Source organism: Onychomys torridus, chromosome 14 (genome assembly GCF_903995425.1).
Source record: "Onychomys torridus chromosome 14, mOncTor1.1, whole genome shotgun sequence".
Classification (NCBI taxonomy): domain Eukaryota; kingdom Metazoa; phylum Chordata; class Mammalia; order Rodentia; family Cricetidae; genus Onychomys; species Onychomys torridus.
In genome coordinates, this window is record NC_050456.1 from 52,234,849 (window position 1) to 52,493,064 (window position 258,216).

A 258,216-nucleotide genomic window follows, 5' to 3' on the forward strand; every position below is an offset into this window, starting at 1 on the left:
ACTTTTTAGATTGATGTGGATGAATACTTTGCAGGAATGCTGCTTGCAGAGATCAGAAGGGGACATTAGATCCTCTGGAACTGCAGATATAAGATTGTGAGCCAACGTGTAGGTGCTGGGAACTGAACCTGGTTCCTGAGCAAGAACAAGTGTTCTTAACTGCTGAGCTGTATCTCCAGCTACTACAACCATTTGTTTGTTTATGATTTTCAAGACAAGACTTTTCTCTGTAGCCCTGGCTGTTATGAAACTTGCTCTACAGACCAGGCTGGCCTCAAACTCAGAGATCCACTTGCCTCTGCCTTCCAAGTACTGGGATCAAGATGTGTGCTACTATATCCCAGGTTATTTATTTTTTGGTTATTATTATTTACATTTATTTATTGTTTATGTGCACATGTGAGTGTACTTGAGTGTATCACATAGTGTTCAGCTTGTAGGAATTTGGTCTCGTTTTCTACCAGTTGAGTTCAAGATTGTCATGGATAGCAGGCACCTTTATCTGCTGAGCCATCTCACTGGTCCCTAAGAATTTATTTTGCAAGTGATATTATACAAGTAGTGGAGAAATAGCTTGATTAAAGGCACTTGCTGTTTTGCAGAAGACCCCGGTTCAATTTCAAGTCCACAAGATGGCTCATAACCATCTGTGACTCCAGTTCCAAGGGATATGATGTCCTCTTCTGTCCTATGGTGGCACCAGGAATGCATGTGGTACATAGACATATATGTAGTCAAACTCATACACATAAAATAAAATCTTCTTTTACTTTTTAAGGGATGTGTAAGCTGGTTGATGGTGATGTACATCTTTAATCCCAGCACTTGGGAGGCAGAGGCAGGCATGCATCTGTGAGTTCGAGGCCAGCCTAGTCTACATATCGAGTTCCAGGACAGCCAGGACACAGAGAAACCCTTACTCAAACAAACAAACACCCCCTCCAACCCCCCCAAAAAGGATACACAGTAATTTGAGATTTCTGTGTTTATACTTGAGGTTGTAAAAACAAAAACAAACATTTATTTAAAAAATATAAATAGCATTTAATGAGCATTTTATTGTAGGAAATGCCTTCACATTAGTTAATTTAATACTTGTAATAGCCTTTGGAAGTAGGTATTGTTGCTTTTTTTTTTCCTTTTGGTTTTTTGAGACAGGGTTTCTCTGTGTAGCTTTGCGCTTTTCCTGGAACTCGCTCTGTAGCCCAGGCTAGCCTCGACCTCAGAGATCCGCCTGGCTCTGCCTCCCGAGTGCTGGGATTAAAGGCGTGCACTACCACCGCCCGGCCTTGTTGCTCTTTTTATAAGGAACCTAGTAAATAGAAATATATGTGAACATAAAATTTACAGGTGGTAACAGTGTCATAAACTTTCCTATTTCTACTGTCCTTGCATTTTCTTGGTACCTATCATATGACAATTTCCTTTAAAAAAAAAAATTTACTTTATTTTATGTGCATTGGTGTAAAGGTATTAGATGCCCTGGAACTGGAGTTACAGACAGTTGTGAGCTGCCATGTGGGCGCTGGGAATTTAACCCAGGTCCTCTGAAAGAGCAGCCAGTGCTCCTAAGCCCTGAGCCATCTCTCCAGCCCCGACAATTTCCTTTTTGTTGTTTTGTTTTTTGTTTTTTCCCTCAAGACAGGGTTTCTCTGTGTAGTTTTGGTGCCTGTTGCTGGCCTCGAACTCACAGAGATCCGCTCTGCCTCTGGAGTGCTGGGATTAAAGGCGCATGCCACCGCTGCCCAGATGTTGCTTTGTTTTTTTGAGACAGGGTCTCTTTATGTAGCCATTTCTGGGAGTCCTGGAACCAAAGAGGCTAGCTTTGAATTCAGAGAATTGGCCTGCCTCAGCCTCCCAGAGTGCTGGAACTCAATACATGTGCTACATCACACCCACCTGAAAATCATTTCTTTGGTTTTTCAAGCCAGGGTTTCTTTGTGAAACAGCTCTGTCTATCCTGGAATTTACTTTGTAAAACAGGCTGGCCTCGAACTCACGGAGATATACCTGTCTCTGCTTCCCAAGTGTTGGGACTAAAGGCATGCGCCAACATGGCTTGCCTAATTTTTTTGTTTTGTTTTGTTTTGTTTTTTGTTTTTCGAGACAGGATTTCTCTGTGTAGCTTTGCGCCTTTCCTGGAACTCACTTTGGTAGTAGTCCAGGCTGGCTTCAAACTCACAGAGATCCGCCTGGCTCTGCCTCCCGAGTGCTGGGATTAAAGGCGTGCCGCCTGGCTAATTATTTCTTTATTCAACAAATACTGAGTACTTGCTAAATACCAATCACTGTTCCATGCACTGGAGCTACAGGAGATAAAAAGATCTATGCTCTCTTTATGTTTACATTCTAGTGTGGAAGGAGATGGTGGACCATAAAATGAGACATTAGTATGCCAGATGGTGATATATACTAGAATAAAACTATGAGATTTGGGTGTGGTGGCATATGCACTTAATCCCAACACTTGGGAAGAGGCAGGCGGATCTCCGAGAGTCCAGCCTGGTCTATGCAGACTGTCTTAAACAACTAGCTAAGAAAAACAACAGACAGGGAGTATGAATGATAAAGTGTTCAGGGTTTGCCACTTGTTACTCCGGGGCTCCAGTTCTCCCAGGACAGGAATAAACCCCTACTTTTTGACTCCTTGGCATACCACCAGGCACCTTATGAACAAATTATAAGCCTTCTGAGGAGCAAGAAACAAAGCAGTAGATACTGCTTATAAACTCCATAAGTTGAATAACCCAGTAATTTGTGAGTATTCACTTTTTCATTATTTTCATATCCTTTTTATCATTCGCCCACTACAGAAAGTTCTATTAAATATTTTTACAGGCTTTTGAAGCTATAAAGCATCTAGTTACCTCTTGGATCCTATTACCTCACCTAAGTTGTAGTGCGTGTTCGCACAAAAAGTCCCAAAAAACACTCCAAAAAACAAAACAAAACAAAAAAACCCAACGTAGCCGTTGCCAGTTATTTCTCGATGTGACCAGTTGTTTTCGAAGGACAAATGACATTTGGGCTTTCTATTGAGGTTCTCGGGTCCCGCCCAGGTTTCAATTCATCGAACCTCAAAGAACCAGGAGACCAAGGTTCTAATTCCTGGAAAAACGAATTACCAAAGAAGTGAGAAATCCTCTAACAAACCCGGCTCGGGTAACCAGCCGGAACCTTGACCTCAAGATGGCGTCGTGCAGTCATAAGATTCAATCGGCTCCAATCAAAAATGGCAGGGTGGGTCGGAATTTACAGCTTGAGCCTCTCTAGGACCCACTAGGCGCTCCTTCTCTATGTTCATTCTTCTGAGCGTAGTGAGTCGGAGGCCACAGTGGGGACTATCTAGTACAAGCTTCTCTATGGTTTCCCCCCTCGCCACGCCCCCTGGCGCAGTGCACGCCGGGCAAGAGGAAGACCTCCAGAAGCTCCCCGCGCTGCGCGGCTGTGTTTGCGGCCTATGCGAGTAGGTGCTTCGGAACCAGTCTCTCCGTCCCGGCGGCGCGCAGGAACCTCGAACCGGTGGAGCCCACTCCTAACCTGACGCCCAAGAGGCCGCGAAGACAGTACCGTTTTCTCAGCGGCGGGTGAGTTCACGCTTCCGAACGCGTGAGGAAACCGGTCGACCGGGTACCCCAGCTGCCGGAGGAGGAGGAGGAAGAGGAGGAGAAGCCAGGGTGGCTGCGGAGGGCCGGGTGGGGTGGGGGTGAGGGGGTGGGGGGGGGGAGGGGACGGGCACGAGGCTTGGGGCTTCTGCGCCCCTCCGAGGCCTCGGAAAACCAGTGGGACCGGGAGCCCGTGGAGGCCGGGCCCACGACCTGAGCGTGCCTCGGCGGATGTTTGTCGCCCACTTTCTCGGTTGCTTCACCTTCTGTCTGGGAGTGAACGGCCTCGGCTCTGACGGGGCTCCGTGTTAGGCACGGATAGGATCGGCCGGCCTGGAGGCCGGGTCCTGGAGCCCTTTTTCTTATCATCCGGCCTCCAGATCCTCCCCTCGGTAGAGTTCCGGGGCCAAGGACTCCCGGGCCTCAAGGCTGCTGCGCCTTCACACCAGCCTGCGCCCACTCTTCCAGCGAGGAGCTGGCCACCAACGAATTTCTACCTCTCTCCGGCCGTCTGATTGCCGCCGCCCAAAGAAGGGGCCCCACCCCTCCTTGAATTTCACGAGTGCCCACTTTTTTTCTTTGCTTTTTGAATACCCTTCCGGCTTGCTGAAGACGGTGATGAGTTTTACCGTCTTGTCCCCTTTCCGTTTGGAAGGAGGCCGTGTCTCCATTCATTCTAGGCGGCACCAACCTTCCTATTTAAAATGTATTGCCACCCTTTTGTTTTCAGGATTGATTTTTAAACACGCTTTTCGAAATAGAGTATGAAGGTTATCCTGAAGTTATGTAATAGTAGATTAATATCGACGTGGAAATGCCGTTTTTTGCTACGGGGCAGAGTAAAGCAGACCAAAAGGAAAAAGCATTGGGTTTCTCTTGCTTTAGAATTGAAAAGTGTAGCAGGTAGCTGGCAATATTGTATAAACTTTTTTTTTTTTTTTTTTTGTATTGTGAGCACCCTTTCTTTCAGTTTAAAAATCTCTTGATTTTTGAGTACATTTTAGACCTAAAGACTGTCACAAGTAAGGTCTCTGTGTACCATTGATGCTTGTAAGCCTGTATATAGAACTAGGGACGGTTAGGACAGCTTCCCGGTGCATCTGCACACCACGAATGTAGTTTTTTGAGAAGTTTTTTTAAAAGGGTATTCCAAAGGCATTGAGGGGTCTCAAAAGGCGTTCCGTTGCTTAGTTCTTGTAATTCAAGCAGTGTGCTCTTATTAAACTTTAAGTCTTGATTTTTTTTTCATCATCAGTAAAGTGAGAGTTATATTACGATCCACTTCGCAGAAATGTATGTAAAATGCTCGCTAAAATATTCCTATAACATGATATTGGTTTATATTGATAAATGTTACTTAAGAACTAGAGTGAGAAGTTTCAGAGACTTTTCCATGTCTTCCTGAGTTCTTGGAGTAGACTTCAATAGTGCTATTGATTCTTAAATTCCTTTCTTTCTTATTAGTATGTTAGGGCATTGAGACCTTGTAGTAGAGTGAAAGCAGCCTTTGAATTGGTAATTTCAGGATAGTGGGGAGCCTTGGAGTCTCCACCTTCTTACCGGGTTCCCCTGACCAAATTAGCTCCTTTATCTGTAAAGGCAGTAACAATTGTACAAGTAATTCAGGAGATTAAAAAGGATATTGAAGCCAGGCAGTGGTGGCATACACCTTCAATCCCAGCACTCAGGAGGCAGAGGCAGGCAGATTTCCTGTGAATTCAAAGCCACCCTGGTCCAGAACAGCCTGTCTCAAAACTGCCCCCCCCCCAATAAAAAAGAAAGATATTGAGGACTTCTGCAAATAAATATAAATAAAAATGTTATATCGTTTTGGGATTACCTTTTTTCTGTGTGTGAGGAAGGTGTCACAAAAGTATTTTCCTTGAATTTTTTAAAAAATTTATGTGTGTGGGTGTTTTAGCCTCCATGTATGTTTGTGCACCACGTTGATTCCTGGTGTGGCCAGAGGCTAGAAAAGGATCCCCTATAACTGGAATTAAAAATTTCTGTGAAACACCATATGGATGTTGGGAATCAAACCCAGGTCCTTTGGAAGAGCAACAGACGCTCTTAACTGCTCAGCCATCCTACTCCTTTTGGTAGGTACCAAAGACTGCTAGGAAAACTTGTTTTATTGTCTTGTGTTTAGCCATCATGTATTAATAGTTTTGGTTAAATATTTTTATTCTGTGGTTATGTTTTATTGTAGTATTGAGTCTATATGTTAATGTGGAGTAACGAGTTGGCCAAGGATTTTTCAAATTATTATTATTATTATTATTATTTTGGTTATTTGAGACAGGGTTCTCTGTTATCCCTGGCTGTCCTGGAACTCTATAGGTCAGGTTAGCCTGAAACTAACAGAGATCCACCTGCCTTCTGCCTCCAGAGTGCTGGGGTTATAGGCATGTATCTAAGCTTGGCTTCTTTTTGTACTTAAAAAAACTTTTTTAAAAGTATTTGGAAAAAATACTACTAAGAATTATTAGTATTGTTGTTTTTCCTTTATCTTTTCTTAAGATTTTGAGACCCGGTCTCATACTCCAGCCCAGGCTGGTTCAAACACATTATGTAGTACAAGCTGACCTAGAACTCAGGACAGTTCTTTTACTTGGACATAATTTAAGATTTACCCAAAGTTAACAAAATAGTACATGAGTTCTCAGCCATCCTAATTCTGAGATTCCTTAGCATCTGCCTCTCTTGTGCTGGGATTACAGGCATGCTAGATCTTAACATTTGATCTTGTTCTTTTCTCCATAGTTTCCTTTTGACATATTTGCTAGTAAGTGGTAGATGTGATGCTCCTAAACCCACAAATACTATAGAGTAGTTCATGAAAGCTTCAGGACATTTTTTAAAAATTTATTTAACTTTATTTTATGTTCATTGGTGTCAGATCCCCTGGAACTGGAGTTAGACAATTGTGAGCTGCCATGTGGGTGCTGGGAATTGAACCCAGGTCCTCTGGAAGAGCAGCCAGTGTTCTTAACCATCTCTCCAGTTTTTTTTTTTTTTTTTTTAATCATTAAAAAAATACCACAGTGATCACAATGAGGAAATTAAAACGTTGGTACAGTATTGTTTAATCTTCAGGCCTTAGCTTTTGGTAGTTGTCCTGAATTGATAACTGCTCTTGAAAATAATAGCTGTGGAAAGCTCTGATTTTTTTTTTTTTTTTTTTTTTAAATAAATGAGCAGAGTGTATAACCACTACCCAAAAAAAGTACCCCTCTGCCCTCTTTGGGAAGCACTGTATATTCTAAACCTTAGTTTGTGGCAATCATTGATGTGTCTGTATAGGCAATGCTGCCTTTTTCTCTTTGAAGATATTGAAAACTTTTGAGGAAAAGATCTGTTTAGTTTTTGGTTTTTTGTTTGTTTTTTTGAGACAGGGTTTCTCTGTAGCTTTGCGCCTTTCCTGGAACTCACTTTGTATAGCCCAGGCTGGCCTCGAACTCAGAGATCCGTCTGGCTCTGCCTCCCGAGTGCTGGGATTAAAGGCGTGCGCCACCACCGCCCTACTCTGTTTAGTTTTTGGAGATTCAAAACACTAGTATTCTCTTCCCTGTTTCTTGCCATCCAGTGTTTCTGTGTATTGTTGACAGGGCCTTGACTGTGTTAGTATGTACGAGCTCTATGTCTGAGTTATGTCCCCAAATCTGTGAAAAGTTTTGCTATAAAAGTTTTAACATTTTCATTATTTGGGCACAGATTTTTTTTTCTTTCCTTTGCTGAAAGCATTGCAGTCATCAGTCTCTAGTAATATGCAGGCTATAAGCAAGACAGGAGACAGTGTTAAATTAATAGTCATATTCCTTGTGGAGCCACTGGACTAGTTGTAAAGGTTCTTAAAGTCTCACCCTTTCATAACTAATACAAATGGCTCCTAGAGGAGCTTGCAACATAATTGGAGCTAGGTACTTAAGAGTGTTTGTAGAGGGAAATCTATTAGTTCATTCTTAACCATTTCAGAAATTTGGTATATACTATCCCATGAGAGCTAAGGTGCCACTCTCTTCCTGGTAACATTTGTTTTTGTCTGGGTAAGTATGCAGTGGAGGATTGCTTAAAAGTAGTATTGGTTATATTTTGTATACCTGTGGTAGTCCTAGGAATAAAGAAAAAAAAGAATGGGCTGAAAAAGAAAAAAGTGAGAGAGAAGTAGAGTCCGTGCATATGTTGAACAGTATAAATATATTTTATGTCTATTTTCTTTTTTAGACTAAATACACACGTAAATTATACATAATAAAATTAGTACATTTTTGTTTCCAATGAGTCTCAACAAAATTGTGTGGCCACCATAACAGTAGATAGAGATTGGGAACACATGTCACAAATACTTGTTACTTTGGGAAATAAAGCTTCATATTTAATAAATAAAAATATTTTGAGCCTTCTAAAAGTTAAATGTTTTAGGCCAGGCATGGTAGCACACACCTTGAATCCTAGGAGCTAGGAGGTAGAGGCAGAAGGATCATTTAGGCCAATCTGCTCTATGTAGTGAGTTTCATGACAGCCAGAACAACATAGAAGAGACCCAGTCGGGGCTGGGGATTTAGCTCAGTGGTAGAGTGCTTGCTTAGCAAGTGCAAGGCCCTGGGTTCGGTCCTCAGCTCTGGGAAGAAAAGAGAGAGAGACAGAGAGACCCAGTCTGAAAATAAAAAACAACCTCCTCAGACTCTAAAAACAAAACAAAAACACATACAAAAACCACTTTTAGCCGGGCAGTGGTGGCACGTGTCTTTAATCCCAGCACTTGGGAGGCAGAGGCAGGGGATCTCTGTGAGTTCCAGGCCAGTCTGGTCTACAGAGTGAGTGCCAGGACAGAGTAACAGAGAAACCCTGTCTCGAAAAACCAAACAACAACAAAACAAAAACAAAAGAACCACCACCACAACAAAAACTATTTTTATAATTAGTATTAAAATAATTTCAGTACTAATATCTGCATCTCATATTCAACATAGCCCTCAGGAAATCTTTTTGGCTATCTTTAAAATAGGTCTAGAACTCAGCAACTTGTTAACTACTACTTTGACCACTCCTACCTCCTTCAGGGCACAATCTCTTGTTTGTGTTATTGCCTCAGTTTCCTGCTTCCACCCCAGTCCCTTCGTGGTTTAACAGGGTGACAGTGATTACGTTCAGTCAGAAAACTTTCCAAATGTGTTCTAGCTCACTTACAGTAGCAGCCCAGATCTTTACAGTACACTACTACAAAGCCTTATCCTCTTGATCATCCCTTCCTCCCCAGTTAATGGTTAGTTTTTACCTGACTCGGTGTTTATTCTCCTCTGACATAGAGTTGATAGTGCTGGTTGTGTTTCCTTTGCTTAGAAGGCTCTTCCCTCTTAGATGAATAGGGCTTCCTGCCTCAGCCTATTTCAAATCTTTATTTAGTGAGGCCTGATCACTGGAACTGAAAGTAAACCATTCCCTAGCTCTTTTCCTTGCATTTTTTTTCTATAAAACGTACCAACTTCTAAGTCCCTAAAACTTAAAAAAAAGTATATTTTTTAAATTTAAATTTACTTTAAAAATAAAATTTGGTATACTTTGCTGTGGTTGTATTTTCATTTCATAAACATAAAGTGTCTAAAGAGAACATTTATATTGTCAAAGGCATCAGGAATGTCTGTTTTTTGAATTTCCCAAGGAGGGGGCCATTATCTCAAAGGAAAAGGGGACTGTTCATAAATGTTGGCTGTTGACCAACCTTTTTTTACCCTGAAGTCCAGCCCATGCTAAGTTTTGAGCAGCTTTAAATAAAAGGGAAGTAATTTATAGAAAAATTAGAAATGTATGCAATAATTGTATTGATGAAACTAAAATGTATCTGGTTAATTAATTTTTAGTATTAAAAACCATAAAATATAGCTTAACCCTTAAGAATATAGTTTTACTTTAAAAATGCTGTTTATATCTAATATTGGTTGGAGAGAAGTGGTTGTAAAAGTGAATCTATGGCCCAAGTTTCTACCATTGTGAAAGTAGGCACTGGACTGTTGCTGATCTGTAGTAGCTGTTTAATTTGTCAATGAGTCCTCAGGCATTGTTTACTGTTCATTAATTAATTTATTTATTCAACAGGTACTATACCAACTGCCTTCCTAAGAAAGTGCTGAGATAGAGTATTATTATAATACAAGAGCTTCTGTAAGTAGGACAGTAGCCTTCTGTTTTAACAGACACACCTTCCTGCTCCTTTCCATGCAGAACATTTGTAATACAGATTATTAAAAAAAACTCAGTGGGGAAGGGGAACAAACGAGAACATAGTATATAATAACATATGTATGACGATATATAATTGAAACCCATTACTTAATGTGGTAATTTAAAAGGTAATAACTACAAAAAAGAAAGGAAAAAGCAATCAACACATGGAAATTGAATGTATAGTCCTATAAACTTATATCATTCCTTTGTAAGATATGCTAATGATTACCTAAGTTTTTAAAAGCTTTTCTAGCACCTTTTTCTAATATAGGAGTCATTCTGACAACTTTTAATTGTGAATAGGATCACTTTTTTGAAACTAAAGCTTAAATTTTACAGTTGTTTTTTTTGTTTTTGTTTTTTTAATTTTTTTTTTTTTTTTTTTTTTGAGACAGGGTTGCTCTGGCTTTCCCGGAACTCGCTCTGTAGACCAGGCTAGTCTCAAACTCAGAGATCTGCATGGCTCTGCCTCCTGAGTGCAGGGATTAAAGGCGTGCGCCACTATTGCCTGGCAAAGTATTTTAAAAATATTTTTAAAGTTACATTTCTATTTACTTGTTTTGGGGCATGTGTTCAATGGCACATGTGTAGAGGACAATTTGAGGGCGTCAGTTCTGTACCTTGTGGGTCTCAGGTATGAAATTTAGACTGTCAGTCTTGGTGGCAATGGCCTTTAGCTGCTTATCCATCTCACCAGCCCTTAGAGACTATTTAAGAAGTCAGAGGAACAGTGTAAGAATGAACAGCTGTGAATGCTGTACATGCTTTTTCTATTTCAAAGAAATGCTTATTAACAGGTAGAAATAGTCAACATTAGGGATTGAGGAACTAAACTGAAATAGCTTGTTCTGTTTTGATTCTCTTAAGTTAGATACACTGGTGATAGAATATAAGTATACACATTAGTTTGGAGGGAATGATTTAGTACTAGAGTTTGGATGCAAACAGTGGTAATCTGTATTGGAGAATTATTTGTGGGCTTACAAAATGGCTCAGTAAAGGTGTGCTTGCTGCTACACCTGACCAAGCTCAATTACAAGACCCAGATGATAGGAGAGAGTTGACTCCTGTGGCTTCTTCTCTGACTTCATACATGTCACATATACAGAACCAAACACACATAAACCTACACAAATGAATAAATGTAATTTTTAAAATCCTAATGTTTACAAAAATAAAATTAAATGTCCAAGAATCTTCGGTGTTTTAAAGGATTGAGGCAACTGGTATTTCTGTATTCTATATAATTTACTGTATTATAAAGACAGGAACTGATGTGAAGAGATGTCAGTGACACAAGGAGAAATGCAGGTAACAGTGTAGTATGAATACATTATTACAAAGCACAAATTATTAAATATTTGTATATAAAAAGGTATGTCAAAGACATAACAGCAAACTGGTGGGATTTGGTGGGTAAGAGATGTAGAAGACACCACTTAAAAAGAAGCCAGGTATTGAAAGGCTAAGGATGTTGGGTTCAGGCCAGCTTGGGAAATGTCTTAAACTGGAAAAACAAACAAACAAACAAAAAACCACATGCACACATACACTCAACGCACTGAAAATAAAAATAAAACAATATGCTTTTGAGACAGGGTCTCATGCCGTCCAGGTAGGTCTCAAACAGTCTGGCCTTGAAATGATCCTCCTGCCTCTACCTCCCAACTCCAGTGATTACAGTCATGTACCATCGTGCCCTGCTTGAAAAATATGTTTAACAGTTCTAGGCTTTCTCAGTTACAGAGTATGGGGTTTTCTGTTAATAGGTAGAAAAATTTTTGCTAGCTGTTTGACAGAAATAACTGCTGCTCAGTAAAGAACAAAACAAAACAAAAAACTAATTCTGTGGGAATCAATGACCAACTCATTTCAGCTTCATATTTTCTTTTTTCTTTTTTTTGAGACAGGGTCTCCCCATGTAGCCCTGGTTGGCTTGACTATGTAGACAATGTGGTCTGTTTCCCCAATGGTGGGAATAAAGATATATGCCCCTTTGCCCAGCCCAGCCCTTGAAGTTTTGAGATAAATCCTAGCATACTCAGGATTCTTCTGCTTCCATCTCTGGGATTGGGATTACAAGCTTATGTCACCAGGCCTGACTAGAAGTTTGCTTTCAGAAAAATGTCTTAAACTGGATATGGTGGTGTACACCTGTAATCTCAGTACTTGAGGTAATGGAGGCAGGAGGGTCAAGTGTTCATAGTTATCATCAGTTATAGTGTTCAAGGCCAGCGTTGACTACTTGAGATCCTTGTCTCCAAAAAGAAAAAAAAACAAAAAACAAAAACAACTGTTACCGTATTACAAATTGTGGGCTCTTTATATGTTGGAGCAGTTACTATATGTGACCTGATAGTAGGAGTGCCCTCTTCCTCTCATTTTGTAATTTAATAACACATTTGTCTTTAAGAACTAGGTAACACTGAATTGTTAGTTGAGTTTTCAGAGAATCATTGTGTTAAAAATGAATGTATTAGAACACTTAGAAAGTTAGCTACCCTCCTGGATTCTGAGTTTGTTTTAAAAGATTCGTTGATGTTTGGCATTTAATTTTTTGATATTAACTGAACCTCAAAATTTTTTTCTTCCTTTATATGTATTCCCACATGATTGTAGGAGTCTATCCTGAACTTAGTTCGTGTACATTTTGGGAACTTATTTTAGAAAAGATCTAAGTTTTAAAAAATTCTCAATGGACAGACAGAGAAAAGAGGGTCTTTGCCAACTCCTTTGGGTAAGAAACTTTAGAATTTTGCAGATACTCTAAAAATGAAGGTCAACAATATAGGCATATCAAATTGGAGAGTTTTCAAATCAAATGATTTGTCATTTCTTTGTTTAGACTGGTGCAGTCAGAATGTCTTTCCCCCCTCATTTGAACCGCCCTCCCATGGGGATCCCAGCACTCCCTCCAGGGATCCCACCCCCACAGTTTCCTGGCTTTCCTCCACCTGTACCTCCAGGTAAGTTTGATCACATTTTTCTAATTTTTAAATCTGAGTCTTTGTCATTGTGGTATTACTTTTGGAACATGATACATACATGATTTATTAGTAAAGATAAGATAGGTTTACGGTGAAAATGAATGTCTGATTTCTCTGTGGCATTAAGTTGTTTGAGGACAGCATCTGTGGTGGTGCCCCGGGTGTACCGTCACCTCCCAGCAGTTCTTCATGCTCCTGAATGCTAGGATTACAGTTAGTTGTGAGTCCCTATACCCGATTTCACCAGTAGATTTGTATTTGTGGCTGAGTTTAGGACTCACCTTGGAAATGCCTTAAAAATGATGTATATTTAAAGATGCTCTATTCATAAGGTTCAAGAATTTAAGAAATAGAAAAAATTAGCAGTGAAACTTCCCTCATGTAGCTACATCAACTAACATCAGTGTTGTTACTAGCCTGTTACTGCTAAAGGAAAACAAAATGGTAGTTGATTTATCTTTCTAGATATTTTTTGATGCATGGCATAAAATAATTAAAGTTTACATTTTTATCTTTTTGTGTGTATTTTTTTGTTTTGTTTTGTTTTGAGACAGCATTTCTTTGTGTGGCTCTGGCTGTCCTGGAACTCCCTCTGTAGACCATGCTGGCCTCTAACTGACAGAGATCCACCTGCCTCTGCCTCCTGAGTGTTAGGATTACAGGTGTGGGGCCCCCCCCCCCCCCCCAGCTTTTTGTTTGTTTGTTTTAAGACAAAGTTATTGCCCTGTATCCTGAGCTGGTTTGGAACTGTGTAGCCCAGGCTAGTCTTGAACTCATGGTTATCATCTTGCCTCAGCCTTACAGGTTATTGTCACACATCCCAAATTTTACCTCTTATTTTTACACACGTATACTTTGGGGACTTGGAGGGGTTGGGGCAGGCTTTCAGGTGGCCTAGGATGGTCTGGAACTTGCTGGGTAACCAACCAAGCATGGTTGTTGTAATTCTGATCTTCCTGCTATGTTTCCTAAGTGAGGGATTTCATGTGTTCACCAGCATGCCTAGCTCTGAATATTTTATTGTAAATACTTTTCTTTGTAGCTATGGTGTGTCTTTGTAGCTAAGGATGGGCCATGGTGTAGGTATGGAGTCAAATGACAGCTAGAAGCAGTTAGCTCTCTTTCCCCACCATAAGGTTACCAGGGACTGAACTGAGCTTGTCTGTCTAGGCAGCAGGTACTTTTAGCTACTGAACTATATTTCTAGCTCTCTCTAATAATTGATGAAGGATATTTCTCTGGAACTGGGGCTCCTGTTTAGGCAAGGGTGTCTGACCACTGGTCCCTGGGTATCCACCTGTCTCTATGTTGTCTCCTTGTTGGGATTATAAGCCCTGGTCCCTATGCCTGCCTGCCTGCCTGCCTTCCTCCCTCCCTCTTCCTCCCTCCCTCCCTCCCTCCCTCCCTCTCTCTCTCTCTCTCCTTTCTTTTCTTTTTTCTCCTTGGAGACAGGGTTTCTCTGTAGCTTTTTGCACCTTTACTGTAACTCACTCTGTAGCTCAGGCTGGCCTCCAACTCACAGAGAACCACCAACCTTTCTTTTCATATGGGTGCTGGGATTGAACTTAGTCCTCATGCTTGTGAAACAAATACCTTATGTGCAAGACATTTCTCCAGCCCTGGTTATTTTTAATTGTATTTTTAAAATCTGTTACCTTTTTTTCCCCTTAGGGACACCAATGATTCCTGTACCGATGAGTATTATGGCTCCTGCTCCAACTGTAAGTATAGTGGGTTTTTGTTCGTTTGTTTTTTGAGATAAGGTCTCATCTTCTGGCTAGTCTAGTCGTGGATTCACTGTGTAGTTGAGGATGACCTTGAACTTTGATCCTCTGTAACTTTTTTTTTTCAAGACAGGATTTGTCTGTGTAGTTTTGGTACCTGTCCTGGATCTCACTCTGTAGAACAGGCCGGCTTCAAACTCACAGATCCACCTGGCTCTGCCTCCCGAGTGCTGGGATTAAAACATGCACCACTGCCTCCCATCTTGTTTTTACCTCTTAAATGCTGGTATTACAGGCATTCACTTAACTATGCCTGTTATGTATTGAGGATTGAACCTAAGGCCTCATGTTTTATAGAGAAGTACTCTACCCAGTTGAATACTCTACCATTGACACTGTAAATATGAAGGGAAAATGTAGATTAGGATAAACTAGTACTTTTTGAAATGTAAAACTTTGATTAGCTTAGATAACTTAAAAAATATTTGTATATATGAATGTGTCCTACTTGTCACTGTGTGCAGCATTTGCATGCAGTGCTGGTGGCTAGAAGCTATTGTGAGCTACCTGATGTACTTGTTTTGAACTGAATCTGGCTCCTCTGTAAGAGCAGTGTATTGGTTACTTTTACATTGCTGTGACAGGGTAAACCTATTAAAAGAAGGAAGGGTTGACTGACTTAGGCTTACTGTTCAAGAAGGACTAGGTAGGGTCCATATTGCAGGAAGTGTGGTACAGGTGGAAATGACAGGAAGAGCTGAGAGCCCCAGTCTAAAACTAACGGCAGAAAGAAGAGCGGAAACTCAGAGTGGTGGGGATCTTGAACTGTCAAAGCCCACCTCTGGTGACACACTTCCTAAACCTCCCAGGTAGTTGGGCTGTTTTTTGTTTAATTGCATTTGTTTTTTGGGACAGTGTCTTACTTTTTGGTCCTAACTAGCCTGGAACTCATTATGTAAACCAGGTTCTTCTTGAACTCAGTGGGGAGCCACATGCCTCTTGTCTCCTTGGTGTGTACCCCCATACTTGGCCTACTTGGTTTTTTTGAGAAGTCTCCAAATGACACTTCCTTTGTGTGATAGAATAGGGAAAGGGGGAATTGGGGTTTGGAGGGACTCCACCAGTTCCCAGTTTACTCTGGGCCTACTGAGTTTGTAATGAATTCATTACATTAGATTTCTGCCATTGTATGTGGGGAAATTGAGAGTTTAAAGTGAAAATAAGCTAATAACACAAGGACCTTATAAAAAGCAAAATTGTAGATAGTGTTGCAATGTTTCAGTGTTTCAATATTGTGCTACAAGATTAGCAGGGATACACAAAAACCCTGTCTAGAAAAATGGAAAAACAAACAAACAAAAAGATTGGCAGGAATAGTGAATTTGCTTTCATCTTGGTACTTAGTATAATTGTGATGAAATTTTTTTTTTTTTTTTGAGACAGGGTTTCTCTGGGTAGCTTTGCGCCTTTCCTGGAACTCCCTCTGTAGTCCAGGCTGGCCTCGAACTCACAGAGATCTGCCTGACTCTACCTCCCGAGTGCTGGGATTAAAGGCGTGTGCCACCACTGCCTGGCCCTAAATTTTTTAAAATAATCTTATGGTTTCTGTTTTAAACATAAGAATTTGTAAACATAAAAGTTTGACATTTTGTTTCCTTTCTAAAGGTAATTGACAATGGAAATTTGTGAAAAATAAGTTACTATTAATGAAACCTACTACATGCTTTAGGAGTTTTAGATTAATTATGTAGGTCCTTTAATAATATGCTATACATTTATACTTTAAAGTTGGAATTTTTAGCATAATGTCATAATTGCCAGATCAAATTTATTTATTTTTCTTTACCATAGGTCCTAGTACCTACTGTGTCCATGGTTGGAAAGCATTTGGGAGCAAGAAAGGATCATCCAGGCTTAAAATTGAAAGAAAATGATGAAAATTGTGGGCCTACTACTACAGTTTTTGTTGGCAACATTTCTGAGAAAGCCTCAGACATGCTTATACGACAGCTCTTAGCTGTAAGTTAAACTGTTTTTCTTTTTCTTTTTTTTTTTTTTTAACTTACAAATTTCAAATTTACAGAAAAAGAAAAAAGACTGTAGTTTGTTTTTGGTGACAGGCTAGCCTCAAACCTGGAAACTTCCTGCTTCTACCTCCCAGATAGTTGGAGCTAAGGCCTGTGCCCTCTTGCCTAGCTTCTCAATCATTTTTTTTTTCCCCTGACCATTTTATTATGAAAATATTTCAGGGTTGGGGATTTAGCTCAGTGGTAGAGCGCTTTGGGTTTGATCCTCAGCTCAAAAAGAAAATATGGGGTTGGGGATTTAGCTCAGTGGTAGAGCACTTGCCTAGCAAGCGCAAGGCCCTGGGTTCGATCCTCAGCTCTTAAAAAAAAAAAAAAGAAAAGAAAAGAAAAAGAAAATATTTCATATCTGAAGAAAAAAGGCACAGAATAGTAAGCATACTTGTATTCTTTGATGCACATTCATCATTGAACTTAGTATTTTTTGTTTTATTTGTTTTTTGAGCAGGATCTCACTGTGTTGTAGCTCTGGCTGTACTGGAACTTTCTGTAGACCAGGCTGGCCTCGAACTCACAGAGATCCACCTGCCTCTGCTCCCTGAGTACTGGAATTAAAGGTGTGCACCATCCCATCTTTTAAGTCACAGTTCTTTTTCTTTTTTTGGGGGGGGGGATTTGTGGGGACTAGGGATAGGATATAATTTTTTTTTTTGTTTTGTTTTGTTTTGGTTTGGTTTTTCAAGACAGGGTTTCCCTGTGTAGTAGCTTTGTGCCTTTCCTGGAACTTACTGTGTAGACCAGGCTGGCCTCAAACTCAGAGATCTGCCTGTCTCTGCCTCCCAAGTGCTGGGATTAAAGGTGTGCGCCACCACCGCCTGGCGGATATAAATTTTTTTAATGGAGACTGGGGATAAAGATTCAGTACAGGGGAAGTAGTGCGTTGTCCAAGGGGACCATGATCAGCCATATACAATCCTATAGCACGTAAAACAAGCCATAGAATAAATGAAAAAAAAAAAATACTCCCCCCCTGTTTCCTTCTGCTAGGAGTCAGCAAGGCTCCTTTTTCACTTTTCTTAAAGCTTCATGGGTTTTCTTTTGCTTTTTTGAGACAGGGTTTCTCTGTATAGTCCTGGCTGCCCTGGAACTCATTCTGTAGACCACCAGGCTGGTCTCAAACTTAAGAGATCCACCTGTCCCTGCCTCCTGAGTACTAGGATTAAAGTGTGACACCACTGCCTGCCTAAGGCTTTATGTTTTTGTTTAAGCAGTTTGTTACCATGTCTCATGTTTATTGGAGATTTATTATTTATTTATTTTTGGGGGTTGAGGATCATGCTAGGCAAGCATTGTACCGCTGAGCTAAATCCCCTTACTAATTTATTTTAACAAGTTTAGTTGTTGGCGTGATCTTGCTAAGCTGTTTTGTCCGTCCCCACCCCACCCCGATTGATGGTGGTATTATTTTGAAACTGAGTTTCACATTGTGACCCAGGCAGCCCTCAAACTTGTTCTGCCTCGACCTCCTGGATTACAGGTGTGAGTTACTTTACTCTGTGTAGCCTTTAATTGATCTTGTGATCTTGTCTTGAAGCTATTTCATTTTGTTAAGTGATAAATTCTTAAATTTCTTTTTAAGAAATGTGGTTTGGTGTTGAGCTGGAAGAGAGTACAAGGTGCCTCTGGAAAACTTCAAGGTATACATATTTCCTTATTTGTTGCCACCACTTCAGCCTATTTGCAGAAGTTCCTTTACATGTTTTACTTTAATTTTCTTACTAGGATGTATTAAAGACAATTGAGAGGGTTTTGGCTGAGATTTGGGGTTAGAATCAAAAATTGAAAGAGGAGGTGGAAGAGGAAATAATTAGATTTACTCAATAGTTCCCCCCCCCATCCCTTTTTAATATACTAAACGGAACAAACCCAGTGGTTTAGTTTTTTAAAAGATTTTATTAACTGCCTGTAAGTTTTGTTTCGGTTTTTGCTTGGGTTTAGAATTAGAGCTGGTTTCCAGCTGCCTGACAGGGGGTCCTGGGAATCTGCCTTCTTTTCTAAGTGTAGTATGTGTTCTTAATTGCTGTATTCTCTGTCCAGCTCTCCCATTAGTTTCTCACATGTCTAAGGTCCTTTTTGTCTGACCAGGCTGTCTGGTCCAGGTGGAACGGTTAGAGCTTAGGAAGAGAGCAAAGATAAGCACATGGCCTCCCATTGATTGACTGATTGAGATTTATTTATTTTTACTTTGTGTATATGAGTGTGTGCCTACATGTATGCTTTGCACCTCCTGTTTCCTGTGAGGGAGTCAGATTTCTTGGAACAGCTGTTCCAGATGATTATGAGCTGCCATGGGTGTGGTGGGAATGGAACCCTGGTCCCCTGCAATAACAAGTGCTCTTAAATGTGAAGCTATCTCTAGCTGCTTTTCTTTTTCTTTCTTCTGTATATCTAGGCATGGTTGGTTTGTTTTTCATGTCTTAATTGCTTTCCAGTTTAGTTAGAGTCTCCTGCTGAACTTGGAGCTTGTAGATGCTAACAAACTTGGTCAGGAGGATTTCCCCATGTTTGCCTCTGGAGGGCTGGGATTACTAGAGGTTGTCATGTGACTTCTGCTCTTATGTGGGTATTAGGTATCCTAACTCTGGTCCTCACACTTCTATGGCAAGTGCTTCCTGGCCACAGAGAGCATAATTTGAGTTTAAAGTGCTTTACATTCTAGACAGAAACACTGTTTTGTCCCCTGCCACTCTTCTCTTGTTGCTGTGGACGAAGTTTAATGCTTCACGTGTGCAGTCAGTCACTAGTGTCTCAAGTTATGCCTCCTAGTTTTGATTTAGAAATAGCTTTATGGGCGTGGCACGGTGGTGCACGCCTGTAGTCCCAGCACTCGGGAGGCAGAGCCAGGTGGATCTCTGAGTTCGAGGCCAGTCTGGACTACAGAGTGAGTTCCAGGAAAGGCGCAAAGGTACAGAGAGAAACCCTGTCTCGAAAAACCAACAAAAAAAACCCCACAACAAATCTTTATGGATAAATTTATCCACATATAAAATTGAGATGGTGTGACTACTCCAAGGTTATTATCACACAGCTTTAATAATTACCAGTTTGAGGTCAGTGCCCCCCTTCACTTTCTCTCTCTGTGCCTCTGTCTGTCTCTGTGTAGCCCTGGCTGTCCAGGAATTCACTCTGTAGCCTGGTCTCAAACTCAGGATCCACCTCTTCCTCCAGGTGGTGGGTCAAAGGTGTGTTCCACAGTGTCCAGCCTTTTCTCCTTCTATATTTGAGTACATATTCTGAAACATTTAAAAAATTGTTTTGCTCTTTTTTATTGGTGGGAAAAAGAAGGGCTTTAGGAAAAATACTCAAAATAGAATCATAGCACCTAAAAATACTGGCTGTTTTTTCTAGTATGTTGTCTGGTTAATATTCAAAAGCTTGGCTACTTTTCTCTAATGTCAAGTTTTAAATGTTTATTAAATTAAATCATTCAGGATATATGTGAGCTTTCTATATTAAAATTTATTGGGAATTAGAATAATTCTTTTGATAATTAAAAGCTATTCTAGTCCTCATTTGCTTCTGCCTCTTGAGTACATAGCTTTTTTCTACCATACCTAGCAACAGTCTGTATATCTTCAGTCCTTAGACTGTTTTTCTTTTAATTTCTTAAATTTTATTATTATTATTTAGCTCTTAGTAAATAATGATTTATTTGATTTTAATTTTTTTTCTTCCTTTCCATTGGTCTTTTTATTTACACATACACATACACACACACACACATACCCTTACACACCCCTCCATCCCTCCTTCCCTCCCTTCCTCCTTCCCTCCCTCTTTGGTTTCCAGATGCTGTAAGTGAAATGGTTATTAGAGGATTAAAGAACAGGATTGAAGTGAGGACTGCAGTACCATCATAAGTAATGTCTTCAATCAGTTTACTTTGCTGTGTTTTTCACTTTTCATAACATTTCACAAATTTTTGTTTGCTAGCTTTTGGATTTTGTGAGTATAAAGAGCCTGAGTCTACCCTGCGTGCTCTCAGATTATTGCATGACCTTCAGATTGGAGAGAAGAAACTACTTGTTAAAGTTGATGCAAAGACAAAGGCACAGTTGGATGAATGGAAAGCAAAGAAGAAAGCTTCCAATGGGGTATGCGATCTCTTTTCTAGTCCGGGTGTGCTAGTTCAGTGTGAATGCTTCATCTTGTAATAAATCTAACATGGGGACTCACAAGATCACTATTGTAATGTGTGCTTATGGCTTATGCAGGAGTGTATTTTTATCATTTGTAGATAAGTGTTTTATCTACCCACAGTGGGTGGATGACTGTTGGTTTGCTTGTTCCAGGTTGGGATGAAGGTAGTAAGGGAGGCTGGACAAGGTTAACTTGCCAGAGAAAACACTTGTACAGACTATTCCAATCAGAGCTAATTCATTAAGGCAGCTTTGTAAGTAAGTATAAAATATATTTCAACCTACACAATGTTTATTAGTTACCCTCTCTTTTAGACGCACACAGATTGGATTCTAAAGTGACTGAAAATAAGTCGTACTACTTAATGTATTGGGGTGACTTTATTTAGGCCATTTTTATTTTTCATTTTAATGAGGAGAAAAGAGGTTTTAGTGTCTTGTGTGATAATGTATCTATTGTCTTTTTCACAAAACAAAACAAATCTTAAGCCTGAGTATATATTGTGTCCATATTTTTCTTTTATCTTCCTTTCCACCTCCTCCCAAAAAAACAAAACCACCTTTGCTCTCATCAAACTTCCATTATTTTTCAAGATAGATCTAGTCTTCGTGTTCCCCTTTATAAGAAGCTTTGTGTTTTACATTTTTCTTTAAAGAAATTTTTTTAAAACTCAAATTTAAGCTAAGCATAAAAGGATGTAGACCTTTTGGTCTTGTGTTCTTGAAGACATTTTCATTTGTGTGACTGAATTTAGTGTTCTGTTCACTCTTTGTTTTTTTTCTTTCAGTGCTGAGGGTAGAGCCCAGGGCTCCTGTTTGACAGGCAAGCACTCTACCACTGAGCTACATCCACATCCCATGAGTGTAGCTTTAATTAGAATATTTTTATTTCATAAAAGCATGATTAAAGCCAGCTGTGATGGTGCAATCCCAGCAATTGAGAGGTGGAGGCAGTTGGGTTAGGAGTTCAAACTCATCAGTTATACAGGGAATTTGAGTCCAGTCTGGGTAACATGAGACTATCACATCAAAAAGGATTATTTTATAAGCACCTTTCCTCCCTACCTAATTCTGGTTTTCTTTGGACTTGTAGTACTTAAATAATTTCACTGACTCACTCTGCATCTATTTATGCGGTAAAATTACTGTTGCTTGTTCATCAGACCCAATCTTGGTTTGGATTTCCTTAGAGTAAAGCCTGTATTTGCATAATATTGAGGTATTGTTGCGTATCTCTTGCTTTTTGTTTTGTTTTTAGAAATTTATTTTTATGTGTGGGGGAGTGACTGCGTGTATCTATGTGTACCACTTGCATGTATTTCCCGCGGAAACCAGAAGAGGTTAACTTAAATAGTTTCCTAGAACTGGAGTTATAAACAGTTGTGAGCCACCATGTGTATGCTGGTTACTGAACTGAGAGGTCTTCAAGAGCAGCGAGTGCTTTTAACTGCTGGGTTCTCTCTCCAGCTGCTGTTTTGACCCTCTTCCCCCCAGAGGGTTTCTCTGTGGTGTTTTGGTGCCTGTCCTGGGTCTTGCTCTATAGACCACACTGGCCTCGAACTCAGATCTGCCTGGCTCTGCCTCCCGAGTGCTGGGATTAAAGGCATGAGCCACCACTACCCAGTGGTGGCTCATGCCTTTGGCTTTTCTTTGAAATAGGCTTTTATGTAGCCCAGGGTGGCTTCTTAATCTCTGTGTAGTATGACCTTGAACTCTACCTCCCCGTGTGCTGGGATATTATAGTCAGATGTTATTATGCTATTTATTAGATTTATAAAAAATTGATTGTATTATGTGTATAGTATAATTATCTGTGTAGATGTGAATGTGTACATGTGGAAGTCAGAGGACAACTCATGGAAGTGGGTACCAGGGATCAAACTGAGGTCATAAACCTTTGTGGCGGTTCCCTTCACACAGACTTTTTTGTTGTTGTAGTTGTTACTAGATGTTTTTGGTCTTTATTGCCCATTCAAGCACCTTGTTCAAATTTGGTCCATCAAGTTATAATTAACATGTCCTTTGTTTCATATAGCTATTGTGTGCTAAAACTTTCCTGGAGATACACAACACACACACACCTACGTACTCGAGATAGGAAACCCTCAACATACCAAATATGAATTCTATTGAAGTTCAAGTTGGTGAACCACTGAGTTTTTTGGTTATTTACAGGCAGCCAGTCTGGTCTGTTTTTTGTTGGTTGGTTGGTTGTTTTTGTAGCTTTTCTCCTCTGAGAGACTTCTTGCAGCTCAGCTTTGTTTATTCTGGCAGGGGAATCTGATGAGTTTCAGGGACTTCATGCAGCTATCTTCAGCTGTTAACCTTCCTGCTGAAGGAACTCTGCAGGATAGAATGTTTCAATTCGGAAAAACTTTCGCACAATAACCTTTATCATTTTTTATTGTCTTATCTTTAAATCCTGTCTTCTCATACTCTGCCCCTACACAGATGTGGTCTCTAGTATTTATTGTCTAGTCTCTCACAGCCCATCACACCCTATCTGATTGTCACATTCTGTACTCTTTTCCATATCCCTGATTTTCAGCAAAAGGGGAAATAATTTCACTAACTTTGCTCTAGGAAAATGTCTTCTAAATTAATAATGGAATGAATGAATGTTTATTTAATTTCCCTGACTCTGAGATGAAAGAAGGATCAAAAAGTAGTTTTTTTGTTTTGTTTTATTTGAGACAGGGTTTCTCTGTGTAGCTTTGCACCTTTCCTGGATCTCTCTTTGTAGCCCAGGCTGGCCCCGAACTCACAGAGATCCACCTGGCTCTGCTTCCCAAGTGCTGGGATTAAAGGTGTGCGCCACCATCGCCCGGCTCAAAAAGTAGTTTTAATGAGTCAAAGAGAAACATGAAATTGTATGGAAGGAGTGAAATATTTTTCCTGATTTTAAGAAAATGTTCCTTGTCAACTAACTTGGTTGAAAATACTTAAGTCTGTAGATTAGTTTTTTTTCCTTCCATTTTTTAAAAAAGTAGTGTTTAAGTAAAATTGTGTTTCATTCCAGATAACCAGTCTGATCTGTCTAGTCTAGTCCATGCCCTACTTGCTGCTGTCTGCTCAGTAGTAAGTCTGTAGAGATAGATAAACATGCTTGACTGTATTTGTTAACCATGCATTCAAGAATAAACTGATGGGTTATAGAGAGAGATGGCTTAAGGGTAACTAACACTGGCAACTTTTGCAGAGAACCCAGGTTTGATTCCCAGAACACACATGGCAGCTCACAAACTGCCTGTAACTCCAGTTCCAGGGAATCTGGCACCATCTTCTGGCTTCCCCTTCACAGCACCAGGCATGCAAGTGGTACACATATTTGCAGCCAAAACATCCGTATACATACATAAAAGAAGAATGAATGGGTGAGCTGGGCATGCTTGTTGAATGCCTCTAATCCTAGCATTTGGGAGAGAAAGACTGGTTGATGAGGTCAGCATGGTCTGCTTATTAAGTCAGGTCCTCCAGGACTAGTACCTATTTTAGAAAGCAAATCAAAACAAAATAATGAGAATGAACTGGTGAATGTTGGAGTAGAGATAATCTCTGGAAGCCATGTATATTACATACTGTCAGATAAAGGTGCTCCAAGTGAACATCTTCACATAATTGCTTCCAAATTCATCTTGTTCATGTTTATTGAAAGAACTGTGCATTTGTTAGGTTCCCCTCAAAGGGCTTGTTTCATTTTATAGAAGTTAATCTTGAGAATGTCTCTAGGGCCCCGGGGTGGTGTGGCTCATGCCTTTAATCCCAGCACTTGGGAGTTCTTAGGCCAGCCTGGGCTACAGAGCAAGATCCATGATAGGCTCCAAAGCTACACAGAGAAACCCTGTCTAGAAAAACTAAAAACAAAACAAACAAACAAAAAAAAATCTTAAAAAAAAAAAATTGAAAAAAAAAAAAAAAGAATGTCTCTAGAAGATTTGTTACCCTTCGTTAATATTAGTGTGCATTTTGGACTTAGGGGTAGAAGTTTAAGTTGGTAACTCAGCCAGAGCTTGGATCAGATTTGTCAACCTGTCTGTCTAATGACTTTCTAACCCAAATTCACTTCTCTTTCCATATTCTTTCAACATATTTTTGTTTTAATGGTAATTAGCAGTCTGCTAAGAGACCTTTCCTTTCCTTGCTTTCTTTCTAAAGATGTAGATTGAGAGGCAGTCGGCCATTTGAAAGGTCGAGTTGAATTAGTTCATTATCAATCCTTCATGGTTAAAATTCTGGCAAACAGCTGTATTGATCCTTAAACTTTCAGTTTGTTGGGATGGTATTTCAGAGTCTGAGTTCCTTTTATATTAGTAGGCCTTTGAATTTACATCTCCACTCCTATTCCTATGGTCAGAAACCCATAGAGAATATTCTGAGCAAAAAAAATCAGTGTAGGAAATGTCACATAGATTTTATTATTGTTTTTCTTCTTCTTTTTTTTTTTTTAAAGCTGAGGGTCGAACCCAGGGCCTTGTGGTTGCTAGGCGAGTATTCTACCACTGAGCTAAATCCCCAACCCCCTGTTTTTTTTGTTTTTTTTTATGGACTGTTTCACTGTAGCCCTGATCGGCATAGAACTCACAGAGATCCACCTGCCTCTGCCTCCCAAATGCTGGGATTAACGGCCTTCAGCACCACACATGGCCCAACAGCATGCTTTCTAATGAATATTTTGATAGGCCAAGTTTCAGGCAGTTGGATTTGGTGGCTCATAGATATAATCTCAGTATTTAGGAGGCTGAGACAGTATAGCAAGTCCCAGGCCACCTTGGGCTGCACCTTGGCGTTGTGTAACAAAGGTGTAACAAATAACCGTAACAAAACACTCCAAACATGGACTTTGAGTGTAAATGTTACCAGAGCATTCTCTCTCATATAAAACTTTCAGGAAGGCATAGTATATATCATTAAGGATTTTAGTGACAGGTGTATAAATTTGAAGACCTTATTGTCCTTATTTTACCAACTTAAAATAAGCAGTCACCACAATTAACAGTTTACTATATATTGTTGATAAATAATTTTAATAGTTTAATTACAGTCCTGTGTAAAGCATCTTGTCTTTATCTAAGATGCCAAGTAGAAAATTGGCTACAAGAAGATTGGATGAAGAGGCAGGTTTGAGAAAGTAAGAAACTCTTAATAGAATGGGTTTTATCTTTGACATAATTCCTTATATTATCTGTCATAATCTTCTATTCCTTACTGTATGTTCGTAATGTTTGTGAGCAAAATTCTGAGTTAAATATTTGTGTTTTATACTTTCTAAGTGTCAGTGTGTTCTGAATAAGAATTTGTTTAAATTAAATGTTGATTAATAGAAAGTGTATTGACTATGTATATAAATATATTTCTAATGGTAGAGACAACTTAATGGTTGTTATGAAATAACTGGTAAGTTATGATTACTTAAGTAACCACAAAGCATGAAGTTCAACTTCAGTAAAGTTGAAATGTGCTGTGACCCAGAGCCTGGCATTTAGGTAAAAGGTTATAGTTCTTCTTCTATTGACATGTTGATGGTTGAATTCAGAATGACATGTTAGACAAGTCCTGTATCACTGAGCTGTAGTCCAGGCTCCACAAGCATGTGTTTTTTTTTTTAACCTACATATGAAAGTATATATTGGTCAAGTAAAATTGCTATTTTAGAATATGTATGTATATAATTTAGTTCAGAAAAATGCCTTTGTATATGCAGTTTTTCATGCATTTTCCTTCTGTTCTTATTTTTCCCCATATTTTGAGTAAGAAGTTGAGTTGAAAGTGAGAGAAAATCAAAAACTTTTAGGTCATAGTATAAATTCTATTTTTAGTTTTAACTAAATTAACTTTATTCTGGGGGGCTTGAAAGCATGACTAAAAGCAACAAGGTGTTAGAAGATTTTTTTTGCCAGACTGATTTTCTTTTTGAGATACGGTCCCTTTATGTTAGAGAAGTTGGCCTGGTAGTTATATCCTGCCTGATTTTGTTACCACTCAGCTTTGAGTGAAGGTTAAAATCTTAACCTTTAACTTGTGGCCTTTTTACAGATTCTTCCTAACTGTTCTTTGAGGCTTTTGTGTCCAGTTGGAAGGGAAGATAAGGTCTCATGTAATCTCCACTGTGCACAAATTCCACACCCTATCTCTGTCTCCCTAATGCGGCAAATACAGGCATCAATCATCATTGGCCAATCAGAAATTTACTCTGAAATGGTTATTATTAGAGTCTAACTAATTTTTTTTTTTGAAACATTAAACAAGTCGTATGTGTATGGTTGTGATTGATTGTTTTTGTTCAGTTTTTTTGAGACAGGGTTTCTTTGTGTAGCCAGGCTGTCCTGGGACTGGATCTGTAGACAAGGCTGTCTTTTTGCCTCTGCCTCCTGAGTGCTGGGGTTAAAGGTGTGCGCACCATTCCTGGCTAGGTTTTGATTGATGTGCATGTGCGACTCAGAGAGAGAAGTAAGTAACGGCATATAGAGCATGTGGAGACAGGGTTGCACTCTGGAGCTCTGGTGTCCTGAACCTAGACACATACAAGTCTGGCTTTGAACTCACAGAGATCTACTATCCTCTACATCCTGGGTACTGGGATTAAAAGGTGTGCACCTTCATTCCTGGCCAGGTTTATGTTTTTGCTGCACCATTGGAATTGTAGCAGCTGGGCTGGTGAGGTTGCTGATAAAGAAGCTTTGCTGCTAGGCCTAACCACCCAAGTTTGATTCCTGAGACCCATGTGATGGAAGTAGAGAGCCAACGTCCAACGTGGTTCTCTTGACTTCCACATGTATGCCATAGCCCACACACATACATACACATAGAAAAAGATTTTTTTAAAAGCGATTAGACAATATGAAGAAGCAAATGTGGGGAAAGAAGCCATCATTTTAAACCTATCACCTTTCTGATGTTTACATTTTGTAGATAAAGCTATCTAGTATTTTTTCTTTGTTTAGCCTATTCATATTCTTTGGAGTAATTTTTTTTCCTTTCTCTCCAAATTTGTCTTGGTTTTTTAAGAATGCCAGACCAGAAACTGTCACTAATGATGATGAAGAAGCCTTAGATGAAGAAACAAAGAGAAGAGACCAGATGATTAAAGGGGCTATTGAAGTTTTAATACGTGAATACTCCAGTGAGCTAAATGCCCCCTCACAGGAGTCTGACTCTCACCCCAGGAAGAAAAAGAAGGAAAAGAAGGAGGACGTATGTGTCTGACAGCATAGTCTAATATTTCTAATATTTCCTCTGTGAAAAAGTACAGTGTTCCTTTAGAAACTCAGGGATTGTGACATTATAAAAATGCTGTAAAATGAATATATTGGTTATTAAGGGATAGTGAAAAGTTATCTCTTGGGTTTCAGCGGTTTTTTTTGCGGGGGGGGGCATATTTTAAGTTTTAATCTTTGGCTAGGTACAGTTGTATTACCATTTATTTTTCCTTTGGTCCTAAAAGTGGGTCTATTTGGTGTTTTGTGTGTATTGGGAATAATAGCAGAAATTTTTTCTTCCTCCATTGATTTGGAAGGAGCAAAAGAACTAATTGACAATTATAGGAAGGATAAATTATAGAAATACTTTCCTTTGGCAAGAATTATAGGCAGAGCTTTTTATATGATAGACTAATTTTATTTTGTGCATTCAAATACATATCAAATGGTGAATGTTAAGTATGTTTTTGTTCTTTATATCTTAGAGATGTAGAAACAGTCCCCCCCCCCATTTTTTGAAAACAGGTTTCTCTGTATAACAGCTCTGGCTGTCCTGTAACTTGCTTTGTAGATAAGGCTGTTGGCCTCAACTCACAGAGATCTGCCTGCCTCTGCCTCCCAAGTGCTGAGATTACAGGCATGCACCACCACCACCTCGCCAGTCCTATTACTTTTTTTTTTTCTTCATTTTTCCTATTACCCTATTACTCTTAAGACCTTTTCCCTGTCCACTCCAGTATTTGGGTTATTGGAAAGAGGATGTGTTGGATAATAGAAGGATTTAAAGATAAGGAAATAATTTTTACTATAATTTGAAATCAAGAAAATATCACAAGTAATGTATTGTTTCCAGTGTAAATATGGAGTCAGTTGAATTATAGCATAATGTGAACTGTTTTTTAAAAATCTTTGTCGGTTTCTCTGCAGATTTTTCGTAGATTTCCAGTGGCCCCATTGATCCCTTACCCACTCATCACCAAGGTTCGTTTGAAATGTAGACTTCGATTTTTTTCGTGTGTTTGTTACTAATTACCAGATTTGTGATTTTTATTATTATCATATACTTTTAATTAGATTGTACTGCCAAGTTTGTTGTTTTTACTTAGTTGTATTTGTAATATTTACACAAAATACTGAATCATGACATTTTGTGTTTATGTATATAAAAATCTATTCATTTTCTGTTTCCTTATTTTTAGGAGGATATAAATGCTATAGAAATGGAAGAAGACAAAAGAGACTTGATATCCCGAGAGATCAGCAAATTCAGAGACACACACAAGGTAGTATTCTTGTATTTTCACTTGATACCAATCTAGACTTTTTACAGAATCCAAAGCAAACAGACAAGAAAATCAACTTTACGTTAGAGTGTTATTTAATGCCTTTTATAGGCTTAGTTGTTACTGAGGTAGATACAGAAGAAGACTAAGTACCATATTTAAAAGTGGTCATTGCTTAATTTTTTTCAGTCACTGACTACAGGCATCTCACTTTAATATGAACAGAAATTAATTCATAGATTTCAACATAGACATCAAAGTCAGATTAAACTATATTTAGGGGGCAGCAGAATAACATACATATAGTTTATTTTTGTGGGCAGTTCTTTAATCTTAGGAAAACTTTTTTTTTTAAAAGAGAGCTGAGATTAAAATTTAAGATTTATATTTGTGTGGATTTAAGTTTGAGTGGGGGAGATTTTTAAAAGTAGGTCAGTGATTACCAGACTTACCAAATTATAGATGCATGGAAGAACTGTAAATTCCCATAAAGCTAATCTATTCATTGACCCCCACCATTATGATAGAGATCATATGGTGACTAATGCAAGATGAAACTCAGCTTGGAAAGTAACAAGGAATAGGATGTAAGTATGAGCTTCTGTTTTTTATTATATTTATGGATGCCCCCTCAGAAAAATATGCAAAGGGGCAACTGGCTTGGAAGTTTCTATTTGTGTCTAGTAAATCCCACTCACGAGTTTTGCCTATTTAAAGCTTCTCTCAGTGACAGTGCATTTGTGAATGTTCGCTGGTATTGGAGGTGGTGCTTTCAGATGGTGAAATGCAAAATGCATGAGTTGTATTTTGATGTTACAGGTAATAAAACAATATTGGTTCTGACTAGATTGATAGATATATAATATAACTCAGTGGTGTTAAGTGTTCATTTCCTCTGTATTGGGTCTTTCTTGTTGCTTTCAAAATCCCAAGTTGAAAATTAATGCTGATGAGTAAATACTACTGAACACTTAATGTCCAGATTCCCAACCATAGCTCACATCCAGTGCTTTTTTAGGAATTAACTGTGTCTAAAAGCACAAATGTAACTCCCAGAGTTTTTGAGAGTTAAAATGGTGGTCTGCAGATTGTCATTGTAGAATATTTCTTTGTATGTTCAGTATTCCAATTCAATGCCGAGTAAGCTTAAAAATGGTATACAGTTGTGTGTGTGGTTTACCATCCTTCTGTTTTTATTTATTTTGAACCCTGTCATGTTATTTGTAAATTATAAGGAAATGAAGTTCACACAAAAAATTTAATTCAGAAGATATTATTTCAGCATTTTACGGGTCTGCCAGGCATTTCACTGCCTTAATATTATTGTACTGAGGGGAATGCTTTGAAAAATTAAACAAAACAAAAAACCAGTTCTCTTTGGGTGGTGTTGGTTAAGGGGGGAACATTTGAATTCTTAGCAATAAAAAATGAGCTCAGTGAACCTTTGCATGTTTTGGTATGAGTTTATTAAATAACCACAGACTGTCAGGGTATCAGCGTGGCAGGGGGCGTCCATTTACAGCACGGATGAGTCTGAAGAGAGAAAAAGGTAAGATTTTTTTATTTCTTTTCTTTTTCTTTTTTTTATTAACCTCTTTCCTTCTCTCATTACTTAGTTACTTTTTAATGAACCACTACATTTCTTTCTTTAATCTTTCTTAAAATATATGCATATGCTATATATCTACTTATTGTGTACATACACATATTGCATATATAAATAACATAGCATTATTATGGACTAGATTTTCTCACTTGCTTACATAGAACAATTAAGATTTCAAAATGAGTTCTGACAGAAATTATTTTTACATCAGAGATAAGGTAGCATAGCAAACAGCTGGAGGAAAAAATTGAGGACTTGTACAAAAGAAATTAAAAATCTGTAAGTATATATTATCTCCGAAATAAATTTCATAAGTGCATGACACTGAGGTAAGTTTTATGCAGTCTAAAGTCATTTTAAATTATAAGTTTTAAATTCCGTTAGGAATGTTCAGAAATTAGGTTTCCCTGTAGTAGTTTTCTGTTTCTGACCTCTCTCTCTCTTCATGTCTCCTGTGCTCCCTTTTCTAATTTCAATGTATTCAGTATTGGCTCTGCCTGTATGCTAACTTAGTTCAGCAGCTGAATATATTGATAGCTCACACACTAGCTTTTCTTCCATAATCCTCTATCAGTTCCTTGGGCCATGAGCAAGAGAAAAAGTAACAGGTAAGACTGCTTTTTAAAGTTTTAAATGCTTTACATGACTGAGAAAAAGAAAAATGCACATTTTATTGTTGCAGTTTAAATTTCATTTCCGTGAAATTAAACGTGGAACTTCAGGGATAAATGTGTTTTGTTTACTTGATTGGGGTTTTGTTGTGTTTTCTTTCTTTCCCTTCTTAGTTTGTGTAGAAATCTGTGGTACACTGGTAATCTTTCAGGATACATACTTGGTCTGACTGTTCATTTGGTTTATTTGTGAACCGTGTACTTGCTCTTCCTCCCAGAAACATAGCTTGTAGGCAAGGTTAATCCAGTGTTGGCGATCCATGTCCTAGCACAACATCTGTAAGTTAACATCAGATCCTTGCAAGGGTGCATTTATCATTGTAAATATATTTTTATTGTCTTACAGGCATAATGGTGGGCATAACTATATTGCTTTTAACTTTTAAATTTAAATGTTGCAATTATGTATTCGCTTAAAGTGAGTGGTTTTTCAAAGTTTCTGTATTTGATGGAGTCTCCATTTTGTAATGATGGGAATACATATTTCCGTAGTTTAGAAAAAAAATCCTGACTGAACTCAGCTTCTGCTTCTTGTGGTGGGTGGGCACAAGATGGTTATATCGTGAGTTGACTAATTTCCACCTCTCATTTAAAACCCTCATCTAGTAAACTTCAAGTATGAGACATTTAGGGTTGTAAATAGTATCACTGTTCCTGCTGACTTAAAGATATTCATAATGGGCAAAGTTAAGCTTTAGCCGATTATCTTTCTAGAAATTATTCAGAATCACCACATTCTTTGTGGTTATTTTAGATATTACGTAGTCAGTGCTCAACCACTCATAACACATTTTCCCAACCCAAGAGATTCCTGGTTTGTGTAGAGTATATGGTCTTGCACAAAATCTAGCCTCCTGATTCAGTTTAATTTGTCAAAAAAAAGGCACGAGTATTTAAAGCCTTGGTGGTTTGATGCTTTCTTACCAGTCTTGGGCATTGCTCCAGGGAAAGTGAACACTAAACCCACAGAACTAACTCTAAAAGTACTTTTATTGGTTTCTAGAAACTGGAAGAAGAGAAAGGCAAAAAAGAAAAAGAAAGACAGGAAATTGAGAAAGAACGGAGAGAAAGAGAGAGGGAACGTGAAAGGGAACGAGAAAGGCGAGAACGGGAACGAGAAAGGGAAAGAGAACGTGAACGAGAAAAAGAAAAAGAACGGGAGCGGGAACGAGAACGGGATAGGGACCGTGACCGCACAAAAGAGAGAGACCGAGATCGAGAGAGAGATCGCGACCGTGATCGAGAACGGAGCTCAGATCGAAATAAGGACCGGAGTCGATCAAGGTGAGAAGACTTCATAGAATTGATTGTTTCTGATAGCTTCATTGAATCACAAGATTGCCAATGGAACCATTTGCCTTCACGTGATGAGTTTTACATAGCCTGCCTATTTTGTATACACAGTAATATTATTGGTGAAAATAACAATGTTGTTTTGGGAAAGGGTCTCTCTGTGTAGCCCCAGTTGGTGTGTGTGTGTGTTCGTCCCTGTGTACATCTATCTAGTAATTTCACCTTTTCTTTTCTTTTTCTTTCTTTTTTTTTTTTTTTTAAGCTCAGGATTGAACCTAGGGCCTTGCACTTGCTAGGCAAGCGCTCTCTACCACTGAGCATATAGTTAGTCAGAATTAGTACTTTTTCAATCTTTTATGGTTTCTTTGTTTGTTTGTTTGTTTGTTTTTAAAGACTTGGTTTCTCTGTGTAGCTTTGGCGCCTATTCTGGATCTTGCTCTGTAGACCAGGCTGGCCTCGAACTCACGGAGATCTGCCTGGCTCTGCCTCCCGGGTGCTGGGATTAAAGGCGTGCGCTGCCGCCGCCCGGCATTTCTGACTTTGTATATTGGTTTATAATATATATTACAGCTTCCCTTGGTCCATAAAGAAAAGGAATGGAATGATATACAATATGTGATATATTTAATGTTTTATTTTCCTAGAGAAAAAAGCAGAGATCGTGAACGGGAACGGGAGAGGGAGAGAGAGCGAGAACGGGAACGAGAAAGAGAACGGGAGCGAGAGAGAGAAAGAGAAAGAGAACGGGAGCGCGAACGGGAGAAAGACAAGAAGCGAGACAGGGAAGAGGATGAAGAAGATGCATATGAACGAAGGAAACTGGAACGAAAACTGCGAGAGAAAGAGGCTGCTTATCAAGAGGTAAACTGAGGAAACACTTTTCCTCGGAAAGTGTGTTATAGTCACAGAGGCCGGTGAACCATGTTTTGCAGAATTTTGTATGAAATTTTAAAGTTTTGAAACTTTTTTTATTTTAGCGCCTTAAGAATTGGGAAATCCGAGAACGAAAGAAAACAAGGGAATATGAGAAAGAGGCTGAAAGAGAAGAAGAAAGAAGAAGAGAAATGGTGAGATTTTAGGTTTAAGAAAAGGTGTTTTGTCAAGTCAAAACCATTATTCAATTTTACTGTCTTGCAGAAAACCTTATAAAAATACATGACAGCACCGGGCGGTGGTGGTGCAGGCCTTTAATCCTAGCACTTGGGAGGCAGAGGCAGGTGGATCCAGGACAGGAACCAAAACTACACAGAGAAACCCTGTCTTGAAAAATCAAGGTGGGGGGGGGGGTACATGATAGCTTCTTAGTTAATAATTTTTTCCCCTTGTTTTTGGTTTTTAATAGTCTCACTATGTAGCTCTGGCTGTCCTGGAGTCCATGATGTAGATCAGGCTGGCCTTGAACTCATTTCAACCAACTTTGAGATAGACTCAGTACACATCTCTTCCCACTTTTCAAAATTTTGCTGCCCATTAATGAATATTTGATGTCAATCTACCCTACTGAGTTACAGAAACTTACAATTAATGTGATGTCCTTTGGTTAAGATTTGAAAAACTTGTTGACCTGGCAAGATGCCCCACCTGTAAGAGTTGGCTGCCACTACCACCCTAAAGTTCACTCCCCAGCAATAATTTGGTTGAGAGAGAAAACTGATGCCCTCAAATTGTACACCGACCTCCATATGTGTGTTGTGACATCCATAGGCAAACATGCAAAAAATAAGTGCCATAAAATTTTTCTTTCAAGCAGTTTTGAAATTGTTGAATTAGTCAGTGCAGTTATGTGGTTTATTGGGAGTGGGTTTACTTTGTTTTCTTATGATTTATTTATTTTCATTTTAATTTCACTGGTGTTTTAACTGCATGTATGTACTTCTGAGGGTGTCAGATCCCCTAGAACTGGAATTGTGAGCTTCTATGTGGGTGCTGGGAATTGAACTTGGGTTCTCTAGAAGAGCAGCCAGTGCTCTTCACTGATAAGCCATCTCTCGGTGTTTTAAGCAGAAGTATATTTAGCATTTCTCGAGTAGTTTTCTCATGCTACCATATTCTCTTTTGTATGGTCGTATATTTAGGTTTTTGTTGCACTTACACTGATAACTGATAAGTATAAACCACTTGGCATATTTGTTAAATATGGTGATAACAATTGCTTCGAAAGTATGTTCTATGTGTTGTGGATAGCTAGGTGTGGTGGTATACACCTTTAATCCCAGACAGGTAGATCTCTGAGTTCTAGGACAGGCAGGACTATACTCAGAGAAACCCTGTCTATTTAAAAAAAAAAAAAAGATGAGAGATAGAATTAGGTGAAGAAACAATGTTGTGCTTGCTGTGAGAAAATCTGACACGTTTCTATAGAGAAATATTTTCTTTACAAAAAGCTTCTTGTTACATAAGCATTTTCTCATGTTTAAGTAACAGATATATTCAGTATAAGTGAAAGCTTCCCAATGTAGAGAATTTCATTTGAGTTCCTGTGTACTTTATAACCTGTCCTGTATAGCTATACTTTGAATATTGAAAATACATAAGAATACTGTTATTTGGGCCGGGGAAATGGATCATTGGTTAGCACTGGCTGCTCTTCCAGAGGACCTGGGTTCAATTTCCAGTACCCACATGGTAGTTTACAGCTGTCTGTGACTCTAGTTCCAGGGGACCTGATGCCCTTACACAGACATACATTTCATATGTGAAATAAATGAGAAGTATTAATATTTTAAGTGCTATAAATAAGGAAAAGAATATTTTTCTAAGAAAAGGGAAGGATGTAGTCTAATTCTTAACCTGAGTTTTATGTATTTTGTCCTTCATTTTTGCAAAGGCTAAAGAGGCCAAACGACTAAAAGAATTCCTAGAAGATTATGATGATGATAGAGATGATCCCAAGTACTATAGGTAAGCAAGTGTAAACTGATGGGCTGTATGTGAATTAAGAGGATAGCAGATGTGCTTAGGTTTAGAATCAATAATCCCAAATGTCTTGATAGGGGAACCTATAATGGTAATTTTTTAAAACTATTTAGTTTCAGAAATTTGTCTTCAGTGTTTTCCAAAGTGTCCCGTCTGATCCCCACCTTACCATTTCCATATTGATACATGACTGTGAAGTTATGAATTGAACCACTTTGTCTTAACTGGATGACCCATTTTGGCTGTGTAGTCCAGGCTGGCCTTGAATTCACAACTTCCTGCCTTGGCATACAGATTGGTGCAATTAAAGTTATATACATCATGCATATTCATTTTGGTGGGACAGTGAACCTCCCACATGTTATGCATTCACTCAGTATTGTCTGAGTTATTCCCTCATCCCCAAAAGGCTTAGCAGTTATTGTATTATCTTCACCTAAAAAAATACAAATTAAGTGTTGGGGATTCACTGGAATAGCCACAAAAAAGCTGTCTTCCCCTTGAAAGTCAACCTTTTGTCTTTTAGGCATGTGAGAGTGATTTTTGAGAATAAAATGACAACTTGATGCTTACTTGTTACACGCTGATGTAGAGAGCATACTGTCTTGGGTGTGGTATCGATAGATGGAGAACCACTTGAGTCTTAGCATTGAGGGATTCGGTTTCTAGTATTGAGAAAAGCACTGTTGAGGCAATGATCTGATGATTAAATGAGTCCTTTTAACTTGTGCAGGGGAAGTGCTCTTCAGAAACGGTTGCGTGATCGGGAAAAAGAAATGGAAGCTGATGAACGTGATAGGAAGAGAGAGAAGGAAGAACTTGAGGAAATCAGGCAACGCTTACTGGCGGAAGGGCATCCAGATCCGGATGCAGAGCTCCAGAGGGTGAGATACTACAACATCTGAAATTGTTTGGTTTTAAATCACTATATTACTTTAAAGTCAGCTAAATTTTTGTCTGTCGATTATTTGGTAGGTTATTAGTTAGTACTTCTGTTATTTTTAGAGCATCAGTCATGCTGATTGAATTCACACCTTAGTGGATGTGTGTGTTGAGGGACAGTTTAGGGGCGGTGTGCATGTGTACGCTAGAAGTCAGTCTCAGGTATCATTTCATGGAGTAATCTCCTTGGTTTATTTGAGACAGGTCTGTCATTGTTAGGCTCGCCACAGGCCAGGGATTTGCCTGTGTTCCTTCCAGTGTTGTCATTACAGGTGCAGGTGCTTGCTTTGGGTGTTGTAGGTACTAGAAATCACTCATGCTTGCACAGCAGTCACGGATCCAACAGAGCTGCTTCCCAGGCTCTTGAATTCAAATTTTCTTTGTAAAATGCCTACTCATCATCATTGCCGGGCGGTGGTAGCGCACGCCTTTAATCCCAGCATTCGGGAGGCAGAGCCAGGTGGATCTTTGTGAGTTCAAGGCCAGCCTGAGCTACTGAGTGAGTTCCAGGAAAGGCACAAAGCTACACAGAGAAACCCTGTCTCGAAACCCACCCCCCCCCCCAAAAAAAGCCTACTCATCAATTAAGTCTTCCATTACCGCTGACCAATTTTTAATAAAATTTGGATAGGAAGCTGTCCCTACAATTTCCTTCGGCTTGGAATGACTATAGTTTGAAGTGTTTTCTTGCTAAAAAATATTTTTAGTTCATAATGTACCTTTTTTTTTTTTTTTTTTTAAGATGTAGTTATTTTCATTTTATGTGTTTGGGCTTGTTTACATATAGATATGTGTATCACATTCTTGCCTGGTACCCTCAAAGGCTAGATTCCCTGAAACTGGAGTGGTGATGATTGGGAGCCAGCATGTGGATTCTGAGAACTGTACCTGGGTCCTCTTCCTGAACAGCAGATGCTCCTCATTACTGAGCTGTTGCTTTATCCCAGCAGTCTACTTTTAAACAGAACAGACTGTTAGCAGATGTACCATGCTCTACTTCTACAACTAAGAACTGTCGGTTTAAAAATACTTTCCAGTTCTTCTATCAAGTTACGTGCTTCAACAAAATCCCATCTTTTCATGTTCCTTTGTTTTTTGTTGTTTACTGGGTGTTGGATCCCTTGGGACTGGAGTCACAGACAGTTGTGAGCTGCCATATGGGTTCTGGGAATGGAACCCAAGTCCTGGAAGAGCAACCAGTATTTTTAACCTCTGAGCCATCTCTCCTGCCCCTAGTGCTCAGTTCTTCATCTTAATTAGGGTTGAGCTCACTAGTCAAGTAAATCTTTTCATCAACTGTTTTATAGTAGTAGTCTTTTCTAAAGTTAATCAGGCAGATTTTTTTTTTTTTGGTCGTAGATGGAGCAAGAGGCTGAGAGGCGCAGACAGCCTCAAATAAAGCAAGAGCCAGAATCAGAGGAGGAGGAAGAAGAAAAGCAAGAAAAAGAAGAAAAACGAGAAGAGCCTATGGAAGAGGAAGAAGAACCAGAGCAAAAGCCTTGTCTCAAACCCACTCTGAGACCCATCAGCTCGGCCCCATCTGTGTCCTCTGCCAGTGGCAATGCAACACCCAACACTCCTGGGGATGAGTCTCCTTGTGGTATTATTATTCCTCATGAAAACTCACCAGATCAACAGCAGCCTGAGGAACATAGGCCAAAAATAGGACTAAGTCTTAAACTGGGTATGTTAGAGTTGCCTTCCTTTTCTCACCTTTCCTCCAGCGTCCCAATAACCTTCACTGTAAGGACAACGACAGTTCATACACATAGAGAGCTCCTGGTAGCTAGATAGCAAAGTGCTCAGCAATGCCTTCCTAGCTCACGATTGTTTTCGTAGTTCTAATAGTGCTCCTATATCTCCAGCTGCCTCAAGTTCTGAGAAGAAGTGAAAAGTTAAATTTTCTAGCACTTGTGAGTAGAGAGTTTTGTGTGTGTGTGTGTTTTTAACAGTTGGGATCTTTGAGAATTGTGGAAGTACATTTATTTGCACTTTAGGAGGGATGGTGGGTTGTCAACTTTAGCATATGAAAATGATGTTTTCATACTAATATAGTGTTTTTAACTATAGGTGCTTCCAATAGTCCTGGCCAACCTAATTCTGTGAAGAGAAAGAAACTACCTGTAGATAGTGTCTTTAACAAATTTGAGGATGAAGACAGTGATGATGTGCCCCGAAAAAGGAAATTGGTTCCCTTGGATTATGGTGAAGATGATAAAAATGCCACCAAAGGCACTGTAAACACTGAAGAAAAGCGCAAGCACATTAAAAGTCTGATTGAGAAAATTCCCACAGCCAAACCTGAACTCTTTGCTTATCCTCTGGATTGGTCTATTGTGGATTCTGTGAGTAATACATTATATATCACCATATTTGGGCTGGTTTTCAACGTGAGTGACATACAATCTTACTTGATTTTAGTCTAACAAATAAGTTGGAATAATCTCTTGCATGGTGAATTGCCAATAAATAGATCCTATGGTAGAGGTTTTTGTATCTCCTTCATAAAATCACATCAGACAACTAGATTAAGAGATAGCCACTCAGTCCAGGCAGTGGTGGCCTGTACTTTTAATCCCAACACTTAGGAGACAGAGGCAGGCATCTGTGAGTTAGAAGCCAGCCTGGTATATATAGAGTGAGTTTCAGGACAAACAGGGCTACAAAAAAAAGCCACTTAATAAATTTATAGACAGACGTTATTCTGAAGCCATGGAGTTTTGCTTAGGGTTTTATGCTTTCAATGTCAGTTTACATTTTTTATGTACTTATCCATCACACACAGAATAATAAAAACAAAAACACATTTAGTTGAAAAAGTTTTATATCCCTCCTCTTTGAGTTTCTTATCTTTTTTCTGCATTCTGCCCTTCAGTACCTAATATTACAATTTTAAAAAATTCATCTATTTATTTTTTATAACAGTTGCTAAACAACACATAGGGGATTTTTTTTCTTTCTGAGTTTAAGTGACGACACTTACTGTTTTATGCCTAAATTCATCCATTTTCCTGCAAATTTCATGATTTTATTTTTCATTATACAGATTTTTTTGTGTGTGTGCCAGATATTCATTATCCATTAATCTGTTGATGAATGTCTTGATTGGTTCATTGTTTTTTCTGTAGTAAACAGAGCTGGGTCATATAGTAATTACATTTGTTTATTTTTGAGCCAGTGTCTCACCATGAACTTGAATTTTCTTTTTCTTTTTTTCTTTTTGTTTTGTTTTGTTTTCGAGACAGGGTTTTACCTTTCCTGGAACTCACTCAGTAGCCCAGGCTGGCCTTGAACTCTCAGAGATCCACCTGCCTCTGCCACCCGAGTGTAAAAGGCTTGTGCCACCACTGCCCTGCAAACTTGGATTTTGTAGTCTTTTGTCCCTTGAGTTCCAGATTTAACATCTGTACCCCTACAGTTGACTTACTTTAGTCCTGAAAATTGTGCATTTTGTGTGGCTGTAAGAACAAGTTGTAGTTCTTTAGTTCCTCAACCTAGCTTTATTTTGCAGATACTCATGGAACGAAGAATCCGGCCATGGATCAATAAGAAAATTATAGAATACATAGGGGAAGAAGAAGCTACATTAGTTGATTTTGTTTGTTCTAAGGTTCGTTTTTTTTTTCCCTTTCTACATCCCTCCCTAATACGTCTTTTAGACGCTTTCTAAAATTAAAATCCTGCAGAGTACATCATAATTCAGTTCTAACGAAGTGACCTGTTACTTAAAGGAAACTTCTGCCTGCAGACCCATCACACACACCTTTGGTCTGAGTCAGGGAGGACAGAGTTGGTGTCTCTCTTCAATTACACTTTCTATGTTCTACTGCCAGTGCCCTGCCCACCCTTTTGTCAGAGATAGCCAGTAGTTTGTTTCCTCAGTTTTTTGAGTCACCCATCTTTGTAATAGTCCTGTCACTAATAGTGTTTAAGATGTAGAGACAGATTAGAGTTCTTAGCAGACACAGTGCTGTGTTTTATGGAGCTTTTTCTTATTTTTCTATTACCTTAGGGTAATAGTCACAGGGTATACAAGTCTCAAATGTTATCCTTACCATATTTATTCATGAAGAAATTGAGCTTTATGGAAACGTTGTGTCTTGGCCATTTTTTATGCAGTGTTTAACATTTAAAATCCTATAGGCTTTTTGTTTTGGAGACAGTTTCTTGTAGCCCATACCGACTTTTGACTTGCCTCTATTTCCTTAGTGCTAGAATTAATGGCAGGCACCAGTAAACCCAACCATTATCCAACAAAACTTTTTCTGTTGTGGGTCCTCACATCATAGTTTCATTTAATGAGGTGGTTGTTATAGTGGGAGCACCCTGTTCTTGTAATGGCATAAACATGTCTGTCATTCTTCTGCCAGTGTCACTCTTTAATATTTTGAATAATAAACATAAGACTGTCTTCTCTGCTTATTATAGAATTAATACTTACATAGCCAAGTATGACAGATTTCTGTAATCTTAGCACTTGGGAGGCTGAAGCAAAGAATCACAAATTTGAAGGCACCCTAGGTTGCATAGCATGAGGGGAAGGGGGAAGAAACTTGTTAAGAAGGATAGAACTGTCTTTTGACTAGGATCCCAGGATAAAAAGCTTAGCCAGACGGTAGTGGCACATGCCTTTAACCCCCAGCACTCAGGAGGCAGAGGCAGGGTGATCTCTTAAGTGTAAGTTCCAAGCCTTCCAGAGCTATACAGTGAGACCCTGCCTCAACGCAGAGCAAACTCCATCAGGTACAAGAAATTTTTTTTTACCACTTAGAGATTATGTACAACTTTATAACAGCAGATATTTGTTTCTTTTAGGTTATGGCACATAGTTCACCTCAGAGCATTTTAGATGATGTTGCCATGGTAAGTTAGAAAAATACTGTTATGTTAATATTTCTCTGAACAGTCTGCTTTATAAATTTTATACTGAAAAATCAAATTCCTAATTGCATTTGATTTTTGTATTATTGTCAGTGGTTATTTCTATTGAACACTGTGATTTTATAAGCAGAGGGAGGGAAGCGGTTTGCATTTTAAATGAGAAAAGTGCTGCATTAAATATGAGGGCCTGTTATGAAGAGAAGAAACCAATTTGAGTAGAATTGGTAGTTTGAGTGAATTAAGGACTGGTAGGCCAATGCAGTTGTGGAAGATTAGTTAGAATTAAGCAACTGGGAGAAGGTCACTATCAGAGAATGAGATAGTGAGAAAGTAGAGCTGGGAATGGCATTGCACTCTTTTAATCCCAGGACTTCGGAGACAGAGGCAGGTGAATCAAGCTCAGCCTGGTCCTCTTAGACTCTGTCTCATGAAAATAAAACAAGAAGAAAATTAGTATATTAGTCCAAATGATGGCAATTGCATATCATATATCCTTCGGAATTCCTAAGATCACTGAGACATGGATTAGAGAAAAATACTGGAGCTAGGTTTCAGTACCATGGCATGTGTGTTCTTACCCCAAACAAATAAATGTACAAGTAATTTTAACAATTGCTATTTTAAAAAAGCTATCATGGGTTGGCAGCCACGTGTGGGTATGACCTCTTACTGTCAAGTATGATGCTTTGCAAGCAAAATAGTGGAACTGTGCTTGTGCAGGAACACCCACTTAGTACACCAAACACACACACATAAAAATGGAACTGTAGAAAATGGAACTGTAGAAATTAACTGTTCTCGGGGCTGGAGAGATGGCTCAGCGGTTAAGAGTACTGGCTGCTCTTCCAAAGGTCCTGAGTTCAATACCCAGCAACCACACGGTGGCTCACAACCACCTGTAATGAGATCTGGTGCCCTCTTCTGGCCTGCAGCCACATATGCAGGCAGAACACTGTATACATAATAAATCTTTTAAAAAATTACCATTCTCGTGCAGATAGGTAGATAGCTCAAAGTGCTTTCTGCTTAAGCATAAGTTCTGTACCCAAAATCTACTTAAAATGCTGAGTGTGGTGTTATGCCCTACTGACCGGAGCACTGGGAGTGGAGACAGCGGATGACTGGAGCTTGTCCACCCTTTCCTATTTCGTAAGTCCCGTGTCCTAGTGAGAGAGCTTGTCCGGAAAAACAAGGGGACCTCTCCTTGGATGACACCCCAGGTTGACTTCTGCTTTCCATGAACTTGCACTCCTTCACCTCCCACACCAAAATACCAGAATACAAGCTGGAGAGATGGATAATCGGTAAAAACACTTAATGCTTGGTTTTGAGAACCATGTTGTAAGTCAGGTACCCTGCACAAATACTTGTAACTCCAGCAGACACATACTCACACAAGCAAATGAATTTACAAATGATTTTTTTAAGTTCAAGGGCCCTGTAAATGCTTCTTACGTATTTAAGATGTTTTTTTAGCTCAAGTAGTACTTTATTCCTGTTTTTAAAATGTGGTGTTTTTACATAACAAGATTTTATTGCATATTTTGTGATTTGTGTTACAAGATCCTTCTCAAGCTGTGGTGAAATAATGGCCCAGAAATTTAAAGGTGTTTAAAAGGAGCTTGAAGAGGCTTCTAAGGGTTGGGGATTTAGCTCAGTAGTAGAGTGCTTACCTAGCACTGGGTTCAATCCTCAACTCAAAAAAGGGGGTGGGGGCTTCTAGCAGCTTTTGAGCATTTGCTGATCACCATGTAACAAGTAATCACTTGCAGTTATTAATTTTGATTCCCACAGTAGTGCTACTGGTATGATGTAGCAAAATGTCTTACATTTTATATGTAAGGGAACCAAGGCTTAGTGAGCTTAAAGTGATTCAGCCAAGGACACTTGTAATAGATGGTAAAAATGTGAACCTGGTTTTACTAGGAGGAGTTGCCTTCCACTCAAGAAGTGATAGCCTAGAGTGTCCCCTGGTGCCTTTGAGGAAGTAAGGCCTTCCGTTACTGTTAACGGCAGCCCTGGGGCAGAGCCTTTGTCTGTAGGCTAAACATTATGTAGTAATTAAATCCTAAGTAGATAGGAAAATAGCCTGCTTTCTTCATTTAACAGTAGGAAAAGATAGCCAGTATTCTTGTATCAGGTGGCATCTGTAGTCACTTAATCCTGTTTACTGCATTCTAGAGACCGTAGTAAATTCTCATGCAATGCTTAATTCAATGTCACATAATAAGCACTTGCTAAATGTTAGGTAAGATGATAAGTCTGGTTTGGGATACATAAAATTACTCTATTAAGATACATAATTGTGCCAGGCGGTGGTGGCACACGCCTGTAATCCCAGCACTCAGGAGGCAGAGCCAGGCAGATCTCTGTGAGTTCGAGGCCAGCCTGGGCTACCAAGTGAGTTCCAGGAAAGTCGCAAAGCTAACAGAGAAACCCTGCCTCGAAAAACCAAAAAAAAAAAGGAAAAAAAAAAAAAGCCATAATTGTATATTTAAGTTCTTCATAAATTATTCTTTATGGCAACCTTTTGCTTTACTTAAGAAGTAGTTTGGCCAGACATATATCAATGTATTGTCTATAAAATTAACATCGAAATAAAAGTTGTATCCAAAAAGTTTTTCTTTTTTTTTTTTTTTTTTTTAAAGACTTAGTTATTTGTTATGTATACAATGTTCTGCCTGTATGTATGCCTGCACGCCAGAAGAGTGCACCAGATCTCATTACAGATGGTTGTTAGCCACCATGTGGTTGCTGGGAATTGAACTCAGGACCTCTGGAAGAACAGCCAGTGCTCTTAACCTCTGAGCCATCTCCCCAGTCCATAATTTTTTTTTTTTGAAGCTGAGGATCGAACCCAGGGCCTTGCGCTTGCTAGGCAAGTGCTCTACCACTGAACTAAATCCCCAACCCCTAAAAAGTTTTATTGAAGGCAAGAGTGGTGCCATATGGCTGTAATCCCAACACTTGGAAAATGTGGAAACAGAAGCTCAACCTTGTTTTCATTGAAGTTTAGGTCTAGCCTGGGCTTTGTGTCTCAAAATTAAACCAGTAAACAAAAGTACAATAGAATTACTATTTATTAAGTCATGGGATTTGGCTGAATCATCTTTCTTTTGGTAACTTAATTTTTAAATTATTTTTCATACTGGACAATTTTTCTTTAGGTCATTATGTTGATTGATGGTTAAGAATTTTTTTGTATGTTACTGTCAATTTGACATACCACTAATTATTTTTATATGTGTTACTGTCTTTTGTCTTCTAGGTACTAGATGAAGAAGCAGAAGTTTTTATAGTCAAAATGTGGAGATTATTGATATATGAAACAGAAGCCAAGAAAATTGGTCTTGTGAAGTAAAACTCTTTTTACATTCAGAGTTACATTTCAGATTTCTTCTTTCACACCCTTCAAAGAACTTTGAATTTTCTGTGTCTTCAAAGACATTTGTGAGATCTGTAATTTTTTTTTTTTAATGTAGAAAATGTGAATTCTTTTGTCCTCTAAGTTGTTGGTGCCCTGTGTACGCACTTGGTTGTAAAGTCCTCTAAATCCCTGGTTCTCTTTATACTCACCAGGTACAAATTGCTGGTGTTTTATAAGCTGCAGCTACTGTACACAGCCTATCTCATGTAATCTTGTTCTGCTGATTTGTTCCTTGTAAATATTGAAATGACTCCCTAATTCTTTTGCAGGATTCCACCTAATATTAAAACTGTACTGTATAGGCACCAACATGAATAATTTTAATACTAGTCATACCAATTACCATCTCATCTCACTCCCCTGATCAGAAATGGCAAGCCCTTGTAAAGGCATGGAGTTTAAAATTAGAGTGCAAAAACTAGCAGACAGTCATTCCTAATGTATCTCTGTGTTGATGTGTCCATGTGAATGTCTGTGTAGAAGTCTTTTTAAATTTCCTTTGGTGGGCTCCCTTAAACATTTTGTAATTCACCAAGGACTCATAAAGGAAAAGTGGTATTGTGCCAACCCAAGTAACTAGTAAAATTACGGTGGGAGTTTCCCAGAGCGTGGTATTCTGCAGTGAGCAACAGTCTGATAAACCAGATTTGTGTTTCTCTGATGATCTCTGTGAGTAGGAAGATGCATCATAGTCTTATCTCTTCCTCCAACTTGATGGCTCAGAATTGAAGCAGATTCTTAAATTCTGGAGCATTTACTCAATACTTACTTGTCTTCGTTTAATTTGAGTGTATTCCTTTTAATATAACAAAATTAATTCCAAAAGTATAAGGGAGGGGAGGAGCCCACCTTCTTTAAAACAAATGACCAGGGGTACCTCAGTGGGAGAGCGTACTATGCTTAGTATGAAAGAGGGCCTGGGTTCTGTCCCTAGCACCAATAAATAAGTAAATAAGGTAAGTTTACAAAAGAGATTTTGACAAAACAAAATAGTAATTCACCATGGTAGTTAACTGTTTACATCTTTTCTTCCAAAGATACATCCATCATTCATGGCAGTTTCTTGCCCATAAATTTTTATTACTGGTCATCATACTTTAAATATATTGATGACATGTTTAGAGAAATCCTTGGAATATATTAGTAATTCAGAAGATCGCCAGGGGACAAAATTTATTTGAAAATACCAAGTTCTAAACAGTTCTTGTAACAAATAAGGTGCAGCTGTTGCCATGTTTGTTTATTAAAAGGTAAAAACTGACTTGTTAGGATAATGTAACTGTGAGCTTGAGTTACTAAGTTTTTATTTTCTTTTTCTTTTTTTTTTTTTTTTAACATCTTGAGGACATCCAAAACATTGTTAATGTTGAACCTTGACATGGCTTCATTATGTAAATATTTCAGTTATTAAAAATGTATATATTTGATCTTGGAGATGCTTTCTTTGAGTCTTATAAATAAATGGCATTATGTTACAATTGTGTAGTGCATATACTAGAAAAAAACCTGTAACTGAGCTGAAGTTTTTAAATGAATGTTTATGGTATCAGAAGATCAAAGAGACAGTATTTACCTTATTTTGGATGAAGCTATCCTCCATGGATATCTCTACATAGTTTTGAATATATTTTAATTTTGGTTTCTCAAGGGAAAGCTCATACAGATCACCCTTCCAATTAGAAATTTATTAGCATTTTATCATATTTATCCCATGACCAGCCCAAGGCATTGTTTAGGTAGTTTATTTTGTTTCTCTGTCTTCTAAACACATTGAACATTTGTTTTGACCTTATGTTAGGTTTTTGTTTCGCTAATGTTACCATGAAGTTTTATTCAAGTAGATGACTTTACCTAGTCTCTCAGCTACCTGTAAAACTAGACATGTTTACCTGAAGCATTTAGGAATATATACCTATACTGCATAGCACCTCACTGTCAAATCATACATTTCAGTAGAGCTGGGATGATCATGCGGGTGGCATAAAAACAAAAAAGGTGGTTAAATTAATAGTTTAATATACTTTAAGTCAAGTTTTGCCATTATAGCTTGTTTTAAATCATTCAGACTTATACATTCGTGTTAATGTTTTATGCTGGTTGGCATTGCTCATTCAAGTTACAAAATACATGAAGGTCTTAAAACTAAAATTCTTTTTCCTCATTTGACCCCAAAATAAAATTTAAATGTATTAGGAAAAAGAGTACTTAAAATGTTTGAGACTAATTTTTCTCACATTTTCAGGGGCACCTTTGTCTTATCTGTGAAAATGCCTATGTAGTAGGGTAGATAATGTAATTTTATAATTCCCAGGTGATACTAGCCAATTGATCCATGGGTTACACTTAATGGAATAAGACTTTTCAGACATTTGTACATTGTTTTATCCTGACAGAGGCAACATATTTTTCTTTAAAGGAGCTTTTAAAGAGAATAGCCATTTTGTTATGTTTTTTGAGATGGATAGCTTCCCAATCTAGTTCAGGCTGTCATAGAAGTTACTGTCTCCCAGGCTGCTTCCTTCCATTGCAATCCAAAGGGCTGGGTTACAAGTGTATAAGTATGGTGATATTTGAGAAAAATAATTAGCTATGTAAAATATGTTCTAGTAAACATCACACTAACCTTTCAAAATAGTGCCCTAGGACAGTGCAGACATTCTAGGCTCTACCCCAGCCCGACCCTGAGGATGAATGTTCTTTAAAAAGTTTGTCATGCTGGGCGGTGGTGGCTCACACCTTTAATCCCAGCAGAGCCAGGCAGATCTCTGTGAGTTCGAGGCCAGCCTGGGCTACCAAGTGAGTTCCAGGAAAGGCGCAAAGCTACACAGAGAAACCCTGCCTCAAAAAACAGTAGGCCCTGGATTCGATCCTCAATTCCAAAAAATAATCCAATGTTTGAGAGGCTTGTTTTTGACAAACATTCTGTATGAATGTCTTGACTACAGAATGAAGGTTTTTATGTCAGTGACTTTGCAGTTTTCTGCTTTTGGTTTATAACATAAAATTTTAATATCTTTTGCATTTGAGAGCATGCCTTTAAGTGTTTGTTTTTGTTTTCTGTTTTTTTTTTTTTTTTTTTTTTTTTTTTCTGTCTTTTGTTCATTGCTCTTATTTTTGAGACAGGGTCTCACTAACCTTGGCTAGCCTGGAGCTCATTATGTAGATGCCTGGCCCTATTTGAGGTGTTTTTTTTTTTTTTTTTAAGATAAGTTTCTCTGGGTTGTCCTGGAACTCTCTCCCTTTGTAGACCAGGTTGGCCTTGAACTGGTGCTGGGATTAAAAGTGTGTACCTCTGCCTAGCTCCCTGAGTCTTTTTGTTTTAGTTTCCTAGAATGGGTTTCCCTGTATAGATAGCCCCGTAGACCAGGCTATCCCCGAACTCTACGAGATCTGCCTGCCTCTGCCTCTCAGTGTTGGGATTGAAGGTGTGCACCACTGCCTAGCTCCCTACTTGAGTCTTAAAGTGACCAAATTAGGAATGGGTGTAAATACCCACAGGAAGAAAAAAATAATTTAAAAAAAGTTCAGCTACTACACAGTTCAATAGAAAAATCATCAATCCAACTAATAAATAGTGTGTCATTTTTTTCATCGTTGCAACTAATAAATAGTGTGTCATTTTTTCATTATTGCACTATTTTCCGCATTCTTCCCATATAAATGAACAGTGGGGGGGGGACTACCTAAGGGTAAGAAGTTTATTGTATGAGGTATGTATAGTATGTCTCATCCCAGCTGTCTTCTGCTGGTGGGAAAGATGACTTAAATAAAAAATATTGCATGAAATGTGTATTGAAGCATGGTTGAGATTGTAGGGAGAAAATGGACATGGATGCTCTAGTATTAGAACTAGGCATTCTGGGAAATAGGAAAAGGTAATTTGACCCTGTGTAGCCCAGTTTGTTCTGTAATTTGTTAAGAAGTCAGTATTAACTCACTGACCTGGCCTATCTCCTGAGTATTAATTAGTATTACAGACATAACTGTTGTACATAAAGCAAATCAAAATAGGAGACATTTTCTGCTCATCATATGCTCGCATCTTGGAAGACTTTCAGATTTGGAGCCTAGAATATTGCAGAAGTTTCTCAGGTTCCTTTCACCCAATCGCTTTGATTTACGAGGGCACAAACAGTAAATTATGTCCATGTTGAGGAACTGCACAAATCCTGTGAAGAAATAGGAAGTGTTCGGTTTTAAGTGTCATCACAAAATGGGGCATAGAGGTTTCCAAGACCATCTTTGTCTACATGGTATGTTTGACACAGTCAGGGAACACACGAATCTCAGTCTCAACCAAGAAACAAGGGGAAAATGTCATCGCTTGTAGCCTGGGAGAACACTAGACCCTCCTCAAGCCACACAGATGCCTCAGGTCGCATGCCGCCTTAGACCACCAGCACTGTAGCTACAAAATAGCAAGGCCAGCTGCAGCCCCCAACCCTCACGGTCTGCGCCGTCTGCCGGAAGCTCCGTCCCCTTCCGGGGTTCGTGGCCAACGTTGCGGAGGCCGGAAGTTACGACACCGATGAGGCCTCTAGGGCGGGGCCTCGGACGACCTGCTCTGTGGCCCGTGAGTTCTCGTCGGAAACAAAACAGCGGCGGCTGAGGCGAAACCTGGGCAGCGAGCCGGCCGCTCGGGCGCAGAGAGAGAAGGTGCGTGCCGGGGATGTGAGGGACAGACGGGGTCCCTGCCAGCTGCGTCCGCTGGCCCCTGCCGGGTGCCGGGGCCTGAGTCCCTGCGGGCCGCGCAGCGGGCGTCCTCGAGGATGAGGGGCGGGGTCCCGAGGGCGGACACCGAGGAACCCCGCATGGGAAACGGGGGCGGCCGGTTTCTCGGGGCCCGGTCGGTGCGGTCAGGCTGAAAGTGACTCCCTCCGAGCTTTGGTCCGGAAGTGCTGGCTTTCCCCGGCGGCCCCGAGCAGGTGGCTGCCGTCGGGGGTGGCCCTCTGGACGGGAGTGGAGCCGGAGATAGAGGAAGCGCCCTAGGCTGGGTCCGCTTGAGCAACTGGTGAAACTCCGCGTCTTCTGCCCCGAGTGTGTCCTAGTCCAGAAGTGAGTGGCACTCAGCGCTAGCTTCTCAGTGTCTCCATTGCCAGGCAGAGAGCCGTATGGCGCTTGTTCCTTCACCAGAACTGTCACGATGCTTGTGTATGCCCCACACTTGCAGGCGCCTTTAGTGCTGGCTTTTTCTTACCTTGCACGTTTTCAAATGCGGTACTGCCGTGGACAGAGGTTTGCTTCAGGCCCATCCGTCTGGTAGTGAGGTTGGAGCGCCTAAGAGAGTGAGGTAACTTTTATATAATTGGGAAAAACGAGTGTTGTAGTAACAGCAAGACAGGAGATCAGTTCAGCTCAAGCGCAAGGCTGACTGAGTTCAGGTTTGGAGAACGAGAGAGAAATAAGGAAGTAAGGAAGTTAGGAAGTGGTTTGAAAATACCACTTTTGAAGTGTCAGCGGTTGAAGATGGCCTGAGGTCAGAAATGTAAATTGTAAATATGGGTCACTTAAGTAGATTTACTGCTTGATGTTGGAGGAGCGAACTGGGTGAACCTTAGGAGCTCCCCAGGAGCCTGGTGGAAGGCAAAGGACGAGGAGGCAGCTGAGGATGAGTGTAGAGCCACAGTAAGGCAGGGAGCTTTCAGGGAGGGAGAGTATTGTCAGCCACTTGGAATGAAAGGCCTGGTGGTGTAGAAGAATCTGAAAATTTGGAGCAGCATTGTATCGAAAAAGGAACGTGAACCACACATATTAAATTTAAATGTTCCAACAGACACCTTTTTAAAGGTTACAAGAAACAGGTGAAATTAGTTTTAATGATTTATTAATCCAGAATAGCTAACCGTTTTATTTTAACATGTAATCAGTGTAAAAATTAACTTGTCTTCCTCTCTAGATAGGAGGCTCTTGAGTGAACAGAAGCAATATATGATTCTACATTATCCCAGGCACATGTCACAGTGTTTCATTGTGTAAAAGAAACCCAGTTCCTCTTTGATGCTGGAAGAATTCTTGTTTGGTTTTCTTAATGCCTTGTCCAGTTCCTTGTTTAAGTTGAGAAAAGCAGAAGAATTTAGGCAATGATAAATATCACAAGCTTACAAGTTAATTAGATGTAAGTATTCATTTTAAATTAAAAATTAGTTGTATTCTATCCATTTCCATAGAGGGTTGAGACGGTGACTCACAATGATCATAACTTCATTACAGGGTTATTAAAATTAAAATGACATTGAGGGAAAGAGTCTGTAGTTGTCAGGTATGTCAGGTGGCATGCATTTGGAGTCCCAGCTATTTGGAAGCCAGCCTTGATGACAGAGACAGAGTGAATAAATGAGATGAGATTAGTCTGATCTGATCTGAACCTATTATAGTCTATAGTTTATTTATAGGCTGTGTAGGTAGATAGGACATACAGTGCCTACTGTGTGTGTATAAAGACGATGTAGGGTCTTATTGTGTGGGCCTGTGTATGCGTTCACTTGTGTACTTTATATGTGAAACTACAGTCTTTGTCTATCTAAGTGGCTGCATGCATGGAAATGAGAGGCCAGAGAAGGATACTGGATGTTTTTCTCTATTACTTAAACCTTATTTAAAAATGTGTGTGTGTGTGTGTGTGTGTGTGTGTGTGTGTGTTATTCTGTGTGCAGGGTTAGGGGGTGGTGGTGGTGCCATGGTGCATGTGTGGAAGTCTGAAGTGAGTTCTCTCCTTCTACCTTTATGTTGGTACTGGGGATTGAACAGAGGTCTCCAGGCTTGTGGGGCAAGTACCTTTATATCCTGAGCTGTCTCAATAGCCCCCCCCCTTTTTTTTTAAACTTAATTGTTTGTTTTGTTTTTTTGAGGCAGGATCTTTCTTTCTATATAGCTCTGGCTAACCTGGGACTCATTATGTAGACCAGGCTAGCCTCAAGCTCACAGAGATCTGCCAGAACTAAAGAAATGCTCCACCACACCCACACCCAGCTTTAATTTTTAAAAATGTAATTATGTGTGTGTTTGCACATATTTGGGATCATGTGTGCGGTGATACAAACAATTATACAAAGCCTAACTTTGTGGAATCATTCTTGTCTACATTTATACGGGTTCTGAGGATGGAATTAAGATTGTCAAATGTGTAGAGCAAATGCTCATCGGCCCTATACCTTATCTTTTAAGCCAAGTTTTATTTTATTGAACCTGAAGCTATTTCAGCTAGATGGTCTAACCATCCATCTCCTGGGATCCTGGGCTCTGCCCTACAGTGTTGGGATTATAGGCACAGTAGCTATGCCTGCCTTTTTTTTTTTTTTTTTTAAAAAGATGTATTTATTTATTACGTATACAGAAGAGGGCATCAGATCTCATTACAGATGGTTGTGAGCCACCATGTGGTTGCTGGGAATTGAACTCAGGACCTCTGGAAGAGCAGTCGGTGCTCTTAACCTCTGAACTATCTCTCCAGCCCCGCTGTGCATGCTTTTATGTGGTGCTGGGAATTTGAGCTCTGGTCCGTTTACCTTCACAGTGTTTTTACCCACCAGGCCTCTTCCCAGAGCCTGCATACTGTTTTAATATACTGTGACATTGTTGGTCTGTTTCACAATAGACCTCGATGTATTTAACTTTTGTGATTCCAAGGCTCTTAGAAGTACTGTCAAGCATATATATTTGCATCACATTGCCTTTACAAAATCTAGAAAAGATCTACATTCTAAAACGTTTACTCCTGAAGATTTGAGATAAGAAATCCTCAGCTGATTTTAGCTCATCTTCATCGCGTCCTCTGAGCCACCCAGCATTACCATTGTTTAAAAACAAGTTGCAACAGTACGTCTCCATAGCAGACCTCCTCCTAAGCACGCAGCTCAGAGCAGGTAGAGCTCATCAAGGCTCTGCTTCAAGGTGGAAATGTGTGAGGCGGTTGGGACCATTTTGATTTGAGCATCTTTGTATGGTGTCCAGGTTGGGGGGCAAGGACTAGCAGTCCATGCTAGTGTCTTATACGATGCCAGATGTAGAAGCAGACAAGGCCAACTGCAGAAGCATAGTTCACATATCTATCTGCCGGTATCAATCAGCTAAGAGTGCATTGGCAAAGGCACTTTATAGGATCTCACCTAAAGGCTTAGAGTAGATAATGAACTTCCCCAATTTTGAGGCCAAAATTCAAGGAGGCTCCAGTCCTTACATAAAATGGTAGAGTATTTGGGGCTGAGAATGTAATCATGTACAGAGACCTGCACTTGATCCTGAGTACTGTAGAAAAAATTCTAAACAAAAATATATTTATTACTTATAATCTGTACACAAATCCTCTTTTATACTTTAAATCATCTCTCCATTAGACTATCCAATAATGTAAATACTGTGTACATCATTGTTACACTGGGTTGATTAAGGAAGAACAAGGAAAACTACATGCCAAATATTTTCAGTCTTTGTTGGTTAAATCCAAGGATCCTGAACCAGAAGATATGAAGGCTAACCATTCTTCCCTTGGAGGGTACTGGGGGGAGGAGAGAATATTTACTGAATAATAATTTTATCTACCACAGATGGCTTGTAGAGGTGGAGTGGGATGAAAAGAGGGGGGGAACCACCCTTAATAAGATGCATCACCACCCTTGCTCTTTTTAGTTCCATCACTTTCAAAAGAGCTCTTGTAGGGCTGGGGAAATGATTTACTCTTTATACCTTAAAAAATCAGGACTCTATCTTGGCTATTCCTAAGTTAAGTGATTTTTTTTTTCAGTTATAGAATATGGTTTAGAGTTTGTTTACATTTATTATTGAATGTGAGCCTTTAGAAACCAAAGCAGAACCAGGATTGGTGGTAAACACTTGTAATCCTAGCACATGGGAGTCGGAAGCAGGAGAACCTCAGGTTCCAGCATAGTAAGACCCTGTTCGGATAAATACATAAATACCAGGGCACACTTTTAATCCCAGCACTCAGGAGGCAGAAGCAAGAGGATCTCTGTCAGTTTGAGGCCAGCCTGATCTACATAGCAGAATCCAGGCCAGCCAGGCTACATTGTGAGACCCTGTCTCAAACAAACAAACAAATAAGTAACCAAGGAGAGAGCTGGAACACTTGCCACCAACCAAAATAAATAAATCAAAACTAATCAAAATTTGGGCTGCCTATCAAGGAGCAGCTGTCAAAATGACAAGTAGAAGATAGATATGAGTGGAAAAAAGTGTGTGTGTGTGTGTGTGTGTGTGTGTGTGTGTGTGTCCCTGTGTCCCAAAATCCGCCTAAGTGCCCTATCCCTGTTTGTGCAGGCCGTTGGTCAGTTGTGAGACCCTGGCCCCAACTTTCATGAGAAAGCTTTAGTTTTCTTGACAGGCAACTTTGAGCTGGGACCTTCAGCAGTCTCTAAAAGGAGGTAGATTTGTGGTAACAACAGCAACAACAAGATGGATTTTGATAATTCTTGTTCCCTTAGGGTCAGAATGTCTCTTTATGAGGTTAAAAAGGCCCACCTTACTGTGAATATGCCAACCACCTCATAAATATTCATCACAAAACCTCTAAAATCAGTAGCTCAGAACCCACTGTTCTGCTCCTCCTGCCTTTCTTTGTAGCCATTCAGGTCTCTCCTTGGAATATGTACATTGCTAAATAAACTTTGGCTTATACTGTGTGTGTGTGTGTGTGTGTGTGTGTGTGTGTGTACTGATTCCCACCCCCCTTAAGAAATAAGACCCTCACTTCAGGCCATGGCAACATTACCCACTTTTGTAGGAATATAAATTAGGAGGTCTTTGACCCTTGAAAACTTTTTGCTTATTTATTTATTTCCCCACACCTTGAAAGCCTTTTAGCAGTACAGTGCATTTATGACTAGCAGAAATAATTTAGTGTTTCCAAAGTGAAAGAAGCTGGACAGGTGGTTCAGGGACAGTAAGCCACACGCCCTGTGGTGTTCAGGTCATGACTATGTATCATGAAGATGTTTTAGTAGTGTGCCAGTTTTGTTTACATTTATCTCAAGAATTAGGAAATGAGCTCAAAGGTTTAGTTGTTACCTTTGAATACAGTGAGAGGGGAGACAGTACTTTTCATATTTTTTCCTTTAAAAAATTTTAAATTTTAATTAAGGTCTCTTGTAGCTCAGGCTGGTTTCATACTCACTATGTAGCCAAGGATGACCCTGAACTTCTAATTCTTCTGCCTACAATTCTTCTAAGTGTTGGAATTACGAATGTTCAATCCCGTACTGGTTTATGTGTATGGAGATTGAACCCAGAGATTGGTGTGTGCTAGGCAAGTACTCTATGAACAAGCTACCTCCCCAACCCTGTGGATGCTTCCTTGAATGGGATTTTCTTCTAGGAACCTATTCTGAAACTTTAAACATTGCTTCTGCTATGTTTTTGAAGTTTTAATGTATAGAGAAGGTTTCTAGTTAGATAGACCTTTTTATTTCTTTCCTCACGTGGTTTGTGTACGTGGGTGCATGCCTGTTTTGTTGTGTGCCTAGGCTGATTTCTGGTCTCTTTCTAGATCACTCTCTACCTTATTCACTGAGGTATGGTCTCGAACAAACCCAGAGCTCACTGATATAGCTAGTCTGGCTATCGAGCTTGCTTTGGGGATACCTAGTCTCTGCTTTCTGTGTTCTGAAATTAGAGACAAGCTGCTAGACCCACCCAGTATTTAAGTGGGTTCTGAAGAATCTGATCTCCAGTCCTCACATTGCACAGCAATCACTTTAACCACTGAGACCCTGCATAGACTTTTCTGTGGAGCATGTCTAAGCTTAGAGATTATTCGGAGTTTTGGGACCCTTTTTTCCCCTTTGTATATCTATCTGCCTGTTTTCCCTAGTACTAGGGGTGGACCAGGGTCTGCACAAACTAGGCAAGCAGTCTGCCACAGAGCTGCATCCCACTTGTTAGTGTCTTTGTCTGATAGAAATTGTAGTTGCTCATCAGAACAATGATTTCTTTTTCCTTTGTCTGACTGCCCAAGTTGTTGTGCTAGGAACAAGCCCAAAGCGGAGGGTAAAAGTGTTTACCAGATTAGAATTGATATGGAAGTTTAGTAAAGAAAATATACTGTGGGCAGAAACACGGGGTGTCCCTGGAAGGGAATGTGGGCCTTTTATAGTAGCCAAGGACAGCCAGGCCTTACCTTCTGAGCCGTTTGTATGGGGTCCAATTTGAGGAGGTGAGGGGAAGCCTACTGTCTTCAGTTGTAGATACACAGACTGACCATGTCAAGTAAGGCACTCTGGTAATCTGATTAGTCTCAGTTGTATATAGAAGGTCAGAAGCACAGGCTCCGTAGTTAGGGTCTGACTATCAGTGAGGGATTTTGCTTTTATTCTGGCCTCTGTCTCCACACAGTGTCTGAGAGAAAGGAAGTAGGTGGCAGTAAAGTGCTGCAGTGTGTCTGTCTTCCGCAGGTGTCCAGAGTGGAAAGCACCAAGATCTGCATGCCTTCTCTCCTCCTCCTGCAATGCAGGGCACTTCCCAGCTACTGGCTTTTGTTGTTCACATCACTCAGCTGAGAATGTTATCAAATTGCAAGTGTCTTCTGCCATGCTGCCTGAACAGTGGGCTCACTGACCTTTTCCATCACTGTTTCCAGCTGTTCCTGGATCAAAATCAACTCTGTTTTAGCCTACCCTTTCTTTGTACCAGCAGTGTGTGTCTGTTCTCCTGACCTGGCATGCCTGCTTCTGCTTCTGGACTCCCTCTGAGGATAGTTCTGTCAATGCACTGTGATTTCCCCAGGTGACCAGGAGAGTCCTGGGTTGAGCATCCTGACCCCTGGGCTTGGATTGGTTGTGTTACTTCTTAACCTTGCATGGGCAGATCCATTTGCCTTCGGCTGAGGTGCTTATTGTTTGTGACATGAAAATGCAGAGTCTTTGTGAGGTTTTTTTTTTTTTTGGGGGGGGGAGGCGGAGAAGGGCAAGTAAGGGAGATTTGTTGAAAGGTAGAGAAAGAGCTCCCTGGAATAGGGAGTGGGAGTGGAGGATTCAAAAGAGAGTTGGCCCTCCAAGAGAATTCTTACTGTTTTTAGAAATTTTTGTAGATTTATGTGTGTAAGTGTTTTGCCTGTATGTAAATATGTGTACATCTGTGTGCCTGGAGCCTGTGGAGGTCAGAATGCACCAGATAGTCTGAAACAGGAGTTATGAATGGTCATGAGCCACCATGTGGGAGCTGGGAAGCAAACCTGGGTCCTCTGCAAGATCAGCCCTTTAAATGCAGAGCCAACTCTGCAGCCCCCTTGGGAACTTTTTTGTTTTTTAAATGTGCATTGGTGTTTTGCCTGCATGTATGTGTGAGTGTGTTGGGTCCCCTGGAACTCCAGTTACAGACAGTTGTGAGCTGCTATGTGGGCTCTGGGAATTGAACCCAGGTCCTCTGGAAGAGCAGTAAGGGCTCTTAACCACTGAGCCATCTCTCCAGCCCTCCATGGGAACTTTTAGAGAGTCAAATGGAATAATGATTATGGAAAGAACTTTGAAAAATAGCATTGGGAATATGCTGAAGTGATGGCTGTGTCATTGCGGTTCTTACAAGATTATCTGAGAGAGCTCTAGTATGATTTCTTCTAATGGCTAAACATGAGCATTAAAAAAAAAAAAAAAGTTAAAATGACAGAGTTCCATCATAGCTTGTCCTTTTAAAAAATAAATTCTAGGACTGTCTGTGGAAAATACTTTAGACATCTCAGGTTTCACTTTATACTGAAAGCAGTTATTGATGTTAAAGATCTTGTTTACTTTAAGCAATAGCTTTGCTAGTAGTAAAAATGAGCTTAGTAAGCCTTGAGGTGGTGGCACACACTTTAATCTCAGTTCTCGGGAGGCAGAGGCAGGTGGATATCTGTGAGTTCAAAGCTGCTTTGGTTTATAGATTGAGTTCCAGGATAGTCAGAGCTGTATATAGTGAGACCTTCTCTCAACCTCCTACCTCCCAAAAAAGTGTTTACTGTAACCTAGTCTGAATTGCTATAAAAGCCTTAGGCAGGGACTGTGTACTGTTTGTGGGTTTGGATTCCTTTGTTTACCAGATATGACCTTGGTCAAAATAGTTGACTTCTTTGTGGTTTCTGTTTTTCAGACAGGGTCTCATTATGCAGGCAAGGCTGGCATCAAACTCTTGAGAGATTTGCCTACTAAGTGTTGGGATTACAAGTCATGTGTCACCACACCCAGCCCTTGATTTTATTGAAAATGAGTGGATAAAGTGAACATAATAAACTAATTAAATGTTCTTACTTCCTGTTTAAAATTTGCATGAAAGGAAGAAGAAAGATGAACATAAAAGAAAGCCTAAAGTGGTTAGAAGTTTGCCATGAGAAGGCTGAGATGTGGGTTGGTAGAGGGCTAGTCTAACATGAGTGAGGCCTCGTGCTGCATTCCCAGGAAACACCTCTCTTGGAATAGCAGTTTGTCATGGTTTTCATTGTCTGAGTATAGTTAAGTAAGGATTAATTTGAACCCGATACTTTTACTAAAGGAGAAAGCTGCTTATGTATTTTTTTTCTAGGAGAAAAAGATGGAGTATGTATTTTTGTTGTTGTTCTTGTTTTTTTGAGATAGGATCTCTCTGATGTATGTATTCCTGGTTGTCTGGCTATGTAGACCGGGCAGGCTGGCCTTGAACTCACTGACATCCTTCTGCTTCTTTCCTAGTGCTGAGATTAAAGGTATGTGTCACCTAGCCTGGCCTGGAATATATATTTTAGAAGGTAGATAACCCTGAAGTTAAAAGTGAACCTGACAGCTAGGCGTGGTCTCTACGACTTTAATTCCCGTGCTCAGGCAGGCTGATCGTTCGAGGCCAGCCTGGTCTACAGAGTGAGTTCCAGGACAGCCAAGGCTACACAGAGAAACCCTGTCTCAAAAACAAAAACAAACAAAACAAAGAAAGTTGACCATGAAACAGGATATTGAAAAAAATGTCGATTATGCATATTTAGTTTTTATTTTTGATTTTTACTGTGCTGGGTTTGAACCTATGGCCTAGCAAGTGCTCTGCTATTGAGCTGTATAACCTCACCCCCTATGATGATATTTAGATACTTTTTTTTTTCTTTTCTTCTGGAGCTAAGGAAGCGCTCTACCACTGAGCTAAATCCCCAACCCTAGATGCTTTTTTTTTTTTTTTTAGATTTATTTATTTATTTATTATGTATACAGTGTTCTGCCTGCATGGCAGAAAGTGGCACCAGGTCTCGTTATAGATGGCCGTGAGCCACTTTGTGGGCACTGGGAATTGAACTCAGGACCTCTGAAAGAACAGCCAGTGTTCTTAACCTCTGAGCCATCTCTCCAGCCCCAATACTATTTTTTGATACTATATCTTGGTAAGATTATTGCTTAGTTATACAAGAGATCTTTTCTATATTTCTAAAGACTTTCTATAAAAGGAACTGTCAATCTGAAAGGATTAGCTGATAAAGTAAATGGGAATATGAAGGGTGTCTGCCTGTAGGATGGATACACTGCTGTTCTATGTTGGAGTGGTTTGTTGTTACTGTTTTTGAGACAAGGTCTCACTGTGTAGCCCTGGCTGGGCTAGAATCTCTGAGATCATCTGCCTTTGCCTCCTAAGTGTGTTCTTAAGCAAGACACAGAATTCTGGATCTGCTGCTTCTGTCCCCACCTCCGCCCCCACCCTTAGGGATTGAATCCAGAGCCTCAAACATGGCAGTCAGGCACTGTACCACTAAGTCAGCACCCACCCTTCTCTTTTTTTCTTCTTTTAAAATTTTATTTATTTATTATGTATACAGAAGAGGGCGCCAGATCTCATTACAGATGGTTGTGAGCCACCATGTAGTTGCTGCGAATTGAACTCGGGACCTCTGGAAAGAGCAGCTAGTGCTCTTAACCTCTGAGCCATCTCTCCGGCCCCAACCCCCTCTTTCTTCTGCTTTTATAAATGATAAGCCGTTAGTGGTGGGACAATCAGGTAGTGTGAAATGCTAGAGGATTGTGAGGTGAAAGCACTAGACAAGATGTTTTTGTTTGTTTGTTTTGTTTTTTAAGATTTATTTATTTATCTATCTATCTATCTATCTATCTATCTATTTATTTATTATGTATTCAGAAGAGGGCACCAGATCCCATTACAGATGGTTGTGAGCCACCATGTGGTTGGTGGGAATTGAACTTAGGACCTCTGGAAGAGCAGCCAGTGCTCTTAACCTCTGAGCCATCTCTCCAGCCCCAACAAGAGATGTTATGGAGATGCAATAATTAATTTAGAGTTGTCAGCCCAGAAAAAGAAGTTTGAGCCGGGGCTGGTGCATACCTTTAATCCCAGCACTCAAGAAAGCCTCAGAGGCAGGTGGATTTCTCTGAGTTTGAGACCAGCCTGGTCTACAGAGCAAGTTCCAGGACAGCCAGGATTACACAGAGAAATTCTGTCTCGAAAACAAAACAAATAACAACAAAAGAAATTTGAGACCTTCTCCTAAAATCATGTGACACCTGGTTCTGAAGTTAAAGTATCGCGGTGTCTGAGGTCTTGTTGCTATACCCCAACGCAGTAACTCTGTCAGCCAAAGTCATACGTGGTGAGTTAACACAGTTCTTCTGGCTTGCCAATGTGTGAGTGGATTGGACTAATTATGAGTGGTTTGGTAAAATCTTATTTCATACTTAATCCAGGAGCCATCACGTGACGGCAACCCTTCGAGGTCCTTAGGCAGCTCGGCCTGGAGGAGAACACATGAGAGAAAGGTTTGTTTTTACAGAATGTAATTCATGAGAGTGTTTAAAAATAAGAAATCTTAAAGCTTGAAGTTCTGTTTTGTTTTTTCCCTTTTCAGAATTCCAAGCGGCTCTGTTTTCTTTGAAAGGGTATTTCTGTACAGTTGCTCCAATGACAGAGATACCTGCACCCTTGTCCTACTTCCAGAATGCTCAGATGTCTGAGGACAGCCACTCCAGCAGCACCGTCCGTAGCCAGGTACAGTGTCGGCTTCTGAAGCTTTTCCATCCTCCCCACGCACCTCTGAAAGGTGCTGAGGCTGGGGCAGCTTTGTTCTACTTGGCTGACATCTTTATCTGCTGAACACTAAGCCTTAGTGTTGGGGACTTGTCCCACCGGCCTGTTTGATCCTAGTGTACTGAGCTTCTCCCCCAGCCCATGAGGCTGTGACCACATGAGTGTTGATGCAGGTCTGACCTGTATCACACCACCTCAGATGAAGCTTTGTCCAGCTTCCTGAGGTGTAAGGACCTCTGGTCCACATTTGTCTTGATCCTACTCTTCTATAGGAAGAGGTGTGTACATTTTATTCCTTGTTCTAGTCTCTGGGTCAGTTTCTGACAGTGTTCAGTATTAGTGACAGTGATTATGGAATACAAGGTAAAGCATCAAAGTTCTGAGTTCAGGATAGATAGGGTGTGATACTTGGTACAGTACATAAACTCTTCCCAGAATACAGACACACACAGAAGTCTGTCTGTTGTAGCTCCTGTTAGCTAGCCATTGCTGATCAAGTGCAGACTCCACAGTGGCCTGTGAAGTGACGAGGGAATTGTAGGATTTCCTGAGGCATGACCAGGATGGAGGAAAACCATGACAAGGCCAATCTGCGTTCTGCAAGGCTGGCCTTCGGGACTGGGGTGTACTTGTCACTAAAAGTTGCCATTAAAGGCAAGTCACAAATGACTACTAGGGACTTGGAGAGATGGCTTAGGGGTTCAGAGCAATTCCTACTCTTCAGAGGACCCAAGGTTTCTTGCATCTACATGAGGTGGCTCACGACTGCCTGTTAACTCCAGCTCCAGCATGCACATACACAATCTCCAGGTTTTCTTTGTGCTCTTTGTGACCCTGTTAGCTAATGGAGTGCAGACTCCACAATAGGCCTAAAGATTTAGATTCCTCACTTTCCTACCGGTAAAGTTAGATGATTTACTAAATAGTCTGTTATCTTCTAACTTAAATGTTTTGGTAGTATAAGGATTTGGGGTAGCCTGATACTAGAAAGTAGGACTTCTACTTTTAAAACTGTATAATCCTGAACAAATAGGTTCAAGATTGAACTGGTTACTCTTACCACAAGTATAATAAATTGAAGTAATTTTGGAAAGACTAGCCAAGTCTTACTCAGATAGTTGACAGTCTTGTGTAAGTTTAAGCACCATTATATATAATGTAATCGTAATGTAAATATCTAATATGCAGGATATCTGATACTTGACCCCAAAAGGGTTGTGACCCACAGGTTGAGAACTGCTGATCAAACAAGTAACCAACTTTATTGAAATTAAAGGCTGCCTTATTTGGCATATATTCCATATTTGTAAAGGCCATTTTCATTTAGATTTTCTGTTTCTGTGTCTCTTAAAAACAACAACACATTTTCTGTGATGTGGCAGTTCAGACCCAGATATTGTACATGGTAGTTATGCTACATACACCCTCTCCCCTGTTTCTGTTTATTGATCCTAAACTCAATGAAGTCATAACCAAATAAATGAAATCTCTACATTTAATTTGGAAAGAAAAACTGGCTTTATGACAACAACAAACAACACAGAAAAGCTTGAAGGGCCTCCTCCCCATCCCCTTCTTTTCTTAGGAGTTACTTTTCTACATTTGACCCTTAACATGTTTACTGTGGATATGCAGCAAAGACAGACTTTTGGAACTGTGTGTATTGCCAGCCTTAGCTCCTGTCTCCTGTGTTCTCTTTTGTGAACATAAAATCCCAGCACTCAGGAGTCAGAGGCAGGTGGATCTCTGTGAGTTTAAGGCCAGCCTGGGCTACAGAGTGAGATCCAGGACAGCCAGGGCTATTGTTACACAGAGAAACCCTGTCTTGGGGTAAAAAAACACCAACTTTTGTTTACAAATGTGTGGTAGTTTCCAGTTTCTCAGCACACTGAGCAGATCTGTTGCCTGTGGTGGAGGCTTGAGAGGTCTCAGAGACAGAGACCAGATTGAGATCTCTGCCCACCCAGTGGTGCTGAGATGAGACAGTAGGGAACTGAAAGGAAGTGTTACTCTAGAGCAGAAGTATACTCAGCATGTGCAGGCTTCTCAGGGGAGAATTGTGGATAGTTTAGTTTAGTTCATAGGTGAGCCTTAATGTCCAGATAGGAATCCAAGTAGGTTGGGTTCCCTCCTCTGTAGGGTTTCTTACCATTTTTTTGTCCTTACAAAGTTTTTGTGTGTCATGGCTTAGATGCATGATGGGAACAGCCAGTTTTGCAAGGCTAAATGAATGGAAATCCATTTGAAAAAAGCAGAGTATGGGTTGACCATGCTGGTCCCAGTCAGTTTGAGCAGTGATGTGATAGATAAAACACAGCTCTGTGGTTGCATTAGGCTGTCCTTTTTTCCTATGCCCGTGTAGCCTATCTCAGATCTGCCATTTTTAGTAGCACAACTTGCATGACCTGTCTGTTTAGTAGAACAACTGGCATGACTTGTCTGTCACAAGAGGTCCGTGGAGGTTTTATGGTTTCCCCACCACCCATCTACTCACCCACACACACCCTACTTTATTGCCTTCCATCAGCTTCCGCACTGCCTCCGTGTGGGCATGGCTTTCATGTTTTTTGAGGCTGTTGATTGGCTGTATGTGTATGGACTGTAGACTAGAAGATGGTCTAATTGAGTAATGGTTCACCATTTCTGAAAAAAAAAAAAAAAAGAACAAGGTTTCAAATCTACAAATAACTAAAAAGTCTTTGCATTCTAAACTATCATATAAATCAGGTATTCAGGGAGCTCTAATAAAAGCACTGGGTATTTGGCTGTAGTTTGGAGAAACAGTTGGTAATTACCTTGTTGTTCTTTGAGGTACAGTCCTGTGATGTAGTCCAGGCTGGCTGTAGCCTTGCCATTCTGCTGCTGCTACTGCAGCCTCTAAATGCAGGATTTTAGATATTCATCACCATACCTGACTCTTTTTTACTTTTTGTTCTTAAGTTTTTGTTGTTGGCAGCGGGAGGAGGAAAGAGAGGGGGAGTCTGTGGTTGGTATGTAAAATGAATAAATTTCTTAATAAAGAAAAAAGATACACTTTAAAAAAAGGGTTTTGTTGTTTTGGTTTTTGAGACAGTTTTCCTGTGTATCCCTGGCTGTCATGAAGCTCTATAGCCCAGGCTGGCCTCCAACTCACAGAGATCCGCCTGGCTCTACCTCCCGAGTGCTGGGATTAAAGGCATGCACCAGGCTGGGGGGTGTGTTTTAAGACAGGGTTTCTCTATGTAACAGCTCTGGCCATCTGGAACTCACTTTGTGACCAGGCTAGCCTCAAACTCAGAGATCCGCCTACCTCTCGTCCCCAAGTGCTGGGATTAAAGGCGTGTGCCACCGCTGCCTGGAAAAAGTTAAACAGTGTCAGAAATATATAATAAGAGAGCCCTAAGTGAAATGTACTTAAGTTTCAATAATTACCAATATGTAAATAATCTTGTTTTATCTTTTCTGGGTCTATGTCTAATCATTTAAGTAGTTAACAAGATTCTTAATTTTGGGAACCCCTAAGTATTTTTAGTATCATCTCCTCATTTTAACAATTTTGAAAGCTGTTTTGTTTTTTTTTTCCTTCTGAGATAAAATCTCTTTATGTAGCTCTGGCTATACTGGAACTCAAAGTATATTTTAAAATCCCTTTAAAATGCTTAAATTGTATTTCATTTACTTTAAAAGAATCAGTCTTACTGTGTAATTTAGACTGGACTCACAAGTCTTCTGCCTTAGTTTCCCAAATGTGGGATTACAGGAGAGCGCCATTATGCTGGGTTTGTTTTGATGGGGCCTTGCTGTGTTGCCAAGACTGGCCTCAGCATCGTGTATAAGCATGTGCCATTGTACCTGGCTGACAGTCTTTAAGAATGGCTTTATTGAGGGTTGGAGATTTAGCTCAGTGGTAGAGCACTTGCCTAGCAAGCACAAGGCCCTGGGTTCGGTCCTCAGCTCAAAAAAAAGAATGGCTTTATTGTGGTATAATTGGCATAGAGTGTTCCATGTGCTGACTTTAACACGTATAAATACTCCTAAAGTTCCACCATAGTCAAGATAATGTCCAGACCACATCACTCCCAAGTTGCCCCAAGTTCCTTTTATGTTCTTGCTCTACCACACCGCAGCAACAACCAACCAAATCTTTGTCACTGCACTCTGGTTCACTCAGCTAAAAGTCTATATAAATAGAATCCTGCTGGGCTGGAGAGAAGACTAAGCTCATAATCAAAAATAAATAGAATCATACAGACTTTTGTCTGGCTTCTTCCGTCATTAGCATATTGAAATTGTTGGGTGTTTTGTCAGTAGTCTCCTTTCTGTTACTGAGTTGGATGGATCCCACTGTCTGCTTACATAGCTCTTTGGGCATTTACTCGCTTCAGTATTGGGGGGATTTTCAGTTTGACATAGTACTAATTAGGTGTTGGGGATCTTCAGTTACAAAACTTTAAATGGACATGCATTCGTTTATCTTGGGTAAAGGCCTCAGGGTAGAACATAACCCAGCATTGCAGGTTGTACTGAGTTACTCCCAGTTCAAAATTCGTTCCTGTCAGTGTCTGCAAGTCCCAGTTCATCCCATCCCTGTCAGCACCTAAGGCAGTCCTAAGCTCTGCAGTCCTTTTAAAAGGTATGTGGTAGTATTTCCTTGAGGCTTGAATCTGCCTGTCTCTAATGAGCAATGGCGTTGACTGTTTTTACGTTTGTCACACTGGTACTTCTTTCTCTGTGAAATGTCATAATTTGTTGCCTATTTTTAAATTGTTTGTTTGGGTGGTTGGTTTTTGGTTTTTCAAGTAAATTGTTTTCTTACTACCAAGTTGTGAAAACTCTTTATATTCTGGGTCTGTAAGTTATAATATATATACCTTGAAGGTATTTTTCCTTATTTTGGCCTTCTCTTTTTAGTAATGGAGCTTTTTGCACAGCAATTTTGAATATTGAAGAAATACTTTTTGTCTTTAGAGTGTGTGTGTGTGTGTGTGTGTGTGTGTGTGTGTGTGTGTATGAGTTTTTGTGTGTGTGTGTGTTATTAGCTAAGAATTTTTACCCTGTCCCAAGTTTTTGTCCACATTTTTTTTCTTTATAGTTTTATGTTTTACATTTATCTGTTTTTGGGTATCATGGCACACACTTGTAATCCCAGCTACTTATTTGGGAAGCTGAGGCAGGAGAATCACTTGAGGCAAGCCTAGACAACCCAGGCTCAAAGACAGACTTCATTTTTATCTGTGGTACAGTTTAAGTTAGCTTTGTATATGGTAACAGAGTATGGGATCAGAGTTCCATCTTTCTGCATGTGAATGTTCAGTTGTATCAGCACTATGTTTTGAAGAAGACTGTTGTTTGCAGTAAAGTGTCTTTGTACCCTAACACACATCCCTTCATAGATTCTGGCCTCTGTTCTGTCCCATTGGTCATTTGTCTCTGCACCAGTGGTACATTTCCACTATTACTGTAATTGTATATAAGTTTTGATGTCACTACTTAACAAACTGCTTGTTATTTTGGTTTTGGTTTGAATCAGCTGGGTCTGATGATGCACACCTTTAAATCCCAACATGAAGGAGACAGAGGTAGCAGATCTCTGAGTTCAAGGCCAGCTGGTCTATTTTGTTTATTTTAAGTTCTTAGTGTTTTTTTTCCTATCAGTTTTCCTATCCTTTCTTTTAAAAGGTCAACTGGCAGTTTGAATTGCATTGAATCCATTCATATGTTTTATAGAGGATTTGTGGAATTGATGTCTTCATAATACTAGTCTCCATTGTATGAGTAGTATATTTTAATTTTTTTAGGTCTTTTAATTAAAATTTTCAATTGTGGTAAATAGTACACGGTTTAAATTTATAATCTTAACTATTTTTTACTCATAGTTTAATATTAAGCACATTTACATTGTGTTCTAGAGCCTTTTCATCTTGCAAAACCTAAGTATCCATTGAACTGTCTCCCCACCTGCACAATGGCGATTATATTTTCTGTTTCTCAGTGTGACTACTTTTTTTTTTTTTTTTTTTTTTTTTGGTGGAGCTGAGGATCGAACCCAGGGCCTTGCACTTGCTAGGCAAGCACTCTACCACTGAGCTAAATCCCCAACCCCCAGTGTGACTACTTTAACGGTTGTCTTCTTGTGACTTGCTGATTTCACTTAGCATAGTGTTCTCAAGGCTCATCCACAGTATAGAACGGAAGGGTTTTCTTGTTTATTGTTTATGTTTTCCTTCCTACCTCCTCCTCTCCTTTCCAGTGTAGCCAGGACTACAGCTGTGCACCACCTTGTCTGGTTAAGATTTCTTTAAGGCCATGAAATGCTCTGTTGCATGTTTCGATTGTGTGAGTGTTTTTTGTTTTTTTTTAATTTGGTAACCAGTTGTCAGTGGTCATTTGGGCCGTGAGACTTCTGCCTCCTGTCTCTAGAGGATAATGTGCTTCTGGGGGTATGGGTGTATATCTCCTAAGATCCTGTTTTCAACTTAGTAATTTAGTATATATATCCAAATGGAGTCATTAGAATATAGATTATCATTGGTAATAGAAGGAAGCACATCAGGCAGGCCAGAGTACACTTGATGAGATTCCAGTGGATTGATGCAGACAGTGATTAATTCTCCTGGCTACAGCATACGACAAGGCACTTGGACTATTTTCAACCAGGGAAACAAACTCTAGTGTCCAGGGTTTTTGTTGGCAACGGTACATACAAACATGACTGCCTTAGTTCTTATCCCCTTTCAGAGGCCAAGCTGACACTGTCCTCAGCATAGATAACAGTCTACTGCAGACGAATTTCAAATGGTCATATTAAATTTAAAAAAAAGGAGCCAAATATAGGGGTGAAAGCCTTAGAGGGATCAGGGAAATAGGGGAAGCCACCAGCCAACCTTACCTCACCAACTCTGCAGCTTCCAAATGCCAGTTACTTCCTGTCTACCCACTCCTTTATTGCCTTGCTGTTCTGCCCTCTCATTGGCTCTTAGCCCAGCTATCTCACTTTCTTGTCACTGTCTGTCTGTACAGATCTCCAGGTCTCTATGGTTGGCACTGGAATTAAAGGCATGTGTCACCACGCTTGGCTATATGTTCCCTAGTATGGGTTGAACACACAGAGACCTTGCCTGATAAGTGATCGGATTAAGGGTGTGTGTTAGCTGACTACTTGTTTACCGAAAATGGCTGGCCTTTTCCCCTTAATCTCCAGGCAAGCTTTATTAAAGCACAAATAAAATATCACCACAGTCTACATTGCTGGTGTGTCCCACAGCTTTTCATAAACAGTTCTAATAGGATATTCCAAGGGTTTACAGATATCTGCTAGCACCTGGGTGGGCCAGAATCTTCTTGGCAGATGCAAGGTTTAGAAAACCTTGGTAGCTTTCCTGTTCAACAGACCCTTAAATCTTTTCATCCACCTGGATTGGCTTTTTGGTGTCAATGCTGCCGCAAAGTAATCACATCTCAGGCTTCTTTACTCCCTGTTTCTTCTTTGCAGGATGATCCCAGACTAGCAGTCGTGTTTATTTGTGTCCTTGTATCAGAGTAGTTCAGGACAACAGGACCCGGCTGTCTGGTTTCACTGCTTTCTTCCTGCTACCAGTGTCCTGTCTGCACATGGCTTAGATTTTCTCTTTCCCCCACTGTGACAAAGGTAGTAATTAATACTTAGAAACCGAAACAAATTTATGTAATAGAAAAATGGTAAAAGACATGAATACAATTTATTTATTTTTTTAAGATTGTTTTGTATTTGGGGTTTGTTTTGATTTTGGTTTTGTTTTGTTTTGGTTTGGTTTTGGTTTTTTGAGACAGGGTTTCTCTGTAGCTTTGGAGCCTGTCCTGGAACTCTTATTGTAGACTAGGCTGGCCTCGAACTCACAGAGATCCACCTGCCTCTGCCTCCCAAGTGCTGGGATTACAGGCATGCGCCACCACCGCCTGGCATGTTTTTTGTTTTTTTTTTTCAGGCTTTCTTTGTGTAACTTTGGCTGTCCTGGAACTCACTCTGTAGCCCAAGCTGGATTTTAACTCATAGAGGTCTGTAGTTGGACTTTTCTTTGGGCCGCCAACCATCTGCTGAATAAAGACATGGAAACTTATTATTAATTATTAGCTTAGGCTTGTCCCACTAGCTCTTTTACTTAATTTAACCTGTTTCTATTCATCTGCGTTTTGCCTCGGGGCTCTTTACCTTTATTTCATTGTGTGTCCTGTTTTCCTGCTTCTACCGTGTCTGGCTGGCTGGCCGGCCCCTGACATCTCTCTGTCATCTCTTTTCTTTCTCTTCCAAGCCTAAATTCCTCCTCCTGCTTATTCTCCCTGCCTAAAAGTTCCGCCTATACCTTCTCCCTTACTATTGGCTATTCAGCTTTTTGTTTGTTTGTTTTTGCTGCCTGTCCTGGATCTTGCTCTGTAGACCAGAGTGCTGGCATTAAAGGCGTGCACCACCACCACCACCTGGCTTCTTTTCTTTCTTAAGCACCTAAGTCTGGAGTACCCAGGGGTCCCAGGGTTTAGCTACGTCTGGTGTAGGATATCTGAAGGGAAGAAAAAAAAAATCTATGTACACTATGTTCTTATGTCTGTTAACTTTGTGCCTCTAAGACAAAATTCTATCAGTTCAGCTATAGCTCCACCAGGCATTCAAGGCAGGAACTCTAGATATACCAAGCTCTATATCTGTGAACCTTATTTCTCTGGGATGAAATCCTGTCTCCATAACTACGGTTCCATCCAGTTCCCCAGTTTATAGTCCTGCTAACGACTAACTCCTATGCTTCCAGCCTCCTCTTCGTCCTCTGTATCCTCTTTCTCCATCTCTGCTGCTCTACTCCTGGCACTCAGAGAACTCTACTGGAGATCTGCCTACCCTCTATGGAACCTCTGTCACCCTCTCTTCTCTCTTGCCATGCCATTCTGTCTGTTTCCACAGAAAATGCCTGCCCTTTCTTTCCCTGGGCATGGGGTTCTCTGCCTTCCCAGGAATGTTATTCTACCTCTCACCTTGATATGTAAAAACCTCTTTTGTTCTCAGTCAGTTGCTCTGGAGAGCAGCTAGGCCTTGGGTCAGGGGGACGGTCTGAGCTTCATTAGCACAGGAAACAAAGCTATGCATCTCTGCCAGCTTGTCTTTGCTTATGTGGCCTTACCCAGGTACTGGCTCCAGCAGGAAGTTACCTAGAAGTTCAGCATGTCTGAAAATATTTGAGAATGCTTGAATTTCATAGTAGAAGACAGCTGGAATATTAAAGGCTGGATAGCACCAAATATTCATAATAAATGGCTTGCCTCTTGACAAGACCCTTGGCCAGTCAAGGTATAGCTTTAATACACACTGAATCTCTATAACATATTCTTGCGGCCTGCAAGATCTATGTACACTGTAACCCGTTTAAAATGTTTTTTTCAGTCTGGACCTGTTTTACTGTGCACTGTGCTGTTCTCGGGCCTCTGCCCTGTGTTGGGCTCTGCCCGCTTCTCAGCCTTAAGCCTGTGGGCCTGGTTGAATGTTTAACTGGGAGCTGCATCCAGCTGCCTCAACTCTAGAAAGTTGGTGTCCTCACTGTGGCAGGAATTTTTACTTAGTGTGCTGTTCTTCCTTAGAGGCTGGCTGCTCAGGTGCTCTGCTGCACAAGAGCGCCTCTCAGAGGAGCCCCGTCCATTTTGTTGGTGGTGTTTCCAGCTTCCTCAGGCCCTATGTGGAAATTTGGGTGCCACATTGGGTGCCAGAGATCTGCCTGTCTCTGCCTCCTGAGTGCTGGGATTAAAGATATGTGTCACCACTGACTGGTGGGAGACCTTAATCTTAAAGAAAATGAGAAACTGGTTGTACACTTTTTCATATTTTCTTACTTTAAAACCATTTAACCTTTAAAATACATTGCACCTCTCTAAAAGTTGAAAACACAAAGACCAGGGGCTCATAGAAAGAGTGTGTGTGGGGGTGGGCAGGACAATTATTCACTGCTAAGTTAAACCACACCCTCTTAGACCATCTTAAGCTTGAAACAGGGCAGGGTTGGGTCATGCTCTTCCTCAATCAGAATATCCAGTGCAGGAGTGAGTTCTTGGTCTCTTTCATGCCATCTTTAGCTTAATTAAATTGTTCATGCAGAATGATGCCAGCTAGGGCTGTGGTGCCAAGAAAGTCACACCTGTTTCAGTTCATGGTACACATTAACCCATCAGGTTGGGTAGAATTGTATTGCTAAACACAGACATCATAGTTTTAGTGATGGCTTGATGACTTCCTTCTCTGGGAAAATGGAAGCCTAGTTTTATCTGTGTGTATTTTCTAAGTTTATTATTCTGCATGTGCTTTAGTCTTTATGACTTTGTATTGCTCACAGGATAAAGTCTCAAGTCTGATAGGGCAAATAAAGTTTTTTTGTTTTTTGTTTTTTTTTTAAGCCAGGGTTTCTCTGTGTAGCTTTGCGCCTGTCCTGGAACTCACTTGGTAGCCCAGGCTGGCCTCGAACTCACAGAGATTCGCCTGGCTCTGCCTCCCGAGTGCTGGGATTAAAGGCGTGTGCCACCACCGTCTGGCTTTTTTTTTTTTTTTTTTTTTCTGGAGTTTAGGACTGAACCCAGGGCCTTGCACTTGCTAGGCAAGTGCTCTACCACTGAGCTAAATCCCCAACCCAAAATAAAGTTTTCTTAAGACCTGTCCCTCTGGGTGTTGGTGGCACACGCCTTTAATCCCAACACCCAAGAGGCAGAGCCAGGCAGATCTCTGTGAGTTCAAGGCCAGCCTGGTCTACAAAGCAAGTTCCAGGAAAGATGCAAAGCTACACAGAGAAACCCTGCCTTGAAAAACCAAAAAAAAAAAAAAAAAAAAAAAAACCAAAAAAAAAAAAAAAACAAAAACTGTCCCTACAGTCAGCAGGAACTTTTTAAAGAGCAGAGGGTCTAGAGCCAGGGCCCTCTTTGTGGTACGGGGTTTAGAGCCCAAGGCCTTGCTCATGATAGGTGAATGCTTTACCACTGAGCTGCATTACCTTTTTAAAATTTTATTTTGAGACTAGGGCTTGCCACATTGCCTTCAGACTTGCATTTCTCCTGCCTCAGCTTCCTGAGTAATTAGAATTGTGGGTGTGCCCCCACACCCAGCTCAGAGTCCAGCGCTTACTGATTTCAATGTTGCCACACGAGTCTCCTGATATATACTTATGGAATGGTATATTAGCTACTTTTCTGCTCCTATGATAAAACACCATGATCATGGCAAATTATAGAAGAAAGGGTTTATTTGGGTTTATGCTTCCAGAGGGTTAGAGTCTGTCAGCATCACGGCAGGGAAGCCTGGTAGCAGACAGACTTGGTGACTGGAGCTGGAAGCAGAGAGCGTTCAGTGGAAATGGAGAGGCTTTTAAAAACTCAACCCCCCCCCCCTATTTCCAGTAAGGATACACCTCGTAAATCTCCCAAACAGCACCATTAGTTGGGGACCAAGTATTCAAACATCTGAGCCTGTGGGGGACGTTTTCATTCACACCACCACAGATGGGTATGCTCAAGTGAAATAAAAGAACCTGAGCCTACAGATCTTCCAAGCTCCCATGCTGGCTCTCAGATGGTAGATTAGGAGAACTTTTTTTTGGTTTTTTGAGACAGCGTTTCTCTGTGTAGCTTTGGAGCCTTTCCCGGAACTCACTCTGTAGCCTAGGCTGGCCTTGAAATCACGGAGATCTGCCTGCCTCTGCCTCTCCAGTGCTGGGATTAAAGGCGTGAGCCACCACTGCCTAGCAATGGGGAACTTTTTTCTGGTGGCACACTGACCTGGGTTGAGACCCTCTGACACTCACTGGCTGTCGTCTATTTCCTCAGCTCTGAAGTGATGGTAATACATAGAGTGACTGGAAATTAAAGGTTTGCACAGGTCATAGTTCTTGTTTCAAAGGAATAGTTGGATGTTGCTACTCAAGGTGGGATGTATTATTATTACTCTGTGCTGTGTGTGAACATTCGTGGCGTGGCATGGCATGCATGTGGAAGTCAGAGGACAGTGTTGTAGATTTGGTTCTTCCTCCACCTTTCCATGAGTTCCAGGGATGAAAGTCAACTTGTCAGGCTTGCTTCATTGGGTGGCAGGGGCCCATGGAATGTGTTTTTAATGAATGGTTGAAATACTTCACAGTAATGCACACTCTGTAGTTGGAACTGAGATTTGAGGATAGCTTGTTTTCAAAACATCTTCCTGAGAGAAGTTGGCTTAATCAATCTTCATTTACCAACAGTGACTATATTAACAGTGGGAGTTGGCTCTTCCCTTCCATCATGTAGTCTCAGGGAATTGAATTTAGATTGTCAGGTTTGCCAACAAGTGCCTTTGCCCACTGAGCCATCTTGCCCGCTCTGTTAATGCTCTTTTCAGTCATTTTACCATTGACAAAATTTAAGTTTTAGCAAATGAGCAGTAAATACCAAAATAAAAGTAAAACTTGAAAATTAAGAAAATAAAACCAGGAGTCAATGAGATGGATCATTGAATAAGAGCACATGCCTCCAGGTATGATGACCCACGTTTGTAGATGTACATACACAGACACACAGGCAAACACACACATGCATGCATGTGCACACATGTACACACAGAATTACAGTAAAGCCAGGAGTTGAGACTGTGGCGTGGTGATGGCAGAGCACCAGCTGAGCATGTCTGAGGTATGAGGCCCTGGGTTCAGTCTCCAGCATCACAGACAAAAGAAAGAGGGGCTGTTAACCCTAAGCACAGACTAGAAATGAACGTAACAAGATGACCTCTGCCTGGGTTTAAGTAAGGACAGTGGGATCTTAGAAGATTGTAAACTCATTGTCCTTTCATCTAGTGGCCGTGTTTTCTCTGCTGGATTAGGCTCAGTGAGGGTTGGGAAGGCCCTGACATGGAATGTCAGAATTGTGTAAGACCATTCACTGTCTTAAGAGACTGCTTGATTATTGGTTTTGTTTTTGAGTCAGAGTTCCTCTATGTAATGCTGGCTGGCCTGGAACTCCCTGCATAGAATAGGCCAGCATGAACTCTCAAGTGCCAGGATTAAAGGCATGAGCCATTAGGAGAATTTATTTCAACTGAATATTTTTAAATGATTTTAGTCTTATGTGGCAGTATTAGAAAGGATACAGAGAGATATCTTGAACAAAACTATGTATAATTTAAAGTCTTGTTAATCCAAGCGCTTGGGAGGCAGAGGTAGACAGATTTCTGTGAGTTCAAGGCTAACCTGGTCTATAGAAGCAGTTCCAGAACAACCAAGATTGTACTGTACGGAGAAACCCTAGAAAAAACAGTACACTGTCTGTGTGCTAGCCTACTGATGGGCCATTACTACACAGAACGCCCTGGCTGTGCTGAGAGTCTGCTTTACTGAATGGTTTTCCTGTGCTTTCAGAGTGACAGTCAGGAGCGGCAGCAGCACCATGACAGGCGGAGACTTGACAACCCTGAGCCGGTATCCAACGGTCGACCCCAGAGTCATTCACGGCAGGTGGTGGAACAAGATGAGGAAGAAGATGAAGAGCTGACATTGAAATATGGAGCCAAGCATGTCATCATGCTCTTTGTCCCTGTGACCCTCTGTATGGTGGTAGTTGTCGCCACCATCAAGTCAGTCAGCTTCTATACCCGCAAAGATGGACAGCTGTATGTATAGTGTTTCATTCTCAGGGCCAGTGTGGCATTTCTACACCGTAGCATGTTGTTGTCCTCTTGAGACCTCTGTGGTCATAGAGCACGGTAGATCCATATTTCCTGATGGCTGGGCTAGTGGAGATGGTGGTAATTGAGTGCTTGATCCTGAAGTGACCAGAAGAAGGCTGTGGAGTTATTCCCAGGATGCAATCATGGGTAGGGTTGAGTTGATGTGGGACTGAACAGGCTGGCAGGACTCTTTCCTGTCTCAGGACCACTGGGATGCAGGAGCCTTTTGTTGTGGCGCTATTTTGAATTGAATGCTTACTTTTCAGCCAGTCATGGTGGCATGCGCCTGAAGTCCTAACACTTGGGAAATGGCTCATGGGAGTTTAGAAATTGAGGAAGCCCGGATGTGGGGGATCAGCATGTGGTGTTTGAGACACAAGCATGGTGGCCTGTAATCTTAGCACTTGGAGGTGGAGAAGGAAGAGTCAGTAACTCAAAGCCATCTTTTGCTTTATGCAGATTCCAGGCCAGCCTGTCTGAAAACAACAAAATTCTTACTGTCCTTCTCCTCTTGGCTTGTCTGTTCAATCTTTAACGCTAACTACCTTCATCTTCTTCTAGAACTAGATCCTTCCTAGTTGTTTTCACTGTATCTCAGGCTGGTCTGGAATTCACTGTGTAGTCTTGGCTAGCCGCACATTTCTGATCCTCTGAGTGCTAGGATTCCAAGTGTGTGCCACCACACCAGCTTTTGAGCCTGTTACAGAAACTCAGATGATAGACTTCTTTCTTTTTCCCACAGGGTAGAGCAGGGGAGGCAGTCCAGAGGGGTCTACTGGTCTTTTATTCATGGAGCACCTTGCCTCCATTCTTCCACTTCTGTCCTCTAGGTTCCCTGGGGTCCAGACTTAGAGCCTCAGCCCTCAATCAGACAGCAAGAGGGAGCTGAGAAGGACAGCCATCCCTTAGCAGAGGGCACTCCTTTCAAGCACTTCCTTGTAACTCGTATTCAAAGTTCCTTGGCCATTATTTAGTCTCATGACATCACCTGCTATATGGGCCTAAGGAAAGCCTTTGGCACCAGGAATAAAGGTATTTTATGTAAATGAAAAACAAGGAGAAGATAGCTCCAATTGTAATCACTCTACAGATATAAGACAATAGTTCCAACCCTGTCACCTCCCTCTGAGGATGTTGTTCAGCCTGTGTAGTTCATGTGCAAATCCTGGTTATTTAACAGATTCTAATGAGCTCTGGAGAAAACATTGGGTGAGATTACAGTGTCAATACAAATCATCCACTAGATGGAGCAAGTGCCTGTCTCATGTGTGAGTCATCTCTCCAGAGCCTATTTCCTTTTACTTTGAAGCAGTTATTTTAGAGGATAGCTGTTTTTCTTAGGTCAAACATTCTTAGCTAGAGGTATGGAGAGATGGCACAGCAGTTAAGAGGGTGTACTACTCTTGTGACGTCCTGCGTTTGATTCATAACACCCACATCAGGCAGCTCATAACTGCCTTTAATTACAGCTCCAGGGGCTTGGATGCCTCTGCCCTTCATAGACCTCTGTACACATGTGTGCAGGCACACACATGCACATACAATTTAAAGTAATAGTATATATGTGTGTATTTTTAAAAATTATTAGTTAGAGCCAGGGTAGGACAGCGCTATAATACCCACACTTGGAAAGCAAAGGGCAGGAAGGTCACATGTTCCAGTACAGCCTGGGTTGCATGGTGAGTTCCAGGCTGGCTTGGGGTTACATACTAGATTCTGTCTCAAAAAACTAATCAAACAAAAAGGATTCTTAGTTGACTAACTGCGAAGGTACATTCTAAGGCACTCAGTAAATAGAAGACCTCACCATTAAGTACAGTTTTAAAGGGAGCATGAGGTTTGAGATATCCATTAACACGGTTAATGTTTCTTGTACTGTTTTTTTCTCTCTTCCCTGCCTCCCACCCTCCCTCTAGAATCTATACCCCATTCACAGAAGACACTGAAACTGTAGGCCAAAGAGCCCTGCATTCGATTCTGAATGCTGCCATCATGATCAGTGTCATCGTAGTTATGACTATCCTCCTGGTGGTTCTTTATAAATACAGGTGCTACAAGGTGAGTGTGAGAGGACACTTGTGTTCTGCCTTGACCTGCTTATCCATTGTCTCTTCTTTTTCCAGACGTAGTTGTTGTTATGTATGTGAGGAGAAGAGAGAGGTGGGGGGAGAGAGAGAGAGAACAAGAGCAGGCCTGTGCTTGCCAGAGTCTACATGCAGTTGAGAGGACAACTTATTTTCTCCATCTTTTCTTGGGTTCTAGATATCCAGTCCTCAGGGTTGTAAACACTTGCCTCACGAGCTGCCCCACAGCCTTCTTGTCTTGTTATGTACTTGACTTGGTCTAGTAAAGAAAAAAGTGCCTTCTATTTGGATCTAAGTTTTGGCTATTTTCCTTTCATTCTGGAGCATGTTTAAAGTACCAGAAGACATAACTGAGAAACAAATGTTTTCATGTAAGATCATGTAGCACAGCAGTGGTGGCACATGCCTGTAATCCCAGCTCAGGAGGCAGAGGCAGAGGCAGGGACAGGCAGCTCTCTGTGAGTTTGAGGTCAGCCTGATCTACAGAGTGAGTTCCAGGACAGCTAGGGCTATAAAGAGAAACTCTTGTCTCAAAAAAAAAAAAAAAAGAACAAAACAAAACAAAAAAGATGAAATGGTTTCAGTATTTCCATTTATATTGTGCCTGTGGCATTCCAAAGGGATGTGCCCCAAGGCTTTTGTGTATATTCTTATTGATAAGTAGCACTATAGGATTTAAGTGTCACATAAAGCCACCTTCAAATGCTGTTGCTGAACTCAGCAGTGACTGGCCAGCTCATCTGAGAACTGTCAGCATTATTTATGTGATTAGTCTCTTGCCTTGGCCACTGGGCACAGGGAGAAGGCACAGCAGTGATGTGGTCCAGCCTCCAGCCTCTCCTCCCTCCTTCCTTTTCTCTCTCCCTCTGAGTGACTGCCATCATGTAAAAATCCTCTCCAATCTAATCCTCGATTCCTAAAAACTGTGCCTTCTCTTTCTGTGCCTCGTGGAAACTTCCCATGCTTGACAGCATTTCCTGGTTACATCTGCTGCCTCTTTAGAACTTAATTTTTCTGGACCTTCTTGCCATTGGCTTCTATTCTCTTACTGTGCTTTCTCACTTTTGTTATGTTCCTTCGCAGTCCCCTAAAACTCATCAACACCAGTTCCAGGCACTGGAATTCCTCCTTTCCCTTGATTCTTAGAAAGTCCTAGTAGGGCTGGAGAAATGGTTCATCAGTAGAAACACTGGCTGCTCTCTCAGAGGACGTGAGTTTAGTTCCCTGCACCTACATTGCAGCTCATAGTTGTCCTTAACTCCAGTTCCAGGGGACCCAACAACCTCTTCTGGCTCCTGGGGCACCAGACACAAATGCACTTACTGCATACATATACACATGCAGGGAGAGCATGCTTACACATAAAGTGAAGATAAATCTTTAAAAAAGAAAATCATTTGCCAGGCAGTGGTGGCGCACGCCTTTAATCCCAGCACTCGAGAGGCAGATGCAGGTAGATTCTCTGTGAGTTCGAGGCCAGCCTGGGTCTACAAAGCGAGTTCCAGGACAGCCTCCAAAGCTACAGAGAAACCCTGTCTCAAAAAACAAAACAAAACAAAACTTTTAATGCTCCCTCTCATTACCCTCTTTCAGAGGTTAGGAAGGATAGTGATAGCTAATAAACAGGAATCTGTTGGTTATATTTGAATTGTCTCTTTTCTAGGTCATCCATGCCTGGCTTATTGTTTCGTCTCTGCTGTTGCTGTTCTTTTTCTCATTCATATATTTAGGGTAAGTAATACAGTTTTTGGTTTCTTTTCATTCACCCTGGCATCCATCACTACCCTTAGAGCTGTGCACCTTGTTGATGAATTATTCTTTAATTAACCATTTTTTTTCATATAATATGCCTTAACTGGAATATAAACAATGAGTTGGGGTGCTGGAGAGATGGCTCAGAGGTTAAGAGCACTGGCTGCTCTTCCAGAGGACCTGGGTTCAATTTGCAGCACCCACATGGCAGCTCACCACTATCTGTAACTCCAGTTCCAGGCCTTCTGACACCTTCACGGAGACAAATGCACATAAAAATAAATAAGTCTTTTTTTTTTTTTTTTTTTTTTTTTTTGGTTTCTTTGAGACAGGGTTTCTCTGTGTAGCTTTGCGCCTTTCCTGCAACTCACTCAGTAGCCCAGGCTGTCCTCGAACTCACAGAGATCTGCCTGGCTCTGCCTCCCGAGTGCTGGGATTAAAGGCGTGCACCACCACCGCCCAGCATAAGTCATTTTTTAAAATGAGTTGATTAATAGGGATATCTTCAAAAAAAAAAAAAAAGAACAAATTATTATTTGTATATACATGAGTGCAAGCACCCGTATGAAGGCCAGAGGACAGCTTTTAGGAGTCATTTTCTCCTTCCACCCCGGCCAGAGTCTGTGGATCAGACTGAAGGTAGTCAGGCTTGCCTTCACCCCCTGAGCCATTGTGCTGGCCAAGTAGTAAGGTCGGAACCTCGTGCTCCAGTGTATGTGGTAGTCTGAGGACAACTTGTGGGGGCTAGTCCTCTGCTTCCACTGATTAGGTCATATCTGCCTAGTTATCTCAGCAGCCCTTCAGTGGGATTGTCCTGGTCTTTGTTTGCAGTAAGGAGACTCACAGCTGGGGCTGGAGAGCTGTCTCAGCAGTCAGTAGCACTGGCTCTTCTGCAGAGGACCCAGGTTTGGTTCTCAGCATCCCCGTGGTGGCTCACAGCCATCTGTAACACAGTTCCTGGGACCCACCATCCCCTTCCAACTTCCTCAGGCACCAGGTCCACATACATACATGCAGACAAAATACTCATACACATAAATTTCAATAATTTTTTAGAGAAAAACCCTTGTCATAGAACTGTGTGTACTAGACTGTGTTTATATCTAATACATAATGCATGTGTGTGTTTGGGGCTGGAGAAGTAGCTCAGTTGTTAGAATGCTTGCTCAGTATGCATAAAGCCGTGGGTTCCATCCCTACCACCACATGACCCTGGTGTACAGCAGGAGGATCAGAAGTTCCGGGGCCCATCTTCAACCCTGTGTGAAAATGAAAAAGTATATAGTAGACAGACTGGGGAAGGATAACATAAAGTAGATACCACTGCAGTGTTTTCCCTGGAGAGCAGAACTGTAGGACAGAAGGGATGGAGACTTGTTATACATCTTTATATTCATTTATGCATCCCTCCCTAAGAGGTTAGTTTGATTTTAGTATACTTGAAATGTTTAGTATAATAAACAATGCAACCTCATTCAGAAATTTCAACATTTTACTTTATTTTAGAATTTCAAAATAGGAGAAAAATCATCTTCCTGGATAGTCCTCTTGGCCCACAGTTTGTGCTTAAATATATTCTTTCTCTATAGCTACTTAGGACATTTCCTGTGGTTACAGTCTCTTTAGATGATAGATTTTGTTCTCCAGAAGTTAAAATGGTAGTTTTCTTTATCTAAAAATGTTAAGCAGGGTCTGGGTAGTTGGTTCATATGGCAGTGTGTGGGGGTCAAGCATGAGGGCCTGGGTTTGGATACCCAGAACCCACATAGAAGCCAGGGTACAGTGGCAAGCTCCTGTAACCCCAGCAGTGGGAGACAGAAAGAGACAGATCCCATGGACTTGCTGGGCAGTCAGGCTAGCCAAAACAACAAGCACCAAGTTCAATGAGAGACATTGTCTCAAAAAATAAGGTGAATGTCAGCTCCTGGCCTCTACGTATGCCCTTATAGGCAAGCTCACCTACATACACCACACACGGAGTGCTAAGCATTCTTTTTATCAAAGTGGGCTAGGAGTATAAACCAGTAGTGGGGCACATACTTAGTATGCATGAGGCCTTACATTTCATCCTGGCACCACATAGACACTCTATTATATTTTTTACTAATTTTGTTATTATTTTACATACAACAGTTTCCCTTCCCTCCTCTCCTCCCATTCTCTCCCCTACCTCCCTTCTACTTCCCCCACCGCCCACCCACTCTTCCTGTCTCCATTCAGAAAGGGCAGGTCTCCCATGGGAGTCAACACAGCATGGCACATCAAGTTGAGGCAGGACCAAGCTCCTCCCCCTGCATCAAGTTGGGTGAGGCAACCAGCATGGGGACTAGGTTCCCACTGCTAGGAGTTCCACAAACAGACCAAGTTATCCAACTGTCACACACATGCAGAGGGCCTAGGTCAGTCCCTTGTCAACCCAGAGTGGATGAGCTTCCTCGAGCTCACAGAGACACTAAATAAAAGGCATTTTATAAGAACAAAGGTAATCTGTGTGTGATGATGGCACATGCCTATAACCCCAGCACTTGGGAGGCAGAGGCAGACTGTGAGTTTGAGGACAGCATGGGCTCCACAAAGAAACCTTGTCTCGAAAAACCAAAATAAATGAATGAATGAATGAGAGTCCAGTCATCCTTCTAGAGATTCATAGATAAACCTCCAGCTCTATTCTCTTTTTGTTGGCTTGTTTTGTTTTTTTGTTTGCATGTGCCACCACTGCCCGGCTTCTAGACACGATTCTCATCAGTGGGATTGGGGTTTGTTTCTTTGTTTCTGTAGCAACAGTGTGTCAAACTATTCTGTGCATTGTATATGTATAAAAATTATGTTTTGTAATGGATACCTTAAGTTTCGTTATGAAAATATTTATGTTTTCTGCTATAAAGCTATTGGTCCATTTTTTTTTCTAGCTTTAGATACTTTAAACTGGGATTTCATACAATATTGTATGATATTGTAGGTGATATAATTTACTTCTGTTAGCTTTTTTTCTTATTTTTACAGGTACAGGTATAACCTGTAAAAATTCATTCATTAATGTGGATAATGTAGTATGTGTTAAAATAAGTTCTGCTTGAGGAAAATGTGATTAAAAAAAAAAGATGTTGCATAAATAACTGTAGAGCATAGGCATAGTAAAAATATAAACATGGGGTTTGAATAGTTAATGTTTCAGAATCTTAGTTCTAAACAGTATGTACATGAGAATTATTGCACATAAGTCCCTTCAAATCCTTGGTTAATTTTTTTCCAGGGAAGTATTTAAGACCTACAACGTTGCTGTGGACTACATTACAGTTGCACTCCTGATCTGGAATTTTGGTGTAGTGGGGATGATCGCCATTCACTGGAAAGGCCCACTTCGACTGCAGCAGGCGTATCTTATTATGATCAGTGCCCTGATGGCCCTGGTCTTTATCAAGTACCTCCCTGAGTGGACCGCATGGCTCATCTTGGCTGTGATTTCAGTATATGGTAAAACTCAAGACTGACACTTTGTTCATCACAGAAATACATACTGGTGTGTTTTCCTTCCTCTTCTAGTTCTCTTGATTTAAGGAAACTCTTACTGGTTATTTCTCATAGCTCTTTAGTGCTTTTCCTTTTGCAATGCTGAGGACTGTACCTGGAATCAGTTGGTGCTAGGCCAGTACTGTGCCATGAGCCCATCTCCAGCCCTGAGAGTGAGAACTTGCAAAATGTTTATTACAACTTCCAGGGTTTTTTTTGTTTTTTGTTTTTGTTTTTCAAGACAGGGTTTCTCTGTGTTGCTTTGTGCCTTTCCTGGATCTCGCTCGGTAGCCCAGGCTGGCCTCGACCTCAAAAAGATCCGCCTGCTTCTGCCTCTCAAGTGCTGGGATTAAAGGCATGTGCCACCACCACCTGGCTACAACTCCTAGTTTTAACTCAGCACTGGATTGGTGGGAGGAGCCATAGTTTGCTGCTGGTCAGAAGACTTAGATTCAACTCTTTCTCTTAGCATATGTGAGGCCTGGCTTTAGTCTCCAGACCACAGTTAACAAAACAGAAAAATAACATCTATCATCAATAGTTTTATTGAGTTTTGATTTCCTGTAAATGGAGAACAAGTGTGCAGGGTTGTAAGAGTGAATTGAATATCTACTGAGACATGCTAGCAGAGCACCTGACACATGTAGAACGTTCAGTTTATTTAAAAATTTGTATAATATTTTTTGGGGCAGGGCGTGTGTCATGGCGTGAGTGTAGAGGTCAGAGTACTACTTCCAGAGTCAATGGTCTCCTTCCTTCATGTAGGTGCTGGGGATTGTCCAGCTTGGTGGCAGATACCTTAACTGAGCTGTCTCACTGCCCTCAATTCATTTTTTTTTCTTTCAGATTTTTATTTTATGTGTATGAGTGTTTTGCCTGTAAGTATGTCTATGTACCACATGCGTGTCTTGTGCCTGCAGAGGCTAGAAGAGGGTGTCGTATCCTCTGGAACTGGATTTACATCCAGTTGTGAGCTGTTGTGTGGGTCCTGAGAATTGAACCCAGGTATTCTAGAAGAGCAGCCAGTGTTCTTAACCCCTGAGCCAACTTTCAGCCCTTCCTCAAATCATTTTTTAAAATAATTTATTTTTATTTTATATACATTGGTATTTTGCCTCATGCATATCTGAGTGAAGGTGTTGGGTCTCCTAGAACTGAAGTTACAGACAGTTGTGAACTGCCATGTGGAATACTTGGGAATTGAACCCAGGTCCTCTGGAAGAGCAGTCAATGCTCTTAACACTAAATTATCTCTCCAGCCCCTGCTCAATTCATTTTGTAAGATCAAAATTATTCAGCAACTTTAGTGGCATCATCCCTTTAAAGGTTAAATTTTTCCTGATGACTGGTGTGCACACCTGTGATTTCAGCACTTGTGGGGCAGAGGTAAGAGGGCCAGCAGCTTCAAGGTTATCCATAGCCAATGTACTAAGTTTAAAACCAACCTGGGGTACTTTAAACCCTTTTTCAAAAACAAACAGAACAAAATCTGAGAATGGGGTTTACATTTGTTTATTTTATTTGAAGTTTTAAGTCCACGGAAAGGCCTGTGGATAGATCCCGTAACTTGAGGGGTCCTTGCAGGTGTCGTTCACGGAAGCAAACCACAAAGAGATGAGAATGAAAACCCGCTGCAGATTGACTTCATCAACCTGGATCAGTCTTCAAGGAGTCTAATGTCATTTTATTTAGAACATGGTACACTTTAGGAAAAGGTGTCCAGGCAGCAATCAGTCTAATTCCAGGTGTCCAATAAAGCTTAAGGTGTGATTACATAGAGACTTTTACACAGTACATGTGACCATGAGGGTGGGTTCTAGCTAAAAGGCCTGGAATCTAGTGTGGCCTCTGATAGTATAGAGGTCAGCAGGCCATAAAGTACTTGGGACATCTCTGCTAGTAATGTGTGATGGTCTAAGGAGGGAAGAGTCTGGAATGATCATTCTGGGGAATGGGGAACTAGGGTGTGGTCTGCCACCACAGATAAAGGTCATTAGATCATTAACAAATCCACACTCTTGGCTTTCTGGACGGAATTGCAGGCATTTGATTTTTTTTTTTTTTTTTTTATCTCCTCCATTGAGTAGACACCCTTGTGTGAATTAACATTCCTGGTTCTCTTAGTGCTTCTCTGTGAGTACAAGGTTCTCTGTGCCCCCAACAATAACTTGCATAAAAGTTCTCAATAAAAACCTATCATTTTACAGCCTGATGTGGTGGCGCAGGAGGCAGAGGCAGGCAGGCAGATCTCTGAATTTGAGGCAATCCTGGTCTCCAGAGGGAGTTCAGGACAGCCAGGGCTACATAGAGAAACCCCATCTCAAAAAACAAAACAAACAAGAACTCTATAATTTCAATAATAAAAGCAAACCTTTGGGCCTAGAGAGATGGCTCAGTAGTGAAGGGTGCATATTTCTCCTGCACAGAATGAGAGCTCAGTTCACAACACCCACATGCAAGCAGCGTATAGATACACATAATTAAAATTTAAATTTAAAAATTGTAAACATGTTTTTGGAAAACCAGATTCCAATTCGTTAACTACTGCTGTGACATGGGTCCTGGAAAAGTCACAATAATTACTCTAGTCACGAGTAACAGGGGCACTGGCTTTATCCTGCAGCTCTTGCCCCACATGAAAGCCAAAAAGAGATCCCTTCTCAGAAGTTACTCAGTGGTCACCATTCTAAAGAGCATGCAAGTATGTAGTGACCTGTAACTGGAAACTGTCATCCTCTCTTAATTGATGGAGAAAGCCTGTGGGAATAGAACTCAGCTGGTTCTGTCATATACTTCAGCACCCAGTCAGATTTGAAAGTCACATACTCTGCCTCACTCCCATGGTAACATCATCTTATTAATGTTTGGTAAATCTGCCATCTGTCCCTGCATAGCTGAGATTAGGAAGGCCAGGTTTGAGCTAGTGAGATGGCTCTCCTGTGAAGGCACTTACCACCAAGCCTGAACCTGAGTTCAGTCTCCAGAAGCCACGTGGTGATAGGAGAGAATCAATTCCTGCACAGATTGTACACTCGTGCAGGGTAGCATGGTAAACAGTGTAATTTAAAATACCATCCTGAGAAGTCAGCAGTGTAGTTACCACGGGTTTGTTTTTTAATTGCTAAGCAGCTTGAAGGTTACAGAGGTAAAATATTTGCCCGATCTCATGTGGCTTGACCTAGACTCTGAATTCTAAGCCCGTATTATTCTCTCTATGATCCTCAACCCTCTGCTCATAGCACAGGTGAGACCTCCTCAGAGCTTTGAGTCTTCTGAAGGTGGAAAAGCTGTGTACCCAGTGTTCAGATAGTGATTCTCTTCAAGATGTTTTGTCAGAAGTGCTCTGCAAACTTTTAAGTACATTAATTTTCATTCATTTCAATTGCCCTAAAAATAACTGAATCTATTCATTTCAAAATTCTATAAGGGGAAACATGTCATAAAACCAAAATAGTGGCAGGATGTGGTGGCTGTCAGCCAGCTGACATCTCAGTAGTTGCAAGTACAGGACCTTTCCCTTTACTCACCTGACCAGATCTAAGTGGAGAAGTGGGAGAGAGCTGCTGCTGGGCTGTTCCTACTATTGTACAGAGACGTGACCGAGATGTCAGCTGCCAAGATTGTCTCCTTACAATCTTAGCTCCCCCTGTTTGATGTCTTTAAATGACTCAGAAAATAAGAAAGATTGTAGTTCGTGGAAGAAAATGGTGTCAGAATCAGATGTAATTTAGGTATATGCTTCCTCTCTGAGCTGCTATTTTTGTGAAATAGGTCAGCTTTTAGCACTATGTATGTTCTGATACCTAAATATTTGTGAACTTAGTACTCTGTTTGACTGGAAACTGAAAAAATTGAAACTTTGTCATGCAAAGAAGCTATCGTTTGATTTAAATGTGTTGCCCTCTTATTTCAAGTTCCTTCATTATGTGTACTTGCTTTGTGGAGCTGGGGACTGAGTGCAGGCTCCCCAGGCCGTGCAAGTGTGCCACCACAGCACCCCCATCTCACTGTCTCCACCCTGCTCTCGATAGGTCGAGTCAAGTGTCCATTTGTCATTCATAGGTGGGATTATTTGAAAAGAACTCCCTCCCATTCTGCTTATCACAGATTGAGAACTACTCTAAAATAGTTCTGTCTTGCTCTTCCTGCCTCTTTCCTTCCAACTAAGAGGAGTCGTGTCTAGACCCCAGTAATCACACATCATAGACTGAGCACACAGCAGGAAGGCCAAAGTGTAATTTGCACAAGTCTTCTGTGGATTCTGTTTTATTTTGTTTAGGTTGCTCTTTTTCTTAGTTGCTTAAACTGCAAGTATTTCCATATTTTCCCAGCATCCTTGTGTAGAAATACATTAAGTCCTCCCCAGCATGTACTCATTTACATATCTCAGTCAATATATTTTATTGGGTGTCTTTTTTATTTTTCTCTTTCTAGATTTGGTGGCCGTTTTGTGCCCCAAAGGTCCACTTCGTATGCTGGTTGAAACAGCTCAGGAAAGAAATGAAACTCTCTTCCCAGCCCTTATCTATTCCTGTAAGTATGCTGGAGCAATACTGTGTTAGTGCGTTCAGTTTTAAGGTGCCCTTGGAGGTCAGAAGTCAGAAGAGCGCATTGGATCCCAGGAACTGGATTTATGGATGGTTTTGAGCCATCGTGTGGGTGCTGGGAATCGAACCCAGGTCCTCTGCAAGAGAAGCCAGTGCATTCAGTTTTATATTTGTTTCTTTTTTTTTTTCTCGGAGCTGAGGACTGAACCCAGGGCTCTACCACTAAGGTAAATCCCCAACCCCTATATTTGTTTCTTAACCTGCAGTCTTTTATCTTTTTTTAATCTTCATTTATTTCTGATGATTTTAGCATATGAAGTGACATCACAAAGACCAGTGGTTTCAAGCTGTAGAGAAATAATGGCCTTTTGCTTGCTAGCACAGTGTCCTGGGCTTGGAGAACTGACCTTCAGCTTTGTCTTTCTCAACAGCAACAATGGTGTGGTTGGTGAATATGGCGGAAGGAGACCCGGAAGCCCAAAGAAGGGTACCCAAAAACCCCAAGTATAGTACACAACGTAGGTGATTCATTTGGAAATGTCTTAGCTTTACAATCTCTCCTTCTTCCCCACCCTCCAAATAGATAAAAATGAGACCCTTAACCGGGTGGAGTCAGAATGTCTGTAATCTCAGCCCTAGAGGCAGAGGCAAGAGGATTGTGAGTTCAAGCCAACCTTGACTGTATAGAGAGAGCCTGTTACCGAAGGGGGGCAGGGTCTGGACTCTTGTCCTGCATGTCTGATGAGAAGTGTGGTGATGCTTGCACTAAGAAGGTCAAGTACTCAGTGGACTGGATGATGGTGATGATCAAGGATTGTAGGTACTACGGAAGACACTAAGGAGAATCAGTTAGAAGCTGTGTCAGAAAGAATTGAAGGATAGGAGCTGGAGAGATGGCTCAGTGGTTAGGAGCACTGACTGCTCCTCCACAGGACCTGGGTTCAACTCCCAGCACCTAAATGGCAACTTAACAACTGTCCGCAACTCCAAAACTCTAACACCCTCAGACAGACAGACATGCAGGCAAAACACCAATACAAATAAAATAAATAATTAAAAAAAGAGCTGAAGAATAGTGTGGTGTAAGAGTAAAGCAGAAAGGAAATTCCTTAGAAGACAAAGGGCTAGCCTTAGGAAGTTGAAAGAGAAAGAAGAAATGACAGTTAAGAGAGAACAGTGGGCCTTGGCTGCATTGCTGTTTAGTTACAGAGGCAGAAGAGCTGATCTAGGTGGCTGTAAGAGGAGACTTGATGCTGGGGACTCAGATCTGAGGCTTCCTCAGAGTGAGGCAGCAGAACAAGGTGCCATTTGACCAATAACAGCTCAAAGACAAGAGGGCAAGTTTCAGAAATGGTTGTTAAAAGCCTAACTTTAAAATGTATGTAGTATATTTAAATATATATATATATATAATTTTATGTGTTTGAGTATTTGGCCTGCATGTATGTATGTGCACATGCATGCTTGGTACCCATGGAGGTCAGCAGAGGGCGTCAGATTCCATGGAATTATGGATGGTTGTGAGCCACCATGTGGGTGCTGGGAGCCAAACCCAAGTCCTTTGGAAGAGCCATCTCTCCAGCCCCAAGTCTGGGTATCATAGTGAGCTAGAGGAAAAAGTTGTGACTGTGTGTCTTAGTCAGGGTTTCTTTTTTTTGGTGGAGCTTAGGATTGAACCCAGGGCCTTGCACTTGCTAGGCAAGCACTCTACCACTGAGCTAAATCCCCAACCCCTTAGTCAGGGTTTCTATTGCTGTGAAGAGACACCATGACCAAAGTAACTTGGCATGGAAAGGGTTTATCCAGCTTACACTCACACATCAAGACAGAAACTCAAACAGGGCAGGCACCTGCAGGCATGAGCTGATGCAGAGGCCTTGGAGGGGTGCTGCTTACTGGCTTGTTCCTTGTGGCTTGCTCAGCCTGCTTTCCTATAGAAACCGGGTCCACCTACCCAAGCATGGCTTCACCTACATGGGCTGGGCTCTCTCCCATTGATCACTAATTAAGAAAATGCCCTACAGGCTTGCCTACAACCTGATCTTATGGAGGCATTTTCGAAAGTTGAGGCTCTGTCCTCTCTCATGACTAACTTGTGACAAGTTGACATAAACCCATTCAGCACACTGTATGTTATATGACTTTGAGCATATTTTTGGTATGATTTTATTCTTTCAACAAATGCTGACTGATCACTAGGTGCTTTCCTAACTTGTGGGGATAGTGTACTGAACGAGACATTCTCTGTTGGTGTTCACAAGGGAGTAGGTTCTTTACCATTTCCTGTTCGCCACCTTTGACATACTCCGCTTTCATCTCCTTGTGATCATGACAGTTGCAGTACTGGGCCTTAGATCCAGACTGCATGTAGGGAAGATGGAAACTATTCCTTCCTTCCTTAAAAAGAAGAAAGAAAGGGGAAAATGTCACCACTCATAGACAGTACTAAGTCACAGTTCCTCAGTTGTAGAACTTCAATTGAGAGAAAGGATGGAAGAATTGCTATGCTTGTCTTAACCAAGACTGCCCTCTAGGATATGGAGGAAATGGCTCCAAGTATTAGAGCTCTAACTGCCTTCTCTCTTAAAGGAGCAGAAAGTGAGACACAGGACACTGGTACTGGGGACGATGATGGTGGCTTCAGTGAGGAATGGGAAGCCCAAAGGGACAGTCACCTGGGGCCTCATAGGTCCACTCCCGAGTCAAGGGCTGCTGTCCAGGAACTTTCCGGCAGTATCCTCACTAGTGAAGACCCGGAGGAAAGTACGTGAGTCATCTCTGGAGGCAGAGGCAGGGGGATCTCTGTGAGTTCCAGGACAGCCAGAACTACAGAGTTGAGACTATGTCTCAAAAAAAAGGGGGGGGGGGTTTGGGTTGGGGGGCAGTGGTGCCTTACGGCATGGTCCAGTGTGGATTGTGATGACAGTCATTCACTCTGAGCTTCCTCGGTCACTGAGTCACGTCCTTAGAGGAGGGTTTCATGGGTTGGACCTCAGTCAGGTGCATATGAGGTCCTGTAAGGATTCAGTGGTACACATTCTGGGTGTAAACTCGGCATTAAGTAGAAGTCAGTTATGTTATTGTTAATTAAGTTTTTGTGATTACTGAGATGGAACAGCAGCATTTCTTGGGACTACAGTCACCAAGAATCTAAAACTCCTGGTGTAGAAAAAACAGAGAGAAATCTTTCTGAAGCCTGAATTATGTATATAGTTTACTGACTTCTCAGTTAGTGTGGGACTGTGTTTTTGATTCATTTGGCTTTTGAGACAAAGTCTCACCATGTGAGGCAGGCCTCAAGCTCCTGGTCTTAAGCCATCCCACTCAGCCCCATAAGAGCTCAGAGTGCAGGTGCATGTCACCATGCCCAACTTGGGGCAATGCATTTGAATTATGAAATCACAGCAATTGGGTGTAGAGGCACATACTCATAGTCCTGGGGCTTGAGTGGCAGAGGCAGGAGGTTCACAAGTTCAAGGCCAGCCTGGGTGACATAACACACCCTGTCTGAAAAAAGAAAGGCCTAGGAAAGAATGACAGACTTCCTAACATCTTTGCTCTTTCTCATTTTAGGGGGTGTGAAACTGGGATTGGGAGACTTCATTTTCTACAGTGTTCTGGTTGGTAAAGCCTCAGCAACCGCCAGTGGAGACTGGAACACCACCATAGCCTGCTTTGTAGCCATACTGATCGTAAGTACTCTGCAAAAGAGGGCAGAGCACTGAATTCTGCACACATGCACTGCAGCAAGTGCAGGACAGAACAGCGTTCAGGAGCTGGGTCCTTCTTTCCACCTGAGGCAAGGGCTCGCTAGCGTTTGCCACCGACCCCTTCCATCTCTCCATGGGAGTTCAGGGGCTGCAGGTATACCCACCACATCCAGCTTTTCACATAGCTTCCAGGGATCAAACTCAGCTTGTCAGGCTCTCGTGGCAAGTGCTTATACCTGCTGAGCCATCTTCCTGGCCCTACAATTTTCTTTGGACTCCAGATAGACTGAGAATTCCAAACCCTTGAGAAGCTTTTTGAAAATGAGTAATTAGACCCTACCTGAGTAGTTCTCCACTCGGGCCACACATTAAAATCTCTGGATGCTTCCAGCCTAGCTCTATGCCTTGTCTGAGTCTGATGAGCTGAGGCCTCCTGCACTTGCAGTGTGTTCTTCCTGCACTAGCTTTTGATACTAGTCCTGTGCTCCTCTTTGTCCTCCTGAGATAGAATAGCTACTTTGTTTTCAGTAGTTCTTAAAGATTCTGCAGGAAATTGTACTTCTCTTAGATACCACATGGAGAGCCCAGCAGCGTAGGGTCAACAGGACTCTCTTGAGTGGAGTTCAGTGCTTTTCCACTGATGCTCAGTCTGCAGCAGGCCTGCTTTGGGCAGCAGGTGTGGAGCAAGAGAGGCTAGCCCAGTGCATGATCCCATCGTGCTTATAATGCCTGTGGCTTTCAAAACAGAAAGCTGGGTGTGTTGCTATACACCTTTAATCCTGATATTCTGGAGGCAAAGACGGGTGGATCTCTGCCTAGTAAAATTCTAGGTTACATAGTGAGATCCTGTCCCCAAAACAAAATCTGACTTACTAATAATGAAAAAATATTTCTTACTGCTTAGAGTTGAGATGTATAGTTAAGTTGCTAGAGTGCCTGTCTAGCATATACAGTGCCCTGCACTCAGTCCCTGATCACATAAAACAGGCATGATGGCACATTCCAGCACTGTGGAGACAGAAGGAGAAGGACCAGAAGTTCAAGGTTATTCTTAGCTGTATGGGAATTTGAGCTCCACCCCTCACCCTCAGCATACATATGATGGTCTAAAAAAGAAATTCTATTTAATTCAGGTATTGTGCACACTTATGGCCTGGCACTTAGGAGGCTGAGGCAGGAGGATATACAGTTTGAGGCCAGTCTGGGGTGTGTATATAAATGAACAAAAAAAGCAGCAACTGCATTTTCATAGAGGGCTACATCTCCAGCACAGACTGGTCCCTTCCACCCCCTCCCACCCCCTCCCATTTCCCCTTTCCTCCCTTTTTCTTGAACCAATGTTCACTGTGTTGCCTAGGCTGGTCTCAAGCTTCTGGGCTCAGGTAATCCTGCCTCAGCCTCCTCAGTAGCTGCCATGTGCTATCAGGTCCAGTTCCAGAAGCTACATTTTTCTTTCATGACTCTAGATTTCATGAAACGTCTGTTGTAAAAGTTAAGCCTGAGAGAGTGCATGTGTGCTCAACAGCTCTGTGTGACATGCTGACGGTCCTGGGTGCACCCTCCGTCCCCACAGGGCCTGTGCCTTACGTTACTACTACTCGCCATCTTCAAGAAGGCGCTGCCAGCTCTTCCCATCTCCATCACCTTCGGGCTGGTTTTCTACTTCGCCACAGATTATCTTGTGCAGCCCTTCATGGACCAGCTTGCATTCCATCAATTTTATATCTAGCACATCTACAGTTAGAACCCATGGATGTTTCCTCTTTGATGATTAAATACCTGAGGAGGACAGAAGTGACTTCTCCATGTCCTCTCTAATGACGTCAGGACTCCAGTGGACTTAGGCAGCTTCCTTCCAAGTTTCCCTGGCCAGCTGCACTGTTGGACTTTGGAAGGAGGTGTCTACAGAAAACGGTTTTCAACATTCATCATTAGGTGGACAGATGTCCCTCAGTGCAGCAATACCAGATTTGAGGGACAAGGACCAGAAAACGCACTGCGCCAAGAAGTTGTACTCTGCCAGCAGCATGACCCTGGGGCACGAGATTCTACCAATCCTGGGAATTCTCGGGAGGCCAAACAGAACTTCCGTCATCACACCATGTTGGAAATAAAACATGTATTAGCTGAACCCTGCACTCACTGTCCAGGAGGTTCTGTGAGGAGGTGGCACCGGGTCTAGGCCTCACTCTGAGGCTCTTTGCTGCCTGCTTGTAAGTTTTAAGTATGGACACCACCCCAAAAGCCCCCATTTCTGTCACATGAGTGGCTTTGGCCATTTCTGTCTCAAGCACTGACACTCATGATTGTCTGTGGTTATCATTTCTTCCCAAGGCCAGTCTGGATGTGTTTGAGGTTGCTTTATCCTGAGAATCATAACCCCGGGTTCCAAAGTTTATAATTTCTAGAAATGATGGAACTTGTTCAACAGTCCCCTGTCATCCTTAAGTCAATTCTGGATTTTCCACAGTTTCCACGTTTTCAGACATACTTGCAAGCTTACTTTTGCTCCGGATGCTTCCTCTCCCTTCCCCTCCCTTGTCCCCACAGCAGTTCTCTTTGACAGCAGACAAGGCAGCTCTGGGGGGCAGCAAGTGACCCTGATAACCCAGAGTCACATCCTCATCTGATGCAAATAATACATTTTGGAATCAGTGCCACAGCCTGCCTGTCGTGACTCCTCAGGTGGCAAATAGGATGTGTGCCCAAAGAATTAAAGCGTAAAGTGGCTGGTGAAATGCTCTGTCCTGGCTTTTCTTTCATCACTGCAGCCCACTGTCAGGGTCAGAACTTAAACCAGGGGCTGGTGTATAACTCAGTGATAGAAGTTTGTCTAACAAGACCCTGGGTTCAATCCCCAGCATGGGGGAAAAAATAAAACTAGAGTTTGAATTATTGTCCAATGCTGGTAGCTTGTCAGTTCATGAACCATTTGTGTCTGTACCAAAGCAAGAATCTGGAGAAGAGCTGGTTCTTGGCTAGCTATGGGAGACCCTGGAGTCACCTGGAGCTGCCCAGAGCAGGGCCTCCCACAGCCGTGGGGCAGTGTGCTGACCACACAGGCCGGTGTGAAGGGCCAGGTGTGCTCTCAGGAACCTCAGGAGCGACCGTTGTGTGAAGTGGGCAGTGGCCGTGCTGCGGAGGTTACAGGTGAGCTCGGGTGCTGTGGGTCGGTCGGTCGGTCAGGCGGCATGCACAGACTGAGTAGGAGTTCCCAGTGCATGTGGCAGCTGCCTCAGCCAGGAAACGGGCTGGGAAACGTCAGAAACCTTGATGTGGCTCAAGAAAGGAGGCCGGCTGGCTCTCTCCCACCCAGACTAGCCTATGAACCAGTCTGGGCTTCTCTTTAGAGATTTGGGGCCACACAATAGTACTGGGTGTGTGTGTGTGTGTGTGTGTGTGTGTGTGTGTGTGTGTGTGTGTGTGTGTGTAAGAAAGAGAAGAGAGAGAGACAGAGGCAGACACAGACTGTTGAACAAACCTGGGGTTTGGGGCGTGCTAGCAAGTGCTCCACTAATGAGCTACACTTCACTGGGTCCGGGATAATCCTAGGAAGAATTTGACTCCAGGAGTCAGGCCTAATAACCCCTCACTGCTGAGGTGGAGATAGGTGGCTCCCTGGGCTTGCTGGCCAGCTAGCCCAGCCTCATGAGGTCTAGGCAATGAAAGACCCTGTGTCAGAAGGCAAGGTGACACTCCTGAGGAGCAGTAACCATACATATTCACACGGAATAGAGGAGCTGAGGGCGTAGCTCTTTGGTAAAGCATGATGCCCTCAGCATCCTCGGGGACCTGGGTTCAGTTCCCTGCCGTATTTAAAGACTATAAGCCCAGACAGGCTCATCTCAGCTGGTGAAGAGCAGGGAAATAAGCCACATAGGGAAGGGGGCTTGTGGTGGAAGGTTCTGTCCTTTTTGTTACTGTGCACTCATGCCATGGCCCACATGTGGAGGTCAGAGATGAGACCTGTGTTGTCAGCTCTCTCCACATTTACATGGATCCTGAGGGTCAACTCGGGTCACCAAGGGCACTCTAGACAAGAACCCCTAACCTGCCCAACCATCTCACTAGCCCCGAGTACAGAATGGAAGTTATCACGCCTTCTGATTCAGAGCACTTTTGCAAGCTCTGGACTAGAGCAGTTTCTGTAAGGGTCCCAAGTGTGTGGTGTCTTTCATGACGAGGGTACAGGCTGCGTTTGTGTGCGAGGCCACAAGCCAAGCCACACCTGGGATAAAGCCACTGAACCCAGCCTGCTCGCTTAGTGGGAAAATAGTGGGAATAGTAGCTGCAGAGCTAGGGTCTGATGCCTGCAGGACACAGGGCATTTATGAGCAGAGTGTCAGCTGCAGGTGCGAGCCAGCTAGGAGTTGCCTGGAGAGGAAGGGCTCTTTCCTGTTTTGATCCTGCTGTGTTAGATAGAGGAGTCCTAGGGGTAGAGCTTTTGCTGTCAGTGACTAAATTTCTCCAAGGGGGGCAGGGGAGACAGAGCAAAGGACAACAGCCAAAAGCAGTCTATTGGGCTTGCTCATGCTCCTGAGGTCAAAGGTTCTCTCCTCCCACCAGAGGGGTTTCAGGAATTGAACTCAGATCCTCAGGCTTGGAGGCACGTGTTTTTACCCACTGAGCCATCTGGCTGGCCCTGTGTACATTCTTGATCCTCTTTGTTGAACTGCCAAATGAAGTCTTCCAAGGTCAGGCTTCTAAAGGAAGTCTCTGCCTCTGACCCCCAGAGCCAGGCTTTGCAGTTGTGACCGTTTGTGTCCTAACCCCCCCGAAGAAAAGCTGAGAGACCGGCATTGTTCAATCTCCTGTGTGCCTGGCATGGTGCGGGAGGCTAAGGCTGCAAAGAGGAGCAGAGTCCTGCTTGCCCTCTTTCCTCCCTCCACTTTGCCCCCATTTCCTGTTCCTTCCTTTTCCCCTTTCTGCAAGAAAACCCCAGACTATCCTCAGACTCTTTTATGTAGCTGAGGACCATCTGCTCCCACCTCCCTAGAGCTGGGATCACCCACATGCACCACTGCGCCCAGTTGACTGTGCTGGGGATCGAACCTGGGCTGTCTGTGTGCATGCTAGGCAAGCACTCTACCAATTGAGCTTTATCCTCAGACCCCGTACAACGTTTTGACTTCTCTTAACTACTTTGGTCGGTGACCATGAGGTTTTCAAAAGGAATGTTAGAAGATTACTTCATTCCTTCAAAAACAAAACAAAACAAAACAAAAAACATCCTTTCAGTGAGACACCCACACACACACACACACACACATACACACACTCCCATCTCTCCTCACTCCCAGTGGGTCCTTAATGCTGAATTTGAGGATAGCTTGGAAACTGGATATTTGCTTGCACCCTTAGGATGGAAATAATGTCATAATTTGATGAGAAGTTAGAGTCCAAAAGCAATCCTGAGGTCTTCTCATGTCCTTAGATTATTCAGGCATGGGCAGTTTAAGAAAAAGAAAAAGAGACACTGCTTTCCATTCTCCCATCCCTCGTTGATAGTGGGCTAGATACCCACAGGCTGCCACTTCTCAGGGTCTCTGCACCTCCTCAGTCTCCTCATCTGAGAGGAAACCCCAATTTGCATATTGCAAAGCACATCTGGTGCTGACATTCCTTGATCGTCAAAGCCATTTCCAGGATTTTGGGGTAGCGACTATGCCTCTCCTTAGATGCAGGGGCTCCTCTGGCCCTGCAGTGTAGCCTTAGCACTTGCACAGCAGGAAGGCTTTCTCTGGAAGCACTTCTAGTCAAATGCAGAGTAGCAGGTGTCATTTACTCTCACTGCCTAGCTTCTGCTACTATGGGTATTACTTCGTACATAACTGACGGTGCATGTCCAGCGTTTTAAATAAACATCTTTCAAAATCTTGGTAAGATACAATTTTGATAGATGGTTGCAGACTTCCTTCCTGTATCTGTCAAGTGAATAAAGAATGCAAGAGCCTGGTGGTGCTAGTTTTCTTCTGGGAACATTGATGTGGAAGCCTGTGCACTGGGTCATAGACACCAAGACACTTGGGAACATCTGCTCTCCCATCTGTTTCTAACTGCTGTTCATGGTTCTGTATTATGAATCTGTGGTTCAATCACAGACCAAATATTTGAAAAAGGAAATGGCATTTGTACCAAACACACAGAATCCTTCCTCTTGTCATCTAACTGAAACCACATTTATTTTCAGTCTGTATTCCAAATAACCCAAAGCTGGCCATGGTACACACCTGTACACTCAGCACTCAGGAAGTTGAGCAAGAGGATCGCTATGGGTTCAAGGCCAGGCTACATAATGAGACATTGCCTAACGGAAAAAAAAGAAGTAACACACCTGGTAGTTGTGGTACACGCCTTTAACCCAGCACTTGGGAGGAAGAGGCAGGAGGATCTCTGAGTTCAAGGCCAGCCTGATCTACAGAGTGAGTTCCAGGACAGCCAGTGCTACACAGAGAACCCTGTCTTGAAAAACCAAAATAACAAAAAATAACTCCATTAGATCATTAGAGATGATCTAAAGTGTGTACAGGAGGATCTCTATGAGTTCCCGGCCAGCCTGGTCTACATCGTGAGTTCCAGGCCAGCCAAGGATATGTAGTGTAGTGAGACTGTTGAGAAGCGGGGAGGGGAATTGCTACGCAGCTAAACTAATGGGAAATGTACTGTTGCTTTCACTAGGCGGTAGCGCACCCTACTTCTCTCTCTGTCCTGAAACTAAAACATTTCCATTTCCAAGCTATGAGTAAATAGATGATGGGGGCCTGGTACTGTGGCTCAGTAGGTGAAGGTGCAAACCTGACGAATTTGGTTTCTGGAACCCACTTGGGCACCTGTGGTCACACCCATAAATAAATAACAATATGTCATTAGTTCCAGGGTAGGAACAGCCACAGCTTGCCATTGTCTTCAAAAGGAACAGCTAAGAGGTAGAGCCAGGTGTGATAGTGCACACTGTAATGCCAACATTAAGGAGACAGAGGCAGGAGGGTCAACTTAAGTTCAAGGCCAGCTAGACTACACACATACATAGCAAGAACCTGTCTCAAAAAACAATAGGTGAACGGCCAGTCATGCCAACAGCCCGAAGCATCTGGAATCTGAACATTCACTCCTGTGAGAAATGGAGTGTTTTAGTTAGAGTTCCTATTGCTATGAAGAGACACCATGACTACAACAACTCTTAGAAAGAAAATATTTAATTGGGGCAGCTTCCAGTTTCAGAGGTTTAGTCCATTATCACCATGGTGGGACATGGCGGCATGCAGGCAGACATGGTGCTGGAGGAGCTGAGACTCCTACATCTTGATATGCAGGCAACAGGAAGTGGTCAGTGTCACTGGTTATAGCTTTAGCATAGGAGACCCCAAAACCCACCCCCACAGTGGCACACTTCCTCCAACAAGGCCACACCTCCTAATAGTGCCACTCCCTTTGGGGGCCATTTTCTTTCAAACCACCACATGGAGGCATCATTTGTGTTCATGAATCTTAGAGGTGGCGTTTCTGTATTCTGCTCGAGGCTCCTGGCTTGTGTGCCTCAGCTGGAAGCAGTTTCTGAATGTTAGGAGCCCTGCGTGGGTGCTCAGAGCAGTGAGAAGGTGGATGGAGCCAAGCTGATCACAAGCCTGCATTTCCCCCGTCACTGTTCTGTCAGCCAACCCCACACCCTATCTTGACTCAGGATCTGGCTATAAGGAAAGGTTTCTCCAGACCTCTGCACACGCACTGTGGTGCACAAAGACATTACTCAACAATACTACAGATTTAAATACGAAAGAAACAAAGTGGCCGGGGCAGGATGGCTCTGGCTAAGAGCTCACAAAGCTCTTGGAACAGGTCTGAGTTTGGTTCCCAGCACCCACATGGTAGCTCAAATCATCTGTCACTTCCATTCCAGGGACTCCTGACCTCGGCATCAGGTATGTACGTCATACACAGACATACATCAGGCAAAACACTCGTATACATAAATCTAAAGAAGTTTTTTAGATACACATTTATGGAGAGAGCAAGCAAGAGAGTTACTGTTTTTTCTTTCTTTTTGAGAAAGGAGCTTAGTATATGGACCTGACTGATTTGAAACTCACTTTGTAGACCAGACTCACAGAGATCTGCTTTCATCTGCCTCCTAAATGCTGGGATTAAAAGCATGTGCCACCAGGCCCAACACACATACATATGTATGTGTGTATGTGTGTGTATGTATGTATGTGTGTATGTATGTGTATGTATGTATGTGTGTATGTATGTATGTGTGTATGTATGTGTGTGTGTATGTATGTGTACACACACACACATTTAATTTAAGGAACTGGTGGGGAGCAGCACAGTGTTGGCTTACGTAAATTAGGCAGAAATCCAGGAGGGAGGGATCCACAAAAGATGAGGTTTAAAAATTTGTTTTACCAGATATGGCACACACTTTTTATCTCAGCAGAGCCAAAGACAGGCAGATCTCTGTGAGTTTGAGTCAGCTTGGTCTACATAGTGAGTTCTAGGCCAGACTGTTATGTAGTGAGGCCTTGTCATAAAAAATATTTATTAGATTTATACACGTGTGGTGTGTGTGTGTGTGTGTGTGTGTACTGGTGCTCTTGGTCATGAGCCATCTCATCTCCAGCTCTGGTCTTGGCTTTTGAGACATGGCTTTACTATGTAGCCCAGGCTGGCCTCATAAGCAGTGGGATAACAGACATGAATAACTATGCCTGGCATGTTTTTGAGTTTAGGCTTGATGTGATGGTAAAGGAGCCTACCACTAAACTTGGCAGCATCCTGAGTTTGGTCTGTATGGTGGAGGAGACCATTTGACTCCAGCAAATGGTCCTCTGACTGCCTCACGCTGAGATTCTGCATCCCCCACTCCCCACAGAATAAATTTTAAAAATGGTACTGGAGAGCTTTCCCAGTGGTTAAGAGCACTTGTTGCTCTTCCAGAACACCTGAGTTTGGTTCTCAGCACCCACACGGCAGCTCACAAGCAGCTGTAACTCCAGTCCTAGGGAATCCAGTGCCCTCTTTCGGCCTCTGTGGGCACCAGTCACCCAAGTAGTATACAGACATGTATGCAGGCAGGTAAAACAGTCGTGCACGTGAAAAGTAAATGAAGCAGTAAGAAATTATTTAGGAGAAGACCACAGGCCAGGCATGGGCATGCACACCTTTAATCCCAGCACTTAAGGAGGCAGAGGTAGGCAGATCTCTTGAGTTTAAAGCCACCCTGGTTCACAGCGAGAGTTCCAGGCTAGCCAGGGCTACACAGAGACAGGATACCCTGTCTAAAAAAAAAAAAAAAATCTGAAAAGGTTGCCATGAACAGAGATTCAATGAACATGGCTATGTCTGTGGCATACAATACCTTAACCTAGTAAGAATTACAACAGACTAAACAATTTTAAAGATTCTATACAGCTTTGGAACATTCATCTCATCACACTCCATTAACTTAAGGGAAAGATCGAAGGGCTGGGGAGATGGCTTTGAAGTTAAGAACACTTGCTGTGCAAGCTTGATGTCATGAGTTCAAATCCCCAGAACCCACATACAAATCCAGACATGGACACATGCTCCTGGAATGCCATCAATGGGGAGGAGGGGCAAAGGGCGGACAGACAAGTGTGCTGATCACCAGCCTAGCCCCTATTCCATGAAAGACCCTGCTCCAAGGGAACAAGGTAGAGGGTGGCAGAGTGGGACACCTGACGTCCTCCCCACACGTGCCCAGTGTATTAGGATGGCTGGCCAGTGAGCTCCTGGGGCCTGTGTCTTCAGCCTCCAGCACTGGGCTTAGCAGCACACGCCACACACAGTACTTTGCCTACTGAGCCATCCCCCCACCCCCCAACCCTAGTTCAGTATTTTTCCTTTACAAACTTTAGAGAACATGAGGAGGGGAGCTTGAGTAGCAATCTCAAGGTTATCTCAAGGTCATAAAGACTGAATTTAGAGCCGGGTGGTAGTGGCACATGCCTGTAATCCCAGCACTCAGGGAGGCAGAGGCAGGCAGATCTCTGTGAGTTCAAGGCCAGCCTGGTCTACAGAGCTAGTCCAGGACAGGCTCCAAAGCTACAGAGAAACCCTGTCTCGAAAAACAAAACAAAACAAAACAAACAAACAAACGCCAAACAAAAACCAAAACTGCAGCAGCTAGGCTCGGTAAAGGAGTGAGTAGGGAGGCCTCCAATTATGGTATGTAAAGAGGTGGTTTTGTTTGTTTGTTTTCAAGACAGGGTTTCTCTGTGTAGCTCTGGCTGTGCTGGAGCTCACTCTGTAGACCAGGCTGGCCTCGAACTCACAGAGATCCACCTGCCTCTGCCTCCCAAGTGCTGGGATTAAAGGCCACCATGCTTGACATAGAAAAAGTTTTAAGAATTGAGTAGAGGCTGGAGAAGTTTGGTGTGGGGGGGAGGGGGGCGGGGAGGGGGAGGGGCGGTTGTAAATTCAAAATGATGGAAAGTGATGGAGAAAGCTCTCTCTCTCTCTCTCTCTCTCTCTCTCTCTCTCTCTCTCTCTCTCTGTGTGTGTGTGTGTGTGTGTGTGTGTAAACTGTTTGTAGCCGAAGTATGGAATTCAGAAGGCGGCTGAACATTCAGGTGTGTCAGTATGGGGCAGGTGTAGTGAAGGAGGGGTTTTGGCAAAGATCTGGAGGGCTTGGGCAAGGGGAAGTGGGACTGAAAGGTGGCTGGCACAGACCCAAGGCCCGGAGCCCACAGAGTTGAGAATAAGCAAAGCCTTGGCAGGAACCCAAGAAGAGGAAGCGCGGGGCAATCCTGGGTACCCGGGGCCTCTCGGTAGGGGCACTGTGCTCCTTCAGGGATTGGAGGTGGGTGTCAGCAGATTGGGTGGGGGAAGATGGGGCGGGGAGGAAACCAGCCAGCAGCTGGGAGATAAAGTCCAACCTCCCCTGGCTTTCGTTGGTCGGTCCCGGAGAGGTTGACCCAGTCTGGGCACCGAGGAGGCGGCTCCCGGGCTCCGCGAGACAGGTAGGAAGGCAAGCGGGTGTCTTGGGCAGGCCACGCTCCGGGCATCTGGTAGGCATCTGCCCCTCCTGGCTCGGGTAGGTCGCGGTGGCGTGGAAGCCCCCTTCTCCGGCTGTGCGGTGGACGAGGGGTTCCACGGAGGAGGATCTCAGCTCCCCGCCGCGTCGGGCCGGGTGCTCAGGTTCCCCCTGCCCACGCTTTCGGACTGCTCATGTCCTGGAACAGCAGACCCCCTGTCCCCGTGCACAGTCCAGGCCAAGCCTGCAGACCCAGCGCACCCCCTGGGGACCTGCGGCAGAGACCAGCCACAGCCAGCACCTGCCAGGCACCCAGGCCTCCCCCCACCCGGGATCCGCCCCTCAGTGCCTCTGGGGGCCACACAGCGCCACCCCGGGGCGGGGACGCCAGGTTTGGAGAGTCCGTCCTGCAGGACTCAGGCAGAAGTGGCTTTGATTTGAGAGAAGGAAAAATTGTTAAGTTCTCGGTGACTTTGGAATCAGGCACCGGTCACAGGCTTGGGAAGCGCCTGCAGTGAGTGGAACTCTCTCTGGCCAAGCTCACCCAAGCTAGTCCGACGGGGAAGCCTCACTCACCTCCCCGCCCACTCACCAGCCCTGGATCACAGCTGCACCCACATCCCCTCTTCTGTGCACTTGAACCACCCAGGAATCTCTGCTGATAAGAATGACTGACTTGCTGTTTGTGCCAAATTAACCGGGGCTTGCTTCCATACATGTCCTGGGGTGAACTGCTGAACGTGGCTTTTGTATGCTGTACTTCATCCCTATAAAATGACCGCAAGTCGTTTTATTCTAAAAGAATTCAGAACACCGGGAATAACAGATTTTTAATAATATTAAACATACCTGCCAGCGCTTGTTCAGTGTTCTGTACTGAACTGCACGTTGCTTACGTGTCTCTGATACAGAGACATGTGCACACATGTACGCACTCCCCGCCCTGCGCACGCACCTAGTTCACACATGCTCATACTACTACCATGAATGCACAAGTGCACACCCTGCCACAACTCTAAGTTCGCGGGTGCACACACTCATTATGAAGACTGGGAAGGAAGCCCTCCTGTGCAAGACAAGGATTGGCTGGTGTTTAAAACAGGAAATGTGTGTGTGTGTGTGTGTGTGTGTGTGTGTGTGTGTGTAAGAAAGAGAGAGAACAAGAGACAAGAGAATATGGCAGAAGGGGGTGCTAGGGATCTGAATCAGGGTCTCAGCATCGTTAAGTGTGAGCTACATCCCAAGACCTGCACTTAAATTTTATTTTTTTATTTATTTATTTTAGCTGAGGATCGAACCCAGGGCCTTGTGCTTGCTAGGCAAGCGCTCTACCACTGAGCTAAATCCCCAACGCTGCACTTAAATTTTAAAAGCAGTTGAATTTGGAGTGGGTCTTTTTGCCTAGACTGGCCTTGAACTGCTGGACTCTAGTGGTATTCTTGCCTCAGCCTCCCAGTAGTCGGGGCTACAAGGTACACACTCTACACCACACCTGGATAAGCAATTGAATTATTATTATTATTTTGGTTGGTTCTTTTCCAGACAGGGTTTCTCTGTGTAGCCCGAGCCGTTCTGGATCTAACTCAGTAGACCACCGCCCGGCACAATTGAATTTTTAAACTATCCCCAGACACGATTTTCCCCGGATGTTTTCTTTCTGGTGAGCCTGGGAGGATGGCCCTGTCAGTGAAAAGCAACACTTGCTCTACAAGCATGCAGACCCGAAGCCAGATCCCTAGAACTCAGGTGAAGTTGCTGCTGCAGCACGCTCTGTAACCTCAGCCCTGGGGGGATGGGAGCGGAGGTGGATCCCTCCAGCCCATTGGCCAGTCAGCCTAGCAGAAAAAGCTGAACTGAGTTGAGAGAGACATTGTCTCAAAGAATACCCTGGAGAGCAGCTGAGGAAGACAGCCACGATCAACCCTCTGGTCTTCACACGCCTGCATATACGCATGAAAGCGCACACATATGTTCTTACACACCCTTATTTTGGGTGATGAAAACTGACAGCAAATCATTTTTTATTAGTTGTTTTTAAATGGGATAAAATTGGCCTTTTAATTTCTTACTCAGTTTAAAGGTCTGGTTACTTTGATTCCCTGCTCACTCCGTTCTTCAACAATATTTTAAACCCTTCTTTCCCCCTCTGGAACCCCACAAGAAGTTGTTCCTCTGCTTCTGCCTGCTGCGGACCAAGCCTTCTTTCGCGTGAGTTGTGCGACATGTCTAGTGAGCACCGTGGTGCTCCCAGCAGACCCGGTCTCCCTGGGAGGACCATCCCACCCACATAGCAGGAGCCACCACTCTGGACAGCTGTGGTGGCCCTTCTGGCTCTAACCCATGGTTTCTCCTGCAGGCAGAGATGCGGCTGTTCCTTCTCATGGTCCTGCTGCTGGCCTCCACTCCGGGGTCTTGGGTGAGTGCAACCCCCATCGGGCCCCGGGAGGCTCCTTTGGGAGAGGTGGGGGAGGGGCCAGAGGTGAGCAGTCAGTGCTGGGAAGACTGCAGCTCTCCAGCTCATTCACAAGCCAGGGCACCGTGGAGGTCCGCCTGGGGTGCTTAGCTTCCTAGCGGAGCCATCTGAAGGCATGGCAAGAATGGGTACAGTCCACTGGGCCTGGCTAATGCCACAAAACACTTACCATGGCTCCTCCCTTTTAAAGAGAGAAGACCCATAGGTGTACTGCTCTTGGACCAGCCCACCAAACTCCTGCCTGAAGGAGATGGCTAGAATGTTCCCTAATGTGATTAAATCGCTAGCCACCCACAGAATCAGCTTAATGGTCCAAGGAATTTATTTGGGAGTTAATTCACAACCATGGGAGATTTATCGGAGGGTCCAGAAAAGCTGAGCTATGACCCACACTGAACGGCTTGGTCCAAGATTTCAGCATCCAAACTACGAGGTAGCCAAGAGAGAGCTGCATACGTGCATCCCAGGTCTTAAGTATCCCCCGCCCAAAGCCACATCCCAGGGCCATGTACCTCAAGGTCATAGGGAGATGTAACTGTTACTGGGGCTTGAGGGCATGGCTCAAACAGCTGTCCACTACAGTTCCCCCTCTCTTTCTGAGGTTCAGTCGGCAGCTACGAGGTCCATGGGTCTATTGCGCACTTGAAATGTGGCTAGCACACCTCAGGAGCTTTTGATGTTGGTCTGAGCTTAATTTGAACTACAGGTGCCTGTGGCTATCAGGTCAGTACAAATCTAGAGGGAGGGTTCTGGAAGCTGAGTGGTGATCAGGTAGCTGTTTCATGAGGGAGCTTAAGGGACATGACTTCTTGGAGTCCTAAGAGGGTGGAGGCAGAGGGTCTGCAGAGGTGGGTGTTGAGCGGAACAGAGAGCACAGAGGCAGCCAGGTCCCATTCTACCCTGAAATCTCTGCACCAGGAAGACCAGAGCCCTGCCCACCCCCAAGAAGACCCAAATGAGAGAGGAAGGGGCTAGGATGGCTGCCCTGGGAAGGAAACGGGGCGGTGCCGCCTCTGTGGTAATATGGGTGGAGAGTGAGGAATGCAGGCAAGGGTGGGTGTCAGTGGTAGGCACTGGGCAGCCCCCCAAAGCTCATTCTCTGACACACAGGCATACCCTTCCTCAGTTCCTTTTCACATGCCACCTGGGCCAGCCCTTGCTCCCTAGATTCCGCTCTGAGGTTCTCTAGCACATGCTGGTGACTTATAGCTGCAGGCAGGTGAAGGCCTGGGTGGAGGGGTTTCCATGACTGCTCAAAACCCCAGGGTGAAATCCCACTCCATAACAACTGCTTAACTTCAGCCTGATCTCCAAGCCATAGCTAGACCAGCCAAATCCCAGGGATCTATGTCCACACCTCGCCACGCCACACCACACCACACCACACCATACCACAGATTGCCACACAATGAGTCAATGATTACAAAGTACACTGGATCCTATAAGGTCCCTTCTTCCATGTAGGGAACCTGAGTGGCCCTCTGCCTCCTCCCCAGCACGAAAGACCCAGCCAGATGAGGTCAGGGTCTTTCCCTGTCTTCTGTGTGGTAGAGAGGCTCACAGCTTAGCTCCCTCTATGGTGGCAGGATCCACCATGGTGTCCTGATCACTCCAGGGTCAAGGTCAGGGCTGACTAGTCGGCTTGACAGAATGACCAGAGGAATAATTAAAGGTGTGGCTGTGAGTCCCTTCACCTGGCCTATCGTCCATGTCCCACACATTCTGGTGCACAGTGGGGCACCCTTGGAAACAGGCAGGAAAGGGGGCTCATGAGCTGGGAGCTGGAGGAAGAGGGTGGAGTGCTGAGAACAGCAGTTTAGGACGGGCGGGAACAGGCCCAGAGAGGGTTGGGCCACACCAGCTCTTGGCTTCATACCACCACACAGCTTGGGGTTTAGATAATTATGGAGAACAAACTGTGCTCACTCGTGCTACTCATGACCCGATGTGTGTGGAAAGGTACAGGGAGCGTGGCTCAGTATCATACAGACTAGGGTTTACCCACGCACCAGCAGGAGGCTTTACCTACAGGTGCTGGTCCCAGGAAGCAAGGAATGTCTGTAAAAGGCCCCTGCCAGGAGTGTGGTCTCTAGAGAGTTCAGACCACTCCTGTCAGACATCCTAGAAGGACTCCATGGCCAGAGCAAGCCCTACTGCTGTGGACATATGAGTTGTCCCTACCCAGAAGAGCTGGATTGTCGGGGGCTTTTGCACCAAGGGAACTAGACAAGCATCCAAACAGACCCTGGGAAAGGTCGACACTAGCCAGACACGTGAGGGCAGTAGGCCTCCAAGGGCCACATCCTAGTACTTAGCACGTGACAGCAAAGCTTGGGTCACATGGGCCAAAAGCCCAGCCTGGAAAGTTACCCCAATACCTACCACACAAAAAGTAACTCTCTCCTTCAAAACAGAAACTCAAGCCGACTAAAACCAGTTTACATTTTGTTGCCAGAATACCTGAGCATTTTGGTTCACTGGTTTGGAAAGCCTGGAGGTTCTGTTCTGGCTAGAACTGGAGGTGGTTGGCGGTGGGGGCGATGAATTACAGTGAGAGGCAAGCCCTTTGGTCTGGCTGGCCTGTGCTTGGCATTGTGTGTGGTGAGCAAGTCTAGTGCGGTTCGCTCTGCTTCCAAACTGTGGTCTATAAAAACAGGAGTAACGAGATACTTGGTGTCAGACATCAGCAAACTTCCCTGCTCACCTCAGGCTGGCTAACTGAGAGGGCTCCACATTGGGGAAGGGCTTGTTTTCCTTTGTTCACACTTGACCTCTTTTTAAATAATGGGAGTTATATTCCCGAAAGGTTCTACCTCAAAATAAAGTCCCCTCTCCGCACATGGACGTGTTTACCTCTCTGCACTCTGGTCTAGCTCCTTAGGATCCAGTGTCTCATTTGGCTGCCTGCTCCCCAGGCAGGCAGAGGCACAGCCCTAGCATGGGTGCCTGGGCCTGTAGTGTACGGTGCCTCGCCCTTTTCGGCTAGTCCCTCTGCGTCACTTTTCTTGGGAGCCACTGGGCTCTGAGGATGAGATGAGAGAATATGTGTACCATGTGGCCGTGGGATGCTGGCTGCAAGGCGTCCCATCCACAATGAATTTCCATTGTGTAATTTCACCAAGGCAGATTAGGTCTAACTCTCTACCTCTCACATAAACAGTCGGGTCAGAAGTTCAGGGCTGTTACATTTCAAGAAGTCCTCACCCTCACCGTTTGAGGTCTTTCTTCGGAAGTCACTTGCCAGTCCAAAAGGATGTGCCTGCTCTAGCCATTACATCAGGTTTTCCAGCAGAAGAGAGTGTGGGAGGAAGAGGAAGACCATGCCCATTCGCACTGTCTCTCTGAGTACTAGAGACAGCTGCCCGACACTCGTATTTATGTGTCATTGATGAGAACTTAGGGATGGGACCAGTAAGCCACAGGAGACTTCTAAGAGTGCTGAGCAAGAAGCCAACTTTTCAGATTCTCTTATAAGGGCCAGGGGAAATAATAATGGGGTACCCTTGGGAGTCTCTGCCACAGATTAACCAGAATAGTGCAGTAACCCCCCCAAAAAACCCCCCCAAAACAAAAAAGCACACACACACTAAGTTCTAGTTTAATAGGCCAGAAGTATAGAATTTCTGGAAGTGAGCTCACATCCAGAGCAGAAGAGGTACGTCTAGGTAAGACCAGCTTGGGGTGGCTTTTCTCCAGGGGATCCTACTGAGGTTCTGTCCCGTCTCGGTTACATTTCCTGAATAGATAGAGGTCCACCTACCTGAGTACCAGCCGTGATCTCTCCCATCCCATGTAGGTCTCTCTTGAAAAGGGTGCGTCCGCTGATCCACAGGCTCCATTCAGGGGACATCAAGCCAAGCTCGGCACTTGCCACAGCCTAGCATAGTCAGGGGAGGCAGCCTCTTCCCGGCCACGCCTTTCTGGCCACGCCCTCCCCGGGAGGACCCCCTAGAACTTATGGCTACCTTGCTGGATGAGAGTACTGCCCAAAGCAATGCGCCTAGGTACCCCCGGCCTAGATTCCTTCCCCTCTTCCTTCAGGGTCCCTTCTTCCACAGTAGAGTCGATCCACAAATGCCTGCACTGGCTGCAGGGCCCTTCCTCCAGGGTCCCGGGAACTGCAGACTCTTCCCAGCTGGCTGAGCCCCGTCACACCTAGGCTGGCTCTCCCACTCCTTAAGACAGTGGGTTAAGTTTGCAATGAACACTTTGGAGTACCGGGTTGCGCTTCTGTGTCCTAAACCGGCCGTACTGGCAGCTCCCAGGCTCTTAGAATTGGTCGCGGAGAATCTCTGCAGGGCTCCGGGTTCAAGACCCAAGTGTGTGTGTGGGGGGGGAGGCGGGGGTGTGTGTGATGTGAGTCACAGCCTGAGTATGTCTTTCACAGGCTCGAAACGTGAGGCGCCAGAGTGACACCTGGGGCGCCTGGGGCGAGTGGAGCCCCTGCAGCCGGACCTGTGGAGGAGGCATCAGCTTCCGGGAGCGCCCCTGCTACTCCCAGAGGTAGGGAGGTGAAGTCTAGAACCTGCCAGCCACTTAAAAGAGGGCAAGTGAGGAATGGCTGCAAGATAGGAGCCTGTCGTCAGGGTCATTATGTGACAGATTCACTGTGGAAAGGTGATGGAGCGTATAGGAAAACAGATTTCCCACATACTCACCTCGGTCGGATTCCAACCCTCAGCCTAGATTGAGAGGAGCTGGGCCGTCTACTTCCTCTACCCTAAGCCTGTGGCGCCTGGCACAAGGGGGTGGAGTGGGGTGGGGCTTCATTTGCAGAGTTTAAAAAAAATGCCTTGTGGCTTTCGAGTCCAGTGGGAGAAACCAAGATTTAGACTCAATTCAGATTTAGATTAGATGAATTTATTCTTACTGCTGGCAGAAGGCGACAGCCTTAGAGCCAATACAGCACGCCATGGGGGTGGGGGCGCTTAAGGTGGAGGTTTTAAGACGGACATCAGAGAGATGCGCATTCCATGGAATCCACAGCTGGGCAGGAACATTGTTTTACTTCCTCTCCCATTATATATAGTAATAAAAAGACCACCCCATCCCTTTCCCATAGAGATAGCAGGGTTTTTTGTTTGTTTTTGTTTTTTAAGATTTATTTATTGACTATGTATACACTGTTTTGCCTGCATATATGCCTACACATCAGAAGAGGGCGCCAGACATCATTACAGATGGTTGTGAGTCACCACATAGGTGCTGGGAATTGAACTCAGGACCTCTGGAAGAGCAGCCAGAGCTCTTAACCTCTGAGCCATCTCTCCAACTCGTGATAGTGGGTTTTACAGAGGCAAAGGCAGCTGTTAATACCTCACAGCCCATGATCCTATACTTCTCTCACCCGCAGGCCACTAGGCTCTACAGGCACTGCAGAGCAAGAGGTCAACAGCCCTTCAGGGATGCCTGGCTCCATATTACGTCTCTTTAGTCATCACAGGGGACCTGTGTAAATTATTACTCAGGTCTGAGCACTCTAGTGACTGGGATAGAGCAGTTCACTTCCGGGCTAGGGCTGGCTGTCACATCCCCACCACAGAGCGTCAGTCCGCAGTTCCTAGCTGCTGGGGTTTCTTTGCCCTCAGCTGCTTTGTCAAGGGCAGAGGACACCCCGCCCCCAAGTGACTTTAGAATTTACTAGGTGCCCTGCTTTATGAGGGACTTTGATGGGGGAATCGGGTACGAAGGAAACGTAATGAGGCGCCTCCTACTGGTGGGTTTGTGAACCGTTTCCTGAGAACCTGGGGGAGTATAGAGCGCTGTAATCTTAGCCCGAGGAAAGTGGAGGCAGGGTGATCAGAAGTTCAAGGTCATCCTTAGCTACAGAGTCAACCTGGGACTTTGTCTTACAAAACAAAAACAAAAAACCCAAATCCCAAACATCCTGGAGTATTTATTACCCACAGGCAGGGGTATAGTATGTGAAGTTCCAGGGCTTTATGGCCAGGAGTCAGTTCAAGGGTGGGGCAGTCACCTAAGAACAGTACAGGTCTGGTTACACCCACCCAAGGGGTTTGGTTCCGAGTGACCCCCTCCTCACCTTGCTTCGGGCTCTGGTCCAGCCTTGCCAATCAGGGCACCCCGTAGAGGCCAAGAGAGCCTAGGAACGGGTAGGGACGTTGGGGTCTTCCTGATGTTCTCGCCCTGCAGGAGAGATGGAGGCACCAGCTGCGTGGGCCCCGCGCGCAGCCACCGCACCTGCCACACGGAGGTAAAGCCTGCAGGGCCCCTGCTCCCCACGGCCCCGCCCTATTCCTCAGGCCCCGCCCCTCCTCACGGCCACACCCCACTCCCCATGGCCACGCCCCTCCCCACAGCCCCCGCCCCCTCCTCACGACCCCGCCCCACTCCTCACGGCCCCGCCCCCTCCTCACGGCCCCACCCCCTCCTCACGGCCCCGCCCTGTTCCTCACGGCCCCGCCCTATTCCTCACGGCCCCGCCCCACTCCTCACGGCCCCGCCCCCTCCTCACGGCCCCACCCCACTCCCCAAGCTCCGCCCCACTCCCCAGGCCACGCCCCACTCCCCCACGACCACGCCCCACCCCTCACGGCCACGCCCCACTCCCCCGCAGCCTGCCTCCAAGCCGCATCCTCAGCCTGCTCCAGGGACCTGCGAGCTAGTGGCCCCTCCTGGGACGGGGTGGGTGGGGTGGGGTGGGTGGGTGAGACAGAGGTGCAGGACCCCAGGGCTCCAGGACACTGAGGGTGGACAGGGCAGGATGGCAGCCTCCCCAGCGCCCACACTGGCACCCACGTTCCCACGCAGAGCTGCCCAGACGGCGTGCGGGACTTCCGGGCCGAGCAGTGCGCGGAGTTCGACGGCACCGACTTCCAGGGCCGGCGCTACCGGTGGCTGCCCTACTACGCGGGTAAGCGTGCCATCCTGCTCTGCTCTTGCCCACCCAGCCCCTAACAGATGTTCAGGCGGTAGTTATTTTTCGTGGCTGTCTGGTTGATCGTATTTCAACCACGCACAAAAAGAACTCGGAAGTGCAGCCAGGCTCTAAGCTTTCAAAGCCCGCCCCCAGTGATGTACCTCCTCAAAGTTTCACAACCTCCCTGAACAGCAGTGCTCTCCGGGGACCAGGGGCTCAAATACAGGAGCCTATGGGGGACACTTTTCATTCAAACCACACTTTAGTGTCAAGATGTCAGCTTTCTCCTTTTGCCTACCCAGCCCCAAACAAGTGTGAACTGAACTGCATTCCCAAGGGGGAGAATTTCTACTACAAACACAGGGAGGCCGTGGTGGACGGGACACGCTGCGAGCCTGGCAAACGGGACATCTGTGTGGACGGCACCTGCCGAGTGAGTCACGCCCCTGCCCGGCCTCCAAGCTGGCTGGGGATTATTATGGCTGGTGTCTTCTAGCACCAGCAGGACCAAGTGGCTGCCAGGAGCTTGGTGGCTTAAGTCACTAGCTCCCAGAATGCAATGCAGTCATGTTCTCTGACCGCCCTCAACTTTGCCCTGGAGAATACTAACCTCATGAAAGAAACCCTCTGGATGGATGACGCTGACCCCAACCAAACGTGAAGGGATGGCTGTAGGCGATGGAAAGATGCTAGAAATTTCTCTGTCTTGCTTTCTCCTCTGCGTCAGCTTCAGGCTCATGCAAGGCTCTTCTCATGAGCCTGAACCAAGATGGTAGCTCCAAGCCTCTACCACACCAGCCTGTCAGCACCCAGGAGTCCCAGCTCTCTGACCTGTTAGCCTGGGCTCACCTGAGCCATTCTCTGAGGAAAGGAGGAAACCACGTTCCTCTGGCATGCCCAAACCCACATTTGTGGAGTTCCATCCAAACAGGGAGAGCCATGACCTCCAGAGGGAAGCTGGGAGTGGTTAGCCGGAGCTAGGGGACGGACCTGAGCAGACAGATGAGTGGATGTCAGTCCCTGGGTTCCCGCTGTCCTGCCCGGGGCATTTGGAACTATGTCCCTGTCTCTCCCTGCAGGTTGTTGGCTGTGATCACAAGTTAGACTCGACCAAGCAGGAGGACACATGTCTGCAGTGTGGGGGTGATGGCTCTTCCTGCTACCCTGTCACAGGAACCTTTGACGCCAACGATCTCAGCAGAGGTGGGGTGCCACAGGGGGCTCTGAAGGGGTCTGTTGACTGCCTTGGCTGATCTGTCACCTTCTCTGACCAAGGCTTGAGGCCACACCATCCTCATGGCACTCAGTCGGTCTGGCTCAGGTCATGTGACTGCAAGGCAGAGGCTGTACCCCTCACAGGACTCTCCTTATGTGCCCACCTTGGTTGGGACCCTCACACACTTGTGTAGTCTAATCTCACGATGCCAACACTGGATGCCTGCCCTCGTGCCTTGTCCTTGTCCCCAGGCTGTGTCTTTTTCCTCCTAAGATGTCAGGGCCTTGAGCCTACTCCCACCCCACCCCGTATCTGTAAAGCTAGTTCCTCTGCCAAAAACCCTCTCCCCGAGAAGTCTCTCCAGGAACAAACCAGCACCCCCTACCCAAATCTTGTTCCATTCAGGCTACAACCAAATCTTCATCATTCCTGCCGGGGCTACCAGTATTCGCATCGAGGAAGCTGCAGCTAGCAGGAATTTCCTGGGTGAGAGATGGTTTGGAGCTGGGCAGCCTGGGACTCAGAGAGGCAACTGGCTGTCCCACATCCCCTGACAGGCTGGGTTCTCTACAGCCGTGAAGAGCGTTGGGGGAGAGTACTACCTCAATGGGCACTGGACCATTGAGGCAGCCCAGGCTCTGCCGGTGGCCAGCACGGTCCTACAGTATGAAAGGGGTGTGGAGGGGGACCTGGCCCCTGAGCGGCTCCAGGCACGGGGCCCTACCTCAGAGCCCCTGGTCATTGAGGTGAGTGGGCCACAGAGGGAGGTGACCCTGGACAGGTGGGCTGCCCAGGCTACCATGGGCCAGGCAGAGGGACTTCAGCTAACCCTCTCTGCAGCTCATCAGCCAGGAACCCAACCCCGGCGTGCACTATGAGTACTACCTGCCATTGAATGAGCCCGGCCAAGGCTTCAGCTGGAGCCACGGGTCCTGGAGTGACTGCAGCGTCGAGTGTGGTGGAGGTGAATACTGGGGCCTGGCGGGTTACAGTCCTGTCACAGCGCTACCGGGGAGGGATACCTCTATGTATGGAAAAAGTTAGACGTCCCCATGAAGGGCTGTGACCCTTGCAAGGATCAGAGAGATCCCCTAGGAGGAGCTGCCCACTGCAGTTGGAGGCTAGGCCTGGAGCTCATGACCAAGGTCTGTCACTACCACCCAAGACTCCTGGAGCCCCCCTTTACTCCTCTGTAAGTTGGTTATGGTGGTGGCACAGAAGGACACGTGGGACTTAATCAGCATGAGCTGTGGGTCCAGTCGGGAAGGGTGCCTGGCTAGCGAGTTCATTTGAAGAGCACTGGCCTACCAACAGCTCTGTGTGGCTCTCCTCCCGACAGGTCACCAGACTCGCCTGGTATTCTGCACTATTGACAATGAGGCCTACCCAGACCATCTGTGCCAACACCAGCCTCGGCCAGCCCACCGACGTTCCTGCAATCTTCACCCTTGCCCAAAGACCAAGCGGTGAGGCCTTGCCAGCCCCTTCCACCTATGGTGGAGCCCAAGAACTTGGGTGGGAAGGGATGAGAGTCCCTAAACTGTTTTAGGCGTAGGCCGAAGAGGTTGGGGGGGGGCAGGGCTCTTCACATCAGGTGGCAGCTGAGGTGAATGGGCCTGAGCGGGACACACAGGACAGTTCTCTCTGTTCATGGGTCTTCAGAACGCTTAGACTGGGGACAGGAGGATTGGGGACAGTGCCAGAGGGTCCCTGTCTGAGGCAACAGAGGGCTCAAACATGACTAGGGGTGAGGCAGGAACCTGGCCAAAGGGTCAGTAGACCTTGGCCAATGGCTTTGTTCGTGCACAAAGGATCTCTTTCCTGCACCGGCCGGGAGCGTGGCGCCATTCTGGGGCCCAGCATGTGTGTGGGAACAGGTAATCTGTGGGCCAGGGGGTTCCTGGAGGGCTGGCTGGTGTTGGTACCCTCACCCTCCTGGCCTGGTGAGACGGTGGTGGGCTTGGCTTTGCATGGTGTGTTTGGGGCTTCCCCTTCCTTAGGTCCTTGTACCCCCAGCCAGGCAGGGCTTCTCCACATACAAGGAGCAGAGCTTTTCTGGAGATGCCCCGACACAGGATGGCAAGGGATGGCGTCTGACTGGGATGCCAGGACCCAGTGAGAAGGAGAAAGGGAGAGCTGGGGCACGGAAATGAAAGCCGAGGGGCAGCAGCTGTCAGGCTGTCTGTGTGTGATAAAGACCCTTCAGGGGCCACTGAGCCATAGGGGATGCCTAGGAGGGCCTGGCTGGTGGTCTCTATGGGTGGGGTGGGCCCTCAGTGCGCTCTGCGTTGGGGAGCTGCAGCCTCCTATGCCAGTCTTATCTGTTTCTTTTCTTTTTTTTTTTTGTCAGCTGGAAGGCAGGACCGTGGACACCCTGCTCAGTCTCCTGTGGGGGTGGATTCCAGTCTCGCTCTGTCTATTGCATATCTTCAGATGGGGCTGGTGGCCAGGAAGCTGCTGAGGAGACCCAGTGTGCTGGTCTACCTGGGAAGCCCCCTACCACACAGGCTTGCAACCTGCAGCGCTGTGCATCCTGGAGCGTGGAGCCGTGGGGAGAGGTGAGGCCCTGCCCAGGACTAGGACTGTGTTTTGGGCCTGGGTAGCAGCAGGTCTTGCCTTCCACTGTGGAAGGCAGCTAAGGTCCTCAGAGGGTAAGGGACTCAGCCGGTCATCTTGGAAGATGTGGCCAAAGCTGAGATGAGATGTCACTTGTAGCCGGGCGGTGGTGGCGCACGCCTGTAATCCCAGCACTCGGGAGGCAGAGCCAGGAGGATCTTTGTGAGTTCGAGGCCAGCTTGGTCTACAGGAAAGGTGCAAAGCTACACAGAGAAACCCTGTCTCAAAAAAACAGAGAGAGAGAGAGAGAGAGAGAGAGAGAGAGAGAGAGAGAGAGAGATGTAACTTGTAGACTCTGGCCCATGGTTCTCCTGACTTTAGCATCCCAGGGCTGGATGGGAAAGGGTTTGTCTTGGTGAGAAGACAGAGCTAGATGTGTTTGGGGGTGAGGGAAGCCTTGTCTCCTGTGTCCAAGTTGCAAATACAAGGCATGGAGGCTACAGAGACAGCCCAGCAGTGGTTAAGAATGCTTATTGCTCTTCCAGAAGGACCTGAATTTGATACCTGGTACCTGGGTCGGGTTTTTCACAATGGCCTACAACTCCAGCTCCAGGAGATACAACTCCCTCTTCTGGTCTCACAGACACCCCCACACAGGTGGCATACACACAGAGAGACACACAGATATACATAAATGAAAATACAATACAGGAGTGTGGAAAACACCTTTTCGGCCTGTGTGACTTCAGAGCAGTGATTCGGCCTCTCTGGGCTGAGGAGTGAGATAAGGACAGTGGGGTGCCATCTGCCCTCTAAGCCAGGCTGGTTGGGCTCCCCTGGGGGACGATTTTGCTGATAGCCTGTCCTTACAGTGTTCTGTCACCTGTGGAGCTGGCATCAGGAAGAGGAGTGTCACCTGCCGGGGGGATCAGGAGTCTCTGGTCCATGTCACAGCATGCTCCTTGAAAGACCAGCCAAGCCCCACTGAGCCCTGTGTGCAAGAGGCCTGTCCTGTGCTCCGTGGCCAGGCCTGGCACGTGGGCGCGTGGAGTCTGGTGAGTGTCTGTCCCCTCCCGATGCCTGCTGTCCAGGCCTGGTCCCTGGAGTCCTGGAAGGTTCTGCAAACGCACCTGTGAAGAGCACTGCCCCCCACTTCTTCAAGGGTGTGCCTGGCCTCAGGGTTGTCCTTTCTCTCCACCCCCACCCCGGGTTATCAGTGTTCTAAGAGCTGCGGTTTGGGTACTCGGAGGCGACACGTCACCTGCGCCATTGGGCCACCTGGTCACTGTAGGGACCTGCAGTCATCCAAGCCCGCTGAGGTGGAGCCCTGCAACAGACAGCCCTGCCATCTTCATGGTGAGGACAGGGAAGGGAGGGTGCACCCTCCCGCCCCCCTGTCCCCCCACCCCACTCCACCCCCACCCCGCTGCCTGTTTAGTGCACACCTCCTGCCTGGGACCTTTCCCTAGCTGCTTTCCCGCATCTCAGGCCACTTCCGCCTCTGCTGCTGCCAGATCCATCTACAGCACCATATGAGCCTCCAACTCCCCCAGCCTGTTGTCTTCCACGTCACCTTTCCCTTAGTTTTCTTGCACTGCATGGGTCCCATATGGCTTCCCAAGAGCTAGGTCCATGGCTTCCCGTTCCTCTCTATATCTCCCCCAGTGTACCGCGCACTGGACCACATGTACCCCAGTGTCTAGTAGCTAAACTCAACTGTTGTTGCACGGATGAATGGAGAAAGCAAACTGCTCCTACCGGTCTGCTCCCTGCTATGCCCCTTCACCCCCATTCCTCTGGGGCTTCTCAGGCATGCAGACTACAGAGGGAAGACTTGGTGTGTGGACTTGAGAAAGTCAGGGGCGTGGCTGGGAGGGAGGGAGGGCAGGTAGCCTCTGATATTGAGAAAAGTAGGTTCGTCCTTGGAGAGCTGGTTTGTGGGGACTCTGAGCTATGGGCACTCCAGCTGGGACAGCAGGATTCCAATGGAGGTGTGTGGCAGGCTCTCAGGGGAACGGGGGACTTGAAGCATCAGCATGGTGGCTACAGTGTGGCCCTGGGCAAGTGTGGTTCCTCTCTCCCAGACAAGGGCACCAAGGGTAACTGTCCCGCCTGTGGCTGTCTTGGGGCACTGTGTCTGAGCCGATGGGAGTCCTTGGGGGTGCTGAGCCAATCATGATTCTGAAGGGAGGGAGAGGCGGATTTGGCCCACACCCAGGGGCAGTCTGAAGTACAGACAAGATGTAAGAACCCCAGGAAGGAGAAGGCAGGAATCCGTGAGCTAAAAGGGCAGAGGTACCTAGTGTGTGATGCCCAGGGCACTGGAAAAGGGCGACATGATGATGCTTTATTATCATCATTGTTGGGTTATTGAGACAGGGTATAATGTAGCCTAGCCTGGCCTCAAACATTATGTAGCTAAGGATGACTTTGAACTCCTGATCACTTTGGTCTCCACTCAAGTGCTAGGATTACAGGTGTGCACCACCATACCAGATCTAGAAATGTCTTTTAAAAATTGTATTTAAATTTTTATTTTATGTGTGTGGTATTTTGCTTCCATGTACCTCTATGTGCCTTGTGTACACATGGTACTGACAGAGCCAGAAAGCATTGGATCCCCTGGAACTGGAGTTTCAGATGGTTGTGAGCCACCATGTGGGACTCAAACCGGGTTCGAGTCCTCTGGAAGAGCAGCTGCTGCTCTTAACTACTCAGCCATCTTTCCAGCCTCCCCACAATCATATTTTAATTATCTTTCTTAAGGCTGATTCTCACCATGTAGCCCTGGCTGGCCTGGAACTCTGAGGTCACTTTTTGTGGTTCTGGGACTCTAGCCCTCACACCTGCATGGCGCACACTTTCTCTGCTAACCCGCATCTCACTGTAGTGTTCTTCAGTTGTTGATGTTAATTATCCCGTCAAGCTAAGTTTATTGTGGAAGAGCAGGAAAGCCCCCCCCCCCATTAAGAAGTGCTGACTGTTTTGGGGGTACCCTGCTTACTTAGTTTCTTTTTCTCTTCATTAAAAAAACCAATTTCTCTGACATTTTATGATTAAAACATCTAGCAATTTTATTAGGACTATTAACTACTAAATGCCATGAAAATCCATTTTTTTTTCTCTTTGGGAGGGTGTTGGGCTCAAACCCAGGGCCTGGTTCATGCCAGGCAAGTGCTCTACCAGCTCAGCTGTCATGGCCCCCAAGTCTAACTGGACAATGATTTGGTAATTTTACTAAGTTGGACAAGATTTAAGATTTAAAAAAAAATCCAGCTATGCAGAAAAGTGACAAGAAATCTTTGAGGCAGCCATGTTGATACAGACCCATAATCCCTGCACCTGTGAGACTGAGGCAGGAGGATTCTTGTGACTAAGGTCAATACAGTCTCTGCAGGGTTGTGTTTTGGGGGTTGGGATGTTGATCTTTATCTCAGGCATTGCTTTTCTCTGGCTAAGCTCCACACCCCTAACTTGGTTCTCCACAGAGGTCCCTAGCATACAGGACTCACGGACCCACCCCTCACATCCCAGGATGCCTTTAGGCCCTCAAGTGTCCCCAGTCTCAGGTGAGAAGCTGGGTCCCTGCCCCAGAGCCCTGTCATCTATGAGTCTGGGTGGCCTGGTGGTGGCCTAGAGGGAGTGGAGACCTAGATTTGGGATGGAGGCAAGGAGCATGTGGGTGCACCACAGTGATCATTTTTACCTCCCGTTTAGATGCTAAAGACCAGCGGTGGGCTGCCCAGGAGCGACCCAGGGCCCCAAGTAACCCCAGAGAGGGCCAGGATCCCCACCTGTCGGCTGCAGGCCAGGCCCCCACTCTGCAGCACCCTCCACACCGGCCACCCCTGAGACCTAACTCAGGACCCCGTGACTGCAGACACAGTCCCCATGGATGCTGCCCTGATGGCCACACACCATCTCTTGGGCCGCAGTGGCAAGGCTGTCCCCTGGCTGGAGCCTTGTGTCTTCAGAGCAGGTGGGTTGGGGCAGCTCTTCTTCCTCAGCAGGCAAGAGAAGGAAGATCAGGCTGGGCAACGTTGGGCAGGGCCAGCATCCCTGCCCAGGGCAGGCTTGCCTAGCTTAGAATTCCTGAGGCACCCTGACTGTGCCATTTTGGGTAGATGGATCTCTCTTCCTCTTGATGGACTTCTAATGTGCCCAGCCTGTGGAGAGGTAGCCTGAGGCCTGGAGCAGGCATGAAAGGTGATTCCAGCTCTCAGGTCCATGCCAGGCTCAGGAGCTCAGTGTGAAGCTGGCTACATTTAAAGTCTTCTACCAACACACTCCTTCAGCCTTGTGGTGGGGGTGGGGGGGAGTCACCCCACTCTGCCAAATGTCTTCTCTGCAGTTCTTCCTAGATCTACCTTGCACAGGCTCCTTGAGGGACTGCTATGAGGGTCTGGGATTTGGGGCCAGTGACTTGGAACTGTTTGCTGGGTGACTTCTCTGCTCTTGGCTTCCGCTTCTGAGAGCCAGGAACCATGGCTCCTGCTGAGGGAGGTTGTGAGGGAGATTCCCCCGCCCCCTTCACCTTGCTTCAAAAACTCTGGTTGTGGGGGATCAAGGATAGACTGCACTTTTCCGGGAGCTCCTTGGAGCCCGATGTTTGTGCAGGTGCCTCTGCATCCCCGTTTCTGGGCTTGGGATAGGATGCGCCATGCATCAAGCGGAGGCATCACTGCTGCCTTCCCTGGGTGGCAGTGGGGGTGAGCAGAGCCTGGGGTACAGGAACAGGCTCTCCCAGTCAGGTTTTTCCCCAGACAGCCTCCTAAGTAAGCGGCCTCAGAGCCTCTTCCACCCTGGGAATTTAGGCACCAGGGAGCATGGGAGGGCAGGGGTAGGGCTGGGCAGTGAGGGTGGCTGTGTACTGCTCTCCAGGTACGGATGCTGCCCTGATGGGGTGTCTGCAGCTGGGGGGCCCCAGCAGGCTGGCTGTCCCAGGTCTCACGGCAGTGACAGTACCGGGAACAGGCCAGGGTCCAGGGCAGTGGCTTCCAAGGTAGGTGGCTCCAGGGCAGGAACAGGGCTCAGTGCTACGGGGACCTTCTCAGCGTCAGCCTTGTGAAAGGGAGGCCCCACAAACCTTGTAATCTAGGATATCCTTTCAAAGAGCAGGGCTTCAGAGGTGACCTGGGGGGGGTTTCTCTGCCTCTGGCTCATAGCTGTGCCCCTTACTTTTTCCTGTCCTCCTCCCTCTGGGCAGCCCAAGCTCCCCACTGAAAACAAGATTTATTCCTAATCTCCCAACCTCTGGCTTCCTCTCCAGGTCCCCAAGATCCACCAACCCCAGGCCCATCAGAGCGAACCCAGAGAGTGCCGTGCCTCCCAGTTTGGCTGTTGCTATGACAATGTGGCTTCTGCAGCTGGTCCCCTGGGGGAAGGCTGTAGGGGCCAGCCCAGCTACGGTGAGAGGGTACCCCTTTCTCATCCTTAGGGATCAGATGAGTGGACTCTGGTATTTTGCTGGGTCCTCATTCCCCACCCACAGCCAAAGACCTCATAATTCCTGAGCATGCACTAGCCCGCAGGCCAGAGGATTCTGACCAATTGTTCCTCCATCCATGATGTTTGCAGTTGGCTGGCGAGGGTTATAAATGGAGTGCCCAGGGATATGGTTGCAGCTCAGTGGGTAGAGTGTTTGAGTGTTTGCCTAGCATGGATGAAGCCCTGGGTACAATCCTCAGTGCCACATAAACCAGATATGGTGGTGCAGGTCTGTAATCCCAGAGAGGCGGGATGATCTAAGTTCGGGGTCATTTTTGGCTCCATACCATGTTCAAAGCTAGTCCGAGATAAATAAGATTGTCTCAAAAAAAAAAAAAAAAAAAGTGGGTATCACAAGTACAATCAAGTCCCTCTGGGGGCCAGGCTCCTCCCAAAGTAAAGGCAGGAAGGGCAAAGTGGGCAGTGCTGTAGCGCTTGCCCATGCCAGAGACAGGGTGTGTGTTGCCCGGAGCAGAAGCTGAGTTTTAGAGAGAGGGTGGGGGCTGGAGAAGGATGGTCAGTGGGTGGAGCTTCCAGGGTCTGTCATGGGAAGATGCATCCACAGTCTGACAGGCTGGTGGCCCAGGGCTCAGCAGAAGGGTGGCTGTCAGGACAGGTAGCCATAGGCACTTGGAACATGGAGAGATGGAGCAGGCTATCCATGCTGGCCAGCAGGGCTGTGAGGGCAAGCAGGCTGGAGGCTGGTACATGGTCCTGCGGATGAAGACCAGGCCAGGTCTCCTGCTGGGCATGTTCGCAGCCCCCCTCAGGAGAGGGCACAGGGAAGTCAAGCTCTAGCTGGTCTGTGTGTACACACCAAGAGCCCCAGGCTGGAAGAGGGATGAGAGAGCTTGCTCAGGTCTTTTTCTTCCTGGGGTGGTTCTAGTTTGGTATGTGACCCAGCCTAAGCAAGTCTAGGAAAGATGCTAGGAGTGTCCTGGGCTCCTAGGGGAGGTTAGGGGTCCCGGCAAGGGTGGAGCTGTGCCCTATAAACCAGGACAGGCATGCTCCTAAAGGCTGAGGGGAGAGGACAGTGTCACCACTGGCCACCTGGGTGACATGTTCCATCCACAATCCACAGCCTACCCAGTGAGGTGTCTGCTGCCCAGTGCTCCTGGGTCATGTGGAGACTGGGCTGCCCGCTGGTACTTTGTGGCATCAGTGGGCCGGTGTAACCGCTTTTGGTACGGCGGCTGCCACGGTAATGCCAACAACTTCAGATCGGAGCAGGAGTGCATGAACAGCTGCCAGGAGCACCAAGAGCCCCGCCATCCGGAGGCAGGGGCCTCTGGCCATCGTGTCCACATGGACGGTGGCCAACGTGGTCCTGGAGGCCAGCAGGAACCTGATTGGCACAGGACAAGAGCCACAGTCCCGAGACTGCCCTCACCTGGAAGCCCTTGGCAGAGAGGACAAGAGCCAGGGCCCGGGGAGGCGCCCCACCCCCCAGCCTATGGAGAACGACCTGGAGATCAGGAGCTCCAGCCCAGAGTTTCTGGACTGGGTAGAGATGCGAGACCACCAGTGCCGCCCACACATAGCTCCTCCCACAGGTGAGGCCTGCTTCCCAGGTAAGGGCAATGGATGCCCAGCCAGGGCTGAGCCCTAGAGAGACAGCCCCACCAGGTGGGTTTTGTCACCATCACATGACAGACAGGGATGCTGAAGCCCTTGGGATGTAGGTTTAGCCGAGGTATCCGCTCCTAGATTCTCTCTCTGCTCTAGCTAGTGTACCCTGAGGTCTGTGTCTAGGTAGAAAAGCTCGCTAGTGCCGAACCTCAGTTTCTTGACCTGTAAAATGGTGATAATGTTTCATTCCCTGAATATATCATAAGTTTTGATATGGGGTCTGTTATGTGTCATTCTTGTTCCATCGTATTAATAAGGGGGTTGGGGAAATAAACAGAACTAAGAAACCAAAGCACGTGCTCAGGGGCAATAGCTGGGGTATGGCAGGGTTGGGAAGGCTGGAATCTCCCATGGGACTCTAGCCCTGCAGATAACTACAAGAGACAGTTCCCTGGTGGCCCGCTCCTGTGTCAGGAGGCAGACCCCTCCATCTTACCTCTCCAGGATCAGCTTGGCAGGCTCAGAGCCCTCCTTGGTTCAAGCAGCCATCGGGCAGGCGGTCCAGCTCTTTTGCCCTGGCAACACCTACCCGCAGTTCCAGGCAGGGTGGCAGAAAGATGGTCAGACCATCTCCTCCAACAGGTGCGTGTAAAACCATGGTCCCATCTCCTGTGGGAGAGGTTCCCTGTGAGACAGTGGTGAGCAAAAGCTACATTCCCCTGTATGTGCAACGCCCTTTCTTGTGGAGGACCCCTGGCATTCCTCAGGACTGTGAGAGGGCTCCCAGCGTTGTGAGGCCGTTTGGTCTCCCTTGGTAGCGTGGGTGCCAGATGGCTTGTCCTGACCTCAGGAGCCCAGAGGTCTATCTCTCCTCCCCCGATCAGGTACCAGCTACAGTCAGATGGCTCCCTCATCATCAGCCCCTTGAGGCCAGAGGATGCCGGTATCTATATCTGTGGCAACCACAGGCCAGGCCATGACCCCCGGAAAATCCAGCTTCGAGTCACAGGTTCTGTCCCATCCTCTACCCCCACCTCCAGGTTCTCACAAAACAGAGTGGGACTGAGAGAGAGAGAGAGAGAGAGAGAGAGAGAGAGAGAGAGAGAGAGGGAGGGAGGGAGGGAGGGAGGGAGGGAGGGAGGGAGGGAGGGAGGGAGAGAGGGAAGGCCTGGGCAGGGCTGACCTACCCTAGAAAGGCTCAAGTTCTTCCTTGGTCACTTCCTCCTGGGGCAGGGACAGTATTTTGACCTTTTTCCTCCACTGTCTCTGCTGGTCTCATGGCCCCTCTCCCATCCTCCTCAGAGCTCATACTTGCTTCTTTGGGCCTCATGACAGGGGGTGACATGGCAGTACTGTCTGAGGTCCAGCCAAGACCGTTCCCTCAGACCAGGAACCCAGACCTTGGCCATGGTCCTCAGGACTCCGGAGCAGGAGCTGGGGGCCAAGGGGCTACCTCTTCCCTACACCCCAGGCCTGCCAGCAGGTAACAGCACAGCATACTCTAGTGCTCTCTGAATACACTGTAATATATTCAGTCTTTCGGGGTCCATGGTCTTAATAGGGGAGAAGGGAAAGGATGTGCTATGGTTGGGGTTTCTCGGCCAGTGCCCTGGGCTCAGAGAGGTGACAATTAGAAAAGCCTGGCTCCTTGAGCTGGCCTTGAGGGGTGGTTCCACTTCAGGGGGTCTGGTGGCGGGGGAGCACCTTTGTCAGGGCCTCGTGGCAGATATGCAGGGCAGGAGAAGGTAGGCAGAGACTCTGGGGGTGTTTAGTCAGCCAAGTTGGCAGCCAGCCCTGGGCCTTCACCCCCAGTTCTTAACCACAGTGTTGGTGTCCTAAACAGGACTAAGGGATAATTTTAGGGATCCCACCCTGACCAGAAAGGAAGAAAGGGACTGTTTTATGGGGAGAAGTAGCAGCCAGGTCCCCTCTAGTGTGCACAATTTGTTTTGTAGGCTGCGTCTGGACCGGACTCAGCCTGGGGTGGTGGATGCCAGTCCTGGCCAGCAGATCCGGCTGACCTGCCGTGCTGAAGTCTTCCCAACCCCCATCATTGAGTGGCAAAGAGATGGGCAACTGGTCTCTTCTCCCAGGTTCATTCAGCCTCTTGCCTGCTGACCAGCCTACCTCCAGCCACACATCCTATAGAGGCCAGAGCAGCTCTGGAGAAATGGGGTTGGGAGCACAGGGCTTCTAGGCATTTCCAAAGTACGGTGGATGGATGAGGGGCCAGCCAAGGGGGGAGACAGATTTTGCATGTCCCTAGATGATCCCCATTGCTGACATTTACTGATTTTGTACTGAGGCCTGGTCACTCTTGTGTAAGCCACAGGGAGCCATACTGAAGTATGTGCCTCTTGTGAGCAGCTTACACACAGGAGCTTAATATCACACAGCTCACTATAGGATCAGGATTCAAGTCTGTTTTGCATATGGCAAACCCCAGAAATCTAAGCCTTTAACTCTAACACCCTGGAGGGGAGGTAGGTGGACTTCTGTAAGTTAAGGACAGCCTGGTCTACTAGGACAGCTAATGCTACCCAGTGAGACTCTGTCTCAAAAACAACAACAAACAAAAACAAAACACCAAACTAGAATCTAATCTAAAATCGTGTTGTACCTCCGTGTGCACTTCTGTATAAAGGCCAGAAGTCAACTTTAGACATCATTCCTAGGAACGACCCACCTGTTTCTTTGAGACGGGGTCTCTCATTGGCCTGGAGCTTGCCACGTAGACTAGGCAGGCTGGCCAGCAAGTGCAGGAATCCTCTCTGCTTCCCCAGTGCTGGGATTGCAGGCATGCCCCACCACGCCTGCCTGTCTGCCTCCCTGCCCCACCCTAAATGTGGATTCTGGGGGTTGAACTCAGTCTTCAGACTCGCAAGGCAAGCACTTTTACCAACCGTGATCTCCCCAGCCCCCTCCCCCCCCTTTTTTTTGGTTTTTCGAGACAGGGTTTCTCTGTGTAGCTTTGCGCCTTTCCTGGAACTCACTTGGTAGCCCAGGCTGGCCTCGAACTCACAGAGATCCGCCTGGCTCTGCCTCCGGAATGCTGGGATCAAAGGCATGCACCACCACCGCCCGGCCTCCCTAGCCCCTTTATGTTTTTTGACATAGGACATCACACTGTAGCTCAGGCTGGCCTCGACGTCGCTATGTAGACCAGGTTGGCATCAAACTCACGGCAATCCTCCTGCTCCCAGTTCCTTAATGCTGGGATTCCAGGCATGAGCCACCACACCTGGCTTCAAATAGTTTTTAAATCAGAAAACAAAAATGATTTGTTATCGAGTTTAAAAGCTAGGTATTGTCAAGCGAACTTAAGTGTTAGCAGCTGGACTGTGTGAGGGGTTGAGGCCAGCAGCTTTTTGGGTAGACGTTTTTGAATAGCAGGGGCCCTGCTCAGCCCTCCTCTCCACTCCTGCCTCTCCTGATGCCAGCTCAGCCCCCAGGTGGGTCAAAGCCAACTGACTGTGTCTGGTCCCCAGGCACCAGCCGCAGCCCGATGGCTCTCTGGTCATCAGCCGGGTGGCTACAGAAGACAGTGGCTTCTACACCTGTGTTGCTTTTAATGGGCAGGACCGGGATCAGTACTGGGTCCAGCTCCGAGTTCTGGGTGAGTAAGAAGGAAGTGCTGGGTGTGGCCAATGGGCGCTCTGGTCAAGTGGGGTGGAGTTGGGGAGGGTCTGTGTTAGTCATGACAGTGTTTTCTATTGTCCAGGGGAGCTGACAATCTCAGGCCTGCCTCCTGTTATGACAGTGCCAGAGGGCGACACGGCCAGACTTCTGTGTGTGGTGGACGGAGAAAGCGTGAACATCAGGTGGTCCAGGTAAAGTAGCAGCACATGTCCTTACAGCCTCCACCTGTCACTGCCACCACAATGCCACCTTCCTCCGAGGCTTGGTGCCAGGGTTGGAGGCTGGAGCACCCTTATCCTACACCATGGAGCCCCAGAGGACAGTTTTTCTGCTGGCTAGGTGACATAATTTCCTCTTTTGGGGCTTGGGGTGGGTTTTAAACAGGGTTTCCCTGTGTAGCCCTGCCTGTCCTGGAATTCGCTCTGTAGCCCAGGCTGGTCTCAAACTCATAGAGATCCGCCTGCCTCTGTCTCCTGAGTGCTGGGATTGAATGTGTACAATCCTAACACCTGGCTAATGTCTATTTTTCTTTTGATATTTTCAAGACAGGGTCTCGCTATATAGCTCTGGTTGCCCTGGAACTCACTGTGTAGACCAGGCTGGCTTCAAACTCCCAGAAATTCACCTGCCTCTACCTCCCGAGTGCTGGGATTAAAAGTGTGTGCCACTACACCCAGCAACTATCGTTTCTTTCTTTCTTTCTTTTCTTTTCTTTTTTTTTTTTTTTTTGTTTTTTGAGACAGGGTTTCCCTGTGTAGCTTTGTACCTCTCCTGGAACTCACTTGGTAGCCTAGGCTGGCCTCGAACTCACAGAGATCCTCCTGCCTCTGCTTCCCAAGTGCTGGGATTAAAGGCGTGCACCACCACCGCCCGGCCAACTATAGTTTCTTAATCTTAGCATTGAAATATTGAGCCAGACAAGCTTGCTGTTTTAGGCCTGTCCATGGTAGCATATTTAGCAGTCTCTAGACTATCCACCTGTTAGAACCAGTAGCATCTGCCCTGCCCACATTAAAACAGTATTTCCAGACATGGTTCTGTCTCTTCCATATTGAGAATCACAGGGCTGCATGCAGCTTTGGAGACGTCGGTGTTTTTCTTTCTTTTTTTCCCCAAATTTGTTTATGTGAATGAGTGTTTTGCTTGCCTGTATGTTTGTGTAAAACATGTGTGCCTGGTGCCTGTGGAGGTCAGAAAGAGGAGGGTGGTGGGAATCTCCTGGAACTGGAGTTATGGATTGTTGTGACTCACCACGTGGTTGCTGGAAACTGAACCCTGGTCCTCTGTAAGAATACATTCTTAACTCTGAGCCGTCCATTCTCTCCAGCCCCAACCCCAGTGTTCCGGTCCCAGATCAGCTGTTCTTTTGAAATTCAGCAACTATCTTTTGTCTCTACTTCTTTAGAATATGTCAGAACTTAGGTTAGTGTCTGGTTATTTGGGGGCCACTTGAACCTCAGGGCGTGATGAGCTGAGAGATGGCCTTGGCCCAGGGTTCCCCCAAGTGCTGGCTGTGCACAGAAGAGAGGCTCTGGGAGAGTCAGGGTCAAGGTCAGGGAGGGTAAGGAGAGGGGAGGATGCTCTTGGGAGGAGAAGCAAGAAGTGACCAAAGGCAAGTATTTGCTGGAGGGAGGTGCCGGTGGTGAGGTCTAGTAGCAACGCAGGCCAGGTGCCACTTGCCACTTGGGTGGCTTTGGTGCCAGGGGCTTCAGTGCTCGCAGTGTCCCCGTCACAGCATGGCTGTACATCTTGCTGTCTGTCCTGATCATTGCCCTATCTATATCCAGTCCCTGCTCCAGGAGACATTGCACCGGAAAGGTCACCAATCACGTCCCCACCCCTGCCACCACAGGGTGGTCTGTCCTTACCTCCTCTGTGCTGGTGCCCTACCGGTCACTCCATCTTTCTCCAAACACTCCCTTCCCAGGGCTTCGCCACTGTCCTCAGAGCTGCGACCTTGGACAACTCTGGAGATGTGTCCTTCCAGGGTCACTCCATGCCGATACTCTGGGTCTGGACTCTGCAGCTGCAGATCTCACAGGCAGCCCAGATTCAAAACATCTCACTGTTCATTCCTTTCCACTCGGGAGGGCGCTCGTGAGCTGAGACCTGGTCACCTCTCTGCCCTCGTGGAAAGAGAAGGTTGTCCTAGCACCTCCGTCGCCCAGTGACCAATCTGTAGTCCTCTCTCCACCTCCCACATTTGACCTTCACCCATGTCTCCTTCAGTGCCCTGACATCATCTCCATGTGCCTGAAGCACCAACTACGCCCTGCTTTCTCTTCCTCTAGGCCACCCCAGCCAGTCCCTGCTCCATTCAGGCCCTTCTCGTCGCTCCCAGAGCTTGATTAAACCCTTGCTGGGAGCCCAGGAGAGTCCAGCCTGGTTCCCTCCTGCCTCCTTGCTCTGGCCATGGCTCTTCTTTAGTTCCCAAAGCACTGCTTCTCCTTCTGTTGGCCAGCCTGGCTGCTGCCTCCCCTCCTCAGGTCAGCTAGCCCTTCTTGTGGAAGGCTCCCTGGATTCCTGCACCCTCCTCTGTGCCATGAAGGTGTATGTACCTTTCCCTCGGACATAGGACCTGGCATTTGTCAGTGACCAGCTGGAGTGAGTTCCTTTGTGGCTCTAAGGCAAACTGAGAACTCAGTGCTTATAAATGGCCTCCTACTAATTTAGGGTACCTGCCCCCACTTCCCTGAGCATGTTATCTACTTGCCTTCATGGGGAGAGAATAGCCTTGGAATAGCTCTGGAATAGCCTTGGCTAATGTCTTGTTTCCCAGGCCTCCTCGGGCATGTCTCCAGAGCCCTGGATGGCTCTCTCAATGTCCTCTCTCCTCCAGGAATGGACTCCCAGTACAGGCAGATGGCCACCGTGTACACCAGTCCCCAGACGGCACACTGTTGATTCACAACTTGCAGCCCAGGGATGAGGGCTCTTACACATGCAGTGCCTACCGTGGGAGCCAGGCTGTGAGCCGCAGCACCAAGGTGGAGGTGGCCCTACCAGGTGAGAGAGGCTTGTCCCTGGGTTTTGCCGCCCTGAGAGACAGCCGAGCACCACAGGTCACAGGCTTAGCGGTCTCCTTCTCACCCGTGCTCACCTCTTAGTTTCTGGTATTGTAATTGGGGGTAGGTGTTTAGTATCACACTGGAGCCCCACTTTCCTGGGGCTATTCCACTTCCTGAGGCCAAGGTGTTCAGGCTGGCACTGCAAATGCCTCAGAACCCTGCCATTCAGACTTACCAGTCTTAAGAAATAAGATTGGTAGGGTTGGGGATTTAGCTCAGTGGTAGAGCGCTTGCCTAGCAAGCAAAAGGCCCTGGGTTCGATCCTCAGCTCCAAAAAAAAAAAAAAAAAAAAAGAAAGAAAGAAGATTGGCGCCCAGGTGGTGGTGGCGCACGCCTTTAATCCCAGCACTCGGGAGGCAGATCTCTGTGAGTTCGAGGCCAGCCTGGGCTACCAAGTGAGTTACAGGAAAGGCACAAAGCTACACAGAGAAACCCTGTCTCAAAAAACAAACAAACAAACAAACAAAAGATTGGCTTGGCTAATGCTTTAAGATGGATGGACCCCACAATCTATCCATTCTAGTCAGGGCAGGTTCTGTGGGTCTGGGCTCAGAGCAGTTCTTGCCTAGTGTGCAAGGCCCTGGGCTCTACCCTAGCACCATGACAAATAAGTAAATACACAGGTAAATAAACGACCTTATTCTGAAGAAAAGGCACAGGGAAGATGATTCTTTGATCAGTGTTTGGTACCGTCTCCTTTCCAAACCATGCATAGTCAAATTTTTATATAAATGGCTCTCGGATGGAAAGTGCCTCTCTGATCATCTAGGCATGTGACAGGTACCCAGAGAGCTTCTGGGATGTTCCCACTGGCCACGCAGCAGATTTGTGGACAGCTGGCAGCCAGACATAGGCTTTTTTTTTTTTTTTTGAGCAGAGGATTGAACCCAGGGCCTTGCTAGGCAAGCGCTCTACCACTGTGCTAAATCCCCAACCCCTCACAGGCTTTTTTTTTTTTTTTTTGATTCCTGGTTTTGTTTACTGGTTTCTGTATGTAGCCAAGGCTAGCCCTGACTTTAATCTCCCTGCCTTTGCTTCCCAGGTGCCACCATGCCTGCTTCTAAGTCACATCTTAGAACTGGTGAAACAAGACTTTGAAGTTTAAGCTCCCAGGAGCTTGTGTTAGGTGACAAGGCTGGGGTGGAAGGGTCCACTCACTCTGCTCTCCATAGGGCTTAGTGTTTCAGGGAGGGACTGAGCAACAGGTCAGAGTCTCCGGCCGAGCAGCCAGTTCTGAGACCTGAGGCAGACCCTGGAGAAGGGTATCTGGCATGGAGGTAATGGGGCACTAACTCCCTGGTCTGCATGAACATTCATGACAAGCGGAGTTGCAGTACCAATATAGCAGGCCTGGGGTCAGTACTGGCTGTCTTTTCGGCTGCAAGGCTGAGTGTAGGAACTGGCCGAGGTTGAAGGTGTGTGTTGAAATGTTGCTTTGCTTTGAGACCGACACTGACTTTGAGCTCCCTAAGCAGTGTCTGGGACCCCAGAGCCCAGACCAGTGCTCTGCAACCCAGGAACTCAAGATAGATGGTGGCTCCGTGTGCCTGTGTGAACAATAGCACCCCGGGGAAAACACCGTATTGCAGGACTTCCACCTTGGATGTTTCTAGAAAATCCATCGCTCCTATACACTAACCAAACAAACAACACCAAGAATGCAGGCTTCCGGGGGTGGGTGTGCTATCATTGTGAGGACTTGGGTTACAGAGGCAGGATTACCAGTTTGAGTCCAGTGTGAACGACATCCCTGAGTTAAGCAACCCAAAGGGATCTGGACTTTCAGGTTTGTGACCAACTGTAGATGTGTCTACTGTGAGGGGCTTTTGGTGACCCCGCTTATGGCTGCCATGAGGCCTCCCTTCTCTTGTCCTCTGCTGGATTCTGCAGCCTTTCCATAGTTTGGAGGCATTCTCCAGAATTCCAGCTGTCTCCTTGCTGTCTGTCTGTAGCCCTTCTATTGACCAGCCTGCAGCTAGGTGCTCATTAGCTGGTTTTTCATCTCATGCTGCCCACGTCATGGCTTGGTGTTACTGGAACTAGTGTTAGCGTGGGGTGGTGGCTTAGGCTTCACACATGCTGGGGCAAATTCTGAATTGTTCTGCCTAGGAGGGCTGTGCAGAGAGCAGGAAATACTGTAAGAAGGGAAGGTAGTCTGGCACACATTCTGTCCCTGTCTTGTTTTTTTTGAGGAAGACACTGCTGTGGGGTCAAGACAGCAGCAGTAAGCACTCAAGTTTCTGCCATGGTTATTACATGCCCTGGGTGCTGCCGTGAGTGGTTTCTGCATGTTACAGATAAGCACTTTACATGCTACTGCAACTATACTCCCATGCCTCTTTTTAGTACTTGCAGTTTGAGGTAGGGTCTCACTGAGCTGCCCCAGCTGGCCTTGAAGCCGAGTAGAGATCACAGGCCTGTGCCACCAGGCCCAGCTGTTTTAAATCCTTAGAACACCCCTTTGAGGAAGATGCTGCTTCCTCTCCATTTCACAGAGAAGACAGAGGCTCAGAGAGCTCGGGAAATTGGCCCAAGGGAACTCAGTAGGGAAGGGATTTTTTTTAAAAATAATTTTATGTGCATCGGTGTGAAGGTGTTAGGTCCCTGGAACTGGAGTTATAGTCATGAGCTGCCATGTGGGTGCTGGGAATTGAACTCCAGTCCTCTGGAAGAGCAGTCAGTGCTCTTAACCACTGAGCTGTCTCTCCAGCCCCGGGAAGGGATAGTCTTAACCACCGTGCAGAGCAGCTATCATGATAGGTTGGGGCTGCAACAGCTGATAGTTGAAATCCAAGTTTCAGATTGTGAAAAAACAGCAGGCACACATGGGTTTGCTACATGCAAACACAGGGAGCCAGTGCTCTGGTTATGCTGGTAAGAATGTCAAACCTTAGCTGGTCTGGTCTTTGCATGGTGTCTTCTGAAGGAACAGGGACATGAAGATACTCAGCCCTGCATGCCTGGCTGTGGAGCCAGTGGGAACAGCTGCAGAGGCTGCAGAGAAGAGGGGGGAACTGGGATGAGGCCGTGGAGTGAACCCCAGTTACAAGAACTCTTAGGAAGGTTGAGGGGGCACACGGGCTATGCTTTCAGGGCAGCCCTAGAGTTATAGGTGGAAACCAGACAAGATGGGGTAGGAGGCAGAGGTAAGATGGGAAGGCTGGAGGACCTAGCAGCACCAGGGAGCAGGACTTCCAGCTTCTTAGGACTCACTCTACCTGTCCTTCCTCTCAATCCGGGCCAACACAGCTGTCACAAGGCTCTTCAGCTCTGGACCGTCAGGGCAGGAGTTACCTTGGAAGAGCCATTTGATGGTCCAGTCAGCAGGTGGGAATCTGGGAAAGGTTGTGTGTGCACTGGGTGGAGGCCACAGACAAGAATCACAGGAGGACCACCAGTGAGGTTGGCAAGGGGTGGAAGGCATGGCCTTCTTGCTGATCGAGTATGGACCAGGTGAGAACCTGCAGCAAGAAAGCTGCTCAGCCCTCTCTCTCCCGCTGTCCTGCAGGATCAGCTGCTCAGTCCAGGAACCTGGGCAGGGAGTGCATCGACCAGCCGGAGCTGGCCAACTGTGCCTTGATCCTGAAGGCCCAGCTCTGTGGCAATGAGTACTACTCCAGTTTCTGCTGTGCCAGCTGCTCTCGCTTCCAGCCAAACGCTCAGCCTGTCGGGCAGCAGGGATGAAGGCCAGCTCTGGCGCCAGTTCCGGACAGTTTGCTGGGGAGAATGGATGGTAAGACACGGCTTGCAGAGGGAGTCACCTTTCAGATACCGGCCCTCTCAGAAACCCAGGGCTAAGCCCCAGCAGCTGCCAATGCCAGCCTCCCCCTTTAGTGCTCAGCAGGGGCTGCCCGATGTGACCTCAGGCTGCCACGAAGAGGAATCTGCCCATACAGAACTGCTACTTTACACCGTCTCTCTAGTTTCTGCTGCGTCGAGGATCCTTTATCTGAAATGTGTGGGACCAAAGTGCTTTAAACTTTTAAATTTTTGCAGACTTTACTAATTGAGCATCCCTAATCTAAAATTCTGAAATGCTCTGAAGCTGGAAACACCCAAGTGCCAGGTCAGCCTTCAAAAATGTCTGAAAGTATGTTTGATTTTTGAGTGAGGGATGCTCAGTTGTACAGAGGATCCACTCAGCACACCGCAGAGCAAGCTGGGTGGGGAGGTCTGACTGTAGGGGAGTGCTAACTGCTTGGTCACAGGTATGCTGTGCTAGAACCCAGTCACTGGTCAGAGGGTGGCTGTCAATCAGGCCTTTTCATCTCCCTAGGGAGCGGCACAGCTGGCATCAACACCCTCACTGTGTGGAGTTCACACTGATGCTTGGGAGAGTCCTCAGCTGGGCAGAACACAACCATAAGGCCTCAGTGTAGGGTTGTGGGATGGAGAAACCAGATAGCGCTGTAATCTGGGTGTGAAGGAACTGGGAAAGAACTGCACTGCAGACATTGGCCTTGAAGCTCTCCAGGGTTGCCCCGCAAAGCGGGCTAGGAAGGTTCACGTGCTTCCCCCTCCTGTACACAGTTCACTGGCCTGCTCTGAGCAGCCAAGAGGAGCCATGGTTCCTTCAGTGGGAATCTGTGGATCAGAATATTTGTTGCTAGAGAAAAATCAGAACTATGCTGATAACAGCAGCTGGGGGCAGGCGAGATGGCTCAGTGGTAAGGTACTTAACTGCCAAGCCTGATGACTGGAGTTTGTTCCCTGGAACCTACTGGTGGAAGGCAGAACTGACTCGGGCAAGTTCTCTGACTGCTAGGTTGGTGCGTGTGCACGTGTGTGTACATACACACACACAAAACTGGGAATGGTGGTGTGTGCATGCCTATGACCCCAATGCTTGAGAGGCTGAAGCAGGAATGTCCCAAGTGTAAGCCAGCATGGGCCATAGAGTGAAATCCTGTCTCAAAGTAAACAACCCCAAACCCACAAAATCCAGTATTAGCAGGATGAGGGGGTGCAAAGTCACAACTGGGGAAGTGGTTTTAGTAGTCTGAGATGTAGGAAGGGATCCTTCATCTTTTAGAACCTCCGATTTCTTAATAATAATGCTCAAGGAAGAGGCCTGCAAGAATGAGCTTCCAAGGCTTTCCCACTTTCATTCTAGGATTCTCCTAGAAGACTATCTAGTGCCAAAGGTAACCATGGGGCCAAAGCTTCATGTATAAGTGATGTCTCAGGCCATCTAGCTCAACAAAGAGAGAGGCGGAGCTGAGGAACACCCGGGTGTCAGCTGTCGGCAGGTACAAGTAGGGGGTTGAGAAGTGAGTGGTAAACTACGCTAGTCCAGGGGTGCTATACAGAGCATAACAAACCAAAAACAAAACCAAAAACAATCTCCTCAAAATCTAAAGTACAACTTGGTGTTCTCCCCACTGAAATCCTGATTCATTGGCCTGGTGAATAGAATAGGCTGGGTATTATAGGTGGTTGTGTGTGTGTGGGGGGGTGGGTGGGTGGGAGTGCTGGGGGATCTTTTTTTTTCTTTTTTTTTTTGTTTTTTGAGAGACAGAGTTTCTCCATGTCCTGGAACTCGCTCTGTAGACCAGGATGGCCTCAAACTCACAGAGATGCGCCTGGCTCTGCCTCCTGGCACGCTGGGGGATCTTAACGCCTGCTGAGCACACATTTCTGAGCTTCACCTCAGGGATTCCAGTAGACAGCTAAGGCTGAGAAGCAGCGCTCTGTCAGGCGGTGGTGGTGCACCCTTTAACACCAGCACTTGAGAGGCAAAGGCAGGTGGATCTGTGAGTTCGAAGCCAGCCAGGGCCACAGTGAGACCCTGTCTCTATGCATACAGCACCACTCCACCCCTGGGGCTAAGAGTCTCCGGCTTTTGGGTGTCATCCCAGCTGGTGCTGCAGATCAGACTTTGGGCATCAGAGTCACAGGTGCACCCATGACGTTTTAAGGCTATACTAGTCCCAAACTAGAAATGGGCAGTAGAGAGAGAAATAAAAAAACAGAACTGTAAACTCATTTGCAAATAAGAACAGCCCCCCATGGGCAAAAGCTTCTACCACGAACATTTATTTTTGTTAAAGCAGATTATAAATTCTCATCAGTACAAATATATATATATATATGTATATAGAACTTCCATTTGATTGTAAGGCCAACGTTCAAAAGTACAAATGAGATGGGGTCTCAGGGTGTTACCCGAGGTCAAGTAGCTGCAACTGGCATGGGATGTTCTGTTCTTGACGGGAGGAAGGGAACTGACATACAGAGCAGATAAATCCAGAATCCTCGTCCTACAAGCTTATGGGAACAAAACGTCAAGGGTAACCCATTCAGACCCCACTACACACCTACAACAGCCTGCGTTCCCTTCTGGATAGGATGATGTCACTGTCACCTTGAAGACAAAGGATTAACAGGAGGCAATTGCAATGGTACATAAACGATAATACACATTCTCTAGAGTGTAGATTGATTCCATTAAAATAATGACATTAGAATTTCACCATAGGTTTAAAACAGGACAACACTGCTTTCAATTTATTTAAAACTACAACCTAGTGACTGTACTGGTCATCAGGATGATTGTTGTTGCTATGCACTAGTTACGATAAATGATCACAGACAAGCCAGGGCTCCTGCCTACATTTCCCAACCCTCCCTCTTTACTTCAATAGGCATCAATGATAAATCAATCTTATGTACAATTTCTTACAACTAACCCGCTCACTTTTGGCAAGATTACTTACAACTCATACAACTTTTTAATATTGAGAACTATTTAAAATATTCTAGGTGCATAAAAATAAAGATTTGGCTTTTTTGATATATATATATATATTTATAATATTTATCCTGTTACTCAAAATGGAAGCTCAGCTTTATCCCCAGTCCACAGCTCTGCTGGGCAGCTGCTGATGTGCTCTCTGTGAACCCAGCAGGCCATGGCCTGCCTTGCTTCCCAGCCTGCATAAGCCACACTGTTCTCTATAGAGCTAAGACAGACCAGTCCTGGGAAGAATGAGTGACTGGCTTGAAAAATAAAGGGAGAGATTGTTTTGCTTACTGTTACATTTTATATTCCAGTATATGTGCTTTGAATACAGATTCTTCTTCAGATACTTCTGCCTCTCTATTGCCAGAGACTTGTAAGGGTATGGGAGAGGCCGCAAGGCAACATTTCCTTGATTTCTCCAGTTTAGCTGAGGGTGGTACACTCCCGAGTGCTTCCCTCACGCTGTGGACACCGCCCTCACTGGACTCTGTGCTTGGACTTGCTCCTTGGGACTTTGGGATTAGTGAAGTGTACTCATCAGGAAGGCACAGTCCCCTTCGCTCCTCTGCCCCCTGTCCTTGCCTAAGTACAGAAAAGACACGTCACAGAGATTGTCTAAAGTTCTATTTCAAACGTCTTCTGCAAGTCGCTGGAGAAAGGGTTGGTGGGGGAGGGGTTAGTGCGCTGCTTGGACTTGCTTTCTAGTGCGGCCCACTGGGCTTCGAAAGGATCCACAGGGCAGGCGCCTGCAGGGACCTCTGCGTGCCTGCTTCCTGAGGCCAGCCTGCCATCGTCTACGCCGTTGAAAGCTGCAGAACCATTGAGGTGCTGAGCAGGAGGCTTGAAGAAGGGACTGGGGGTAGACCTGCTCGTCTCATACTGAGGGAATGTCTGCTGCTTGGCCAGGCTGGGGGACTGCTGGGGATGAGCAGCCTGAGGATGGCCCGCAGTGCCAAACACGTTAGCTACCATCTGGGACGGGGTGATGCCCACTACAGGCACGTTAGAGGCTGCATAGGGCATCCCATTGGCCACAGGGTAGGGCTGGGCAGGGACAAAGGCTGGCTGCAGGGGCGGGACCACACCCACGGGCACAGGCTGAGAGGCGAGGAATGCATTTCCTTGGAAAGGTGCTGCTGGTGGGGCAGTGGCTGAAGGTGCAGGAGGCTGAAGAGCTGGCTGCAGAGCGGCAGCTGAGGGCTGGGGCTGCTGGACCCGGACGCTCTTTGATACTTCTTCTAACCAACGGTCAGCCTCAGAGGGAGTTCGTCTATGACCAGCCTGGAAGAGACCTGGAGAGGCAGCATCAGAAGACTGACCCCACTCAGTCCCTAGAACCACAAGATGGAGAAAGAGAGGGAGGAAGAGAGTTAGAGACCGTTCTCACTTGGTAACCTCGATGATGGGAATGATCCTACAATGTGCACCGTGCCCACATGATGGGGCATGTGGTTCTGGTAGAGGCACTGAGGTGTCACCAGCCAAGGGGCTCTGTTTTGGTGGGACAAGCAGAGCCTGTCAGAATATGCTATTATCTTAAGGCATACTGAGGCTGTTCAGCTATGGCTCAAACGCCCTGAACCAAGGCAGGTGACTGGTGTCAAAAACCTATCATGTTGCCATGGTGCATCCACAGTAGAGAAATTGGCTTATGATACTCTGCTGGGTCAAAGAGCTGGGCACACTGGTGCACACCCGCGTTCCCAGAACAATGAGTTTGAGGCAGTGGACCAAGAGTTTAGGGTTACATAGCAAGACTCTTGTCTCAAAACCCCAGAAACAGAAATAATTAAAAAGAAAAAACACATAAAGCCAGGACTGGTAGTGCACACACCTTTAATCCCAGCACTCAGGAGGCAGAGGCAGGCAGGTCTCCGAGTTCGAGGCCAGCCTGTTCTACAGAGTGAGTTCTAGCCAGTTATATAGTGAGACCCTGCCTCAAAATACCCCAGAAAAGCTAGTAAATGTGTGTGTGTGACCGCGTGCGCACGCGAACCCTACAGTAGCCAGGTTCTACAGTCCTGAGAACCTCCCATCTAGTCCTTTTGTTCCCAGCTTTAGAGCCTGTTTTCACAGCCTCTTCTGTATGGGAAGGAATGTATTTTTAGAGTCCTCACTCAGGTAACTGGCCGATTTTAGAACCTGCTCCCAGAATCCACTTCACATCTGTGGCCACCTTACCCGGATGTACAGCTGCAATTTCCTTGTTAGCAGCATCACGGGCATGGGCCCAAGGGTTGGTTTCACGCACAGGCATTGCTACGGGTGCTAGAGCAGTACTGGCTGGCTCAGCAGTAAGCACAGGGAAGGCTGAGTCAGTGCCATTAGCTACAATGGGAGCAGACAACATTGATGGAGTTAATGCATGCAGGGTGTCCAAGCTACCCACGGAGGTGGGTCAGTCAGGCAATGTACAACACTGGTGGGACAGACAAGGCAGAGCAGCTGATGCTGGGATGATCATGCTATCCTACAGCGATACACACACCTTTGACAGAGAAGAGAGTGTATCAAATGGCTGTTCTATGAAAATATCTATATGAGAGAAGAAATGAAGACTAATACAATTTCAAATTGAGTTGAACAAGACTATTCATGTAACTAGGCTTTGGATTAATTAAGTAGATAAAGCACATTTCATTCTTCTATACTTTTCCAAAAGGTCAAATCAGGCCAACAATATTTTATATACATCACCAAATTTAATTCTCTTCAAAGTCCCATAACTCTGGAATTGGGAAATAAACAGATGCCTAAAACCCTATATAATAATCTTTATCTATACCTTTGTACCTGGGATAAATTTAATTTGTAAGCTAGACACACTGAGATTGTAATTGTAAGAACATAATGTAATAAATTTACTTAAAGCTTATGAATTCTTTATTCCTGGAATTTTCTATTTAATATTTTGAGATAGTAGTTAACCACAGGCAACTGAAACCATGAATAAGAGGTGTACTATAGTATGTCTATACAACAGATGACAGATCAAATGGTATGTTTTCATTTATTTTAATACATTTGTCATTTACTACAAAATTAAGTTTTTATCTTTAAGTCTTTGCTTAATATTTCTTTCTTTTTCTTTTTTTTCCCCGAGACAGGATTTCTCTGTGTAGTTTTGGTGTTTGTCCTGGATCTTGCTCTGTAGACCAGGCTGGCCTTGAACTCAGAGATCCGCCTGGCTCTGCCTCCCGAGTGCTGGGATTAAAGGCGTGCGCCACCACCGCCCCATGTAATATTTATAATATCCCAAATGCTGACTTTTCTTCCCTCATTTCCTTTTACTCAAAGCTCCTAACCCTTGTTTCTTTTACTCCTTCATCTGTTTCTAGTCTGTGTTCCAGTTCTCCTTCATACGCAGCATGGAGCAGACAAGTGCCTTCCCCTGCCCTAGGACAAACTCTGCTTCTTTAGGACTGGAAAACCACACTTAGGGTGATAGTATTGTTTACCTGGGGCTGAACAAACAAACAAAAAAACCCACCTTAGCCATAGACTGGAAGCCCTTTAAAGACAAAGGATTATGTTCTTTCTGTTCAGGCTTTAGACCTAGTACTCTGTAAGCAGTCAGGGCCAGTGGGATGTAATTGGTTCTGGGAAGATCTGAGTTTAAACCTAAGCTGTACAGTTTTGGCAACTTACTTAGTCTCTTTGAGCCTCATTTTCCTTTTCTTTCTTTTTTTGAGACAGGGTTTCTTCATGTAGTCCTGGCTGTCCTGGAACTTGCTTTGTAGGCCAGTGGTCACAGAGATCCGCCTGCCTCTGCCTCCTGAGTGCTGGGATTAAAGGCATGCGCCACCACCCAGCCATTTTTGTTATTTGTAATGCCTACCTCAAAGAGCTATTTGAGGCTTAAATGATAACAAGTGAGGATTTTCCACTGTGGCAGGCACTGTTGAGTGCTCAATAGACCAAGCTTATTTTTTCTAGTACTATGAATGTCTGTCAGATGGAAAGAAAATCTATGATATAAAGCACACATGATGACAGGCATTTTGCTTCAAAAGAGAGAGAGATCAAGACCTAGACCTAGAACAAAGGCGTATGGCAGCTTCTTCCAGGGGAATGGCATTGTCCTGCAGGGCAGCCCTTTCTCTGCAATCTCAAAAGAAATGGGAATAGGCAATCACTGGAGCTTTACTTCGGAAGTCACTGATTTAAGTTTACATAAATTCTTTGTTGACCTATGGTGAGAACTTCATTTAGCATCAGGGGGCTCTAACCTTGCAGTATAACGAACTCTGTTGTCACAAAGGCCAATTTCAGATACCGTTACAGACCTAAAATGAACCAGTGAGCCAGAAAAAAGTTTCTACGTTACAAGCCTCTCAGTAGAGAGGAGGCAGGTCCAGGTCTCCTCAACTTTAACACCACTGACATTTTGGAATGGGTAACTCTTTGCTGTGGGTGCTGTCCTGCACTTTGAAGAATCTTTGGCAGGATTTCTGATGCTGTAATTAACATTCCCTTCCAAAATGTCTCCATACAATGAATGCCAAATTTTTCCTGAGAGGGCACAATTGTCCCTGGTGGGGAATCACTATGCTATAAGGCACAGAACCCAAACCAACCCTGAGAGCTGCTGGTTTTGTAAAGCTGGCTGGCTGCTCTGACCCTTAAGTCAAGAGGCAAATAAAGTGTGGACTGTGGTTATAGAAGCTCTTACTAGGAGATGAAAGACAGATGTCTGTGTGCTAAGTAATGAGGAGACAATTCAGGAGACAGGCAGGGGAACAAAGCCCCAGGGTGGGCTGGGCAGCAGGAAGATGAGGATAAGGGCAAGCTCAGGATGCCAACTTCCGCTCACAAGCAGCACGCTAACAGGATTAGTTTGAAAGAGAACAAATGAGGTCGAGGTTACCAACCTTGTGAGACAGGAGACTGCGGTGCTACCAGTGTCACTGGTTTGGTCATTGGGGCCGAGGAAAAGGGGTCCTCAGAGGGTGTGCTGAAGGCACTGGTGATCTGTGAACACAGGGAGCTGATGCTCTCTGCCTCTCCCTCTACCTCTGGCACTGCAAGGCAAAGAAAATAGTTCTAGAAAACGAAGAGCCCTGAGACATGGCAGAATGGTGTAAGCAGCCCTTTTCACTTTGTCTCTCTCCCCTGCAGAAGGACACGTCTCAACACTCAGGCTAGACAATGGGCTTCAGAAAATTAACTGATGAACACTTCGGTTTTCAGATGGGGAAGCAGAAAGCACCAGTGTCTCATGCACCAAGACAGAGTGCCTTTTTCTGCAAATCTCTACATTTCTTTATTTCTCCTTGGGAATTTAGGGTGTTTTTGCTGTTGTTTCGTTTTTTTTGCTTGTTTGTTTGGAAGATCTCTGCAATCTATTTGCCTTTCAACCAGTTCCTAGAAGCCATGACCCAATCAAGTTCTAGAGCTGTCAAGCAATTTTACCAAAAAAAAACAAAAAACAAAAAAACCAACAGAAAACCAAAACCAAAACCAACAAGTTAAGGCTGGATGCAAAGCTCCCCTGAATCACCCAGGACATGTCAACACTCTCCTTTTCTTAAAGTTCTAGTACATGAACTACGGGATCAAAGAGAAGTAAAATGAAATGCAGGGCACTAAAGGCTCTCCTGAATACTAATTCTGGAAAGCCAAGCAGGAAGAAGATTGCTTTCACCCAGAGTGTGGGTCCAAGCAAGTGTGAGATCCTGTGTGTGGGGACAACAAGACTCTGAGGACACTTCCTTATCACTGAGCAAATAAATGATGTGTACTGAACCTTTTGTTCATCTGTGAAAAGAGAAAGACTTGTATGCCTCATCTGCCCCAGAGAGTGCAATGCAGCACGTGAAGCATCTGGAGTTTGTTCTGAAGGTGCTGGAGGCTGAGAAGATTGCCTAGCACCAACTACCTCCAACTGTTCTTAAGCCTAGTTTTATTTGGCCACAGATCTTACCTCCCTGTACTTTTTTTGGTTTTTTTGAGACAGGGTTTCTCTGTGTAGTTTTGGAGCCTTTCCTGGAACTCACTCTGTAGCCCAGGCTGGCCTCAAACTCACAAAGATCCGCCTGGCTCTGCCTCCCGAGTGCTGGGATTAAAGGTGTGCACCACCGCCTGGTTTTACCTCTCTATACTTTCACACACTGTCAGGAGTGCCTATTGAGCCAAAGCTCCTCACGTTCATTATGGAGATGGCGTGACACGTATCAGAAAGAAGTATCCAGAAAGAAATAATTGGGCTGGAAAAGCACCACCCAGATCCAACATTTTGGCTCTAGACTATATGGTAAGGGTAGATCTCACAGGCTGCCTCTGCTCAGCAGAGGACACACAGTGATGGATGAATGTGAGCAGCCTCCTGCTTCTGCTCAAAGTGGACCACCTGAGATTTGTAGAAGAGAGCCATTTAGAGCTGCTTCCCCGTGAAGCCAACCTCCCACAAGCCAAGGGACACTTACTCATTTCTTCTGTTCCTTTGACAGTGGTACTATTAACCTGTAAATGTTTCTAAAGCCTCTTTAGTTTTCCCGGGTCCTATGTAGCACAGTAAGAATGGGAATTTGGAGCACCTGATATTTGGAAACAGGCTGGCTGAGAGAGAGAGTACATCTACACCAGCACAAACCAGACCTGTGGCTCAAGCTCGAATTCCAACATGGCTCTGTCAATTACTCGTGGAAGAGAAGTTAACTATTCCTGGGCCCTAAGCTTGCTCTCATGTGAACTGATACACAATATAACTAACAGCTTCAGAGAGACAGGACTGACTTAGTGTTTTCACTAAGTGAAACTTTGTGTTGTCACTGAAGGTGATGGCACTCCAGAGGTAGAGCATATTACCTGCATTTTTTATTGGGAAATCAGTCTTCCTCTGCATAGTGGAAGGCAACTCATTGATGCGTAGGGATAGTTGGCGTTTAAAGGGTGACATCTTCTGGCTAAGAGCAGGAAATCCCCGGAAGGAGCCTTGGCGAGCAAGCTGTTCAATTGGTGCATGCCGGCGTGGGATGGCATGAGGATTGTTCATCTCCAGAGAGGCAGTGGTATCCGAAGTGGGAGAGGTGGGAGAGGATGGGGATGGAGCAGTGTTGCCAGGGGCTACTGATGGACCAACAACTGCCGTATCTGTTTCTGCTTAAGAAAACCAAAGAAAAAGACCTTAGACCTCAGCAGCGACCTCCAAGTCTTCCGAGTTCACAGAGGCCTCTTGCTCTTTAACTCCCCCACTCCCCATATCTTATAGAGGACAGGCTGGGAATGGTTCAGACTCTTACACTCTGACAGATGGAGGTCTAGCAACACCTGCTTGTCTTATCTTCCATTAAGACTGAACAGACAGGGCTGGAGACAGGATCAGGGGTTAAGAGCACTGGCTGCTCTTCCAGAGGGCCCAGGTTCAATTTCCAGCAACCACATGATGGCTCACAATCATCAATAACTTTATTCCCGTGGGATCAGATGCCCTCTTCTGGTGTGTAAACATACAAGCAGACAAAATACCTACACTCATAAAATAAGTAAATAATCTTAAAAAGAGGTTAAAAAAGACTAACAGACATAAAATAACCCGGCTCCAATGGAGTTCTTGTGCAAGGTCTTTGAAAGAATAATGGTTTGAGGACCAGAGAGATGATACAGTAGTTAAAGAGTATTTGCTGCTCTTCCAGAGGGCACAGGTTCAATTCCCAGCACCCACATGGCAGCTCACAGGGGATGCAGACACTCTTCTGATCTTCACAGGTACTTGCACTTACATATGCATGTACAAATGTTAAAAAAAAAAAAAGAACGGTGGGTCATCTGGATGGTAAAATCCTGTGCCAGAGCACGTGTTCTGGCACAGGACACAGAGATCAAGTCAGAACTGTGCTGGCCAGCCTTCCCAGCACAAGATGCTACGTCGGCTGCTGGAGAGAACTCCATGCACAGTGCTACTCAGCAGTGGATCCTGCAAGCAGCAAGCGTGTGCCCATTAGTGCGCCAGCATGAGGTCTATGGGGGGGCTTCATGTCTGTACTGGAAGTACAACCTGTGGTGAGAGGCTAAGGAGGCAGCTCAGCAAGTGCAGAGCTTTCTGTGCAACTCTGATGACTGGGTCCACGTAAATGCTGCCTGGGCATGGCGGTCCATGTGAGATTCCAGCACTTGAGGAGACGCGGTTGAACCGAGACCTTGTTTTAATGAGTAAAGTGGAAGGGACTAGAGAGATGGCCCAGAGGTTAAGAACACCACTGGCTGCTCTCCCAGAGGTCCTGAGTTCAACTCCCAGCAACCTCATGGTGGTTCACAGTGTCCTCTTCTGGTCCACAGGCATGCATGCAGGCAAAACACTCTCTACATAATAAATAAATCTTAAAACAAACAAAAAGTAGCACTACTGAAGAAGACTTGATGTTAGCTCTGGGCTTCTGCATACTCTCTCACACACGAGCATTCATACAAAAGTAAAAACATCAACACTTAAGCGCCCAGAATGGGCACAGTATCATCATTAACCCTCCGCCAGGATCACAGCCAGTCTTTAAACCCTTGTACTTCGTCCTCCAAGACGGTAGGTCTTTGATGGTATTTGTGTCTCACAGAAACAAACACATCAGAATTAAATCTGTTCCAGGAGGCAGGGAGCAAGGGGTATTTCTCTGCAGCTTCTTCAACTGCTCTTCACCTTCCCCAGAGGAGCTTACTATAATGGAAAGAATATGGTTTTTAAGTGACTTGAAAGAAAGCACCTTCTTACATTGCTAAGAGATCTCTCTCTGAGTGTATGGTGTAGGTGGGGGATAAGGACTGATAAAAATAGAACCCATACTAGGAATACTCTACCCATGGGCTAGATTTGCAATCCCAAGGGTTCTTTTTGTCTGTAGGAAACTTGTCTCTCATAGTTTCAAGTATAAACCTGTTGGGAAAATCTGCATTAAATAAGCACACCACAGCAGAACACACTGTACCTTTCTTGGCATCTTGCAACTGTTTCAAGATCTCTTCTCTTTCTGCTTGTTCAGTGGCAGTTGTGACTCGGAAGGACCCTTCTCTTGTAAAGGTGGTTCTACTGGCATCAAAAGTAGCAGTGACTCCACACTCCTTCTCCCGTTTCTGTTTCCGCTCTAGACAGGCTGCAAAAGCACAGCCCACGGCATGGCTCAGTCTTTCCCCCTGCAGAGAGCAGGTTTTGAAAGCTCTATGAGAGTCCCAGCACCAACATCGACATACACATAAAGCTGCCGCAAATTCCAGTTTAAAATTAACATGCAAAATGAATTGTCTTTGGACTCAAGCCTCCAATTTCCCTTTAATTTTTAATTGTGTGCGCGCGTGCATGTGTGCGTGCACACGCATGTGAATACAATTTGTACCCTCAGAGACCAGAGGTGTTGGATTCCCCTAGAGCTGAAGTTTCAGGAGATTGTGAGATACTTGCACAGTGGGTGCTGGGGACAGAACTTGGAGGTTCTCTTCTCACTACTGAGCGGTCCCCCAACCCTCCAGTTGCTCTGTAAAGGGAAACAGCAGGAACACTTGCCAGACATTCCTAAGAAACCACTGGAGAGGCAGGAATTTCAGGAGCTGACTACAGTGCCAACATATGGGGGTGGGGTGGGGGTTACAAACTTCAAACTCCCCACTGAAAGGGACTCCGGTAAAGGAGCGCTTGCTTTGTCTCCTTTTTCTCAAGGAGGCAGCCCTAAGCTTTCCCTCATGCCTTCCCTAGAGTCTAGCTCTCTCACTCACCATTGTACCTCCCGACCACACACAGGCAAAAGTACAAACATGTTTTCATCTATGCCCTCCTTAGAAATGGAACTGAGGGGTTGGGATTTAGCTCAGTTGTAGAGTGCTTGCCTAGCAAGCGCAAGGCCCTGGGTTTGGGCCTCAGCTCCAGAAACAAACAAACAAACAAATAACAACAAAAAAGAAATGGAACTGTGTGGCAAGAGAATGAAGTTATATAAACCAATCATTATTTTAAGGATACATTCAATTACCCAGAGTCAAGTTACCAACCCAATAGATTACTTTTTGTCAAGGCTACTGTATTTTAAACCAAAGCTACTGTATTTTAAATCATGTCCCTACTATAGAATAAAAAAGTTAGGTGCTGGTAGAATAACTGCTGCTATCATTCACAGTGAGAAGAGTCCTCTGGTAACAGAGGGTGTAGTGGTCTCAGACTCGTACTGTGTGGCAGCTGTGAACAAGTCAGTCCACTGGACCTTACATGCTATGGTAAGGAACAACTGTGCACCTCTGGCTGCCCGTGTGACAACTGGCAGACTTATTCTAACTCTAGGAAGACGGTGAAGGTCGGGTGTTAAATCATGAAAGGGGAGCAGAACTGGGGTGCGTGCGGACCCAGGTTCTTAGAGCCACAAGCATCCAAGCATAGCTGTTATAAGGACAGAGATGATCTCTCCTCCCATCTCCTCTACATGCTTACTTTTTATGGTCTTTAAGAACTTAATACTTTTCAGGCTGGGCGCCAGTGGCGCACACCTTTAATGCCGACACTCAGGAGGCAGAAGCAGGCGGATCTCTGTGAGTTTGAGCCCAGCCTCGTCAATAGAGTTCCAGGACAACCAGGACCGTTACACAGAAAAACCTTGTCTGGAAACCCTCCCCCAAATCAAAACAAAAAACCCAACCAACCAAACAAAAACTCAGAGATGAGAGGATCGTCCTCAGGTACATAGCAAGTTTCAGGCAAGCCTAGCTACATAAGACTATCAAGGGGGCTGGAGAGATGGCTCAGAGGTTAAGGCACTAACTGCTCTTCCAGAGGTCCTGAGTTCAATTCCCAGCAACCACATGGTGGCTCACAACCATCTGTAATGAGATCTGGTGCCCTCTTCTGTATACATAATAAATAAATAAATCTTTAAAAAAAACAGATTATCAAAATAAATAATTTAAAAAAAAAAGAAAAATCACTCCAGAAATTATACATTTAATGTTACATGAAGAAGATTATTATCATAAAAGACTAGTCTTTCATTTTAGGATTTTTGTTTTTTTGAGACAGGGTCTCACTCTGTAACTCTGGCTGTCCTGGAACTCATTCTGTAGACCAGGCTGGCCTTGAACTCACAGAGGTCCTCCTGCCTCCCAAATGCTGGGATTAAAAGCGTGCACCCCCATGCCTGCTTCATGTTCTCATTTTGGTTATTTAAAGGAAAGATGAAATTATGCCCATTCTATTTTCCCAGCTCTCTTTCTCCCTAGATAGTCTGCTTTCAACTTAATTCCCCTGCCTCTGCATCTCAGTGCTAGGATTTCAGGTACAGCTTTGGACCTTTTTTCCTGGCTGGCCTAGAACTTACTATGTGGATCAGGCTGGCCTTCACAGTAAGTGACACCCCACCTCTGTCTCAAGAGTGCTGGGATTACAGGTGTGTGGCGTCACAATTGGTCTTCTGGGTTGAATGACAATGACCCCCACAGGTTCACATATTTGTTGAATACTTGGCCCTCAGTAGGTTGAACTGTTTGGGAAGGATTAGGAGGTGTGACCATATTGGAGGCGGAGTGTCACTTGGCTTTGAGGTTTCAAAAGACCTGGGCCATTTACAATGCTGTCTTTGCCTTTGGCTCTCAGGGGCTCTGCCATCGGGGACTCCAACCCTCTGAAACCAGAAACTGACTTACAGCTTTCTTCTTATAATTTGCCTTGGCTTTCTGTTTTGTTTTTGTTTTTCGAGACAGGGTTTCTCTGTTAGCATTTAGGCATCTGTACTGGCCTGCCCTTGGGGTCCTGACAGATACCTCCTCAGCTGCAGCCACTGGGCACATTTGCTACTTTCCCTGATAAAAGGCGGGCCTTGCCCAATCCTGTCTCTTTCTCTTCCTTTGCTCGTATCCCCAGGGACTGGTCTTTGCCCCCTTCCCTCCTCCCCTCAATAAACCTCTCATGGGCCCTGTTGCATGGTGTGATTCCTTTCCACTGTTTTTAGAATGCATTATTCTCTGTGTAGCCTTGGCTGTCCTGAAACTTGCTCTCCAGACTAGGCTGGCATTGAACTCAGAGATCCACTGCCTCCCAAGTACTGGGATTAAAGGTATTTAACACTGTCCAGACACAAAGTCTATTTTTTTAATTAATTATTTTTATGTTTATTGGTGCTTTGTCTGCATGTATGTTTGTAATCCACAGTCCATGCTTGGTACCCACAGAAGCCAGAAGAGGACACCAGATCACTGGGTCTGACTCTTAGATGGCTGTGAGCCATCTGAGTGCTGAGAATTAAACCAGGTCCTCTGGAAGAGCAGCCAGTGTTCTTAACCACTGAACCATCTCTCCAGCTTCCAAACTCTATTCTAAAACAAAAAAATCTGTAAGCCCTTTACTGATGAAAAGCTCCAACTAAAGTTTAGTAACTATGGTAACGTATTTTCCTGCTCCACCCCATTCTTTGTTTTCTTCCTTTCTTTGTGGTGCTGGGGAATGAACCAGGGTACCAGCCAATGGGCTCACCAGGGCATCTCTGCTTCCCTTTAATGACTCTGGGCATTACGTATAGTGGCATTGCTTGGCTGAGCAGCCAGCAGCTCAGCTAGAACCTCAGGACGGCATGTGTCATGTTGGACTTACCGTGTCCTTGACCGCCATGAAGCAGTGGCAGATCCAGCGCCGAGTAGTGCCGTCCCGACAAATGTAAGAAAAGGCTCTGTCAAAGTTCCTGTCTGGGGCACAGAAAGAGACCTTCTCTATGGTCTGGTCAACGATGAGGTCCTAGAGAATGGAAGCACAGAGCAAGAGAAGGCTTATGAAGTTATCTGCTCTTCTTGAAGCATCACAGGTTCATTTAGCAGAATCCCTACATTGGTTGCAACTGGGCTCTGCAATAGCTGTATCCAGTAGCTGGAATAGAGTTTGACGAGGAAGCATCCCTTTGCTCAGATGGTCCCCGACCTCATCTGCGTGTTCTAAAGAGCTCATGTGTCAGCTGGCCCTAGCTTGGAGCTCTTTCACACTAACTGCCATACACACCTCATGCACGAACACATACATAAACCAATGTTACAGCCTCTTGGTTTATTGCAAATGTAGCAAAAACATGATAGTGTTCTATACTTTCTCTTTTTTCAACCAGTAACTGCATCTCCATCCAGTGGATTTTTTTCACTTCAAGTACTGTATTTTTTAGATGTACAATTTTCTCTTCCAGCCCTAGGATTTTTGCTGCTTCTTCCTAATTCCTGAGATTTTCAGATTGTTTACTGACTAGCAGCATCTTTCACATCTCCCAGTGCAGCTGTAAGGCCTGCTTTACGAGTCTTGTCTGCTGCTCCTAACACCTACATTATTTCGGGAATTGGCCTCTGCTTTCTCTGAGAGAAGGATATTGTCTGTTTCTCTGAATGCTAGAGATTCATGCATCACCACCACGTTAGTTTCTTGCTCAAAGAAAGGTTAGGAACCTGAAGTTCAGGCTTCTTTTTGTTGTTGTTGTTTTTTGAGGCAGGGATTCTCTGGGTAGGTTTGGAGCCTGTCCTGGAACTCACTCTAGCCCAGGCTGGCCTCGAACTCATAGAGATCGCCTGCCTCTGCCCCTTGAATGCTGCTGGAATTAAAGGATTAAAGTTTAGAGTTCTATATCATATTAATTTGTGCAGATCATGGCATGGCCTTGTCACAAGCACTAATTCTGACACTGTATTAGTCTCTGACAATAGGTAAAACGGGTCCAATGGTTCACCTGTTACAGTATTCATAGTGGCTCACAACTACAATCCCAGCACTTAGGAGGCTAGTGCAAGAGAACTGAAGCAAAGTCAAGGAAAACTGGGTTGGTGCACAGTGAATTCCAGACTGGGCAATGGGCTCTCTATGAGCTAAATAGAGAGACCTCGTCTCTGCTGACCCAACCCAACCTATCCACCAGTTGCTATTATCAATGTGGGAAGAATGAAATTCATAAAGCAGGTGCTACAAACAGCTACCAAGGGGCAATATCCACTTCCAACAATAGTGAAAAACAAGTACATACCCACAAGTATGGCAGCACAAACCTGCAACCCCAGCTCTTGGGAGACTGAGACAGAGGGATTGTTAGATCAAAGACAGCAAGACCCATTTTCAAACAGAAATGCCATCCAAAACATGAATTAAAATTATACAAGTTTTAAAAGATACTTTAAAATTATACAAGTTTTAAAAGATACTTAAAAATTGTGTTAACGGGGTTGGGGATTTAGCTCAGTGGTAGCTAAATCCTTAGCAAGCAAGAGGCCCAAGTTCGGTTCTCAGCTGGGGGATGGGGAGTGTTAAAATTTAAGGCTATTAATATCTTGAACTTAAAAAAGGTCAAAGATCTGAAATGCAGCTGTATTAAGCCACTTAAAAATTACCAGACATGGCTAGGTGTGGTGGCGCACGCCTTTAATTCTAGCACTGGGAGGCAGAGGCAGGTGGACCTCTATGAGTTTGAGGCCAGCCTGGTCGAGAGAGAGTTCCAGGACAGCCAGGACTACAGAGAAACCTTGTCTTGAAAAACAAAACAAACAAACAGAAAAATGGGATAAATTGTTCATCAAACCTGTTCTTTGTCTGCCCAGCTTTATCCACTTACAAATTAAGTTCTGGTTAAAAATATTTCCTGACTTTAGGTCAAGAAAATTTAGTAATGATTAAATGTCCTTACGTATCATAAGCACTTAGGGTCACTTTCTATGAAATACAAAATGCTTAGAATATTGTTTGAATCCTAAATAAATTCTCACCTCTAATGGTTAAAATTTCACTTCAATTGAGTTTCGTTGGCTAATTCATTTATCACTTTCTAAAACGTGTTTCTGAAGGAACAAGGGTAAATTGAAGATGTGGCCTGTCATCTAAAAATTACAGTAGAAGATATATCACCTTATATACTCATGAATCTGAAAAAATTAAACATAGAACAAAAATAGAACACCTATCTTAGCATTAAACAACTAACGCTTGGTCGTGTAGAACAGAATGATGAGAGTTTCGTTTTGTTTTGTTTTTTTTTCATAAAGTGAGTGAGTTACTAAACGAGTTTCCTGGACACTGAAACAGTATCTCAGCAGACTGTACTTTAGACACGTGGCAGGATATTACAGAGCCAGTATAGCTGATGGCAGTTTATCAGCAGAGATTAGAAGTTGAACCCACAAGCCAGCCCTTACCTTGGTCTTCTCATCCACAACCCTGAGTCCATCGGCTGACACCCACAGAACCGCCTTCACTGCTTTCTTCCCCGTCTTTAAGAGATGAGGGGAGGGGAAGGGAGACACATACATACGTAATATTAGAAGGAAAACAAAACTCATCTTCCACAGAAAACACTGATTGGGGAGAGAAAGTCCAAGTTCAGGAAGGATGCCCTAAGCCAGAGAACTCAACCAAACTGCAGCAACACTCAGGAAAACACAAGCCAAAGCTATTACTTCAGAAACAACACAACACAATAAGATGAACTATAAGGGAGAAGGGACAGACAGAACTAAATCGAAGATAACACATTCTCAAAGGGCAAAGAATTTACAACTAGACCCCTCACCCATTAAAAAAACAGTTGAGAAAACTAAGAGTCAGATAAGTATTAACTACATAAGGAGTTACACCACAAGAACTTCTACAGGGTTAGTGTAGAGAGTAACAGATATATCTGAATCATTATGCCGACCATTCCACTATCCTCTGAAAACATGTGTGACCCTTGGTCACCTGAAATTTTCATGTTAAAAATGACAAGAAACCTTCATTACTCTGTGAACAATCTTCAAAAACTGTTATTTATTTATTTATTTATTTATTTTTGGTTTTTTGAGACCAGGTTTCCCTGTGTAGCTTTCCGCCTTTCCTGGAACTCACTCTGTAGCCCAGACTGGCCTCAAACTCAGAGATCCGCCTGCCTCTGCCTCCCGAGTCCTGGGATTAAAGATGTGTGCCACCACCCAGCTGCTTAGTTTTTTTTTTTTTTTAATATTTATTTATGTACATTGATGTTTTGATTGTGTCTACATCTGCACTGAAAAAGAGGGCATCAGATCCCATGGGACTACAGTTACAGATGGTTGTGAACAGTCATGTGGGAGCTGGGAATTGAACTCTGGACTTCTAGAAGAACAGCTAATTGCTGAGTCATCACTCCCAGTAAGCTCCTGAGCACTGATATGAAAGGCATACAACACGCCTGACATAAGACTTTATCTTAAAAGAAAAACAAGGGCTAGAGAGATAGATGGCTAGTGGTTAAGATCACTTACTTTTAGGACTGAAATTCAGTTCCCACCCCTCAGGTCAAGTGGCCCACAAGCACCGGTAACTACTTTCAGCAGACCCAGGACACAACCCCTCTTCTAGTCTCTGAGGACATGGCAAGTAGGCAGGCACACAACCAACAATGAACAAATAAATGGTGACTGACTTTAGATAAAGAAGATTAGCTTTTAAAATCTGGGCAGGTCCTGTTCAACCAGTTGATAAAGAGAGTCTACCTTGCTTGAGTTTCCAGCCTGCCAGGTTCAAACCTAAGACTTGCCACATGCATGAACTCATGAGCTAACTCCTCAAATCATCTATCTCACATGTACATGCATGTGCCCTAAAGTACATGTGCAGCCATGTTCACCTATCAGATGGGCTTTTCTGGAGGACCCAATAGTGAAGTGGAAGTTAGATTAGAATGAGCTGAGAAATAAATAAAAGGTAAGAAGAGTCTATGAATATTGAACACACTCTTTAAGCCTGGTCTGCAGAGAAGCTCTCCATCTCAAACAACAACAGGCTTTCCTATAAGGTTAGATGTGGCGCTGCACGCTTGTGTTGTAGTCAGAAGCACTAAGAGGTTAAGGCTGGAGTCATACACAGCAAAACTATGCATAAAAAAGCTTTTCCATAAAAAGGAGTTACATACAGGGAAAGGAGGTAGGCAGAGGACATAAGGATGTCTATAAAACTGTGAAAAACTAGCATGCATTTGCAAACTACTCTAGAAACACAAAACAAGCCTGAATTCAGTGCTACTATTTACAAGCTAAGCAAGAGATAGAATTTCTGTTTCTTCATGTGTAACATATATGTTTATATGTTTAAAAAGACTGGAGATTATATACAGTACCTGGAATTTTTGGAAAGTAAAAAGGCAATATGGCAGCCTGCCACTTATTATTTATCGCTACTGTTCATTTTCTTAAGTAGTGCTTTCAGCTTCGATAAGGGAAGGACATTAGTTCTTCCCTTTTTATGTTCAAAGAACTGGCTAAATATCTGCTGTGGGGAATAGAGAAGGTGGCTATCCAATGACATAAAAGGCTGCTAAATGGTATAGAAAGTCCTAAGTATGTTCATTTACAGATTTATCACTCATCACGCTCGCTATACTACTCTATAAACTGTAGTATCAGCATTTGCAGCAACAGATAGGTCAAGGTTAGCCAACTGAAGGTGCAGAAAATGAGTCATTTTAGAATCGGTCTCTGTTAAATTCCTACAATATTCAGAAATGTTCTGAAATTCACTCTTGGCTCAAACTTATGATTATAGAAACATTTGTTTTTCATTTGTGCCTTCATAAAAAGTTTTATGTTATAATAATGGATTGTATTACGTATAATCGAATAGATTCTGGAAGATGCATACTAAGACAGAGTTGTGATTATGGGAAAGAGATCTGTAGGATAGAAGAGGGAATGGGGATTGGTAGCAGTGGGAGGGAAGTACAGGAGGCTGGGGAAAGAGTAACCAGAACGCATTATATACCTGAAGTTGTCAAAGAACAAAGCCTATTACTAAAAAAGGCAATTCTGAATAAACTCACAATGTAGTACTTACTTTGTGATAGAATGCCCCCTCCAAAAGGTGCATACTTTAGACACTAATAAGACTGTGGTAGTGATGATGTACACATGAGAAATGTGAGAACTGTTCATTATTGCTGCTACAACCCATCTGGCTGGGTCATCGCTTCAAGGTTACAGGTGGAATTCCTACTGGCTAATGCTCATGTCAAGAAGAGTTTCATGGGGTTGGGGATTTAGCTCAGTGGTAGAGCGCTTGCCTAGCAAGCGCAAGGCCCTGGGTTTGGTCCTCAAGCTCTTTCACATGAAAGAGTACTATTTTTCAAAGAAAGAAGATGGACCTAACACAGAATTGCAGTGACAGAATTGAGAGAAATCTGGACAGAGGGATCAAGTTAACCTGTGACTAGCGAAAAGCATAACCTTCAATAAATCACTTTCTAAATATCCACCTTGGAATTAAGAAATTAGGATCTGCTTTACATTTCTTTTATTATGAGTAAATCTTTTAAATTTAATTTCTCTCTCTTTTAGATTTTGAGACAAAGTTTTACTGTATAGTCTAGGCTTGCCTGGAACTCTGTTCATCTATACCCATATGGCTAGTAACCAGGCTCTGGCACTGAAGAAAAACCCAACAGGCAGGGAGTCAATTATAGACAACTAAAGCCACTGTGGGAAACCTGCTACAATTAAGAGAATCACACATTTTGTAATTTTTGTTTGTCTGTTTTGGAGCCAGGGTCTTGCTACCCTTGAACTCTCTATGTAGTACCTGGCCTTGAACCTGTGATTCTCCTGCCTTAACCTCCTGGGATTACAGGAGTGTGCTACTATGTATGCCCAGTGTATGGCGTGTTGGGACTGAACCTCATGCATGTTAGTCAAGCACTGTGCCAAGTAAGCTACACTCTACCTTTAGAGTGATTAAGCAGAAAAAACTTCTTAAAATAAATTGAGGGAGCTGGAGAGATGGCTCAAAGGTTAAGAGCACTGGCTGCTCTTCTAGAGGACCTGAGTTCAATTCCCAGCAACCACATGGTGGCTCACAACCATCTATGAGACTTGGTGCCCTCTTCTGGTGTGTAGAATAATGTATACTTGATAAATACATCTTTAAAAAATAAATAAATAAAGCGCAAGGCCCTGGGTTTGATCCTCAGCTCCAAATAAATAAATAAATAAACAAAAAATAAATAAAATAAGTTGAAAACCAATGAACACAACAGGCTGGCAATTGTCTTCCTAGATTAGAGGAGCCTTGCATTTTACATACTGATGCTAAGCTGGAAGAAATGAGATACATTTATAGGAATGAGTTTTTAAACGGTTTAAATCAGGGACTGGCACTTTCTCTGTGAAGGGCCAACTAGCAAATACTTTGGGAACTGTCATCCATATAATCTGCATGGCAATTACTCAACTGTCATCGTAGCATAAAAGCAGCCAAAGACAACATGTGAACAAATGGGCATGGTCTTGTTCCAATAAAACTTGAGTTTTCAAAGACAATATGGTGAGCTATGCTCTGAAGGTTTTTCTAGAATGCAGTCATTAACTGAGTCTTTGGAAAGAGCAATTATTCATTATTCAGCACCCCCATATTTATACCCTGTCCAATATTTTAGACTGACTCACATCTTAGGTTCTGTCTACACCTACAATTCCATGATTCCCAGGATCACTAATGAGGTAAGAACACACACTACCATAAACAGAATTGATATTCAGAGACAAGATAATTTGGGAGCACATGACAGCTAATAAGAAGGGTAAGCAGATGTTCTCAAGGAAGTCAAAGTAAGGAAATGTCATGGAGCCAGGGAAGCAGATGTGGCACAGCTGTGCCGTTCCCAGAAGCAGCACTTCCACCCACAGATAACTCAGTCCCCAGAGGAATAATGACACACGAGCCAGGTAATCATGAGGCAGTGTGCTTTGTAAGAAATAAAGAAGAGCAGGGAGGAGGTGGCGCACGCCTCTGATCCCAGCACTCAGGAAGCAGAGGCAGGTGGATCTCTGTGAGTCTGAGGCCAGCCTGGTCTACAGAGTGAGTTCCAGGACAGGCTCCAAAGCTACACAGAGAAACTCTGTCTTGAAAAACTAAACTAGAATAAATAAATAAAAAAGAAAGAAAGAGAACATTTTCCCCCACAGGGAACTTAGATTCAGTTGTTGTTTTAAATTTTATTTAAAATTTGAGGAAAAAAGACTGTGTCTGTAACTCAGTATTTGAATTTCTGAGAATGACATACTGAACAAATATATGCATATTCTCCAGAGCAATAAAGGGAGGAAAACACAACTCCCTTCAGATTTGAGGTTGGCTCTAAGTCTAATGGCTGCTTCATTAAAAGTTCCCGTTCTTTTCTAACTTCATTAGCCAAAACTCAGTTGGAAATCTCAGCCTAGGTGTTATCTCCAGAAAGCCTTCATCATACTTCCTCATGTTTAAATTTCTGTCCTGCTCTAGCAGCATTTGTTACTGGTGAACAATTTGGCAGTATTTCATTAGCACTGACTGATTCTTTGTATTACAGAGTGAACTTGAGAGTATATATTTCACTTATTCATCTACTAAACTCGAATATTGTAGAGTAGAAACGAAAGACCACATAGCACTCTAGGTACTGGGTTGTGCCACAAACCACGTGAAGATCCGTGTCCTCCGAGAGCTTATGTTACAGTGACAGAAACACAAACAAGTCAGTATGGAATGACAGTAAGACAATAAGAAAGTAGAGCTGGGAAAGAAAAAGGGAGCATATGTAGAGACGATGGGGTGGGATTTTAGAGTTGTAAATGAATGCCTCATTTAGACGAGACTTTTTTTTAAATTCTATCTTTTTTTTTTTAAAGATTTATTTATTTATATGTACACAGTGTTCTGCCTACATGCATCCCTGCAGGCCAGAAGAGGGCACCAGATCTCATTACAGGTGGTTGTGAGCCACCATGTGGTTTCTGGGAATTGAACTCAGGGCCGCTGGAAGAACAGCTAGTGCTCTTAATCTCTGAGCCATCTCTCCAGGCCCAGACAAGACTTTTGAGCAAAAAAAGAGATGGGGAAGTGGGTCATGCATATATGTGTCTGGATGGTATGTGTTCCATATTATTTAGTAAATACAAAGGCCCTGACACAGGAGCATTCCTGGTGTCTTTTTTTTTGAGCTGAGAATCGAACCCAGGGCTTTGCACTTGCTAGGCAAGTGCTCTACCACTGAGCTAAATCCCCAACCCTCCTGGTGTCTTTTAAAGAATTAATAAAGAGGGTAGGATGAGATGAGAGGAACAAGGATGGAAGGAATCTGTACAATGACCTACAAGTTCCTAAAGATTCTTTGGTGGAGTCATTTTGCTGAGGTAGGTATAAACCACAAAGCTTCTAAGTGCTTGGGGCAGAATTAAACACAAGTGGCTCCAAAATCTGTCTTTGATCCTATGCGATATACCATTTCTATAATAGAAATACTAGTACAAAGTTCAGAATCCTTGCCATAACACAGCACTGGGTGACATCATCTAGGGAGAGTCGCATATAGAGAAATATCCAAAACTAAGAAGTATTTAGCAGAGGGTGAACAATGTTTCAAGGCGAGCCAGACGGTCAAATGCTGGTAATAGTCCGGGATCAGGGTGGTAGGGTCACTGCAATAACACGAAAGACTTGAAAGGAACAGCTTTAGTGGAGCGCCAGAGGCCAAGGCAGTGGCGGTTATGAACACAATCAACAAAAGACAGGACAGCAGATCTGAAGACACCAAGGAGCTTCTCTAAAGATGTGTTTATCTTTAGGACATTCCACTGAAGAAAAGACCACTGAGGAGAGGGATTGCAGTAAGAGCTGAAATAGTAAGAAACTAATGGAAGCTGGGCAGAGGCTAGAGGATGCTGAGAGGCCAGCTCTCCCTACCTGGAGAATCCCTGTCTTCAAACCAGACCAAACAAAAGGAGAGAAACAAGAGCATATGGGCAGAGAATACAGGCAGGCAGGTGGATGTGACCTCGGGCTGTGACCAGAACCTCACTTGAACAAATGCTCTTCTACAGTTACAAACCTCATCCTTCTAGGTCAGTTTCATCTTCTCAGTGAAACAAGAGGCAAACTGAAAAAACAGAGCAAGAAATTCTTGGGGCAGGAGAGGTGGCTTAGCAGTTAAGAGCACTGGCTGTTCTTTCAGAGGACCCAGGTTCAATTCTCAGCACCCACATGATAGATCACAACTGTCTAAGTGATCTGACACACACCTACTTGCAGGAAAAACACCAATGCATACAAAATTAATTAAATAAATAAATTCTGAAAGAGTTTTGTTGTTGTTGTTGTTGTTGTTTTTGAGACAGGATCTTATATCTGTGTCTTGGAACTCCCTCTGTAGACCAGGCTGGCCTCAAACTCACAGAGATCCACCTGCCTCTGCCTCCCAAGTGCTGGGAAATTCTGAAAGTTTAAGGAAAAAAGAAGTATAAAAGTCACCTAAACCAAGAGAGTAATTGTGCTATGAAAATCAAGCTATCTTATTCATCTTTGCCTAAGGATAGATAGCACATTCTCTAACATGTTTTTTATACTAATGCTGACTTGAGAACAACTGAGATGCTATGAATATATAGTACGTATAAGAAGATTGGCTTCTGAAAATTAACAATTTACCCCCTTAAATCTAGAAAAGGTCAGTGACTAAGACCTTTAAAAGACTAAGTGCTCACGCATAAGAAAAAAAGGACACAAAGGTGACTGTGAAAGCCTTGTGGTTACTGGTTACTTCTTGTTCGTTCCTCCTTCCTTTACAAGGATTTGTCCTAATATACTTTCCTCTGTGGTGTGTGTGTGTGTGTGTGTGTGTGTGTGTGTGTGTGTGTGTGTGTGTGTATAGAGCGGCCAGAAGACAGCTTCAGGTGTCCTCCTCAGAAACACTGTCTGCTTCCTTTGAGACAAGGTCTAGCACTCACAGATTAGGCCAGACCATCTGTCTGGCCAGTGAGCCCCAGGCATCCTGTCTCTGCCTCTTCAGCACTGGGATTACCAATGTGTGTGTGCTATCACACCTGGCCCAACGTTTTCACCTGGGTGCTAGGTTCACACTCAGATTCTGGGCTTGCTTTCCTACACTAGCTTCCCAGTATGTGATATGTACTTTCAAAGGGAAAAAGGAAGCAAATCCTAAAAATTATCTAAGGAGAAACTGAAGAATATCAAATTAATGTAAGGAAGAGTTCAGGAATTTAAAAAGCAGTAAGGAAGAAAAGGCCCCAGAGGTTGGGGAGATATAGCTCATGGCTAACTTACAACTAACTTGCACAAATCAATATTCTTAGTAATTTTAAGGTCAGAAATAAATGACATAATAGCTTAGATAAGTTCACAAGCTTAGATTCCTATAGAGTTCAAGGGAGATAAGACAATGACTAGCCAGTCAGACTGAGGGAAGGTGACATGAAACTTCTGGGACTGTGAGAAACACAGTCCAGGGAACAGATGTTCCGCTCAAGCTACCTTTCACACGGAACGCATGCTACTTTCTTTGCGATGAGCTGGCTTTTTGCTAGAGTACTCAATATCTGAGGTATTTGCAAGCAGTGCAGTCCATGTCTAGTGTCCTCTGTGTCCCCTACTTCTTCTCCATTCATTCTAATGAAGTAGACCTAAGGAAAGCAGCTCAGTGCTTTTAAATGAGATGACAGTGACATGGGGTAGGGCAAAGATATCTGCATTAAATTTCAGAAAACTTCTGATTTTAGCATAGAGTGAAATGTACTAAGTAGGTAACTCTTGAGCTTGTCTTTATGCGCTTGTAAAATGCAGCCTCATGAACCACCAGGCAATTCACCTGTTGTTAGATAGCAAACTAGAAAGCAGGCCAGGGCTCATTGTCAGCTACCAAGCTCGGTGTAACTACTGGTGCCTCTAGCAGTGTAGTTCTCGTCTACAATTGGTTCTCTCATAAAGTGGGAAGAGAGACTACATAGCTCATAGGATTTCTCAAACGTATTATAAACTCCTTCCAAATGTTTAAGTGAGAGGTAGGCAGATCTCTGAGAGTTTGAGGCTAGGTTGGTCTACAGAGCAAGTTCCAGGACAGCCAGGATGGTTACACAGAGAAACCCTGTCTCAAACAAAACAAAACAGTCTTATGCCAGGTGGTGGTAGTGTAAGCTTTTAATCCTAGGACACTGAAAAACAAAAAACAAACAAAAACTGTTTATGTGTCATGTAGCTACTTGGTAATAAAGTATTTGTTAAGCATGGCATTTGTACAAAAGGCATGAGGTGCATATAGTAATTTCTCAAAAGCTGAGTGTATTATGGACTGCATAGAGCAATTAGCTAGTTTGGAAAAAGTTAAGCTCAGGTCCAGTTACCCTCCCTTCCTTTTTAGATGTTCATGGTACAGTTCTATAATCAATCAGATGTCTACACTTTTATTACTGGAGTTTCTGGAAGCACTGTTGTCATCATGGAGGGTAAGCAAGAGTGGTTGGGTCAAGAGGTGAAATTTGAGATGATGAAGGCAGCTTCTTGGCCATGACTAATGAATCTGAAATCAAGACTAACTTCTTTCACCTACTTACTTTAAATGTAAAAGTGCGTGGTGTAAAAAATTACTAGCTAGGTGGTGGTGGTGCACACCTTTAATCCCAGCCCTCGGGAGGCAGAAGCAGGCGGATCTCTGTGAGTTCAAGGCCAGCCTGGTCTACATAGTGAGTTTCAGGACACTCAGAACTGTTTACACAGAGAAACCCTGTCTCCAAAAACCAACCAACCAACTAATCAACCAACCAACCAACCCCAAACTCCATATGCCTGCTATTTATATTGTTTTTTTTTTTTTTTTTTTTTTTTTTTTGAGATAAGGGTTCATGTAGCTCAGGCTGGCCTCAATCTTAGTATGTAGATGAGCCCTGAACTCCTGATTCTTTGGCTTCCTCTTCTACACACAAGAATTAAAGATATACAGACACTACTATCCCCCCTACTATTTAGACACACACGCACACACACACACATCTTGAAGACTGAACCTAGGCCTTATACATGCTAAGCAACTGTTCTACTGCTAAACTACATCCACTTTTCATTTTTAGTCTGAGTCAAGGTCTTGCTAAAAATCCCAATTTTGCAATCATCCTACTTCAATCTCCTGAATAGTTGAGATTACCTGTGTAACAACATGCCTGGCCCATCAAATATTCCTGTATAAGATTCTTCATTTATAGGGTGACTGAGATGGCTTAACAGATTAAGGCACTTGCTGCCAAGCCTGACGACCTGAGTTCCATTCCTGGGGACCACATAGTGGAAGGAAAACTCCTCTGAGTCTATATGTGCACCACGCACAAGTGTACACACACACACACACACACACACACTCTACATGAATAAAAAAAAGTTAAAAATGTTCATTTCAGCTTTCATTAAACAAAAGCTCAGCTAACAAACTCCACACATCAAGTCTTTTTGTCCTGTTTCTTAGAGATGAACGCACAGAAGAGTGAGGACAGCTGGAAAGCCTGAAAGGCTTAACAGTCAGGAAAGTGTCAAGGCACATTCCTGTGAGGGTCTAAGTAATGCTTTTTCCTTCTTCTTTTCCTGGACTCACTGAATGAACCTGACTGACTGTCATTTTATAAACTATATAACAAAATTGTTGAACTGTAAAAGGATCCCTCCCTAGAAGATAAAAACTTTTTTTTTTTTTTTTAAAGCTGAGGACTGAACCCAGGGCCTTGTGCTTGCTAGGCAAGCGCTCTACCACTGAGCTAAATCTCCAACCTGATAAAAACTTTTTGTACATTTATATTACGTGCATTGATTTTTTTTTTAAAGTTATTTATTTATTATATATATAATGTTCTGCCTGCATGTGTGCCTGCAGGCCAGAAGAGGGCACCAGATCTCATTACAGGTGGTTGTGAGCCACCATGTGGTTGCTGAGAATTGAACTCAGGACCTCTGGAAGAACAGCCAGTGCTCTTAACCTCTGAGCCATCTCTCCAGCCCTGCATTGATGTTTTGCCACGCGTGATGGGTTCCCTGGAACTGGAGTTACAGACAGTTGTAAGTTGCCATGTGGGTGCTGGGAACTGAACCCAGGTCCTTTGGAAGAGCAGTCAGTGTTCTTAACCACTGAGCCATCTCTCCAGCCCTGTGTTTGTACATTTAGAGGCAGGCAGAGTCTAACATAAAGCTTTGTCTGTCCTGTAACTGGAACATGGCCTCAAAAAGCACTAAAAATCTTTGAAGGTTCAGTTTTATTAAATGCATTTGAGTGTTTTGCCTCATGTATGTCTGTGTACCATATGAGTGTCCAGTGTCTGCAGAGGCTAGAAGACGGTATCAGATCTTGTGGAACTGGAGTTACAGACAGTTATAGGTACAGAGAACTGAACCCAGGTCCTTGAAAGAACAAGGGCTCTTAACTACTAAGCCATCTCTTTAGCCCAAGAAAATAATTCTTATAGTTATATATTCATGGCTGTCATGCTAAGACTGCTTAGTGTTTTTAAGAAACTACAGTGGAGTAAAAGTCAGTAGCAGGACTGACAAATTTGTTTCTTTTGATTCTTGAAGCCGTGCCTTACTGTGTGATCCTAACTAGTCTAGAACTCATTATATGGCCCAGACTGGCCTTAAACTTATGGCAATTCTCCTGCCTCAGCTTCTCAAGTATTACAGGTACACAACACTTCATCACTATTAAAAAATTTCCACATAATCTGAGTGTGATGGCACAATGTCTTTAATCCCAGAATTTAGGAGACAGCAGCAGGTGGATCTCTCTGTGAGTTCAAGGCCAGCCTGGCCTACATAGCAAATTCCAGGACAGCCAGGGCTGCATAATAGAGACCCTTTATCAATAAACAAACAAATAAAAATCTCTAAATTAAAATAAAGTGTTAGAGCCAGGCTTGGTGATGTGCAGAAAATAAGAGCATCAGAGTGAAGACTAGGCTCCACACATGTTGAAGGCCTGACAGATTAACTAACAAGACATTGTCTCAGAGAGGGAGGGAGAGGGGGACAGAGCTCAAGCTCAGGGGCACAGTGCTTACCTATCATGCTCTAGGACCTCTGTGCCATGAATTAGTTTAAACCACTGGGGAAAAATGATTTTGGAAAAACTATAATAAAAAAGTAATTTATACTGAGTGGTGGTGGTAGCAGCGGCAGCCTGGTCTACAGACTGAGTTCCAGGATAGCTAGGGCTATTACACAGAGAAACCTTGTCTCAAAAACAAACAAGTAAACAAACAAAAACAAAAACCACCAAACAAAAAAAGTAATTTACTGGGAATAAAATCCAAAGACAATTATTAGCTCTTTAAAATGAAAGTCAGATGGTTAGGGACATAGCTCAGTTGGTTGGGTGCTTGCCTAATATGCACGACATCCTGGTTTTGGCAGCACTAGCACAGTGGTACACTCCTGTAACCCCAGCACTTCTAGAGGCAGAGGCAGGAGAGTGAGAGATTCAGGAGATTCTCAGCTAGAAAGTAGGTTCTAGGCCATCCTAGAAAACGAGACCTTGTCTCAAAACCCCCAAATAATAGCTCCCTACCCCCCAACACACAGGAGAATGGAAGCCTGGTAGCACAGGACTAAGAGAATCACTAAATTCAAGGCCAGCAAATTAGTAAGATCATACCTTGTTGTGGAACAATCCTTTCTACGCTATGAATACATATTACTCTTATTGTCTAATAAAAAGCTGACAGGCCAGTAGCTAGGCAGGAAGTTAGGCAGGAAAGCCAAACTGAGAATGATGGGAAGGAAGGCGGAGTCAGGAGAGACACCAGCCAGCTGTTGAGCAAAAAAGATGTGTAGAAAATGAAGTAACAAGCCATGAGCCACGTGGCAAAGCACAAATAGAAATATGTATTAATTTAAGTGTAAGTGTTAGCCAGTAACAAGCCTGAGCTATCAGCCAAGCATTTATAAGTAATATTAAGCCTCTGTTTCAGTTATTTGGGACCAGGCAGTGGGGACAGAAACTCTGATTACAACACCTCAAAAGAGAAAGTAAAAAAAGGCTGTGGATATAGTTCACAGTAGAACACCGGCCTAGCATGTGCAACCCCCAGCATTACAAAAGAAAACAGAAAAACAAAAGTGATTGTGTATAGCACAGTGGTTAAGAGTATATACTTGGAGACAGAGTATCTAGTTTCAAATCCAAACTCCTATCAATTTATTGGATCTGGGATTAAGGAGGCCACTTAACCTCAGCTGAAACCTTGGTTTCCTCACTGTATAAAGGAGAATAATAATTTAATGTCATTTAAAGATTAAAGTGATTCATAATTTTTTCATATCTCATATAAATTTGGGGTTGTGACAGTATTGTCAGCTTGGCAGAATCTGAAATCACGGGGAAAAGTGTCTAATTGAGGGGTTGTCTAGATTAGGTTTGCCTATGGACTAGTTGTGAGCTACCCAAAGTGGGTGCTGGGAACTGAACTCAGGTCCTATAAGAGCAGCAATCACTCTTAACAGGCCATCTCTTTAGCCTCTTTTATTCTATTTTTCTCTAGGGTTGGAGACAGAAACCTGGGCCCTAAGCATGCTAATGTACCACTGAGAGATCTTCAGAAGTACCAGGACAATGAATGTACGAGTAGTGAACAAGTATCACTAGAAAAGTAGCAGAGTACCTACATAAACAGCATCCATGCAGCAGATTTGGGTAGACAATTAATTGAGACGGATTTTCCTAGATCAGCAATACAGGTTAAAGATCACAGCAGAATCTTCAGAGATTCTGTACTTTCATTTATTCTCCTGAAATTTAACTTAGATTTCAAAAATAGTAATAGAATTGAATTAAGTTTGAGGTACTTTAAATTTTACCTGAATCTAATATTTCTTTCTATTTCTGTCAGTCTTGGGCCCTAACTAAAACCTACCTGTTAAAAATATAGCTAATTTTTGTTTTGAAAGTTTGAAAGTTTTGAAAGATCAAATAGAGTTTATCTAATAGCAGGTGCTAAAGAGATCATTAAAAAAAACTTACTTGATTCATTTATTGGGCTTTCCTAAAAATGAGATTAAGTATCAAAAGAAAAACAGGTAAAACCATAGATAGCAACTACTTCACTAGTTTTCAGATACAGTCAAATCTATTTCTGTTTGTGTAGAAATCAAGGTTTTATTCTGTTAGCATGTCAGTGCTATACTGGGGTATAACTCCTTATAGAATAAGCACAATCATGGCATTAAACTTACTTTTCCAAAGAAGCCTTTGAAGAACTTCCTTTCCTGGAGGAACAGGGGGACAAGTCGAGTGCTATTATTGTATAGGCTAAATGTCCCAGGGTCTCACATCAATTACGCACATACAGAAACAGAGAGGAGGAGAGTGGGAGAGGCGGGGAATGGGAGTTTGAAAGAGTTATCCATACCAGGAGTGACAAGGAAAAGGAAAGGTGCGTGAAAACACAGGCAACCCACTGTATGACCTGAGCATCCCCGGAAAGAGAGGAATTCAGAGCTGTATTCATGCAGTGCAAATACTTAGTTAGGAATCTCTTTTTCCAACAGAGATTATCCAAATTTGGCAGCAGAGAAAAAGATTAGGACGTACCAGTTGGGCATGAGTTTGTACTTAAAATTCACAATAGTAACAAACAGAAGCTTAGTTCTACATACTTTTTTCTACTTAAAATCAATGGTAGTCAAATGTGGTGGCATGTGCCCATCATCTTAGTTCTTTAGGAGGCTGAGGCAGGGCTGCCTGACCCTGGGAATTCTTAGTCAGCCTTGACATCCATCATAGCAAAAGCCTGCCTCTTGAAGAAATAAAAAGAAAACAGGAACCTGTGAAGGCCTTCATAATGAGATCCCAGGCCAAAAGCAAACCACCACCTTGTTGGTATGCTCTTAGGTTCTGAGTTTGATGCCCTGGAATTGCAAAACTTAACAACCCATATGCTAAATCATGAGCATTCTTCAGCAGCCCTTGCCACACCTCTTCTAATTCAGGTGGTTCACATTCATCAGTGTAAGTGTGTGCTCAGCAATTCTACAACACACAGAACTAGGAGGATCTATTCCAAATCAGAATAAATCATTATGAAGGATCTAAGGCTAATGTTTACACTGGGGCATAGAAAAAATATTGGAGAACCAATTATGTTCATGGGCCACAAATGGAATTTAGGAAACAGGGTTTTGTTTTCTTTTTAACTGTTCTTTTAAAACAAAGACTCTTGCATGGATATAAACAATTATCAACCACCAGGATAAGGGAGCCATAACAATCTATGGTCCTACCATCAATTTGTTTTGTTTTGTTGAAACAGGGTCTTACTATGTAGCCTGAAACTCAGAGAGAGATCTGCCTCTGCCTTCTGAGTGCTGGCAGTAAAGGGGTTCACCACCACGACTAACCCTACCATTTATACAAACTTATTATTAAGGAAATTTGAAGAATGTATGCAAAGTAGATAGGTTCTACCCTCCCCCCCCCCAAGCCAGCTTTATATTCCCTTCCTAGGACTGAATTATACTTTTAATCCTTTACTTTTTATAACCAACTTTTGTGGCTGCAAAAATGTCTAGTAAAAGACAACTATGCTGAAATTTGAGTCTCCCAGTTTTTGAACTCATTTAGTGCTTTTAAACACTACAATGTTTTCCCCTAAGTTTTGAAAGTCACAAATGGCATCAAATATTTCCACAAGATACTCTAAACTAAAGCTGGAAAAATAATCATGTTATCCAGGTAGCTGTCACAGCAAGACTAAAATGATTTCTGCTGCCAAGTTTGGTGGCCCCAGTTTTGTTAGACTAGGAGTAATGCTCAGCTTTCAAGGATGCAGCCAATGTTAAAGATTCACCATTCTCGCAGGGTGGGATGGGAGTGACAGTTATTATTTAATTCAGCTCCTAGAAAAGCTTTTGTTAAAGATGGGATTTTTTTTCTTTTTCTTATTAAAGACCCCAGATGTTAATGAAAAAAGTGACATGCAAAATGCATAAAAGATAGATAATGGATTAGAAAATATTAATGTTCTTTTAAAAACATGTTATGATTCTTTTACCTGCTAAAATAAAAACATATATTAAAACAAATATATCAAATAGTGAATAAAAACCCAACATACTAGGAACTAGTTATATAATGAAACAAATCTAAAACCAAGGCAGAGAAAAGAGAAACATTCAGAAGACAATGGAATGAAATAGCCTTCTACAATGAAAGGCGTTTTGGATCACAGTGAAGCAAGGCAAAGCCTGATACAACGATTATAGAGCTCACTGCTAAGTGACAATATTTATCACCCTGTAACATACAGGTAACACAACTAAGCAACAGCCATTTCTGAAACTTATTCTATGCAATCTAAGATTTGTAGTAGCTTGAGTTAAGTCACAAAATAATTGAGTTAAAAATATTTGTTACTTTATGTATATGAGTATGAGGGTAAGAAATGGTCTAAGGTACACATTTAAAAAACTATACCAACTCTATTTTCTTCACTGGAGAACATCAATTTTGCTGATCATCTCTAATACAAGTTAAAGTAATCCTAAATTACAAGGACCCATTTCTGGGAGGGTTTCCATGCAACTATACTTGTAAATGATTTTTAATTCCCCACAAGGTTAAAACCAGTAGAAAGAATTTTTTCGTTTACAAGCCATTCACATAACAGGCTTAATATGTCTGTTTTGCTGCTTAACTGGTACCTGAGTTACATAATTCTTCAAATTTTAAAGCTCTGATAGTCAAACAGATTCCCAAGGTATTTTGTTTTTTCAATCCTCTGTAGCTTTATACATTCCACAACTTGTTTCCATTTATTTAAAACTCTATTGGGAAACGTTATAATCTTTACAATAACAAACACTAGTGAGTGATACAGCATTTGACAGTTGATTAGATTGAACTGTTTAGGGGTCCCCCAGGCAGTGGGATCGGGACCTGTCCCTAGTGTATGAGCCGGCTTTTTGGAGCCTAGTGCCTATGGTGAGACACTTTGTGCAGCCTTGGTGTAGGAAGGAGGGGCACGGACCTGCCTCAGCTGAATGTACCAGGCTCTGCTGACTCCCCATGGAGGACCTTGCCTTGGAGGAGGCGGGAAAGGGGTGGTGGTGGGGGGAATGCTGGGGGGTGGGAGGAGGGAAAACAGGGGAGCCTGTGGCTGGTATGTAAAATGAATAGAAAAATCTCTTAATTAAAAAAAAAACTATTAAAAAAAAGAATAGGGCACAATAGATCCTAGATGGGCATCTGTTAAAAGAACGCTGTCTAAGAAAAAAGGGTACCTAATATCTCTAATTAGTAAAAATATGAGATGACAAAAAAAATTTCAGAGAGCTATGTGGACTCATGAGACAATATCCTGAAGACTTCCTAGTTACTGCAAGGACTCAGTATATCACCAGACAGCTTATCTATGGAACAATGATGTTTTATTGGGCATAATAAACAGAAGTTTACCCATTACCCAAAAATCTAATTTGATTTTTTTAACATGTTTGCCAATTTAAGTCTATACAACTGTCCTAAGTTTCCTGGATATGCCAGAGGATGATGCAGGGGCATTCCTCAATTGTTCCCTATTATTTTTTTGAGGCAGGGTCTCTCTTAACCCAGAGTGTACTAATTCACCTAGACTGGTTGGGTGAGTGAGTCTCAGAGATCTTTGTCTTTAGGCTCCCCGCTAAGGGATTACGGCCTTGTGAGCTGTAGCCAACTATCTGGCCCTGAATAACTACAATTTCTAAAATGCAAATTTAGGTTACATTCATAGTAAATATAAAAATACACAAAATGTCATTCAAACAGTCCTAGACCGCAAACAATAATCTTGTCTTAAAAGGAAAAGGTGAAATTTTTAAAAAAGCAATCTACTCAACAAAAAATATCAGCTTTAAACCAGGTGATGAGCAGTGGAGTGGCTTCCAGTGTGCAGGGAGTGGAGGCTAGTAAGACCTGGAGATCCTGTCTCAAAGAGACAGAAACCCAGCAGCAGCAGCAGCAGCAATAAGAATTAGACATTTAAACACTAGTGACATCTGGAGATTCTGTTTTATAAATAAATATTTTTTAAAATTAATTTTATGTGCATGGGTATTCTGTCTGCATATGTCTATGTACCACATATATGCCTGGGACTCTTGGAGGCCAGAAGGTGGCTGATTTCCCAGAAACTGGAGTTACAGATGGTTGTGAACTACCATGTGGGTATTGGAAATTGAATGTGGGTCCTCCAGAAGAGCAGACAGTACTCTTAACCATTGAGTCATTTTTCTAGCCCCTATTTATAAATCTTGAGGTTCATTTGTACTTTATACAATAAATTTCCTACACAGTAAGAAGCTGTTTCTAATTTTTTTCTTTTTTTTAAAGTTAAGATTAAGATGAAGTGATGTACTCAAGAGGATAATGTGCTGGAAGTTGAGACTGTCTCAAAAACCTAAATAAGACAGACACCAAAGTTTAAAAACAAAACAAGATAGTAGTGCTAGATGTGTGGCCTGGCAGAGTGCTTGGCTCCCGTGAGGCCCTGAGTTTGATATGCAGCATGGAAAAAGAAGAGGGCCGGTTGTTCCCAAATGAAAAGATTTTCTTTTTAAATATTTATTTTTTTTTATGCACTGGTGTTTTGCTTGCATGTATGTCTGTGTGAGGGTGCCAGACAACCTGGAACTGGAGCTACAGACAGTTGTGAGCTGCCATGTGAGTGCTGGGAACTGAACCTGGGTCTCTGAGATAGCAGCCAGTGCTCTTAACCGCTGAGCCATGTCTCCAGTCTTGAATTAAAAGATTTTCTAAAGGCTAATTCCACAGTGGCCTCAGAACCCCAAGTAATGTAAATTTTAAGACTTTAATAACTATAGTTTGTTTCAGAATAATCTATTTGCTTCCTAGGATTTTAATTTAAGATTTTATTTATTTATTTACTTACTTACTTACTTATTTTGAGACAGGGTTTCTCTGTGTAGCTTTGTGCCTTTCCTGGAACTCACTTGGTAGCCCAGACTGGCCTTGAACTCAGAGATACGCCTGGCTCTGCCTCCCGAGTGCTGGAATTAAAGGCATGCACCACCACTGCCTGGCTATTTTTATTTTTATCTATCTATCTATCTATCTATCTATCTATCTATGTATTTATCTACCTATCTATTTATTTTTAAAGATTTATTATATATACAGTATTCTGTCTGCATATATGCCTGCAGGCCAGAAGAGGGCACCAGATCTCATTATAGATGGTTGTGAGCCACTATGTGGTTGCTGGGAATTGAACTCAGGACCTCTGGAAGAACAGCTTAGTGCTCTTAACCACTGAGCCATCTCTCCAGCCCCCGCCCCAGACAGCATTTCTCTGTGTAGCTTTGGTGCCTGTCCTGGATCTCGCTCTGTAGACCAGGCTGGCCTCGAACTCACAGAGATCCGCCTGACTCTGCTTCCCGAGTGCTGGGATTAAAGGCGTGTGCCACCACAGCCCAGCTCTATTTTTATTTTTAATTATGTGTATTTATATGAGTGTGGGTTTGTGCACATGTATGTAGTGATGGCCTCTGCCAGAAGAGGGCATTAGATCTCACAGAGTTGGAGTTAGAGGCAGCCAAAAGCCACCTCAAGAGAGTGCTGGGAACTGAAATTGAGTCCTCTACAAGAGCAGCAAGCCCCTTTAACTGCTGAACCGTCTCTGTCTCCTCCCCTCCCTGTTTCCTGGGAGTTGTCTGTTGTTTCCTATGATTAGTAATACACTGATATAAAATATTCTTTGCTGCGAATGGGGCTCATGCCTGTAGTTTTAGCACTAGGGAAGCAAGCCAGGACCAGAAACACGAGGCTAGCTTGGAGTACTGAGCTATACAAAGAAACTATCTCAAAAAAGAAAGAGGAAAGAAACAAACAAAAACATTCTTTAAGAAGTGAAATAATTATTTTAAAACATCCTAACCTAAACTTATCTAGTTTATCATTCTAGAGGAATGGAGAATTACTTTATGAGAAAAAAACCTAAAACTTTTATTTCTCTTTTAAACTAATTTTGGTAAAAATGGAAAGCTAAATTAAATTATCCAGGAGTCTGTATTTAACTAAGGAATAGTTATATAAAGAGCAAGTCTGTCAAACTAGTTTCATGGACCACAGAACACAGACAGACACAAGTCCTCTTAACACTGATGAAGTCAAGGGAACTTGCTAGGCTTCTATCATTTAAGAATTTAAATGTCCAAAATCTGAGATAAAAGGGTTTTATACATATAGATGAATGTATGTGTGCCCATTTGTACAGAGTTGTTTATGTTTTACTTTCTATATTTAGTTATTTTCCTGCTTTTCTTTATAATAGAAAAGCAACAGATTCAGGTATTTATTTCAAAGTACAATCTACCTCTTTGATTATTTTTAAATTTTACATATTTTATACTGAGGGAATATATAAGCAGTAACATAAACTTTATCAATAAAACAGAAAAGTTTTGGTATTAAGCAAATTGAGAAATAAAAAGCACTCATTAGTAGCCAAACTTATACTAGCAAACCCAAAGTAACATAAATGTGATGCTGTTTGGGGACAGGCACATGCAGAAGTAATGCTTAAAGCTCTCACAGCAAAGTGGGAAATGGCTATGTACTGGAGACAAGGAAGGCTGTGCAGGGGGCTTAAAGAGATAGGGGACAGTCCTTAGACATACTGAAAATAGGAAATTAATACTTCAATATGATCCTTTATCAACTGTGAATATTTTCTGTCCCTTATTAAATACATATGAATGTAGGATGTAGTCTATGGTGTAACAGGCAAAGAAAACATTTATCCTGAAAAGGAGTTACACGTTTCAAGTTTATGCACAAGGAAGAGAAAGTAGGTTGTTTGTGTCAGAGGGACATAGAAAGAAAGATGTAGGAGTCAAGACAATGAGAAGTCCCTCCCATCAGGCATTTTCTACTTTTGTTCCCGGAAAGCTCTTTCTTACAGATTTAAAATTAACAGTGTTATTGTCCAGGTGTCACAATTAAGTTGTTAACTCTAACATTTCTGTGCTGGTTTTAGAATATGATTTTCTATCAGATTTCATACTGTTTCATATAGGCCATAATACGTGAAAAGCATAATTTGGATAATGTGGGAGCAAAAAGGGAGCATAATCTTGTAAGAAAATATTGGCAGCATATAGATCAGTATCAGCAATCACCAAATACATACAGCTTTCAATCTTTTTACAGCATCTTCACAGATGTGCATTCCTCTTGACTCATCGACTTCGACGTGGCCAAGGTACTGTGGAGAGAAGGAAAGGAGTTAGTTCTATTGGTGTTTACTGAGAAGCTATTTATCTAGTAGATAGCGGGTGATAGAAAATTAAACTCCTGAATCAAGTAAACCATGCCTATTGTAGATAAGTGAAAGTAATCTTATTTTATTCACTTAGTGTTTTCATAGGAATGAAATTTAGAATATATCAGAATTATTAAGGGAATAAATGAAAAAGTATATGATAGTCACTAAATGTTTCCTGAATCTATGAGATCAAGTGCAAGATAGCCTAAGTGAGATACAATTCCTCTATCTCAATAAAACATATCAAGCCAAGCCTAAGACAAAATATGTGCACCTAGCATGAAGAAGTACAAACAGGACCAGCAAGATGGCTCAGCTGATAAGGTGCTTGCTAATAAAGTTGACAACCTGGTTCAATCCCTAGAACCCATATGGAGGAAGGAGAGAACCAATTTTCCCAAACTGTCTTCTGACTTCCACACATGCATCATAGCATACATGTGCGTGCACACACACACACATGCACACACACACACAGATGTGTAAAGTTTGAGAAGGAAGTAATTATTAGGTTCAGAAATTATAATGAGCTGAGAGAAGTACACAACCAATTATGTGTATCAGAATAACTAAACATCAGCGAATATTCCTGTTGCCTGGAATATGAGCTATAAGAACATGGAGATTTTGAGTACTGGAATGAGTCTGCACTTGACCCTAGAGACAATGGGAATTAAGAATGAATGTATTTGCAATGTGATTAAGATTTAAACTAAACCTTATTATAGGACTAGTCTCAGGCTAAAGCAAAAGGGATGGTGGCATTATGCTCCTGATACCATATATATATATATATATATTTTTTTTTTTTGAGCTGAGGATCGAACCCAGGGCCTTGCGCTTGCTAGGCAAGCGCTCTACCACTGAGCTAAATTCCCAACCCCTGATACCATATTCTAAGGGTTCCCTCCCTCCTTCCCTAATAGACAAGATCTTAAGAGTCTTGTTATGCACCTCAGGATGGCCTTGAACTCATGATCTTCCTACCTTAGTCTCTGGAGTGGCTGGGACTACAGGTGTACATCATCATACATGACCTATAAATGCTTTCTCTTTTCTTTCTTTTGTTTTTGTTTTTTCAAGACAGAGTTTCTCTATGTAGCCCTGGATGTCCTGGAACTTGCTTTGTAGACCAAGCTGGCCTGAAACTGCCTGCCTCTGCATCTCTAGTGCTGGGATTAAAGGTGTGTTGTGGGATGATGGTCTTTCTGTATGCTGTAAATATGTGTTGCTACAATTGGTTAATAAAGAAGCTGTTTTGGCCTATGGCAAGACAGGTTATAGCCAGGCAGGAAATCCAAGCAAAGATATAGACAGAAGAAAGGCAGAGTCAGAGCAGATGCCAGCCTGCTACCCAAGGAGCAACAGGCCAGCAGACCAGTAATACTAGAGCCATGTGGCAATACACAGATTAATAAAAATGGTTAATTTAAAATGGAAAGCTAGCTAGCTATAAGTCTGAGCAATAGACCAAATAGTTTGTAATTAATATTAAGCTTCTGAATGATTATTTTAAAAATGGCTGTGGGACTGCGAGACCAGGGTGGGACAGAGAAAAGTATCTGGCTACCAATGTTGCAGAATATTATTTTAAGAAGTGTTACTTTTGTTTATGCTGCATTTGTTGAACTCTGTGAAGCTGTGTTACTGTGCCTGTCTAAAACACCTGATGGTCTAATAAAGAACTGAACGGCCATTAGCGAGGCAGGAGAAAGGATAGACGGGGCTGGCAGGCAGAGAGAATAAATAGAGGAGAAATCTGGGAGGAAAAAAAAGAGAGATGGAGGAGAGAGAGAAGGAGGAGGACTGATGCCAGGGGCCAGCACCCAGCTACACAACCAGCAACAGAGTAAGAAGGAAAGACTACAAAAATAGAAAAAGGCAAAAGCCCAGAGGCAAAAGATAGATGGGATAATTTAAGTTAAGAAAAGCAAGACGGGCAGTGGTGATGCACGCCTGTACTCCCAGCACTCGGGAGGCAGAGGCAGGTGGATCTCTGTGAGTTTGAGGCCAGCCTGGTCTATAGAGCGAGATCCAGAACAGGCACCAAAACTACACAGAGAAACCCTGTCTTGAAAAACCAAGATAGATAGATAGATAGATAGATAGATAGATAGATAGATAGACAGACAGACAGACAGACAGACAGAGTGAGTGAGTGAGTGAGTTAAGAAAAGCTGGCTAGCAAGAAGCCAAGCTAAGGCCAGGTATTTTTATAAGTAATAATAAGCTTCCATGTGTGACTGATTTGGGAGCTGGGTGGTGGGGCTCCCAAAAGAGCAAAAACAACCAACAACACACCACCATTTCCTGGCTCATGTGCTTGCTTCCTTTCCTTTCCTTTTTCCTTTCCTTTCCTTTCCCCTTTCCTTTTCTTCTTTTCTCCTTCCTTCCTTCCTTCCTTCCTTCTTTTTCCTTTTTCCTTTTTCCTTTCCTTTCCTTTCCTTTCCTTTCCTTTTCCTTTTCCTTTTCCTTTTCCTTTTCCTTTTCTTTTTTGGTTATTCAAGACAGGGTTTCTCTGTGTAGCTTTATGCCTTTCCTGGAACTCACTCTGTAGCCCAGGCTGGTCTTGAACTCACAGAGATCCGTCTGCCTCTGCCTCCTGAATGCTGGGCACATGTGCTTTCTTAAAGGCAATTCAGAATCTGGTTCCAGGTAAGATGGGTTAGGGCTAGTACACAGACTCTAAGCCTCCCACTAAATGAAACAATAAAATCTGGATAGAGTGCATTGGAATAGCTATTGAGGTTCTGAAAAGATAATAGAAGAATCAGAATACTTAATTTAAGGCATCACTAATTTTTAAGTTTCAGTTTACTTTTCCCACTTCCTTCTTTGGAACCTCCAGCTTAAAAAATACAGCCAAAGCAGTGAGATGGGGCATGAAAAAACTCTGTTTAAAAAAAAAAAAGTACCCTACTTCTGACGTGAGGACCAGGAATGGAAACTCCTAAACTCAGAGAGCCAAGGAGCTGCTGCAGGAAGTCTATGGTACTGAGGAGACAAAGAAGCAGCAGAAGCAGCATGACTGAAAACATCTTCATCAGAGCATCCTCTCCGTTTACTCAAAGAAAAGGACCAGAGAATGAGGATGTGACAGAAGAGATCCAAGAAGCCAACAGCTCTTCAGGAGCTCAAAAGCTTGAGACCCAAGTTCTGGGCTAAACAGGTAAGGATCTGCTCCTATGACTGGTATATCAGACTTTCAGAGCTGACCAATAGAGATTTCCCAGTTCTCATACTCACTATCAATGGGTGGTATGCACACCACAGACTTATACAGGCTTTGAAAACTAGATAGATACAATTCTCATATCTAAGTAAGAAAGTCCAAAGTCCTCCAAAATATGGAACTTTTTGAGTATTACATGAAATATAGATATAATATGATATGATATAAATAGTAACAAAGTCCACACATGGCCTCAGGTGCTAAGTAACAGTCAAAATCAGGTATGCTAAAATACTATATATAATTACCATAATACATATATGAAACTTGATATTTATATTTAGACTTGAGCCCTATCTCTAGGATACCTTACTATGGATATATGCAAATAGTCCAAAGTTTTAAAAAAGATCTGATTAATACTTCTAGTTCCAGGACAGCCAGGACTGTTGTACAGAGAAACCCTGTCTGAAAAACCAAACCAAACCAAACAAATAAACAAAAACAAAACAAAACAGAAAAACTCAAAGTCTAACTACTGTAGTTTTCTTTTTTGCTTCTGTAATGTCTTTACTAGGTTGTATAATATTTTGTTAATTCCACTAATCTATAAAACTGCCCATGTTTTCTATTTATTTCAATATATCTAAATAAAATAGAAATAATTCTTTATAATTTTTTTTTTATTTTGGTTTTTCGAGACAGCGTTTCTCTGGAACTTGCTCTATAGACTAAGCTGGCCTGGAACTCACAAGAGAGTCACCGGCTTCTGCCTCCCAAGTGCTGGGATTAAAGGCATGTGCCACCACTTCTTGACTAGAAATAATTCTTATAGGGTTTTGGAAACAATGGTCCATAAGACCATGTCTACTCAGTCCTTTAGAGAATTTATCAATTTTAATAACAGCTCTCTTGCTGGGTGGTGGTTGCGCATGCCTTTAACCCTAGCACTTGGGAGGCAGAAGCAGGTGGATCTCTGTGAGTTCAAGGCCAGCCTGGTCTACAAAGCGAGTTTCAGGATAGCTGGGGCCACACAGAGAAATCCTGCCTCAACTCACCCTCCAGAACCCCCAAAAAACAAAACAAAAAAATCCAAAACAATCAAACCGCTTTCTCATTTTACTCATGGTTAAGGCCTGTTCAACTTTTATTTTTCTACCTTAGTCAATTTTAATAATGTACATATCTATAACATTCATAGTTCATTATATTTTCAAAATCATCAGCATAAGTTATAAAATGCTTACATAACTTAATTTCTTTGGGCCTGTGGTAGCATCTCCTCACATTCTTATCTCTAATACAGATGTCTATATTATGTATCATACTTGTGCTGGTGCATGTATACATATGTATGTACATACACATTTGTATTTTCTTTTTATTAAGGCTAATTTCTATTACTGCCTATAAGTTATTCAACATCTATTTCTACTTTATAGATAAAAATGAGAGTAGGTCTTTATGAATTACCTTTAGATTCTAGAAATGAATACAAGATTTTCTAATCATTTTCATTCTATCATGTAACTCAATCAATTCAATTGGCCACACGTGACTATTCATGCCAACAATAACAAAGAAAGAAGATTTGATAAAAAGCACAAAACCAAAGTATTTTATATTTGTGCTGACTCCTAGTGGCGTTCTGTTTAGAAACATGAAAACAGAAATCAGCCCTGGGTCTCAGTAGACTGTGAAAGGGCATGTCCACTGAAATAGACACCATTTCAAAGGTCTCTTTTCTTCTCTGAGACACTATCTCACTGAAAAACTGCAGCTGAGTTATGCTTTAATGGCTAAAATATTTGACACAGGAGCTTCTTTTGTTTATGCCTTTTACAAACTCTCTGAGTAAGGGACTTTTATTCATAAAAATGTACACTAGAAAAACTACTATGTGGAATCACATTCTTCATGAATGAAATCACTTTCCCCCTTTTTTGAAAAATTAAAAATTAGAACCCCTGCCCCCACTTTGGTCATGAGAAGAAGCACGGAGACTGATGTGAGAGACCACACAGGAGTACTTTCCAGCAAAAAGCAACAATAATAATCACTCACTGTAACAAACTAGGAAGAATTCCATCATGCATAGATTGTATTATTTATATAGCAAATATTGTATGCAAATATACAGAAAACAGTATCAAAGTTTTGTGTCTTTAACCCAAGTGTAGTAACAAGTCAAATTAAAATGTTCTCATCTTTAAAATATGGATTATAGGGCTAGAGAGATGGCTCAGAGGTTAAGAGCACTGGCTGCTCTTCCTGAGGTCCTGAGTTCAAGTCCCAACCACATGGTAGCTCACAATCATCTATAATGAGATCTGGTGCCCTCTTCTAGCATGCAGGCAGAACACTGTATAATAATAAATAAAATCTTTAAAAAAAAATCTGGGTTATAATTACTTCTGAGTAAGTCATGACATATAATTGTGGAAATTCAGTACTAGAAAGAATTTCATAGATCCAAACTTTTTCTTTTTCTTTTTCCTTTTCCTTTTTCTGGAGCTGAGGACTGAACCCAGAGCTCTACCACTGAGCTAAATCCCCAACCCCTCAAACTTTTTCTTTTACAAAGTGTCAATAAAGTTAAACCAGTAGAGTCAAAGTCATACCAATTTGCTGTGGATATCACTCTGCATAAACAAAATACTGATTGGCCAGTAGCCAGGCAGGAAGTATAGGTGGGACAAGTAGAGAAGAGAATTCTGGGAAGTAGAAGGCTGAGGCGGGGAGACACTGGGAGTGGCTGCCAGAAGAAGGAAGGTGTAAGATACCAGTAAGCCACGAGCCACGTGGCAAAGTATAGATTAATAGAAATGGGCTGAATATAAGAGTAAGAGCTAGACAACGGCAGGCCTGAGCTAATGGCCAAGCAGTTTAAATAATATAAGTGTCTGAGTGTTTATTTTATAAGTGGGCTGTCGGACTAACAGGGCTTGGTGGGGGCTGGAGAGAAGGTCTCCAGCTACACCAACTAGTAAACTGACAAAGCCAAGAACAGAACTTTTGCTTCCTAGGTCTTTTCCAACTACCGAATACTATCTGTTAAATAAAGTACATATGAAACTGTCCTGTTGAAATAATGGCTCATAGTTTACTGTTCTTACATGCATTTACTTAATGTTATTCTTCAAAAAAAGAAATGGCCGCTCAGACAGAGCAGTCGCCCATTTTGGTGACCCCACTTACAGCTCAAGTAGGATTGAAGCTCAGTATTCCCCACTATTGTCTTGCCATACCTTTCCTAATTAAACTATAGGACTATTGCTAACATTAGATACAGAGAACTTTAAGTCTGTAGATGATACATAAATTATAAATGAATGAGGGATAGGAGAATTGGAGCAGCAACATTTTGCAACTCTTTCTGTTGGTGTTGTTTTTCTAGACAGGCTCTGGTTATCCTGGAACTCTCTACAGACTAGGCTGGCCTCACGTAGAACTCTCACCCCTGGCTTTGAACTCAGAGATCCGCCTGCCTCTGCCACCTAAGTTTTTTTTTTTTTTTTTGCACTCGCATGCATGCATCATGGTGCAAGTATAGAAGTCAGAGGACTCTTCTTCCACCATGTAGGTCCTGGAGATCAAATTCAGGTTGTCAGGCTTGGTGGCAAGTGCCTTAACCTAGTCAGTCAACTTTATGCACCTTCTACACCCACCCCTCTCCCCACTGAGCTGAGGACTGAACCCAGGGCCTTGCGCTTGTTAGGCAAGTGTTCTACCACTGAGCTAAATCCCCAACCTCTATTATGCACCTCTTAATGAATTAATAAACCCAGGCAATGATCATCAATGGCTGATGTACCCCCAAAAGGATAACAAACTATTTTGTGTGTTCAGGTAATAGTCCACACTACCAGTGAAGTATTGTGTGTGGGGGGATAGATTAAAAACTAAATTTGAAGCTGGGTGGTGGTGGTGCATGCCTTTAATCCTAGCACTCAGGAGGCAGAAGCAGATGATCTCTGTGAGTTTGAGGCCAGCCTGGTCTACAGAGCTAGTCCAGGACAGCCTCCAAAGCTACAGAGAAACCCTGTCTAGAAAACAAAACAAAACAACAACAACAAAAAACAAAACAAAAAACAAAAAAATCACACCCCTAAATTTGATAAACATTTATCTATCTGCCTCTAAAATCAACCATTTAAAATAACTTGTTAAGCAAAATGAGTTCCTGGCATTTTCACTTTAGTAAGGAAATGGAGACTGGCAATCAGGAACTACAAGAGAAACAGGCTCTGCTGAATACACCATGCTCTCAGATGAAACACCTGGAAAGTATACCCTGTGAATGGAAGTAAATGAGAAGTTGAGCCCTGCCCAAGTGATGCTTCACTTTCGTTTGCTTATTTGTTTGGTTTAATTGGTTTTATGAGGCAGGATCTCGGTTCAGGCTATTGCCAAGGACGACCTTCGATTCCTAAACCTCTTGCCTCTGCCTCTCTCTGTCTTACATATGCTGGGATCACAAGCTTGTGCCAACCATGTCTGGTCAGGTTTACTTTATTAAACTAAAACCTGGCAAAAATATTACAAGAAAGAAAATTTTAACAGGCCCAAATATCTCAAAACAGTGACATAAACTTTTTGGACAAAATATTAGCACACAGAATTAAGCTGTGTGTCCTAATCAACTCACCTTGGTTGTGATAAGCATTAATCAAATTGAGATTCCAAGAATGTACAGTTAGTTGACTTTTAGAATACAGGCACGGGCTAGAGAAGTGCTTCAGCAGGTGTGGGGCCTGCCGTCATGCCTGACTGTCTGCGTTTGAGCCCCGGGACTTTCATGGTAGAGGCAGCCAACTTCAGCAGTGGCCTCTGACCTGAACATGCACATCATGGCACTTGTTCACCTACACATATACATTTACATGCACACATAAAATAAAATTTAAAAATGTAATAATAATAATAAAAAAAAAAACCACAAGCAAACCAGAATTTGGAGAGACACTTCAAAGGTTAAGAGAATGTACCGCTTTTGCAGAGGACCAGGTTCAAGTCCCAGAGTCCACATGGTGGATCACAACTGTCTATAACTCTAGTTCCAGGGGACCCGACATTCTCTTCTATTGGTGCATATACATACATGCAGGCAAAATGCTTATATACAGAAAATACAAATACTGGGGCTGCAGAGATGGCTCAGTGGTTAAGAGCACTGGCTATTATTCCTGTTCCCAGCACCCACATTGCAGCTCACAACTGTCTGCAACTCCAAGATCTGACATCCTCACACAGACATACATGCGGGCAAAACATGGATGCACACACACACAAAAAAAAATTTCTTTCTTGGGGTTGGGGGAATTTAGCTCAGTGGTAGAGCGCTTGTCTAGCAAGCACAAGGCCCTGGGTTTGGTCCTCAGCTCTGGGGGGTGGGGGTGGGGGGGGAGAAGACAAAATAAAATAAAAATTTCTTTCTCTGTAATGAGGCAGCCAACATGCAGATCTTGGTGAAGACCCTGACGGACAAGACCATCACTCCAGGTGGAACTCAGTGACACCATCAAGAATGTCAAGGCCAAGACCAGAGACAAGGAAGGCATCCTACCTGATCAGCAGAGGCTGATATTTGCCAGCAAGCAGCTGGAGATTGCTGCACCCTGTCTGACTACAACATCCAAAAAGAGTCTACCATGCACCCGGTGCTGCGCCTGTATGATGGCATCATCAAGATATCCCTTTGTCAGCTGGCCCAGAAGTACAATTGTGACAAGATGATCTGCTGCAAGTGCTACACACACCTGCACCCCGACCCCCATGCAGTCAACTGCTGCAACAAGCATGTCCAATAAAGCTGGGGCCATACCTGGCCATGATCCCAGGACCAAATACAGTTCCCTTCAATTGACTAGAGCAGTTAAAAAAAAAAGAAAGAAAAGAAAAAAGGATATTCAAGTTAATTACTAAAATTAACAGCTGAGTTTAGCAAGGTTGCTAGATATTAGTTAAACATTCAAAAGCTAGATGTGGTAGTATATGACTATATATGAACACATGGGAGGTAGAGGCAGGAGGACTACTGTAAGTTTGGAAACAGCCAGTCAGGGTTGTAGCGTGAAAGGTTGTCTTTTAAAAAACAAAAAACAAAAAACAAAACAAAGGGGGGGGGGAGGGGCCCTCTGTACTTATGTAACATTAAAAAAAAAAACAAACGAAAATTTAAAGAGATCCCATTCACAACACCAAAACTGAGTTTATATTCTTCCACTCACAAATAAATATAATCTTCTAACAATCTCCTCCAAAAGAATATATGCTAAGCTTAACCTTTTAAGCACTCAGATTAGCCATCTTAATGGTGTGGGTTGCACACCTGTAATTCCAGCACTTCTGAGGTAGAGACAGGAGGATTGGGAGTTGGAGGTCATCCTCAGCTACAGTAAATTCAAGGCCAGCTGAGACGCTGCCTCAAAATAAGTATCTTGAACCATCCTTTCTTTTTCCTCTTTGTGATACATCACAAATCTAATCCATCAATATATGCTATCAACTTTCCTTATAAAATATATATACACACACATTTTATAATTGTAGCTGAGTGGTTCAGGTGATGGTCTTAAGAATTATCTCCAGAAACTAGAACTGAAGAAAGAGGTCAGTTATCACCCTAACATAACCAGTGTCGATTTCACAAGGACTTTTGCAATGGCCTCGTCGTAACTGCACTCTGCTTTTAATCTTGTAGTTCTATAGCCAACTGTAAGCAAAGGACCCAGAGTGAGCCTTCAAGAGCAGCAGTTCCATGATGCGACTTCTCTGCTCAACAATCTTTGATGGCTTCCTATTTCGTCTAAGTCAAAGTCAAAGTCCTTAAAATGGAGTTGGGACTGCTGGTAATAAAGCACTCAAGAGAGTGAGGCAGGAGAATCATGTATTTGAGGTTAGCCTGAGCTGGGTAGCAAGACTCTGTAGCCCCAACTCTCACCTGTCAAGAAGCTCTAGGCAAAGGACTTTTCAGTAGTGTGCAGTGACTGTAATGAGGGCATTTGCAGTAACAGAAAACAGGAAAATTACTTCTAGCTAGTAGACAAGGGCCCAAGAATGAAGAGATAACACTCTACTATCAGACACTTGTAACACAGAAACAGTTTCCTCAGTTATCTTTTATTAGATTCTAATTCCTCTTTCAATACACATATACACAGTGACTTTTGACAGATGTAACTGCTATGTCAACCACGGGAAGACTGCACATGCTAGATACAATTTTAGCAACATTTATTTCTTCTTTACACACAGAATAAAGTGCAAGTATGGAACTGTGTAAACTAATTCAGAATTTATAAAGAATATTGTATTTGTATCAAAGAATGCAGCTGGGAGAGGTGGTATTATTTGAAAGTACTAAACTACACAATTGACTTTCTACTTACCCACTTTCAGGGCTACCTGGTCTACACAATGGCTTTTTTTTTTTTTTTTTTTGCCTCTTAGTATGCCAGGCGTCTCCTGCTAACGAGCACCCCCTTGCTGCCTCCCTGTCTGTCTGTCTCCTTAGAGACTTGCAATGCTTATTTACTCAAACGACATTTCCCCTGCAATGAGGACTTCCCTAACCATCATATTTAAACTGTATCTATCCCCATTTATTCCCTTCATACACAATTCCTTTCTGGGACATAAGATAACATACATGAGAACACTGCAGGGGTTTTTTTGGTCCATGCTGTTCATTACATACCCAGTATCTAGAACATGACCTGTTCTAGGTAGCAGGCAGCAGACATTCAGCAATTATCTGTCAAACATATCAATGAACCAATGGTTTCAAAGAGAAAAAATTATAGTAAATTCCTTAGATTTACATTAAATTTAATGCCTCACAATACATATTTTTAGAACAAACATAAGATATAGGAGATGGGGCTGGAGAGATGGCTCAGAAGTTAGGAGCACTGGCTGCTCTTCCAGAGGACCAGGGTTCAATTCCCAGCACCCACATGGAAGCTCATTAACTGTCTGTAACTCCTGTTCCAGGAGATCTGACACCTTCACACAAATGCACATAAAATTAAATAAATTATTTTTAAAAAGGATATAGGATATTTAATTAATATCTATAGGAGAGATTGAAAACATTAGCAATCTATTAATATGTGAAGAATATGAAATAAAAACAGCTGATATAAATTTGAAAATAAGAGAAAGTGGTTTCATTTTTTATGTTGGAATATCAAGAAAAATCACCTAGTATTCCTGGGACAAGAAATTATAATGGAAAGAGAACTTATAAGTATAGTAAACCAAGAGTAGAATTAAAAGTAATCTAGTCACAAATGTTAGGGGAAAAAGAGTTTACAAATTCAGACAGAGAAGAATGCAAGGCTAAACCATGATAAAAGTGAATAAATTGAGACTGGGTAGAAAATTATATTAGCTAAAGAAATCATAATATTATTACTGGGAGAAGCAAGCAAAAACATTTAGCTCTCTCTGGGAATGGGGAAAAATGGTGCTTTTGCTTCGATTTTTTCCTTTGTTCTGTTTTGGTAGTGTTGAAAAAAAAGCCCTACTCCACTGGTCTCCTTAGTTGTTAAACACATCTCACTGAAGATAACTTAATTTTTACGGCTCTCTAGGTGTTTCAGGACTTGTATTCCCATTAGAAGCAATCTTATCTGGCCAGACTTGATAGTGCACGATTCTAGGTAATCTCACCTACCTGGGAGGCTGAGGAAGGAGGACATAAGTTGATGCCTCCCAGGGCTATACAGGGTAAACTCAAGGACAGTCTGGACAATTTAGTGAGACCCCGTCTCAAATAAGTAAGAGGGCTGGGGATGGAGCTCAGAGCACTTGCCTAGCATAGGCAGCAGTACCCCGAGGTTCAGTTCCCAGTACTCCAGTACCCCCAACCCACACATATGTGTTCTTATTTGTACTAATTCCAGATTATAGAGCAGAAATTATTATTAATTAATTAAAACTTTTTTCGTTTTTCGAAACAGGGTTTCTCCGAGTAGCCCTGGCTATCCTGGAACTCATTCTATAGATCAGGCTGGCCTCAAACTCAGAGATCCACCTGCCTTTGCCTCCTGAGTGCCTGGATACTATCCAGCCAGAAATTCTTATTTAAATGATTTAAATACAAGAGGGAAAATCACTAACTTCAACATATTTTTCTCATTTATTTCTATCACTGAAGCAGATTATAGAGATTAATTTTTGGAAGACTCTTTCAATTGCCCTGATTCATGGGATTTCACATCCTATGAGCTATCATGGAGAATTCCTCCCTCTCCCCACACCCCCAACAGAGAATCATAGACATTTGATTTTACCTTAACTGGGAAGCTACACTTTCCAGTTCGGACTCCTTCTTCATCTGTCTGCCACTGATGTGGACGACTGGCCTCTGGGACATAAACATCTTTCTTTCTCCTAAAACTCTGCCGTAGTTTGTTCATGTTAACTTTTACAACCTGCAGACACAGTGAAGAGGTGCCAAGCAGTTATCATCTTCTACATAAACTTTGGGTCACCATCTTAGTACGAAACCCACCCCAAACCCCAAAGTCCCATGTGAAGGAATGGCTTAAAGGAAAAGGGGCCATTAGAACACGTGTTCTGAGAGGCATTAAGTTTAATCAACTATCATTTTAAAGACAACTACAGTCCCCTCCAATCACACACCCCCCAACAACTTCTGATGCCTGTGTCATCTTTTCAAATGCTGGGATTACAGGGGTGCACCACTGTGCCTCAGTTCATGTGGTACCGGGGATTGAACCTCAGATTTTGTGCATGCTGGCACACATTTTGCCAACTGTGGCCTTATCTACTGGTTTTACTTACCTCTGTAGTATCTTTTCCTTGTCCCTTGTCCCACTATTCCTTCATTCTCATAGCCTATCCTACCCATTTCACTGTAGTTATGTTACTGGCAGACAAGAGAAAGGTACCAGTATTCCGGATTTGAAGAATATTAGACAATAGCCAGGACAGCGCACACTACTTGAGATAATAGAAATGCCTCCCTGTCTTGTTTGCAGGGCAACAAGGACTGAAACCACAGCCCTGTACACACCAGGCGAGCACTCCATCTCTGAGCCCCTCTTAGTCACTTTTTTCTTGTTTTACTCCAATCACTTCTCATGCCTCCTGATGAGGATGGAACTCACAGGTAAAAGCTACCTCCCCAAGCCTTTTCTTGTGGTCTCTTTTGTTTGCATTACTATTTCCACTAGAATATAAGCTCTACAAGGACAGGATTCTATCACATTCCCTGTTTACTCCCTGGTTTCCTGGAGCTGGTAGATTAGATTGCTAATGTTTACAATCTCTCCTATAGATATTAATTAAATCCCCTATATCCTTTTTAAAAATAAGACCATTTAAGATTCATGCTACATCCGGCACCCAACGTTCACTGTATGAATTCATGAAAAAGCCTCTTGCCTGTGGCCTTGCGGGCCCCAGCTCAGACTCAAGCTACACTCAGCCGGTTGTGGTGGAGCACACTGGTTGGATTTGCTGAAGGAGGCAGAGGCAGGAGGATCCCAAGTTTGAGGCCAGCCTGGGAGGCCTGCTAGGGAGAAGCTTCGGCCAAGACCAAGCCACAAAGGGTGGCGGTGGGACCATGGAGGCAGCAGCTGCTGCTTTGAGTTGCTGGCTTCTTCTCATCGTGTTGGTGACTGCGGTGGGATGAATGCTGCTACCTGGGATGAAGCGTTTACCACTTCTTGTTCAGAGAAGAATTGCCAGGAGCCAGCGTGTTACAAGAAAGCATTGGCAAAGGTCAATTGGAAAAGTTTGGCAAGACAAATGGTGGTGAGAAATTGCTGTAAAGATTTTCTCTTCTAAGGAAGAACATTCACGGTTCCAAGAGACAGACATTTATCAGACTGTGATTGCTCCAAACCACAGAGGAAGCACAAAAAGGAAAAAAAAAAAGTCTACCGGGAACCATGATCACTGACTAACAGTGACTTTGAAATCTTCAAAAAGATGACAAGATCCCACAATGATGTTCCCACATGGACTATATGATAAAGCCATTAAGTGATTAACACCACCGAAAGATCGAGTTTGGACTACAAACTACTCAGGACAGTTTCAAGATGGCTAGCTGAGATGATCCAGATTCACAGATTACTTGAACAAGGACTTGAAACAAGTCCTGCACTTTCTTATTATGCAGCACCTGAACAAATGATACAGGACTTGACAATTAACCCAAAAATGGGTTCCCTAAAGATGTCTTCACCCCCAGAAAGCAGGAAGTAATTTTAAGAAAACGACGCCCACATTCCCAAAAGGTGGGATGGGAGGTTTCTGGTCATTTAATGAGTTATGGATATTGCATTGTTTATGATGGTTGGTTACAAGTTGTTAATTGCTAATGATCAGGAAAAAAGCTGAACAATGAGATTAGATTCAGAGCTTTTGTTTAAAAAAGAAAAAAGAGAATATAGATATGAGGTAGACCATTGAATCTACTCTGAGAAAAAAGATAAATAATAGGATAAATGGGTAGATCATTAAATCTACTCTAAAAAGAAAAAGGGGAAGATATAAAAATGACAACAGGTAGATTGTTGAGTCTATTATGAAAAGAAAGAAGATAGAATATGGAGATGATAAGGTAAAAATGTCAATTTTTTAAATCTATTTTTTAAAAGGAACTAGTTTTACATAGGATAAGTAATAATTTTTTGTCTGAGTTTATCAAATGTTACTGGACTGGACATTGTTAATATATATAAAATGAAGTTTTTTATCTGAATCTGTCAAATGTTAATGGACTAGACATCATTAATGTAATTCTTGACTGTATATATTGTATATACTTACTGGATAGTTTTTCTTGTATTAGTTTATAGGCTTTTTTAAAATTTTAGACAAAAAAGGGGAAATGTGGTGGTATTGTGTTCCCCAAAATATTGTGCACCCTAATAAACTTATCTGGGGTCAGAGAACAGAGATACAGAGGCTAGAAAATGGTGGCACTCAGGCAGAACTCCGTCTGGACCTCTGTGAGTTCAAGGCCACACTGGAAACAGCCAGGCATGGTATCAAGAGCCTTTAATCCCAGCAAGTGATAGCAAAAAGCAGAAAGGTATATAAGGCACGAGGACCAGGAACCAGGCTGGTTAAGCATTCAGGCTTTCAAGAAGCTTTTCAGCTGAGATCCATTCTGGATGAGGACTCAGAGGCTTCCGGTCAGAGGAAACAGGATCAGCTGAGGAAACGGAGAGGTAAGGTGGCTGTGGTTGTTCTGCTTCTCTGATCTTCCAGCATTCACCCCAATAACTGGCTCAGGTTTGTTTTTATTAATAAGTACCTTTAAGATTCATGCTACAAGGCAGAGTAGCTGCTCACATACAAGTACTTATGATTAATAAATGATGCACACCTGAAGTTCTCGTCAATATCTAGGTTATATACCGGGGCACCTTGGCACGACTGAAAGAACCTTGTAAGTTTTACAATGAGACAGACCTGAGTTTGAACGCTATGCTGTCATTGCTGGTAATGTGACTGAATCAAGTAAATTAAAATTTCTAATCCTTAGTTTATATTGCTATAAGATATGGTAATAACTGTTACCTTGCAGGATCATTGTGAAGTTCAGAAATAATGTTAAGTAAAATGTTTTAAGAGGGACTCATTATGTTTCTAGGGCTGGCCCTGAACTCTTGATCCTCTTTCCTAAGCCTCTTGGGTAGCTAAGGCTACAGGCCTGAATGTGGCCAGCATCCAATTCTACTATTCTGAGACAGTTTTGTTTAACTTCTTGCAAAAGGCCATTACTGAGACTCTGCTTCAAATACAGGCCCATGTCATTCTAATCTGTTCTGATTACTGTCAGCTTTCTAAAACATCAATCTGACCATGCAATCACTCTACTTTAAACTCCTCCCACTGCCTCACATCACACCTTCAAGACTAAGTCCAAACGCTCGGCAAGGCAACCACAGTCTTTGTCTTATGTCTTCTCTTACCAGCCCCCATTCGCATGCTAAGTTCCAGCTACACTAAGCTACTTACAGCCTTCTACAGCCAGACCTTTTTCCATGCCTCTGTCTGCATAGAGAGAAAATACTTCAGTTTGAGTTAGCTCAAGACAAGCTAACATTTAACAAAAATTCATTATTTTTCTGACAAGCCCATACCCTGCTTTGGCGAGGTCCTTCTACATTCATATGGCCCCATTAAAGCTTTTGCTGACTTCTATTACTGTACTCATTAGCCCCTGGAACAATTCTCATTTCCTTAACAGCAGGCTGTGTCATCCTAACCCGGTCCTGTCATGTGTGGCATACTATAAATTGGGAGAAACAACCAAGAGCCCTCGCTCCTAGCAGAGACTATTCAGTGAGTAGGATAGCGCTGCACAACGCCCAGAGAATCGTCAGTGCTGGGAAGACTACAGATGTCACAGCCCCTCGACACACCAGACTACCACCGCTGTCTAAACTGGGGCACTAGCAGAGCAGTCTCTACTTTCCAGGCAGACGTCCTGTTGTAGCATTCTGCTTGCTGAATAACAGAATGAAAATGTCAAAAAAAAAAAAAAAAAAAAAAAATGGGGGTTTAAATATCGTCTCACTTTCAGTATTCAAATGGTTTGCTATCTATCTCTGCCATGATTCTTAGTTATGCTTTAAGTAACCATAGGATTTGCAGTGGAAAGGCCCAGCAGCCACTGCTTGTCTAGGAGGAAACTTTAAAAAAGGTCTGGAAGATTGGACACAACTCTTAGGAGAGGCTTCAAGTGCCTGTCACAACTTCAGAGAAGATCCATTTCATCTGATTTCCATGTAAAGTTTAAGGAAAAGGTTCCACAGCTAGGGCAATTTGGAAAAGCAGTGATAAAAGAGTTCTAAAATAAATTTACAAAGTAAAAAATATGTAATTAGGATATCTTGATCACTATTTTTTTTTTCTTGGTTTTGGTTTTTTGAGACAGGGTTTCTCTGTGTAGCTTTGGAGGCTATCCTGGATCTCGTTCTGTAGACCAGGCTGGCCTCGAACTCAGAGATCCACCTGGCTCTGCCTCCCAAGTGCTGGGATTAAAGGCCTGCACCACCACTCCCAGCTGCTTGCTACTTCTTAGTGAACAACTACCACTGGCCTGAAGACATCCATCCTAGCTGAACATAGGTGACAGATAAAAAAAAATTTTTTTTTCAGAACTGAGGACCGAACCCACTGAGCTAAATAAATCCCCAACCCCTGACAGATAAATTTTTAAGTATAAGGATTGAGAATTATTTTTGTCCTATAGGCGACTTTTTTAAAGGCTCCATTATACTACAATTTCCAAAGGTAACTAGATACAATTTAATTGTCAAAGCGCAAGCGCAAGCGCAAGCGCAAGCGCGTGCGTGCGTGCGTGCGTGTGTGTGTGTGTGTGTGTGTGTGTGTGTGTGTGTGTGTGTATGTTATCGGTATGTGGGTGCCTCAGGTCTTTAGGCTTGGTGGCAAGTGCCTTTACCCAGGAAGCTGTACCTCTGTCCTTAGAAAAACTTTTCTCTCTTTTATATACTTGTTTCCTCCCTAGACCCATCTCTTCCTCAATATTTCTCTAGTTAACTTCTTCATCTATCTGTTGACTCTTGAGGGCTTCTACTTTCTCCAATCATTAAAGGTATTCCCTAAGCAGCATGGTTCCAACTGTACTCTCTCATTCTTTAACAAGCCATTACCTCATATGTATGATTTTTCTCCACCTGTGCTTTTTATTCAAATGCATGATGTTGTTTCATATATACTTAAATCATCTCCTTTTACTTCTCATTCCTAAAGACCTCCTCTTCACCTCAATTATGTGGTTCAATAAAAACTAAAAGCACGCCAGGCGGTGATGGCATATGACTTTAATCCCAGCACTCAGGAGGCAGAGGCAGGCATGTATTTCTGAGTTCAAGGCCAGCCTGGTCTACAGAGAGAGTTCCAGGACAGCTGGGGCTACACAAAGAGACCCTGTCTCTAAAAAACCAAAAAACAAGCAAACAAACAAACAAAACATCCCAAAACCTGAAAGCTTATTGTGTGTTGATCTAGCCCAAGTGTTAAAGCTAGTGATTACAGAAATTAATAAGACTACTTCCATGGCTTTAGGTGGCTCTCTATAGTAGTAATAATATAGAAATCCTGAAACATATTATTTCCTATAAGCAGTCTCGGTCTGAGTTAAGTTTCAAGGGACCAAAATTAGTGACAGATGGTGGGGTAGAGGAATAAAAAGTATTTCAAGTAGAAGCAACTACATCAACAAAAGTAGAGATGTGGAAAATCTAATGCTGGGTGGCAGAACACAGTAAGAGGAGTGGCAGAGATAAGGCCAGAGAATCTCAAAGGAGCGAGAATTTATGGAAAATGAGAAGCTGTCTCAAGGATTTAAACCAAGACTAGCATGGTCAGACTTACAACTTGGTTTAATTACTCTGATAATAATATGGAAAAACAAATCCAAAGGGGGAAGACCTACAGACAAGTTATGAAGATCTACTAGGGACTGGAGGTGGCCTTGGTGAAGACAATGGAACTGAAGAGAAGTACAGGAAAGCTGCAGTGAGAAAGAAGTGAGTCAAGGCCACACAAACTGAGCTCTGGATTTTGTTTGGTGGGTGTGAGGGGGTGTAGGGGATGGTAGGGGTGGTGGGGGGTGGTGGGCAAGATAATAAACCTGTTAAACAGTGGTTTCAAAAATGCAAGATATCTGATATTTGATCCCTTGGGGTTACTACAACACAAGGAACTATATTAAAGGTCACAGTATTAGGGAGGTTGAGAACCTCTGTGTTAAACCCTTAATTAGTCTCACTGATTCCAGAAATCCTTGCGAACTAACTTATCTAGACAAATAGGTACTAACTCAAGGCAAACAGCTTTCATACCAGGATAAGAGAAAAGACCCCCTTCTTGCTGTGCCCAGCTTTCTAAACGTGTCACATACTTTATTTAACCCTAACCAGTTCAGGACCTTGAAGGACTTGTCTAAATCAAAGCAAGGTACAGTGATTTGCCTGTATTCCAGTGCTTGGACTGAAAGTAAAACAAACAAGATGTATGTCTAGATTCCATTCCTGGGGGGTATTAAAACATGATCATTTAATTTCTCTCTTTCAACACGTTGTGGCAGGGGTAAAGCCATGGTGCATATGTGGAGGCCAGAAGACAACTTGGAGGCTCATCCTTCCTCCACGGAAGTGAACTCAGATCACCAGGGGCAGTGGGAAGCACCTTTACACGCTGGGCAATCTCACCACTCCCGAAATTCAAGGCCAGCATGGACCACCTAGTGAGAACTTAGCTCAGAAGATCCCTGGGGTTTCCTGGCTGGGCAAGCCTGGCATACTCAGTGAGCTCCTGGATCAGTGAGAAGCTTCAACAAAAAATAAGGTGGAGAGCAATTAGAAAAGACTCCTGACACTGACCTCTTGTCTCTCATGCGTGTATGCACATGGTCTCATATCCTCACAAATAAGCATACACACATATACCACAACATACACATAGCAAAATCAAACAGAATCCATGGAATCAACAGCTTAAAAGAAAACAAGGGTTGGGGATTTAGCTCAGTGGTAGAGTGCTTGCCTAGCAAGCACAAGGCCCTGGGTTTGATATTCAGCTCCACAAAACAAACAAACAAACAAACAAAAACCCTATACTATTTTTAGACAGGGTTTCTCTGTGTAGCCTTGGCTGTCCTTGAACGAATTCTGTAGCCCAGGCTGGCCTCAAACTCACAGAGATTCACCTGCCTCTGCCTCCTGAGTACTGGGACTAAAGGTGTGCGCCACCACTGCCTGGCTAAATAATCTTTCTTAACTTCCCTAATAACCAATAATCTATCAAAGTGGTGCTCTCTCTCGATGCAATAACTCAAGTGAATTCATCTTTTGACCAACAGGAGTCTCTTGGTAGGGAAAGCTGTCTACAGGAATTGAGAAAGACTATTTTAGATCTTAGAAAACTACATAGAAAAAGATAATCAGACTATAGCTGGACGTGGTTTCACACACCTTTAATTCCAGAGCTCAGGAGGCAGAGGCAGGCATCTCTCTGAACCTGGTCTACAGAGCTACTTCCAGGACAGCAGGGCTCCACAGAGAAACCCTGTCTGGAAAAAAAACCAAAACAGATAAGCTGAATAAAGAGGGGATCAGAAGTGCCTAGGGCCCTGTGAAGTTTTAAATTATGAAACAGATATTTGGGCTAGGGGTGTAGCTGGGTGGCAGAGTACTTACTAGCACTACAAAGCCCTGGGTTTGATCTCAGCACAAGTAAACAAATGACATTTGAGCAAAGAACTGAGGGAGGTAAAAAGTTAGGCATGGCAGTCAGGTAAAAAGAACACTGAGGTCAGAGATAAACCACGGGGTCTGTTCTCATTTGAAAGTTTGCACAGTACCCCAGCACAAAACCCTGTGGCACTCAGGTGCTGTGACTCTTCTTTCCCCAGCACCTCTACCACTTACATGAGAACGGTATCATCCACTGTTTATGCTAGGATTTGAGAGGCCCATCCTCACCTTTATACCTTTATACTTCCTAAAGCTGAGATACGTGTTTGGAGGGCTTGAGGGTGAGTTGAAATTAGTACAGAAGCTCAACACCAAACGCAAAACTCACACTTGAAGATGCACAATAACTGTGAACAGGCAAGAGTGAACTCTGAATGCACTCTTCTGTTGTTTCACTTTTACCTTACTCTTACACACAACCGATTCAAACAGGAATCCCATCAATATAAATCACTTGGAAGTCAGCTGCAGTTTTCGATTTGTCATGGTAAAGAGCTGTATACTTGACAATAACTTCTGAACATTCCTAAGTTGATGTGCCTATGTGGCAAATTATACTCAAAATCTTGGGATTATGCATACATGCACCATGCATGGTATATGTATGCACACGCACACAACTACATCCATACCATAATCCATTCTCCAAAAAAAGGAATAAAATAAAAATAAGAAATAAGAAACACCACTAGCCACTGTATAAACAGTATTACAAAAGGCATTTCATGTGCAAGTTTACAGATTGGCAAGATGAAATTGTCTCAAAATATCAGCTGCTCATGTTTAGGAAGAGACTGACTGAAACACAGTTCCAAAGAACTCTATTAAACATAAGCAGAGTGACAAGTAAGACTCCAAGGAAAAGAAAACTTTAAAAATGAATGTTCTACTGTAAAAAAGAGACTCAATGAGTAAACAAAGCTTTACTGACTAGGTTCACCAACTCAGGAGGTTTAGGTTCCTAAAACAATCTTCTACAGCCAGTTGGTCACAGGACACCACTAGCCATGGCCTCAGACAAACAAAACTTCTCTAACAGAAAATGATGGACCATATGTCTCATATACACAAGCTATAAATTAGAAACAGAGCTGGGAAAACATATCAAAACTAAAGAGGTGAGGAATTAATGCACTAAAGGTATAACCTAACCATGGAGCATCAGCCAGGAAGGAGAGACAGGAGGATCAGGAGTTTAAAGTGTCCTACACACTGAGACCCTGACTCAAAACAGAAACTATTTCAGCAATGGCAGAACTTCAATGTACAGATGTATGCAATCGGCTTTGAATCTGCAGTTATTCTGATATTAAAAAAAAAAAAAAGAGGCACTTCTGAGGCCCCATGTCTGAGGAGCCACAGGAGTTAATGGCCGCTGGGAGAGGGCATCATATTCCTCAGTCATATGGCCACCAGTAAGTTGCCCTTGCTCAAATAGTCTACCATCCAGTACTATCCAGCCTTACCCAGGCAACCCTGATTAGATGAAATGGGCCACCGAATACAAACAAATAAAGACATAAAAGTAGGAGGAAACCTTATTGGGAACAACAATAGATTTGGTGGAAAGGAGACTGGAAGAAGAGAGGATAATGGGTAGAGGGGAGGGAGCTATGCTCAAAGAACATCACATATGCATGAAATGATTTTCATTAAAGTGTTAATGAAACATTTTAATGAAAGCTATTGTTCAGGAACTCTGTAATTATATAAGACTACTTTTCTACCTTGATAACTCACACTGGAGTGGATTACTGAAGGATACTGTAAAAGCCTCATGTTTCCAAAGCACTACTTAAGGGGTTATACACGCCAAACAAGGCACTAGTTCTAACGAAAGAATTTCCTCTCATCAGAACAAGGAACGAAGAGCCATCCACCTAAGATGAACTGGGTGCCACTCCATGCTAGTGGCTATAGGTTTCTGCCATCACAAGCCTTACTGAACCCTAGGCGGCCCTGCAACCATTTCCGCCCACATCCCTAATGTTGCAAGCGTACATCCAAGGAAAGCCTCTCAGTTGTCTTTCTTTACCTACTTGAGTAGTGCAGCCTGAGCTGGTTACACAAAGAAAAAAGCACAGCGACAGTGCAGTGGCAGCAGGGACAGACACCGCAGAGGGACAACAGCCATGATAGCTGAGCAGTCAGCAGGTCAAGCTGCGAGAGTGGCAGTGTGGCCAGGTGTAGGACAGCTGCAGAGCGGGTGGGGCTTCAAGTCTAGCAGCGGACAGTGGTGGAGAAGGTGAAAGATGGGCAAGAAGAGGCAGCTGAACAGGACAAGAGAGTGAACAGGGCAAGATGAGGAGACCAGGAAGAGCCAGAGAAGTAAAACTGTAGGCCTTGCTCTCCAGAAGATTAAAAAGCTGTCCAATGTTGAAATCCCAGTACACACGCCTGTCTGGAGGTGGCGACGCCAGGTGTTGCCCAGGGCCTAGAGGACCTGGAACACCTGCAGACCTCAGAGCCTCTTGACTAGCAGCACGTGAGCCTGGACCACCAACTAGAAAGCAGTAGCACTGCCTATTCTGCCTGTTACCACCACTTGCTACTCCAACACCAAGAGATGCCAAAGCTGTCAAAGGCTGCACTTGAAGAGCTCCTCCTGGCCTACCCTAGATTTCTGGTACCAGCAAAGCACTTGACTTCCATGTAAGAGGTCCGGCTTCAATTCCTAACACTTCAAAACTCCCAAACCAACCAAACATGATTCTTCATGTAGTTACAAAACCATGTATTGGTGAAATTATGAAGGCCACTCCACGTAGTTAAAATGGAGGTTTTATTTAGTGGCATAACTTACAAATGAAGGGATAGTTTGGTTGCAGGGTCTGGGAAAGGTGTTCTCTGGAGAACTCTGCTCGGTCTACCTCCTGCATCCAGGGTCCTGGGTCTTCAACGTCCTCTCTCAGACCCGCCTTGTGGGCCTGACTATTACTGAAGCCTCAATGGGGGTTGGAACTTCCAGGTCAAAGCTGGAATGGCTACCCACTACAACAATGTTTTAAAAATTTCTATTATTATCATTAGTGTGCACATGTATCTGACATATGTGTGACTGCTGGTGTACAAGTGCCCGAGCACACCATGCGGAGGTCAGATGGTAACTTCAGGGAGTCAGTTCCACTGTGGGTTCCAGGGATCAAACTCAGGTTATCAGGCTCGCACAGTGAATGCTCTTACCTGCTGAGCCATCTTGCCAAGCCCTAATTTTATTTTTTAATTGGGAAAACAGTCAGTGAATTGAATTTATGATTCATAAACATGTATCCTAAGTCATGTTAATTTTATAGATTAAAAACTACATCCGTAAATGGTCAAAGCCGGATACTTCAGTACTAGCGCACCTGTGAGGCTGAGATAGGAGGATCATGAGTTCAAAGTCAGCCTAGGCTACACAGGGAGACCTAACAAAAACAACAAAAAGATATGGCCATCACCCTTAAGCCCACAATACACATTCACATATGATTTCATTAGGAACATACTCAAGAATTTACCTTTAGTTTAAAAACAAAATTTAATTTTGTTCTGATATAGTAAAAACTGACTTAGTAAGAAACATCTTGGTGAGAAAGGGCAGAGTTCCTGAGAATGATAACCTACTTTTTACATACACTGACTCTCTTCCCCTAAGCATCTGTCAAGTGCCGGAAGAGGAAAAGGTGCTGAAATCTGGAGAGGCAGAATAGAATAAAAATATGCTTGGTTCCAAGAATGAGAAGTGAGAAGAGGGAGAAGAAAAGGAGAGGCAGTGTGGCAGGAGGAGGGAAGTGGAGAGCAGGAGGAGGGAGAGAAAGGCAGGGGGAGGAGGGAGAGAAAGGCAGGAGGAGGAGGGAGGGAAAGGCAGGGGGAGGGAAGTGGAGAGCAGGAGGAGGGAGAGAAAGCAGGGGGAGGAGGGAGAGAAAGGCAGGAGGAGGAGGGAGAGAAAGGCAGGGGGAGGAGGGAGGGAAAGGCAGGAGGAGGAGGGAGGGAAAGGCAGGGGGAGGAGGGAGGGAAAGGCAGGGGGAGGAGGGAGGGAAAGGCAGGAGGGGGAGGGAGAGAAAGGCAGGAGGGGGAGGGAGAGAAAGGCAGGAGGGGGAGGGAGAGAAAGGCAGGAGGAGGAGGGAGAGAAAGGCAGGAGGAGGAGGGAGGGAAAGGCAGGGGGAGGAGGGAGGGAAAGGCAGGAGGAAGAGGGAGGGAAAGGCAGGGGGAGGAGGGAGGGCAGGACGGCAAATGTTCTAAGTTGGGAAGTACTTTACACACCTCATCCTTCAGCTTTTTCAACCCTCTCAGATCTTGGTCTTCCCTTTCTTACACTCCTATTCCCTAATCTAAGCTATCAACAAACACTTCTAAAACAGAACTCACATCTGTCCACTGCTCTGTCTCCCGAACCACCACAGCCCAATACAACTTATCTGGGCTACCGTAAAGTGCAAACTAGGATTTATTTCTATTGTTCCTCTCTGACCAACCATGTATGTGGTATCCAGAGCTTTATATTTACAGACTGACTGACTACAGAAGTCTGTTTTATCTTTCGAACATGGGAGTCCCAAGGACTGAATTCAAATCATTAAACCTGGTGGCAGGTGCCCTTACCTGCTGAGCTATCTCAAGCCCCCAGAATAATCTTTTAAAAATAGATTATGGCACTGTGTAAGTTTCCCATTGGCTTTCTAAGTGTATTTTCAAATCAAGTTCAAACTCAGCATTTAGTGCCTCTGCTCCAAACAGCATCCAGACAGACATACATACTCAGCAAACGTTCACATACTGAGCTATTGCCTCTGCCTGAGTCTTAGCTTGAAGTGGCCCAATCTGTAAGGAACTCATTTTGACTCTTTTTCCTGAAGCTTATTTCTAGTTGAAGCCTGTTGTTTCTTTCTCCTGAAATGTTTTTCTTCTAGACTCCTCAAGGGCTTACTTCTTCCTCATACTTCAAGTTTCACCTTCAAAGTTATCTCATTGATGAGATCTTCTTTTTTTAAACTTTCTAAATACTTTTCTCTATAATTCATTTTTAAAAGATTTATCTATTTTAAAATTTTTAGATTTGTAACTTTTTCTGCATATGAGTGCCTTGCTTGCATGTATGTATGCATACCCACTACATGCACACCTGGTTCCCACAGAAGCCAGAAGAAGGCATTAGATTCTTCTGGAACTGGAGTTACAGATCGTTGTGAATCTCCATCTGGATATTGGAAACTAAACCTAGGTCCTCTGCAAGAGCAGCAAGTGTATTTAATCACAGAGTCACCTCTCCTGCTCTCTGTAATTCTTTAAAAAAAGAAACACATGGGTTCTCTCTATTATGTATCTCTGGCTGTCCTGGAACTTGCTCTGTAGACCAGGTTGGCCTTACAGAGATCCACCTGCTTCTGTTTCCCGGGTGCTGGGACTAAAGGCGTGGCCATCCATGCTCAACTCCTCTTTAGTACACAACTCTTTATTTCTTTCACAGTAAATTGTAATTATTTACTTTTTTGTTTCATTGATTTAACTTGTCCTTGAATATTTTCAGATGCTTCAACATTCAATAATAAGTTCCCTAACTTGTTTTAAAAGCATCTTCTTTTGCCCCAAATAATCTCAACTAAAGAATATTTAAATTCTCTCACCAAGAAGCTGAATGGTCACTAACATATTGTTATAGTCTGCACTAGGATTCATCAGACCTACATGCTTCCCTTAATTGCCAACACCTTTTGGGCAACAAAATACTGTGTTAGGTAATGGAAGAAGTGCAAGGATAAGAAAATTAAATTATATCCTCAGGAAGGGGATATGATGTTAGTCTAGAACGGAGAAAGCAGAGCTCGGTCTCAGCACCACAATGTGTATGCATACACATATATTCCATCACAATGTGTATGTGTACACATATATCCCACCACAATGTGTATGGTACACATATATCCCACCACAATGTGTATGCGTACACATATATTCCACCACAATGTGTATGCGTACACACATATTTCTTTCTTTAAAGGTTTTGAATAATTTAAGTGTGAATGTGACAAGAAAGGGGATATTTCAAGCAGGATGAGGCACTGTATATGTAAAAATGCATGTTTTATCAAGGAGGTAGGTAGTGGTAGGAATTAGCAATGCAGCCAGCCCTCATTTTTAGGCAGTTAGTCAGGTTACAGAGCCAAGAGAAACAGTGATCTATGCCTTGGTGGAGCCAGTAGTCACCTCCAAGAACACTGAGGTTTCACAGCGAACAACCTAATGGGTGAGCTTAAGGAACTAAAATCTAAAAAGCCCTGACTCATCAAAACAAAAACACTCTGTTCTTTTTACTTGCTGGTTCCTTACCCCTCACACGGAACTTATGGTGGGCTTTCCTGAGACTGTACACGCCTGCTCATCTGATCAGAAGTCCCCACTTACATATAAATTACCTATCCAGATTCATCCTGGCCTACTACCTAATTTGTATACTGATAGGACACAAACATCCTCTGCTCCAAAACCATTGTTTGGCAACTCATTAGAGAGCTGTTTCTTTCCTTCCAGCAAACTCTGCTGCCTGCCCTGCTGTGCTGTCCTCACTCCTCAGTCTTCTTCACTCTAAGACAGAAAAACCTTGGCTCTGACTCAAGAAACCAGTAACACTAGATACTATCATCTGCAAGATGTACCGCTATTTTATATTCCACTAGAGAAAATGCTGCTGAAAGTATCAATAAGTGTTCATTAATTATGAAAAACTGTTAAAAATAAAGGAGACGCTCCCTAGTTCTAGATGTTAAAGTTTGTGAGGAAGGAGGGGAAAAAGGTGGACTGGGAGGAAAAGTAGAGACAGAAGAAAAAGAAAATTATCATTCTATCAACAACACTAAGTTTTCCAGAAACCACAGGAAATGTGAAGACATGGGTCACTGGTCACTCCTTTAAGCTTCATCAGCACGAGGAGGAGGAGGAGCCACAGAGGTGCTGTCACTAGCGACTGCTACTTACCGTCTTCATTTGCCTGTTCACCCGTCTACACCACTGTGCTTTAGATGGATCTCTGCTGTGGGATGTCTTTCTGTATGCTATGAATATGTGTTCTTTGATTGGTTGATAAATAAAACATTGATTTGGCCAGTAGCCAGGCAGGAGTATAGGTGGGGTGAGCAGACGAGAATGCTGGGAAGAAGAAGGGCTGAGTCAGGAGTTGTCAGCCAGACACAGAGGAAGCAAGATGACAAGGCAGAACTGAGAAAAGGTACCAAGCCACATGGCTAAACATAGATAAGAATTATGGGTTAATTAAAATGTAAGAGTTAATCAGTAATAAGCCTGAGCTAATGGCCAAGCAGTTATAATTATTATAAGCTTCTGAGTGATCATTCTATAAGTGGGCCACAGGACTGTGGGGACTTGGCAGGACCGGGGGAAACCTTCCAACTACAGATCTCTTCTTGAACATAGTAGATAGCTGAATCTTGTTTTATAGTTCAACTTGAGTATGACAGAAAGATATGCATATGTAAACACACACATACAGACTTTTCAAAACTTAAAACCACACATGGACTTATAGACTACAGATCATAGCTTATAAAAGAAAGATAAAGACAATTGTAATAGAAACTTTGCACTTGAAGATACATATAATTAATAATAAAAAAGACTCACATGCTGAGCCACTTGTAAATTAGACTAAAAAAATAAAGACTAGGATGCCTCTGCCTAGCATGGTTTGACCAGCACCACAGAAAAAAGGAAAGGGGAAAGAATACTTGATAAGCATCTATCTTAAAGAATCATAAATAGAAAAAAAAAACTCATTAAAAAATAGATAAAATAGCATTCCTAGGCACACTAGGCTAGGTTTATCCAGCCAATTTTCTCATTATAAAACCATGTAAAGTAATTAGCAAAATTATTATTATTTTTTTAAATCTTAAGACACTCGCCTTTAATCCCAGCACTCGGGAGGCAGAGCCAGGCCTCCCTGTGAGTTCGAGGCCAGCCTGGTCTACAGAGAGAGTTCTAGAACAGGCTCTTAAGCTACACAGAGAAACCCTGTGTTGAAAAAACAACAAAAATCATGGGAGGGCATGGATATGACCAAAATACTTTTGTTGATATCCCATGAGAATTCCACATATGGAATTCTCTACACCTACACACACACACACACACACACACCCATGCACGCACGCAAATACGCGAACACCGTCTTAAAATTGGAACCACGTCTCACAGACATCCTTCTGCATGAACTTGGGGCTCTGCCATGCCTTCCCCACCATTATGGCCTCAGACTCACTAAGGATAACAACAAAATTAGGTTGTTTCAGTTGGGTGTTGTCATCACTGTGACTATGTAGAATTCTGGCAGGTGTCAGACCTGTGAACAGCTACCCAATATGCTTCACAACAGATATGAATTTCATCAAATTAGTGATTTTCCTCTAGGTCTAATTTATTCCAGTTAATTTTGGTTTAAGTATATTGTAGTCTAAACTTTGTCATTTCCTATTTGGTAATTTACTAGCTGCTAAAAGATGAAAATACCTAGTTGACATTTATTAAATGCTTATTATGTGCCAGGCATATAGTAAGACAAGTGCATACAAATAGAAAAGTATCTTACATGTGTAAAATGACCTCATATTCACAGCAATCCCACGACAGCACTACCAGGATTTTACAGAAAGGGAAACTCACACGTAAGCATAGAAACTTAAAAATCTCTACCCATGTTATCTGTCTTCAAAACCTAAGCCCTTAGCTACTATGCTATATTACTTTTTATAATACTTGAAAGAAAAATGAAAAATTTAGGAAGGACAAAAACCTCACCATTAAAAATTATCCAAAGGAGTTAAGGAATACGTAAGCAATATTAATCCCAATACAATTCATCATAGGTTGGTACATCACAGCTATTTCAAAGTGTCTTAGCCTTGATTAGTAGTTTTGAAGTTGGACAGACCTGGCTCTGAATCTTGGCTGTGCCTTTTACAAGCTGTGTGACTTTGGACAAATTTCATAACTTCACCAAGTGTCAGTTTCCTCATCTGCAAAATGAGAATAATAAATGTCTTATACCGCTGTTCTTAGTGACACAGGTACAAAAATAAAAGGTTTTCAACTGCTGTCAGGAATGGCTCTACTGTAGTGAGAGAATGAAGATCATCACTCTGAGTCACTGAGCAGCAGCTTCAGATCCACACGCTGATTAAAAACACAACAAATAATCCCACAAATACAAGCCAAATGCCTAGAGATAAGTCACTCAGATTTCTGTTGTTTGTTTCTGCAGCAGCACCAGGGACAGACTCAGGGCTTTGGAGGCCTACGCTAGTCCACAACTGAGGTAGACACCCGAACCATCGCTGGATCCCGGCAATAAAACAGAAAAGGGAAGGCCAAGAGATCAAGGACACAAAAGAGGAAGGTCTATGTCAAAAAGGATCAAGTCCTGGCACTTTCAGGAAGGAATTTTATGGAAGAAAAACAGGAAGAGTAGGAAATGGACTCAGAGTTCTGAATGACAAGAATCTCCAAGGTTACTCTTAAAGTCTTACCCATTTTTCCCTTTTCATATCAACTAAGGCAAAAAAAAATTCATTTTCTTGTAGCAGCAATAGGAGCTCTGCTATGTGTTTAAAAAGTCATTTATAATTTGATTTTCTGTCCTATATTTCTTCCAGTGCCCCCATGTATGTATGGCCAGTAAAGGGTAAATATTATAGAGTTATAGTTAAGAACAAGGATTAGATTTTCACACATGAAACAATGGTGAAAGAAAATCTGTTTGTAAAATCTAGTTTAGATTCATTTATTTTATTCTATGTGTGTTTTATTCTACGTGTTTTACCTGTATGTGTGTATATGCACCACATGCATGCCTGGTGACTGTGGAGGTCAAATGAGGGCATCAGATCTAGAACTGAAGTTATGGACAGCTAGGAGCCAAACTCAGGTCCTCTGCAAGAGCTGGCAGAGCTCTTGACCACCAAGGCATCTCTCCAGCCCCAGGGAATCTGTTCTGTTCTTAAAAAATATTTTATTAATGATCAGTGTGTGTATTCATATGAGGTGTGTGAGCACATATGCCATACTGTGTGTGGAAGTCAAGGGAAAATTTTATGGAATCAGTTCTCTCTTCAACCTTTATGTGGGTTCTAGTAATTGAACTTGAGTCAATAGAACAGGTTTGTGCAACAGTTATCTTCACCTACTGAACTATCTTGGCAGAACCAACATGGAAATCTGTATATTGAGGGTCTCTGGTTTGTGAGGGCTATTATGCATGCAAATTAAGCTATAAAATGGTTTTAAGACTAAGAACAATTCAGATCAAAACAGTTACAGAACATCTACTATGTACAATATAATTACAATATTCAGTCTCAGGAGTATAGAACAACAGTGATATCATCTCCAATCCCCAAGTTCTCACAATCCAGAAAATACATAAAAATAAAAACCTATATACATTAAAATGCATTTAGAAAGAAACACATTGCTACCTGCTTTAAAAGGAAGTTGAGATTACCAAGAAAAATGAAGAAAGGTTTCTTGAAAGATAAAACATTGAAAAGTGGAACTCTAACAACACTAACTTCTGAGTATATAAATAAATTAAATAATATCGTTATCCTTTTGTCAACAAGGTGCATACTGACTGTTTGTTACTATTAACTTTGAGAAAAGTAGAAAATAAAAATGTACTAAATAAATCTAAGAGGATATTTTTGAAAAGGAGATCGACAACAATAACCATGTTAAATTTCCATTTACCTCAACTACCTTAAAATTTTATATTAAGAAATGTGAAAGACTAACAGGAAATAAATCTGAAGTAACAGTCTATTCATTCACTTTTACTACTTTAGAAACCACTTTTTTTAAAAAAAGAAAAAAGCCCTTATGAGCTAGATCTCCACTGTCCATAATTCTCTTGGCATTCTGGTCTTTCATACTCCCATTAGGCTCTGCTTGGAGTTCTTCTACATTCTACATTCTAGTTTGAGTTCTTCTACATTCCTCCTGCAAATGATACAAAAGCCTACAAATCATGTAGTGAGGTTGATCACAGGAGCCCACTCCTTGATACCAATTTCTGTTGTTAGTTTATTCTCTCATTGCTCTGACAAAATACCCAACAAAAGCAACTTAAGGAAGGTTTATTTTGGCTCACAGTTTGAGAGCACATCCATCATGGGAGGGAAGCCTGCTGTGGCTAGTCACAGTCAGGAAAAAAGAGAAATGAAATGTGTTTTCTGTTCATCTTTCAAGTTTCTCAGTATAAAAGTTTAAGGCAGTCAAGAGGCTCACAGAAGATGGGTCTTCTCTCCTCAGTTAAATCACTCTGGCAACCCTTTCATGGACACATCCAGAAATGTCTCATCTAGGGGACTCTTAATCCAGTCAAACTGATCCCATGGTTTTAAGTTTTTAAAATCAACTTCTGAAAAAACTGAACGCACAATCTTAAAACAAATCTGAATTTGAATTTCAATGTCAACAGTAGCAAACATCAGACAACTTATTTACGATTTCAACTCTTTAATATAAAAACATAAAAATTGTAAAATTGTGCTAGGCATAGTGGTACATGCCTTTAATCCCAACATTTAGGGCTAAAACCGTACAAAGTCTGCAATTCATTTTCACCTGGTTTAAATAAAATTAATTCCAGGACTCAGGAGGCAGAGATAGGCAGATCTCTATAAACTTGAAGCAGCCTGGCCTACACAGTGAGCTCTAGACCAGCCAAAGCTAAATAGTGAGACTCTGTCGCAATCTCCTTCCCCTACAAAAAGATGGTAAAGTTGTAACATTTAAGTAAGAAAATAAATGCACAGTATTTGGTATAGATTATGTGCAGAACTGAAGAATTAGTTCTCCTATTTTTCTCCTCCTCCTCCTCAAGAGGAAGCTCTATTACCGGTAGTCTCATACTGTCCTCTCCCTGCTGCACCCATTTGGTTCCCTCTGCCTGAATGCCCTTCTTTGTTACATGTAACACACTCAACTTCTTTTTGTTCAAGTTCATACTGAAATGCTACCTCTTCTCCCATGACTAACTATATTTAATCTATGATACTTAATGTTTTTTTCTGTTGTAAGCACTGTCTCAACTGCCTGCTTGAAAAGAACACAGCTCATTTATTTCCATTCCTCCTAACACAAACCACAAATTTGAACACGGTAAGCTCTCAAATATTTGACAAATAATACTATTCTAGATTTCTTATTACAGCTGCATATCATGTTGAATCCTTTCTAGCATTTCACAAATAAGAAGATAAACTGTCCCTATGCTGTATTCAGAATCTCAATTCTTCAGTATTTGGTATAGAATATGTACAGAACTGAGGAATTAGTTAATAATAACACAAATTCTCAACATTTGTATCTTCCTTGTTTTTTGGTTTGGAATGTAGCCCACGCTGCCCTCAAACTCACAGTCCCTCTTGAGTTCAGGGATTACTAGCATGTATCACCATACCTTGGCTTAAAATTTTAAAAACAAATTCATAGAAGTATTTGTGTAAAACAAAAGCCATCCAAAACCAATTTTTACAAGTATTATTTTGTAAGAAAGTGTATTAGTTAAACAGGAAATGTTTAAGAAATCCTCAAAATATCTATTTTATAGACATTTGAGGCAAATTAATATAAAACACAGATCCTCAGAACAATAAATAAAAAACTCATGTACTTCTGTTACTAACTAGGGATTTTTCTACATGACTAGTCATTCATACAACACTATCTTCTTAAATAATGAGAACTATTTTTTATCTTTTTAAAAATAAATTACAATTGGGCATTGTGGTACACTTGTATAACCCTAGCACTTAAGAGGAGGAAAAGGAATGTTGGGAATTCAGAATCAGTCCTGGCTACATGAAACTTCGTCTAAAAAAAATACAAAATCAACCAACCAATCATTCTCCATATAATTTCTAATTTCTTTGCAATGCAGATACATAAAAGAGATGTTAATTTAGGGGTTTTAAGATAAACTTTTGGTTTTATATGCCCTCAGAGTAGAGGAGACTTTATAAACTGTATTTTGTCCTGCTTATTTCATCACTGTGTCTCACTCTTTCTCTCCTTCCCCTTGTGTCAGGTAGCCCTGGCTGGCCTAGAATTCACAGGGATCCATCTACATCTGCCCCTGAGTGTCGGGATTAATCTCACACTTTCAAAAACAAAAAACAAACAAACAAAAAAAATGTGAAAATGAGTTGCAAACACCATACCACTTAGCCCTAAGCGATTCCCTATATTTTCTTAGGAATGAGGATATTTGCATAGATAACCACAGTACAGCTAAACAAATCAGTATTACAACAATGTGACACTTTCTATAAAATTATTTGTCTTAACATCCTGGTCCACAGGCAGAGTAAGACAGACACTGGGCCTGTCATGGGCTTCTGAAACCTCGAGGCCCACCCCCAGTGACACACCTCCAACAGGGTGTCACCTTCCAGTCCTTCCTAAATAGTTCCACTAACTGGTGACTAAGCATTTAAATATACGATCCTATGGGGGCCATTTTCAAACCACAAGGGGGAAATAGCATGTGGGTCAAATAAGGATACTATTAATTTTTCAGAAATCTGAAACTTCTCTAAAATAATTACACTTTTTAAAGCTGTACTAATTTAAAACTCTTCTGAGAGCCTGCGAATTCTTGTTATCTCTTGGACAATACTTGGTAAATGAAAAATTTCTATTTTTTTTTTTTTTACAAAAATAATGAATGGCAAATTACTGCCTGCTTTCCTTTATTATATTTCTGCTCATGAGTAAGGTAAAGCATCTGATTATTTGTGACAGAGATGGCTGGCTCTCCATCCATATTTCTTGTACTACTAATACAGATGTGTTCAGGGCTCATGCTTTTTCCTGAGCTGATTATAAACATGTGGATTACCTACTGCTACTGGAAATAATTAAGCCCAGTTCCTATATTCCTATACAGTAAAAAGCTACCTTCTCACAAGATTATGTTGGACCATTAGAGTGCCCATAATTACCACTGTGACTTTACAGAGTTTGTGTATGAAATCCATGATCATATCTCCCCTCTGCTTCCTCATCCGATGTTTGTCTATTACATACTGCATTGTAGACTGTCTTCATGGAGTGTGGAAAGCCATCCTTCATCCATCATTTATATTGCAAATGTCTTTCATTATTGAAAAATTCTAAGGGCCAGAGGACTGGAAAATGTGCTGTGAAATAAATACTGTCTTCTGTTCATGACATAGCTGATACACTCACAAATGTACAGAAGCTGTGGTTATCTGAATAAGATGTATACAAGATGGTAATTCTAGCATAGATGGGGGAAGGGCTACCAAGATGAGGAGCTAATAGAAGCTGATGCTGCTGAGGGAGTGAGAATCTTCTTCGGGGTGTCGACCACTGGTAAGCTGCCCAAGACCCAGTACATGGTCTCACAACCACACACACACAGGCAGCACTAGCTGGATTTAGCAGACTATTTAAAAAATTATAGGACAAGAAATTTGGAGGGGCATATGTTAGGATGGATCTGGGAGGAATTAGAAAAGAAAAAAAACAAATGTTTATGATCTTATTTCATTGTACACATATATGAAATTCTCAAAGAATAAATTTAAAAATTTTAAAAATAACAACCATTTACTGGTATCTTTAAAAAAGAAAAAAAGAAAATCATGGAGTTACAAGTAACATTAAACTTAGTTTGATTCTAAAGTAACTCTTTAGGCTGAGGACATTCGAGCCCCAGCACTGCAGATATCCACATTTTCTTGAATCTACTATAGTACCAAATTTAGAATCTTACCAATAAAAGATACCTAATATAATTCTATAGAATAAATAAGTCTGGGTAGCTGGAGTTACTCCAGTCCTTCCCGGGCCACAGCTACTCAGACCCAAATAAACACACAGATGCTTATATTATTTAAACTTTTTGGCCTAATGGCCCAGGCTTCTTGCTATCTAGTTCTTTTTTCCTTTTTTCAGAGCTGAGGACCGAACCCAGGGCCTTGCGCTTGCTAGGCAAACGCTCTACCACCGAGCTAAAACCCCAACCCCTATCTAGTTCTTAAATCTTAAATTAACCCATTTCTATTAATCTATAAGTTGCCACATGGCTTGTGGCTTACCGGTACTTTACATCTTACTTCTCATGGCGGTGGCTGGCAGCATCTCCTGACTCAGCCTTCCTGTTCCCAGAATTCTCCTCTCTGCTTATCCTGCCTATACTATACCTCCTGCCTAACTACTGGCCAATGAGCATTTTATTTATCAACCAAATCAGAGCAACACATTCACAGCATACAGTGCTATGGATTACGAAGTTTATTAGAGAAAAACAAAATATAAAGGAAGTCTGGCACTTTCCACTGCCTTTTCTGAAGGACGAACTATGGGTAAGAGCTTCTCTGAGTCTTAAGGCAGCTGCAGAGACAGAAGTCAGAGTTCAGAGCTGCTGAAACAGGCAGGATGTGAGGGGCTGTCTTTGTTAGGGTTCCCAGTACTTCAATGAAACACCATGACCAAAAAGCAAGCTGGGAAGGAAAGGGTTTTACTTCCATAGCACTGTTCATTTTTGAAGGAAGTCAGGACAGGAACTCAAGCAGGGCAGGATCCCAGAGACAGGAGCTATGCAGAGGCCAGGGAAGGGTGCTGCTTACTGGCTTACTCCACCTGCTTTCTTACAGAAAGGACCACTAGGCCCAGAGATGGAACCACCCACAATGGGCTGGGCCCTCCCTCATCAGTCACTAATTGAGAAAATGCCTTTCAGCTAGATCTTATGGAGTCCTTTTCTCAACTGAGGTTCCTCCTTTAAGATGACTCTAGTTTGTGTGTCAAGTTGACACAAGACTAGCCAGCACAGGGGCTAAAAATCCAGAGAAAAAGCAATCACAAAAAAATAACTCTAGACATTCAATATTGCTTCTGTCCTCAGACTAATTTAGTGAATTCAAACCTGGGTGAGGCAAGGCGTCAAGAATTAAGCAAACTGCCTATTTTAAAGTATAAAAATAAATAAAATAAACAAATAAGCCTTCAGATTGACTAAGAGAAAAAAATGAAGAGTTCAAGATCTGTCAAAAAGAAAGGTCCTGGCAAACACCCCAGGGTTCCATTTGATACCCATGAAGAGCAACACTTGAAGCAAATGGAAACTGGATTTAAACCAGCCCTTGAGAAGCCTAAAACAAAGGCTCAAGCCATCTCAAGCTTACAAATCAAGGTCACTTGCTTCTACTTTTAACTACCATCAAAAGAAAATGAAATCTTCTCTAACGAGACATATCACCAACAGCATCTATCATTCCTCATGTACAAGTTTTGACATTCATTTGAAAAATTACCAGAAAAGGTAAGACAGGACCAAACGAATGAAAGTCAAGAGAAAAAGCAGACAACAGAACAACAGAACAGAACAGAAGTAACAAAAGGATCTAAACACTGTAATTACCGAGTATAGACTTGAAAATAACTATGGTCAGTATGTTTAGGAAAATAGGTGATAAAATTTACCAGAGAATTGGAATCTATAAAAACAAACAAACAACAACAACGAAGACAAAACCAACATGGAATTCTAGAACTAAAACATACACACTATATAATATCGTATAACAGATGCCTTTAGCAGTAGATTGAACATTAAGTGAACTAGAAAATACATCTGTACAAACCAAACAGGTGAAGCAGGAGGGGAAAGGTTGGGAAGTAAACAGCATGAAAGTGGCTAGGGATGCAGCTCAGCTGGTAGAGTTCTTGCCTAGCATCGCAGGGAGCCCTGGGGTCAATCTCCACAACACTGCATGAAACAGGTACAGTGGCACAAGCCTCTAAGTCCAGCACAGAGAGGTGGAGGTGGAGGGCCAGAAATACAGGTCATTCTCGACTGCACAGTGAGTGGAGGCTGGCCTGGGATTTATAAGAACTTGTTTGTTTTTGAAGGAAAACAGCATGATAGACACATGGAAGTCAAAGAATGATTTAACACAGAGATATCTAGAATTCAGAGAAAATGAACAAGTAAAGCTGAAACAAAATTAGAAGAGGTAGGCCAGATTTGACAAAAGTACCAGTGACAGACCTCAGGTGTCATAACTTAAAGCATAACAAAACAAAACATGGCTGCTTTAACCAAAGCAATGGACTAAGAATACGATAGAATGATATCCTTGAAAGGTTTAAAGATAATTACTTCGAACAAGGAATTCTATGTCTGACGGACAGATCCTTCAAAAAGTAAGGCAAGTCGGGTAGTGGTGGCACACGCTTTTAGTCCCAGCACTTGGGAGACAGAGGCACGCCGATCTCTGAATTCAAGGCCAGCCTGGGCTACAGAGCGAGTTACAGGAAAGGCAGGACTGTGACACAGAGAAATCCTGTCTCAAAAAACAAAACAAAACAACAACAAAAAATAATTAAGGCAAAATTAAAAAAGCTGTCTATTAAGAAAATTCCAGAGGGAAGCATGGTAACAGGAAAGAAATAAAAAAGCACTACAAAGAACGATGAAGCATTAGAAAATGTCATAGATGAGACTTGAAAAGCATTTGCACAATGGGATTTGTTCTCACCTGCTACCTACAGAACCCAAACCATCAGGCAAATGAACTGGTCTGTTGGAGGACCCATAAAGACAGAGAAAAATATTTCTTTACATGTACACTGTCAAAAAGCTATCAAACAGCAAACATAGGAGTTTTATTTTACTTTATCTGGCCTCAAGCAAACTACCAGCAGATCAGAGATCAGCATATTCACAACAAATGCTAGACCACTAATTATGAACTATCGGCCACTAAGCTTTAGTTCAGAACTTTAGTGTTTTTACTGTGCTTGCATGCAGATTAGTGACTGCCAAGCAGGGCCAACTGTGCTCTCTACAGGCATCTGGTTACTATAGTCTGGATCTTAAATGTCTCTCAAAGGTCTATGTGTTAAAAGCTTGACCAATCTTTTTTTTTTTTTTTTTTTTTAAACTGTGATAGAGTTTGGAACCCAGGGTTGAGTACATGCTAAGAAAATGCTCTACAACTGAAGTTATGAGACTTTTAGAGGTGAGACCTAATGAGAAATCTTCTGATCATTGAAAGAAGTCCTTTAAGTGGATGGGGACACAAGCTCCTTCCTCTTCCTTTTTTATTCACTTCCCAGTCAGAAAACAGGTGGTGGCACCATGTACAACCACCACGACATTACTGCCTCATATAATAGCTAATATTGACTGTCAATATCTACAATCATCAAAGAAACAGCCTCTGTGCATGGCTGTGAGGGTTACCTAGATAGCTTAACTGGGGTAGGAAGAAGTCACTCAGTTGAGCGTGAACATCAGAGACGCTCAGTGACTAGATGTCACAGTCTCCTGCTGCCATGTCTTCCCCACTAGGACAGAGGGATCCTCAGACTGTGCACCAAAGTAAACCCTTTCTCCTTCAAACTGCGTCTGTTGGGTATTTTACCACAGTAACAGTAGTAATAAGAAAGGGAACAAACAGAAAACTGGAATCAGAAGTGGGGTCACTGCTACACTAAATCTCATCATGTGGCTCTCAGGTCTTTAGAAGTGGTGTGTAGGGAGAGTTTGGAATTATTGGCTGAAATATCTTAAATACCATGAATACCTTAAGTAGAGTTTAATAGGCCATTTTGGTAGGAGCTTGGGGAGATAAGAACGCTCTGTGTACAGGCAGACATGATGCTGGAGAAGGAGCTGAGAGCTCTACATCTTGATCCGCAGGCAGCAGAAGGAAATTCTGTGCCACACTGGGCATAGCTTGAGCATAGGAGACCTCAAAGCTGACACACTTCCTCTAACAAAGCCACACCTCCTAACAGTGCCCCTATGGGGGTCATTTTCTTTCAAATCACCACAGTCAGGCTTGGAGGTAAGCACCTCTGTTCACTGGGCCTTCTTGGTGGCCCAGTTTTTATAGTCTTGATACAATCATCTCTAGCTTTAACTGCTTGTTGGATATATACATCTAGACTTTACTTTTTTGCTGATTAGACACACTACTTTGGACAACTTTACAAAAGAAAACCTTGTTTTTCTTTTCTGCAACAAGGGAGATAATGAAACAATAACCCAGTCCTCTATATGAAGAATTAAACCACCACACAGAAATATACTAGGCCTGAATGATGCATAAATAGCACTGAGTAAATACTGGCCATGTGTGTGTGTGCTGGCCATGGCTCAGTAAATAAAGGGCACCTGTCACCAAGCCTCAGGACCTAAGTTCAATCCCCAGGATCCACATGATGGAAGGCAAAAAACTCTTGCACATTGTTCTCTGACCTCCACCCCTTTACCAAGGCATGTTCATGTCTAGGTCTGTCTGTCTGTCTGTCTCTTTCTCTCTCTCTCTCTCTCTCTCTCTCTCTCTCTCTCTCTCTCTCTCATACACACACACACACACTCACAAATAAATGTAATCTTAAAGAAAAATCATTGAATTATCAGTGGGAACACAGAGTTGTTCAACATACTATTCTGTAAACCTTGTCTATAACTGAAAGGTTTCATAATAAATTGCAGTTAATATTCTTTTCCTAGCTTGGATCACCTACTATACCTATGTAATGCATAACATCTGTGGAAGAACAGGGTAATGAGCACTCCACTGCTTTCTTGATTAACTTCTTGTGAATCTAAAACCATTTCAAAATAAATGTTAAAACAAAAATGTTAGGAAGCCTCCCATTCTGGTAAATCTTATCTTACCTTTCTTCTTCCACCAAACTAACCTATAAAACTGGACACAGAATTCTATGTAATGACTGGAGCATTACCTAACAATATCATAGTGTTGCATTCAAACTAGGTACACTGTGTCACAGGAAAGTTATAAAATGGGGAACTTTCATCAACAAGACAATTAACCAACCACTCTAAGATTCTGTACGTTTTCTTGTACCACTGAATTTTTTTTAATTTACTAGAAATTTACCAAGTAAGATTGTTCAATTCTAAAAAGAGAGCATATAGTTTTCTATAAAGGAAGCAGAGACAAGAAAACCTTGATGTGTTTTGTTAAGCTGACACTAGTTTTTCAAATTTAAATTGGACACCAATTCCTCAAATAAGTCTCAAATTATTAAACTAAGAAAGAAAACTCCCAAGTAGACTGTAAAATTACTAGCATATTTTAGAAAAAGAAGAGAACAAAGTCCAAGTTATAGATCTTATACTTTGTCTTATTTGTACACTTCTATCTCTGCTTTTAATATAGTTGTGTATTCATTACTTGTCAGCACAAAATAAAATCCAAACTCCATTTCTTCTCTTTCTATTTAGGCATTTCAAGAATTAATTTTAACTGTCAACTCCGTTAGATGGAGAAACACCTAAAACATTTAGTACAGCATACTTCTAAGTATATCTGTGAGAGCATTTCTCGAGATGACTGACACACAGAGCAGCAGCTAAGGAGAAAAAAACCTGCCCTCAATATAGGGCACTTCTAACAGGCTGGGTGAGGGGCAGGGCCGACAGTGCATGGCAAGATGGAACAAAAGGTGGAAGGAAGCCCGGCAGTGTGTGCCAACTCCATTCCTCCTGAGTGACCGCTCTGCTGCTATTGCCACTGCTTGGACATCAGACTCCAATTCTTTAGCTTTCAATACAGACTCACACCAGTACCTGCAGGGGACTTCCAGGCCCTCAGCCTCTGACTCGGGCTGCATCTCTGATCCCCCTCATTCTTACTTCTTACTTCTTGGACTGAGAAGCTACCTGGAATCTGTCTGTCTAAGCATGCATATGGCCACTGTTGAACTGACTAGACAGACTTCAACTGTGTAAGACAATCTAATAAAATTCTTTTATAAATCATATATGTATGGTTATGTATATTTGAATTTTATTCCTCGAGAGCCCTAATAACTTCAGACAAGAACTCAAATTTTTATTGAATGCCCATCTTTTTCATTTATTATATGTTTTTCCTTCAGTTTTTAAAAATAAACTTTTTATTTTATTTTTCGTTTATTTATTTATTTAGGTTTTTTGAGACAGGGTTTCTCTGTGTAGTTTTGGTGGCTGTCCTGGATCTCGCTCTGTAGATCAGGCTGGCCTCAAACTCACAGAGATCTGCCTGGCTCTGCCTCCAGAGTGCTGGGATTAAAGGCGTGCTCCACCACCGCCCCATGTAATATTTTTTTGATATTATAATTATATCACTTCCCCCTTCCCTTTCTTTCCTCCAACTCCTCCCATGCAACCCCTTGGCTCACTCACAAATGTATGGCTTCTTTGTTGTTGTATATATACACATACGTTTATGCATGCATGCATGTGTGTGTCTATGTATTCCTAAGTACAACCTGCTCAGTACGTATACTGTTCATTTTATGATCTCAGGACCCTGGATATTGGATAATCAATTGAGGGCTCTTCCTGAGAAAGACAATTTATTATTCCCAGTCTCAGTGTCCCCACTTACCTGTGACTCCTTGTCTAGATCTGAGGCCCCAAGCTTTCCCGTTTTGTGGGGAGGGAGAATTTGTTTGTTTGGTTAGTTGGTTGCTTGCTTTTTCAAGACAAGGTTTCTGTATGTATCCTTGGCTGTCCTGGATCCCACTCTGTAGAACATGGTGGCCTGGAACTCAAGAGATTGGCCTGCCTCTGCCTCCTGAGGTGTGCACCACCATGCCCAGCTTAAACATTTTTTTAGATTTATTTTATTTTATGTATATGAGTATTCTGCATGCATGTATGTATTGCACCATGTGTATGTCTGGTGCCAAAGAAGGTCAGGAGAAGGCATCAGATCCTTCTGATTACAAATGGTTTTAAGTCACTATGTGGGTGCTGGAAATTGAACCTGGGTCCTCTGCAAGAGCAATAAGTGTTCTTAACCACTGTTCCATCTCCCCAGTCCCAATTCTTTCTTTGGTTTTTTGAAATGGGGGTCATACATTGCAGCCAGACAGGCTGACCTTAAACCCTCAATCTTCCTGTCTCCATCTCTGTGGTGTTGGAATTACAAATATGTACAACATATATAATTTTAAAAATACAAACTGTGTGTGGGGCTGGAGAGATGGCTCAGCGGTTAAGAGCACACTGACTGCTCTTCCAGAGGTCCTGAGTTCAATTCCCAGCAACCACATGGTGGCTCACAACCATCTGTAATGAGATCTGGTGCCCTCTTCTGACCTGTAGTCATACATGCTGTGATGTAACTGTGACAAATCATATCCCTGAAAGATGGCAAGAACAGTTGATTCCCTATGGCATGCTCTTACAATGTGATGCTGATAGTCCTGTTTTCAAGGGAGGGGTTTATGTCCACTTCCCAATTATCCTAACCTATACAGACTTTTATAACTTCTCAAAAAACATAATGAAGTAGCCGGGCAGTGGTGGCATATGCCTTTAATTCCAGCATTTGGGAGACAGAGGCAGACAGATTTCAGAAGTTCAAGGCCAGCCTGGTCTACAAAGCGAGTTCCAGGACAGGCAAAACTGTTACACAGAGAAACCCTATCTCAAAAAAACCCAGAATGAAGTAATTAATACAATGTTACTTCCAAGTCTTCCAAGCTAAGTCAAGTAAATCATCTGCCTGCCCCCTCCTCTCTCAGGATGTTCTTGAATCTAGTAACCATGCTGTGAGAAAGCCAAGCAGTCACAGGAGAAATATAGTGTAGGTGTTGTGGCTAACAGCCCAGGCTGAGGACTTGGCCAAGTCAGCATTCACCACCAGACACAGGAGTGAGCAAGCATTCAAATGATTCCAGTTCTTGGCCATTGAGTCACACTCCTTGCTTTTCCATCTCATACCACGAAGACAAGCAAACCCATCAAGAATCTTAATCAAATTGCAGATATGTAAGCAAAACAAACACGCCTGCCAGGTGTGGTGACGCACGCACACCTTTTACCCCAGCACTCAAGAGGTAGAGGTAGGTGAAATGCTGTGAGTGTAAGGCCAACATGGACTACAGAATGAGTTGTAGGCCAGCTAGGGCTAGAGAGTAAAACCCTATCTCAAAACAAAATGGATGGATAGATGCTTTAAAAGCTACTAAATCTACGATAACTTATAATGAAATCAATATGCCATATAAGTTCATAAACATATTACCACTAATATCTTAACAAATATTTTATAATACATAAAGTATATTACTCACTTTTGGATGCTTTGTTTTTACCAAGCAAAAAAGGTTAAAAATGTAAAGACAGTTAACTAGTTAATCTAACCAAAAACAAGAAGAGTGCTGGAGAGATAGCTCAGCCTTTGAGAGCACTGGCTGCTCTTCTAGACCCAGGTATGATTCCCAGCACCCACATGGTAGTTCAAAATAATCTAAAACTCCGGTTCTAGGAGATCCATTGAATTCTTCTGGCCTCCTCAGGCACAGGCACACACATGGTACACAGACATACAAGCAGGCAAAATACCCAGACACATAAAATGGAGTTAAAATCAGAAAGGAAGGACTTTTCCAGCAGTAAATAAAAACCCACATTTTCATTCCCCAGTCTTTCACCTACCTATCTTAAGAAGGTTTCTGATGACTGTGACCCACCAATATTCCAGTCTGTGGCTATGTATCAAGATCTTGATTGCCAAAGTGTCTGCACTGGCAGTCTTCCCTGGAAAATGTTCCTTAGGCTTCAAAATCTGAAAACTGCAAGGAAAGGAAATTCTCAATATAGATATCTCTTTTCAATTTCAATCCTTCATAATCTACCCCATAAACTGAAAAGGCAGCTGGCAAGATGGCTCAGTGGAAAAAGTGCAAGCCTGGTGACCGAGTTTAATCCCTGGAACCCACAGTAGAACCAGAGAATCAGTTCTCCACAAAGTTTTCCACTATCTTCCACATGCACACTATGGCATGCACCCCTATCACTTGTGTGCACACGCACACATACAATAAATACATGAAAATATATAGGTTGAAAGAAAACTAACAGTCTCTTAAGATACACAGAAACAAGTTTCACTAAAACTAGGCGTCAGATCATGCTAAAATAGAGGTGGATACTGTAGATTCAAGGTCCAGCTTCACTTTTTTTGGCAAGATTTAAGTTTTATTCAGACCAGAGTAATAATCTTGGTAGGTATCCAGATTCAGTGACTCTGTTTCAAAAATCAAGTTAAAAGACACCTGTTGCCAGGCAGTGGTGGTGCACGCCTTTAATCCCAGCACTTGGGAGGCAGAACCAGGATCATCTCTGTGAGTTCGAGGCCAGCTTGGTCTACCAAGTGAGTTCCAGGAAAGGCGCAAAGCTATACAGAGAAACCCTGTATCGAAAAACCAAAACCAAAAAAAAAAAAAAAAAAAAAAGACACCTGTTATCAACCTCTAACCTCTACATGCATCTGCACACACCTATGTGTACACTCATGAATGCCCCTTCCACACACATACACATACAAAATAAAACAAAGGATCTTTAAGATTGCATAGACGGGCTGGAGAGATGGCTTAGAGGTTAAAAGCACCAACTGTTCTTCCAGAGGTCCTGAGTTCAATTCCCAGCAACCACATGGTGGCTCACAACCATCTGTAATGAGATCTGGCTCCCTCTTCTGTATACATAATAAGTAAATAAATCTTTAAAAAAAAAAAAAAAGATTGCATAGACTTCACAATTTTCTTTTCCTATGAAAATCATAAATTCCCTAAGTCCAGGAACTTGATTTATTTTCAAAAGGAAAACAGAACCAGTCAAACTCTGTGGAGGGTCTGGAGAAATGGCTCAGTCAGTAAAGTGCCTGCATGAGATCCTAATTCAGATCCTAAGCATCCACATAAAAACAAAACAAAGAAACAAACCAGGTGCAGCAGTGTGTCAACTTGTTTCAGACTATTATTCTAAGGTACTCTATGTAGGTCCAGGCTCTAAACTTAGAAAAAATACTACACTAAAGTTCTCTTAGTCTCTTATAACACTGGAATCTTAAAAAACAAAAACAAAAAACAGGGTCTCACCATGTAGTTCTGGCTAGCCTTAAACTCAGAGATATCAATCTGCACCTGCACCTGCATCTGCCTTTGCCTGCTGGAATTAAAGGCATGAGCCATCATACTTACTCCGTAATACTTTTTTAAAGACACGCTAGGCATAAAGATACCTGTTAGGCATAAAGATAATCCTAATGACGCCTATATACCACATTCTCCTCCACCAAGTGACATAAGCTGAATCTAAAAACAGAGTTTGAGATATGTTTCTGGACAATCATTGAAAATTTTTTTCCCTTTTGAGACAAAGTCTCACATATACTCAAGGAATGATCAATCATACCACAAAGATACATGCTCAACTATGTAAATAGCAGCATTATTCGTAATAGCCAGAACCTGGAAACAACCTAGATGCCTGTCAACTGAAGAATGGATTAAGAAAATGTGGTACATATTCACAACAGAGTACTACTCAGCAAAGAAAAACAATGACACCATGAAATTTGCAGGCAAATGGATGGAACTAGAAAGTATCATCTTGAGTGAGGTAACCCAGACTCAGAAGGACAAACATGGTATGTACTCACTCAAAAGTGGATACAAGATATACAGCAAAGGATAATCAGACTGCAACCCACAGATCCAGGGAGGCCACCTAGCAGGGAGGACCCTAGGAAGACTGTGGCTTATAATAAGTTCTGGTTTTGCCCAATCACTGGGCAAGCTTTAGTGAAAGATTTTACTAATAGGATAAGAATTTGTACCATATCAAGGTGATGAAAGAATATGCTGGCCGTATTTTCAGGAGGGGAAGCTAAATCTTTTTAGATTATGGATTAGCCTATAGAAAAATGTCTGCTGTACATCAAACAGTGAAGGGGAAGATGAATAGGAATCTCACTTACACAACTTAGGTAAAACACAGCTCTCTGAACAGATGAAAATAGGTTTCTTCTGTAGCCCAGAATCTAATCAATATTTATATGTATAATTCAGCTATTATTTGGTTTATTGGGCTTATTGGAAATGTTATCATTTTTACTATTTTCTACAGAGACAAGGTCTCTATGCAACCCTGGCTGGCCTGGAAGTCATTATGCAGCCCAAGCTGGCCTTGAACTTAAGGAGAATTTTCTGTCTCTGCCTCCCAAACACTGAAATTACAGATGTGTGCCATCATGCCTGGCTCCAAAATACTTTATATGCTAGAACTTTGAAATGTAACTTACATATATTAAAACCTAATTTTCTCAGTGTACATGTAGCCTTTATAGCAATTAGGATTAAAAAAAAAAATACGGAATGTTAAGAAAAAGTTCTCTCCATGCCCAGTGCAATCAAACCCTCCTTCAACACCTGGAAACCACTAGTTTCCCGTCCCTGCAGTTTACCTGCTTTAAAATATCCTAAAGGGGGACTGGAAAGATGGCTAGTGGTTAAGAAGGCTTACTGTTCTTCCAGAGGACCAAGTTTGGACCCCAGCACCCAAGTCAGAAAGCTCAAAACTGCCTGTAACTCCAGCTCCAGGGAATCTGACACCCTCTTCTGGTTTCTGTAGATACCTACACACACACATAGTAGACACACACACACACACACAAAGTAAAAATATATACATCTAAATTGAACGGTGATGGCACACACCTTTAATCCCAGTACTGGGGAGGCAGAGGCAGGTGGATCTCTCTGAGTTGAGGCCAGCCTGGTTTACAGAGTGGGTTCCAGGACAGCCAGGGCTGTTACACAGAGAAACTCTATCTTGAAAACCAAACAATCAATCAATCAATCAATCAATAAACAAAGAAATAAATAAATCTACAGCAATGTTTTAGTGGAATCATGCATAGTCTTGAGTTTTGCTTCTTTCACTTAGCATAATACATTCATTCATAATGTAAAACAATATGTACAAAACATTACTTCACTGTATGGAGGTACTAAAGTTTCTTAGCTTACCTGCTAAAAATTCATCTGGATAATTTCCAGTTTGGGGCGATTAAGGCACTAAAGCATTTAAGTTTCTGGGTGACTGTATGTTTTCATTTCACTTGCATACATATCTAATAGTAGTATTGTTGGATCATTATGGTTAAGTATACATTTAGCCATGTATGAAACTTAAAAAGAGAGTGTATCAGCCATAAATATGAGTTTTTGAATCGCTTTAAGGGAAATAAGCTTAGACCTTATGGTGGTTCAAATGAGAATGAGCCCACAGGTTCATACACTTGAATGTCAGCTCCCAAGTGGCGGGCTGTTGGGAAGAATTAGGAGATGTGGCCTTGTTGAAGGAGGTGTGTCACTGGAGGTAAGCTCTGAGGTTTCAAAAGCCACACCAGGCCCAGTGTCTCTCTGTCTCTCTGCCTGCTGCCTGGGATTCAAGATGTAAACTCTCAGCCACTGCTTCACAACCATGCCTGCCTGCCTCCAGGCATGATCGTGGATTCACCCTCTGAAACTGCAAGCAAGCTCCCAATTAAGTGCTTTCTTTCATAAGACTCGCCTTGGTCAAGCCAGGTGGCGGTGGCACACACCTTTAATGCCAGCACTCGGGAGGCAGGGCCAGGCGGATTTCTGGGCTACAGAGTGAGTTACAGGAAGGGCTCCAAAGCTATACAGAGAAACCCTGTCTCAAAAAACAAAAAAACAAAAAGATTGCCTTGGTCATGGTATCTCTTGACAGGAATAGAACAATGATAAAGACAGACTTTACGCCACAAACTTCCCAAAGATTCCAAATATATCCAGACATTTATCAAAGGAATTATTTTTCCTGTGACCAATTTAAAGGAAGTACAAGTCAAAAAAGAAGTGGGTTAATACTTGCATTTATTAAATAAACAAAGATTTTTTTTAAGACTTTAATATGTCATATTTGAAATCACACATATAAGCCCTAGCAGTCACTGGGTATAGGTGTGCATGTTCAATCCATTCAGCTACAAGGTGGGCTTAAATTATCGTAAGGCTGTACAAATTAGATGTTCTATTGCTGATCCTCCAACTCGCTTGTTCATTTAGGCTCCCAGAAGTAATTCTTTGTTTTGAATGAGATGAAATTATGACCCCTTCACTCTCTTCCTTCTTTATCAACTTAAATTTCACCGCTCCTCAGCAATTGTCCTCGTCCCTCACTTCACCTTTCTCTCTCCCTTCCTGGCTGCCCAGCAAAGCTGCAAACAACTTTCCCCGACTTCAATAAAGCACTGGAGAAAATCACAATCCCGAAAAATAATTATTATAGTAAACTTCAATCAACAACCTCAAATGCAACAATACTACTCTACAATCTCCTCTAGTGAGAACTTTTCTTCATTCCTTAACTATCTAATACTCCTTTTTACTAAGACACCTTTTGGCCATTGACCTGGTTCAACAGGTAAAGATGCTTACTGCCAAGACTGACAAGCTAAGTTCAAGCCCCAGAACCCACATGGTGGAAGGAAAGAAACAACTTCCACAATTTGCCTTCTGACTTCTGCATGCACACCATGGCATACAACATACTCACATGTGCACCCACATGCACACAGGTTTGATCACCAGGACCATAAAACAGTGCCTTTTCCTTCTTCACACCACACACTAAGCTATAACCTCACTTTAGTTCTTCAAAATTCAAACTGTTTCCCATTCAAAAGCTTTCCCACATGGAGAAAATACTTGACCTATCAACTAGCCTCTTGCATGCTGGCTCCTTCTAATCCTTTGTAAGAATTTAATGTCAGTCTCAGATGTGGCCTCCAACAAGATGAAAACTGGTTCTCCCGTTCTCTCATTATGACAATTATTTTCACTACATATTCTTTTGTGTATACCTGGGTGCATATGTGTAAAGGTGCACTCACAACTGTGTGTGCACACATAGAGGCCAGAGATTGACAATGGTGGCTTTCCCAATTGCTTTCAACCTTACTTTTTGAGACAGGGTCTCTTACTGAACCATTTTGGCTAGACTGAATGGCCGGGGAGCTCCAGGGATCTGCCTGTCTAGAACCACCAATGTTCTAGAAACACACAACCATTCAACTGTTTACATGGGTGGTGAAGATCTGAACTAGCTCCCTATGTTTGTACACAAGCACTATACCCAATGAGCCATCTCCGCAGTCCCTCACGGTACATTCTTAGATAGCAACTTGAATTTGAGCCATCACCGTCACAGAATGGTATGTTCTAAAAAGAAGGCAAAATTTATTAAAGCAGTCTAACACTGAAAGTGAAGAGCCTGAGATCTGGGGGCAAACTAAATGTGAATTCCCGTTTCCACCACTAATTCTACAATCTTGGGAAACTCTTTTTTCTCTATACCTCCAAGTTTTTAACTGGAAGATAAAGATAAAATCACACCTTATAAGAGTTGTTGAGGGGTTGGGGATTTAGCTCAGTGGTAGAGCGCTTGCCTAGCAAGCTCGAGGCCCTGGGTTCGATTCTCAGCTCCGGCCAAAAAAAAAAAAAAAAAGAGTTGTTGAGAGGACTAAATTGGTAAGAATATTAAGCAACTGAGAACAAATCCTTTAACACATCATTAACTACTGCTAATGTTATTACCTACACCCTGCAGGACTATCACTTCTTACATGTAGATTAAATACAAAAATATTCTTCCAAGCAGATCATGAGACTTTAAAGTTCCTGAACCAATAAATAATTCCATATACAAAACTCAAAAAATAACTCTTAAAACACAGCCTTGCTGGGCGGTGGTAGCACATGCCTTTAATCCCAGCACTCGGGAGGCAGAGCCAGGCAGATCTTTGTGAGTTTGAGACCAGCCTGGTCTACAGAGTGAGGTCCAGAACAGGCAACAAAACTACACAGAAAAACCCTGTCTCGAAAAGGAAAAAAAAAAAAAAGAAAAAAGAAAAAAAAAAAAAGAAACACCACAGCCTTAAGTATTCATTTTGTCATTTAAGTTATCGAAGCTCCCAATAATCAACAGCAAGTATTTAAGTCCAAAATCCAATATGAATTATCACTGCAGCATGAAACTCTGAAAAGTCATTTACTTGGAATAACTGCTTTTCATTTTATTTTTAATTACAAATTAGGTTTTGGTCTTACAGATCAATTTAATAAGTCTAGATCCATATACAGTAATAAAATATACTTGTTAAGATATTTAGGACCTTGGGAAATGGCTCAGTCACAATAAAGTGTTTGTTGTGCATGTATGAAGACCTAGGTTTGGATCCCAAGCACCCCCACAAAAAGCAGAGCATGGCAGTGCACACCACAATTCTAGCACTGAGGAGGCAGAAACAGAAGGTTCCCTAGGGCTTGCTGGCCAGCCAATGTAGCAGAATTAATATGCTCCAGGTTCAGTAAGAGATCCTGTCTCAAAAAGGACTAGGGGTGGAAAGGATGGAGCTGGAGAGATGGCTCAGTAGTTAAGAATACTGGCTGCTCTTCCAGAAGACTCAGGTTCAATTCCCAGCACCCAGTATTCACAATTGCCTATAACTTCAGTTCTGGGGAATCCAATACCCTCTTCTGTCCTCCACCAGCATCAGGCATTGGTGCACAGACATACACAAAATCTCATATGCACAAAATAAAATAAAACTTAAAAATGTTTAAATAAAGTAGAGAGTAGCTAAGGAAATACCTAACAGTGACCTCTGGCCTTCATTCATACACACACACACACACACACACACACACACACACACACACACACACGAACATGTACACCCCCTTTCTAAAATGATCCCAAGCCTCAGGTGCAGGAGTTGGGACTGGGCTTCACAACTCTGCATTTTGATTGGCTGTGCTTTTCTGTAATGCTGTTTGTTGCAAGGAGAAATGTCCTTGATCAAGTGTGAGGACTACACTTGTCTGTGGGTATATTTAAACTGTAATGACAGATTACACTTATTTAGTAAAAAGTGGTTGTTTCCATCACTAAAAAGGAAATACTTAAAAGTTAGTGATCTTACTTTGTTATTTTGTAGTGTGAGTGCTGAAGACTAAACCCAGATTAAGCTCAGGCTCTATGACTGAGTCTCTACTTTTAGCCTTTGATCATATTTTAAGTATTCCAATGATTGACAATGTTGAATTCATCAAATATACACAAACTTTAGAAATCAGTTACTACTTTCTCCCCATAATCATAATATATATATACATATTTTAAGAGGTAGCATATATTTTAAATAATATTGTTTCAGGGCTGGAGAGATGGTGCAGCGGGTAAAAGCAATTCCAGAGGACCCAGGTTCAATTCCCAGCACCCACATGGTAGCTCACACCTGTCTGTAACTCCAGTTCCAGGGAATCCGACTCCCTTACACAGACATACATGCAGGCAAAATATCAATGAACATTAAATAAAAATATATTAGCCAGGCGTGATTCCAAGACAGCCAGAGCCACATAGTAAGACCCTGAATCGAAAAACCTCCCAAAAAGTATTTTAAAAAATAAAATTAATAATAATGATGATGATGATGGTGAAGCTCCTTCTCCGAGTTTCACTGTTAATGAAAATGCAAACTGGAACCACCTCTGGAAAGGAACTGTGCAGTGCTTTTGCAAGCCTGAAAATCTGTTAATACACTTTGAATTTACCACTTACAAGAATCTATTCTGAGGACTATAGAACTATGGACAAAGATTTACATATAACAACTGTTAATGTTCTAATCGCCCCTTGAAATCCCACCCCTTGGTCCCGCCCTGCGTCCTGACGTGAAAGCCTCATTCTAAGGAAAAACTCCCCCCTTCCTCTCTCTTCCACTTTTCCTCCCAGGAGGTGTGCACCCTCGACCTCTCTGTCTCTGTCTCTCTCTCCTCCCTATCTTCCTCTTCGTCTCTCTATTCGAATAAACTCTTAATGTGGATGCAGCATCTGGGTTGTGAATTACTGGCTGCCTCCACTGCTGCCATGCCCTCATGGTGGGCATCTGCCCAGCATGTTTCCCTGCATTCAGGAGCTATCCTTGGGGGTCCCCCACGAAATAATTCATAACAACAATATTCTCTGAGGCTGGTGAGATACCTTAGTGGCTAAGAGCACTGACTGCTTTTCCAGAGGACTTGGGTTCAATCTCAACACCCACTAACTCCAGTTCAGGAAACTCTTCTCTTTTTTTGGGTGGGGGGCAGTTTCCAGCACTTGGGAGGCAGAGGCAGGGGGATCTCTGTGAGTTCAGAGGCCAGCCTGGGCTACAGAGTGAGTTCCAGGAAAGGTGCAAGGCTATACAGGGAACTCTTCCTGCCTCCAAAGGCACCAGGCATGCAAGTGGTATGCTTAGACACATGCAGGCAAAACACCCATACACATAAAACACATTTTAAAAATTTTTCAATGAAGCTTATTTATGACTGGAATTAAACAATCTAAATGTTACCATTATGAAAACTGACTGTACAAATGATCATACACCCATTAATGATATAGTTCACAGCAGTTGTAAACTATTTTCAAGTACTTATCATATTAAAATGTGTATTACACGTTTAAAAGAGGGAAAGAGAACAGAATCAATCAAGCTAACTATGTATGAAAAAGCCAAAAGAAAATCTGTTACTTTGTATGCTAATTAAAAACTAAAGTTCCACTGAGCAGTGGTGGTGGTGGTGGTGGTGGTGGTGGTGGTGGTGGTGGTGGTGGTGCAGCACACCTTTAATCCCAGCAGAGGCAGGAGGATCTCTGCAAGTTCAAGTTCAGTCTGGTCTACAGATAATGAGTTTCAGGACAGCCAGGACTGCACAGAGAAACCCTGTCTCAAAAACAACAACACAAACAAACAAATAAACCCTGAAGCTCCTCACTACACTCAGGTAGAGTGGTACAAGCCTATAATCCTACACTTGGGAGTTTAATTCAAGTCTGGGCGACATAGTGAGAGCCCGTCTCAAAGTGGGAGAGGAGGAAAGAGGTTCAAAAATTAGGTATAGGTCTAGCAAAAATATGCACGAAGGACAAGTGTAGTGACACATGCCTACAATTCCAGCACTCAAGAGACAAAGGCAGGAAGATCAGCTACAAGTTCACAGCCAATCTATACAGACTGCATTCCAAGCCAGCCAGGGTTACACAGTGAGACCCTATCTCAACAACAAGCTCTTTGCTGCCAGACGGCCTCTGCCATGAGTTGCATGCATGTTCCCAGGGAGAGCCTATTCCAGGCCTGGTCAGCTCTGCCCCCTCATCCACCTGGCTGAAGGTGAAGCCTGACAAGTGAAGGAGATCTACAAACTGGCAAAGAGAGACCTGACTCCCTCACAAACTGGTGGCACTGCATAGTAAATGTTGTGACTGGCAATAAAATGGAGTTTTTCCTTCTTCTTTCTTCTTTTTCAGACAGGGTATCACTGTTAGTTGCTGCTGGCCTAGAGCTGGCTATGTAGACCAGGCTAGCCTCTAACTCACAGAGATAAACCTGCCTCTGCCTCCTGACATTAAGGCAGAATCACTATGCCAGGGCTTAATTTTTGAGAGTTCTTAAATCCAAAGAATTTACTCCTGATTATCCCCGAGGACCTCTACAATTTAATCAAGAAAGCAGTTGGGAGGAACAGAAGGATGGTGATACTAAATTACATTCTTTTTTTTTTTTTTTTTTTTGAGACAGGGTTTCTCTGTATAGCCCTGACTATCCTGGATCTCACTCTGTAGACCAGGCTGGCCTTAAACTCAGAGATCCACCCGGCTCTGCCTCTGCTGGGATTAAAGGTGAGAGGGAGAGAGGAAGGGAGAGAGAAAAACTAAATGAGAGATTCATACCCCTCACTAACTAGATCTACTGGACACAGGGAAAAGACCAAAAAAATAAGAGTATAATTTCAGATATAAATATTCCATTTATCAAATGAAATCAAAGTTCTTCGAGGTCTGATAAAAAATCTATAATAATGAAAAATACAGAATTCAGTACAACCTAAACATATAGCAACACATTTAATCTAAGTTAGTTAAAATAAGTAGAAGAGTTAGTGATTTTCCACAGAACAAAGCTCAGCTTTTAAAAGGCAACAAAAGAGAGGGAAGACATGGCCAGAAGTCAAGCCAGCAACCTGTCTTCCCAGGAGATCAGCTCATAGCTGGCAGAGGACTGGCCTCCTATTCTGAATTGAACCCTACAAATAGAAATGAGACACATAAAACCCAAATATAAAATATATACACATCAGTAAAAGATATTTTATATATTATAAAATATATCAATAATAGATAGATATAGATCCCTTTGCTTTTGCTTTCCAGACATCCAAAAGAGATAAAGGCCTATTAAAATCAGGGCTAGAGGATGGCTCAGCCATAGGGAACATTGGCTGCTCTTCCAGAGGATCCCAGTTTGATTCCCAGCATTCACATGGCAGCTCACAACAGGCCGCAACTCCATTTTCAGGGGACCTGACATTCTCTTTGGTCCTCCACAGGCACTGCATGCACATGGTGCACAATCAGACATGCAAACTAAACACCTTACATGTAAAAAATACAATAATCTGCCAGGTGGTGGTGGCGCATGCCTTTAATCCCAGCACTCGGGAGGCAGAGCCAGGCAGATCTCTGTGAGTTCGAGGCCAGCCTGGTCTACAGAGTGAGATCCAGGAAAGGAGCAAAGCTACACAGAGAAACCCTGCCTCAGAAAAAAAAAAAAAAACAATAATTTTTCAAAAATCATAAGGAAACACTAAAAGCCCAATTTAGTGGTGAGAAGATAGCTCAGTGGTAGAACACTTGCCTAAAATGTACAAGGCCCTGGATTTGATCCCCAGAACTGCAAAAAAAACCAAAAAACAAAAAAAAACTATATATATTTGTATGTATGTGTGTACATTTTTAATAATATATTTGATATGTATATTTTTTAACTCTAACTCAAAAACAGAGTTCTACAAATGCTTCTTTTTTTCAAAAATGCCAAGTAAATCTCACAAGTTGAAAGAAAATCTTACAAGTTTCTTTTCTTAAAAGTACTAGAGATCAACTCTTGTGTCAGTACTCTACCACTGATGAGCTACATCCTCAGCCCACATTTTACTTAAAAACCAAACAAAAAGTTGGCTATTAGTGTTTGTATAGGAAGCATACATGTCATGACAAGCACATAAAGGTCAAAGGACAGACAACTTTGTGAAGTGAGTTCTCTTTCCACCTTTACACGAGTTCCTGGGATCAAACTCAGATTGCCTGTCAGGCTTCCCAGGCACGTGCCATTATCCACTGTGTCATCTACAGCCCCACTGCTGACATTTTTAGCCCAAGGAAGTCAGAGAGCATGTCAGTCCCTGGAGCTAGAATTACAGGCAGTTATGAACTGCCCAAAGTGGTTGCTGGGAACAGATCTAAGAAGAGTATTCAAGCACTTTTTTTTAGATTTTAATTTGTGTGTGTGTGTGTGTGTGTGTGTGTGTGTGTGTGTGTGTGTCTACATGAGTTTATGTGTACCACATGTATGCAGGTCCACCACAGAGGCCAAGAGGGCAATGGATCTCCTGGAACTGAGTTAACAGCTGTGAATAACTAATTGTGGTGATACTGTGTTCCCCAAAACATTGTGCTCCCTAAAAAACTTATCTGGGGTCAGAGAACAGAACAGCCACTAGATATAGAGGCCAGAAAATGGTGGCACACAAGCCTTTAATCCTAGCATTCGAGGCAGAGATCCGCCTGGATCTCTAGATCTCTATGAGTTCAAAGCCACACTGGAAACAGCCAGGCGTGGTAACAAGAGCCTCTAATCCCAGGAAGTGATTGCAGAAAGCAGAAAGGTATATAAGGCATGAAAACCAGGAACTAGCTGATTAAGCTTTTAGGCTTCTAGCAGCAGTTCAGCTGAAATCCATTCTGGATGAGGATACAGAAGCTTCCAGTCTGAGGAAACAGAATCAGCTGAGGAACTGGCAAAGTGACGTTCTGCTTCTCTGATCATCCAGCGTTCACCCCAATACCTGGCTTCAGGTTTGATTTTATTAATAAGACCTTCTAAGATTCATGCTACACCTAATGTGGGTGCTGGAACCGAACCTGAGTCCTCTGCAACAGCAGCAAGTAATCCTAACCATTAAGCCATCTCTCCAGCCCCAAGTAGCAAACACTCTTAATCAACAAGCCATCTCTTTGGCTCCCCTACATGAACTTTTGTGTGGACAGCTATTTTTATTTCTATTGGGTATGTATCTAGTAATGGTATAGTTGGATTATATGGTAGGGATTTTGGTTTTGGGTTTTGTTGTTGTTGTTGATGGTGGTGGTGGTGGTGGTGCTGCTGCTGCTGCTGCTGGTGGTGGTGTGTGTGTGTGTGTGTGTGTGTATCTAGAGTTAGTTGGTTCCTTCTGGAAACCTTTATGTGGGTTTCAGGGATCAAACTCAGATGTCCAGGTTTGTGTGGCATGTGCTTTTATCAATCTAGCCATTTCATGGGCCCCATCCTGTGGCGTTTTAAAAAGCAGTTGCAGGATTCACATTCTCACAGGCAATGAGAACAGAGATTTCAATGTCTTTCTTTTCCTTTTGTTATTTTTTTATATTTATTTTTGTTTGTTTTTACATCCTGACCAAAGTCTCTTCCCCTGCCCCAATCCTTCCTCAGTTTCTCTTCAGAAAAGGGCAGGCCTCCCATGGATATCAACCAGCCATGGTATATCAAATTGCAGTGAGACCAGGCACCTCCTCTCCTATTAATGCTGGACAAGGCAACCTGGTAGGAGGAAAGGGTCCCAAAGCAGGCGACAGGGTCAGAGACAACCCCTGCTCCCACTGTTAGGAGTCCCACAAGAAGAGCAAGCTGGACAACCGGAAGATATGTCCAGAGGGCCTTCAGACAGGCTCTCATGGTGCCCAGGCTGACCTTCTCTCTACTATATGGCAGACGTTGACCATAAATTCCTTTTCCTCCCCCTCCCACTCCTGAGTGTGGGAATGACAGCTGTGCCCCAGGACACTCAGCTTAGGGTTCCAGATTCTTCACATCCTCACCTGCACTTATTATTTCTGCCCATCCCTGCCATGTTGGGGATCAAGAGACTACACTGAATGCTATACTCATTTTTTGTTTGTTTTAATGTAGGTCACCCTACATAGCCCATGCTGAACTTAAATCTATACTTCTCCTGCCTCAGCCTCACTAGAACTGAGATTACAAGCAGGTGTGTGCCACCATGTATAAGACTACCTATAACCATTCTTATAAATGCTAAGCAGATAGATATTCGAATAGATGCCAGATAGATTTGCATTTCTCTGATGGCTAATGATGTTGAGAATTTTTAATGTGCTTATTGGCCTTTTGTATCTTTGAAGAAATGTCTATTTAGATCTTCTATCAATTGATTATCTTTTAAAAATGAATTGTCTTTTCATTGTTATGAGTTATAAAATTTCCTTGTATGTTATGGATATAAGTCTCTTACCAGACACAATTTGCAAATCTTTTCTACCATCTATAGAGAATTTTCTATATTACATGTTCTTTCAACATATCTCTATATAGTATATATTTTCTACTATTTATGACCTATTTTGAGGTAATTTTTGGGTATAGGTGTGGAAGGGTCCCAGCTCAACCTTTTATGTATGTTTATCTAATTGTCCCAGACCTTAGAATGCTGAGACAGGAGAAGAGCTATGAGTTCATGGGCAGCCTGGACTAAACAATAAGTACAGACCAGCAGGGCTACGGAGCAAGACTCTGTTTAAAGCAAACAAATAAATAAAACCATTAATAGTATTAGTAAATGAAATTATTCATTAAAAGCAATGATGTTAGCCGGGCAGTGGTGGCGCACACCTATAATCCCAGCACTCGGGAGGCAGAGGCAGGTGGATCTCTGTGAGTTCGAGGCCAGCCTGTTCGACAAAGCAAGATCCAGGACAGGCTCCAAAGCTACAGAGAAACCCTGTCTCGAAAAACCAAAAAAAAAAAAAAAAGCAATGATGTTAATAAAATCATTAATATAGCTGGGCAGTGGAGGCGCACGCCTTTGATCCCAGCACTCGGGAGGTAGAGCCACGTGGATCTCTGTGAGTTCGAGGCCAGCCTGGTCTACAGAGTGAGTTCCAGGAAAGGTGCAAAAGCTACACAGAGAAACCCTGTCTCGAAAAACAAAAACAAAAACAAAACCCTTGGATTCTGTCTATTTTATTGTGCTTCATCTAGATACAAATCTTTTCCAATTTTACTATATGACAGATACAGATATGCCTGTGTAATAATCAGGCTAATCTGTGGCTCTGTAAGATTCCAGATTTGTCTTTTTGTTTTTAGAAGGGAACAGAGCAATTTATCTTAATTAAGGAATACCAAGAACTAAAATGTGTTATGGTTTGGATTCACTGCTTACTGGCTCGTATGTTGATCTCTCAGTAACCAGATGGTGGCACTGTTTGGGGAGATTGTTCCACCTTTAGGAGGTAGGGCCTAACTAGAAGTAGGTTTCTAGGGGCAGGCTTTGAAGGGTCACAGCTCAACCTCATTTCCAGCCCAAGCTCTCTATTCCTGGCCTGCCTAGATGCAACAAGCCGTGCCCCAAAGCACCAGACAGCATGGACAGAGTCCTAGCAGCCATGCTTTCCCTGGTAAGATGGACTGTATTCCCACTAAATCCCGACTCAGAATCACCCTCTCCAACCTTAGTTTTCCAGAGTGACAAAGGCTAACTAATACAGAAAATTGGTACCAAGAATGGGGCTATTGCTGTAATAAGCCTGACTGTGTGCTTCGCAGGCCTTTGGAACTAATTTGTGGAAAGAATGTGGAAGAATTCAGATCAGTAAGCTAAAGAAGTCTTGGAATGCTGTCAACAGAGCTTACCAGGCCATTCTCATGGGAGTGTGGAAGAACAGAATGCCATTAGATATGCAGACAGTAAAGACTCACGAAGTTTTGAGGAAGAAAAAGATATAATAGGAATCGGGCTACAGGCCCAATTCATGTTACATTCTGGGAAAAAAAAAATCTGACTACATTCTATATCCTGATTAATTTGAGTGAGATTGAATTCAAAATGTATTAATTGTTTGGCAGAGAAAATTCCAACACAGCATAACATATAGGCTGTGGCATATTTATTGCTGGCTGTCTTCAACTAGGTTTTCAGTGAGAATTCTAAACTAAAATGGAACAGAAAGACACGAAAAATGTGCAGTTTGTCAAGGAAAAAAGCATGAGAACATTTAAAGTTGCATATGAGGTGAATATAGACAAAGGCTCATATTCAGTTATTAAACTGACTATACTTAAGAAAAGCCATACACTTTGCAAGACCCCACCCATAGGAAGCTCTTGGATATAGCACTGCAAACTCCTTTGGAAAATCTTCAACTAAAAAGGAGAGTGCCATCCAGTGGGGGGCAGTGATGGCGCACACCTGTAATCCCAGCACTTGGGAGGCAGAGGCAGGTGGATCTCTGTGAGTTCGAGGCCAGTCTGGTCTACAGAGCTAGTCCAGGACAGGCTCCAAAGCTACAGAGAAACCCTGTCTCAAAAAAAAAAAAAAAAAAAGATTGATTTATTTATTATATATACAACATATATGACTCCAGGCCAGAGAGGGCACCAGATCTCATTACAGATGGTTGTGAGTCACATGTGGTTGCTAGGAATTGAACTCAGGACCTCTGGAAGAGCAGTCGGTGCTCTTAACCTCTGAGCCATCTCTCCAGCCTGGTGCACACCTTTGATCCCAGCACTTGGGAGGCAGAGCCAGGCAGGTAGGTCTCTGTGAGTTCGAAGCCACCCTGGTCTACAGAGTGGGCTCCAGGGAAGGCACCAAAACTACACAGAGAAACCCTGTCTGGGAGGGGGGGGGATGGGAGGGAGATAAAATAAAGGAGAAGGGGGAGTGTTTGAACAGAGTGCCAGAGCAGTGGTGCCCTGATCCAACAGGGCCACCTAGGATTCTAAGCCCACCCAGAGACTGCTACAACTATGATATGTGGAAATCAAGCTTCATGCTGAGCTGGCAACAGAATCTGGCACCATCCAGGTGGTGCTGATTTTTCGAGGCATGCTTATGCTAAGGTTTCAGGGGAAAAAAATAAAAATCAAAAACAATGAGGCCAGGCAATATGTAAGCAGAGAAGGCTCTACAAAGAGGCCCTGAAAAGGTGATATGTGACACTGTGTGAGGGTGAAGCCTAAATTGCAATGGAAACCTAGCATGTAGGAGATACCAGGAACAGGAGTAGTATGCTGGAGAAAGCTATTTGTATACTGTGTGAAAGTGTACTGCTGTGATTGGTGTAATAAAAAGCTGAATGGCCAATAGCTAGGCAAGAGGTATAGGTGTGACTTCTGGGCAGAGAGAGCTCTGGGAAGAAGAAAGGAAGAGACGCTAGAAGACACGGAGAGGAAACAGGAGGTGCATGATGGAAGAGAGGTAACACCACGTGGCAGAATGTAGATTAATATAAACGGGTTAATTTAGGTTAGGAGAGCTATTAGAACAAGCCTAAGCTATACGCTGAGCTTTCAAAATTAATAAGTCTCAGTGTCATTGGCCCAAAGAAAACTCCAACTACATACAGGTTCTGAGAGGAGCCAGCCCTGGAGAAAGGCCACATGGCTACTGGTGACAGAAGTGAGGGCAGAGCTCTAATCCAACAGAGTATGAAAGCCCAGAGGCAGATACGAGTCACAGATCTGAGTCTCCCTGAGGAGTTCCAGTCTTGCTGCAGCCCATTTCTCTCTGCTGGCTTCACTCTTCCACTGTGCAAGGGAGGCATGCAGCCTGTTTTGATCTCGCAGGTGCTCACGGCTAAGTCTGCCTTAGGATCAAAAGAGACTTTGGGCTCTGGATGTTAGTAACTGTTGATACTGGCACAATTACATAATACTAAATATATTTCACATTATGAGATGGTACCTGAGTCTATGGGGGACAAGGACAAAAAAAGAAAGGTGGTTTGGATGTAAAATGTTCCTTAGGCTCTGTGTTTCAACACTTGGCATCCAAGTAGTGCTATTCCGGGGAAGCTGTGGAACTTTGAGAAGGTGGAACCTTGTTGGAGGAAATGGGTCACTAGGTAGTAGGCCTTGAGGGCTATACAGGTCAGCCCAGTTCCAGTCCAAGCTCTCTGCTTCACAATCTGCCAAGATGTAACAAGCTACAGCACAGGTTCCTCCTGCCACCACGCCATCCCTGCCATGATGACCTCTAGCCCTCTAAGCTGTAAATTACAAGTGAACCCCTTTTCTCTCCAGTTGCTTCTCTCAGAGAATCTGTTGCAGTGAGGAGGAAAGGAACTAATATATTTGGGGGGGGGGGGCTAATTTTCTTTTTTGTTTGTTTGTTTTTGTTTTTGTTTTCGAGACAGAGTTTCTCTGTGTAACAGTCCTGGCTATCTGGAACTTGCTTTGTAGACCAGGCTGGCCTCTGCCCGCCTCTGTCTCCCAAGTGCTGGGATTAAAGGTGTGCACAGCCACTGCAGACTTTAATTCATTCTTATACTAAAAAGCAATAATGCAGGGCTGGAGAGATAGCTCCACAGTTAAGAGCACTCATTGCTCTTCCAGAGATCCTGAGTTCAATTCCCAAAACCCACATGATGGGTCAGACCATCTGTAACTCCAGTTCCAGGGGAATCTAATGCCTTCTTCTGACCTTTGAGGGGACCAGACACATACAGGGCCCATACATATATGCAGGCAAAACACTCACACAAATGAAAAATGAAAATAAAAGTAGTACTCCTATCAATAATACAACTGAAATGTACTAAGATATACATATGCACAAATCTTTCCAAAGAAAAAGGTAATCAAGATCAATCTTAAATAAAATAAAAAAATTTAGCCAATTTCTATAGCTTCTTCATTTCTCTCATTTGCCTTTATTTCATTGCTATACTGATTTAAATTCCTCCTCTTCTCTAACAAAACACGGCAGTAGAGGTGGTGGGGGTTCCATGGTGACACAATACCTGTAATTCCAGTACTCTGGAGGTGGAGACAGAAAAATAAGGAGTTCAAAGTTATCCTTAGCTATATTACAAGTCTGAGACCAGCCTAAGGTACATGAGACCCTGTCTGGAAAATGCAAAATAAACACAAAAAAACCCTAAGGAAAAAAAAATCTAATAATCATTTTCTGAATTAACATATAAACAATATAATAAAATTACCATAATTAAGCTTTTGCTGCCTAGTAAGATAATTCAAGACTTTGACAACTAGTTTAAAGAATGTAAGGGCTAGATGTTATAACTTGGTACAGACCTGTAATAACCAGTACTCAGGCCACTGAGGCTTAAAGGATTATGAGACCAGACTGAACTGAAATCCTACTTCCAAATAAAATTTTTAAAAATGTGAAAGAGCCGGGGGTGGGGGTGGGGGGTGGGGCGGCAGTGGCAGCACACACCATTAATCCCAGCACTAGGGAGGCAGAGGCAGGCGGATCTCTGTGAGTTCGAGGCCAGCCTGGGCTACAAAGCGAGTTCCAGGAAAGGCTCCAAAACTACACAGAAAAACCCTGTCTCGAAAAACCAAACCAAACAAACAAACAAACTTTAAAATATGCCCAGGAATCATCCTAAGTATTTCTAGGGCTGGGACTAAAACTCAGTGCTTAAACACTTGCCTAGCACATACAAAGCCATGAGTTTGATTTCCAGCACCTAAAAAAATAAATAAAATAAGGAAAAGAAATAAAAGCATAAGGTAGCAACAAACAAGTAGAGAGGAACAGGGTATAGCTCAATAGTAGAATACTTGCTTAGCATGCATGAGGCCCTGGTTTTGATCCCCAGTACTTGAAAAACAAAACAGAACCAATGAAATGGTTCACCTAGTAAAGAACCTGTTGCCAAGTCTGCACACACACATACTTTAAAATTACAGCAATAAACGGAAAGAAACTGATCTTTTGGTAGGGACAGAAGGGGAAGTCACTGAACATTAAAGCTAACACAAAAGTTCCTTCGTTAATCCTGAGATTTCTTATAAGCCCTATGGCTGAGGCAAGGCTGTAGCTCGGCCCTGCCTAGCATACCCAAGGCTCTGGGTTAGATCACCAGCACTAAGGGGTGAGGGAAGCAATAAATCTAGAGGGTCCAGCCCATCTTCTCATCCTCCAGGACTCACACACCTCAGTCTACTGACTTGTGTTCTCCTATTATTTCCTGACTGGAAGAAAACAAAGAGCTACGGGAATCAGCAGAAACTGTAGAGAACTGAGAATAAGCACCGTCCTCCTTTACATATGTCCTCCAGGAAGACTGCCAACAACAGCTCACTCCTCTAGCCACATTTCCTGCAGCTCCTCCAGACTCTGGAGTCCTTAAGCATGTCAGTATTCCCACTCTCCCTTAATTTCAACCCTCCTTTTGCATCAAGACTTCAAAGTGCATAGTTTGTATTCTCCAAAATCCCTCTTTACCCATGTCTTAATTCTAAAGATGTACCCTAAAGCCTTGTACAGCATTTCTACATCTAATGATGAAATTCATAGGATTTTATAAAACCAAAATTTCTAATGCCAAGGTTTAAAAAGCTTCTCAAGTACCTTATTGAATAAAATACTTTTCAAAAAGGTGATAACTTTGCTACTGGGTCTTTTCTGATAAAGGAAATCTTGAAGTAAAGTAAAATTCAGATAGAGGGAATTTGTGATTTTTACAGACTGGATTCCCAGGCAACAAAATTTCCAAAGATTTACTGTATGAACAGTTGAGACTAGGAGGCAGAAAAGGCTGAACAGAAGCTATTATAACGGAAGGATAGACCTCCTGGAATAGAAAATCAATTAATTAACTATTACTAATTAAAATTGCATTAAAATCACTTGTCTAAATAAGCCTTGATAAGTGAAAAGTGAGTCTCAAGTACAGGTGGGAATTAGAATTTAGTAATGACAGATTAATAAACTTCACTGTAAAATGAGTTGAACAATCAAAGCTATTCCTAGATAAGTATGATTAAATCATGGGTGAATAATACATTAACTGAATAAAGTCCAGTTATTAAAGCAAGTAATCTAAGTGCTCAATGTCCAACATTATGAGAAATGAATTTTCTTTTTTTTCTCCACTTAAGATTTTAATTCTCCCATCACTTAGTATAGAACTAATGATCTAAATAAACATACAGACTTAAAGGACAATCATGCTAGTGGTAGGAATATTGCATTTAATTCAATGTTAAAAACTGAATGTTTACAGTTTTGAAAATTTGTCCACCCCAACCCCTAAATAGTGAATTTATTTTGTGAAAGATCTATTTTAGAAATCAAACATAAAATGATTATGTTTTCTGACCTATTCTAATTTGTTTGCAATCAAAAATTTAGTTTGGAAGCATCTGAAATAGATTTTAAAAAGTGGAAAAAACTAAAAAATATTGATGCAAAGCTGCAGCAATATTTCTTCACAATTTCATAAAACATTAATGAAAGGTTACATAACCCCCTGGATTAAAGATTTTTAAAGAGAACTGCAAGGATCATCTTTTTCAGTTTTCAGAACTGATTTCTTTATTCTTATATCCATAAAAACAGATCTAAATCACTCTCATCTAGTTTTCAGTTCTGTGTTGGTGTGTTGTTACTATTACTGTTGTTTGAGAAGAGGGCTTCACCTGGTGTGGTGGCGCACGCCTTCAATCACCGTGCTAAGGAGGCAGAGGCAGGGGATCTCTTGAGTTCAAGGCCAGCCTGGGCTACAGAGCAATTCCAGGACAGCCAGAGCTACACAGAGAAACCTCGACGCAAAAAAATAAAAACTGAAGAGAGAGAAGGGCTTGCGATGTAACCCAGGCTAGCCTCCAACTAACGTCAATTCCCCTGCTTCATTCTCCCAAGCGTCTGAACTGTAACTGTGCACCATCACGCCTGGCAGCCATCTGGTTTTCAGGAGAGAAGACTAATCGAGAGTAGTACAAAACAGTCACAGTCTTATTACATACTTTAAATACATACTGTCACTTACATTTAGGATACTCCGAACCTAGTTCACTCTCAGGAAAAATAAAACCTACCAAAACAAAAGCCCCTTTACAACGAACGAGTATCCCAGTGGTTAAGCCTCTACCCCATTGGTACTTTCCTCCCCGCCCCCCACTCCCAGCCCTCGCACCAAATTTTGTTTTTTTAAGGCTGGTCTCATTCTCCAGCCAGGCTAGCCATTATCTTCCAGCAATCCTCCTGTCTCATCTCGGCCGAGATTAGTCTCTAAAAGCGAGCTATCTTTTCATTTTTCTCTCAAAATGTTTATTCTGTGCTTGTTTATCTTTCATACGTGAAATATTCTAACACTAGTTCAATTTAAAGTTAATTGTTTCATGTTAATCTGTCTACACATGTGTCTTTTACAGCACTATATGTTAATCTGTGTACACATGTGTCTTCGACCACAGTTAGAGAGAGAAAAACTGGTAAGTCTGGGGGCACACGTGAAACAGGAGTGGGTCGTCTAAGCAACACCACGGTTTCTCTGCCTCAAATTCCTAAGTCCTCAGGCCATAGATTCTCAGTACCCAAAAGAGTTCCACAGACTCAGAGGCACAATACAATATATAGTAAGATCAAACCGACACACTTTATTAAGACTATCACCACCCGAGAACTATTACAAAATAAAGATAAATAACTTAATTCCTTAATATTAGAGGGTTGCTTCTGCCATACTGCATGACTCAAAATAGTGTGTCAAACTTTTCTGACAATTGTAAGAAATGTAAGAAATACATTTTACATTGTGACCTAAAACATATGTATATAAGAAGTTTCCCTAAACAATACTCCTCTTCAACAAATGCAAAGCTAGTATATTGTTGTACTTTCAATGCTGGAGGTACAATAATAGTTTTTAAAGTTACTAAGTAATCATAATCCAATTTTTAAAAGTTGCTAAAAAGATATTCTGGGATCGGAGAAGTAGCACTTAGTGGTAGAGCCCATGCCTAGCATGTGTGAGATACTGACTATCACCCACAGTACTGGGGGAGGGGTGGATATCCTTTATAAGATGGTCTCTCAGTCCCCTCCCCACAGAATTTGCTCCCAGTATCTCTTCAGCAAGATGGGCAGGTGTCCCTGTATTTTAAGGTTACTGATTACTACTATTTTTCATTAAAGCAAGGTGTTCTCAGAGTATGGTCCCTTGAAGAACATTAAGCATCACTTGAGATAACTACAAATTCTTGGACCCAGTCCTAGGCCTATTGAATCACAAACCTAGTGTGGAGCCAATTAAGTTAAGCTGTACCAAGCCAGCAAGCAACTGCGTTTAAAATCTCAGATCTTCCTATGGAACAATCCAGTACTGAGTTCTGTACTAATCACTACACCAAAAAATTCTACAAATATTTACCTTTTTTTTTTTCTTTTTGAAATGCCTGTAATCCCAGCACTCAGGAGACAAGAGGCAGAGAGATCTCCGTGAGTTCAAGGCCAGCCTAGTCTATATAGCAACCAGCCATGGCTGCAGAACGAGATCCTTTCTGAAAAATGAATGAATGAATGAACAAATGAATGTAATTTAAATCCCATTAAGTAAAAACTGTTAGTATTACCAGGTGAGTGATAGTACAGAAATTTTTCTTTTCAGTTTAGCGGGGCATGCCTATCCACTTCATGAATATCCCCTTTCTGATCAGGCCCCGGTTTCATCCCTTTAGTTAGGCTACTCCTCTCCCTTTTCCTCTCAAATTCCCCATCCTGTTGATGTCCTTATTTTCCAGGATTTTCGCTGTCGTCCTAAAAGTAACTTCTAAAGCCCTAGCCTCCAAGACATTTTAACTTTGCTTTTAAGGACAGTGTCGCTGGTCCTGCTTGGCATATTAGTATAATTAATATCTCCTCTTTTTGGAAGCCCTTGCTGGCACCCTTGTTAATCAACTGTCCTGGCCAGCTCCCACAAGACCACTCGGCCCACTGCGGGGCAAATTTTCCTAGATCTACTAACTCCCTTCCTCCAGGGAAATTATTCTTCCCCTCTTACCTCCATCCCATTTTGCTCCGGGGAACTTCCACTTTCCCCTGAACGCTTACCCTAGTCTCCGATCCCAACTCTCCCACCTTTCCAAGCCTTCACTCTGAGGGTCCTCCGGCCCGACTCCAGTCCCAGACCCGCTGTGGGGGGGCAGGGCGCGGCGGCCCCTCCCCGAGCAGTAGTTCAAGGTCCCCAGCCGGCAGCCCCTTCCTCCTCCGACCGCTGCCCTTCCCAGGGGAGGAGGGTTCGCACCCGACTCGGCGCCTTTCCTCCGCGCCCTGCCACCCCGGACCCGGCCTCCCCACCTCCCACCTCCTCTCTCCGACAGGGGCCACTCCCAGTTCCCTGGGTCCCCACGACTCCCAGCGCACCCAGAAGCCCCGGCTGCCCCCTCGTCTCTCCGGCCCCAGGGCCGCTCGCTCCGGGTCGCCCCCGCTCGCACACCCCAGGAGCTCCGTCTCTTCGGGGAGCCGCGCACATGCCGGCCTCCGGTCACTGCCTCCCGGGCCGAGCCGCTGGACTGTCCAGGGCACCTCCCAGCCTGCCCGGCCGGGGTCCTGCGCCCAAGTACCTTCCCAACGCGAACTCCGTCGGCAGGAACCCAGCCGTTCTCCCGCCGCGCCGCGCCCGGCCACGACGCGACCCGGCCCGCCGCCCCCGGCCCGCGGCCTCCGCCTCCGCAGCGCAAAGCTAGAGTTTCCGGCCCGCCGCCACCTCCGCACCTCGGGCCCGCCTCGCTCGCACTCACCTGCCGCTGGCCCTGCACAACTCCGGCGCCTCAGACTCTACCTCCGCCGCCAGCAGCCACCAAGCGCCACCACCTCCCCCATGACAACAGGCCCGCCCCAGACGACACTTCCAACTTATCCATTGGTTGGAGGGGCGGCGGCTCTCTGCTACCATTGGTTAACGATTCCTGCCCGTCAACCGGTCTTTACCGCCCCCTTTCCTGGACAAGGTCTTCGCTCCCGCCCGCACCTGGACCAGCCTAGATCAAGCTTTAGTTGTAATTGGTTGATGATTGGGCAGCTCGAAGTTAGGAGAGGCTACTGCCCTTGTCTGTTACCTTAACTGACAAGGGGTGTGATGGTTGGTTCAAGCCCTGTGCACAGTTTGGTTGCGCAGTAGAAAGCGGAGAAGGGGCAGATGCTCACGTCCGAGGTTACTGGGAAGGGTTAATTCTTTGTTGTGGGGCTGGCTCTGTAAACTCTTCCGTCTCCAGTTCCCTTCCTTCAAGGGGAAACCTCTCTGCTAGTCTAAGGAGGTAGCGCTTGCAAAACACCGACTTCGGGGGGGTTGTGTGTAAGAACGGTCTAATTCTTCAGCAGAAAGGTAGCTCAACGATTAAAATTCGAATCGCGTTTTCTTGAAGTTTCCTTGGAAGTTCTTTCCGGTAGTCTCCATGCTTTAGGTTAGGGCAAAACGCGACCCTTTATTAAGAAGCAGTCCGCTTCCGTTGCAATTATAAATATCGTCCAGAAACCGAAGTGTCTGCCATAGTGAGAGTTCTCCAGCTTCCAGACCCACTCTCTTGGGTCTGCCAAGTGACCAAATAACCATCAGCAAGTTTTAAATAAACCGGCAGCGACTTACCCTTAGGACCCTTTGGAAATGAGAATTTCACCGGCCCGACGCCGACTCCTACCCGCCTTCCCTCCCCGCACTTCCCTACAGTACTTGGCTTTTAAGTTCAGCAGTTCTTAAATGGCATCACTAGCTATTACTTGCAGATACTAGCCTCTGTGTCTGTCTGTCTCTCTATCTCTTTCTCCCTCCTTCGCCCTCTCTCTCTCCCTCCCTCCCTCCTCCTCTCTATCTATTCCTATAGCTGAGACTCATGTCTGCCCCCTCCCTTTTCCTCTTCCTCTCCCTCCCTCATTCCTCCCTTTCCCCCCTCTCTACCTCTCCTATCCCTATCCTAGCCGGCTAAATTAGAACCATTGAATGAACTGCAGAGCTGTTCTTTCTACCCTCACTTGGTACAATACACGAGAATAAGTGATTGCGTTTCTTACTCATTTGGGTATAAATCCCAGTAGGCATTTTTGAGAAATCGTGTGTTGCTATAAGAACTCTCTGCTCCTAGAAATGCATCCATCATTAGCTTTCTCTGCTTTTCTTTTTCATTCCTTCTGCTTTTTCTGCTTCTAAATAAGAAAATGCTGGCCTGACAACTCTTTAAATTTCTAAGTCGTTTTTAAATATACCTTCTCCACACCACCACCTGGAATATGCAAACCTGTGGTGATAAACTTTAAGGAGGCCTGTATTTGCAAACTCAAGGTCTTATAATGAAGGCCTTCCCGTGGAGCCAGGCATGGACTTTGGAAATTTTGTACTTTGCCCCTGCCTTTTGGCTGTAAACTCGTTGTCCCATATCTCTTCTATTTATTAACCATCTGCCCTTTGCAGAGCAAGCTAACCAGAATCTAAAACTGTGTGGCTTGTTATTGGGGGGGGGGGGGGGGGGGGAAAGGAAGCTGCCTATTTTCTAACCTGTATTTTTAGTTGAGTTTAAAAAAACTGCACATTTCTATCATCAGACTTAGCGGAAATTATTCCTCCAGTAACTATACATAACAATAAGGTGTCCCCCACCCCCCCCCCCCAGTTATCTTCCGGAAGCTTCTTCATCCTCACCTTCCAATTTAGAAATAACCTCCCATTCAATTCAGTGACTCAGAGAAAATCCATAAAAGGAAAGTGGGAAAGCCAAAATAACTCCAGAGATGTCTGAATCACTTCACTGAGGAACGACCGTGCACTGACCACCATAAGACAGAAGGCAAGGCATCCCAAGGCCGGATCCAACATCTCACAACACACGAAGCAACACGTGCAAACGGGAGGCTGCCTGGTGAGTGCAACATCCCAGCAGCTTTTTACACAGCCTTTTCACGTGTCGCTAGCAGCCTCCTCCTCTCTAGCCTTGGCAGTGTGCCGTACTACTGATTTTAGAGCAAGTTAGAAGGCAATTAATGTCCTAGCAGATAGGAAACAATGACGTCAGAGGAGGGCATGGCCATTATTATGGTACTTTAGGTAATAATGGCTCTTGCACGGCCACAGTGACTAGGTGCCACACAGACCATAGAATTAGGCCAGTCTCATCAAGGGGGCTCGCCATCTAAGTTTAGGATCTCAAATTGCTGTCACTAAAGTTGGTGGAAAATGGCCACAAAGGTCAGCCACTCATTTCAACCACTAAAAACAAGGTTTTCCTGAGTGCTTTGGGACATCTGCTTCTATCATTCCCTTTGTAAAACAGGAGAAAGTTTAAAACAAATGTATATGAACAGCTATTAGAGGAGAAACTTTGAATGGCAAAGGCTTTAAGACACATACTTTGCCAAGCGTGGTGGTTACAAATGCCTCTAATCCCAGCACTTGGAGGCAAAAGTAGGCTGATCTCTGTAAATTCGAGGCTAGCCTGGTCTACACAACAAATGTCAGGGCAGCCAGAGCTGTTATACAGAGAAACCCTGCCTTGAGAAATGAACAAACGAAAAGACACATACTTTGAAGTAACCGAACTGTGCGGTACTGGGAGAGTCTCTTTTGACCCCTGCGCTTTGATTTTATACGCACAAGGTAACCCTGTGACAGAATTACCTGCCAGCTCGTCTCCTCTTCCCTGTGCTGTGTACTTTTCCAGCCCTGCCCAGCCCCCACGCCCTTAGGAAGCTCCAGCCCTGGAGCCTGGTTGTCTGCAGCCTGTCTTGTGTATGGCGGTGTGTATGGCTGCCTGTGGAGGTGAGACAGGCGCTATCTGTCCTGAACCGATTGATTCAGACCATGATGGCAAGTATTGCGGGGGCAAGTGTATCTTTTATAAACACCAACTGAGTGGAAAGTGTGGTACCCCAATATCTGAGTAGTACTGTAGTATGCCCCAGGCCTTCACAGACACTGGTGCTACTTTCTTACCGCCTGCTTTTTACAGTGTGTCATGTTTCAAGGGGGACAGCATCCAAGTCTCCTTTCTTTCTTTTCTTTTTTTTTTTTTTCCTTTTCTTTTGTCTAAAGGAGCAAAATCCCACCTGGGCCAAGTTCTATTTCTGCTTGTGGAATTCTTTAACTCTCCTCCCCCACCTCCACCCCCCCACACCCACCCCACACCCACACCCACACCCACCTCCACTGCCCCCCCCCCATCCCACCCCACTCACACCCACCTCCACCTCCATCCCCCCCACCCCCCACCTCCCCCACCCCCACCCCCCCCACCCCCCATGGTCTCAGTATCTGTGGACTTTATACCTGCTTGCCTAAGAGCGCCGGTAAAATGCAGTGTCTGCCACCAGTTAAAGGGGCTGCGGCCTGTGGTATTCTTGTTCTCATCGCCCCTTGGAAAACCTCCCCAAGTTCAAAGCCTGCTGCTCTGGCGGCAGACTACATGGCCAACCCAAGAACATGTCTTCATAGAGGTGCACTGTGGCTGAACACCAAGGGGAAGATGATTTTACCATCCCAAGCTGAAGAACTCCTAGTAGATGAAAGTGCCAAGCTGCTGCCCACGCTGGAACCAGGCACTGTGGTCTCCAGGTTTAAGGCTGTTTCCTGGATGAGAAGGGGAAGGGAAGAGTCTATGGAAGGGGCTGTTCTCATGGGCAGAACCTTTTGCTTTCTTGTCCCAGAGTGCCTGTGATTTTTTTAAAATGTCATACAAATGCCTTATTAGTAAATATCCATTTTCATCCTCAAGAAAAATTCCATGTCCCATCTATCTGATAGGTAAAAATAGTGGTTTGCTTATAAAATGGATGAAGTGTGTTAGCTCATAGTGCGGCCATTGTACTATTGAAAGGGGGCCCCTAGTTACTATCATCTAATCTATGGGTGGACCAGCTATTCTTCTACAGCAGGGAGTGGGCCAGGCAGAGTACTTAGCACTATTTAAACTTTTGTCCATCCCGGTTTTACAGGCGTGCAGAGAGTTTCCTGGAAACATGGCTACTTTCCAAAGATTTCGCAGAGCAGAATGCCTTCTAGGACTCTCGTGTCCCAGTCACATGGAACCTTACAAGAAAGTAAATTTAAACGTGCACATCTTTTTTTTTTTCTTTGTTTTGATTTGTTTGAAACCTGATCTCACCCTGTAGCCTAGGCTATCCTCAAGCATAATGGCAATTCTCCTGCCTTAGCTCTTCAAGCACTGGGACTGATGGTATGCACCACCATACCAAGCTTGAAGTAATACTGTCTTGAATCTAACACACTTGCCATATTCACTCATAATTTTGGTTCTGCCATTTATAAACTGTAACTTTGGGAAATTTGATTCATCTCCTTAAGCTTCGGTTTCTCATTTACAAAATGATATGTGTGTTCTCTATCTTCTGCTGTATAACAAATCACCCTATGATTTAGTAGCTTAGAACAATTATTATTTCACAGTTTCTTTGAGTACAAAGTCCTGGTGCAGCTTTGCCGTGACCTCTAGCTCTGGATCTCTCCTAAGGTTGTGGCCCCTCTGTGCATCGGCTTCTTGGCTCGATTGTCTGGTCTGTGGCAGGATTAATTTCCTCACAGAATTTACCTGAAAGCCTTAGTTCTTCAGAAGCTGCGGACGGACGGCCTCCGTCAGTGCCTTGCCTTGGAGACTTTTTTTTTATGGATCATGACATGACAGGGCAGCTTACTTCATTGGAGTGAGCAAGAAGGCAAGAGAGAAGGCCAGACAGAAAATGCCAGCAAGACAGAGGTTAACAGTCTTTTGTACCCTGATCAAAGAAGTGATGTCTCATCCCTTCTGCCACATTCTTTCAGTTAGTAGTATGCTATTAGGCCCCGCCCACATATAAGGGGTGGAGCTTACACAGTATATAAACACCAGCAGGAGGCTCATTATCAGGAACCCTTTTAGAACTAGCCCACTTTAGGATAATAAGTCTTACCTGAACCGCTCATTTAGAAATGAAGTGAGAGAATAATATTAATTCAGGGCCAGCATATATAAGGCAATGTGTAATGCATATATAACTATTATTACTTTTTTTTTCTTTTTTTTTTTGGTTTTTCGAGACAGGGTTTCTCTGTGTAGCTTTGCGCCTTTCCTGGAACTCGCTTTGGAGACCAGGCTGGCCTCGAACAAACAGAGATCTGCCTGGCTCTGCCTCCTGAGTGCTGGGATTAAAGGCGTGCGCCTCCACTGCCCGGGTATTATTACTATTAATGTTATTATTGAGTGTGTATAATGATTGGGTTCCCCCCCCCCAGCTGCTAGGAGGAGACTTTTTATGAGGAATAAATGAGATAATATAACATCATCCAATCCTGACTCGTCCTAACTGTTTAATGGCCATCAGTTATTGTGTAACATTATTAGTGTGTGATAGCTAGTTGTTTCTTCAAGCTCTTGAAAGAACACACTATCAGCTCTGGTGACTTTTACAATTTGATCTCATTTCCATATGTTGTGTTCCGTTTTTCAGTGAGCAGCCCATACTTGCCAGAGCACAAGTCTGGGCTTCAGCTTCATAACCTCTAACCAACAAAGTCATAACCTAGTCATATTCCCTGTGTGCCTTCTCCAAAGGAGGGTATGCTCAAAACCTGTGAGACAGTCTCATCATGAGAGCTCCTCCAATTCAAAGAAACATGTGCATCTGGCTCCACCCAGGTTCTGGTGAAGGGGGAGTGAGCCAGGAAGAATAAGCAATGGACGTCTTAGAGGAGTGATCTTCGCCCTTCCAGAAGAAACTGGTCACTGTGTATTATGTTGAGTCAATCCTCAGCTGAGGCCCAGAGAAAGAGGAGGCCTTGTGTGTCTGCAGAAAGGATAAGGGCACTTCCACACCTGGGTTGGAGATGTTCAGTACCGTGAGATGAAATTGGGTAATAAACAGCGATTTTATAGATAGAAAATTGTAAGAAGAGTCCAGTTTGCAACATGATCACTAGAAGGTCAGAATGATCTGGCAGGGCTGGCTTGAAGCTGGCTTCCTTATAAGGGAGGAAGATATGGAGGCTTGGCCTGTAGCCAGAGAAAGGAGGAACTATAATTAAGGAAACCCCATTATTTTGGCTTTGAGTCATTTCTCAAGGCTCACCCGTGACTATTATACAAGAAGACTTTGGGGGAGGATAAAATTACTGAAGTCTAAATGGTTCTTAAACTAGAACTTCTGTCCCAGCCCCAGCCTGAGCTGCAAAGACTGCCTCAAAAAAACTAAGCAAGCAGGGCCAGGAAATTGGCTGGCTTAGCAGGTGAAGGCACCTGCTGGGCAAGGCTGGCCCTGAGTTCAGAACTCACACAAGGGTGGAAGGACTGAACTGGCTCCTGAACCTTGCCCTCTGACCTTCACATACATGATGACGTATGCTTGCACAGGTACACGAACAAATGAAAATTTAAAAAAAACAAACAACAACTCTGTAGATAGACAAAAGTCCAAGTCTTTCCAAGTCATTCCATCTCATCTTTTCAGGCCAGAATAGCTATAAACCACTACCTCCACCACCACCTCCACCTCTACCACCACCACCACCACCTCCTCCTCCACCACCACCACCACCACCAACCACCACCACCTCCACCTCCACCTCCACCACCAAACACCACCACCTCCACCTCTACCACCACCACCACCACCACCAAACACCACTACCTCCACCTCTACCACCACCACCACCACCTCCACCTCCACCACCACCACCACCACCAAATACCACCACCTCCACCTCTACCACCACCACCACCACCTCCTCCTCCACCACCACCACCACCACCACCAACCACCACGACCTCCACCTCTACCACCACCACCACCCCTCAATCCCCACCTCCACCACCTCCATCTCCACCACCACCTCCACCACCCCTGTCTCTTTCTCCCCCCCCCCCCCTCCACTGCCATTCACATTTCACATGCTTTGGTCTACTGGGTTACACTAGCCTCACAAATAAGCACTTTAGGAGTCTTCAGATTGGCACTGACTCCAGATCCAGACTCATCTCTAGCAGCATCTGCTGCAATCTTGTTCCTCAGAGCTCAATAAATAGGCCCAGGTAATGCTGGTTCAAAATCAAGTCACCTGAGGGGCTAGGGACAGGGCTGAGTCAGTAGCTGGCTCATCGAGGATGCACAGAGTTCTGCGCATAAACTAGGTGTGGTGGGGATCAGAAGTTCAAGTTCGTCTTTATCTGCATATCAGGTTCAAAGCCAGCCTGGACTGTGTGAGACCCTGATTTTGTCTGTTATTGTTCTGTTTGTGGGGAGATCTTTGTTTTTTAAAGCCCACGGACCTTTCTGAGCACCCCTAACCCTGGCTGCTTCTCCTCCTGACACATTCCCAACATTACTACACAAAAAGTCGAAGCAGAAGTTGCTGGGAATGGTCCAGCAGGGTAAAGGGAAGGTATGTACCAATGTCAAGTTCCTCTTCCGGTGACTCTTGTCTTTTCTTCCAGTTCTGGGTTTCCTCTCTTTGAGACAAGAGATTTGTGAGTTTCAATACCTCTTAATGTTTTGAGGAGACCTCTGCCTGCCCCTTAGCAGACTGGCCAATTTTAGAAGGGAAAGCGGCCTGAGTCCACGTGGGGATGCTGTATTTGTTTACTCAGCCTTTTCCTACACTGCAGGGAGAGCAGCAGCCTCTGGGTTTCACCCTCAGGAAGTGTACTTAGTGGTAGGCTTTCTTTCTTTTCCTGTTAGTTTCCTGTGAAGGGACACCAATGTCTTTTATCAGCAAGCGATAAAAAAGGATGTTTTCAGGCAAGTGCAGACAGACAAACCTATTTCCCATCCCAGACCCACACCATCCTGGTGCCTTCTCTAAGGGTCTGATTTTAGAAATAACGAAAGAGGTTGATTTTCTTCTGAGTGTTGTGGATATGTGAGTGTGAAGTGTGTGTGCGTGTGCGCACATGTGTGCACGTGTATATGGAGACCAGAGGTTGTCAGCGGGTATCTCTCCACATCTTTCATTTTATTTTTATTTCTTAACATTTCCTGGAATTATTTTATCTGTATGAGCATTTGGCCTGCGTGTTTGTATGTGCACCACATGCATGCCTGGTGCCTGTGAAGGTCAGAAGAGGCCGCTGAATCGGGAGATCTGGAGTTCAAGGATAGGTGTGAGGCAGCCGCCAGGTGGGTGCTGGGAACAGAACCTGGGTCCTCTGAAAAAGCAGTAAGTGAAGTGCTGTTAACCTCTGAGCCATTGCTCTAGCTCCAGATGAACCCTCTCCCTGAATCTAGAGCTCCCAGTTTGGGCTCGACTGTCCTAAGTGTTAGAAACATGCACATTGCATGCCAGGCTTTTGACATGGTTGCTGAGGCTCTGAACACAGGCTCTCATGTCCGCACGGTGAGTGCGTTGCTGGCTGAGCCACCTCCTCAGCCCTCAGAAGCTGATCTTGCTGTTTCCCTGGTGCTGTCTTCAATCTTACTTCCACAGCTCTTAGTCTAGCTGCCTCCTCGCCCTCAAGAGAATACTTACATCTTCCCCTGGAGTAAAATCTCACACGCTCCCAAAGCAGCTTCACATTGTGTAGGACCAAAATTAGAGGCATGGGATTGGCATAGCCTAGTAGTTATATTGGAGTGTTAGCATGAGGCGGCAGCTTGTGGTTTGTTAAAGTTTTTATTTCCTGGAACTCTTACAAATCACATAGCTTTTACCCAAGGTTGGATCCTATGTGCTCATTCCCACTCATCCAACAGATCATCTTCAGAGATACTGTTGCAGGTGAGGCCCTGACATCACCTCTCAGCCACCACTTGATTATGTGTTTCTGTGATACACATCTCCTGTGGGTAAACTTGCTTGGTTCCTCTCCATCCTACAGAGCGGCAGCTCTGTGAAACCAAGGATGATATCCTTTCTATTCATGACTGCCTCACTCAAGGTCCAGCCATCAGTAGATCACTAAGTATTTAGTGAATGAATGAGTGAGTCAGAAACTGTCTCTAGGAGTAGCCTTACCACAGTCATTTATTTTGGGGTCTTATTAAAAAAAAAAAAAAAAGACATGTGCTAATTATCATGTTATGATCACTGGTGGTTATAGTAATTTGTAGGTAAAGGGACAGTGGTGGAGAATGACTAAATAAAGCTCCCCACTAACTAGTACCTGTGGGCCATTCCAGAACTCTGAATTTTGGATCCCACTGCCTGCTTCTGTTGGACTCCTGTAGACAGAGCCATTCCTTTGGGAAATTCTGCACGGAGTTTCCTACTGCCCTCCTGATTGCCGACGTGAGGAAGAGGCAGAACTCTATTTCTCCTACCTCAGCAAAACCTTTCTGCTCTGAAATTAAAGATCCAAGCCTATCTGCGGCTTTCCCTTTCAGGCTCTGAGCGGATTTTTCCCCTCTCAGGTCTGGGCTGAGTCACCCCTCCTCTAGCAAAAACAAGATAACTCTCTTAGGATGGGGTGCTGGAAGTGGAGCCTCAGAGTCTAATCTCCTTCATCCTTTCAAGCCAAGGTTCAAGCCTAGTTCTGGGAACAAGAGGGCAAGGCAAGAGAAAAGAACTGCAGCCCCGTTTCTTTCTTCCTCCCAGGCTCGTGGGCTTTCTTTTGTCTTCTGCCTGGGAGGAGGAGGCTGGAGAGGAAGAAGGGAAAATAAGCTGGAGGACACAGAACTTTGCGGGAAGGGGGATGGTCTGCTTGGGCAGGAGAGAGAAATTGGGATGAAGGGTAATGAGACATGAAGAATCCCCGGAGAGTCTTCAACGTGTCTCACATCCAGGACAGCTGAGGCACAGCCTAGTTGCCAGGACACCAGGGAACCCAAAAATGCAACCAGTGGGAGGTGATGACAACTGAAATGCTGGCAGATCTGATGTGGGGCTCCTAGAAAAGCTGTGCCCTGTACGGGCATCACACACTGCATAAGACTGAGTAGGCAAGAGAGGGCGTGGGCGTTCGGTGTGAGACCCTGAATCAGGAGGCCTACACTATTTCCAGCTCAGCAGCCAATTTATTGGGAGGACCCCAAGCAAAAGATGAAGGGCAGTGATGTGGCTTAATCAGCTCCCTTGGGGATGGGCAATGTTTTCAGAATGCTTTGAAATCTCTAGATGAAAGGAAGTGCTGGGGAAAGCTATCATTACTTTGAGTTCTGATCATAGAGGAACCAGGGTGGTTTTGAGTTCCTGTATCGGAATCAGAGACCAAAGTATTTTCATCTTGGGTAGACTTAAAGAGCTTTTTTTCCCCCAATGATATCAATTGACTACAGGATCAACAGCAAGGTCCCTAGAGAACACAAACCAGATTAGGTTAGAGAGCTGGCTTAGTGGGTTAAGAACAGCTTGCAAAGCCTGGAGTTGGGATCCCAGCACCTCTGGGTTCAGTGAGAGACCTTGTCTCAAAGGAATTAGATGGATAGTAAGACAACCAATGTCTTTTTCTGGCCTGGCCTCTCTGCATGAACACAGGTTGCATACCTACACACACATGTACATACATGACACAAACATATGAGCATGAACCACACATGTGCCTACACACACACACACACACACACACACACACACACACACACACGTGTAAGAAAGAAGAAATAAGCAGAACCTTATCAGCAGAATATAGCAATTTCTGAGCATATTCAAACAAGTTTTTCAGGTAGACTGATTTTCACCAGGGCAAACTTACCTAGGGGGTTGATGTTCAGGCTACAACACTTCTCCCTCTCTCTTATACTTTTACATGTACATAAAGGCTGCTTAAAAACTAGAACTTGGGGTAGATCTAGTGAGATATGGGTATCAAGCTGAAGCAGAAGGATTGCTTGAGTACAGAATTACATATTAGAGGCCAACCAAGGCCACATCAAAAGGTCCTGTCTCACACAAACAAATCAACAACAACAATAAAGCCACTTTGATTCACTGCAGGCTGCTTGGAGATTTCAGAACGTTTATGTCAGGTGTGGCCATGGCCAAATAGCCTAAATAAGTAAACCAGTAATAAGAAGAACCAGGTGATATGTGTAAACCTCGGTGTTCTGCAGATCTATGATTTCGGTATTTTCCCTCTTCATTTATCCCTTTAGACTTGACCACAAATATTCCATCATATCCCCTCTTCTCTCTCCTGTTTCCTGAAGCATCCAGACTGTTGTTTCAAAGGGACACCTTTGCTACAGAGCTCTCCAGTGAAATGACATTCCCTTCCTGATCTCTCCAATGCTAACAGGCCGACTAGACTCAAAACAGACCTTTAATCCAAGCCTGAGACAAGCTCATACTTGTTGGGATCTGCCTAAGAAGCAATGGTTTCAGGTCATAGTCATCTTAGGGAGGTACAGTTGTTTCCGCTCTTGCATAAAGTAGACAAAGGTCTAGCTGATGCTGCTTGTAAACCAAAAGGATCCTAAGACCAGGCATGGGATGCAAGCTCTCAGAACATAGGAGCTGAGTCTAAGTATCATAAACACCATGGACAAAGTGAATGTGGGGAATGTGGATGTCAAGTCCCAGGATTTTACAGTTCCAAGTTCCAGTAGAGTTAGGCTTAGGATAGATATGTATGCATACATACTTACATATATACATATACGTACATAGAGAGAGATAGATGGATGATAGATAGATAGATAGATAGATAGATAGATAGGTAGGTAGAGATAGGGAGAGACTACTATTTTAAACTGTTGGTAATAACTGCACAGAAGTCATTACCCAGAAAGGAGATATAACCAGAATACAGAAAAGATCTGAGTAATTTATGAATTACAGATACATAAATGAGTGAGATTATAAATTACCACTGAATTTTGTCAAAACAAGGTGAGATGGTCCTTCAGGTTCCTGCTTTGCAGAAGAGACTGCCAGACATTCTGCAGAGGCACTTTGGGTTACTATCCTGGCAGCCAGCTGTCTCTGTCATTTCAAGAATTACGGAAGTTGCTTGCAATGCACTTCCTGTTTACTCAGGTAATATTATATCCTTCTGGAGTCTTTGATGGAGTTGAAGACTAGATGTTATAGTTACAACCTTCTCAGATCTTAGCTAGAACATATGAGTACTAGAGTTAGAATCTTTAAGATAGGATAGCTTTTGGAGTAATCTGGGTAATTTGCCATTTACCTACGTTCTGGACATTTCTGGACATTTAGCATGTCTTTCTTGTTTGATGTTATTCTTCTTGGTTATAGTTCCATTTTTGTTTGTTATTACCCTTTGTTTTTCCTGGACAATACTTGATAATCTTATTGTATATAGTTTGCATTAAGTTTAGAACCTTCTTATTTAGACAAAAAGGGGAAATGTCCTTAGGCTATAGTGCCTGAAGGAGCTGTTAATGTGACCTCTTAACAAGGTTGTATGAATCATTAAGGAGCCATTTTGCAACGTTGGTCCTATGTGAGAACTCCAGGCTCCTCTACTATTTCCAGAGAATTCCACTGAGTTTGTTAAACTAGGGTCCAGGGACCTAATTATAACTGGGGTACCTGAATAACCTGTCCTCCAAGGTTGAAAAAAACAAACAAAAAACCAAAAAACTATTGGAAGGCCCATAGATCTGAGCCAGCCTGGTAATCATTGTAACTAATTGCTTGGTGGTTCATTCAGAGACAGATACAGCTGGTGACCTGGGAACAAGCTCCAGAGTGGCCATTAGATTAGGAATCTGTAGATCAAATCAAGTAATGCCATAGCCTTCTGCTCCCTGGTTCAATTAGAGCCTTCCTTTAAGATCTCCTTTAAGAGGTCCTTCCCACCTCTGGAGTAAGACAGAAGCTTCTAGAACAAAGAACTACTACTTTTGGAAGAAAGTATTCAGGGTTGCTTACTCAGAAGAGACATAGACTTCTTTTTTCTTTTCTTTTTTCTTTTTTTTTTTTTTTTTTTTTTTGGAAGGGGGGTGTGGTTTCGAGATAGGGTTTCTCTGTATTGCTTTTATGCCTTTCCTGGAACTCACTCTGTAGCCCAGGCTGGCCTTGAACTCACAGAGCTCCACCTGGTTCTGCCTTCCGAATGCTGGGTTAAAGGTGTGTATCACCACCACCCAGGGAGGCATAGACTTCTTACATTCCCATGGCTCTTCTTGGACAGTTTAATAGGCATTCTTTTATTCAGGGAATATTTACTGATTAAGAGTTACATACTTTCTTAGGTGTCAAGGTGGGTAAAACCTCTCCCTGCATGAGCCTGACAATCTGATTTCAATCCCCAGATCCCACAGTGGAAGGAGAAAACTGATTCCTGAAAGTTGTCCTCTAACTTGTGTGTGTGCATGTGTGTACACTCACCTGTAATCCTGGCACTAAGGAGATGAAGGCAGAAAGATCAGGCGTGCGTGCGCGCGCACGCGCGCGCACGCACACACACACACACACACACACACACACACACACACAGAATAATAAGAATATTTTAAATTAGGTACGTTCTCTAGACCAATAGTTGATTGCTAAGGACATAAATAAATAAATTAGATAATGGTAAAATATCAGACTAAGAGATCTCAAGTCTCTTAGCAATCTAGTAGGCTAAAAACTATTTTGGGGCTGGAAAGATGGCTCAGCTGTTCAGAGCATTTGTTGTTCTTGTAGAGGACCTGGGTTTAGTTCCCAGCACCCACATGGCATTCACAACCACTCATAACTCCTGTTCCAGGGGATCTCATAACTCTTATTTCCAAGGGCCCAGAGCATGCATATAGTGTATATATAGACAGACAAAACATTTATACAAAATAAAATAAGAAATCTTCTAAAACTATATTTTATTCTAGTGGCTGGAGTTAGTGAAACAGCCATCTCAGGAAAGTTAAGAGTCAATTTTCACCAAGCGATGTTGGCACACACTTTTAATCCCAGCACTCAGGAGGCAGAGGTAGGCAGATATGTGTGAGTTCGAGGCCAGCCTGGTCTACAGAATTAGTTCCAGGACAGGCTGCAAATCTACACAGAGAAGCCCTGTATTGGAAGGCCAAAACCAAACCAAACAAACAAAATAACAAGTCATTTTTTTGCTCCCTTAGAAACACAGAATTTCTGCTCTTCAGATGAGGCCAACCTGAGGTCATGAACAGCCGTACAAGAGAGTACACAGCTTTCCTTTCCAAATGTACCTACAGGTAAAAGATGCAAATGTTCTGGAGATAAGAACAATGTGCATGCCGGGTGGTAGTGGCACATGCCTTTGATCCCAGCACTCGGGTGGCAGAACCAGGAGGATCTCTGTGAGTTCGAGGCCAGCCTGGTCTAAAGAGTGAGTCCCAGGAAAGGCGCAAAGCTACGCAGAGAAACCCTGTCTCGAAAAACAAAACAAAACAAAAAAAAGAACGATGTGCATAGTGCTTACCCGCCCTAAATGACCTAGGCAGAAGCCATTCCAAGTTACATCATCACAGAACCTTATGCATACCAAACACCTGTGCTCCATTCAAATGAGTGAATGAATGAAACCAGAATTACAGGAGTCATTTCCTGGCTACTTTTTTGTACAAGTCACAGGATCTTTGTGTTTATATGTTTGTTTGTATGTGTGCACATGTGTGTGAGGCCAGAGGTCAATGTCAGGTATCTTGATTGCTTTTGACCACGGATCCTCCTGTCTTCACAGTCCCAGTGCTGGGACTACACTTGCATGCTGCCTTACCCAGCTTTTCTGTGGATTCTCAGAATGGAACTCGGATCTTCAAGCTTATGCAACAAGCCCTTTACCTTCAGAGCTGTCTCTCCAATCCCCTGTTTGTTTTTGTTGTTGTTTGAGATGACATCTAAGGAGTTCAGGCTGACTTGGACTTTGCAGTGTAGACCATACTAGTCTCAAACTTGGGACCTTATTGCTTCAACCTTGTGCCTTCTAGGATCACAGGGATACACTGCCACCATTCCTGGCATGTCACAGAATCTTTGGCCCTCCCCTCCCTCATGATTGACATAGTATATACTCTGCTTGCTTGCAATACAACTAAACATCATGTTTTCAGAGTCACTGGAGCTGTGTCTGGCCACTATAGGTAACTGACAAATGGTTGAGGTGATAGGATTTAGTTGTTACCCTAAGAACAGACAACCTGAAGCTACCAGGAAGCTACTTATATGGGAAAACTGACATCTAGTGGTGTATTTTTATAACATGGGCCAAAAGGATAGTTCATTGCTGGCTTGAGACTTAATTTGGGGGGAATAACTAGACCGTGACAAAGCACCTGCTTTTATATACAGAACACTGTTTAGCTCTCATCAGTGAATTTCAAACTTGGCTGTGTTTTAGAATGACTTGTGAAGCTTTTTGAAATCTGCTAATGGAGGGCATGGTGGCACACACCTTTAATCTCAGCAATCCAGAGGCAGAGGTGGGTAGATCTCTATAAGTTCCAGGCCAGTATGATCTACATAGCAAGCTCCAGGCCAGCCAGAGCTACATAGTGAGACTCTGTCTCCAACAACAACAACAACAACAACAAAACAATAAAACAGAAACATGCCAATGTCTTGATCTCACCTAAGAGTTTCTGATTTAACTGCAGGAGGTGTAGCTCAGGCTCTCTCTGTCTCTCTCTGTCTCTATCTCTGTCTCCATCTCTCGGTTTTTAAAATTTTCCTAGCAGTGATATTTTTAAAAGTGATTTCAATATGTAACCAAAAGCTGGACATAATGGTGATACCTGCAATTCCAGCACTTGGAAAGAAAAATCAAGAGTTCAAGACCAGCCTGTGCTACAGGAGACCCTATCTCAAAACACACACACACATTCCATACCATATGCACCCACACACATCATACACATACTTCACATCATATGCATGCGCACGAGCGCGCGCGCGCGCGCACACACACACACACACACACACACACACATACACACACACACGTACATCATATACATTCACAGACACTCACACATATATGGAATGAGGCTGAGGACCACTACTGTGGTCCATGACGTAACTAGTATTCTCTTCATTATGAAATTGAAGAAAGTCAACCCAGAGGGTATGGTAGTTGTTGCTCGCTTAGTAGGCAGAGACAGTTTGAACTTGATTCTCCCATATCTCCCCACCTGGTGTTGTCTCTGCAGAGGTTTTTAGAAGTCTGATACACTCCGAATAGCTTCTGGGTATAGGAGCTGAAGGTCTGCAAACAGCTTGGGGAGAGTGGGGGAGTGGGTAGCATAGTCTAAGGAAGGCACTGTCTCTCTAATTTCATGAATTTAAACCTCATGAGTATCCTAGTAATGGATAAACTAGCTGTGGGAGGTTAATTCTGAATCAAATTGCTATAAGATAAACATTAAACTTGTGTGTGTGTGTGTGTATGTGTGTATGATGTAGAACGTGTATATGTGTGTGAGTGTGGGGGGTATGATGTGTGTGTGTGTGTGTGTGTGTGTGTGTGTGTGTGTGTGTGTGTATGTGTGTCGAGATAAGGAATATCTTAAAGACAACAGAGACTAAATTAACTGTCTACTTTTGAGGCCTGGAAAAGAGCTGACTGCCTACTACTTACTTATCTGAGGCACACTTATCTGCTAGGCATTAGTGGGGGATGTGCAGGAAAACAAAAGGCTCCAAACCCTGATAGCTGAGACCTTTTGCTAACTTGGCCTCTCACAGAATTCCTCGGAGGATGGGTAACTTTGAAAGGACAGAGGAGCACGAATTTGTTCCAAGCCCATCCGGTACAAACTAAAGCTCATTGCGGACACAGGAAATGAACAGGGCCTCCCTGGGTCAGGAAGGGAGGCTGCATCTCTTAATCACACATAGAGACCAGGCCAAAGCCTGCCAACACCACGCTCAAGTAATTGCTAGGATGATTTCCCTGAATTTTATGATGAATGTTTCTTTGATTGGCTCTTGGCAGCATGTAAGAGCAGGCTGAGGAAACCGAGGTTCAGTCAAGCGAGCAATAGTCTAGGAAGTCATCCTATGAAAAGGCTGTATTAGGGGTCACAAACTCAGCCAGAGGACCGACTTTGGCCCACAGACGTTTTTGGCTCAGTGCTGGCTGGCATTGTTTTCAATATTTTTCAAGTAATTGCCAACATTCAGCTCTGGGAAAAGTTCACATAAAAACTCTGATTTTTGTCATGAAATATAGTGGTGTGTGTGTGTGTGTGTGTGTGTGTGTGTGTGTGTGTGTGTGTTTCTAAGAATTGAACCTAGGGCCTCAGACATGCTAGGCAAGAGCTCTACCACTGAGCTTCACCCACCATTCCTCAATATATACTTCTTTATTTTTGAGGCAGGATCTTATGTAGACCGGGCTGACCTAGTACTCACTGTGTATTATTGGATGAGGTTGGTCTCAAGCTCGTTGTGTAGCTGAGGAGGACCTTAATTTCTGATCTTCCTGCCTTCATCTGAGTACTAGGATTACAGGTGAGTGCCACTGTGCCCTGTTTATGCAGTGCTGGGAATCAAACCCAGGGCTTCATGCATGCTAGCCAAGCACTCTGCTGTGTGATGTCCTGTATGTTAAATGTGTTGCTCTGATTGGTTAACAAATAAAACACTGGTTGGCCAGTAGCCAGGCAAGCAGTATAGGCGGGACAAGGAGAGAGGAGAATTCTGGGAAGTGGAAGGCTGAGGCAGAGAGACGCTGCCAGCCACTGCCATGAGAAGCGAGATGTAAGGTACCAGTAAGCCACGAGCCGCGTGGCAACTTATAGACTAATAGATATGGGTTAATTTGAGATAGAAGAAGTAGATAACAAGAAGCCTGCCACGGCCATACAGTTTGTAAGCAAAATGAGTCTCTTTGTGTTTACTTGGTTGGGTCTGAGCAGCTGGGGGACTGGCGGGTGAGAGAGATTTGTCCTGACTGTGGGCCAGGCAGGAAAACTCTAGCTACAGCTCTCTACTGAGCTTCATGCTCAGCCCATCGTCTACTTTCTGACATATTCATGGTGATCACTAGTCCATGAGTTTAGTAAGTGTTTACTGATAATGTAGCTCATTGAGAAGCAATGGAGGGTGGGAGGGCTGTGAGATCACTCAGTTAGTAAAGGTGCTTGCTGCCAAACCTGATGACCTGAGTTTGGACCCTGGGACCCACATGATGGGAGGAGAGAACTGATTCCTAAACGTTGTCTTCTGACCTCCACACTTGTGCCATGACACTTATCCAAATACATGCACACACATGCATACACAAAATAGTGTCATAACAACAGCAACAATAATAAAAGAAATAATGTATCAGAGTGGGAAAATGAAATGATACCCATAGGAAATTGTGGGAAGAAGAAAGGAAATTCTAGCACATGAGTTTTCTTTTCCTCCAGCCCTTTTCCATTGATCCGGTCTATTGAAGTGATTCACTGAGAAATGCTAACTTACATGGAATGCATAAACTAAGAGAAACACAAATCTTGGTTTAAAATGGACATTTCTTCCTAGATCTAGATTAAGAAAAAGCACAGTTGTATTTTGTTTGTGTGTTTGATGGCTGTTGTGGCTTGCATGCTGAGCCAAACAGAAGCTGCCTCTTACATCAGCCTGGGGACAAGCCACTCACCTTGCCAACCAGTGAGTTAATGAAAGGGAAGAAAGGGAGAGAATGGATGAATAGGAAACAATGGAGACATTCTATGAGAAAAGAAAATCAGCCAGCAAGGAGAGTTAGGCCCTTTATGAATAGTCACATTTTGTTAGCATGAAAGATAAGCAAAACCATGAGGGTTAGGCAAAGGGACACAAGCTCCTCTGTTGTAAAGATAGAAGTGTTGTTGATTTTGCTCTTTTGGGGGGCCCTCCACTCAGCTCCCAAATAAATCATACATGGAGGCTTATTCTTAGTTATAAATGTCTGGCCTTAGCTTGGCTTGTTTCTTGCCAGCTTTTCTTAAATTATCCCCACCTGTCTTTTGCCTCTGGGCTTTTATCTTTCTCTATTTTTGTATACCTTTCTTTCTTACTCCGATGCTGGCTGTGTAGCTGGGTGGCTGGTCCCAGATGTCCTCCTCTCCTTGTTCTCCCAGATTTCTCCTTCTATTAATTCTCTCTGCCTACCGGCCCTACCTGTTTTTCTCTCCTGCCTCACTATTGGCCATTCTTTATTAGACCATCAGGTGTTTTAGACAGGCACAGCAACACAGCTTCACAGAGTTAAACAAATGCAGCATAAACAAAAGTAACACACCTTAGAATAATATTCCCCAA

The 258,216-nt window shown here is 43.3% G+C and overlaps 4 protein-coding genes, 1 non-coding gene and 1 pseudogene across 16 annotated transcripts; 5 read left to right on the forward strand and 1 right to left on the reverse strand.

The window, feature by feature from the left end:
- The first annotated feature begins 3,388 nt into the window (after window positions 1-3,388).
- Rbm25 (RNA binding motif protein 25) lies at window positions 3,389-46,454 on the forward strand. 4 transcript variants are annotated; one of them, XM_036205673.1, is made up of 21 exons: window positions 3,389-3,587; window positions 9,702-9,767; window positions 12,450-12,567; window positions 12,676-12,796; window positions 14,489-14,538; window positions 16,393-16,560; window positions 18,205-18,262; window positions 20,559-20,719; window positions 27,770-27,955; window positions 28,888-28,941; window positions 29,160-29,243; window positions 32,524-32,804; window positions 33,458-33,674; window positions 33,791-33,880; window positions 35,641-35,714; window positions 36,463-36,613; window positions 38,031-38,355; window positions 38,742-39,016; window positions 40,183-40,281; window positions 41,487-41,534; window positions 44,821-46,454. In XM_036205673.1, exons 3-21 carry the CDS (start codon window positions 12,526-12,528, stop codon window positions 44,911-44,913), a joined length of 2,577 nt encoding a protein of 858 aa, XP_036061566.1. In that variant the 5' UTR covers window positions 3,389-3,587; window positions 9,702-9,767; window positions 12,450-12,525; the 3' UTR covers window positions 44,914-46,454. The 4 variants fall into 4 exon arrangements, with proteins under 4 accessions (XP_036061566.1, XP_036061569.1, XP_036061567.1 ...); XM_036205676.1 differs by lacking the exon at window positions 12,450-12,567; XM_036205674.1 differs by lacking the exon at window positions 9,702-9,767.
- A 3,059-nt stretch (window positions 46,455-49,513) lies between these two features.
- Psen1 (presenilin 1) lies at window positions 49,514-92,962 on the forward strand. Of its 2 annotated transcripts, none has more exons than XM_036206117.1 (12): window positions 49,514-49,635; window positions 60,612-60,683; window positions 60,773-60,912; window positions 74,316-74,566; window positions 76,540-76,681; window positions 78,371-78,438; window positions 81,713-81,933; window positions 86,404-86,502; window positions 86,948-87,034; window positions 89,106-89,279; window positions 90,090-90,208; window positions 91,800-92,962. In XM_036206117.1, exons 3-12 carry the CDS (start codon window positions 60,826-60,828, stop codon window positions 91,953-91,955), a joined length of 1,404 nt encoding a protein of 467 aa, XP_036062010.1. In that variant the 5' UTR covers window positions 49,514-49,635; window positions 60,612-60,683; window positions 60,773-60,825; the 3' UTR covers window positions 91,956-92,962. The 2 variants fall into 2 exon arrangements, with proteins under 2 accessions (XP_036062010.1, XP_036062011.1); XM_036206118.1 differs by having other exon boundaries at window positions 91,752-91,814.
- Window positions 92,963-101,137: 8,175 nt separating this feature from the next.
- On the forward strand, window positions 101,138-132,186 carry Papln (papilin, proteoglycan like sulfated glycoprotein). 2 transcript variants are annotated; one of them, XM_036206346.1, is made up of 28 exons: window positions 101,138-101,208; window positions 103,579-103,638; window positions 108,083-108,198; window positions 109,849-109,909; window positions 110,467-110,569; window positions 110,878-111,008; window positions 111,655-111,778; window positions 112,197-112,277; window positions 112,365-112,537; window positions 112,632-112,755; window positions 113,131-113,257; window positions 113,603-113,668; window positions 114,142-114,349; window positions 115,220-115,402; window positions 115,565-115,703; window positions 117,836-117,916; window positions 118,065-118,326; window positions 119,229-119,349; window positions 119,617-119,755; window positions 120,916-121,387; window positions 121,908-122,045; window positions 122,288-122,412; window positions 122,739-122,886; window positions 123,359-123,496; window positions 124,892-125,019; window positions 125,125-125,233; window positions 127,882-128,048; window positions 131,619-132,186. In XM_036206346.1, the coding sequence occupies exons 2-28, from the start codon at window positions 103,585-103,587 to the stop codon at window positions 131,792-131,794; spliced, it is 3,894 nt and encodes a 1,297-aa protein (XP_036062239.1). In that variant the 5' UTR covers window positions 101,138-101,208; window positions 103,579-103,584; the 3' UTR covers window positions 131,795-132,186. The 2 variants fall into 2 exon arrangements, with proteins under 2 accessions (XP_036062239.1, XP_036062240.1); XM_036206347.1 differs by lacking the exon at window positions 113,603-113,668.
- Trnaa-agc lies at window positions 128,313-128,385 on the forward strand. The gene has a single exon. It is a non-coding gene; the product is annotated as a tRNA-Ala (tRNA).
- Window positions 132,187-134,130: 1,944 nt separating the features above from the next.
- Numb (NUMB endocytic adaptor protein) lies at window positions 134,131-238,974 on the reverse strand. Of its 7 annotated transcripts, none has more exons than XM_036205861.1 (12): window positions 238,889-238,974; window positions 214,831-214,967; window positions 183,360-183,500; window positions 170,754-170,828; window positions 163,804-163,836; window positions 149,964-150,038; window positions 147,406-147,546; window positions 143,771-143,975; window positions 141,660-141,953; window positions 139,724-139,873; window positions 137,034-137,180; window positions 134,131-136,183 (listed from the first exon to the last, which is right to left on the reverse strand). In XM_036205861.1, exons 3-12 carry the CDS (start codon window positions 183,483-183,485, stop codon window positions 135,468-135,470), a joined length of 1,962 nt encoding a protein of 653 aa, XP_036061754.1. In that variant the 5' UTR covers window positions 183,486-183,500; window positions 214,831-214,967; window positions 238,889-238,974; the 3' UTR covers window positions 134,131-135,467. The 7 variants fall into 7 exon arrangements, with proteins under 7 accessions (XP_036061754.1, XP_036061749.1, XP_036061751.1 ...); XM_036205856.1 differs by lacking the exon at window positions 137,034-137,180 and adding an exon at window positions 200,260-200,344; XM_036205858.1 differs by lacking the exon at window positions 137,034-137,180 and having other exon boundaries at window positions 141,660-141,950.
- LOC118595608 lies at window positions 179,517-179,870 on the forward strand (annotated as a pseudogene).
- Window positions 238,975-258,216: the final 19,242 nt, after the last annotated feature.

Coding starts and splice junctions, on each gene's coding strand:
- Papln (XM_036206346.1), top strand. CDS start 103,585: ATGCGGCTGTTCCTTCTCATGGTCCTGCTGCTGGCCTCCACTCCGGGG. Junction 112,538..112,631: donor CAGAGCCCCTGGTCATTGAG/GTGAGTGGGCCA, acceptor CCCTCTCTGCAG/CTCATCAGCCAGGAACCCAA. Junction 125,020..125,124: donor GGTCCAGCTCCGAGTTCTGG/GTGAGTAAGAAG, acceptor TCTATTGTCCAG/GGGAGCTGACAATCTCAGGC.
- Rbm25 (XM_036205673.1), top strand. CDS start 12,526: ATGGACAGACAGAGAAAAGAGGGTCTTTGCCAACTCCTTTGG. Junction 14,539..16,392: donor TTATGGCTCCTGCTCCAACT/GTAAGTATAGTG, acceptor TCTTTACCATAG/GTCCTAGTACCTACTGTGTC. Junction 40,282..41,486: donor TTGATTTTGTTTGTTCTAAG/GTTCGTTTTTTT, acceptor TGTTTCTTTTAG/GTTATGGCACATAGTTCACC.
- Psen1 (XM_036206117.1), top strand. CDS start 60,826: ATGACAGAGATACCTGCACCCTTGTCCTACTTCCAGAATGCTCAGATG. Junction 60,913..74,315: donor GCAGCACCGTCCGTAGCCAG/GTACAGTGTCGG, acceptor CTGTGCTTTCAG/AGTGACAGTCAGGAGCGGCA. Junction 74,567..76,539: donor ACCCGCAAAGATGGACAGCT/GTATGTATAGTG, acceptor CCCTCCCTCTAG/AATCTATACCCCATTCACAG.
- Numb (XM_036205861.1), bottom strand. CDS start 183,485: ATGAACAAACTACGGCAGAGTTTTAGGAGAAAGAAAGATGTTTATGTC. Junction 170,829..183,359: donor AGTGTAGCTTCCCAGTTAAG/GTAAAATCAAAT, acceptor TTCTCTCCACAG/TACCTTGGCCACGTCGAAGT. Junction 136,184..137,033: donor AATTGCAGCTGTACATCCGG/GTAAGGTGGCCA, acceptor TTGTGGTTCTAG/GGACTGAGTGGGGTCAGTCT.